The sequence below is a fragment of the Neolamprologus multifasciatus genome, chromosome 18 (genome assembly GCF_963576455.1).
Source record: "Neolamprologus multifasciatus chromosome 18, fNeoMul1.2, whole genome shotgun sequence".
Taxonomy (NCBI): domain Eukaryota; kingdom Metazoa; phylum Chordata; class Actinopteri; order Cichliformes; family Cichlidae; genus Neolamprologus; species Neolamprologus multifasciatus.
Window position 1 is genome coordinate 25708285 of NC_140456.1, and position 250886 is coordinate 25959170.

Genomic DNA, 250886 nt, shown 5'->3' on the forward strand with positions numbered 1-250886 from the left:
AACTACTTGCTTTGTGCATCTCGGTGACAACAAAATGTAGCAAAGTTTTCAAAGGGGTAAGGGTGTTTCTTTCGGTTCCCGATTCTTATTGTCTGTTTGCAAGATGTGTTCTTAGGCTCCACTCACACAGGCCTACAAACCTGCTAGCAACCCCCTGGCAACCGCAGGTCACTAGGGAAGAAGATGTATGCCCGATGAGTTGGTAAAAGGTTGCTATGACATGAAATTGCAAAGATGTATAAGGTGAAAATCACCTTACAGTTGCTCCGACTAATAGCAGACTGCTAAGGTTGCCTGTAGTTTGCGTGGAAGATGCCAACCTAATCTGCAAACGCTTGCCAACTACTCTCCAAGCAGTAATGAATTTGTTAAATGTGCAACACAAACAAGTTGTCAGCAGCTGCAAGACACAGCTTTAATACTGAAGGCAAATTTTCTCCAGTTCTGAGTTGTGTTGCAATTAGAAGTTTTACTACGAGCCAGTAAAAGTAGCTGGTGTGTTCCTTATAAACTACAGGCGACCGCTTCAGCCTGGTAGCAATCGCCCTGTTTGCAACCACTTGCTGACTGGTTGGAGGAACTGCTGTACAAACTTTACTGAATTTTCAGGTACCTTTACTTTACTCAAGTATTTCTTTTCGGGCAACTTTTTATTTCCCCCCCACCCCACCCCCACCCCCACCCCCTCACCCCCACACACACACACATTTTTACTCAAGTATTTGCACTTTCTACTCAAAACAGGATTGTTACTTTTGGTTTAATGCATCTGAGGAAAATTTCTATTTCTTTAATACCTAACAGTATTTATTTTTCTATTAAGGCGTGGGGGTAAAGTTAAAAAAGGTTTTATTCCCATGTACTGCTATTATTTTATTATTTTATAAAAAAATAGCACAAGGTTCAGTTAGTCTTGCAAAAAACACAAAACAGATGGTAGAAACGTCTTCCAGAGCTGGTTTTACTTTCTTACACTGAGTACACAGTACAGTTCAGAGCTTTTACTTTACTCGAGTAAAGACTTCCATCCAGTTCTTGAATTTTTACCAGAGTATTTTTAAAGTATCTGCACTTCTGCTTCTGTAAAGAATATATTTGGATTTTTTGCCACCTCTGCTGACCTCTCTTTAGGCTTTCGTGACTGGGGCCATAAAGGAACAGTTCCCCCTAAAATCAAATTCACAGTTTTTTCCTTCTGCCTGTAGTGCTATCCATCCACCTTCAGAGTTTTGATGTGAGTTGCCTAAGAATTGGAAGATATGAGCCGTAGAAGTGTCTGCCTTCTCCTGAATTTAATGCAACCAGATGGCACACGTGGTGCACGAAGTGCCACAGAGCTGATGTCGGTGTCTCTTTCCAGAATCAATAATGATTCTATAAACCCCGTTGTTGTTAGCATTTTCCTGTAGCAACAATTTTCTTTTTTCCTATCTACACCCATCGACCAAAATACACATATAGCCAACTAATGTTACAGTTCAGCTCAGAGAGATCACAATTAATGGTTGATTCCTGTCATTCTGTTTCTCTCATTCTGTGTCACATTACAGGTAGAGCACACTTTTTCTGCAGAGTGATACAGTTTGTGTATGAAGTTTGGTAGAAAAAAATAGTTCCTACATAAAATTTCTGACCAAGTTTTGGATTTTTTTGTTTTTATTTCTTTCTCTTTTTTTGTAGTTTTGAGCAGCACAAGACACGTGCCATTTAACCCCATTAACCCCAGCTAAATTTCCAAAACTGGGCAGCTCACATCAATACTAACTGCATGGATAAATGTCACTAAAGCCAGAATACATGAATTCAGCTGCCCATTTAACTGTGTTTTTCTTCTCTCGGTAATATGCCTGAAATTCTGTAATCCAAGTGAGGCTCATAAAACTAATTATTTTCCATACTGTTAAAGTAAAGACTAGATCAGAGAAGACACTGTTCTTCCCGGAGCACGAAGGCTTATCATATTAAAAGTTTCCTACTGTTGGAACCGCTCAAATACAAGAGCTCAGATGCTCACTCACTCAACTTGGAGAGGGATCGTATGTCAGTGCCAAATTACACTGTAGTTTGTCTGTGTAGCAGGTGGACTGTGCGTAAACAATAAGAACCAAATCAATCCAATTTGATTTTTGCTCTGTTGTGCAGCTTAGATGAGCTGTAATCAAATGGCACGGTGCAGCTCAGGAACAGGGAAATCAGGGAACCTTGGGAAATCACATACAGAGCTGTGGATAGACGTTTGTGGGGCAAAAAGCTCTCCTGTGTTTCTTCTTGAAGTCTCTGAAATGACACATTCAACATGAACAAATAGATGGTTTTGACCCAAGATGACTCAATCGGTGTCTTCCTCCAAGACGATAAAATGAAAATGACTAATTAGTGGGAGGCAGATGGCCACCTAAAATTAAGTCCTGTCTGATAATAATAATAAATGAACAACTATTGAGAGGAATTTAAATCCTTCCTATTTTCACCACACAATTTCTCTCATTCTATTAAAAAAAAAAAAAAAAAGAATCACAGTTTAAAAACCACAAAGACGCAGGAAACTGCGTGTACAAAATTAGCCCCAGGCTTATCGTAATTTGCCCTGATTTGGACTCAAGCAACTGAGCCTCGGGGCTAAACGCACAGGGAGACAGGGAGAGAGACTGAGCCGAGCACTCCTTCGCCCTCACCTTTTCCTATTTATAGACTTTTGTTCTTTCAATAGTTCTCAGAGGATCTGATGACTAGATGCCACTTTCTTCTTTGTTTCATATGCTGTTGTTCCCCTGGCGGTGCGTTCTTTTGGGGGACGACTAATGATACCTACAGTGTTTATTTCTTTCGACTGTGTTATCCACACTCCCTCTAAACAAGACATCCTCATTATCCCCAACTGCGCTCTCATAGGCAGAGCCCCTGAGCTGTAATTCATATCAGTGTTAACTCCTGCAGAAGGGAGTAGGTATTCATCATGAGTTGATCACGTTTACTTTTAGTGGCATGTTGCTTTTCAGTTGACACTAATAGAGCTGGTAGGACAAGATGCCAACAATCTACATCCACCTTAATGTTTGTCTTTCTTTTAAAAACCATTTTGCTTTTTCAATCTGCTGGAAGAAATGAAAACCAATTAACTATGTAAGTGATATCAGTAACATTCCTAATGGATGAGAGAAAAAATACTGACAACAGCCAGTGCTACTCCTCAGCCTCCTACTCGTCACACCTATAGTATGCAGTTAAAAAGCCAGGTGACCTCCTTTATGTCTCATTCACAAGATTTTTATAAAACTTGACCTTTAACCTTGAGGTGGAGGTCACTGAGATTTGAACCCATCTAAGAGTTTTAGTAGATGCACCTATGATGTAATTTTGAAGCTCCTATGTTGCCTTGTTCTCAAATGATCAAATTCACAAACATAGGCGTCCACACCACCCGCCCGCCTGCTCACCCGCCCACTCAGCAGGGTGACGAAAGAACTCATCACCCTTTTACAGCCGAGGGGTAAAAAAATGCTGAAAAAGGAAGTTGAAGACAATAAGAGAAGAGCAGTGTAAAATAGTTTTTGCAGGTATTTTCATTCATGAATGCATCTCTTGATTGTAGATTGCAGAGAGACTGTAGACTGTTTTCCAATGATACGCCTACCTCCTACAAAGTGCTGTTGACTTGTTGTAGAGGGTTTTTCTTCTTCTGCAATCATCCACTTTACTTCTTCTGTGGTCTTTCAGGCCTGCTGGTGTGGAGATCTCTGGTCCAGTCCTTATTTTTTAAGATTGTACCAGTTTGTAGAATTGGCCACACTTATTGAAAATACCAGTGAAAACAAATGCAAATGCAAGTTCAACATTTGGAATAATCTTCTGACCTTTCATTTGTTTGACTGGCTATGGGATGACAAGGGAACCGGTCCTACCTGGCCAATGGTTTGTCGGTCTATTGTCCAATTAATTTTGAGCCTGTGAAAATGAGGGAATGTGCATAAATATGGCTGTAATTCCTAAAAACTTCAGTTTTCAGTTTTCAGTTTTATTTGTCATATGCAAGTTAGCACAGGGTCAACATTGCAATGAAATGTGTTTGACGAGCAGCAGTCACTCAGCAGCATGGTACAGGAGGAGAAAATATAATAAAATAATAAAAAAATAGAAAAATAGTAAGGAGCAAAATATTAGAGAGACATGGTAAAAGAGAAAAGATGACTAAATATATATGTATCTATAAATATAAATATATGTACACTAGTGATTAAATAAGAAAATCTTGAAAAGAAATATGACGGGAGGGCAGATGGGATATTGCACAGGAATGAGCAGCAGAAAATTACAGTATTGCACTTTTAAATATAAATATCAATAACAATAAAGTGAAGTGAAGTGACCAGTGCAGATTTAAACAGAGAACTTGTGAAGCTGCAGGGTAGCTTCTGAGTGCTGTGTTGTGTGTGTTTAAGTGTTGTGGTTGAGGTGTCGTATGGCTTGGTAGTAAAAACTAAAAACTTAATGCAATAATTGTTCAACACCCCTTGAAGTAAAGCTGAAAGTCTGCATTTATCTCTTGGTTGATTTGAAGTTGTGTACTTCACCAGTTTACTTACAGATGATTCGAGATATACAACAGAATATATTACAGGACTTAAACTAAATAACTAACAACTGTTCATAAGCTAATACTAGTGTGTGTCTAATATAACCAATGACATGAAAGACACTGCACGGTGATTTAAGTCCATCCTTCTTGGATGTATTAATACATGACCTTTTAGGCTACGTCCACACGTACACAGGTATTTTTGAAAACGGAGATTTTCCGTTTTCGTTTTAAAAAATAATCCCGTCCACACGTAAAGGCAGAAATGAAGGAAAACGCTGCTAGGAACATGCCAAAGCAACAGGTGCCGATATATTCCTAACCGTATAGAAATGTTGGCCAATCAGAAGTCTAGAAGCCTCGGTGGGAAATAGTAAACAAAGATGGGGCAGAAGCAGAACCGAGTGGTATGTGTGGAGGGACAGTAACTGTGTGTGTATATGTAAGTATTTAAACACTGCAGAGAGTACAATTAACAGTAATAGTATTGTAGAAATTCATTTCACCGAAACAATAACGTGGCGCACAGTGTGACGTCAAAAAATGCGCACACCTTTGACGCTGCGTTTTCTCCGTTTTTCTTGTCCACACGTAAATGCAAAAACAGAGTTTTCAAAAATATCCACCCCGGCTGGAGTTTTTAAAAAACTCAGTTTTCAGTGACCAAAAACGCTGTTTACGTGTGGACGAAAGGTGCAAACGCATAGAAATATCTGCGTTTTCAAAAATACCCGGGTACGTGTGGACGTAGCCATAGTGTGCTAAAGATTTTGCTACTTCCCTAAATTAAATTTCCTCTTTCCCCTTTTTGTATTTTAGTCACACAGTTCATAATTAGCCCCCTCTCTGGTGACTTCTTTCAGTAAGCAATGATTAGTTGTGGCTCATGTCAGTGCGCTTTGGCTTTAAGGTTGAAAAAGCAAACACCTGAAAAAACAAGGAGGTTCACACACACACAGAAGGCCACCTGGAATGTCTCCTGTTCTCTAAACTTGTTCTGCCTTGTTGTGTACCCGGAGCTGACAGCATGGCAGGAAAGGTGAAAGGACTGAGCTCATGGGACTGTGGAACTGACAGATCGGGTTAAGAATGCCCCACTACATGAACTCTGAACATCCGGACAAACATCATGTCCAACCCGTGCACTAAGAATATGACTGTTTGGCTGCAGATCCAGCTCTAATCACAGATAGTCAGTCTGTATTTGACAGCGTCTCCAGATGGCAGCAGGCAAGGGGACACGGCCACATGACTGCATCTTTCCGTACAGTCCTCGCTGCGAGGATGATGGCAGTATGGTTTCTGTCAGCAGTAACAGATTGTTGGGAAAGAAGTCTGTCTACATAAAGTACAAATAACTATAATGAACTAATCCCATATTTGGGATACAGAGAAGGCTGAAAATGTAAAACAATGTTTTAGCAGTTTTCTGATGATTCCTGATTAGTGCTTCTGCAAGCATGACTCGGGTATGTGAGGGATATTTAATTTTACTTTCTCTCTCTCTCTCAAAATACACATTAATGCACTACATATACATAGTGCATCAATGATGCTTCAGTTTTCTGTGTAACTGCTGGGCTGGGAGGAAATTGCTCCTCTGCCTCTACTGATATATAATTTTACTTATTTTTCAGCCCTCAAACTGATGAATCTGATCTTTTCAGTCATTTGCAGACATTCTCTACTGCAGTCATAATTACTGTGAACTCAGCCAATAGGCCACAAGACCCCACATGTCAAAAGAAAAGCTTTTTGAAGAAATTACAGGGTAAGAGCATGCTCCAAGGCACATGAACCACTCTCCCCAGCAAGTAAAGTTCTTTAAAGGTTTCTTTGCTTTCCGGAAAGTCCTGAAGGATTCCAGTATTGCTATGAAAGCATGTTATTCTTTTGGTTTCAATCACGGATTTCTGAGGGACACTCAGTGTGAAGGCTGTTTTATTTTTTGATCACCCACAAGGCTAACCACAACCCACTGAGTTTACTGCATTCATGGGATATAATGGCCCAGTTTAAAGCATGTGCAGGAGTAGAAAAAAATCTTCCTTATATAACAGGAGGTTGGATTATAAAAGCTTACTGTACCAGTACTCCACTTAATCCATATAGATACCATTTACACTTGACAGGACTTTCTTCCAGTGCTTCCCTTTAGTATTTCTACCAGGATTGTTCAACCAAAAATTACATTGGAAGTTGTTACATTGGATGCAGCAATGGCTGTCCACTTGGTCTGCAAGAAAGACTAACCAGTCTTGGATTTTAGTTGGTAGGGAGCTAGTGTCAGATTATTTTTGTTACCATTGCTTTTACAACTAAAAATTTCCTGTGCTATACCTTTAAAAATTGGAGTATTAGTTATTCGTTACAAGATACAAACAACAATGTATATTGTTGTGTGAAGACATTTGTGTCTTCTTACTGGGTTACCAAAGAAAGGTTTTAGAGGTTTAGAGATGATACGAAATGTAGCTGCCTGCATTTTAACCAAACCTGGGAAATTTGAGCACATTACCCCAGAACTGACATCTCTTCACTGGTTGCCTTGTCAGGTTTGAGTAGCTTTTAAGGTCCTGCTGCTCACCTACAAGGCTTTAAATAGTTTAGCGCCTTCATATCTCTGACCTTTTGCACCTCTATGTTCCATCCCTTGCTCTCTGATATCAGGACACTTGGTCCTTCTAAAAGTTCCTAAAGCCAGAAAAACAAACTGTTGGGGACCGTGGTTTTTCTTTTCGTGCTCCATCTTTGTGTTAGGCAGGCATGCTCTGTGGAGGTTTTTAAAGCTACCTTAAAGACCCACTTGTTCACCATATCCTATGTGTCTTAATTCTATGCCCAATGTTTTTGTTGGTTCTTACTGCTATTCCCTTTTGTTTGATCAGTTTTCAAACTGTATTGTTTTCATTTATTTATCTTTTTTCTCTTCAAATAGCTGTTCAGCACTTCTTCTTCTTCTTCTTCTTCTTCTTCTTCTTCTTATTATTATTATTATTATTATTATATCAAGTAATGTGTGGACAAGGGGAGGACTTGTACACGAGATGTGTGTAAAACATGGTTCTGGCAGAACTTTACAACTGATTTTACTGATGCCAGAAGTCTGTGGATAGAAGAAGAATGGCCAATAAATAAACATTTTAGAGGTAAAGAAAAGTTAGAAGCACCCTTCAACCATGTTAAAAAGCAATTTAAGTATTTTTGGTTTGAAACAGCTGGAAAATTGGCAGGCTAAAGTGGTACAGTTAATTTAACTGACCATCATGTTTTTGCTGTCCAGGGTGCTGCACAGGTCATGTGACTGAAAACTATTAATAGACAGGGAAAAAAATAACTGGAAGACTAAAGACAGAGCTTCTGTTAAAATGGATAGGGACCCATCTGGTGAAACATGGTCTGGAAAGAGCACAAGCAATCAAGACCTTGTTCTCAGCTGTTTTGGCAGGATGGATGCATACATGGACAAAGATCAGTCCGCCCGACTGACGGTTGCGCATTAAGACTTGAAGTGACAAGAAGGAAACTGACACAGAAAGCAGATGCCAACACAAACGGCAAGACAAGCAGCGGGAGAAGATCAATTGTGTCATCTTGGCTTTCATCAAAGTTTGTCGGGGAAGAAAATGTGCCTCTGCTTTCTCACAGTCCCCAGAGATTTATTTGTAAATGTCACACTTGTCATATCGTCAGCAGCTGTGTCTCCTGTGGATGCCAAATCACACACACGAGCAGATGCAAATTACAAAATAACCCGCTGCTATGTATTTTAGCTTCATTTTGGAGGATTTTCTTGGTCATCTGCAGGCAATAGAATCCTAAAATTAAAATATCCATTGCAGTTTTTGTAGTAAATTGAGATACTAGCCTGGCAATCACCACAGATACTTCCACACGCACACACGCACACACACACACACACACACAGATGTTAAAAGAATCTGTATGGTACACATCGGCAGACAGACAGTACTCAGTCACTTCTCAACCACATCTTGGTTTGTCTCTCATTAAAAATGTTTGCCTGGATGATACCATTCTGTCTCTAACCAGCTGTGACCGTGTCATCTGTCCCAGGAATTAGTTTGTTCTTAGCCGTTTTAGGCATAGAGAAAAAAAAACTAATTATTTGCTAGAATACCAGAGAAATTATATCGTTGAAATCGTTTTGCATCTATTTTGTCAGTCAAATATGGATCAGATTTGCATCGAAATGACAACAAGACACTTAAGAGTACGAAAAAGTAGATGAAACTAACACTAAATTAACTTTTTTTTTTACATCAATTGTGTATCATTGATCCTTGCTCTAGTTCCAGAAGTTAGCAACATACGCTAGCTGCACATAGACATAGCAGCACAGATATAGGTAAGATACCCATATTCCATCCATCTTCTTCCACTTATCTGGGGCTGAAGCTCAGAGGAGCTTAGACCTCCCTCTCCCTGGCTACCTCCTACAGCTTGTCCAGGGGAACAACAGCACCTTCCCGGTCTGCCCCAGGGGCCTCCTCCCGATGGGACATCCCCGGAACACCTCACCCAGGAGGCACCCAGGAGGCATCCAGGAGGCATCCTTGGCAGATACCCGAACCATCTCATCTGGCTCCTTTTGATGTGGAGGAGCAGCAGCTCTACTCTGAGAATGGCTGAACTCCTCCCCTCATCTCTAGGGAGAGGCCAGTCACTCTTTGGAGAAAGCTCATTCCAGCTGCTCTTATCATCGATTTTGTTCTTTCAGTCACTACCCAAAACTCGTGACCATAGGTGAGGGTGGCGATGTAGATCGACTGGTAAATTGAGAGCTTCGCTTTTGTGCTCAGTTCTCTCTTTACCACAATGGACAGGTACATTGTTCGCATCACTGCAGCCACAGCACCAATCCATCTGTCGATCTCCTGGTCCCCCCTCCCCTCACTTGTGAACAAGACCCCGAGATACTTAAACTCTTCCTCTTGGGGCAAGAACTCGTCCTGAGCTGCAGTGGGCACTCCACCCTTTTCTGGCTGAGGACAATGGCCTCAGATTTGGAGGTGCTGATTCTCATTCTCACCACTATACAATACCGTGTGGAAAATAAACTGTTACACATTAAACAACCCACGTGTCATCCACAAATGACAGAGAGAAAGTCCAGGACATGCCAGTAAAATAATTCCCAGCATGGTCCTTCGCCCATGCGCATTTTTCTTAAAGGCGTCTATTTTAATTAGTGTAGTCTAAAATAATTGAGCAAATATTTGCAGAGCTACAAACGAGGTAAGACCATGAAATTACCACTTGTGCACTTTAGCAGTATGTTTGATCTTTTAACACTATAAAAACGGATATTTTAATATGAAATTCTTTGGGCACAATATCTCTTTTACAGTCTGCCTCAAGTTTTACCTGGAGCGACTGCAGATTTGCCACTTTTGGCTTCATTTTTCAGTTCTGCCCCTTGGTAGTTCCACAATAAAGTTTTTCATTATGTCAAAATGAGGGATTCTATATGACTTCAGAGGACCTTTATACAGTTTTTGCTAAAAAAAATCAGTGAAGCATCTGCCGAGTAAATATGCACTACTAGCAGTGGTAATACATCCAGCAGCTGGTTGGCTGGCCTTAGTACAAATACTGAAAACTTGGAGACAGACTGTGGAGCCTATGCATGGTAATACAAGGTAATAACAATCTTCTGCTTACTGGCAGGTAAGAATGTGGTTTAAAATGGGGATTATGCCTGGGACTATTGCTTGCACAGAAGTGTTCAGTGGCTGCTTGGCATCTTAAAAACTTTCGCCTCACTGTTCTGGCAGAAGGGTTTTTTTTATTAGCTTTGGACAAGGCCAGCCTGGCTGTTTCCTTGCTTTTCCCGTCATTATGCTAAGAAGCAAACTGGCTTCCAGCAGAAAGATTAATATTCGCTTAGTGATATCAGTCATAATCATCTGTCAAAGAGAAGGTTAATGAGCACATTTCCCAAACTGCTCAAATATTCCTTTAAAAGTGTTGACTGCATGTACTGTGAAAGAAATCGCGCACGTAAGAGTCTGCACGGAGATGGAGACATTTTTTTTAACAAAAGAGAGATGCAAATTTTCTGTCAAGCTTTCATAATGTTCAGCATTGCGCTCTCCGCACCCCGCAACTCCTAACGTATGGCGTGATTTTACATTCACGGCTTTGTGAATCTGTTCAAGCAGCGACGTCATGATATAGGTCACTTTGACATTATTCTCCACCACAGCTTCTTTCAGACATTTTCTATGACGAGTTACTGCGATGGCACAGTACAGCAAGTGATATGTAAAGCATGTCAGCTCGTATTCTTACCATAGCTGCTGTAATTTGAAAGTTACATTGATAATTAGAGAAGTTGCATTCCTGTTTATAATAATCTGACCATGCACACGCTTTAGTGAACTGATCAGAGAATTATTAAACTCTAGCTTATGCTCGTTTACACTCCAGCACCACTCCAGGAGTGAAGCTTGTTTACTCTTATAGTCTGACTGAGCCTGCCTGGATAAATTTGTTCAGATATTAAAGTTAGTGCTGTTTATAAAGGTGTGCAAATATGGACTGAAATGGACTGATTCTTATATAGTGCTTTTCTACTCTCTCGGAGCACTTAAAGCGCTCTATACAACATGCCACATTCACCCAATCACACCCATTCTCACAAGCACTTTATCTATACTTAGTGCTATTTAACTACATTCACACACATTCATACTCCGATGGACGCATCGGAGAGAAACTTGGGGTTAGTATCTTGCCCAAGGATACTTGACATGCAGACTGGAGGAGACAAGGATCGAACCACCAACCTTCCAATCAGTAGGTGACCTGCTCTACCTCCTGAGCTACAGCCACCCAATATAATTGGTATATCTTGGCAATGTCACATGTCATACTCTGTGTCATTACAACACACACTTTACTATAACGTTAAAATTGACAAATAATTTGTTCTTTAATAGACGTGAAAATGCGAATGAGGTGAAACTCAACATTCATGAAAGGTGTTATGCACTCGGGGTGCCCCTGCCACACAAACTGTGTACTTCGAGCTCTCTCTGATCTCCACCGGGAAGGAATTTTCCGGTGCTTTAGATGTGGAAATAGTTTGAGGGTTGCACTTTGTCGTGCGGTGCAGGAATAGTTTGGCAATACAAGACTGAGACCCTTCATTCCTGAAAACACTCGTGTTTTTTTAGTGAGCGAAATAATTCAAGATGCAGAAGACAGGGTCACAATCAGACTTGGTGCTTTGCGAAAAATGACATGTAAAGATCCCTTGGTCCAAACTAGCAAAGATTGTTGTTGTGATTTTTGTGATAAAGTGTATTCAGACGTTAAGGAGAAACTTTCAGATGCCGTCAGAATATCTGAAGCAGGGCTTGTTCAAAGGGGGCTTTTGATGCCGAGTGTGAAGCGGGTACGTAGCGCGGTGCCAGACGGCCAGACTCGGCACACGAAGGCGTTAAAGTTCAGCCTTCATTCCTGCTTTGACAGGCGACACTTTTAACAGGCCCGTAAGTTGTCTGCACTGGTACCGGCAGAACAAGTGTATAAATCATAAATCAAACGGTTCGCTGCGGCTGGGACGTTACTGCTTTTAACAGAGATGACTCAGACAGAATGAAAGAAGGAGAGCCAAAAAGATTTTTTACTGCTGCGATCCATCCATCATAGGGTGTTTGTAGTGAATAATCAGCTGCACACCGGTTCAGCAGGTGTAAATGGCCTTTGATCGTTACAGAAGGCGATCCGTTAGAGCGTCTTTGTCCATTCTGGCCATCTGTTTGGCATAAAACATCTGGGATGCTGCCATAATTTGCTCAAACACTGAGAAATTATGCATTTCGCAATTGCATTCTGACTTGATAAAATTACAGTGGTAGGACTAGTTTAGTTGGCAAAAACTTTACGCGTGTCAAACCCTATATTTAAAAAATGCTGCAAATGAGATTTGGAGGGAACATTTGGAAACGATCTAGCATTATTATGTCGGGGGCATAAAACTGTCTGCATTATATTAAAATAATTTTGCATTTAATTGCACGAAAACGGTGAACTCTCGCGTTTAACTTTGGTTTACTAGCCAAAACCTGCTAAAGTGCAATTTTGCAGCCCGTGCTGTGGATTTCATTGCCGAGCAGCTGATGGATATCAGTGTCAAACTGTTAAATTAACACAATGAGTAATGAGAGTTCTGCCCTTCAACTTCACAGTGCATTTGTCATTTATGCGTGGCTTTACCTGCCACCGTGTCAGCATGTCCACATGCTGTAACAACGTGGAGTGTCATTGAGGAAACATGGCCCGAGACCTTGTTTTTTGTCCACATCCATCCATCACAGCTCCTTCAGCGCTAATCAAGTCAGAAGTGCACCTCCTATACAGATTACTGGTTTCTCACAGAAAAAACGCCTGCCCTTCACCTCATTTGACCAAAAGGAAGCCCTCCGTAGTAAAAATGATCCTAACACACACACTTCCCTTCGCTGTCTACAAACTGATATGCGAGTTGGATTTCAATTTCCGGTTTCTGTTTGGCAAAAAAAATGGCAACACGAGGCAATTGATGAATGAAGGGTTTATATGGGCAGTGGCCTACTTCAATGTTAGTGTGTGACTGATAGCTGCATCCATCACTCGAAAGTCATTATTCAAAACACATCAACTAACTATTGAGAAAAGTGGGTCAAAAGAAGGAGAACTTGGTGAGTGGACTGATACGACATAAGGGAGGGCTGCATCGGGGCATTTGAAGTTTAGCTCTGGCTCTCCAACCCGTGACAAATCACCGCAGCACCAGAGTTAATGTCAACGCAGCAACTAAATTAACATTATACGGGCGAAATCTGGGAGCAGAGACAGCAAAGGTGGAATTTACCTCAGGGTCTGGGGAAGTTAACACATAATCCTCCATCAGAGGAATACCTGATGAGGACATGTTTATATGTATGAGCGTCGCTGACACTTTTTATATTCCCATGAAGTGGTGTAGCAGATGGTAATAAAATTCAGACGCCAACATGTTAATGTTTCGTGCTGGGTTATATGTGTTTGTATTCATGTATGTGAGGCAGCGACGGAGGAGGAGGACAAATCTAGTAATACTGTTTTCCTCGATAATACCAAAAACAGTAAATATAGTTATGACACGAGAAAATCTTTTTGTGGGCATTTACAATATATAGGCACACTATATGGGCATATACTACAAACTTAGAATAAAAACATCTAAAATGTGCAAGCTCCCACTTGAATTTATGAGCACCTTCACATGGAGAAATCGGGTGATGGTAAGAAATCAGAAAAGGCATTTACATGCGCAGCAATAACTTGGTCAATTCCCCAACCCCAGAACTATATTTTTAACCAAGATTTAAATATTTTGAGTGAATTAATGAAATATGAGTCTGCAACCTGAAGATATTTGGTCCGACCCTTTTCCACTGGCAATAGAGAACAGCAGTGTTTGTAGAGAGCAAACAGAGTTTTTCTTTCCTTTTTCCAAATGTGTCTAACTTTATAATTGTTTGAACACAAAGTCTCTGCTTTTCTTTTCAGCCTCGCTGCCACTGTTAACACTATTACAGAAGTCAATGTCAGACACATGCATTCTCATAGAAGCTTTGTTACGAATCTGGAGTTGATTTTTCTGCATTTACACAAAGAGGAAAGTTCACATTTTTGTGACTCGAAAGCTTTAAGGCTTCTGTGTTTTTCAGACTGAATGCACAGATGGATGGGCATAAAATGCAGAAGAGAATTTGTGCTAACAAGCAAAAGCTTGTAGATTACCCAATTAATTGAAAGTGAAAGTATATTAATTCAGAATGAAAATATTTAATTGCTTGCCTAGCCTGCCTTTCCTTGATCTGACAGCAATTACCAAACCAATCCTTCATGCCGTATCCCTCACTGAACAAAATAAAAAATGGTTTACATCCACACAGTAGTATTACGGAAAAATATCCACATGTGTTTATCATTTTATCTGCATCAGTGGATATGCTTAACACAGAAAGTGAAAAGAAAAATAACAATAAGTGTGCCCTGATGCATTTTTACATTACTGAGCGATTGAGCCACCCCTCATTTCTTTACATTTTACAGTTCAGTGACTTAAAAAAAAACAACATGTCCAAACATGTACAATATATAAGGCAAAAACAGAGTTTACAATTTTAATTAGTTTGAAAGTCAATATTTGATATGACTACCTTTATTTTTCAACACAACCTGAACTCTGTTAGGCAGATCTTCAGGAATAGTTCTCCATGGTTCTTGAAGGATGGTAAGGTATGCTGAAAAATGAAGCCATTTGTCAATAAACGCATGGTGGATCAAAATCTCACCTTACTTTGCTGCATTCATTTTTTCATAAATTTTGACAAGCCCCAAACCATGACAGAGCATCCACCATAATTCACAAATAGCTGTAGACGTTCACTGTTGTACCTCTTGCATGACCTCCTCTATGTATATATATTAAAGGCAATTTGAGCCAAATATTTCAAATTTGGATTCATCACTCCATCAGACCTGTGGTCACCAGTGTTGGGACTAACGCGTTATTAAGTAACGCGTTACAGTAACTACGTTATTATTGTGGTAACGAGCACGGTAACTAGTTATTATGCCAAAATCAGGAACGCGTTAGTCGTTACTGGGATTTAGATAGGGTCGTTACTCGTTACTTCGTGTGGTGGCTATCGCGGAGCTTCCACAGATTCTGTAACATTAGCAAGTGGTGGAGGCAGCAGGTGGATGAGGGAAAGGGGACGCAGAAGGAAAAGAGACCTGAGGCGGCCGCCGGTCCAAGTGTGAACTGAACTTCAGGTAAGAAGTTATGACCTGCAGTCTATCTGGGTCAGATATAAACCAAGTTTAGGTGGAGTTTATTTTCGTTATTCTGACTTTTTCCATACTGCGTACTAGCTAGCATGACGGAGTTTCTATACAGCTGGGTGGGTGCTATGAAGTTAATGATGTTGAACTTTATTTTGTTCATAAGTTATTAGAGTTGCCAACCGTCCCGTCTGGTATTCAGAGAAAATATTACGCGTTTCTTATTGAGGTGAAAATGAACAGTTTGTCCCGGACTTCAGCTACAATGAAAAAGACACAAAGCTGGAGTTATTCTGTGTCTTTGCTGCACAGCTGCCTCTTCTTCTCTCATTCTCCCCCCTCCCTCTCCCGTTTCTACTTCAATCATGAAAACTGATCAGTGATCAGCTGATCGGCTCTCTTGTTTGTTTATCGCCCACTTTGCGCCAGAAACAGGAAACCAGCCGATGTCGCGTTAAACAACAGCAGCACGTTTAAGCTTGATCAGCTGTTGTTAGAATTTATTTAATATTAATTTCTAGTATCAGCTGATGTTTGCTGGAGCCACAGCTGTAAAAAAGCTGCTGGTCATGATGTCGGTTTGGTTATCTGGTGATTGGGGAACATGAAGATGAAACCAGGAGATGTCCTTACTGAATCATCAGAGCTGAACAGGTGATGGAGAAACAGGTTTACCTTTTAGGTGACATAAATGAGTTGAAGGGAAGTTATGAACTGTTTCTGAGAGACAGATAACCCCAGGATCCTTTTTTAGGTAGCTGACAGCTGGTAACTGTGCAGGTGCGGATCTAGCAAAGTTTTGCCAGGGGGGCCAGGTAGGGCATTAAAAGGGAGAGGGGGGCACAAAGAAATACTTTTCTTTCTTATTCTCATTTAAAATGTCTAGCTTTTAAAAAATAATTATCTGAATCTTACAACAAAGGATTGATAGATTGATGCATATATACCATCAAAACAGTGTACATCACTGTCACAACAGCGTTTGTTTTCATTCAAAGGCTTTATGATTTTTCCTATAATGGTGGGCCAGTCTCTAGTCAAAATGCCCAGGCCAATTTTTTGTCCCAGTCCAGCCCTGTATGCAGCAGCTCATCTGCAGTCTGGTGTTACTTACATCTTCCTATTCAGAAGGCAGAATTTCTGAGTTCTGAATACAATCAAAGCACCATGGCTGCAGTTTTTGTGTTGGATGTAAAAGGAGAATTCTGAGTAAAACCAAAGTTACTGTCCCTAGTAACTAGTTACTTTGAAAGTAACGAGTAACTTGAAGTAACTGAGTTACTTTTGATAGAAGTAACTAGTAATGTAACTAAGTTACTATTTTAAAGTAACTTACCCAACACTGGTGGTCACTGATCTTCACTCAACTTCTTATGTAATCTGGCATACCTCAGCCTTTTCTCCCTTTTTCCACTTCCTTAAGAATGGCTTCTTGACAGCCACCCTTCCACTGAGACCATTTCTGATGAGGCTTCAGTGAACAGGCTTCAACTAATGGGTCAGATGTTTCTCTCAGGTCCTGCGTCAGGTCTTTGCTGGATTTTCCTATTTCTAAAGGACATGACTTTCACACATTGTGACTTTCACACAGTTTTAGGCCTGTCATGTTTTCTTTTGTCCAACACTTGTCCGGTTCCCTCAAATTTTTTAAGCACATACTGCACACCATGCGAAGATATGCCCAGTATGTAAAGATACAATTTAAAGTTGGATGTTTGCTGAGCTGTCTGTTATGTGCAGACACAACTCTGGTTCATCCCTTGAGTTAAATGCCTTTTTTATGCTTGAATGATTTATAGGTCAGTGTTAAATGGTTTAAAGGAAAACTTGAAAAGGACTGGACTGAAAATGGAAAAATAAATGTTGAAAGAACTTCAGGAAGCCTGCAGAAAACAACTATCCATTTTTTGTTTTGTTTTCAGCAGTCCTAGTTGCTACAAAGTCAAATCTGCAATCATAAAATAAACAAGATATGTTTTACCTAGAACATCAATAATTATCTTAAAGTCAATCTGCACTTGCATTAAAACTTCACAGTGATGCGCTGAGTGGTTTACACTTGGAACTAAGGTAACAGCTACTGATATGCACCTTTCCATGTGCTACTAACAAGTATCATTTGACAAAGTGCAGTGAAGTAAAGTTAAGTTCAAGGCAGGAGAAAGCCAGATATTACCACTGATGAGAAGGTAGGAAAAGCCATGCATACACGGGCAAAACATGCAACAATAAAACAGAAAGAACATTGTGGCCTTGATGTCTGTGTTGCAGAAAGAGGGCAATTTCAAAGGTTGCTGCAGTACTATCAAAAGTTTAACAGCACTGAAAAGAAAATCATTTCATAGGTCTCGAGCAGAGAGGGGAAGCGAGAGTGAGAGATTTCTTTATTCAGCTGAAGCATAATGATTTTACGGGGCAGTGAGGAAGGGAACAGAGTGAACGGAGTGGTCTCATAAGTGGGAAAAAAAAAGACCCTTCTAAAAATATACTGAATGCACTGTGATAATACACAGTTCAGTGTGTTTGGGCTTAATGTGATGTTGGGACACACAGTAAATCTGTTTACATGCTCACGCATGGGAAGCCCATAATTTAAATCAGTGAATGTTAGGGTGAAGACTCAGTTTAAGGTTAGGCTAAGATTAGATTAGGGGTCGGCTTTAGCAAATAATAAGGCGCTACAGTACTGTAGATCTCTGGGAAATGAGTGTAAGTCAGTGTGTTGGGTTTGTGCATACTGTCATAGCACAGAAGGCATTTCCTTTTCGGTCTGCTGCTTCAGAGGTCTCCAAGTGAACGCAGTGAATTTAGTGGCTCAGTTAAAGCTTCTGTAAAGCAGGTTTTGGGCAGACTTTGGTCAAGAAAAGAATTGCTGAAGGTGGCAGCTCAGGGGATAACAGTAACACAAACCCAAGAGGGAGGGAGGAAAGGAGTGACACCATAAATCTCCCTGTACAGATTATTCTCAAATGATCCCCAACCTTTTAGGCGCACACATCATGTGTGATGGACTTCACAAATACTATCTGCAGGAATAAAAAAACGGGCACACTTGAGAGGATTGATGATTTTGGTTTCCGCTGACCATTATTTATTTTCAAGGGACAATGCTTGCACAGTTTTTATTGTTTTACTGCAGTGTATTTCTAACAGATTATTATATTATCTCCCCGTGCACAGACATCACTTTTACCAATAAGCACAATTACATGTTAATGGTGTTAACAGAGACTTAATAGACTCACCTGAACACTTGCCGTGTGTCTTCTGCTGCATTTAGCTGCAACACCCTCCTGGGATTTTCTTTGTTTTGCCTGCCCTGATCATTTTCTGTCCGCTCGTCCCTGTCATTCTCACTCCAAGTGCTTGTTGATCGCGTGACTAATCAAGTGTGATGGCAGGCAGAGATCACGGTGTGGCAAAGGTCTGCAGTTTTGAGTGAATGTCAGCTGCCCCGTGTCATTTTCCATTTTTAACGCCGGCTCTGAAACTCTTGGGCAACAAACCAAGAAAAGACTTCTGACGCACACCAGCTCTGTAACAAAAATGTTTTAATACGACTGGACTGTCAGTGTGCGCGGCTTGATCAAGTTGCTATTTCGACTTTTGACTATTACCTCATTTATTTTAATGTTTTCATTCACATTCGTAGCAGTTTAGCTGGTTTTCTCCCATTCTCCCAAATCAGAATGTGTGCTGATTTTGCACTATCCCCACCAACGACAAAATAATGGCGCTCAAAAAACAATCGACAAATAAACAGTCAGTCTTTTTACTTCATGTTTCATTTCATTGCTTTGCACACAGAGCAGGCATCTTCTGTATTTCTACATATATGTACAGGTGCAAAAGAGGGAAGCTGCACAAAAAAAGCCTTTCCAACTGTAGTACCTAGTCTCTACAGAAGTGCAGCCTTTTCTAATGGAGTACAGGTGCTGCACCTTAAATATAATACATTAAAAGAAGAAATTCTGGACTTCACTAATTTCTAAATCCTGATTGCGTCCACATGTGGTTCATTTGGCCACACTTATTCACAGCTACTAAAATCTGTGGTTTTCATTATATTTAATAAATGAGTCTGAAGAGACACAGATGCAAACTGTAACTATTTGGCAGCAATCCTGTGTATTTGTTTCTTTATTTTGTAACTTTCATAGATGTTTTTCTTTTTCACCAAAGAGGGAGGACAGCAAAGCAAAGTACATTTATTTCATGATGAATAATTCCAATACTGATGGCATCTACTTTAAAAGAAACATTTTCTTTATAGTTGCTCTTAAAGTGTAGTGGAACAGCACAGAACATCATCGTGATGAATTCACTGTTTGTACCTTGATCGTGTCCAAAACTTAAAAAGAGAAAGAAAAGAAAAAAGAGAGAAAGGAGCAATATACAAACAATAATGTCCTTCAGTAACGGTGAAGGATACAAATACACCAGTGTGGTTAACTTTCAGTGCTTTCCCAATTATATATTGTGAGCTATTACTTAAAAGGACATTACTTACTTTTACTTTTGTAAATACATAAGATTTAGTGATATCACCACAGAAATGTTTAAAAAGAACAACAATTAAGGGACCCATGCAAAAGCTACGGGACGCATAAGCTGCTAATAATATAAAGTAGATGCAAATATGTCAGCACCTGCTGTGATATTAAAATGTATGAAGAATGATATTATTACTTTTCTTACTACAGCGTGCAACAATTATCAATTATCATAGTGCACACATCAATGGTGTGGGATGATGTACAGTCCAAAACTGGTATTGTGTTTGACGCAATGGACGAGAGGCTTACCGTTGTGTTTTTAAGCTAAAAGAAAAAATCATTCAGACCTCCAACTGTTTATCATGAATTTAACATTTAGTTACTGCATTAAATCAATACTGGACTTATTTCTGCAATGTAGAAGAGACTTGCAATGTTTTTGGCTCAACTCCAACCCCAAAAAACTTGCACTTTCAAGATGTGAGGGGGGGGAAAAAACAAGAGTAATTTCTTTTCCAAGTTATCTCAGCAATAAAAAGTCCAGACTGTGGAGAAAAACAGCCGTCTGATCTCGGCGCATTTTTGAAGGCATCACAGAATAGACTCTAATATGTACTGCTTTTTCTATGCAGAGGTCAGTGGAAATATTTCTCCATTGTGTGTCAGCAGGATTATGCTAAAACCAGATTTCATGCAACTTGAAAGATGGAGCATGTGATTATACAAAACTCATTTCCATTTGGGTGCAGATCACGTTTTTTGACACAGGGCACTGGCCTTATGCTACAATCATACTAAACAGTGGTTTAGTGAACAATGAACTACAGTGAAATTCGTGGAGATCAAATAGTTTTTGATAATGCAACAATTAATAACAAATCGCCAACAATTGCAAATCTGTTGCCATCTACATTCACTGAAATTCACATTAAACAGAAATTAGCTACTTACATTCAGAATCCAGCCTCATGGTTATGAAAAGGAAGTTCAGTTCTTCCACATGCAGTCATGCATGCACTCAACAGCCTTGCTTTTAAACAGGAATACAACCAGCTGGGAATCAGTTTGGCCCACTGAAAAGAGATAACTGTAAATAAGTTGACTCAGCATGTTGGAAATCTGTCTGTTGATAGAATAGGCAGAATGATTCTGTCTCAGAATGACTGCACTTAGTCCGAGTTGGACCTCGATTGTTTGGAGACAGGTTGCCTCCCACCAGGTGAGCTGTGCGTTCAGGCAACTATTTGCAATCGGTCAATGAAAGCAAAAAAATTCAGTTTTGTTCTGTTTCTAACTTTAGCATTACTGAGTCATTGGCAGAGGTGCCCACTCCCAAGAGCCTTTCTGGTATGTTATGTATATCAGAATCAGAAATCCTTTATTTATCCTGAAGAAAATTATGGGTTACAGCAGGCAGCATGCTGGTAACGCCATTATATTCAATCTTACAGAAGGTCTTAAACTCCCTTTGACTATCAGTTGTGCACTTTGTGGATTTTCCATTCTTAAAACAGGACTGAAGCGTGGACGTCTGCATTGAAAGTGCTACAAATCCCACACAATGGATTTACTAAAGTGTTGTTCCTGTTTTTGACTCTTTGGTTGTTTTTACGTGTGATCGCCTACCTATAGATGCAGTGTGGTTTGAAATGCACTTAATTAAGATGCAATGGTTGTTTGATTTTGACAAAGGCATAGCCAGATATTACATGTATAGTAAAAGATCACCTCATACATCAAACATCATGTTATGGTTTGTAAAGCAGGCTACGATAAAATGTATCAACCATGTGATTTGTGGGAAATGTTTAAAAAAATGCCTCGCCCATCATTTTTCGATGCTTCTTTTCGACATAATGATCCATCTCCATAAACGCGAAGACCGAAATTGTTGCTATGAATTCATCATTCCAATACGCTGTACTGCAGGTGTGTTTGCTTTTAATCAACAACAGCCACAGTATGAACTGGAAGCCTAATCAACTCTGAAACAAATATCATCTTAGACATTTACATTTCACACATCAATTTCTTCTTCATTAAATAAAACATTTGCACAAGCCATGCATTCCACCCTGATTGCCAGGAAATGCAAACAATGTAGACACTAGTAAATGAGCTATAACTCTTACAGGGAATCCATATTACTCAGAGGAATATTTACCCAACAGCTACTGGCAACATTTAGATTAAACAGACAAATAGAAATCTTGCATTCAATATTTTCATTTTAATAATGAATCACATGACTAATTATATATGAACAGTGACCCTCAGAGACAAGCCTGCAGAGAATTATCACATGGATTCTCAGTTTATCGCAGCTGTAATAATCCTTTTACTGTTTGTCTAATTTTACAGCCTGAAACCTCACTGTTTCGCTTCACCTACATCACTGTCATGGCATTATCTGCCACAGCAGGCAGCTGTTTCCAATGAACAGGTTATAAAAACAACTGAACACTACTCACTGGCACCATTTTTGCATGTTGCTGTTACAGAGTCAGATATATTTCCCTCGAGAGGAGAGAAGAAAAAGATTAAAAAAAAAAAAAAAGAGTGAGAATTGGACTTAAATTCATCAGTTGGACACAAATGTTGCTCCAAATGAATTCTAATCTCTACTAAACCCATTAAAAAGGTCGCTGTATCATTTTAAAAGGTGATATGATGATGACACTAAAAGCTGGCACTACATTTAAAATACAAGGATTCCACCGATACTGAAATTAATACTGAGACTGCTTATTGATACTTGTGAATAATCTCATCTCCATTTTATATCCAGCAGGTATAAGTGTGTTTACCAATGTGTTTCTAGGATCAAGCCTCCCTAGATATTATAAAACAAAACGAAGCAATATAAAATAGGTTTTCTCTAGTTATCAGGAGAGTCAACGCAAAGTTCAAATTGTGTGTTAACTAAGGCCCCAATCACACAGACCAGTTATGCTCTGCAAAAGTCACGAGTCACCCTTCATTCCTTTATATTTTGTAGGAACATACAGTGGGGCAAAAAAGTATTTAGTCAGCCACCGATTGTGCAAGTTCCCCCACTTAAAATGATGACAGAGGTCAGTAATTTGCACCAGAGGTACACTTCAACTGTGAGAGACAGAATGTGAAAAAAAAATCCATGAATTCACATGGTAGGATTTGTAAAGAATTTATTTGTAAATCAGGGTGGAAAATAAGTATTTGGTCACCTCAAACAAGGAAAATCCCTGGCTCTCACAGACCTGTAACGTCTTCTGTAAGAAGCTTTTCTGTCCCCCACTCGTTACCTGTATGAATGGCACCTGTTTGACCTCATCATCTGTATAAAAGACACCTGTCCACAGCCTCAACCAGTCAGACTCCAAACTCCGCCATGGCCAAGACCAAAGAGCTTTCGAAGGACACCAGGAAAAGAATTGTAGACCTGCACCAGACTGGGAAGAGTGAATCTACAATAGGCAAGCAGCTTGGTGTGAAAAAATCAACTGTGGGAGCAATCATCAGAAAATGGAAGACATACAAGACCACTGATAATCTCCCTCGATCTGGGGCTCCACGCAAGATCTCATCCCGTGGGGTCAAAATGATCATGAGAACGGTGAGCAAAGATCCCAGAACCACACGGGGGGACCTGGTGAATGACCTGCAGAGAGCTGGGACCAAAGTAACAAAGGTCACCATCAGTAACACACTACAACGGCAGGGAATCAAATCCCGCAGTGCCAGACGTGTTCCGCTGCTGAAGCCAGTGCATGTCCAGGCCCGTCTGAAGTTTGCCAGAGAGCACATGGATGATACAGCAGAGGATTGGGAGAATGTCATGTGGTCAGATGAAACCAAAGTAGAACTTTTTGGTATAAACTCAACTCGTCGTGTTTGGAGGAAGAAGAATACTGAGTTGCATCCCAAGAACACCATACCTACTGTGAAGCATGGGGGTGGAAACATCATGCTATGGGGCTGTTTTTCTGCCAAGGGGACAGGACGACTGATCCGTGTTAAGGACAGAATGAATGGGGCCAAGTATCGTGAGATTTTGAGCCAAAACCTCCTTCCATCAGTGAGAACTTTGAAGATGAAACGAGGCTGGGTCTTCCAACATGACAATGATCCAAAACACACCGCCCGGGCAACAAAGGAGTGGCTCCGTAAGAAGCATTTGAAAGTCCTGGAGTGGCCTAGCCAGTCTCCAGACCTCAACCCCATAGAAAATCTGTGGCGGGAGTTGAAAGTCCGTGTTGCTCGGCGACAGCCCCAAAACATCACTGCTCTTGAGAAGATCTGCATGGAGGAATGGGCCAAAATACCAGCTACTGTGTGTGCAAACCTGGTAAAGACCTATAGTAAACGTTTGACCTCTGTTATTGCCAACAAAGGTTATGTTACAAAGTATTGAGTTGTATTTTTGTTATTGACCAAATACTTATTTTCCACCCTGATTTACGAATAAATTCTTTACAAATCCTACCATGTGAATTCATGGATTTTTTTTCCACATTCTGTCTCTCACAGTTGAAGTGTACCTCTGGTGCAAATTACTGACCTCTGTCATCATTTTAAGTGGGGGAACTTGCACAATCGGTGGCTGACTAAATACTTTTTTGCCCCACTGTATAGGTGCAACAATTTGCTGAAATGTGCAAGCATACATGGAAACAGAGCATATAAGGAAAGAAATGGAGTCTGTACAATTCTAACAAGCCAATATTTAGTATGACCACATTTACTCTTCAGCACAGCCTGAGCTCTCTTGGGCAGCTTTCTTTTAATTTCAGGAATAGTCCACAAGGCTTCTTAAAAGGCATTCACAGCTCTTCTTTGGATGTCGCCTGCCTTTTGTTCTGTTCTCTGCAATGATGATCTCACACTGCTTCAATCACGTTGAGGTTCCGGTTATGTGAAGGCCAATCACATATGCCTAATGTGTGTTTTTCTATCCATGTGTGTTTTTCTATCCATCCATCTGCATTGGCAGTGTGTTTGGGATCATTGTCATGCAGGAAAAGCAGGAAAAGTAAGCCGTTACCAATGAGATGCTTTTCAGAAATTACATAATGCGTAAAATCTGATCATAGATTTCTGGGTTCATAGTTCCAACAATTTTTACATAATGTTTACAAGACTACCAAAATTACTGGATGAAATGCAGCAGCAAACCATGACAGACTCACCCCTAGTCACCACCTCCTTAAACGCTGACAACACTTTGAACAGATACTCTTGTTTTTTACGGACAGACAAAACATGCTTCACAAGTTTTCAGCTAAAAGCTCTTTGGGAATCACCTTGATGGTGCAAAATAGTATGTTACCCCTGTCAAACTGTGCTATCTTTGTTTCACATATTCAGAAATTGGAATAAATTATGTGTTTTTGTGACAGGCTGCTAGTAACAAAGTACTGAACGATACAATTTAAAGTTGGTTCTTTGTTAGGTTGTCTGTAATGTGTAGACACAACACTGGTTCATCTCTTGAGTTAGGTACCTCTTTATAGCTGAATTATCAGTAGGTCAGTGTTACATGGCTTAGCAAACATTAATTATTAATATATATATTCCTCTAAAAATGACTGAAAAAAAGCAAGCTGTCAATGTCCAAAGAAAAAACTGTGAAAGACCCTGAGACAGCCTGGAGAACTAAAATATAACTGGAGAGCACTTAAAAATACAAGAAAGACTGGCTCCTTTGAAGGAAATTATAAAGAAATAAGTAATACGAGAACCCTTGAGTAAGTCAGAGTTGTGTCAGCGGAGGTTCAAAATTCAGGTTGTCACATGATACACAAAGACTTCAGATAGTGCTGGTAGTGCTTACAGGCAAATTTCAATTAAGAGACAGACCATCAATCTTTGATAATTAATTATTAATGTATAGATGCACTGACTTATAATATTTACATACCATATACAATTGTCTATGTGTTTACATTAATATATATGCATTTCAACAGTAAATATGTGAGAATTTGTTTGAACAGTTACTGTTCCCTAGAGCTGTAGAATGGAATGTATCGAATCGAATGTATTTATCCAATTTTAATTTCAACTCCACTGCAAAAATACAAATAAAACTTTTATTCTCTAATGTTGCAACATCAAGTATAACAGCATTAAAATAACAGAATATACAAGCAACAGGCTATGACTATAGTTAGTCCCGCTAACAGCCTCTTAATCTTTTATAAATTTACAGCACCTAAATCTTCAAGCTTATTGGTAGATAATCTACCCATGCAATAGACATGCACAAATTAATTGTATCTGGTTGTACTTATTTGTATTTCTTAAATATCTTACCTTCCCCTCTGTGAATCGCTACCTTTCCGTGGTGGAGGGGTTTGTGTGTCCCAGGGATCCCAGGGGCTATGTTGTTTGGGGGCTTTTGCTCCCTCGTAGGGTCTCCCATGGCAAATTGGTCCTGGCGAAGGGACCAGACAAAGCACGATTCAAAAGCCCCCTATGAGATGAAGATGCAGAGAACAGTTCACCTGTCCTACCCTGGAGCCAGGCCCGGGAGGGTGCCTGAGGGCGAGTGCCTAGTAGCCAGGCCCTCACCTACCTACAGTCATGAGCTTTAGGTAGTGACTGAAAGAACAAGATCGAGGATAAGAGAGGCAGGAATGAGCTTTCTCCAAAGGTTGGCTGGCCTCTCCCTAGAGATGAGGGGAGGAGTTCAGCCATCCGGGAGGGGCTCAGAGTAGAGCCGTTGCTCCTCCACATCAAAAGGAGCCAGATGAGATGGTTCGGGTATCTGCCAAGGATGCCTCCTGGGTGAGGTGTTCCGGGGATGTCCCATCGGGAGGAGGCCCCTGGGGCAGACCTGGGAACGTGCTGTTGTTCCCCTGGACAAGCTGTAGGAGGTAGCCAGGGAGAGGGAGGTCTAAGCTCCTCTGAGCTTCAGCCCCAGATAAGTGGAAGAAGATGGATGGAATATGGGTATCTTACCTTTATCTGTGCTGCTATGTCTATGTATGTTGCTAATTTCTGGGATTAGAGCAAGGATCCATGATACACAATTGCTGTTGGTTAGTAGCCAACTGCTGCGGTTGCTTATACATTAGTTTATATGGAACTTCTCACTAAGAGGTTGTGAAACTGTCAAAAATATGAGTGTGACCCGAAGCGGAGGCTGTTCTTCAAAGTAAAAGATGCACCTTTCGAAACTTGTTAGTTTCAGCGTTTTTTGGTTCACCCTTTTTATAACAACAGTTTCTAGCAACCACTTAACAACTGATTAGGGAATTTGCCCCGCGCAAGTTGCAGTTAGTGGTTATTGCTGTGCTAGCTATTACCTTTTCAGCATACAATACATACATCAGCTTCACATCACTGTACCCAATGCACAATACAATCAATACACTGTGTTTTTGAAGTATTTAAACTGATACTGTGTCTTTAGTGAAAAAGTACAGACTGTATTTTAAAAAATAATCACTGGTGCTTTGGCTTGAGGTCAAGAGGCTCACATTATTAGCACTGGTGGCTACACTGGTTAGGTTTGCTACACTCTTTCAATTTTTCAAGACTAACATAAGTGTTTCCTGAAGTTGCTAATGTCGCCCCGTTTAAGCAGCCACATTATCAAACTGCATTTAGCTGCATTTTAAATTCAATGTAGTGAAACAATCCCACACTTTTAAACATTTTGCCCAGTAGCCATGACTGGAGCGCTGCGAATGTAAACACACAGTTACTCAAACATAATAACGCCGCTTTGTCATCATTAGCAACCTGTTAAAATGTTGAAATGAATTAATGTTGCATAAATACCGATAGCAGCACTGTTTGTCTAGTTATTTATCAGGAACTAACATGAAAGCTTCCGTTAGCCGTCCCTATAGACATTGGATTGACTAGTCTCACCACAAAGCAGTGACCTTTAAAACTTTGATGCGGTCGTGGATTTTTGAGATTCATCTTCAGTGACTTTGTGACCTCTGAGTGATCATTCAAAAAGAACAGCACATCATTACGATACATTTTCTAGTGATGGTCTGACTCTGACAAACACACAAAGCAAACCGGTGACACAGGGGGGCTGTACAATATATTTCCAAAGCACTTCAGCCATTACCACCATAATAATCATTCCGTGTTATTGCGCACTCAGAGGCATAAAGTCATCGTGAGATTTCAGTGCTGAACATATGGTGCTACCAACCAAGCAACTGAAGCTATAAAATCACAATACATTAATTATAGGGAAATTTTGACATCAATCACAGTAAAAGCGGGCTCTTCCCTTCCCACAGAGCACAAGTCACATAAAGAGCTGACTTCTGCAGTCATTATAATTGTACGGTAGCTGCATTTATGATTTGTTTATACATAACAAATGCAAATTGCAAGACTCAAACATAATTGTATGCTTTAGTATTCTTTATCCTAATAGTCACTTTTAAATAAAATGCACTTTGCATCATATTGATAAGACAACAAAAGGGTATATAAAAAAGCATGGTGCACTGTTTAGTGAAGGGCTCTAATGGTCAAGTTTATTTTATTCATAAAAATGTCATAAAAATGGTTTGACATTGATCTGAGGAGATTCAGAATTATTTTTCTGGTCTGTGCTAACACTGAGCCTTTGTCTGGTCTTTTACTGCACATGGTTTATAATCACTGCCATCAGGTTGTTATCTCTGCCTTTGCTGCCAGCAGTGAACCAGAACAGAGAGGGGATTTTCTTTTAGTTTAAATGAATTATTTGGAGCTATTTATTTCTTATCCCCGCAGGCTATTGTTTCATAATGAATTGTAAAGGACAGGCTAGATGTCTATTTGCCTGGCAAATAAACATTCATTCAAGGCACAAAAAAGAAAAAAAATCTTGTTCAAAGTAAAAAGAGCTTTTTAGCCTTCAGGCAAGCCATGAATAATTCTTTTACACTGAGAATTCATTCTGTATACCTTTCTATTCAATTTTCAAAAGACATAATTAATGTGTGAGTAACATTTGTTGCTGTTTAATTAGTTAAAAGGCTCGTGGACAAGGCCAGAATTATATTTCTTTGATGGGCCAAAGGGCACATTTTTCAGTCATCACCCATTTCGTTTGTACTACATTTTCTTCTCTTAATTGGAATTACTGTATGCAAGAAACCGGGCAAATCTGAACCTCACTGAATCAGTGAGACGTGATAATCTTTCCGAATCTTTGTTTTTGCTCTGACAACTGTCTGCAATCACAAAATTCGAAGAAGCAGGAATGTACGCAGTGTCCTTGCATCGAGTGCTTACTAGTGAAAGGATTTATTTGTCTGCTGCATTTATTAAGACATTTAAAACCTTTACACTCTCTGTGCATAATGTGAATATTTGTCAAGCTGTGATAATGTCAAATAAACTCAAAAGAAAATGGGACCCAGTGATGGCAAGTGATGACACGTGTCTATGCAGATGCAGGCAAATCTCCTCCTTCCACAGAAGTTACACATTTATCACAGAGCATTGGTGGTAGAAAAGTCGGAGCATTTATTGAAGTAAAGGTACCAATATAACAACTAAACGAGTTATTAAATTTTAATTATTATAAATTTATGTCGATACATATTTACGGTGTCCCCTAGAGACAAAGCACGTACAAACTCAAAAACACAACGGAAGTGCTCCAGGACGCTAGGGGCAGTGTTGAGCTTCCCTCTGAGCAAAGCACACTGACTGTTAGCTAACGTCAGATTTGACTCCACTATAAACTAAGCGTTCATAGTAATTAAAAACAAATCAAACAAACTACAGTTTGCACATTACCTTTCTTATAAAGCGTGGTTGTTCTATCCTTGCAGGTGTTTTCCACCGGTATCCAACTCCATGTGTTTGCAACAAACTTGCCGTTTATTTTGCAAATCGAGCTCAACACTGCCCCTAACGTCTTGGAGCACTTCCGTTGTGTTTTGGAGTTTGCATGTGCTTTGTCTCTAGGGGCCACCGTACATATTGTCCTAAAAGCTAAAAAAAAGAAAAAAAAAAAAAAAAGAAACCACTGTCATTTACTATTAATTGTTTTTCCACAAATTTAACTTCAAATTTCTACATTTATCTGCCAGCAGTTACTAAACTGAAGGAAATAAAGGCTTGATTGTTAAGCAAAGCATGTTTGTTTTATCGCAGCTGCTATACTTAAGTTGAAATGGTGGCAGTGGAAAAACCTAAGTAGCTGTAAAAGATTTATCCAGAGAGGGTCCCCGATATCACAACACCCAAAGACAGCCAAGAGGGGGGATAGAAAAGGTAAGTAAAGTTTGAAAGGTACATTCTCTACTTCATAGTCTTATGTAAGTGGATGTTTTAAAGCAGACACTTTACATAGTCAGAAGTACTATGACAGTACATATTACATTAGTGCACTATGAGGACAAGGTGCGTAAGTAGCAAAATTAAATACACTTGTTATACGGATGTATCACAAAGTAAAGTGACTGCACCCCTGCAACATCATCATCAAATTTGCAGACGACACCACTCTGATGGGGCTCATCACCAACGATGATGACACCGCCTACAGGGATGAGGTCCAGCGACTGTCAGAATGGTGTAACTACAATAACCTCACCCTAAACACCAAGAAAACCAAGGAAGTGGTCATGGACTTCCGCAAAACAAGAACTGATCCCCCTCCCCTATCCATAAAAGGTGACTATGTGGAAAGGGTGTCCTCCTTTAAGTTCCTCGGCACCCACATATCCGAGGACCTATGCTGGTCCACAAACACATCAGCCCTAGTGAGGAAAGCCCAGCAGCGCCTCCATTTCTTGAGGGTTCTGAGATGGAACAGGCTGCAGACTGAACTCTTAGTGTCCTTCTACCGTGCCACTATCGAGAGTGTGCTGGTGCACGCCATCCCTGTGTGGTACGCTGGTTGCACAACAGCTGACAAGAAGAGATTACAGAGGGTCATCAGAACTGCAGAGAAGGTGATCGGCTGTCCACTCCCCTCCCTGGACTTAATTGCCAGCTCAAGATGTCTCTCCAGAGCCAGGGCAATTATAAAGGACCACCTCCATCCTAACCACCACCTCTTCAACATCCTGCCCTCTGGAAAAAGGCTCAGATCCATCAGGTGCAAAACCAACAGACTAAAGAACAGCTTCTTCCCGTGGGCTGTCAGAACTCTTAATGCAAACTAAGAGTGTGTAAAGACTTCCCCAACACATCCACCCTGACACTGCTGTTGATCATCTATGTGCAATATCTCAGTCTTACCATGTTCTGTGCAATATTTTTGGCTCATGTGCAATTATTTTGGTCCCAGTCTGTTTCAATGTTTCCTACACATACACCATGTATATAGTTCCATTCACATATGTATACATATACACTGTTTTTTTTAATTTTTTATTCTATTTATTTAATTATTTATTTATTTTCCGCCTTTGTTGTATATTGGTTTCTCTTCTTCTTACTTTAGCACCTTAGTGGTTCAGCTACCCAATTTTGCTGTGCAAGAAACTGCACAATGACAATAAAAAGCTCTAAGTCTAAGTCTCCAAGTCTCTAAAGTATAAATGGCATTGTAAAAACAACGTTGTGTCTCCAAAGGACCGTCAGCTCTTAAAAAAATGATGGTGGGTTATGAGATGATTGTTGAGGTAGGAAATCACTCTTACTAACCTCTTTCAGATTAGCTAAACACAAAGCAGCAACATCAGAATGAGGAAGAAAAGTTATTTATGTAACTTTGATTGTGGCATGGCTGTTGGTGCCAGACGAACCAGTCTGGCTATTTCAGAAACGCAACCATCTCTGGGGCTTACAGAGAATGCTCAAAAAAAGTTCTGTGGGTGAAAATACCTTGTTGATGTCAGAGGTCAGACGACTACTTTCAGTTGATAGGATGTCAACAGTATCTCAAAAACAACTTGTAATAACCAAGGTATGCAGAAGAGCATCTGTGAATGTATAATAATTTAAACCGCAAAGCAGAGGGGTATGGCAACAGATGACCACTCTGGGTACTGCTCCTATCGCTGAGGAACAGGAAACTAATATTCACGCAAGATAACGTGCCACATCACGAAGCTCAAGTGATCTCCAACTGGTTTCTTGAACTTGACAGTTAGTTCAATGTACTTACCCGGCCTTCACAATTGTCAGGGTTGACTGAATGGAGTGTTTGCAGACTCCGAACTTGAAGCAAACATTCTTTATTTATAACATCAGTGAACTATATACAGATGTGATATATACAGATGTGAGGGGAATGGACAGGGGCTTCAGGGATCCACGGGGCAGGAAAGGTAAACACTCCACAGTCGCTCGTAGATCCACACTTCGTTCATTCCGTGCACTCAGTCACTCCGGTCTCCAACTCGCTCCATGCCAACACGCCACACATCTCAGCCAAACACTCGTGGTCAGGTATCCAAAGGAGGTTCAAGGGACGGGTCCAGGAAAACTATTTACACACAGATGAGAGATAATCACAAATAGGCTACACTAACATGCGTTGTACAATGGTCCAGCAATGAGAAGAACCATCCTAAGAAGCAGCCAGAGAAAGCAGGATGATGAGCCACAGGTGTGTGATTACAGACAGGTGCGTGGGCCGAAGGCGGGAAGCTGCGATGAGCCCCGCCCAGGCTGAGTGAACACAGGAGAGAGAGAGAGAGCAAGAGTAGCCTGGGTCGGCCGGGCAGACACGGGGACCATGACAACAATAACCAGATCTCCATCCAATAGCGTGCTTTTGGGCTGTGCAGCCAGCAAATCAGCAGCAACTGCATGATTCTATCAAGTCAACATGAACCAAATTCTCGAAAATATGTTTCCACCGCCTTGTTGAATCTATGCCATGAAGAATTAAGGCTGTTCTAAAGACAAAGGGTCCAGGATAAAAGGGGAAAAGTGACTCGTAAAACTCAAGCACAGTACCAGAACCAGAAATCTGTACCTGAAGTAGCAAAGAAAATCTACTTCTATTAAACTTTTTTTAAAAAATATATTCTTGATATTTAACATCACGTCTCTCAGATCCATTGCTCCCATTACCTTTTGGCCAGCGGACTAAATAATGAAACACATGAGAACTCGCAAGATATGAAATCTTAACAATAGCAGCTGTCAGTATTGCGATGTGAGATGCAGATACAGCACCTTCCACACAAAGCCTGTAGCTGTTAATAGAACTGGAGAAGAAAAAGAAAATCCCCTTTGAATTATATCCACCTTTATTTTCTCAAACTTTTACACTCCACCACTTTTGGTATTGATTGTGAGTATTCAAGGCTGTAAAAAAGTATTTCTGTGTTTTTCTTTTTAATCTGCAGGAAAAATTCAAATGCTGTCTGTACACGTGTGTTTACACAAAACACTTCGTTAATTTAGCTTAGCCAAGCATGGGGACTAATGCCTTGCGCCGGTGTTCATTTCATACTCCCATTTGTTTTGCACATTTGGAACGCAGGTGAGTTTCACTGTTTTAGCACTAGCTGTTTGGGTTTGTCCTAATGAGCTAGCAGTAAATGGGTTTCTACCAGGATCATAACCTTAATGAGTTCAAGCTTGGGATTTCCCGATTTAGATATGCACATAAAAAATTGTGTCACTTGGTGTGAAAACCTGCAAAGTCCTGTGATAAGTGGACTGTTTATGTTTCCTTCAGCATTGTTATAAAGTTAAAATAAAGCCTTTACTTACATGAAAATCAGTGCTGGGCTACTGAGGGTTTGAGTGTCACATTCCTCCAAATAAATATTTGTTCTAAAGGCCCAGCAGGAATTTCACTCTATTTTGAGACTCTGCAAGTGAGGCTGCACCCACATACTCCCCATGCTACCGACACTCAGACACGGGCACACGTGCTTTAGGTTCACACACACATACGCACGCATGCACGAACGCACTCTCCTCTCAGATGTCCCATTCAAGAGCTCCCGGAGATGCAGTTGGGAAGGATCGATGATGGTGTCTGCACCTTCTGACCTGCTCGCCGTGTCTGTGCCACATCTCCTCCAGCCTCCAACAGCCAGGAGGCAAAGAGATGCACCACAAACTGGCTGTGAAATGAGATAGTCACTCTGAAAAATGTCTGCGTCTTCATGCTCTGCTTACCCCGGAAGGTCCTTGAAATGTACTTATATTTGCAAGAGTGCCATCTTAAACAAAAGGCTGAAAGTGAGGTGGAAATTTGCCTTAAAGTGCTGCTGAACTTTGTCAGGTTTCATCCGGGTAGATTTTTATCACATCTGCTGAAGAGGATTTCTGTTAAGTTTAACAAGTTTGGTTCACTTTATTGCATACAGTTGGAAGAATAACACAATTAAGAACTACAGTGGCAAAAATACACTGAGGGCAAACATAAAATGTGCGCAGGTGATATTAAAAACCCAAAGGGCTTACTTCAAAACAAAGAAAATCCCTTTGATCCCCTTCTATCCATACCCTCGCCTAAATCCAACATTTTAATGTGAGGTTTGTTCATCTTAATCATTAAAGCTAAGAAAATTCAAATTCTTTTGATCAGTGAGCTAGTATAAACAGGCGGTCGTATGCTGTTATGATTTAACAAAAGAAAAAAGAAATCTTTTCTCCTAAAAATCTCAAGTGCTTCACTTAGTTGGCCTTTCAGTATTCAGCTCAAATATAGAAATCTAATGTGTATCCCTCCAATCCCTCTAATGTGTAACTCTATGTTTTCAAATGAGAGCTTTAACCCCGAAGATAGATGATCATGGGCTCTCATTTCCGCAAGTGCCACATCGGCATTTCCAAACCTGCAGAGAGACTGCCGCTGGACCAGGTCTCTGATCTGTATGCTGGTCACTATTAAATACATATTAGGAGCAATAATTGACAACTAGTAGTCAGAGAGCACTTTGGTGAGGCTGCTATTATGCCTATATGCCGTCATCTAATGGTGAAATCAGACTTTTAGAAGAATAAGAGAAATGTTTGTGTTTTCTCTTGGGAAATCAGTGACCTCAGGTCAGTCATTAACAACATGGAGGCAGAAGATTTTTTTTCCTTTTTGATGAGAAGTGACTAATAACCTGTGGGTAATGCTGATATGTCACTATCGATGTGCACTGGACTCTTAAGACTCTGTAACATTTGTATTTAAATTATGATGGATGCCAAATGCTGTCACATGTTGAACGTGTGTATTCGAATGCAGCCAGTGCGGAGCAAACACAGTCTGCTGCTTGGACTATCATGAGTCATTGATATAAACAGAGTACAGGCTTGTTGGCTGTGCCACAAAACAACAAAACACTTGTTTTAAATTCTTGTGTTTTTTTATTAAACTGTCAAAATCAGGCAATTTGATTTTGACTACTGAGCATCCTGATCTAGACAGAGTCAAGCATTCGTGTAACAGACTGTCTCAGCTGAACAGATTGTTTTTTGTTTTTGTTTCAGCGTGATGTTTGGCAGGCTAGGCTTGACCTGTTAGAGCTCAGTCCATTTATCACTGAGATCTAACAGGATTACAGCATCCTCGGAATTAAAGGAAGTGTGCTGCAGTGGTTTGAACTGCATCTATCTGATAGATTCCAATTTATTCATGTAACTGGGGAGTCTTCTTCACGAATGAAATTTCAGGTGTGTCTACACTGGAAACAATTTGCCGCATAGCACTTTGAAGCTGACGGCTGGTCGCTTGTGAACAGTGCAGGTTCTGGTTGCCTATGTTCATTTGCCACTGATATATTTACTGCCAGGTCAAATGTTAGTCAACTGTATTTTCCACTCTTGGTAGTCGGTTCAGTACTTTGCCTTGAAAATGAGAAAAGTTCATGTTGCCAGCAGTGTTGTCATTAAATATTTCTTTCTATGGCCTCAAGTCGCCAAATCTTCGAATCACTTCCAGTATGTTTGTAGCTTTAACAATAGAGTTCCACAGGGTCCGGTGGTGGGACAAGTTCTATTTACATTATGCATGCTGGTAGTATTATATTTATCTATATTGTTATTATTAGAAAAAACTGCACATATTTTATTGCTTTGTAGATGATAACCTGCTATATTTATCCATTAAGCCAGATGACAAATCAATTAGTTGAACTACAGGCATATCTTAAACACGCCTGTAGTTCAACTTAAAGGACATTCAGACCTTTATGTAAACATACATAAAGGTCTGAATGTACCATAATTTTCTTCTCTTAAATTCAGACAAAGCTGAGGTTACTTATTACTACTTACTCTGGATTGCATTACTTTGTTCCCCGGTAACACTGAGAAATCCTGGGGTATTTTTTCAACAGGATTTGCCCTTCAATGAACCCATTCAACTGCACAATATCGCTCAAAGTAAAAATATCCTCTCTCAGAGTGATTCTGAAAAACTAGTATATGCATTCATTACTACTGGGCTGAACTTGCAGTTCATTATTATCAGGTTGTTCTCTAAATTCTCCAAAAAGCTTCCAATTAATCCAAAACACTGCAGCGTGAGCACTGACAGAGATGAGAAAGTTACTCTATATTTCTCCCTTATTAACTTCTTATTGTTGGCTCCCTGTTAAATCTAGAGCTAAATTTAAAATCCTTTTCTCCACATGCAAAATCTTTAATAATCTGTCCCCATCTGATCTTAAAGAGCTCTTAGTATCATGTTGTCCTAACAGATCACTTCATTCTCAGACTGCAGACTGACTTGTCTTTCCAAAACTTAAGCAGAATGGGAGGCAGATCTTTAAGGTTTCAGACTGCACTCTCTGTGAAACCAGATCCCAGTTTGGATTTGGGAGACTTCTATACTTTTATACATCGACATAAAGCTTTCCCTTTGACAAAGCTTATATTTAAGGCTGGAATCAGGTGACCCTGAAGCATCCATTAGTTATGCTGCTGTAGGGTGATACACTGAGCACTTCTTCTCCACTCACCTCTTTTCACTCCCCACATGTTTATGTACCAGTGAAGTATGACATTAAATTTTTTGTCTTCTTTCGCTGTTAGCCTGTGTTTTGTCATGTCCTTGTGTTGTCCTTGTCCCTATCCCCTCTTTTTGTTCCTTTGTCCCTTTCTTCTTTTCTCTCTCCCCACACCCCCCAGCTGGTGCAGCCGATGACTGCACATCCCTGAGTCTAGTTCTGCCAGAGGTTTTTCCACCACTGCAAACATCTAATCAGGACTCATATGGCAGAAACTCAATGCATTTAGACATGTAGACATGGTCAAGAGAACCTGTGGAAGTTCAAACTGAGAATCTGAATATGGATGAAAGTGATATGTGTAACTTTGAAGGTTACATGGTTGGAATTATGTCACCTCTGATCTGTTGGGATTTATAGAAAAAGGTCAAAACATGAGAAAATAAAATCTAGTGAGCGACAGTTCTCTTGGTTGAAAAGCTAGACTGCTTTGAGCTGATAGGAAGTTAACAGTAAGTCAAATAACAACTTGGTACAACCAAAGTATGCAGAAGAGCATCTATGAATACAAAACATATTGAATTTTGATGCAGATGGGCTACCACAGCAGAAGACCACACCGGATGCCATGCTTGTCAGCTCAGAAAAGAAAACTGAGGTGACAGTTCACACAGGCTACCAAAACTGTCAACAGAAGACTGAAAGAGTCTGGCCTGGTCTGATGCAACATTCAGCTGTTAGGGTCAGAATTTGGTGGAAACAACACAAAAGCATGGCTCTAACCTTCTTTGTATCAGTGGTTCAAACTCGTGGTGGTGGTGTAATAGTACCCTGGGATATTTTTTGTGGCAAACTTTGGCCTCTTCAGACTTCGTCTGTTTGGCTCTGTGGTTCCTCCAGTGCTTTTAAAGTCATTCAGCCTTCCCTGATCAGGAGAAGTTTGTGTGGACTGGTGTAAGCTGAACCATCTGCAATTTATCAGCAAAACATAGTGGATTCCAAGTTATCTTAGTACATCTCTTTCCATTACAGAGCCTCCCATCCTCTGTTCACCCATCCATCCAAAAATATGATCGATAGCAACAAAAGACTGCGAATTGGCTGACTCAGTCCCCTGAGGACAGAATTGGACCCCACCTCAGGTAGAGTCTTACATAGTGCTGCAAGAGCATGTTAAACAAGTGAACAAATACTATGAAAGGACATAAGAGGAGGGCACCCCTTTTGTTAAACTTACATGTTTTACTAATATATTTTATTCCAGCGGTATGCATTTTCTACCATAAAGCTGTCCATATCTGCCACAGTCTTTGCAACTATAGCAAAATTATTTCAGGGATTATTCAAGTCCTTCTTATTTTTAATTATCTTCATGAGCAGGTGTTGTTAAATGTGACATTTCTTTGAGTTTGTTCTTTCTTTTCCTTGCCTACCCTCTCCCTGCACAAAACCTCATTTTAAAATTAATCCCAAATCCTAATCCTCAACTACCAACTCAGCCGGGTGAAGCGAGGACCAGCAAAAAAGACTCCACTTCCTCAAAAAGTCCAGAGCTCAAAATGACACTCGCAAGCAAAACAAAACTAGACCACAAACACACACATCCACACACTCGCTCTTTCCTGATCTTTTTTCCAAGCGGGGGATTGGACACACTTCATCCACTGGACAGCATAATCTCACACCCGCTGTCTGCAATGCACTAAGAACTGAAAAGTCGGTGTCATGTGTTTGTGGTGTAAGAACTGTCATGACAAACGCACAAGTTGCACGAGGTTAATGAGAAACTCCAACTCCAACACAAGTACCTGTGACAGAGAGGGTGTGAATTCCATATAACGAGTGATGTGTTCCAGACCAGAGGAGCTTGGAGTGGAAGCAAAACATTGTTTCTGTACACAGATGGTTGCAGACATTTAACTAACCTCTGGAAAGCATTTACAACACATTGAAGAGGCTTCAGACAGGTTTGAGTGTGAGAGGCTGGGGCTCAGATTAACAGATAAATAGACAGACAGAGACACTGAGCACAGAGACAGGGAAAAGGAGAAGAAGGGCACATAAAAAAGAGCAAAGACTTAAAATTCAAGTAAGAGGCTTAGTTTCAGTCAAAGAACTCCTTTTAGTGTCCTTTGGTTCTTTATGAAAGCTGACAGGGCAGATTATCCTGACAGCAAGGGGGTCAGAGTGAATGTCATGTTATGTCTGTCTTTGAGCACAAACCAAACAATTCCTCACATCAATAACAGACTTCACTGTAGCATAACTCACTGCCAATATAAAATGCTCCACCTTGTCCTGCTTTTTGTTAAATGGTAAAAAAAAACAAAAAAAAACAAAAAGGTAAATGGCCTGTATTTGTAAAGCGCTTTACACATCCAGTCACCCACACATTCACACACTGTTTTTTTTGTTCTCAGATCTAGTATAGTAGAGGCAAAACAGGTGCTTTTCTAGATAATACAAATACAAGCTGGGAGACTAAGAGACTGTATATCCTCGCACGGCTCTGCAAGGTTGTACAAACCCAATTCCAAAAAAGTTGGGATGCTGTGTAGAACGTAAAGAATACAGAATTTAATGATTCGTAAATCTCATAAACCCACATTTTATTCACAGTTTGAAGATATATTAAATATTTAAGGTGAGAAAATAATTCTAAGAAATATTTTGAAGTTGATGTCTCAAAAAAGTTGGGAGAGGGGCAAGAAAATGCCGAAAAGGTCATTAGTGCTAAAAAGAAAGAAAAAGAACCTGGAGAAATCTCTGTATGTAAGAGACAAGGCCAAAAATGAATATTGGACATCAGTTATCTCCGGACCCTCAGGTGGCACTGCACTAAAACAGGTGATGGAAATCCCTGCATGGGCTGAGGAATCAGTGTCTGTGACCATGGCTCACCGTGCCATCCACACATCCAGGTTAAAGCTTTATCGTGTAACAACCACATGTGAAAATGATGCAGACATCCAACTATCATCTCTGGGCCAAAGCGCGCTTAAAATGAACTGAGACAGTTTTGAAACGCAACAGCTAAAAATGATGTCAACAGTTCACTACAGTGCATTCTATATACAGGACATAGAAAACAATGTGCTCTGATAGAATATTTTCTGTTTCTGCAACACCCCTGTTTTAATCACATGTGCAAATCTCTGTACAGGGAAGGAGGCATATTTATTTAGGTCAGCAGCAGACAAACATGTGCAAATAACTCTGCTCTGTAACGAGCATCAACAGAATTTTGGATCACACGTTTTAACTTGTGAAAGCTGCAGTGAATGATGGTCAAGTAAGAGACGATCTTGTCACCCAGTAAGGTGGCTGCTCTTCTCTACCACCAATCACAGCAGTTACACCAACATTTGCAAAACCAAAAAGCGGTCTGTAGACACCACAGACTATCACAGACAGCAGCCTCGATGAATAACTGCGATTTAACAAACTGAAAGGTGCAGCAGTTAACTCCCTTTTATAGGGAATTCTGATGTCAATAATCAGGAAAGATTATTTTTTTAATGAATCCACAGTTCATTTTTCTTTTATTTCATTAATGGTAGTTTTCTACTTGTGGGGATAGGTTAATTGGATAATCCAAATTGTCACTAGGTGTGAATGTGCACAGCAAATCCAGCATGTCCAAATTAACACTGTCAGATTTGATTTCAACACTTTTAAAGTGTCTATATGGGTCCACACCAGAGAGTGTTAATTTAACTCTTTTTGGAGAGTTGGTATGTTAACTCTGATTTAGTGTTAAACACCAAATCTCTCTGGAGTTGATAATTTAACACTTGGTGTTAAGAGTTTATATATTAACTGTCAAAGAGTATTTTAGTTTAACTACGTAAGAGTTATCTTCTAATTAATTCTAAAAAGCAGGAATTTTACTGTTCTGAACTTCTAGAAATTTCTCTTGGAAATAAACATTTACTAAAAAGATGCAATGGTTTTTGAAAAACATTTATTCTGAACTGTGCACCACAATTTCAAAACATTTTCTAAAGATGTAACAGTGTACATGTTCTCACTTTCATTAGAATTTTGTTTATCAAAAGGTCTGACATAGGTGAGCTGGTAAATGCAAATAACAGCATTCTCATCACTTATTTCAATAAATACAAAATACAATAATGTCCTTCAGTCATCACTTTGTGGAACTTCAACGCACTTCTGCTCTCCCCCATATTCCATCTTCACAAGCATATCCTATGTGGAGATTGAATAAAAATTAGTTGACACTAATTAATGGCACAAATCAATTGCAGCACAGTAAAAAAAAAAAAAGGAATCCTTTTTGAGCCATTACTTGTGTAAAGTATTTTCCCAAAAGACAAGGACACAGACAACAGGTAATACTGAACTAAATGTAAAACCTCAACCTTTTTCATTTTTACCTAAACCGTGTGCACAAAACTCTGGAGGGATCTAAGTGCTAACGTAGAACCCAGTCAGGACATCTGCTACTGCTGTTTGCTCGTTTTTTTATGGGAGATCATTTTCAGGCTTCAAGTAGCACCATTATACCAACATGTCACATTCTAGACATTGTTTTAGGTGTATTTGACCAAAAAATTTAACTGAAAATTCACATGCAAGCTTTTTTTCAAGGCTGTGGTATTTGCCCGCAAACAATACCTTTCAGCTAGCTAAAACAGCGAGCGGTGCTATCAGCGAGCAACATGGCTAATGCCTTTCACACAGCTTTGTCTCAACTCCAAAGAGCCACAGAAGTAAAAGCTAATAATAATTGAAACAATCTTTGAAAAAATGACTTACCAAGCATGGCAAACAACTCAAATATGTAGAGCAAAATGTTCTGAAACGGCTTCACTTCAGCTTCGATTGGAGCCGTGCTGGGGGCGGAGTCTGTGAATTTACTCATAGTGTCATAGCCCCTGTAGGAGTTCAGAGTTAAGAGGTCAAGAGTTAATGTTTCCATTGTAACACCTCCAGATTTGAAATAGAAACACTCATTTTTAACACTCGATTTTAACTACTATCATTTTACACCTCAGAGTTACATTAAAAGAATGTGACTCTACTTAGAGTAAAATTAACTCTAAGACTACTAACACCAAAACATTTAACACTTTTGAATTTGCTGTGTGCGAATGAATGTGAGTGTGAATGGTTGTCTGTCCCTGTGTGTTAGCCCTGCGACAGACTGGCGACCTGTCCAGGGTGTACCCCGCCTCTCGCCCTATGACAGCTGGGATAGGCTCCAGCGCCCCCCGCGACCCTGAAAAGGATAAGCGGAAGCGAATGGATGGATGGGATGGTAGTTTTCACTCTGAAACCAAGGTGTTTAATAAAAAGTTGGAACAGAACGGACCTGGATCACCTTCCTATACAGTGACATCGTTAAGGGATCAAGTGGTGAGAGTAAAGTGAATTTCAAAATGCTGCACCGAATATCTTAGAAGGGCGATAGACTTGAAGGCAGGGACACGTAGACCAGAGTTGGGGAAATTATGCATTGTTTAGATAGTTGAATATTTAATATTAGTTTTACTATCATCATCATAATCTAAATCTATGAACCAAAAATACTGTATGTTACCTGGAGAGAGAAAAAATCTGCGCAGTCAGTAGGATTCCTGCCATGCTGTCCTCAGGGGAAAGTCTTGAATCCCTTCTGTTTCACATTGTACACCTCAGATTTTAAGCCAGAGTTACGTCATCTGTAAAAGCTTTCTGATTACTCAGCAATTATGGTGTATATGGCTCAGAGTGCAGGAGCTGATGAGTTTCTACTATTCTTCATGAAGTGGAATTAAGTAGCCAGTGATCAGCGAGGCCAAGACAAAGGAGCTGTTGTGAAATTTGTAAGGCACTTTTTCCAGTCAACATGCACGAGTCTGAGGTTGAAAAAGTGGCATCCTACAAGTATCTGGCAGTACATCTGAGTAATCATCTGAAGAGGACAACTTCCTGTCTGCAGGAGGGGCCAGAGTAATCTTCCCAAGGAGGTCCTTTAACATCAGCAGCAAAATCCCTGAAATTTTTCTATTAGTTCACAGAAGCAAGAGCAGTGTGGGAGATGCTGGGAAACTCAATAAAGTCCTGGTGGGCTGGAGGGAGGCTGGCTCTGTACTGGGCTCTGATGTGGATATTCTGCATGTGGAGTAAGGCTGAGAGGGGGGATCCTCAGAACTATTACGGACAACCACGCTCACCCCCTCCATGGCTTGTGTCTCAACAGAAAAAGTGTGTTCAGCAGGAGGTTCTTCCAGTTGAAATGCAAAACAGAGCACAGCTGGAAGTCGCTCCTCCCTGCTGCTCTACAGTGCATCCAATTCTTCAGTTGAAACTGTCTGTAAGATCATGAATGGGAAGGATGTAGTTCCTACACACATATATGATGCATGCTTTTATACACATATTGTTTATTCCGTTTTTTATGCATAGTAGTACACAACAATTAGCTTTTGGAGATTTAAACTTTGACTTTCTTTTGAGTCCAAAGAAGTCTACAGTCTGAAGAAGAATACGACTGACTTTAAAAGCTGCAACAGTCTCAAGGTGCTTTGTATTGTAAGGTAAAGACCCTACAAACCTCCAAAAATTAGACAAACTCCTTTTTACAAACTCCTTTTTACCAGGAATAAAGCTCTAGCAGAGCCGGGCTTGCAGAGTAGCAGCCATGTATGACAACCAGTAGGGGGTGAGGGGAGGGAGATGAGAGCAGAGATGGGACATAAGGGAATGTATGGCAAAGCGAGCCAGCCATATTTGTCCATCTAAAAAAATTTTAGCCTTATAAAGACAGCTGAAGGTCACAGTTTCTTTCAGAAATGTGCCAGCTGTACAGTTTGATAAAGTCTAGAGGTGCTGTGGAGAGCCAGCAACCAGGCTTATTTAGAAACACTGCAACATGTTTCAGAGTGTGTACACAGCTTTGCACACAGCGGCGTTGGATATATTAGCAATTGTTTGGATCAGACACGATGGGATGTATTTAAATCGCGCCACCCAGGCAAAATGCTCATAATGTTTTCCTTTCACGTGTTAATGCGCCGGTGGCCCGAAATCATTACATATTCAATATAGCGTTGCAAGTGATGCCTGTGCTAACACTCACAAAAATAGATTGGGAGCAATTACGATGCATGAGAAGCAGCAGGAGGCTGTCAGAAAATAAGAACCTGTAACATTTATCTAAAAAAATAATATTCAAATGAAACGGCCCCTTTGTTCTTCTATATGAAGAAGGTGACTTGAACAGTTGGCTGTAACACATGCGTGGATCAATAGAGCAGCCCAGCATGGGAAGCACAACTTGATTAGTGTTTTACAATTGCAGTTGTGAAACGTAATTATTTGAAACGATTCATAGTAAAAAAAAAAAAAAAAAAGATCAGCAGAATTTTATTAACTGTGACAAGGAGCTGGTTAAACTCTTCCATATAGCACATATTACTGAATGTATTAAATGCATTTGTTTTTGTTATGTTTAGATTATTCAGAGAGCCCTGCACACTATTTTTTTAAAGAGTTGGAGTAGATGTATTCGTGCCTCTTGCCTCCACTGAGGCAGCCACTTGATTCCATTCTTCTCACTTGGGTGTACAAATCAACTTGCAGAGACTTGTGACTTGAATGAGATCAATAATCCATCACAGAGAACACATACTATATGTGCTTTTGTTTTTGCTCAGGTTAAGTCAGTGCTGAGCAACAATACAGCACAGACTGCTTTATGGCACGACAAAAAAAACTAAAACCACATGATGTTCACTGTCAAGAAATAACCATTTTCATCATGCCTCAAGTGAAACTTTTAACTAAAAAAATGTTGCTTTCATGCAAAATTTAGGTGAAATTTCTCCCAGTACGACAATAACAGCAGCCACACAAGACTGTGATAACAGAGTAATAACACAGCTTTCTGTGGGATAGATTTCTGCTTCAGTATGAGATCAGCATTAGCTGGGTAATTGCTTTTATGCCTGTGGCTGTACTCTTTTGCTTCTGATACACCTCTCAATGCTGCAAAAAGCTCTTACAAACAGACTATAGACTACCTGCCTAGCACCAAATGGGGAAAAAAGGAACACAGCTAGTAAATATAATGGAGCTTGGTAAAGAAAGAACTTCCTTCAGGTCCAGAGAATCACACAAATGTGTTGTAGTGGCCAGAATTTTAACTCCAAATTAATGCAAATCTTTCCGAGTATTATACAAGTAAAAACTCTAGTTTCAAACAAGTTGATCAAAAAGGCAGTCATACATATCTCAACGTTTATAACTAGTTTCAGCTGATTTACAAATGGGCATAATTAGCAGTTAAACAGATGTATTACCTTTCAGTCTATTTTACAATGGCAAAAGTAAAATAACAAAGAAAACTACAAAGTATTTGATCGAGTAACAAGAAAAACCAAAAAATATGATGACCATATAGACCAAGTTTGAAAGTCAATTTTATTTATATAGCACCTGTTCATAGCAACAGTGTTGTTTTAACCCTTTCATTCTTAATTTGACCTTGAACTTCCATCCATCTTCTTCCGGGTCACGGGGGCAGCAGCCCAAGCACAGAAGCCCAGACCTTCCCTTCCCTCTTCCCAGCCACTTCCTCCAGCATGTCCGGAGGAACACCAAGGGGTTCCCAGGCCAGCCGAGAGATGTAATCTCTCCAGTGTGTCCTTGGCCTCCTCCCTGTGGGACATCCCCGGAACACCTCACCCAGGAGGCGCCCAGGAGGCATCCTTGTCAGATGCCCGAACCACCTCAGCTGGCTCTTTTCGATGTGGAGGAGCAGCAGCTCTACTCTGAGCCCATCCCGGATGGCTGAACTTCTCACCTTATCTCTAAGGGAGAGGCCAGCCACCCTTCGGAGGAAGCTCATTCCCGCCGCTTGTATCCGCGATCTCGTTCTTTCGGTCACTACCAACAGCTCGTGGCCATAGGTGAGGGTAGGGACGTAGATCGACCGGTAAATTGAGAGCCTCGCTTTTACACTCAGCTCTCTCATCACCACAACGGAGCAGTGCAGTGTCTGCATCACTGCGGCCACTGAACCAATCCGTCTGTCGATCTCCGGCTCCCTTCTCCCATCACTCGCGAACAAGACCCCGAGATACTTGAACTCCTCCACTTGGGGCAGGAACTCATCCCCGACCCGGAGTGGGCACTCCACCCTTTTCTGGCTGAGAACCATGGCCTCAGATTTGGAGGTGCTGATCCTCATTCCCGCTACTTCACACTCGGCTGCAAACCGTTCCAGTGCGAGCTGGAGGCCATCACCCGATGAAGCCAACGGAACCACATCATCTGCAAAAAGCAGAGATGAGATTCTAAGTGAAAGCCCTCCGCCACTTGGCTGCGCCTAGAAATCCTGTCCATAAAGATTATGATGGCGGTGGGTGATGAGAAAGAGTCGACTTATTGCCGGCAATGCGAACCAAGCTCTTGCAACAGTTGTATAGGGATCGAATGGCCCGTAGCAATGGGCCAGACACCCCATACTCCCATAGCACTGTCTGTCTTCGTACCAAGCTTGTGTGTCCCGGTTTACATCTCTCCATGTTTCCTGTTTTATTTTGAAAGTCTTGTGTTTCCATGCTCAGTGTGTTTAGTTTTTCTTCCCCTGGTGTTTCCATTTCCCTCACTACCCTTCTGTGTATTTAAGTCCTCTGTCTTCCTTTGTTCAGCGTCAGGTCGTCTGTCTACCTCGCTTCATGTTTCCTGGAATTCATGTCATGTTTTCAGGTTTCGTTTTTTCCAGTTTGATGCTCATGTTCACGTTTTTTTCACATCTAGCTTTAGCTTCACCAGTTTAGGTCTGAGTTTAGTTTTTGCCATTGTTTCTCATTCCTACGTTTTACATCTGGAAGACACTAAGAGCACCTAGATCAACAAACAGAAAATAAACATGATGGATGTAGCTTACCCGGGTCCTTTCTAATGTACAACAGCGGACAACTCTGTTGATTTGCCAAGAAGTCTGATTGTATAGAAACCTATGAGATGAAAGATCCTACTGCTGACTTAGGCTACGTTCACACTGCAGGTCTTAATGCTCAATTCTGATTTTTTGATCAAATCCGATTTTTTTGTCTGCTTGTTCACACTACAAATAAAATGCGACAGCAAACGCGCTCTAGTGTGAACCCTCAAAGCGGCCAGCATGCGCAAAAGAAGACGTCACAGACTCTGCTCAGACCCAGACCAAACAGTCTTGTTTGACTGATGGCCTTAATATAAAGACTTGTTTCAGACTTTACGTTTCCCAATTTTTGCTTTAAGTCATAAAGTTATTTTGTTAATTACATATGGCCTAATAATTATCCTTATTGCTGTTTTAGAGAGGAGCGGTGCTTCAAAGGATAGTTGCAGATTTCTGTCAGAAACTGCAGATTATACAGTACAAATAAAATGTTCACGTTATCTTCCCAACAGTTTCACTAACATCTACACAGGATGGCCAGGAAGCCTTCACGATGTCTTCTCCGGCGCCGATAATTGGCGTCTGTCTTGTGTCAGTGACGTAAAAGACGGATTTAATGCGACATGACCGTTGAAACAGCAGTCACTTTCTAAAACATCGGATATGTATCAGATTCAGTACCACATATGAAAGTGACCCAGGTCGGATTTGAAAATATTGGATTTGTGCCGTTCACACTGTCATACCATGATCGGATATGGGTCGCATAGGGTCAGAAAAATTGGATTTGATGCGCTTTCGCCTGCAGTGTCAATGTAGCCTTAATGACCTAAACTCATAAACCCATCAGTAAATTCTGGCCATTATAAGTAAGGAGGGGATAAATAAACCAACCTAACCAAGAAACCTCGGCAAAGTCAAATGAGCCTGAATGAGGGGTTAAAAGTGTTTCATGGTGCATGGAAATTAAATCAGACTGGAATGGAAGAACAAAGTTTCAAGAATATAAAAATCTAACATTTCTACGTTTACATTTGCTCTAACCTTCACATGTCAGCCAAAGCCGGTAAAAACAGTCCTTTAACATTTGTGCCTGCAATGAAATGTGTCGTAGTGAAGGACAGACCCTTACACCTAAATTGTAACAGTGGACAATTATTACTGTTATTAGGCACTTTTCTATCTTTTATAACGTCTGAGTCAAGTGCTCAAGAAGCAAAGAGTGAAAGGAGCAGAAATTCTGTTAACTGATTAACATCAATTGCTGCTTCCGTTCAGTGCACTGATGTCAAAAAAGGAATGATCTCACTTGAGGAGAAACAGATGAATGCTTATATTTTTTGCTTCATCATCCAATAACTTTATATTGTAAAGCAAACAATAAAAAATCAACTTAAAAATTAAGCCCAAGTTCAAGGTGACTGCTCTACTTTTTATGAGAAAATAGTTTGTGTTTTTTTTTTCCTTTCAATTTGGTGCCATTTCAATGCATCAAAATAATATAATCTGCGCTTTTTGTGTGCAGTAATAACAAAATGTGACCATTTATTGAAAGATTCTTTGCCAGTACAGGAACACAATGAAAATCTAGATACCTTGTAAATTACTTTATATTCACTCTGCGTACAATAAAATACAATTCTGCAACATCTAAAGAATTGGAATTCTTTAGATGTTATTAAATTTTCAGTCAACCTCTGAAAGATGATCACATTAAAAGTAGCTGAAAGTTACTAAAAGTTTCATCTCGAATATATATCGCACTGAGATACCTTTACTTATATTATCTATACACTGTACAGTTTAGATATTTTTAGTTTTTCTATCAAACTTGTGCATGCTTTCTAGCATGAAACAATTTCTTTCAGTGTCCCACTAACTCTTTCAATAACATACTTACTTAATTGGAATATGCATGTTTATCAATAGGCTGACCAATAATGTTCTCACAATTCTACAGAAAATATGTATTTTTCACCAAATAAAACTATAAACAAGCACAGCTGCAGTGCTGAGGTACAACTTTTTCTTTGAAGTTTCCCAGTTTGTGTAACACGGTGTTTGCAGACAAGTCGTAATCTTCCATGGAAACTTGGCAATCTGCTAGCAACCAAAGTGATCATGAGAACGTTTCTGATGCAGTGCTCTCTTTGGTACCATTTTCCACCAGCAACCTCCAGGAACAACTCACATACTGGTCAGGAAATACTCGTTCTCCCACTGTTAGTTTTATCATGTCCAATGTAGTGGGCAGCTATTGAGCTATATGTGTATGATGTCATATATGAAACCTCTCTTATTAGCTTTATGGTTCAATACATAGTGACAGTGTTTGACCAAGAATTAAGTGTAGTTTGACACATAATCAAACTAAAACCAGGAATGGATGGTTTTACACTGTTATGATACAGGCTAGCTTTGTTCTAAGCCAACAGGTGGTTTGCTTAGCTTAGCCTGAACACGCTATAGCTTCATATTTGATGAAGGATGGGAATTTGAGGGGAAGAGGCAACAATTTTTTCAATCTTCTCTTCGAACAACTGTCTAGAGAGCAAGAATTTGCCAAACTGTGTGTTTCACAGAAAAGTTTACCTCTTCATATTTATCCTGACAAAAAATGTGAGCATTCCTGTAAAAACACAGAATATGCTAAAGGCGAAATAAGCTAACTTTTTATTTTTTCAAAAAGTAGCAGGAATTCAGTGCAGCCTGATTCATAAGGATGTTTCCTCAGAAATAAACTGAATTACATATGCGGCTTTTTGGAGTTTGTGTGTGTGTGTGTGTGTGTTTAAACCAGAATAACATATACTGAAAAGGGTTTATGAAAAGTGCCAGCACTTTATTAGAATCCTCATAAGCAATGGATTAAATTGGAGCACTCAATAATTACCCAGCAAGGCTATGAAGTACATTTTTGCATATATGTGCAATGTTCAAAGGCAATCATCATCAAGTGCATTCATTAGTGCTGCTATCATGACGCCATTTAATGGATGGTGAAGCACTTTTACTTCCTGAGTGGTGTTACTGTTTAGTTACTTTTCTCTACACAGCTGCTCGTGTCCTGTTGTGTGACAGGCTTTCAGTATTCTAGGTCAGCCATCCAATGCTCCAGTGCGACTCAAGAATGATAGGGCATGTACAGGGAAGAAGCAAAAATAGCAGCTGGGCCACAGAAGCCAAGGCTTTGACAAAGCCTCGGACATGTATGTTTCCTGACCTGAATAACCAAGAGAGCTGCCAAGCGCTGAACCAAACCTGGGATAGGACCAATTTTCTTCCACATCTATCTGCACTTACCACTTCTTGTTTAGCCCGCCGCTTCAGCTTCCAGTAAGGGAAATGGCAACTGACAAAAATGCTTAAAAAATCAAACGGCTATAACAGGCAAGCTAATCAAAGCTGAATTCATTTATATTAATAAATCTCAGCGTTAATGTGCTGAAACAGTTGCTAATGTGCCGCAGACCCCGCGCCCTCCCACAAAAGCGTGGGGGCATTTGCTGTTTCGTTTCCAAACATCTTTCCTGTAATGCCTGTCCAATTACTCACACTAGAGAGGTTTCGGTCCAATCGCTGTCTTCGCTCCAGAGTTAAATAGCAAAGGCGAGACCTCATCATCATCCATTCCATTTTGTTTGCACTTTCACATTCAGCACCTGCCAAGTTACTTTGCCATTCCATTTTGGAGAGAATTTCAAAGAACAATGAGTGCACAGCACCAGGTGTATCCATGCTTTACACCATGCTCATCAACTACAATTCATTCTTTCGGAATAAAAGGTGCAGCAAAAGTAATTATTCAGTAAAACACTTTTCTAGTCAGGCGGGAGTCTACGGCGTGTTATCTGTTCAAAGACAGACAAGTGTGCACAACTCATTGCTGAACGCCGGAGCTCTTGAGTAAAATTAATCATTTTTTATGTTATTTCAACAGAGATGATTTTGCATGCACACAGACACACACATGCTTTATGCCAACGCCTTCATCTGCTGCATTGGAACTCTTTTTCCCTCACTTCCCAATGTGGGAGGAAATCACAATGTCATTCTTGACTTGTACTTACTTTGGCACATCAGATGTCAGCCGTCTATAGAAGCGTTTGTTTTCAGGCACTGCCTATTAACACCACCACTGCCATGTCAAGGCCTTTCACATCATCTTCCTGGACAATTGTGATGTTCTCCGCCCTCTTCTCATCCGCTGGAGGAGCCTGATTCAGCGGATGGTTGAGGCGCGAATGATCAAAATCATCCACATTTGTCCTAAAAGTCAGCAGGCGGCCGAGGAGGGGGGGGGGGGGGGGGGGGAATGAGTCAAACAAGACATGACAGACAGTTCAAATGGAGAGGCGAAAAGCGAAGACGCTGTAAGACAAAAAGAAAGACCGCTGATTTGGGCTGGTGGAAGGGAAGTGGGCATAGAGAGGGGAAAGAATAAGAGTGTGAAAGACAGAGGAAGAAACAGGGGCTGGAACTTTTCAATTACACCACACACAGACAACAAAGACCCAGATTTCAGCAGACTATAACAGTCTGTAGCCCTGAGGGGAAAAGCTCATTTAGTCTTTTTCAATTCTCATATTCCCTCTCCACACAAATTCCTTGTTGGAATATTTAATGTATTTCTTTTGTTGCACCATCAAACACCGTCTTCACTATCATTACAGATGTCCCGAATGCAACAGTCGACTACCTGGGGAGGCAAATCCCCCTGTTGGCAGATTACAAGAAAACTATCTGCTGCTTTAAATTTCAAAGCATTTCAGTTGATTGAGACGGTCCAGATGTCTGTCAGCGGCACTTACAGTGACTAAAACCATTTAGGCTTTAAAGATGTAACCCCTTGTTACTGAATTGAAAAACTGTCTTCCTTTGAGTTTGAAAAAGGGAGTAAAAAAAGAAAAAAGAGCATCCCCTGACATCCTAGGAGTGCTTGCCTAACAACATTAAAGAAAAAGGGAAATCAATTGAAGCAGACTATTGATTTAACCCCATCATTGTTAACAGACTCTCCTTGCAGCCCATTTAACAGATGTCAATCAGGCTTTTTTTAGTGAGGATGACAAACAGGGTGACAAGATGAGACAAAGGTATCTAGTGGCGAGCGTGATGTAGGCTCGCTCTGGAATTTATCTGCTTTTTATTGTTGTGGCCCTGAAGAGGAGACATGAGAGTCTAATTAGAGATAATTTCCTGCACCTGTCGACACCAATACTCAAACAGAAAGAACTGATATCCCGCTTTTTCCTCTTAATTTGATTTAATAATTGGTTTACAGCAGCGGCTCCTCTCAGTTCATTAAGCTTTGTGAAAATCTTGTGCGGGAGGTAGTTGTGATGATGCTGCAAGCGTGACTAGAAGGGCTAACAGATGTCTCCCTTTATGTGGGACCATCCTCCTGTCCTTGAGACACTGTCCCACATTTTCACTGATTCTGGACGACTAAATTCAATTCGAACCAATCAAATTCAATTTAATTTTATTCATACAGAGCCAAATGACAACAGCAGTCACCTCAAAGCCCTTCATATTGTAAGGTAACGACCCTACAAAACCCCAACAATCAGACGACCCCCTATGAGCAAGCGCTTGGAGACAGTCATGGCGTGGCGGCCATCTGCTCTAACCAGTTGGGTCGCTCTGTGGAAAAGAGCCAGAAATTAATAATAACTAATGACTCAAAGGGATGGTTAAACACATATAGAGTGAGAAGAAAGGAAGAAAACACGCATCATGGGAAGCCCTCAGCAGCCTGAGCCTATTACAGCATAACTAAGGAAGAGTTTAGAGTCAGCTGATTCAGCCCTGACTATAAGCTTAATCAAAAAGGGAAGTTTTAAGCCTAATCTTAAAAGTAGAGAGGGTGTCTGTCCCAAATCCAAACTGGGAGCTGGTTCCACAGAAGAGGGGCCTGAAAACCGAAAACTACCTCCCATTCTACTTTTAAATATCCCTGGAACCACCAGTAAACCAGCAGTATGAGAGAAAAGTGCTCTGTTCGGGTTATATGGTGCTGCAAGGTTAAGATGGGATGAAGGCTATTAGTCAAGACGTTGTGAGAAGGATTTTAATCCCAATTCTGAAGCTAACAGGAGCCAATGAAGGGAACCCAGTCTCTTTCTAGTCCCTGTCAGTACTTCTGGATCAACTGACATGCACTTTTCTAAAGTCTGGCTTTTACCCAATGTATATGAAGGGAAGGTTTTTTATTGTAGTCAGAAGAAGGTTACCCTGTCTAACAGCATACTCATGAGGGAAAGGTACAAGTCACAGAAAGTTGCAAGCTTTGCAGATTTTGGTGAATTTGATAGAAACTACTACAAAGAAAATGAAGCAGCAGTATGAGTCTGAGAAATTGAGTTTTTGTATTTTTCATTTTGCACAGGGGGAAAATATGGTGTGAGGTGAAACTGTATATGTGTTAGAACTGGATGAAAATCACTAAAACTGTTATATGTGGCTTTAAAAAAAAGTCATGCTATTCTATGAATGCATCCAAACTGAAAGCGAAAAGTGGAAACCAGAAAGAAGAGCGGAAGAAATAACAGAGAAATCAAAAAGAATGAGGCAGAATATAAAGACTATCACATGATAACACAGGAGACCATTAGAGTAAACTTAAGTTTCATTTTATCTTTATTGTATTTGCTTAGCAAAGAAAGTTGGAAATATCATCTATATCTGGTCTGTACATAGTAAATAGCAATTCAGAAACATGCACGCTTTATTGTATTTTTATTTTTAAGGTAGAAATGAAAATGTCAGACTACTTCTCAGCACTGTAGATGAGCACCACTTTGTGCTACACAGGCACAGTGTTTACCCCACCCTAAAGGTGACCGGATCCCCCGAAAAAGGGGGAGGATCAAAAGCTCCATGTCCCATAAAAGAAAAACCATCATTAAAAAAAATCTCGCGTTCATTCGCAAATGGTTTGAACATTCAAAATATAATTATTTTGCAAGCCACAGGTCGAACATTTCCTCTCCTTCTTCTGGAAATGAAACGTCCATTTTTGTTGGAGAAGCTGTATTTTTTTTCCCCAAATTATGATGCTTGGTGTGGAATAGCGAGTGTACCCCTGAACCGGAATCACACAACCCAGGAAACCTGCTCCCCGATAATAGCCTGTAATTATTCTCCCCGGCAAACCCAGCAACGTGCAAGTGTGTGTGCCATTTAGTCATGCAAGCTGCAGGCCCTGAAGCTGTGGCACAGGACTAGTAAAGGGAAGGGGGGGGGGGGGACAAAAGAAACACCGCGAGATAATTAGCCTATTATCAGACTCCGTTAAAGACCTTTAATGGGCAATATTCACCCAGGGAGAGACAAGCTGTGATGGGAAATAATAATGAATAAAGTGAAGATAATGGTGAGTGATGGATGCAGTCCTGATGCATCATCACTCCACTCATCTCCAAACTTAAGTACACTCAGTGATCATACTGTATATATTACCCTGCCAGCCTCATCATGATGCACTTGCTCGCCCTCTTGCTATCTCTCTTGGAAAAAAAAATAGGGAAGAAAAGGTCTCTTTGTTGAAGCAGGCACTCATTCATCCACCAGCTCACACAGCAAAGAGGGGATATAAGCGCCTACAGCGTCTGTCAAGATTTGTCTTTTTCTTTTAAATCTTCTTAAACAGACAATTTAGCGATCAAACAGAGCTACAGGGTGTCCCACTCACTCTGTTTAAATCTGCCCCCCCACCCCTCCGCGTTCAACCTCTGGAACTATCTGTGACCGCACGGACGTCCTCGCAATGAACTCCGCCGTCTCACCGCCTCCGCCGCTTCAACTTCTCACCGAGGAGAGGACGGATGCGCGGATGCTGGAGCAACGTCTTCCGAAATAAAAAAAAAAAAAAGAAAAGAGAGAAAAAAAGTTGGGCGGGAGCAGAAAAATACCCAAGTTGGAGTAGCTCTCTGTGAAGAGAGGACACATTACGAATTCATTCATTGTGTCGGATCGCTGATTCGGAGAGCTTTTATTCTTGGCTGTGGCGAGATCGCAGGAGTTCATCTTCGGGCGCATCCTTTTGGTTCTTATTGCAAATCAGGTGAGTGTGTCTTCGGCAGAAGGAGGAGGAGAAGGAAAAACGTTTAATTGCTATTATTTCTTGTTCATTAACTCTGAGGTGTCACTGCTTTGAAATAATTTTTCCGACAAACCTCCAGATCAGCGTGACGCGCTACTTTTCAGCCCTGATTATCTGTCCTCTCCTCTCAGTCTGGAGAGAATGAGGTGTCGCTGGGTGAAGCATGAGCTGTCAGAGAATCAGTCATAAGCGGCTGTCTCTGCTATGGGAGGGGGCAGCTCTCAGCCTCTGGCTCTGCTGGTGCTGTTGCTGGACCTCCAGGGCCGCCACCGCCACTGGAGCCGCAGCCGCCGGACGAGGCGACGGCTCCCCCGGCTCCCTGGGCTGGCTGCTGTCGGATAAGGGCCCCTTCCAGCAGTCCCTGGAGTACACAGAGGCTGCGGAGAGGTACCAGCAGGGCTTCAGCACCAGATACAAGATCTATAGGTGAGAAGTGTGTGTGTGTGTTTAACGCGTGTAATGTTTTGTGTGTGAGAGAGTTTCAGGTATGGATTATAAGTAGGCTACTTGCCTTTTTTTTATTTATTCCAGACGTGTTACTGGATAATTTTACTGATGAGCAATTTCAGCAAGAGAGCAACTTATCAGTGACAGCAGCTGCTGTAGTGTGTGTGGAATGCAATCCTGCACACTCTCAGGATTGCTCTCACAGGTACCGCACCTGCACCAAATTAGTTGCAAGCTGATGAGCAAATCAGAAGAACTGCTGTAAGCATGCAGAGGGCCCTTTCCTGCTGAAAGCTCATCTGTCATCCGAATAACAGCAGGCATTTATTCCTTTCTTTTGCTTTGTTTCTTTATTATCTTCTTCTTTTTAACCTGGTGCCTTTTGCTGTTGCTGGTGTTTCTAAATGACCCCTGCAGCAAGAGTTAATGCCATGGATTGTGCGTGAACAGTCGAGCTTCATCCCTTCAGGGACTTCCTGCAGTATCTGCTAGCTGCACGTTGCTGCCTTTCCAGAAACTTTTCCTAAAGCAATATATTTCTGCTCTGGTTGAACTTTTAGGTATTTATCGATCATTCCCTTTATGGCTCGGGGGTTTGAGTTGCAGACGTGCAGTAAAAAGGTCTGAATTATATTTTGTGTTTATAATTCGTGTGGGGGACCCGTGTGTGTTGATATTTTGTCACTGTCCCTGCAGTCCTGCGGGGTCGATTTGAGGAGAAATTTTCATTTCTGTGGCAAAAAGAAGAAGAAAATCGCCAAGGGTTTAGCAAAGTGAAAGAAAGACTTTGTGTGCATCTTTAGCTGTGCTATAAATCAATCGCTCCATTATCTTTTCCCAGAAATCTTTAAGACTCTGGTGTTTATCTCGTCGTGACACCTGTGTTTTTTCAATGGACCCGGTGTGACAATGTCCCAAGAGTCCTCTGACTTGAGCCTCCTTGTTTCCAGTAATTACTGGAAATCAGACAGCTTGGACTGGAAAGGCACTCATCACTGGTAATAACTGGCTGACATCTCACCTCTTAAGGGTCTTTCACCCTACAGCAGTCAGCCCTGTATCCTCTCAGATGCCTTGCTCACATTTTTTAAGCCAAAGGCTGGTTTTAGGATTAGGGATTAAGGATTTTAAGGATGACTCTAACTGAGATAAAAAAAAAAAAAAAAACCTGCTGTAACAAGATGATAACTGACAGGAGAGTCTTTTTAAAGCAGTTTTCATCCTCTCTGCCTAATGTGACTTATTTAATGGTTTAGAGATAAGGGAGGGCATTTAATAAACTGTGGGAACACTGAAGGCATTTTTTCAGAAAAATGTATAATAACTGTATTTTATGCACTCCCTACAATGCTGTAGACACTTCATATTTTCTATAGGTGTGCTTGTTAAAGTGCCGGGGGATTTAAATTGCAGTTCTGCTCTGACCTCTGTAATAGCTGCACACCATACTAAAGCTCACGTGGCTGTCAGTCATGTGGAAGCAAAGCATGCGATTACGCTGTCAGCTAGCTCCCCCCCCCCCCCCACAGCTGCTCCTGTATAGTTTCAACCCCCCCCCCCCCCCCCAATAAAGTGTTTTCATCACTTTCTGATTGCTTTCTATGCGTACAGTAAGCCTCCATGTTTATATAAGCCAGCCCATTCCTACAGCGCTTCTGTTTTTCCACCAGTGCATGCTGATGGAGTAGCTGTAGGCTAACCCTGGGCTAGATCTGCAATATCCATCTGTCCACCAGAGACAGACACTCATCCTGTCCCCTCGTTACGATGATTGGCCGTAATGACACACTCCACACAGTCCCGGTTCCCCCAATTATTTCTTTGCCGATCATTTTTCTCATGGCAGTGATTTGATGACCTCCCAGAAGGAGAGGGAGGTACACAGAGCAGCAGGCAAGCACTGTGGGAGAGGTGGATGTTATCTGACGCTGCAGAGGGAGGGGCTGTGTGGGGAATGGAGAGCGAGGGTTTGTGAGTATCTAGAGTTCAGCGAGGCTCGCGTCTAAAGGGCACGGGGTGACAAATCATGGCAGCTGATGTCGTGGGGCTTTATTTTCTTTCTTTCTTTCTTTCTTTTTGCACCTCTCCTGATGCTGTGGGGGTTGCCACTTTGGAACCCAACGAGTTTTGTTGTATCCAGGCGCAGGTTACTCAAAGCTGACATCGGTCAACCGTAACAGTGATTCTCAACCTGGTGCATTTATACACGGGGGAGGGGGAGGGTATCCACACGTTTGATTTTCGGAGGAACATGAGGATAAATCTGTGCTGCATTACTATTACTTTTGAGCCAGAGTGATCTACAAGCTTTTAAGATTTAACAAATAGGCAGGTTGAAAAGCAATCTATTCATATTTTTATTTTTTTGTCAGCCTGATCCATTATTTTTTACTTTATGGTTCTGAGAATGAGTGCTGGTAATCTGTTGAGATCAGTGATATATTTGCACTCCAAATATTTTTGCTGTACAGCCAGCAACTTATGTCCAAAGATTAAGACAAATGTGCACACTATGTCTTGTTTTTTAAATCCGCTAACAGGCTGCTGTCCACAGCCTAAGGCCTCGGGTTGCCATAAAAAAAAAAAAAAACAGAAAAATAAACCTTCTTGCTTGGATTAAAAGTGCATGAAAACTAGTTAGCAAGTTGACAGAGCTCTAATAGCTCTATTAAAGTGCAGATTGAATGGTTAAATCATAGCTGCTAAACCCAGTGCTAGTAGCAGAACAGATTGTTGCAGTATTGCAACAATCTATATAATGTATCCACTCTTATATAATAAATACTGTTACATGAGTATCAAATGAGAGCATTTAAGGCCAAAAAAGAAGAAAGAAACAGCTGTCTTATATAACATCCTTTTTTACAGTTGCCAGGTAAAAATCTGACAGTCGATAAACATTCAATCACTACTTGCCGTATAATCCCTTAAGTAAAGAAAATAGAAAAAAGGTTTTTCAGGGTAGTTTCTTGTACATCAGAGGCATATTGTTAAGCTCCGCTGAGGATTACAGCTTCATTGCTTGGCGTTACTGCTTCCTCTGTGTCCACCATGTATGTGAGCCATAAGTATATAGCAGCGTGTGCCTCAGTGAGGGTAACACACTTTCAAATATTGCTTTCCTCTCAACGCAGCTTGTTAAATAGCAGCCCGGGGCCTTACACACAATTAAAGACCTTAACAGAGTGAGCAAACCTCTGTGTGTGTGTGTGTGTGTGTGGTGTTTCTAGGGAATTTGGTCGATGGAAGGTGAACAGCCTGGCTGTGGAGAAGCTGGACAATTTTGGTGGCAGCAGGGGTTTGGCTTTGCCCCTCGACCCTGACTTTGTGCACGCCATCCGGCAGTTGGGGAGGAGACCGACCCTTCAGATGATTACAGAGAGTCTAATCAAGAAATACGGCACCCACTTTCTCCTCTCCGCCACTCTGGGAGGTACAGTAGGGTAGTCTGAGCTTCAAAGCGAGCCTGATCCACATAGCCTCTAATGTGATTTTTGTTCATTTTTTTTCTAGCATATGGGGCACTGATTTTTTTACTGTCTGCTGCTTTTGAAGCAACAAAGCATGTAATGATTTTTCTGGATCAGTGTTTTTTGGCATACAAAAAGGAATCAAATCGCCCCAGATTAGCGTACAACAAGTGATTCGTGGGAGGCGGGAGATCGACAGATATGATATTTTTGTTTAGCTGTCAAACCGGCACGGCTCCGTGAACAGAGGTTTGTCACTGCTGTGAAATGCTGTCATTTATAAGCAATTAGTTTTTCTCTTCTTTTCTTAAGCTAACTGCTATCACAGAGCATGCTGTAAATGAACGGCACTGATTTGAGGGAAGTATTTGGCTAAAAAACAGTAGCTGGCAGTTTTCTCTTACGCCCCAAAATACAGCAACTGGTCGAAAACCAACACTGGCCATGCACTCTGTCTGTTAGTGTCTACAAAATTATTAGAATTTTGTCATGAAACCCACCCACAAAGATGCAATAGTCGCAAAGTGTTGTTGATGTATAACAACGTCACACAAGTCACAATTCCCAGTGCTTTGAGAAGTTCTTGTCAGATAGACTGAAACCCAGTTTATACTGCGCAAATGGTCCTCCTAAAAGGCAATATAGAAGCTTCCTGATAAAATAAACACTATCAACACTTCATGTACCAGACGTCTGTTTTACCCAGAGTCACCTTTACCACCTACGAACATCAGCTACATCGCTCAAAAACTGAATGAGTTCAAGTTCAGGTGAACTGTTATTAGATTTTTTTTTTGGCAGCACTGTAGTCTGCAGGACGCATTGTCTCAGAGGTCAGAGCGGATAGATGCATCAACAAAATGTGGATCTTCAAAGCATAAGACTGTTTGCTTGTTATTTTTGCAATCATCGCATGTAAGAGTTTTGATAACCACCTGCCACAAGGGATGCTTGATCAGTGTGACTCGTTTCATATAACTGTTGCTGTAATACTCGGCTATAGCAGTGTTCAGAGTTAAGACGATGTCAGCAGACCAAACTGAACGAAAACGATTCTTAGCCTTCACCAAAGCAGGGCCAGATCAGAAAACGTAAACGTGTGATTTAACAGCGCAACAGTTTTGTGTCATTTTGGAAAAAGAAAAATGCTCATCACCTTTCTAGATGATTTTTAAGAGCATAAGATGAGATAAGATGCCACGTTTTCACAGGGCTTTTTTAGCCACATCTTTTAACATCTTTTTAACATCTTCATAGGTGAGGACAGCTGCCTGGTTGGAAACCAGACATGAGCAGAAACAGAATCAGATGGATGATTGAATATTTTATATGGGGGAGGTGAGGGCAGGTTAAACTGACGTGGCTCTTCTGAGGCACATATAATCCCATCTGTAGGGAAATAAGAAAGACTAACAGTCTGGCTCATTATAAGGAACATTTGTATTGATCCTTGTTTGACTGGAGGTGGGCGTATTCATATACACTGACAGCGTACTCTCCTTACAGAGGTTCAGCTGCGCTGACAGTTTAATTAAATTTAATTCGAAGAGCTTTATTTCCCTGCAAGTTTAAATACAAATTATCGCAGAAGCTTTCGAATTTACAAAGGTCACGCCGCACGGAGTGATGCTTTTCGAGCGCTAGTGGTGAGGAAACAGTTGGAGAACAGCGCCAATAAAGTAAGTACTGATAAAGTGACTCAGACCTGCTGTGACAGTTAAGGCATGTTGTTAAGGTTCGCTGAAGAGCACCTGCAGCTCCCTTCAAAAGGCACTCATTCCTCATCTGGCTCAAACCTGAGTCGCTTTTGAGGGAAAGTAAAAGAATTTATAATGTCCTCTTGACTCAGTAGTGAATGCAGCTATTTTCAAATCTGTTCTCTGGTGAACGTCGTTCAGATACTATAGGAGAGAAAGACCTGGGAAAATATAACAGGAGGAAGATGAGGTGAGTTGCAGAAAGAAATTAACTACTAGGGTAGGAAGTTCAACGGCATCACAAAAAGACTGCCATTTTCATTATCAGGGCTGACTTTCCAAAGTGCACGTGAATCTATAAATCGTATACTTAATCAAACGTGTCTATTTTGCTTCTCACTGCTGGTGATTTGACCGTTATATAGAATTCATCTTTAAGAACAGCCCGGCGCTGACCTGGGTTCTGATTTTGTTTTCCAAGTCATTCTTTTCTGTCGTAATTAAAATAATTGAAATAATTAAGGAAATCTGATTAACGATGGTGAGTGAGCTCTCTTTATTCACCAGGAGTTTAATAGATGCAGAGACCTTGCCTGTGCCTTTTCCTCTAATCATCCAAACCATCAGTTCCCCCACAGTACTTAATGACTACTGTGCTTTTCTATCTAGTCTGAAAAGATACTAATGAAAGGTGATTAGTGGCGTTCTGCTGGAGCTAATGAACCTCTCATCCCTCTGCCTAAATGTTACCAGGGGAGGAGTCTTTGACAATATTTGTGGACAAAAGGAAGCTCAGCCAGGAGTCTTCGCCCTCAGGGGGCAAGGGCAGCCGGGGCAGCAACAGGAACTCAAATACTACAGGGACCGTGACCCTGGAAACTCTCCACCAGCTGGCTGCTTCCTACTTCACAGACAGAGAGAGCACCCTGCGGAGGCTACACCACCTCCAAATCGCATCCACTGCCATACGGGTATGTTGAAGGAGGGAAATTGTAAATACAGCAGCAATCTGCTGGGAAATGAAACGCCAGACATTCACTGCCTGAAGGTAGCCGTGTTGTTCTCCTGCCTTGCGGTTTGTTAGCCTCAAGCATTTGCATGAGGGAAAGCCTGATATGAAGCTCGGAGTCGGGCTGGGTGGGTTTTTGGTTTCTGTTAAACTGAACGTGGCTTCGGGGAATGACTTTGGGGAGAAAGAAAATAACTTCTGTGTTCGTCGCCTGGCTTAAATTGACCCAGCGTGGGTCAGTATGGACCAGTGAAATACTGGGGTTTTTTAAGGCAGTGTTTTTTTTCTTTAGTTTCCTTTTAAGTTACAGTATCCATGTAACCCCGTGTTGTAGTATTCCCACTTTGACCTAGTCATTTGTAGCATATGCTTACATGCCTACATGATCTTAGATATGCTGAATGCAAACAAACACACTGAAAAAGTCTCTTTAAAATGGAAAGAAAAAACAGAATGCTATGATATGCAAATCTCTCAAACCCGCATTTTATTCATGATAGAACATAGAAAACATGTCAGATGTTTAAATTGAGAAAAATGTATCATTTTAAGAAAAATATTAGCTCGTTATGAATGCCAGATGTTTTTAGCTGGTGAGAGGTCTGGACTGCAGGTCGGCCAGTTCAGGACTCTTCTACTGTGAAGCCATGCTGTTGTAACAAATGCAGTATGTGGTTTAGCATTGTCTTGCTGAAATATGTAAGGCCTTCCCTGAAAAAGACATCATCTGGGTGGAAGCATATGTTGTTCTAAAACTAGCGTATACCTTTTAAACACTGATGGCATCTTTCCGGATGTGCAAGCCCCCTCCTCTTCAATGATGATGTGGCATCCATGTTTTCCAAAAAGAATTTCCTGTGTTGAGTCGTCTGACCACACAGGTCGTGGCAGACGGCCGCCGCTCCCTGAGCCAGGTTCTACTGGAGATTTCTTCCTGTTAAAAGGGAGTTCTTCCTTTCCGCTGTCGCCAAAGCACTTCTTCATGAGGGGTCATATGATTGTTGGCGTTTTCTCTGTTTCCTTTGTGTAATTGTAGGGTTTTTACCTTACAATATAAAGCACCTTGAGGCAACTGTTATTGTGTTTTGGCGCTATATAAATAAAATTGAATTGAATTGAATACATGATGGCTACATTTCTGGATTGTGTTCTCATTTTGTGTCTTTGCTGCATTTGTGGATGGCACAATGAACTGTGTTCACAGACAATGTTTCCTTGAATCGTTCCTGAGCCCATGCAGTGATTTCCATGGCAAAATCAGGCCTGTTGTTAGTGCAGTGCAGCCTACAGGCCTAAAGGTTACAGGTATCCAATACTGATTTCGGGCCTTGTTTCTTGCACACAGAGATTTCTCCAGATTCTCTAAATCATTTGATTTCATTAGGTACTATGTTGCTAAAATCGTAGAAAACAAGTTACAATTTGTTATACATGTACAATGACAATAAAGGGCTATTCTATTCTATTCTATTCTATTCTCAACAACAGAATAACTTCGTTTTTGATCAGTTTCCTTGCTGCTGTATTTTAATATATGATCACGATTAAAGGTAAAAATGAAATGGTTAAAATAAATATAATGGAGTTAAATTCACCACAGTTCTATGAAGCATTGTTATGAAAGTATGAAATAATATACAATTAAATATCAACTTGCAGATGTTTCCTAGGATTACTGACACAGTTGCAGAAGAAAGTTTTAATTCAGGACATTTGGCTAACTCAACTTGAAGACAACTTACACTAATAAATCCTTTAATACCAGCTCAGGGACTTTTCTCCCATAACTTATTTAATCAGGTAGGATTAAGAGCGAATGCTTATTTACAGAATTGGCCTGACACTTAGGAGATTCACCTGTTGTGACTGCAGGGTAGCACTAAGTCTTTCAAATTTGTTTTTCCTGTTTTTTCCCCTCACCAGTGGTTTATTATCATGAAAATCTCTCAGCATGCGAGGAAAACGGGAACAGCAGATTTTGAAAAATGAAGCGTCTGACTGTTTATAGCTGACCACCTATAACACCCTAATTAAGTGACTCTTCAAGCAGTATTGCACGAAGCAGGCTTTCTAAGTTACCCCGCACTCTGTGGCGAGCTTTAAAGAGGGGAGCGAAGCGAGGGGCGGTTGTGCGTCCTGTTGTATGAAACACCAATCATCCATTTTATCGTCTGAAGTGGCTATTAGGGTGTGCGCATTAATCAGCCCAAGGGGCAAATGTAGACGCTAAAGTGAGTAGCCACTGATGAAGACAAGTGCCCTCCCAAAATGAGAGCGCATTCCTCTGGTTATGCATCAGCTTGATGGATTAAAGATATCATTCCATTAATTTTTAGCCAGCCTGACATAAATTCATTTGCCATTTTGCAGCAGGTGTGGAGTTTGGGCAGACTGAAGATCAGCGTGAGAGAAAGAGAGGAGAGTAGAAGAAGATGAACACTAGATTTTAGGAGATAAATAGCCGTGCATTAAAATCGCATATGGTAACAGAGATTCGGTGAGAAATGGGAAGGAGTGTGTGTGTGTGTGTGTGTGTAGGTGTGTGTGTGTGTGTATTCCTAACTTTGTGGGGACCAAAAATTGGAAGTTTACTATACTTGTGGGGACCAAACTCCTGGTCCCCGCAAGTTTGAAGGCATTTTTGAGATTCAAAATGTGGTTTTAGTGACAGGGTTACAGTTGGTTTATAGGTTTAGGGTTATGGTTATGGTTAGGCATTCATGTTTCATGGTTAGGGTTAGGGTTGGGGTAAGGGGCTAGGGAAAGCATTATGTCAATTAGATGTCCCCACAAGATATAAATACCCGACATGCGTGTATGTGTTTTTGAATTTCTAGCTTTAACATTGGGATTGTTTACTGTTAGAGATGCGGAGAAGTGAGTCAGTTTAAAGTTTCTCAGTCAGAGGGAAGTTGATTTCCTTCTCTCACATCAGAACAAATTATTCTGTGTGAGGAGAGAAAGCTTTCTAATTGAAGACCTTTTCAGTGTTACTTCGCCATGACTCATTGAATACCAAGCTCCTTTAAGACATAAAATGCATCTTTGATGGGGCTTTTTATGTTCTTTTGACTTTTCTTTAGAAAAAGAAAATATTCAAGTAATCCATGCAGAACCAAGATTATCAGTTGTTTTCTACCTATTAACGCAGATGGAGGGGTGGAAACGGGGGCGACTGCTGACCGAGCGAGCGCTCATACCACTGTTTTCTCTTCGTGTGCTTCCAGGTGACTGAAACAAGAACCGGGCCGCTCGGATGCAGCAACTATGACAATCTGGACACAGTCAGCTCCGTGTTGGTTCACAGTCCTGAAAACAAGATTCAGCTGCAGGGTAAATTTTAACCTTAAGATTGATTTGGGAGCCAGTGGTTCGTCTGCAGAGCACGTTCTGTTGGCTCAATAAAATTTGAGCGGGCTTTGGCTACATGTAGGTAAACTGTCTGAAGACTGAAAGAGGGTATTTGCTGAAATGCAATCACAAAACTAATTAACCTTTTATTAGCTCAGACAGAATACAAAGTATTTACCCGGTTATCTTGCATTCCAGTTGGAAAGAACAGAGAAAAAATCAGCAGAATATCCAAGGGTTCCCCGACTAACTCTAACCATGATAATGACCACCAAGTCCTCCAACTAAATAATCGTATTGGACGTTTGTCCCTTCCATTTGAATGAATCATGTAATGACATGCAGGAATGTTTCCACTTAAAAGGACAAAGTCTAGATGAGCGGGCAGATCAAATGGGGGTAGCTTTTTTTAATTAGAAGACCTGAACTGAAGTATCATGTGGAAGTGCTTTAAATGTCACTTTTATTCAGTGTTTACTTCAGGTTTACTTGCTGTTTTGTTGGGTTTAAGCACCAAAACTACACTAAAAAACTGAAACACGCTCACTTTCACTGCTTGTGATGGACCGAGCAGTGAAGGAAAGTCAAGCACAGGTTAAAGTCCAAAAACAAGGTTTTTTTTAATTACCCAAAAACAAACTTGGTTAAATTATACAGAAAAATCTAAATCTTGGGCCCATAAAAGAGGTCAAAGTAACAGAACTCTACTTAAAAGCTGACAACAATACTACTAACAAATTCAAATTCAAATTTTTATTTGTCACATACACAGTCATACACAGTACGATATGCAGTGAAATGCTTAGACAACTGCTCGTGACCTAAAGAAAAAAGAAAAGGCTATGAATAAGATAGGAAATAAATATGAAAATAAAAAAGGGTAAATTTAACCAGGAAGGAATAAAATAAAATAAAATATAAAAATTAAGTTAACAATGAGATAACTATACAACACAAATTAGAATGAAGGGTAAATTTAACTGGGAAAGAATAAGATAAAATATATAAATTAAAGTTGAAAATAAAATAACTGTACAACAAAATACACAGTATAGAAATATATAAGAATGTATGAAGAAATATAAATAAATAAATATATATATATATATATATATATATATATATATATATATATATATATATATATATATATATATACACACACAATAACAGCAGCTGTACAAGTATTAACTGGAAATGAGGAATATAATGTCCAGTGTTGTGCAATCCACATTATATAGTGTCTTGTGCAGTGCAAATATGCTTAAAGTGGTTTAAGTGATGAAGTGAAAACAATGTCCAGAATGTCCAGTGTGTGTGTAAGAACTATATGTGTGGGTCAGTATTGTGTGGTGGTGTGACTGAGAGACCGTATCGCCTGCGGGAAGAAGATCCTCCTCAGTCTCTCTGTGTTGGTCTTCAGGGAGCGGAATCGCTTTCCTGACCTCAACAGAGAGAACAGTCCGTTGTTGGGATGTCTGAGGTCCTTCACGATCTTCCTGACTCAAACTCAAACAACTCAACTCAAATAACTCAAACAAACCCTAACTGAAACTAACATAACAAATTCCATTTCCCCCCCATGTTCCAGAGTTGTGGTATGACCCAATTTGCAGGTCTTATATAGGCTTGCTTCGCCTCTTTTCCCATCTCTTAGCTCATCAACCAAGGGAGTGGGAGCAGCTGCCACTGAGGTCACTCAGAAAACAAAGAGTAAATCATACACATAACAGTGTAAACTACAACGTGCGCACTTATTTGAGAATACAGTATTATGCGATTGTACAAGTAAATTAATTCTAAACCAAAACCAATTCTTTATTACCCTCTAAATTAAATCCTGTATTTAAAGACATTAAAATGAAAGTGTAGTGTTATGTGTAAGTCTCTATTGTAACACTAATGTTTGGTAGACATCACCACTGTGTGGCTGTAACTGCAGCCATCGCACTGCTAAACGCACGTTAGAAAGCTTCATTGATTCATGATCATTTGAATTTAAAGATGCAGATGCACATTTTGCAGACAGTTAAGAGCTGTCCACACAGAAAGCGATTTGCTTGTCGTGAATCACCTTATCACTGGTGACTGGTCACTAGTGGAAATTCTAGGCTTCACTCGCCTGGGTAGCCATCTAGGATTAGTCAGAGCCTTTGAGTTAGGGTGAAGTCAGAATTTGTGGTCATCGCGTGATTCATCTAGACTTCAAACAGTTTGCAGAATAGTCATTTGTGATTAACCCTCATGTTTTTTTTTTCAGAAAAATATAGTTAATTTGATCAGACTGATCTAAGACTCCATGTTTTTATCCAAAAAAAAAAAAAAGGATTTCGGCACATAAAATAAGTTGTATTCGTCTGCATACAATTTTGCATGTTTTATTCAACATTTGTACTTTTTTGGTGTGCTGGTCAAAAATGACCATTCGTTAGTAATGAGACAACGATTAGCTGCCAGTTGTGGAGGTTTTTACATATAGCCAAGCTTGTTATTGCCTCCCTAAGCTAAGCTAAATAGCTACAGTAGTTATTATTTCAATTATTATTTATTTTTTTATTCATAGCTACTAAATGTTCCTGACAGATCCTGTTCCAGGTGTACCCTGCCTCTTGCTCCGGGTATACATTTGATGCAAGGCTGCATCAACATAACCATTAAAAAAAACATTCACATATTTGTTCATTCCGACTTCCTTCTTGCAATCTACAATAATCCACTGTTTAATACTAAAGATATAAATCTTTGAAAATACAGAACTACTTTATTATTTTTTTGTTATTTTTTTAATTTTTCCTTTCCAGTAGTAAGTAAGCGTCTGAAAAGGCTGAGTCAAACAGGCTAAAGGACTGCTTTAAATGGTGGATTAATACATATTTGTTTATCTTGGAAGTACAGCACAGGATTATGTATGTAAGATTAATCATTTTTAGACAACAGTAAACTACAGCAACTAACAAGACGTGTTCAAATGTTTTCACTTTTGCTACACAGACTGCTTTTTCTATGAGGATGAATCAGCCTCTCTTTCACATGTTTAATAGTTTATTAATTTTTTCCCTCGTGTGTCTCGTCTGCGGTGCTCCGCAGGGCTGCAGGTCATCCTTCCAGGCTATTTGCGGAGCCACTTCATTCAGGCAGCTCTCAACTACGTTGGCTGCAAATCTGAGGGCCAGTTCGTTTGCAAGAACAGTGACTGCTGGTGTGACTGCAGCGTGGACTTCCCACAGTGTAACTGTCCTCGCTCTGACCTGGCCACTCTGGAAAACAACCTGCTGCGCATCAGAGACGCCTGGAGGCTGACCTACAAGGAGTTTGAGGAATCTGGTGAGTCAGAAATTCCTTCAAAATGGGACTTGAAAATGTCAGCTTGAAAAGTGCTTTCACGAAAAAAAAAGAAAACACACGGGTGGAACAGTGGCTTTTAAAATCCTCCTCAAAACTACGTGCTTTGGGACTACGGTCATTTTTTTTCCCTCAAGAACAAAACACTTTAAAGTTTAGTCTTAGAACTAAAACAAAAGTCTTGTTTTATTTTCAGAATCCTTTCTTAGCTGTCAAACTCTGACAGCTGCCAGACTTCAAATCAAGAGACCTGTCAGTCATTGTGTCAAATCAAATGACGGCTTTGATGCTCTCAAGTTGCTCAGGGCTGCTCTTAGTGCTTTTTCTTTTGAATCCCTCTGTTCTCATCAAAGTGCTGTGAACATAAAAACATGTACAGGAAATATCAAACATGATTTGTATTTTTTTAGTCTAGGAATAGTCTCACAAGCGACCCTCTAAATCCACTACATGTTGTTTTAACACAAAAAACAAGATATTATTTGACTGGTGACCTGCAGAGGTCCTTAAAACAGATACTAATACTTTTAGACAAAGCCAGGCTGATTGTTTCCTATTAAATTTACTTCATTGTACAATTTTCATAAATTATATCTTTAAAATAATGCCAGTAATTCCCTATGGGGAGACACTCATCTTGCGTCCATTTAACTAGACACAATGGGAAAACAGCCTATAAAACCTGAAATTACTGAACTGCTTGATTCGAACAATCATTTTTCTCAGCTCTGTGCACAAAAACCCCCATAAAAAAGTATCTACATAAACAAAGGAACAAGCTATTGCACAAAACCTGGCCTCTGTCCAAGCACGTAATAATGTGCTATTGCTTTCTTTTTCAAACTGTAATTACCGTAAACACAAAACCATCGCAGAGGAAGTTAGCAGCTTTGACTGACACTTACCCTGCAGTTACACAGATATGCATCGGCACAAAATCAGCAGCGGCTTTAAAAACAGAGCCCACTGTACCACAGCACAAAACACCGCAGTGCTGTAGGTTATTCAGATGTTTGAAGAAAGCTATTCTTTTGAGATTAGAAAGGGCGTATAAAGAGAATGGCAGAGAGGATGCACTGCTTCGTGTTTTTGTACTACTGAGAGGTGACACAGTTCATGATATAAGTTTCCTCCGGCATCAAAAAATGTCAAAGAAGTTTAATCAGGGGCACCGCTCGTTTCTCGTTAACGCGGCAAAATGTCTCCCTTTCATATTAATAATGTCAGAAACAGCAATTTCTCTAATAAGACTTGTTGCCTTAAAGGTATACAGTGACTTATTCTGACAACAGGTGTGGCATAGAATATGAAAATCATTTGTTCCCTCCTGAAAAAAAGAGGCATAAAAGATCAAAACACGCCGCACTTTGCAGCTGTTATTTCTCCTTTTTGGGTTGTTTGATTTTCGGGGACAAACAATGAGGAATGGTTGCGTTTGTGTGGGGTTTTTTTAAATATTGTCACCCTGCGGTTTATGGCCACAGGCAAAGTTTACTTATTCATGTTCTCCTTCCTACCAGAGGAGTTCCAAAGCTTCGTTGGGAACCTGCCAACCCATTTCGCTGTAAACACATCTGTCGTGGAGCACTTGTGGAGGATGGATGCCAACCTCCTACAGCGATACAGGCAGCTGGAGACCAGTAGCAACCAGCTTCTCACCAGAGCGCGCCGCACCGCTAACAAGCTCTTCAGCCTTAGCAAGAGGTGCCGAAAACAACCCAAAATGATCCAGCAGAGGCCCAGGTAAGAAGCAAGCAAGGAACATGAGGGAGGAGTATTTATGCTGCTGCCCGTTAAGCCAAGGTGCTCCCCAAAAGTTATAATTATGAAAATGATTTATGCACCAGGCGGTGAAAGAAAGCAGCAGAGCGAGACGGTACTTATTAGAAGGCACTTGAGGAAAAGTAGTTGTGGAGTGAGGTGAAAAGTGCTGACAGGAGGGAAGCGGCTTCTCTGTTCCAGCCTCAGAAAGACGAACAGAATCCCAGCTGGCCAAACGGCCACGTTTCACCGTCGGCAGGTTCAAGCTACATCACAATCAATCCAGCGTCTTTAAACCTCTCATGTCATCTCATTTCTTTTCTTTTTTTTATCAGAAGCCGTGGACAGTAATATAGTTTGCTTATATATAATTCCTATATTTTCTTTTTACTGTTACAGCTGCTGTATCAGCAGCACTGCCACTTGGACGGACTATTCGAGCAGCCCTATCAGAGACCACGTTGGTCATAACTCCAGTCAGATTTATGCCTCTCCCATGAACACTCTGTGTTGATAGCTATTTCTGGCAGGGAAATTAACTAAATGACACGATCCATCAGTGTACTACTCAAACACAGACACTGTCTCCTCAGTCCACAATCCAATTACACTCTTTATCAGACTCCTGCTCGTAAAAAAGAAATTCAATAGTAGTTTAGGATAACTGGGAAGATTATTTTTCTTGGTGTGTGTGTGTGCGTCCTTTCATTCAATTTAATTACACTGTTTTCAAAAAGTTAGTAGCAAGATGCTGTTAAGATTTAAATAAAGACACAAGCATTGAAACTCATTAAAAACCTACATTTATCTGAAAATGGTACGAAGGTTTTGGCAAATAAAAAAAATATTGTCATTGTTCAATTTGAAGCCAGGTAAACTGTGTCCCTACTGCTGAAACAACATTTAATTGTTTCATTTCTTAATGCTCCAGAAGATCTCGCTTCAGCACACAGACAACTTTTATAGCAACATTAGGAATGGAGTGCTAAAATCAGCAAGACAGTCCCTGGAAAAGACGGCTGCATATATTGCTCAGCAGTAATGGCAGTTTCACAGATGTGCAAGTCACCTGTGCCACGATCACCAGTGAACCTCTTCAACTTTTGAACTGTGGGCTCATTAAATGCCAGGTGGTAACTCTCCTTTGTAGCTCATAAGACAGAACTTTGGTAATTTCCAAAAAGAAGGTCATATTCACTTTATAGCATCACAAGATAGGAGGAAATCTACCCTTTTCTCTTTTTCACTCGTCTCTGTAGTTTTCCTAATAACTGCATTGATCCTTTGCTCATATCGAGGCTGCTAGCTTGTGGCTGACTCAGAATTCAAGATAGCTTTAGCTTTGTCCACTTTGCCTTTGTTTGCTTCTTTGAAATGTTCATGTTCAGCTGCGTGAAGGTGATTTAGGTCACCACCTCCTCATTGTGTCTTTACCTAATGACGCGTTAGCATGGCTATCTGCTTGCTGCTGTACATGTGTTGAGCGTGAAGGACTAGCCGGTTACCTGTTCAGGCTGAAATTGTCCGACTTCTGTCCTTGGTCCCTTGACCTTGTTAATATATGACTTTTATTGCACAATAGAGTCATTACTTACATACTCTCAACTGGTCCTGGCCTCCCTGAGCCTGTTTCTCCTGCAGATGTCTTCAAGTTGAAAGGGAGTTTTTCCTTCCCACTGTTGCCAGGTGCTTGCAAATAAGGAGTCATTTGATTACTGGGGTTTTCTCTCTATTATTGTAGAGTCTTTACCTTACATTGAGGTGCATTGAGGCGACTGCTGTTGTGATTTGGTGCTTTATAAATAAAATCGAATTGAATTTTGATGCAGTAATGAACTGTGTTCACTGAATCATCTTTAGAGCTTTTCCTCTTTTGATGCCGTGCCCCCCAAAGACCTGAAGATCACAGCCTTTTATTACTTGCAAAGATTTGTTCAGTTTCACAGAATCTTTTTTTAAGACATTATTGATTCTACATAATAAAATCTCCAAATTCATGCTGTGAGACACATAATGGGGCTCTTTGAAAAGCGTTCCTATCTGGCTATATTTCTAAAAGTAGTCTAAACTTGAGATAGAAATAAGAGTGGCGGCATGGGTCTGCACCACAGAATGAGAATTCAGCAAATTACAATATTCATTTTGATCCGATTTTCCGTTATGACTCCAGCTGAGCCCGAATTTGGCTCAAATTGTTTTTTGCCGCACATCAAAACAACACATTGTTTGTGCAAAGCTTGATTAATCTTCTTAGGCAAAACATTTTCTTTGTTGTATAATCACAAAAACATGAAAAAGATGCAAAGTGACAAAGACAAATGAGTTATTATATAATAACCAATACAGCAGTATCCCTGAAGCTGTACTGAAACACTTGTTGTCTCTCCTTCAGGCCTCTGCAGTTCTGGCTGAGCTACGCTCTCTCCATCTTGTACTGCAGCGAGAACAATCAGGTTGGTGTTTACAGCGATGACAGCCGCAGCTGCTCCTGCCCCTACAACCATCCACCTTGCCAGGGTCTGATCCCCTGCTCGGTGGGTGACGGTCCCCGCTGTGCCTCATGTTCCACAGAGAACCGAACTCGATGTTCCAGCTGTAACCCCGGCTTCACGCTGACCCAGGGAGTATGCCGGTCAGCCGTGCCTGACCCCACCGACCCCTATCTGGGTTTGGAGAGCGACAGAGATCTGCAGGATTTGGAGCTGCGCTACCTGCTCCAGCGGCGTGACCCGCGCATCACCCTGCATGCTGTGTTTGTGAGCAACGACGTGCGTGTAAACACTTGGTTTGATCCCTCGTGGAGGAAAAGAATGCTGCTCACGCTCAAGAGCAACCGGGTCAAGTCCAACCGTGTTCATATGCTCCTCGGACTCACGCTACAATTTTGCCTCACCAGAAACAGCACTTTTGAGCCAGCACTGTCGCTGTTTGTGAATCCCTTTGGGGGCAGCCATTCGGAGAGCTGGACCATGCCGATAGGTCAGCACGGATACCCCGACTGGGAGCGGACCAAGCTGGATATCCCCTTGGACTGCTATAATTGGACGTTGACTCTGGGAAACAGATGGAAGAGCTTTTTTGAGACGGTTCATTTCTACCTGAGGAGTAATATCAGGGACGCTGTGGGAGTGACAGGAGGAAACAGGAACATGACACTGTACTATGAGCCTCTGGAGGAAGTGGAGCCTTCCAACAACATCGGCTACATGAAGGTGAACAGCATGCAGCTGTTCGGTTACAGCGTGCACTTTGACCCCGAGGCGATCCAGGACTTGATTCTGCAGATAGACTACCCGTACACTCAGGGATCGCAGGACTCGGCCCTGCTGCAGCTGGTGGAGCTGCGCTACAGGGTCAACCGCCTCTCGCCTCCGGGGGCCCCTCACGTGGATCTGTTCGCCTGCCTGCTCCGCCACAGACTCAAACTGTCCAGTGCCGATGTGACCAGGATACTCACTGCCCTGCAAACTTTCAGTGCCAGACAACCAAACTATATGGAGTACGAGGCAAATAAACTGTGTAGTTAAGCGCCTCCATTTGATGTTTTGTACTATTTCCTTGCCACAAAACAGGCCTGTATCCATTGTCAGCTGGATTGGTTTACATCAAGTGTGTGGTTTGTTGTCCAAGACTGTGCTGTACATACACAATGTGCAATTAAAATAAGTGTTTTTACCAAAATTTTGGTGTAGTTTTATGGATTTAAAGCACCTGAAAATTGCTTAAGAAAGGAGAAAATCAACAATACAGTCTTAATTATTTAGCGCTGCTAGTTTGGCAGTCAAATACTGTGCTATCAAAACATTTACATTTGAGTCTCCTTTTGCACAAAATCAGAAATGTCCTCACAGTCTTCCCAGCTTGTTTTATAGTTTTCAGCTCAATCCCACTGGAGAGTGTGCGCTGTGTTGTTTTTGCCCATCTGGAGCCTCAGAACACAAGGTCTCCATTCAGGGAACAGCGTTAGCGCAGATTACTAAGTATATAGTGAAAGAAGGGGGAGGCGGGGAGTAGCCTTCCTCTGTTTCTCTGCTGTCCCCATACGCCATTCACAGTTACTGTGATAGATGAGCCAGGGTGCCGCAGAGACATGCCCAGCATCAAACAACAGTAAGCAAAGTGTCAGTGACAAGGATAGTACTCTCACCCTGCGCCAGAGCAAGTTGGACCCTCACAAGTGTGACTCTGGCCAAAAGGGAAATCAGCTTTAATCCCCCCGAGGGCTGTCGAGAGTGGAGCCGCAGGCTAGCAGCATGGAGCAGCTTTGATTAGACGAGCTTCTAAAGAGCTTGTAGCAAAGACGCAGCTTCATCAGGATTCACCAGACATGTTCCCAAGATTAAAGCCAGACACAATTTGCTCCGATGCTGTCATTCAGAATGAATGTGAACGAGGTACCTGATGCAGTTTTGATTGTGAGATGAGGTGCTGAGCATACTACAGCTATCACCGCCCTACTGCCATTCACATTATGATGTATCATGCTGCAATTTTGTGGGGAATAAGCTTGGTTTTTTTTTGTTTGTTTTTTTCACTTAAAAATGTGCTCAAGGCGCTGGTTTCATTATTAGTTATTTTTGTTGTTGTTGTTGTTGTTGTTTTTGCATCCTCCATAGGATCTCTTTGAGCTTAAACATTGATTTTGCAATGTTATTGGTCAATAAAGACGCAGCTTTATTGTCTCCAGGCTGCCATTCTGTTACTGAGCGATTAGGCATCACAGGCTCTGGTATTGGCTACTTTGTGTTCATATTCAGCCTTTGAAAACGACCCTTTTACAACTCAGCCTTTTTCTTTGGGCTCTTGTTTTAGAGTTTAAAAGCTGTTTATGGTCTGGAGTTTGTTGTAGCAGTAATTTAATATGCCAAAGCTGCATTGTGTGTTTTACCTGCCTGCAGGTGTGTGTGTGTGTGTGTGTGTGTGTGTGTGTGTGTGTGTGTGTGTGTGTGTGTGTGTGTGTGTGTGTGGGAGACACTATTCTGGACCATATCCCAGCAAGAGTTAACTCCCTGGGTTAAATAGTGAGCATCTGGCGTGACTTTTAAAACCTTCTGAACGAGAACATAATCTGCATCTGGGTGTTTATATGTGACGTACTGTTACTGGAGGCAGTCCAGGGCACCTTTGGGGTGAGTATGAAGCAGAAAGAGGAGAGGAAGAGGGTTTTTTTTTTTCTTGGCTCAGATTTGCTAAGGCAGGTTTTGATTTTAGACTCAATTTGTCCTTGAGATGAGATTGAAAAAGTTTCTACTTCATTTTACTTCAGTTTGATTCAAAGCTCTTCACCATCCTCGACCGATTTTCTTTCAGAGGTAAAGAAATAAAAATAGTTCCTGCATTAGTGTTTTCCAATGGCAAGCATTTCGATTAAAAAGTAAAGGTTACATTAACCAGCAAACCTAAGCTCAGGCCCCAAGCTTTTGAACAAACCTTTTAAGAATTTCAGAATAAAAAATATCAGGATTATTTACAAAGAAAGGGCCACAAACAAGGATTGAGAATAAGCTTTATAGTGCACCCATTAAAGGAATAATGCAGCTATTACATTAGGGATATTTTTGGAAATATACTTTCTTGCCAAGAGTTAGAAGATTGATATGCGTCTAACTGCTGGCATAATAGATATGAAACAACACAAACAACACAAACTCTAAGCTAGTATATTGTTTTTGTCCTTTCATATTTGTAGGCATTAAATTCCAGCTGTTAATGTTGTGATTAGTTTGTTTTTAACTAGTGTTAACCAGTTTGGTTTTGGTCTGATGCAGATTTTTAATGCTGGTAGACGGAGCTTCCCCTGCTTCCACTGTTTTCAGGTTGTAGCCTCATTTATAGATCCAGTATGGATGTGTTGTCAGTGCTGATGTGGAATGGATGTATTGCACATGCGGGCTGGATGTGTAAAAGTGCAAACAGTGTAGTTTGATGACGTTCACTAAGCGTGTTACCTGTCTGTTTTTTGATGTCCTACTATTGAGGTTTCTCACATGACTACAAGCATACATTGCTCAAAAGCTGTGTGCCATGTTGGAAGTGGTTAAAATTACCGGCCATGAGGGAAAAAATTTTATTTACCAACTTCCTGTCAAGTGGTTCTTTAACGTTGCCGGCTGAAATCAGTCACAAAGAGGGCACTGCACCAAAAACTTCCTTGTGATTGCTTTGGTCACTAGCAGGTCCTCGCAGTCGCCTGTGGTCTGCAATCACTGGTGAATACTAGCTTAGCTGCAGTAAAGATGTAGGTCTGTATGACTGGGGTCTACGTTACTTGCAACCTACGTTGTCACCTCGATTGTCCACTTCCAAAATGACAAACAAGTTAAAGTCACGTGGTTAACGGTCATGTGACTCCAAACCGTCAATATTCTAATTTTGGCCATGAAATAAAACAGTTAAGTATTTTTTTTTTAGCTCCAACAAAATGAATCATCTATAAATACGCTTTCTCAACATTTGCTTTTAAAAAAAAATGATACTTTGTTCTTTTCCCTGCATGCGATTTTAAAATCCTCTTAGTTATGTCAATAATTTAAAGTTAATAAAATATAACAGGAGGGCAACTTGCAAAAATTGATTTCACTTTTACAGCTGAATAAACCTGAAAGTTTAATGATAAAATTACTATGTTAAAATACCAAAGACTGGATTAAAAGAGTCCGAGGCCTGATCACTTTATGTTCCTGCTGGTGTGTAATAGCCTGCGTCTGGTGTCCACCAGGAGCACGATGGTTCAACAGTTGACGTAAACAGGATGCTCTGCTGCACACACTTGACCCAGATCCACTAATACAGCCTTTGAGTTAGTTTTGCAGATGTCGTTCATGGCACTGATGTTTTGATTTGCCTTTGATCAGAGTTGCTCAGCGCACCCTGAGGTAATTCCTATTTTATTATTTTTTTTATCTTCTATTCGAAGCTTTAGAATAGCTCTAACGTGCTTGACCCTTAAACACATTTTGCAGACGCCATTGACTTCAGTTCCACTTGCGGAGATTTAAGCATCAATAAAAAGTCGAACCACCTATCACAATACAAATTACAAGACCTGCTCTTTATCTAGACATTTCTACCTTCATTCATAATTTGCATATGTGCTCATCTGCTAATGGATTTGGGTCAGATCCTGTGCAGTTCAAAGCAAAGCAAAGCCGAGATAAAGAAAATGTACACGCTTACACTGAGAGGTTTTATCTGTGGGAAGGGCATGAATGCAAGCGGCTCTGCACTCATACAGGGGGCAGAGACTGAGTGATATGCAAGAGCTTTGTGTTGGCAGGCTAGTGGGCCTCAGAGGAAACATGAGTTAGACTAATGTGTGCGTCTGTTTAACAAGCATGCTGGTGATGGGAGGCAGGGGCTCAGAGACGGGAAGAGTTTATGGAGAGGACGACCCCATGGGAGGTATCAGGAGTAATAGCTAACGATATGTCAAGAACAGCCCAGACAGCTTGCTCTATAGGCCAATAGGGATCAGTCCTTGTAAACTGAATGTAGATTGTCGATTTTTTTTTTTTTTTTCCACCTTTTAGGAAAACAACACACAGAGGAGGAAGAAAACAGGTTATTGATCACTATATTTCAATCTAGGGTCACACTTTACCATTTGTTTGTGTTTTCTTAATCGCAAAGCCTTTTCTGGGCTTTAATCTGGCTCTTTAGTGAATGCGATTGTTCGCTTTGTGTCTTTAACGGTATGTCCACAGGTGCTATTAGTGCTCAGTAAGAAACCCTTTTGCGGGTGGCCAGTGGGGTCATTCATATAACTTTACTCCCTTTCACTTGAAATTCTGTCTGCTGAGAGCTATTAAAACCCCATTCAATTAGCATAAGGACATGTTAATTTAGAAAATTAAGAGTGGGGCTATGTTCTGCCAGCAGTAATGAGGAGCCTAATGCAGACTGGAATAATGATAAGACATCAAATAACGTGACGCCAATCCTAGCAATGTAATATGGCTCTTGAAAAACCAAATGAGATCAGACACGCTAATGTTTGAACGCGGTGCCAGAGCTTATAAAGATATGAAATACAGCTTCTCGAAACTGTACCCCAAACATCAGCTTTGTTATTAGAGTTTGACTGCTGGCTGTTTAACGCCACGCTGACGTTCTCAGCCTGAAGCGACGCCGCCACCAGTGCATCATTAAAATGTGCCTATTTTCACGTCAAAAGTGGTGAATATTAAGTGTTTTTCCTTAGCGTCTTACTAGTGACAGGGTGGAACATCCTCTCAATCAGCATGAACTGTGGACCGTCGTTTGACACTAAAAATAACAGAAAGCAGCCGAGGCTGATGGACTGATGAAATGCTGTCAGTCTGGCAGGGTCACAAATACTCTGCTAAAGTGTTGGGAGAACTCGGAGATACGTGAAGCACTCAAATGAGGAGGTGAATAAAAACGATGTCTTTGCAACAAAATAACTCCTTTCAGAATTGAGCAACCTTGAAACATAAAATATTTAAAAGACGCAATAATAATGTCGGCCAGGAAACAAGTTGTCTGCAGAGCCACAAAAAGTTGTTTTGTTTTTGCTACTTGGAACATTGTCCGTCGTGTGATAGAACAAAACGAAGTTACTGATTAGAAGCTTCAGAATATTTCAGACCTGGCTATTGGTTTCCCCGCTATCAGCCACAATCAGCTTCATCATCTTATTTCATTTTGAGAGCCGTGTGCTGCACAATGAAATGTTGAGGATCGCTTCCTTACCGAGATTAACAACAACAGAGGCTTTCGGATTTACATAGTCTGTTTATAATGAGTAGTGCTGGTGAGCCTCCTCTCTCCACACACACACACACACACATACACACACACACACCACAAAGCAACCAGAAGGTTGCAATTCTTCACCCGAATCTCTCATTATTGCCGCAGCACTAATGACGCAGTGAGGATCAAGGTGCTGTATGGAGATGAAAGAGGAGATGCAAAGGATTTACAATGCTTCCAAGATCACTGATAAAGCACAGCGTAAACAAAACTTTGCCTGGGGTTCGCACCACCAGGGAGTTGGGATTTAGTCTCCTGATTCAGCGTCATCCTCTTTAAACTCGCGGCATTAGCGAGGCAGAGAGCAGAAATCCTGATGAGGCCCAACAGAGCTCCAAGCTGCAACATTTTAAGACAACCGCTCACTTTCGATTCCTTTTTTTTTCCAAGGCTCCTTCACGAGCACTGTATGTTCTCTGTACTCATTATCCTGCTGCTTGTAGAAACCCTAACGTTTCCTCTAAGTGGTTCCAGAGAAGAACATACTGTATAATCGTCCATTAATCAGCGGCTCGGGACGACGTGTCAGCTCGGAACTCGAGCCTCCTTGAAGCACAATCATATTTAATGATAATTCTCAAGGCCACTTTCACTTGCTTCCAACGCCCCTATCGGCATCTAACTATGTAAGTGCGGAAGCATCCCCCCCTTTGTTTTTCTGTGTGAATGACATAAAGTCGAGTGAGGCAGATGCGCAATGTGCTGTAAGCTGCTGGATAATGTTTCATCATCTCAGAAGTCTCTATCTTCACCGAGATCTCGAGCAGTTTTCAAATGTTTACCCCCCACAACTTCCCAAAAGCATTATGTAAGCTACTTTAATTATAAATAGACACACTTTCTCTTTCTTGAGGGAATAATACAATTACATCAAAGTCCACTTAACGTAGCCCCAACGTTTGTGAAAGCGTGGCTGGTACTCTTTCTGTCACGTGAAGCTGCTCCTGCCGCGGCGCATATTTGTCCCAAACGGCGACTTGAATCGACTGCCTCGTATATTCAATGCCATTAATAGTTCAAATCATAAACAAACAATTAGTTGTGTTCATTTATTCAGCAGTGTCGGGTGACACCTCCGAGGCTGGCAGCACATGCAGGCAGCACTCCTACATCACATTAATCAAACGGAGGCTGACTCATGCAAAAACAGGCGTCTGGAGACCGTTTTTTTGCGATTAACAGCGAATAAGTTCTCGTAGAAAAGCGCTCAGAATCAGCACTTCCAGCCCTGTTGGGACTGCTGGAAAGCAGAAGCTGCCATAACTGGATGAACAGCAATCTCGCAGCCAGGGAATCCTGCGGCCAATTATTGAGAGGAAACTGCCATTTTCACGGTCAGCTCCCAAAAAAAAACCTCCACTGGATGTAGTAATTATGTCCCTAAATCACAAGCCATTAATCTCTCCAAATGCAATTCACCAGCAGAATAAATAAGCAGATCAAGATGTGAACTGTTGATTCCTGAGAGTAGATTTATGTGGCTGCCACTGTAGTAATGATTGTTGTGGTAAATCCAGGCCAGTCTTGGAGCAGAGGTGAACGGGGAGAAGTCACATCACTGATGACTAAGCCAATGACTAAGCTCACCTCGAGTGAAAATAAACCACCTACCTAAATGCCCTTTGAAAGTTGTGGTGTCTTCCCTCACTAAGCTGTCTCTTCAATTAAGGACTTTGGTAGGTTGTCTGTGCAGAAGCAGCAGCAGCAGTCAGCTTAAGTGGGTCACAGTAAATCCAGTCAGGTGGTCCGAGCACTTCGTGTCTTTTTGCTTGTATACCAAGTAAGGCCACTGAGCTTTAGTTCCAGCAGCACACACTGACTCACGAAAGGGTTGCTTGCACACACACAGATACACAGACTCTGATGGAAGCAGGCTTTTATTCTCTTTTTACATCGCAGCTTCATAGTGAAAAATACAAAAACAAGGCTAAGGTTGAGCAGGTATCTGCTGCTGTGTGAAGCTGGAATCTCACCTGCTACAAGCTGAATGGAAAAGTCTGTGTCTATTAGATAAGAGGCAGTTACATTGAAAATGTTTTTCAACTCGACTTAGAGCAAGATTTTATCTAGGCATCCATCCGTTCATCCATGTTCTTCCACTTACCCAATTCAGGGCCATGGGGCCCATCAAAGCTGTTACTGTGCAATAGGCTGGATACACCCCGGACAGGTCACAGTCTATCGAACAGCTAACACAGAGAGCCACACAACTACTCATGCTCACATTCACACCTACGGCCAGTTTAGAATCACCAGTTAACCTGTGCACAGAAAGACCTAAGCCAGGTGGCGGATTCAAACCCAGGACCTTCTTACTGTGAGGGGACGGTATGTAGTCTCTTTTTTTTTTTCTTTGCACAGTCGAGGAGCGTATCAGGTCACATTTCACTGCATGTTATACCTGTATAACCATGCATGTGACAAATAAAGAATCTTGAATTGAATCTATTATAAATCTATCTGTATTATACAGAGGTAGCCTTTATCTCTTCATTATCAATATATAGAGTCAAAGACAGGACTGAGTGAGACTGAAGGACAATGGGTTTCTGGTGAGTCCATTTGCTGCACCAACATTTTTTGGTTGGGAAAATTAAAGACAAATGGAAATGTAAAATAAAAAAATCCCTTTGAATTGTGTGTGAACACACTGTTAGTACAAACTGTTCTCATGCAGAGGATTAAATACTGCTGTTTTTTCAAAGGTGCTGGGTGTTCGGCATTCTCATTCTGATGCAGCAACCACTGCACCACTGGACATCAAGAGCAAACACTGAAAATCAAAAATCAACAAAAGTGTAAAGAGGAGGGTGGAGGATTAAACCACAAAACTGTCAACCACCCTGACAGCTTTGTCGGTTTTTTTGTTTTGCACTGAGGCTTTGTGTTAAGTCAATCTTAAAGTTTCTTGCTTGCTTTATTTGGTTAGTTTTAGGAAAAGACGGTTTGAGTTCAAATATGCCCCTTCAGTATATTAACCTGCATGCTGAAGACTTTGGTTAAGGGCATCCAATTTAAAGGGGAGGCTAAGGGCTGTGCACCAGGAGTCTGTATGTGACGCCAGATCAGTGAAGGTCACAGCACAAATCTCTGGGAGGCAGCAGCTTTGCTGTAACCTCAGTATGTAATGCCTTGGGAAAGAGGGCAGCCTTTCTTAACATTTCTTAATTAGCTGTAAACTCAAAGTACACCCGGGGCTGATGGGAATGTTATTATATACAAAGCAACAGAGTTCACCTTTATTCACAAGAGGTCACCGCAGCAGGTAGTTCCACGTTTGATTTGATTTACGTTTAATTTGATTTACACCAGGTTGCCTTTCATCAAAGGATCTGTGGATTTAACCAGGTATCGTTTTGGTTCTTAAGCCAATGTCTAAACCACTAAATACAACAGAATAGATTTCTAAAAATGTGTAGGAAAAATGTTTATTAATAACTGAGCTAGAGCCTCAAACTAGGCTATCACAATTCAGTCTAATATCTCATCTCATGGCAAATTAAAGGTGCAAATGTTCATCTCAAAAGAGGAATGCATCGTTGGGAAGATCCATAGATGCTTCACTGGTGACTTTTTATTTTATTTTTTTTACTCGCCCATAGCACTACAGGAAAAGTTGGGGGATCACCAAAGTTGGAACGATTGTGCCTTGGGAAACGATGAATATTCATAGTCCTCCATGGCAGTCCAGCCAATAGTCGAAGAGATATTTCACTTAGAAATGCAAATATCCTCACAGTAGGGCTGAGGCGATCACCGAAATAACTTCGATTCCTCCTGCAGGGGAGTCTGGGGAATCCATAGCTGTTGAGATATTTCAGTCCTGACTAAAGTGGCGCACCGACAGAGTCACATTTGCAGCCCCGGAGCCACGCTGCTAGCATGGCTACTAAAAATACAACTGAGTTGATCTGAGTTGACTCGAACTGTGGCCAAAAGAAATCACGAGAATGAAAGCGCCTTCCCTTTCGATATTTTCAGCTTTCAAAACATGCAGGAAGCTTTAGCTCGCCACGTTGCTCTCTGTCACCCTGATGAGGAACTCCTATAACACGCCCGCTCCCTTGTTGCGCCGTGCTGTAAGCCCGCCATTCTGAGCTATCGCTTTTAATTTCCACACACATTCATCAGGAACAATAATGAGGCTAATTTGAGGGTAAATAATTGTCACCTGCCTGTGTTCCTCACAGCGGCAGTCTCTAATGACTCCTCGCTCTGCTTCCAAACACTGCAGGACCTGGAAAGTGTGAGTATATTCTTTGAAAGTGAAGCGTGTCTTTCCTCCCTGCAGGTAAATGCCTCTGTGCTATGAGCATGCACATTTTTCAGATGATGATGATGAAAGAGCGGTTCAAGTCCGCCTGAAGATGAAAGACATGTCTGTGCTCCTCTCTGGATTCATTACTCTCAATTCAGGTGTCTTTTACACACTCCTCTGCTTTACCTTCCTTCCACCTTTCCAGCCCTTCCACTCAGCTGTCAGATCCCCCTCTCCGTGGCTCAATGAAGTCATCTTCACCCAGAGACGGGATCACAATGATGCTCAGAGGACTTTGATGAGCAAATTGAGACAAATCGGCTGAATTTCTGCAGCTCCTGGATTGCACGCCCAGCCCTAAATGGCCTCCTTGTGGCAAATCCCATCCTCATCTTTTAAAGATTTAACAGATAAATGCAAAATCCATGTCCACACACACACATGCTAATAAAGTGAAGGTCGCGTGTTTTCTAACTCTTTCTTTTGACGTGATTTCACATCGACTGGATGCATAAAACGGGGTTTGTCATTTTCGCTTCTCTTACCGCTGACTAAATTGGGCAAGGTAGATGGTTAGAGCTATTTTTTGGAGTGTTTTTGTGTTTGTTTTCTTGTTGTATTTCATTCTTATTTGTGTTTTTTTCTTCCACACTGAAATCCATCATTATATTCTCTTTCTAAATCTTCACAAGATCTAGGTTGGGTCGTCTCTGTAGATCTCTCGCAGAGAGGAATTTTTGATGAAAGCTATACTGTATAAATAAATCTGACTTCCAGCAAAGATCAAAACGTTCTGAATGCCTGGTTTTTTCGGCTCATATATAGTTTGTAAACTCGTTGTCTATCCAGTATTTAATTTGGCACCTCAGAGTTGACTCGTGTGAAGAAAGAGTGGGTTTTTTGTTGTTGTTGGTTTTTGCTTTGTTTGTTTTCCTACGGAGGTTACTGAAGGATTGCGAAGCGGCAACAGACAGCGTGACTTTGAAAATAATGGAGAGAGAAGGTGCAGAGCGCTTATTTCATTGGCTGTCTGTAGCGGCTGTTGTTGCCACTGTGACAATATGACAGCGAAAACAAATTACAGGGAACAAGGCTCGGGAGTGAGAGTCTACCTGATAGTCAAACCTGACATTGTTGCACCGTTACTCAACCTGACTGACTATCTGACACAGTTGATAACCTCGTGGCTTTTCTGTCTGTCACTGGGTATCCTCCTCATGTGGCCTACTCGACTCCTGGCAGGAGAAGAGGAGAGATGCGCAGGGTTATTTCACAGATCATAAAGCGTCAAAGACATGCAGCGTGACGAGCGACAGCTCTGACCAGAGACATTGTCCTAAATCGCTCAGAAGATGAGAGCGATCTAGGAATAATATCTTAAATTCCGGCCTATGCCGCTTCATGTATCGAATGAGATAAATGAAAGTCAAGGGAATAATGCATTTGGTGGGGTGATGGACTGTGTGAATGGTGAGAATGAATCCCACCGAACCTGATAAAATGACTCACACGATGGCCGTACTGGGCAGAGAAGTTATAATACATAAGCTGTCACCTCTCCTGGGTCAATCTAAAAGCTTTCTTTCTTTTCTTTCCTGTTCTTTGACTTCTTGTTATGTAGCTATAGCCACATTACAGCCACACTCTCCGTCAGTGCGCTGATAATCAGACTGAGAAGTGACCCTAAATCTGTATGGCAACTTATACAGAACTACATTCACATTCACTATCTAGTCACCAACTGTCCCAGCTTGCCTTCTGCTGCTGGACACGTACACGTACACACACTGGGTTTATCGCGATCTTGAGGTTATAACAGATTGCAGCAGATGCTGACATACATTAGATTAAATCATAATATTAAAACTGATGAGACGAAAGAATTGGTAGAGCTCTGGGGAATTTACCAGCTACTTCAGTCTTTAATCAGTCTTAATTTTTTCTTTACTTTGGTTTTTGTTACCATTTTTTGTATAAATTTTATGAAGACATCACCTTTTGAAATCAAACGTTTTTAGGAAAACTCGATGGCTTCATATTCTTTCAGTTTTGTGTCAGTACCGTTGTTGAATCACAAGTCTCCACCATCCCCGACCGTCTGCGAAAATCTGCAGTGTTTCCTGTCTACACCGCTCTCTGTGTGCCAGTCAGTTTTTTCTTTTGAAATAATGAGAAGTTAGTTTTAATATCTTTGCTGCTCTACTGTTGCTGGAGATTTGATCCGTTTTTCTTTTGAGTTTCTTATTCCTCGGGGGTCTTTTTTAATTGCTTCAGTGATTTCCTATCAGCTCCTCCCTCTGTCTCTGTCAGTTAGAGGCTCTGTTTACTGGCTAATGTGAAGTTTTCTTGTTTCTGTCTTCTTGTCTTTTGATTATTTTCTGTTCTTTCACATCGTGTGTTAGTTTTGTTTCCTGTCTGTGTTCTCAGGACTCCCTGACTGTTTTCACCTGTTGATTTTTTCACCTTTGTTCCTCTTCCTCAGTTTCTTGTGTGTAATAAGTCTTCTGTGTACAATATAAACTCCTGGGTTCACTGTTGTCAGTGTCAAATCACCTATTATGTTTCCTTACATGCTGCCTTTGCTGCCCCAGGTAATCACCTATTTTCCTTGCTCCTCGTGGAGTTCTGGGTTTTTTGGATTACCTTTTTGTTCTTGTTGTTGTCTGTTTTTTTTATTCAAGCAGCCATAAAAGCTCCCCTTCTTTTTGCACCAGTCCTCAGCTCTACACTTCACGCCACAAAAAAAGCAAAATATCAGTTTCCTCCATGTAATGTAATTATATTTGCATCTTCTGTTGTTCATTTGAAAAAGCAAATGTTCAACCTTTTACCTGGTAGCCACCAAGTCATATCCCAGCAGATTGCCCAATCGCATTTCCTGCCTACGTCAGGTGATACCCTGCAACATATTTCATTTGTACGTTTCCGATACCTGCTACTCAAACGGATTTGCACAGCTCACAGTTGCTGTGCTCTGTAAGCCACTTTGCAACCCACCTTCAGCTTAACTCCACACTTTATCATGAATCTGACTTAATCGGTCTCACTGACGCCTCTTGCGTTGTGTCTTGGAGTCTTTCCACAGCTCTGCTCACTCACAGCTTTGCACATAATAAAGCAGGGAGGTCCCTGAACAGAGCCCTGCTCCCAAATATGAATAACTGCAGCTACAAATAACAATCTTTTTTCAGCTATAGTGGCACTGACTGAAATGTATTTAGCTCATATTGCAGTTGGTGATAACTGAATGTGCTTGCCATGAAGACAATTTTTGTTTGGTTTTTTATTCTGTTTATCATTACCATGTGCTGTATTCATTTTTTAATTCAAAATAGCAAAGAAATATGTGCAGACAATCATCTTTACTGCCATGGGATTAGGTCAGTGTACTGATGGGCCAAAACCGACAACCTCAAAATAGACATTGTAGTAATTTGTTGTACTGTTTGAATAGGCTCAGTAAATGCAGCAGCTCACTCACTGTTAGCAGGTCTTAGGGATTTAGGTGTCCTCTGGGCCACTGCTAATTTTCCTCAGACTCCTGAGCTATTTATAAAACTAAAATGTTTAGTGAATAACTTTAGACTAAAATGAAATGACACACTGTGTGTGTATTTGCTGTTTGCCATTTGGGAGCTTCTAAACTCAGGTTATGCTCTTTTGTGAATGCAACCTAAGTGTTTTCAGAGTACGGTCTCACAAAGCTAATAATATGGCTGCAGACTGCTACTATTGTTCCTCTTTTATTCAGTATGGTTGGAAGCCATAAAATGCCTTCTTTGTGTAGATTTACTAAAAGTCACCTGATGGAGTGAGTGCTGTTTTTTCAGGCCATTTCCTAAGCACTCAAAATCCTTCACAAAAAGGCACCGGGGCTGGAACTAGTTCACTCTACAGGGGAATAAAATGTGTGATCACTTGTGCATACTATTTTAATTAAATGACTGGCTACTAAAATTAACCTGCATATAACCCCCGCAAACCACATCAAGAAACAGCTCTTATGTATGTATCACAGTCATGAGAGGTGTTTCCAGAATGACCCCGGCCTCTTAAGACATGTTATCCTCTATTAGCACGACATTAGACTCACACAAGGCATTCACTAGTGACTCCTAATTAAACACAATCAGCGCAGCCTAAGTCTTCAGTCCTGTCTTGATAAGCCATAAGAGCTCTCCGGGGTAAAGTGAGCGCTAACACGCAGTGTGGGGGGATTACGATTAGCTTTAAGCTCTGCTTACTTCCCGCTGCCCTTGTTCGTCCTCAGCAGTCTGTCTTTAGCAGGCTCAAACTCCCAGTGAGCTAAACGAACATGCACTTATATCACCAATGTGGTTGTTAAAAACTCTCCAGCGTCTTCATCTCACTCCAGCCTCAGAAATTGACAGCTTAAGCTGCGCGACGGTGAACTGGCTCACATTCGGCATTGGCCTCTGTGAGTACCGTCACCATATGTTAATTTGACAACTGAAGGCTTGTTGAATTACTTAGGGGGGTTGAACTACATCTAAGTTTTATTACTGCTATGGCAGATGGTTAATGATCCACAGCAATGATAAAATATTTTATAATGATCAAACTCTAACAACTCCTGGCAGCGGTGCTATGAGATGGGTGGAAGGAGACAAATAATTTAACAGCCTTCTGTCTGTAGAAAGCTCTGAAACATTTTAAGTGCACTGCGATGACAAAGCAACTGAGCCTGCAGTGGCCCAAACGCCACATGTTTCACAGTGGACTGAAATCTCTGTCAGTGCCCTAGAGTGACATTCTGAGGCAGAAGGAGTGTTTCGATGATTTCAGGTGCAAGTTTAGCTGACTGGGTCGAGCGGGCGACTCATGGGTTGTAATGCCGTAGCAGAGTTTTGCCTTCGAATCAGCCCCGAGCTATTTGCTGGATGTCTGACAGCTTTCCTGTCCACAGGCTCTGGCTCAGGTCTACAACAGGTCAGCTACCAATCCAAAGGTTGGTGGATAGATCTCTGGATCCTCCAATCCATACTGACCACTGAGTTGTCCCCAGTGCATCCATCATACTGAGAGTGTGAGTTTGCATATAGATAAAATGCAGCATGAATGTGTTTTTGACTGGCTGAAAGAAACTTGTATTAGAAAATGCTTTAAATATCCAAGTTATAGTATAGCACCAATGCATTTGCCATAATAAAGACCCCAAAGATAGTATTTTATGTGTGTTGAAAACAGGCACAAATGAAGCCGGTTCCTAACATTTTGCATGCACCTGCATCGCTCTCTGTAGGTACCTGTATTTTTGTGGGCAAAGAAAGATAAAAGCCATTTTAGTCACCATGGCTTTTAGTTAGCGACCTAATCCATCCATCATGAAACCTTCTACTGTCTTTTTTTTTTTAAATGTCAGCATTTAATAGCATAAATTCATCCATTATAGCAGCAATATAAATATGATAAGTTTAGTATTATACTGAGTTCCCCCTGACAGAAAAAAAGTCTTCTTTGTTAGAGCTAATGGTCTTATAAGAGCACAGTCCTCTAAATAGCTCCCTCTCACTGAAAAGACTATCAAAATCTCTTTGGAGGGAAGAAAAATAACGTCAATGGCTTTCATCTCCATTTATGAAATTACCCTTTTAGCTTAAGTGCTCTGATGAATTTGCTCAAAACTGAACATATTGCAGAGGAATTTTTCCTCTCTCTCGCTCCCCTCATAACAAGTAATTCTCGCTTAACATGTGCTTGGATTTCTTTTGGATTCTCTTTGAATAAAGGTTTACAAACAGGGGAGGGGAGACGTGAGTCTCCTGGGGCCATATTGTACAGGGTCACAGCTTGTACTTTATAGAAAAGAGAATAAGTGAGGCTAAATGTACTTTTTACTAGAGATGGACCGATCCGATATTACGTATCGGTATCGGTCCGATACTGACCCAAATTACTGGATCGGATATCGGCGAGAAATAAAAAATGTAATCCGATCCATTAAATATCAAAAAAGCACCTCACAAAACTTGCTACATGGCGTAACTCAGCTCATAACCGCAGCAGTATGCATCAGGTGATAGAGCGGCTGTGTGTATTTGTAGCCTCGCTACCAAACCAGCATTTCATCTCCGAATAAGTTTTCCCAGAGAGAAGTTAAGCAAGTGTGTAAGTTCATCTCTGAATGTCTGTAAAGCATTCCCACCTTAAGCTTAACAACAGATATATGGAGCGACTGCCTCTCTCTCTCCTGCTGCTACTTCAATCTTGAAACTGCTTAATGATCAGCTGATCAGCTTTTCTGTCGTGAGGTCTCTCTTGTTTGTTTTTGGCCCACTTCTCACCAGAAAGAGGAAACCAACGTGCTGCTGAACAACAGCAGCACGTTTAAGCTTGATAAGCTGTTGTTAGAATTTATTTATTATTACTTTCTACACCAGGATCCTTTTCTACTTAGCTGACGGCTGGTAACTGTGCAGGGGCGGATCTAGCAAAGTTTAGCCAGGGGGGCCAATAGGGCATGAACAGGGAAAAGGGAGCACAAAGACATACTTTTCTTTCTTATTCTCATTTAAAATGTCTAGCTTTTAATAAATAATTATCTGACTCTTACACCCAAAGTTTTAATCTGATGTAAAATATATAGAAGTCCATTACTGTATATAGTAACTATTAAGTCTAATATACCCTAGTAAGCTATACTACTTTTTCCTTTGGGAAGATACCATCTGTGCAGTCTGCAGTTCTGTTGAAGAAAGATGTTGAATCTATTTAATTATTCTTGAAAAATTTTCCCCCTGCATCAAATTAAATTTGATTACATCGATTAAGCATCATGAGGTGGAGGGTGGGGGGTGGTTCCCTATTTTTTTTTGCTGGGAGTTTGCAACCCTATTAGTTAGGTTGCTTAATATTTCTGCTAAGTACTCTTTAAAATACCAGAATAGGGAGGATGGAGTAGGTTTAGGTTTATTAGATTGATCAGTATTGCTGAACTATGAAATATTTTGGGCGCAGTGTATTTTTTTACATACAGGTATAACAGAATAGCTTTAGTGTTGTTATTTATTTAAACTTGAGTATAAACTTATACAAAATGCAGCAAGATATTAAAAAAACGTTTTATTGATTAAAAAACACACTATATCGGATTCATATCGGTATCGGCAGATATCCAAATTTATGATATCGGTATCGGACATAAAAAAGTGGTATCGTGCCATCTCTACTTTTTACCCACCAATCAGCCAAATTAACACCACCTGGCCATTTTTCTGTTATCCAGCCACCAAATAGTGCAAACCAGGTACAATCATGGGAACACGGCCTCTGGCATTGGGATGTTGCCACCTGATTCTTCAGATCCTGATAGTTTAGGAGTTTGGACTTTGTGGATCGGGTCTTTCAATTCTTGATCGCACTGGGATGCAAGCTTTGAGGGCTGGGCATAAATGCCTCAGGCTCTTTGATATGTTCCCCGACCTGAGAAGCACTTATAACGGGCACATTGTTCTGCTGGAGGGGATTGCTGTCATTAGAGAGCGCCATTGGTCTGCAACAGAGTTTTTGTGGCTGGAATGTGACTATGTGTAGTTCACTCAGATGTCTAGGAGCCCATTTGATTTTAATGAGATGGTCGGTGTTGTTCCTCTCACCTCTCAGTGGGTTTTAATGTTTAATGTCATTACATTTACTTCAGTGCCACAAGTTTCTGGACAATGACAGAATTTTCATATTTTTGCTAGTCAATGTGTGATGGAAGTGCAGACTTTCAGCTCTAATTCAAGATGTTTATCAAAAGTATTGCATTAAGTTTTATATACAGTCTCCCATTTAAGAAGTTCAAAACTAATTGGACAATTGACAAACAAGTTAAAGTGAACTTGTACAAGAATGATGGAAAGAGATAAGTATGGAGAAGGAGAGAAACCGCTCATGATCTGAAGTATACCACATTATCTGTCAAACATGGCAGAATTATACGATGTGGGCACATAAGGCTGCCAGTGGGAGTGGGTCACAAGTGTTTATTGTTGATGTGACTGCTGATAGAAGCAGCAGGATGAAGTGTACAGGGCTGTACTCTCTGCTCAGATTGGACAAAGCTTCACAGCAAAAATGGACAATGAGCCAGGACACTGCAAAACAAACCCAAGAGTTTGTCAAAGCAAGGAAATGGGATATTCTTCAGTGGCCAAGTCAGTCACCTGATCTCAGGCCAACAGAGCATGTTTTCAGGTATTAAACATAAACTGGAGGAAGGAAGACCCACAGACAAGCGAGAACTGAAGGCTGCCTTACAGAGCAATTGGTGATGTCCATGACTTCTAAACTTCAGGCAGTCACTGTCTGCATATTTGAATTTATATCAATTCTGTAAACTATGCATAAAACTGTCTATAAGTCACGCACAGTTAGTGCAATACTTTTGTTAAAGCCCTTGAATTAAAGCCGAAACTCTGCACTTCAATCACGTCTTGATTGTTTGATTTTAAATTAACTGCGGTGGCGTACAGAGACAAAGCTACAAAAGAACTTCGTCATTATCCAAATATTTATGGACCCGATTAGTAATGCTGGCACTATTCAAAGTGCGCTCAGTCGATCAAGCTATTTGCTTCAGGCTGAAATATCTCAGTAACATGTGGATGAAATTTTACAGAGACATTTATTGTCCGCGGCGCAATAAACCCCAATGACTCCGGAGATGGCATCATTGTCAGTTACATGACTTTTGTGTCGCACCGTCATCTGGTCGCAACATTAAATGGTTTTCCAATACTTTCGTTTACGACCTGTTTACAAAATGCCATTTCCACTTGTCTCAGCTCTATTTTGGGGTTAGCGAATCAGCATGCTGTAATACTAAGATGGGGAAAATGGAAAACATCACATCCTCTAAACATCAGCACGTTTCAGTGTCATTGCTGGCACCCTACCATAATGACATTAGCATTTGTCTCAAAGCATCACCGTGCCAGAGCTTCACGGTGATGCTCGCACGACTGTCGAATCTTAATCTTCTATCCAAACTGTGTGAATGGACAGACCAGACTCAATATACAATGGTTAACAGAAAACCAACATTGATCTTTTTTACAGCCGAAATTCACGATCGCCATTGTCAGTCTTGGGAGTGCCAAGATAATGTGATTCCAATAGATTTATAACAATCAGACAGAGAATCGGCTCAGGAGATTGAGCCATTTCACAGAGCAGGGGATAAATATCATTACAGCCTTAACTCCAGCCTTTATTTCCACTTCTCATTGCAAGAGAGAATACTGATTTAAGCTATCATCTTCAGACAGGTACTCTTATAGCAATCATCCATTCCCATTAGGCTTTAGTCACACCCACTGATTCAAGCAGACAAAATAGGTCTAGAAGAAAGCTACCCTATAGCACAGATGAGTTAAACATCACCAAAACGTATTCATAAAAATTTGCTCGCGGTGATGTACTAGAGCATCCATCTTTTGTTCATTCAGAGAGAAGAGATACAGCAGAGATACAGTTGAAACGTCTGCATTTCTTTAAACTAAAAACTGGCATACGTGATAAAATATGCTTACACATGCACGACTGTTCCCGGTGGATAACACATGAAAGCATTACAAACATTTTTCTTTGTTGTCTGCTGTGGAAATATGCAAGATAATGTGCTCCTTTGAGAAGGGGGTGGGGGGGGGGGGTGAAAGACAACAACAATGCAGAGTATCCAGGGGTTTCTGCAGGATAAGGAAATTGATTAGGAAAAAAAAAAACAGTATTTTCACACCAGGTTCTGTTTGTTTCTGCTATCTACAGAAGATGGTGCACGTATCCAAATAATGCACATGAACAGTGTTTAGGACACATTCATTAGCTTGTTTCAGGCGTACATGCTCACACGCTCCTATGACCTATGAAACAGTGCATTCCTTCGGGTTTATGTCCATTCCTGGTGTCCATGTCTTCATTTCTTCTATTTGGACTTCTGATTTTCACATACCATTTGTGCAGCGCTTCTTTTTTATTCCACCTTAACAGTTTTGAAGAGTGTAAGAAGCTAACAGATTGTTGTTAATGGGAAAAGATGGGGAGGAGCGGCGCATAAATGAGAAGTGCTGCAGGATAATTAGGATGTGACGCTGATTGCGAGTGACGCAGCACAGGCGTGACTCTGCCTCCATCTGCTGGACAAATGTTGAACATCACAATAACTCAAGGTTAACGTGACGCACGTTCCTACTGGCTGTTCAAAAACTGCGGAGCCGTTTTTTCCGAAGCTTAAAATCCTCCATAGACTCATAAAAAAGTAGATGTGCTTCACATCTCTGTTGTGGCAAATAATGAATCACAGAGTGCTGTGCAAAAGTCTTGAGTCATATATATATATATATATATATATATATATATATATATATATATATATATATATATATATATATACACATATATATATGTGTGTGTGTGTGTGTGTGTGTGTGTGTGTGTGTGACTCAAGACTTTTGCACAGCACTCTGTGATTCATTATATATATATATATATATATATATATATATAGAGAGAGAGAGAGAGAGAGAGAGAGAGAGAGAGAGAGAGAGAGAGATTGTTTCCAGTGAGTCAGACTTTCTTGATATTTTAAAAGTTGTCTTGAGCAATAGTTTCCAAGTCTTTCTGGGGGAGTCATTAAATGGTTTTCTCTTTTGGCCTTGGCTGCCTTTTCAAGCATTTTCAGCTCAAGGCAAGTTTATTTATATAGCACAATTCAACAACAAGGTGATTCAAAGTGCTTTACAGAGACATTAAAATCAAAAACAAATAAAAAGCATGATTTAAAATTGATTAAAAAAACAGTAGATAAAATCAGTAGTTAAAATTTAAGTTTTGAAATTTAAGCTTAAAAGTGTGGATTTGGTGTTTTATTCAAATGTTTCAGCTGATCTGAGGCTTTCTGGGAGTTTGTTCCAGATATATAAAAACTGAATGCAGCTTCTCCATGTCTGGCTCTGACTCTGGGAACTGATAAAAAAAAAAAAAACGGATCCAGATGACCTGAGGGATCTGGAAGGTTCATATTGGGTCAGAAAGTCACTGATGTATTTTGGTCCTAAACCATTCAGAGCTTTATAGACCAGCATCAGAACTTTAAAGTCTGTCCTCTGACGGACAGGCAGCCAGTGTAAAGACCTCAGAGCTGGACTGATGTGGTCCACTTTTTTGGTCTTAGTGAGGACTCGAGCAGCAGAGCTCTGAATGAGCTGTAGATGTGTGACTGATTTTTTAGGTAGACCTGTAAAGATGCTGTTACAGTAATCAAGCCTACTAAAGATGAATGCATGGACTAGTTTTTCCAGATCCTGTTGAGACATCAAAAGGTTTGTCTTTTGTTTATTTGCTGATTTGTCTGTTTGTTAAGCCACTTGACTTTGACCTGTGAATAAGTCAAGCATAAAAAAGACACGTAATTCAAGGGATGAACCAGTTTTGTGTCTACACATAACAGACAGCTTAGCAAAGAGCCAGGTTTCAGTTGTATCTTTAGGCAATTTGTTACCAGCAGCTTGTCATAAAACACATTTTTACCCATTTCTTTAGATTAATGTCTGAAAAATGTCAAAGACGCGACAGAATATTTATATTTTTTGTTTCAATAAAGTGGTTCCAGAAAAGCTATTAACTAAAAACTTGAGATATTGCAACAACGGCATGCAGTGTGGATGTCAAATTTTTTGAGAAAACTGAGGATTTAGAGAAGAAGTGGCGGGAATGCAGCAGATGAACAGTATCTGAAAATCATGTCCTTAAGAAATAGGAAAAAGAAATTCACCAAAGATATAAAACGGGACTTGAAAGATACATCTGGTGCTTCAGTTGATCAACTACTGTTCACTGAGGCCTCACCAGAAATGGTCTCAGTAGCTGTCAAGCCATTCTTAAGCAAAACAGGCAGAAAAGGCTGAGGTGTGCTGAATTAAACAAGAACTGGACTGAAAATAGGTGCCAACAGGTCTGATGGAGTGATGCATCCCATTGAGAAAATGTTGATTAAATTGTTGTCAGCATGTACAGTTGTCCAATTTAATTGTACTGATGTACTATGTATGGCTGTGCAATGACAATAAAGAGTTATCTTATCTTACAGAGGAGTTTCTACAGCGATGGAGGCTCTGTCACAGTTTGAGGCTGTATTTCAGCCCGTGGTGTTGGGGATCTTGTTAAAATTGATGGATATATGAAGAAAAATATAAGCCACCATCTGGAAAGCATTAAGGTACCAATAGCCCTATTTTTCAGCATGATCCCAAACATACTGCCAATTCAGTAAAAATATACCTGGATAGAAAAAACACACAATGGAACATTATCAGTCATGAATCGGCCTCCCCAGAGCTTGGACATCAGCTTTATTGAAGCAGCAGCAAATGGCAGCCAACATAGCAGAGCTCTGAATGTCCTCCAAGGATCCTGGAGAACTATTCCTGAAGACTACTTAAAGAAATTAAAAGAAAACTGCTTGAGAGAGTTCAGGTGGTCATACCAAATACTGACTTTAACACTCATTAGAATTGTATAAACTCTTTTTTTGCCTTATGTGCTGCATGTTTGCTTATGTTTCACTAAACTGAGGCACATGTTTCCCTTTTTTCTTATGCAGTATAAAGAAATCAAAGCTTTTGCGGAGTCCAATAAATCAGAGGAAAATATAGAACATTTTGTGTGTGCCAAATCTCTCATATCCCACAGACTGAGTGAAGCAAAATGTATAATCCACAATGTGTCCATCCTAACCCTTCTGTCATTGTGACAAGGGTGCTACCAGGGGACCATGTGTTTGATGATAAATAGGACTGAGTGTGGAAATGTAGTCTCACTAAACACTGGAATGATAGCACCAAAAAAAGTCAATGGAGGAATGCCAGGCGAGTGAAACTGGAAATCACGTGGTGTTGTGTTCATCGGCCCGGCTAGTCTGTGACACGTCAGACCCGAAAATACCGGGACATCCTTCAATGTGTCACCTGCTGAGTTGTGTTTATACCAGCATGCCATTTAGGGAAATCATGATTGTTTAATCTTACCCTGTAGAGAAAAGGACAGCCTTTTTAGCCACATTGTCCCTTTGACGATAACGATGATGTGTCAGGTGCTTCTTTGACTTTGGTTTCTTTCCAGTACTTGATCTGTCCCCAGAGCTCGGTCACAAGCTTTTTATTTTTGTAAATAAAAACCAATCCATTGAGATTTCGAAACGCAGCCAAGAGCGTGCTTTCCTCAGAGGGAAAACCAAAGTTTGGAGGTCACTGCTGATAAAGGCCGGATGTGTTTTCCACAGCTGGGTAATTTTTAGATTAAAATAATATTGTCACACATGTGACCAGGGTTGGCTCATCAAATGATGCATAGTATTCCCACCAAGGGAGGACAAAATTCCCCACACACGTCTTGCCCTCCTTGGATGCTGGGGAAGCTACCGAGATTGGAACAATATGGCAATATGGGAAATTTGTGGATCACTGCTGTCAATAAATGATAAAACATCACTAAAAAACAGCCTGTAAAAGCTTTAATACAGATAACAGCAAATTTATAGCAACAATAAAAGCCACTGTGCACAGAAGCATGAATTTATATTCTTCACTCCCACTGTTAGTGTTTGGAAAATTCAGACCTACATTAACCTTTTAATAATGTGTCTTTCTCTTTTTGGTATATACAACAGAAACATTTCCTCTTTCCACTCACCTCACAGCTTTGTAAATCAAGACTGTCAGCTGGGTTACAGAAGGACACACAATCCGTCTGAACTGCGGTTATTACTTTTTCTCTCTTTATCACAATAACTCAATAACTGGAAAATTTCAGAAATAATACATTAAAAAAGGATCAAAATGGAAAAAATGAAATAAGGATATAAAATTAGAGGAAGGTGATGAGACGTGATGGCGTTCAGTCATCTAGGCCTCTGCCACACATGCACTCTTTTCCATTAATCATTAGCCGCATGTGTCACAGATGTAAGAGAGGCTTGCACAGTCATAATCTTGTGACGGCAGCCGCGTGCGCGTAAACATCACTACATCCAAACTAGAGATGTTACTGTCTTGACATTTATGTGTTTTTTTGTGGGAAATAATCTGCCTCCAGTTTAGACCGGCTCACAGTCAGTTGTGGCTGAAGCCAGTGCTTGAGCCTTATCACGTAAGGGATCTCCAAAAGGGAGTGAGTCCCCATAGACTCCCATGTTACAGGATTAGAAAGCATATTTACAGGCTGGTACAGAAAGAGTTTTGATTTCTATGGATAGTTTCCCCCGTCATAACAGCTCTGAGTGACCTGGGGTGACTTGTTTTTATAACTCATCCACATGGATACTAGAATTACGCCTGTGGGCGTGCTGATTGACAAATGTCTGTAAGCTGGAGTTGATCAGAGTCTCCTAGGCAACCACAGACTGCAAGTCATTGACCTGGACCTCTTCACTGTGTTTGTATTGTTGGAGGCTTTTGGAACATTTTTAATGTTTGAGCTTCAGCTTTGATGGGTGCAAATTCCAGGAATTTATTATTGGGCAGTTGACAACCATTTAATAACACTCATGAGTGTAATATTTTTTGTTTGTTTGTTTTATTTATGTATTTGTTTACTCATTGTTTTGAAAAAAAATAATTTAAATGATTAGTAATAAACATCAAGTGAAAAAAAAGTTTCAAATTTGGTTGGTCTACTGACCTCAAAGGAGGTTAGAGGTCAAATGTGACATCAGTTCAATTCATTTTAATTTAATTTATATAGCGCCAAATCACAACAGCAGCTGCTTTAAGGTACTTTATATCGTAATGTAGACATTACATTAATACAAAGAAAACAGAGAGGACCCCAACAATGAGACGACCCCCTCTGAGCAAGTGCTTTGATGACAGTGGGAAGGAAAAACTCCCTTTTAACAGGAAGAATACTCTGGCAGGACAAGGTTGAGGTAGGGGCAGCCATGCTGCTGTGACCGGTTGGAGGCGAGGGAAGCAAGACAGGACTAAAGACACGCTGTGGAAGAGAGCCAGAGATTAGCAATAACTAATGATTCAATGCAAATTAGTGTATAATTAGCCTTCCGCAATTTTAAACTAATAAATTATTAAGCTGACCTTGAGTACTTCAGTTGGGTGTAAGCAAATTTTGAATGAATTGTTAACATGACCTCACCCTACACCCAAGTTATCGTGTTTAAAGACAGAATGACATGCAGGCACACAAACGCTACCAAAAAACACAATGTTCTTGGCCGAGGTAAAATCTGGGAAGTGAGAACCAGCAGGAGAGAAATTTTGATTGGGAACATTCTTAACGGAGTGAAGTGACCCAGAAATATCTGCAAGGCAGCCACAGTAAGTGCTAGTTGAGTGCTCTAAATGCCAAGGAAAGGTACTTGAGTACTTCCTTTATTACCTCCTTAGTAGAGCATACACTGGCTCACCATTTTTGATAGGAAAGTAGATAATGTCAGCCCACAAGCCAATCATCATAACAAAAGACCAACATACTGGAACGGATGAGTGATACACAACGTGAATTGCGTCTGGCATTGCATTTAACTTGTTAACATGCTTAGATTTTATGCTGTTTTATGTTTATTCTGATAATTTATTTTCAAAACAAAGAAAATGTGTGACTAATATATTCCTTTAAAGTTTGGAAATGATCCATTGGAAACTAAACCTTTTTCAATTGGTGTGGCCCTGACCTTTGACCTATGACCTCAAAGCATTTCAAGGAGTTTGGAAAGCAACTGGAATATCTCTTAAGTTTAAAGTTAACTTAAAAGAAATCCAGTCACTTTCTGTCCAAGCTCTTAAGACTACCATGACCCCGACGGCTGAGAGCCTACACAGAGCTCAAAGCATCACAAATTAAAATTGTGTTTTTTATTATCTTTGTCCATAAGATATGAGCAAATCTTTGGATTCCATAAGATGTAAAATGTAAGATTTTTAGATTAATTCACGCAATGCCTGATTTTGCAAAATGTCATGGTGTTATAAGATAGATAAGATAAGATAAACCTTTATTAGTCCCACACGTGGGAAACTTTTTGGTCACGGCAGAAAGTACAGTTACGAGCAGTAAAAATTAAGAAAAAAACAATAGAATAGAATAAGATCAAATAGAATAACATACTATACAAAACAGAATAAAATACTGTACACAATAGAAAAACATGCTTTGTTATAGTACGAAAATAGCCCTTGGTACTATTGCATATCAGGAAGACAGGGCGAAAGTTACCATTGTATATTGAATGTGTGTGTGTGTGTGTGTGTGTGTGTGTGTGTGTGTGTGTGTGTGTGTGTGTGTGTGTGTCTGCACATGTGTGGTCATCTGCAGAGACCATGTTGTGGAGTCTGACAGCAGTTGGAAGGAAAGGCCTGCAAAATCTCTCTGTCCCACACCGTGGGTGCCGCAGCCTGCCACTGAAGGAGCTGCTCAGTGCTGTCAGAGTCTCCTGCATGAGGTGCGTGATGTTGTCCAACAGGGATGACAGCTTAGCCATCTTTCTCCTGTCACTCACCACCTCCACTGGGTCCAGAGGGGATCCTAGAACAGAGCTGGCCCTCCGGATCAGCCTGTTCAGTCTCTTTCTGTCCCCAGCAGAGATGCTGTCACCCCAGCAGACCACACCGTAAAAGATGGCTGAGGCCACCACAGAGTCATAGAAGGTCTTCAGGAGTGGGCCCGAGGTGAAATGCCTTGCTAGGTACACATGTCCCCAAAGGCCTAGTTGATTGTTGTGAAGTTTGAAGACGAGCCGTAAAAATTGTGGGTGATAGAAAAAGTTTGAATGATTTTCTCATTGGTGATACGTGACTTTGACCCAATTTTCACCTAATTAAAATGGCCCGAGCTGTAATTGGTATCTACCATCACACAAAATTTGAACACAACATCTTGAAAACTGTGGGCGCTAGACTTCTAACAAACAGACAGACAGAAAAACTAAACCGATTAAATGCTCCCTCGTTTCAGGGACGAGAACAATCATTCCATTTAAGCTACATCGTTTCTTTAACACTAATAATGAAGAGATGTTTTTATGTTTGCATAAAGGGAGAAATACATCTACATAAAACAACATGGCTATCACACAGGGGGCAATACATCTATAAGAAGATGAATTGTGTCTTTGGGTCTTATAGTTTTATCACAGTAGATCCGTGTCAGAATTCACCATCAGACTTTTAAGCAGCCTATTAGTCCGCTCTGATTCCCCCACATCCTTGTGATTTCACTTTGACTCTTTAATTGCATCCACAGACTACAAAAAGAGCAGATAAAGGAATAGTGAGACACATGTGATCAATCAAGACAATAGTAAGGGCAGGGAAAGAACAAAAGAGGGACGAGATTACTTTAAAAATAAAACACTTAAACTGAAAGAGGGACAAAGAATAAGTCCTGCAGAAAAACATGAAAGCACACACGCACACACACACGGGAAACAGAAGGGAAATGAAGCAGGACCACAAGGACGAGGCAAAAGATTACAAAAGAAATCAGGGATCCCTGCAAAGACTTTGACACGTCATTAGTTTCACCCTTGATTTGTGTGACTGACTTCTTTTCAGACTGGGTTTAAAAATGTCCTATCGATATATTAACATCTAAAGGATTCATCATACTCGTGACAGTTTTTAATCCAAAGCAGAATTATTGACATTCCTGTTTTATAAACTCAGTTTTCAAACACATCACGCTCAGGCTCCGTGGCTGAGAGACTCTCTGGTGGAAATCACCAAAATAGGATCCGAAAATCCCAGAAGACCCTGGGGATTTTTTAATAAGGCTAAAGATGATTATTAAAGTTAACTGAGGCGTAGCTCAGCAAAAACGTATTGCACAGCAGTGCATGTCAGATACATGACTACTAATGCATATATGCGACATATGCTGTCACATAAATGATTTGCATTAGCAGTCATATCTGTGACGCTGTGTGACAGCTCGTGCTTTTTTTTTTGTTATTTGCGATTTTTCCATTTTTCCGTTGTGCCGCTTTGATTGCCGGCTGGTGTTTTTGCCTGAACAGAAGGTTTACCATTTCACCTTCACTAATGACTCACTGCTGCCTGAGACAGTCAGCAGTGCTGAGCCTCTTAAAGGAAACAGAGCACTGGTTGCTGTGTGGGTAGATGTTTCACACTGGCACTCAATGGCCTTGAGCGAATTTTAAAGCATTTAAACTGATTGTTGTACAGTATGTGCTGTGTCTTTCTACACTTCCAATCAGACACGGAGCACTGTGAAACTGTCACCGTGCTCATTTAGTAGGCTATCTCCTCTCCTGTTAATGTGAAACACTTTGTCTTGTTTCGAAGATTTGAGGGCGCTTTTATGCAAACACGGTCATTAAGGACCACATTATGTTAAAACCTTCCAACATAAGTGGGAGGATTTTGGAGACAATCCAAAAAGGCAGGGGGGAATCTGGTGCATTTATCCTTTTAATTGCTTGCAAATGACAGTGTAAACTGAGAAACTGTGATGATTAAAGGAGCATTAAATAATCCCTGCCCTTACTATTCCCTGCAATTGTCCCATCCTACACAAAACTAAGGAGCAGCCCAACCTGCTCCAGCAACCAGTGAAGAGAATCTCATATCTGCTTTGTCGTTGTCTTTATTATGGATGGATCATAGACCCAAAACTCCTGATGACGCTGAGTTACTTAATGCTGATGTGTCCAAGCTGCACGTCTGCCCAGATTGCGTTTCTTTAACTAACGTCTGCAGAGCTGGGCTGCTTATGAAAAACTGTACAGATATCAACATTCGCAAGTGGATTACATGATTTTCTTGGAATATCAGATTTCTTGACACCTCATGCAAACCAGCTGTTGTGGCCTGTAAATAAGTGTGCTTTCCATTTTACTGTGAATAGGTGCCAAACCTCACTCTGATTTAGGGCTGTGCGATATGACAAAAATCCCGATATAAAACATTTATCGTCCTGACAACGATATAAATCACAAAAATGTAATATTTTCTGTAAATTCTGTGAATCTCGGGTAATTCTACTTGCGTGAAGTTTTTCCAGCTGGGTGTCCTTTACCTGGATTCCAGTGTTTTAACCGATGCATGAAACTATACAGTTTTAGACATAAGTTGTAACGGCCACCATTTTCTTTCAAAGTTTGAGTCTAAGATTAATTTTTTAGCACCTGACGGCTCTTTTGTTTTTCTTCTCATCCGTAAACTCTCTGCATACTCTTTCACGTGATTCAGTTTATTTTGAAAAGTCTCAACAAGATCTTGAGCTTTATTGTGAAAGGTTTACGTAGAAAACAAACAAGCGGAGCCAAGCGATGGTTTGTTGCTATCGACAACACGTAAAAACAGATGCTTGGCCGTCAGTAGTGTGGTTATATAAAATATAAGAGAAAGAGAGAACATATAGAAATTAATATAGCCACTACAGTGACCATCAAAACGATGAAAAAATATTGCTGTAAACAGTTTATTTTACGACACGATAGTGTAAAATGAAACGATAGACGTTTTTATATCGTCATCCGATGTTCGTTATATCGAACAGTCCTACTCTGAATTCATTGACTTGTGTCTATATGTCCTGCTCTCATATGTGACACAGTGGTGCAGTGGTTAACAGCCTTGCCTCACAGCAAGCAGGTCCTCAGTTTGAATGTTCCCTTTGGTTTCCTCCCAGTCATAATAGACCTTTCCAAGTTGTTCCCTGCTTTTCACTCTCCCATCATCACTCTCTGCAATCCAGAGTTGAATGATGACCTTTACCGTCCATCTGAGCTCTCAGCTTTTGGCTTATTCTTCAGCCACTGAAACATAAAGCAACTAATTTAGTTTTGAAAACATATAGAAAGTGTACATCTACGTAGTCGGTCTTTAAAAGATATTCAATTCAATTTTATTTATATAGCGCCAAATGACAACAAAAGTCGCCTCAAGGCGCTTCATAGATACAGAGAGAAACCCAACAATCATATGACCCCCTATGAACAAGCACTTTGGCAACAGTGGGAAGGAAAATATATGATCTTTCTTATTAATGTCTTAACTGATTTAAATAGGACTCATCAGAATTCTTCATTAATCAAGTAAATCCCAAATACTACATCTTTCCACAATAATAAAACTTCACTAGATCATATCAGGTACAAGCTTTGAACAATTATTAGACTGAATAAAAATGTCTTATTTTTGACCAAATAAAGAATATGTTGTTGAAAAAACAGATTCACAACCTCCCAAATCCAAAGGCTTGTGCTAATGATAAATGTCACTCGTCCATACCTGTAACCATAAAAAGCACTTGATCATGCCACTGTTTGACCATTTATGGACATTATGGTGGATTTTTGACCACCAGCAGATTGTTTAATGAGCTGTGACAGTCGACTGCTTGACAATCTGTTTTGTATTGAAGAATCTACGCATCCATTCTGCTGTTCTCAGGTTTTGTGTGGCATGTTTAACCTATTCTCTTTTTCATATACATTAACATTGTATAAACATCTGGCTCTGGAAACGGGAACAAGGAGAGGCTTCCTCTGCTCCAAATAAGCTGAGCAGAGTGAGCAGAGCCTCACAGAAAGAATTCAGTTTTCCTGTGAATTGTTGGAGAGAGCGACCAGCTGCGTTACATTCCAGGGCAGACGCTTTGTATTCCTCCAATACAATTCCTCCAATAATATGTTGCAACACTTTGATAAGTTCTTATTTTTTACAACTTGATTTAAGACTGAACACCACATGGATACAATCATGTATTACACAACAGGGGCTGAATCACTTCACTACAGGAGAAACTCTGGGATTAAGCTCTACATTCCTAGTTTTGCTGTGCCTTCTCTCTCTTTTTAACTCGTGCACAACATTTTCACCTCTTTAACTTAGACAAAAGGCTTTTCCTGTCTGACTTTGTGTTACATATCAGTGAGATTAACCTTAAACTCATTGGGTCATTTTAGGTCTTGTGTTTGCTACCAGCAAAATTCACATCTTAGTTTTGTGTTGCAGCTAAAGAAACAATCGTCCTGCATAACAATTCTCTTGAAATCTCTCCAAGACTTCCTGCAGTCATCTAACAAGTCGTCATAGATATCTGACTGTTGCATAATCTGTCTACAACATCTGATCCCTTGAGGAATGAGCAATGCTCGCAGGGATCACTTGTGCAGAGGAAGTCGCATGAAAACAGAGGGCAAAAATGAATCAGGATTATGGACAGAAGCCATGGGATTCAATCCTTCATATTCAATCCATCAGCAGGCATTTCGTCCCTTTTTGCACACTGCTGTGTGCTGTACGTCCAAAGAAAATGTAGATTTAGCAACAGTTTTCTTTCTATTTAACTTTAAAAATGAGGCATGTGTATCTACAGATAGGTGACAAAATAAAGAGCCTGCATTAAGAGTTTCATTAAGATGTTATCCCACTATGTGCCACCAGAGCAGCTTCCATTTGCCTTGTTTTTTCAGTCTAAAAGTCCCTTTTACCCTATCAAGCATATCTTCTAAAAGATGTTCTGTCATTTGGTGTTTTGATGACCGAACAAGAATTAAACCTCAAGTTTGAAAATCTCACAAATGCTGGGCTGAAATCTTGCTTCAGGGAAGCAGATCCACATTGGCTTCATACTAGAGGTGGGCAGATCTATCCAAATATGGATACTATCAATACCAACACTGGTGTTGGTTTCAGATGGATACTAGCGCAATATAATCGATACTTTGTACAGCCTCCAAAGTTGTTTAGAGACAGGCACATTCTAGCCCCCCCAAAAAGTTTAAAAATACATGAAAAGCTTCACAATATGTTTTGTTGTTTGCTAGTTGTGGAAAGTAAAAATCATGGTGATTCAGTGGTAATTAGTCTCATGAGTCATGAGCTGCTTTTATAGGATAAAAGTATCAGTATTGGCAATAAGGGCCCAACCACTACTTCATACTTATCAAACCCTTCAGTGAGCGCTCCTCCCGCCCTATTGATTGGACATTGTTATTTTGATAGAGACCCCTCCCATTAGCAAAGAAATGTTTCATCAGAGGGTAAACGTGACCACTCAGAGCAACTGTGTATTGATTTGCACTGAACATTGCTTTGCTTGAACGTGCTAGAAAGAGCGTATTTATCGAATTGGCCACATAGAGCTGATTAGCTCTCAAGTGACCAAGCAACTTTAGCAACAGGAATCATGGTGATGATACAAGAATACATTTTTTTTCCCCAAATATGATAAAATCCTGTAAATAATCTTTTTTTTTATTATTATATTGATGCATTGAGTATCTGCCTCAGGGATTCTGCAGCAGGAAATTGAACTATACTAGGACCAGCGGATTCACAGATTCATAGTAGGAAACATTTTTATATTGAGAAATATCCCAGCGGCATCTTTAAATATGAGGCTCTACTCAGTCACCTGAAGGTTAATCTTTAACTCTCCCCGCAATGGGTTTAGTAGCTTGGATTTTAACTCTAATGGAGAGAAATGAAGAACTCCCCGTCACAACAATACGGGCCTTCCCAGTGCTTGAGAAGGAGCTTCATATCCCACCTTTGATTTTGTCTAGTAATGACAATATCTAGACATATCTCAGTACCTTAGAGATGGACTGCCATGGATGGATTTCTGAATGTCTCAAAAACACATAAACACTTTAATGTTTCTGATAGGAGAAAGCATGGCACTAAAGTAATCCCCTTCTTTTTTCAAGTACCATCCTAAGTTTCACTTTGGTTTGTAGGTCAATACCAGGAAAATCTGATGTGCTCTAACAGCCCTGTTTGTTCATGTGTTTAGTGCCAAGTAGCAAATGTCAGTGTGCCAAATTACATAAGATGGTAAATATTATTCTTGACAAGCATTAGCAGGTTGGTGTGAGCATTTTAGCGACCTGATGTTAGATCGTACTAATGATCCACATTCACTGTTTATTTCCAAAAAGCGCTCAGCTCTTATTTCCCCACTCAAGTGCTCCCAAGCAGACTGAGCTCTCAGCGATGTGCTTGCCTAGATACGTTTAACAGGCCTTTACCAGAATAGGCTTTACCCGACCCCAAAAACAGCACATAAGCACTTAAAAGCGGTCAAACATTTACTTGCTGTTGCAATGGAAGGAGACGGGAAAACCCGAAATGCTACTGGTTAAAACTGTATTAACGACGAGTGTTATTTTTATAACTCTGCGTACAAAATGGGGGGTTTTCTCATTTTTTTCTTTTGCTTTTTTGTTCATTCATTTTTAATGTCTTTAATGTCTTATGATGACAAGATAACGCTGACACGTTGTCAGACCCATTGACTTGCATGGTCTGAATTTAGCAAATTAAATGATAAATGTGGATTAGACAGCAATGAACAAATCGGGCTGACGTGACATGGATGTCTTGTTTGCAGGAACCTTGTGAACCTGCTGTTCCCGCTCACGAAGTTGTCCTAAAATACAGCCATATTTCAGAATTAGAGATGGCACATTAGCGCTTGATATTGTTGCTTATCACTTCCTATAAAAATGATTTTCTCTTGCCTGCATCCAATTTTTTGGCAATGTACCCAGTTAGCCATGTGTCTTCCCGACCTCCCGTGGGGGTTTTGTTAGCTTTGGAGCAGGAGGTTATGTTTCAGTGCCAGCAAGTGCAAAATCATTAACCTCCTGCAGAGACTTCTTTGGAAAACTCCTTTTCTGCCTGTGACTATTCCAGGAAAAAGATGAAGCTCTGCATGACTTAAAAAAAAGGTCATGTGCATGATCAGGGGGTTCATAATTAAGCTAACCTAGTTAATTGAAGCAAGAGTGTATCAACAAAGTATGATGTTTTCTTAAATACGCTCATGCTGCTTGATACCAGATGGGTGAAAAATAGCTTGTGCATGTATTAATAAAAAAAATAGTGTGTCAGGATTGGAAATATGTTCAGTTTTATGAGCTGGTCGCAAAAAAAGAAGTTAATGAGAGACGCGTTTCTGGCACTGGATATTGTGACTCTTCTTTCACATGTGCTGTCACTGATGTTCCACTGAATCTGAGGCTAGTTAACACTGATTCGCTGCTTTATCTCCAGATGTTCAATGGCCAGTTGACATTTTGATAATACATAGATAGGACATGCACCACTTGTGGCCAGTGGCAGTCTTAGTTGGAATGCATTATTATATTATTATATTATTGGGTGACCGTGGCTCAGGGGGTTGGGAAGCGTATCTGTCGCCGGTTCGATTCCCGGGCTCTCTGTCCTGGTCGTTGTGTCCTTGGGCAAGACACTTTACCCTACTGGTGTTGGCCAGAGGGGCCGATGGCGCGATATGGCAGCCTCGCTTGTCAGTCTGCCCCAGGGCAGCTGTGGCTACAACTGTAGCTTGCCTCCACCAGTGTGTGAATGCGAGAGTGAATGAATAGTGGTAATGTAAAGCGCTTTGGGTGCCTTGAAAAGTGCTATATAAATCCAATCCATTATTATTATTAGGTAAGCCTCCACCTGCATTGTCAGATAGACAGCTCAGTGAATATGCAGATCATGACTTCTCTGTCCACTGCCAGATGGTATCTCTCAAAAAAAAGTAAATACATTTTTTTAAAAACACGATTTGCCCACAGTTTCTGCTGTTCTGTATTCCATCTTGTTCTGCCTGCAAGCTCAAAATGTTTAAATATAAACATGCGGACCCAAGAAGAGGGAAGAAGTTGGTGTGGTTGTTGGAAGTCTTCCAAATAGAGGCCGGGGTCACATCAACTGGGAAATGACCAGAGTATCTGGGAATTCCACGGTGCTGGTTACTTCCGTACTTCCCGCAGTCGAAAACAAAACTTCCAGAAAACAGTGCGACAGGATGCAGAGTCAGTCTCCTCCATACATCATGATAAGTCTGATTACAACACAATTTTTATTGTGAATTTATCCCAGATTAATCAGCTTAGAGTAAATTGAGGGTGAATCAACATAAATTTGGCATATTTATACTAGACTAAACAGATGAGCATGGGAACCTTCTTAACAGTGGAGTTATATTTGCATTCTCTCACAGCTAAAAGCTTTGGAGTGATTTATTTTTATTAATCTCAAAGGGAAATTAGCATTTTTTCACCAAAATATACAAGTCTATGACAGAACTTCAAATGAGGAGCATACATTTAACTCTCATTTTCACCAAGTATGCAAACTACACTGACAGTCACTAATATACAGTATATTAGTAATTTAGGCTGGTGTCAAGTCAGCAATGCAAGTCCATCTTTGGATATTAAGAAGAAATTAACTGCATATAGAACCTATTTACGCTAAAATGCTGTTTAACAAGGATGTTGTTCTCAGTCATCCAGGTCATCATAGTCTGAGGAGCTTAGAAAGAAAAGCTCTTTCTTTCGAGAAGCTTCTTCAGTTGTTTAACGATGTTGAACATATCGTGAGGGGCTATAAAGTGCAGATAGACAAGCAGAAAGTACAACAAAGCTTCACAACAACATGACAGATGTGATTAATCTTAGAAAATAAATGCTTTGGAAAAACAAAGCAAGCCTGATATGGTGAGAGAGGAAATGAAAAATATAGCGAGACAGAGATTAAATATAAAACCAAACCATCAGTTTGACACAGAATGCATTTCTTATTATCATTCTAGACTTTTTTCTTTAATAAATCCTCTTCTTCTGACACTTCTTTATGTGTCTGATATTTGTACAACCATTTATTTTTTATCTCCAAAGTCTTTTCGCTCGTAGAGTTGACGGCTCCTGTTACTTATGTACACGAGTTTTCTGTTAAGCATTTTCTCTTGTTTGTGTCTCCAGAAGTGGACTTGTCAAATGAGATGGATTTTGTCTTCTTCTACTTCCGCAATAAACGTGTAAATTTCACACTGCTTACTGCTGCAAACAACCCATTTCGAAAAAGCGTCACGTTTGTTCCAAAAGTCAGTCGTCTCCAATTTGCGTTGGACCCTTAAGTTTCTCAACTGCTTAGCGAGAAGTGTGCGACTGTTCGCAGATGAGTCGATGCATAACATGCGAGCTACAGGTGACAGTGCGGCCTCTTTACAATCGATCCCACGCCAGCGACTACCAGCGACCTCCAGCAACCTGCTAACTTTTCCCTAGTGAAGATGGTTGCCAGGGGGGTTCACTAAAGCCGGTTGACTGGGGCTTTAATTACAGAAGGTCAGTGTATATGCATGATCTTGTAAATTTCATATATATATCAAATAGTATTTAGCATTTATTCTCTCTACACTCTGATAAGAATGTACCATAGCAAGGCGTCCGCTCATCTGTCTGCAATACACACAAATTGTGCTCAAGATCAGCTCAAAATGAGCTCCTCTGTCACTGTTGTTCTGGTTGAACGGCTTTGCATTCTGGGACCTGCAGCTTAAAGCATCAGCTGCACAGATAACCAGTAGGTGTTACCAGAATCATCAAGAGTATATGGAGCTGAGATAGTAGACTAGTTCGCAAACAGTTACACTTTAAATTAAAATGCACTTATTTGACATTAAGGTGGTGCCCACCTGAGGACCATCCAGTGTTTACCTTTCTGTGACTTTCGTGTTTGGTTTCCTTCAGCTCTTAAGAAAACATCTCTGTAGATGCTAAATGCTCTGCTGTGAACACTCTACACAATGTGTTGCTGTGTTTCGGGTAGGTAACTCATATGAATGGTTTTAAAGGTTTTATAGTGAAACAATGAGTACTATTTATGTCATATGCTGATTTATCCATTTATCTTACTGGAAAATTTGCTGAACTGGGGTCTAAATATAATACATGCAAAATAAAGTGCATTTTGTCTAAAGTTTCAATCATTAATAAGTGTGTCATGTTATTGTAGTCTCCCAATAAACTGACACGCTCGGATAGTCTCCTCATCTTGCCTTGACCTTATTATATTTTTCAAGCACAAAGGCTTTAATATTGCACCAAATCATATGCTTTTCTTTCTAAACAATAGACCTAACTGGGGCAGAGTTGCTGTGAAAGATGAATGGCGAGGAACAAGACAGGTTTCATAAAATCAAATATTCTTTAAATGACCCAGTTTTTGCACGCAATGCATGCAAGTTTATGGCCCATTAATTTTATCACGTTGTTGACTGTAATATCTTTGTGCCACTTTCTATCACCCTGTGTGTGTGTGTGTGTGTGTGTGTGTGTGTGTGTGTGTGTGTGTGTGTGTGTGTGTGTAGGTGTGTGTGTCACCGTTGTTTGACCCACACAACATCAACAGCAATAATCACAACACGACGCGCATACAGATGCAAGAAGTTCAGATCAGATCAGGCCCTCTGTGTGTCTGAGTCACTGGACTTTAATAGGTGCAGGGACACATCCAGGCCTTATATAACTTCTGAGTTTTCAATGATATAACATCAATTGTATCATCTCGCGCCTTGAGGCGACATTTGTTGTGATTTGGCGCTATATAAATAAAATTGAATTGAATTGAATTGAATCTCTTGTGTCGCTGATGGAGAATCATGCCATATCGTGAATTGTCTGTTTACAAAAAGGAGAGACACAAAAGGATGTAAAAGGTTACATAAGGATATACATGTAAGGCAGGTAACATTAAAGAGTAATCACTACTTTGAACTAAGGTAACACAAAGCACATTGTAGATCCAGTACTGCTGAATGTATTTGATGCATTTTGAAAAGTCTTATATCAACACTGCATCACATCACATACAAAAGGCTCCACCAGGTCAGCTAAAGAACATGATGAAACCACTGACCCAAGAGTGAGACTGCGAGGCACTGAGCTCCACCTCAGCATTGTCTATTTAAGACAAGTTCACAGTGACTGAAAAGGCTTCATTCAGTTCAGTTCAATTTTATTTATATAGCGCAACATCAGTCGCTTCAAGACTCTTTATATTCTTAGCTAAAGATCGTTGTCGAAGCACTTGGTGAAAGTGGGAAGGAAAAACTCCCTTTCAACAGGAAGATTAACTTTCAGTTCATTATTATCTCTCTGCCTTTAAGTCTCTACTTTACTTTATTTATTCTCATTAGATTCCTCCTGGGCTAAAAGAGAAAGGGAGAAGTATGTGGAAAAAAGTTATTACTTGTAACCAAGCATACTCTCTAGTAGTAACTGCAACACTTGATACATTTTTGCACTCGTTCTTAAAGATGACTAAATGCTGCTTTCCTACAGCACCAAAAAGGAGATGAATCAGTCGCTCTGCCTTATCTTTGTACATTTTCCTTGCAGGAACGTAGCTTGTATTTCACTGGAACAAGCAGAAGAGAAGCTCATTAGTGTAGGCCCGTTACAGGGAAAGTATTGTTTGTGGCTGCCGCCAGACGAAGGTGGCTTAGACACTATCAGTGAACTTTCTGCCTTCATGTCCGGCTGGCTGCTTTCCTTTTCCTGTCCATTTAGTTAAACTCAATGAGAAATGAGCTATTAGTGGAGTTTATTGTTTGCTGGCTCCCTTACCAGTCCAAAAATAGATTTCTCGGATTGAATAACCAACCTTTTTCTCGACCCTGGGGCTATATATGGAGACAATTACCTCTGTTTAGTCAGGTCCTGGTAAGAAAAGACAGGCAAGGCTGGAAGTGCAGACGGCGTGTTTTTTCTACGACACAGGCTGAAGCTAAATGATTTCTCCATCGAGAAAAGTGAATGAAGTGCATAAGGACATGCATATGGGACTTTTGGTCCCAAGGAACAATTGCTGTTATTTTATATAACTGTGAGGAGAAATCTTTTGCTTTTTTCTTTTGTATTTTTAGTACTGAAACCATTTACACGTTTTTTTATTATACACTTTAGTTTATTTTTCCTGTTTTATAATTGATTCTTTATCTATTTTTCCATTAATAATCAAAAGCCTAACCCTCACCTGGCAGACACTATAGGTACTTGTCTTGGTCTTCTTTTACTTGCCTCCAATTATTGGGGTCATTTCACTCAGTTATACTCTACACTGATATTTGACAAAACATTTCCCTCCCAATTCTATCCTGGACAGACAACATATCACATGTATGTTTAAAAAGCTTAGAAATCTAAAGTCAAAGCATAAACTATGAGAGTAATTAATTGGGGGGGGGGGGGGGTCCTTATTTATCTCATATAGTGTACTTTTTACTTATTTTACTTGCAGTCCGCTTATATTTGATATCTAGATACTGAATATTTTGTATATGTAAACATATACTTATTTGCCACTTCATTAGGTACAACTGTTCAACTGCTTGTTACCAGTTACCAATCACCAGTCACTAGACACAAACTGAGCATCAGAAGGGGCAAGAAAGGCGAGTTGGGTGACTCTGAATGTGGCATGGTTGTTTGTGCTAAATGGGCTGTTCTTGAGTATCTCAGAAACTGTTGATCTCCTGTGATGTTTACACAAAACCGTCTCTAGTTTATCTTAACAAATCTGCAGTAACAGCAGCCAGGTGTACCTAATAAACTGGTTCACAAGCTGCAGTAATAAAAGCTAAAAATTAGTAGTCATGAAAAAGAATTTAAATTATGCGTAAGTAATTTTTGATGATAATATTGCTGTATACTTTTTGTCTCTAATAAACAGACAAAGCTAATATTGTTCTGTAAAAACCTGTAAAATTAGATTATAAATAAACACGGCTGTTTTTTCACTGATAATAAGCCGATATATTGTTTTGTACCTTACTCAAGTAACGGACACGAATTCAGTCCAGATGTTGGAAAGCACCAAAGGGCAGCCTTTTACGTATGGAGGGCCTGTTGACCCAAAAATCAACACTGTCAAAATGTTCTCACTTTAGGGGATCTTCTGTCCTTGTGAGAATGTCTGGTTCTCCTTTACAACCATTGAAATGCATTAACACACTGCCCTTCACCCCACGCAGACGCATTCTCACACCCTGGATGACCATGGAGTGTTGGGCGGTAATTCAGTCACAAACGTTGCTCATTTCTGAGGAAGTAAAGCCAGGAGGAAAAATCTGAGTGGAGGAGTCTCCTCATCTACCCACATCTCATTTCATTGGCTAAGAGGCATGATGTCACAGAGTGGAAAAACCTATAAGAAGTCACACTCCCACACAGACAGCAGACAAGCTGAGAGCTCATTCACTTAGAACAAGGAAGACGGCTCTGTGAACCACATACGACTCATCATGTGCAGAGGACGCGACTCGCTGCCTATCACCTGCCTCGAAAGGTGAGATATGTGAGGATGTTATATCAGATTTTTCTTTTTTAAACAAGAGATTATGATGTTGTCACCTGTAGAAAATACAGGATGGATTAATCTAACTGTAACTTTTCCTCCTTTTTTAACAGGGCAAAAGAGCTGAAAGCTCTGTTTGGGAGTTTGCTACAGAAGTCAGACAGCATCACTGGGCACTCAAAGAAAAGCGACAAACTGAGGTAAGACATTCATTCAGCATCTATTTTTCAGCACTTCAGTTGAGTTCATGTGAAACCTGGATACTGTGGGAACATTTCCTAACTACTTTGTCTCTGCTTCTGCAGGTTTAATGTTGAGGAGCCTCTTAAATGGAAGGAATCATTTGACAATCTGTTGACCAGCCCAAGTAAGTCCACCAGATCACTCACACAAGTAAATGTAAATAAGTTTTGAGCTTTCTATGAGATGTTAACTCTTTCTCTTCTCTTTCTCCTTCCTCCAGATGGACTGTGCCTTTTCAGAGCATTCCTGGTGACAGAGTTCAGTGAGGAAAACGTTGCCTTTTACTTGGCATGTGAAGACTACAAAGCAACTAAGCCTTCAAAACTAGCTAGCAAGGCAAAGAAAATCTATGATGAGTTCATCGGCTCCGACGCACCCCGTGAGGTAATTATCTGATAAGCAGAACTAGACACACTCTATCAAACGGCTGGATTCTCTTATCTTGTTGTTAACTATTGATAATCAATTGACTGTTTTGCTTTGTCCCGTCTACAGGTAAATCTCGACCATGAAACCAAAGCGATCACCAAAGAGAACATGGAGCACCCCAACCAGTCCTGTTTCAATGTGGCCCAATCCAAAATCTACACCCTGATGGAGAAAGACTGCTACCCTCGCTTCCTCAAATCCTCAACATACCTGGAGCTCACCAGGAAAACCAAGACGGGCTAAAAGACTGGAAGATAAAAAATGATAAAATACTGCCCTACAATGCGATGACTCCTCAAAAGGACATAAGCTGACTGACGCGCAGTGGAAACTGTCAAGTTTTGGACGGAATAAATACCTCAGTCCGAGGAGTTTTCGTGCCCGGTTGTGGAATAACTTTAGAGACCGGAGATGTCCAGAGATTCCACATCGGAGTGAGAGGCGGAAGTTGCGAGGCTGACCTGCAGGCAATGTCTGCCTCTTAAGGGCAAACATGTACTGTGCATAAAAGACTGGATGAAAGACAGCATGAAGGCGATACTAAAAAGATTCTGATATGAGTTGCACAACAAAAGTACCACTAGGAGAGATACTGCTGTGTAGCATTAATGCTTATTTATTCGTTATTTATTGAAAATAAATGTTTACGAAGCTAAAGTTTGCTGATTATTGAAAACTGTATGTTTTGTATTTATTTGCCTATTTTATTTTTTACATTGTATTTTTTTTTTTTTTTTTGAAGTATCTGGAGTACTGTATGGAAAAGTAAATGCATTGAATAAAAAAATCATGAGAGAAAGGAACTTGTTCCAGAGGAAATTCATTTGTAGAGATGGTGGAGTTTGTTAGTCACAGTAGGAAAAAGAGAGTAGAAGGCTGGTTCGTGTTTACTGTAAATCTTAATGACTTACAGCGGCCTTGTTCCACTTCACAGATAGGTGGCAAGATGACCCCTCATTTTCTCTGAGGTAACAGTTAATAGATGATATGTAAAAAGCGTGTGTTTGTGTAAAACCAGACTAAAGGTGGATAGATGCATAAATACATTCATTAATCACCAGAGGAAATGTCAGATACAGTCACAAACACAAGAGTCAGATTAAAGGTCCAAGTGACACATAAAAGGCAGACAGTATTCGCAGTATGCACAGACATGTAAATGGGAATATTTTTGTCCTAAATCCACTGACGTCCACAGTACGATTCAAATCCATTACATTTTTTTTCCATACAAAGTTCGAGGCTACATCCAGGTTTTTCAAAAGAGGTTTTCATTTTATATTTAAAAAAAACACACACAATCAAAGTTTCCTATGACCACTTTTTCAAAATTGGCCTGAACTTGAATTAGACTCAAGAACCTGGAAATTAAAAATAAGAAGAATAGCAGCTTAACAGCTGTTTTTAATGTATTTTTATGAGGTTTATTCCCACCAGGTAACCTCTGTTTCATTTTCTGTTGCCACGGTCACGTACACAGGAGACTCTAAGAACTGAAAGCCTGTTCTGGGAAAACTGGGAAAACTCCAAAACCGTAAAGTAGCTGCAGGCAGCAGCCGGTTCGGTTTAGTTCTTCCCACCTTGCCAGGGAGAGAAATTGCCTCACACAAAATGTCACCTTGTGTTTTATTTTACATTTTGCTTCCTTTGTGAATTTTTAAAAATTGATTAAATTATTTTAATGAACTTTGGAGGTTCTACAAGGTGGATTTTGCTGTTTAAACAGAGGCTAGCTATTTTTCCCATCCTATGCTAGGGTACCCAGCTGTACGCTGCAGTTTATAGTTAGAATACCCATATGAAAAGTAGCATTAAACTTCTTGTCTATGTGAATCTAAAAAATATACACTCCTATTTTGAGATGTGACCATCATCCTATCTGATGGATATAGCTATATCCAGTGGCTAGTTAGCTTAGCATAAAGGCTAGAAACACAAAAAACTGCAAGCCAGGCTCATTCAAAATATACTAAATGAACACGTACACATACACTTACTGTTTAAAGATTAAACAATCATGTAGTGCTATGTTTGCCATTCAAGAGAGTGGCATCAACAGAAATATCAGATTTCAGCACCTATTTTGGTAGCATCTCCAGAAGTCATGTCAAGCTAACCTATTTACATAAACGAGACAAAAGCTTTGATTTAAATTTTAAAGATCAGGAAATTTATTGTATAAAGTCAACAATCCAATAAGCTTTAGTGTTATCCCAAAATTTTAGACTGTTGTTTAAAGATTAATAGATTTACAAGTGTGTCAACAGGCAGATTAGGCTTTCATAAAAGGTTTGAAGCTAAATGTTGTAAAATGCTAAGCCCATAACAGACGGCAAATGTGTTTGTGTCCAAAACACGAGTTCATTTTCCCGGGAAACATCTGAGTGTGAAGGATGGTCACCATGGATACAGCAGCTACCTACCATGCACCTCCACTGGCAGGTTTGTTTACTAGCCCTACCTCAGGGCCCTGTGAGTCACAAAAGCCTCCCCTCCCTTCGGTAAATCAGGCTCATCCTTTCATACTGCCACCATCCATCAGCACCACCTCCTCGTTGCTCTCCCCTTCCTACACTGTCCTGCTGAAACAAATGACTCCTGTTCAAACACTTGGCAGCTAAAACACAGAGGGTGAAGTCATTAGCACCACTCTGACACTGACGGAAAAAGACAGTGGCTATCTCTCCACTCCATCCCTCTTTTTCTGTGTCACTTCCACACAGAAGTGATAAGTAAAAAGGGCCTCTTCTGAGCCTCGACGTACAGTAATTGAGATTAAGTGGAGAAAAACTCATTTGTTTTTCGGTCACCGTAAACTCAAACACTGCCATCTTAATTTCAGGGAACAGATGGACATAATTTTTAACTGTTGCTCATGCTGTAATACATCATCTTACCCACATACAGTATTCAGCAGTATTGAATTTGAATTCAACCCTGTGGACGATATTTTACTGGGTGGACATTCATGATTTATGTCTAATTTAGTCAAAAAAGTATATGGAGATCCAATAAAGTAGATACATATGTGCCGATGGGACTTCTGTGGAAAATGAAGTAAATGAGGTTTACTTTGTTTTTAACGTATTAGGATCAATATTTGGTGCACAAAATAAGAGATACAAAAAAACTAGAACTTTAAGTAACAAATTTCTGGCTATAACCGATATGGTGTGGAATACGTGTGCATTGTGACCCCAACAATACATTTTTTTGCCATGTGTTTGACTGCATGCAGATGGGTGGACAAAGAAAGTTAAGATGAATCATGATGTATTAAATGAAAGCCAGAAATACCTTCATGCCTCAATTTTTTTTTCTTTAGTGACGATAAATGAGTAATCGTCAGTGATACTGAAAGCTGTAGGGCCTGTTTCAGTAACTCTAGATTGTGCTGGGTAGCATTAATCTGATAGTAATCTTTTACGCAGAGTGCTATAGAGTGTGTGTGTGTGTGTGTGTGTGTGTGTGTGTGTGTGTGTGTGTGTGTGTGTGTGTGTGTGTGTGTGTGTGTGTGTGTGTGTGTGGTATTTCTTTGCCTGTTCCTGTGTTTGTTTCTTTCTGCTTGTCTGTGGTCAGATTTTGACAGATTACGATTGCGTCACAAGTTTGCAAGAAGCATTTAGGAAACTTTACAGCTGCGGTTGTCAAGATTTTAAAAAAATTAGAGCTGATGATGAAGATGGGTGTAGTCTCAGAAATCATTATGTGGTGTCATCTGTACTTAATTTCTAGTTTAGAAATCTGAAACGAACTAAAGCTGTTCAATAAACGTAAAATAAATCAGTAGATACTAGAAGTAGAAGAGCAAAGAAGCTTAAAATATTACTGATAGAGATCAAATCAAATCAAATATCAATAGTATTGACATTAATGCTGGTACTGATATCAGATTAGTGCGATAGGATTGATACTTTGTTTCTAGTTGCTACTTTTAGTGTGTTTAAAAAAAGTTGAAAAAGAAAATAAAGATCCTCTTTATTATTTGATTAGCAATTTGATAAAACAGTTTCTTTGCCTGGTTCGAAAGACATCTACCATTCATCAAAGAAATGATATTAATTGTAAAAAGTCCATCCTCAGCTAAGCTATTACACTCAAAGATGCGCCACTCAGATTTAAGAGAAGCTCGGAAAATCATTTTCAGTGCAATAATGTAAAAAGCATGTCCAAATCTGATTTATCATTCTCCACAGGCCGTAATCGATCCATCCATCATTCATTTTATCCCGCTTCTCAATTTCAGGGCCGTAATGGGTGGGGCCGGGCGGAGGGGGCTCAGGCCCAGCTGTCATCGGGGAGAGGCAGGATACAACCCGGACAGGTCACCAATGTGGCGAGGGAAGCGACCTTGACCGAAAACATGGAGTGCAGGGCTAAATCTTTCTTTGATGACAGGGATCTTTCTGATTCCCACAAATGTGAAAGAAAACACTGCTGAAATTTATAGTGAGACATCTAGTTTTGAAATAAATCCCCCAACCAGTTTACAATAAAACACATCATCTGAATAACACAGAAGGTGTAAAGATGGTAAATGGTTCTTAAATAGTGCTTTATACAACATGCATCATTCATCTGTTCACACCAATTCACACAAGACAATATTCACACAGACTCATACTTGCCATCAGAATTGTTGTCTTAAGGCCAAGAAAGATGCCAAGCGGATTTATTTTACCAAGTGGATCATCATGGCTTTGCCATATTGGTCCATTTGATTGACCTTTATTATAATTACGTATTTATTTTATTTTCGGTTGCTACAAACGGGACAGACATGACAGACATAGGACAGGGAGAGAGAATGAAAGAAAGAAAGGGAGAGAAAGAAAACCAGAGGGGAGAAGAGACGGTGAGAAAGGGGGGAAAAAAGAAAGAAAAACAAACAAAACACCTGGATCACCTGTATGGAGAAAAAAAAACAGAAGAGAAAGCAAACAAAAAAAAGAGCAACATAATAAAAACAGTATGTCTGTGAAGGTTCTCAGTCATCCAGGTCATCATAGTCAAAGGAGCTTGCAAAGAAAAGCGTCTGGACTTCTTTAAGTTACTTGAAGACGTTTCACCTCTCATCCGAGAAGCTTCTTCAGTTCTAAGGTCAAATGGTGGAGAGTCCCAGATTTAAACCTAGTGAGAGTATCCCCCCACAGAGGGACAAAAGGACCCCCTGATGATCCTCTAATCGCCTGAGCCAAGGTGTGGAACTGGGTGTGGGTCCCAATCAGCCAGAGTTTCGGGTGAGTTCATTGTGAAACCTGGCCCCACCTTATCATGCGAATTCCTGAGGTCAGATGGCCCAGGTTGTGAGTGGGCGTTAAGGCGTCTGGGGAGGGATCTCAAAACTGGATTATAGATGGCAGACAGTTGGTGTCGTTCAAAGATGGTCGCTCACAGTGGACATAGATGGCTTCTTTCACTCCTCTTTCAAACCATCTGTCCTCTCTGTCCAAAATGTGAACATTGGCATCCTCGAAAGAGTGTCCTTTGTCCTTAAGATGCAGATGGACAGCTGAGTCTTGTCCTCTCTTCTATGTTGTGCCATGTTCTTGTGAAGTGGCTGTTTGATCTCTTCGATGTAGAGGTCTGGGCATTCCTCGCTGCACTGTACAGCATACACCACATTGTTAAGTCTGTGTTTAGGAGTTTTGTCTTTCGGGTGAACCAGTTTTTGTCTGAGTGTGTTGCTGGGTCTGAAGTGCACCGGGATGTCGTGCTTGGAGAAAACTCTCCTGAGTATATCTGATACACCGGCTACATAGGGGATGACAATGTTGTTACGTCTGTCCTTCTTATCCTCCCTCGCTGGTGTCTGGTCTTCTTTTCTTCTTTTCTGTGCCTCTTTGCTGACTTTAAGAACGCCCATTTAGATAATAAAAACAGCACCATCACAATAAACTAGCTAGCAGTAGATAACAGTAGATACTAAATATTAAACGATATTGTGCAGCACGCAAGATAGACAGCGCACAATGTGCTTTGAGGCAGCAGCCAAGAAAGGTGTAGTCCGCGTCTGTGAACACCTGTGTGGATCAGCATGCTTGTATTCCAAAGGTTTCTCCATGTAACGATCTGCTAGGGAGTGTGGGGAGCCATAGCCCCGTCCCCCAGGGTATGAAGCAGGTATGGAGGAGATCCAGGCCCCAGATATCCAGAGGTCCCAGAGTACGGACCCGAGGAGGACCACTAAAAGGGGGGGGTTGGGGGGGGGGGGGACCGTGCCACCCTCCTGGGAAGAGCTGAGTAGAGCCCCAAACGAGAGGTCACCCAGCAGCTACGGAGCAGAGGCCAGAGGGGGTTGCAGTGGCGTGCCCGCGGGCTCTGCTGGCAGCCAGCTGTGCCAGAGACACACAGACTCATACTCTGATGAAGGCATAGGCGAGCAACTCAGTATCTTATCACAGGAATGCTCAAGCATGCAGACTGGAGACTGGAGGCAAACTCGGGGATTAAACCACCAATATTCCAAGTAGCAGATGCCCTGCTCTACCTCCTGAACTGCAGCTGTGGGACATCAGTGAAAACAACACAGCTCATCAGTGCACAGATAGAGATGCTATCAATATTCAGACAAATATTTGGGTCACTTACTTTAAAGACATAAAAACCTGATCTTAGACTAATCATCAAATGGAAAAAACTCTTCTTAAATTTCTTAAGCTTTTGGTATTCTTCTCCTTCACTTTTCTTTGTCTGCTTGATTTTAGGTGGGAAAAAGTTGTTTTGGCCGTCAGCGGATTCACAAGTAAAGACTAACATGAATATTTACCGTAAGTGAGTAACAAAACTCTGCAATAACGAATACCATATGCACGGGCTGGGCCCTTTGACCACTGTTAAGAAAGAACTTGAGGGATTTGAGGAATTTGGACTGAGTTCAAACTTGCTGGCCTCAAATTATGTCAGCGGGATCTGCAACGCATTTTAATTCCCGACATGAAGCGTCTTTACTCGGTAGAAACTCACTGGTTTTGTGACCAGAAGTAGCCTGGCTATAATGATACAATGCATATATGATCAAACAGACACAACAGGCTCAGTTTATATGTCTGCAATCTGCTCACTAAGCATGTAGGATTATTAATTATCACAGACTGTTGACACATATAGATCCCACACCTGGATGAGCTGGCACGGGAGAGGCTTCACCAGGTATTTTCTGTACGAGTGTCTCCAAAGCACGGATCGTTTTAAGTGGAAAGCTTTTAATGTCAAGAAGGTGAAACATAATTCAGAACAAAAGAGGTGGAGCTCTGCTAGAGCATGGAACCGGATTATTAGAGCGCTGAGTGCTGTACTGGAAGTGAGTCAGCACGCTGATTCGAAAACATACTTGCTGTGTGAGTGGTGATTAATGGCTCTGCCATCAGAGGTTGAGCCCGCTGGAGTGGTGTAAAAACAAAGAGCTGCAGGCATGGTTATCAGGTTACCAAGGTGACCAACCCAGCACAATATTCTTCTCTTTTTTTTTCATTTATTTGGTTTGTAAAGTAGGAGAAAATAGGCTACTGCAAATAAACTGCTGATGGACTCTTAGACTGAGACGTGAGACTCATTCAACATGTGTTCTGCATTATTTCATGTGACATATATAAAGCAGGAACTTAAAGCACAGAGGTAATTAGCAATAATAATGCTGACTTATCTAAGTGAGATAAACCCCCATGTGGTTCTTTTACCATTACATTTCCAAGAAAACTGACTCCTCAGTGTTTCATGGCATTGTTGGTATGGTCCAAAGTTGCAAATTAGTCACACTGGAGACCTAAACTTGCTACACGTATGAGTGTCAGAGTATCCGGTATGCTGTTGGTAGCATTCCCCTTTTTACTGAAATGCTAATAAAATCAAAATGAAAGCAGTTTTAGGCAAAAACAGCAGAAAATACAAATCATAAACAAGGTGTGCTGTAAGCCTGGGTTATACTTCCTCTGTGGTTTTTACCATAAACTGAACGGACGCTCGGTCTTTGTGATTTATCAGAGAATATGGAGTTTTCACCAAACATCCTGATAGCACCTTATGATTCACTCCTTGCAGTGGAGATGAGACAAATTACTATCACAACACTTTTTGTGACTTGAATGTTTTGTTCTACTCTTCTTCTTCTTATCGTTATTTGTTTCCCGCGATCTTATTAAAAAGATAATAAAAAGATTTACTTTGTTCGTTATTCCTTCATTTGTTCTGTGAGCTAGGCGCATTATTTTGATTTCAATTTCATCACTGACATGAAAATGATAAACCACAAAACCTTTGTCACGTACACTTATTTTTGCAAGTAATAATAGTAATAATAATATTTTTGTAACTGACGCAGTTCTCACTTTTGCAATGCGAAACATCCGCACACATGCATGGCGTCACCGTTGTGACATCGTGTTGTTGTTGTGATACTAAACCAGATGTCTGACTGGAGAAACTGCACGTTCACATGGAGGCAACATTGGTCGTTAAACACGTCCTACATTATCATGTATTTGACTCTAAATGGCAGACACGATAAACTATTTTGAAATATTAAACTTCTCAGACTTTGATCAAATCTAAACTGGCCCTCGCTGACCATGAGAAAGAATCCAGTTTTAAAGCATTTCTTCACTGGCTTCCCTTTCTGACCCAGTAGCTATGACCGTGTGTCACATATCATTGGTTGGCTGTTGTGCTTGTGCTTATTCACCACAAGGATGGAAGTCTTAAGAATGTGTATCACACTGAGCGTTGATTTTCAAGTTTACCATGAAAAATTCAAAGAGGCGCGTAAAAATGAATAAGCAGTTTGAATGAAATCTACCTGAAGTGATGAAAAACTTAACTGATTGTTGCAGCTTTCTATAAACACAGCATGCAGCTATTATAGCAATTCTCCAAGGCTGTTTCCCCGTGGAGCATGACAAAGACACAGGAAGCGCTGTGACGTATAGCCTCGCGACTGTGAACCTCATCCACAGAAACGCTGGCAAATGCGCGTGTCAATAACTATCTAGAGTGGCTTCCACGGTGACAAGGTAATTGGGTTTGTGGGAACGTCGGCTTTGAGCTCAGCTGCTTTGACAAACGCCGCAGGCTGCGTGCTTATTGATCTATGAAGAGCAGCAAATGTGCCTAAGCAGATGATCTCGTGTCAGTCTGCACGTCGAGCAGCAGTTTGTAGATAACACAACAGCTGATTCCTTTTTACCCATGTGACACGGTATACTAGTAAAACTGCCCAGTGCAAGGTTAACAAAAATGTCACCAGCAATCAGGACAATGACAGAGATTCAGAGAAAGCCTGCTTTCTTCCTCTGTTTGCTTGTGCGCTCACAGCATGACTCAGTAGAACTAAACTGCAGTTAAATTCTTGCTTTCCAGGGAATTAATACTGATCACTAGTTTAGCTACCTGAAACTCATTATCAGTCTTTACTAATCCACCATTTGGCCTCTAATGATTAAAATAATAAAAACACCACCAAAGGCTCAGAGATTTGAAGAAAAAAAAGCACCAATGTTCACATTTGAGAAGCTGGTATCAGTTATTATTTATAAGTTATTATCTTCAAATGAATACACAGAATATGTGAGCAGGGGATAAGATTTTATCAATGGGGATCTTACAAATTTCCATATCATTTAGTACTCTGAGTAGAGTATACCTAGTATGTCTGGCCTTTGGCTGCATGCAGGTCTGTGCAGGGAGTAATCTTGAAACCACTAACTCTTGTCTGATTTTATCTACAATCGTATTTGGACTGTAAAAAAAAAGATCAGTGCTCTGTGGAGTCTTGCCCCAGATATCTGTTATCTGGACACCCGCAGGCCACCCCAGAAACCCTGATACATTAGAAGTTACCCCAAGAGGCTAACTTATCAGACCACAGCTGATGAATTCCCTGATTGTTAGCTTTTTTTCCTTTGGGATCCCTCAGAAGAATTCCCACTAAATACAGCCTCACAGAGGTTGGTTTCCAGCTCTTTCCGTGTATTTTTTTTTTTTATTAAAATGTAAATCGGTAAACAGACATTGACGTCACATGAGAAAGAAAATGTGTGTGTGTGTGTGTGTGTCTACTGTTCCTACTGCACCCACATACGACATAAAAGAAACATAAGAAGAAAAAGACACCAAGTGTCTAATGCACCTGCATCTTTTCTCTTGCTCATGTTACATCTCATCTGAACAAAGCTGCTTTGGTTGTTTACCTGCAGCACCAGAGTGAACCTTTGTGACATGAAAACACGTGAGGGCCATGTCACCGGCCACGGTAAGGGCTTAGAAAAGATGGCAGGTGCACAAAACTAGTTATTATCTCTGGAGGAGACGCAGGCACAGAGCAAGATCTTAAATACCTGAAATGAGGCAATTTAAAGACAACAACCTCAAATGCCAGTACAAATAGTCCCCAGAAAACAGCAGTCAGGCGCTGGCATTGTGGAAAAAATGTTTGTGTGTGTGTAGTGAGAGTTAGTGTGTGCCATACACTGACACAGAGAGCACAACAGTTACACAGTGTCTTCTGTCACAGGTCAGCGAAAGACAAGCTGCATACAGTGATAAAGAAGGATATGGAGAACGTGTGTGCCTGATATTTATTGGGAGCGTTTGACTTTGCCGTGTGCTGACTCCTCCTGAACGTGTAAAGAGCTCTGTTGCCCCCTGCTGGGGAAATGGTGTGACTGAATTCAAAACACAACTAGTTGAGGGCAAAGCACATCTGCACAGTTCGCTTCAGAAAATCTCAAATCTGTGAAGGCCTGTCACACTGTATAAGGTGTATGTGAGGACATGAAAGATTTTTAGGTGATGGTTTTTGTTTGTGATTGTTCACCCACACCTTTTTCTGCTGTGTATCACTCTGTCATCATTCACTCTGTTTCGCACAGTAAATGTTTACAGTTTCTAAATTAAAAAATGTTCCCTTTTTTGCTTTGTTTTTGGTTTCCAGCAACTCAACAGGGAAATAAAAAGGCCTTCTAGCTGTTAATCGTCCCAAAGTTCTTTAAAGACAAAAAGCTGTGGATTCAGGCGAGTTATCTCCTCCTGCTGTGAAAGGACGAGCAGCTCCACTCACCTTTTCCAACTGTCAGTATTGATTCATTCATTCTAAAATTATCAATTTCAGCTCATCTAAAAAAAAAAAAAAAACACTCATCACATCTTTTTTCATTTCATCAGGTTTGACTCCCCTTTGCTTCAGAACTGCCTTAATTCCTCCTCACATAAATCCAACAAGTTCCTGGAAACATTCCTCAGACTTTGGTTTGTATTGATATGACAGCATCGCACAGCTGATCCACAGATTAGTCAGCTCCACACCTGTGACATGAATCTCCTGTGACTGTGGAGGCTGCCTTGAACTCCAGGTCGCCATCAGAAGATGGGTACAGTGTGGTCATAAAAGGATGGACATGGTCAACAACATTATTCAGGGAGGCTTTTGTGTTTAAATGATGCTCATTTTGTAATAAGAAAATATGAAAAGATCATTACACCCACACAAACTGCCTGAATCACTGGTATGAGGCAGGATGGAGCCACACTTTCATGTTGTTTACATCAAATTCTGTCCCTACCATCCAAATGTGGCAACAAAAATTAAGATTCATCAGACCGGGCAATAATTTTAGTATCTTCTGTTGTCTGACTTTGGTGAGCCTGTGTGAATTTTAGCCTCGGTTCCTGTTCTTAGCTGACAGGAGTGGCACCCAGTGTGCTCTGCTGCTGCTCGCTGCTCTTCTGCATACCATACCTCAGTCATATGAGAGGTAATTTGAGTTAATGTTTTCTGTTTGTTTAAATTGATATCTGCTGGGACATCATAAGTTGTTGTTTTGTTTTGTTTTTTGTTTGTTTTTTTTTACAAAAAAAGAAACAGGTCAGTCTAATTTATTCAGCAAATATTGTTTTTTTTCACCCAAGAATGTTTGTCTCTATGTGGCAAAATTTGAATTCCTGAATTCTGAAACTGCATAGCGAGAATTTTTATGTATTTTTACTTACTTACTTTGTCTAATCTATGTCCACATGGAAAATCATATATGTACATTTAACCCAAAAAATATCCAGCTGGTCTCCTTAATAATCATGCTCTTTATAATGTAAGAGTTAACTGATAAATAAATATCAACAGCGTGTCACCAGACGGGCATGTGTCGGGTTATTGATTGATTGATTGATTGATTGATTGATTGATTGATTGATTGATTGATTGATTGATTGATTGATTGATTGACTGATTTTTCTGTAGGTGTTTGCGCTTCTCTGAAAATGCTGTCGACATGAATTGTCACTCTGAGGAGGCCACACAGCCCTGGAGAATCTCGAATCCACTAAACTGTCTTCAGGGTTTTGTTTGTTCCCTGTGATGCCGCTAGATGTCACACAACCAAACACCAGCAGCAGCTGCTGATAGAACCGACACACCACTGAGTATTTCTCCATCTATTAGGTGTCATGCATCCAGTTTAATAGCTAGTACACGTGCGGACAGTGAGTCATTAATTAATTCTGAGGGAACTTGAAGAAGAAAACGATCCAGTGCTGAGATCCGTGCGTCACCGGGTCCCCGGCGGTGGCGACGCGTACTGCTCTTCAGTCGTGCTTCGCTTCAACCCGGCTTTTTAAAAAAAAACGGGCCAGTGAGACCGCTCACCGATCGCCGATTAACACATTAATTGAGCCCATCAACCAATCGTTCGGTCGCGACCGTGGCGCCTCGCCCACGGCATGACCTCCGGAGTGACGCGTCTCTCCGATGAGAGGGCGGAGGGAAGAGCGCCGGAGGAGATGCGCATATCTGCAGGTCTCTAGCGCTGTCGTAAAACAAGTGTCGGGAGCAAGTGAGCTAAAATTAAAGCGATGCCAGGAGTAACCAAGTACAATTTAGTGGATGACGCGCAAGATTTGAGGATCCCCATGCACAACGAGGAGGTGTTTAAGCATGGGGTGTGCTTCGAGGCAAAGGTAAGAAGCCTCTGCAACAGATTGTACTTTCTGGGCAGCATTTCAGGCTTGAAGACCAGCGAGTCCTAATATGCTAAACACTGTTATGTGGGCTTCTTGGGTTTCAGATGTCGTCTTATATTTCTTTTTTCTTTTTTTCTTGCATAATTGTGTGTGTTAGTTTATTGTTGCGTCTTCTGATCATGCAATAATTTTATATTTTATATTAAATTTCCCTTTATGACTTTGTCATTTTTTAAAATTCATTTTCATAATCTTGTTTCAAGGATAATACAAAGTTTTGGTTTAGTGCAGATGAATGAGACTGACTGCACTGTGGGAATTATGAACAGTTCTTTAAGTTTTACTGTTTTGGCTCTGGTCTGCACTAATAACATGATTTAGTCTGTAAAAAAAAAATCATATAGTTTGTTCGGATGTGTTGTCCTCTTTGACCAACACTTATATAGCCAAATTCATAATTTTATGACAGATAAAAACTGCAAATTGCCAAATCTGAGAAGGTAGAATTGTCTATATTTGATATTTGCTTGAAAAAATAATGTGCAGTGTAATTACAATTTTATACATAGTTGTCTGCTTATCCAAAACTGCTGACAATGGTTCAATCTAAAGAGGAGACAGTGTGTCATCCCAGCACTTCCCAAGTATTCACTTCCTCAACAATCCCATCTTTAAACCTTTCTCTTATGTTTTGCAGTACATAGGCAGTTTGGAGGTGGGCCGCCCCGGGAGCCGAATGGAGATAGTTGCAGCAATGAGGAGAATCAGAGTAAGATTTCCCTGAAGCACGCACACTTTGCCTCTTTGACAAAACCCACTTTGAAACACTGGCGACATTCGCTGCACGTGCACAAAGACGCACTCCTCACAAGTTCCTTTCTCCTTTTCTTCCCCTCTTTACACATAAATGACCTGTCTGTGTAAAACTACACAGTGGGCAGATTCAGTGGGCCGTCAGGAGCAGTTTAAATCAGGGCAGGATTCGTAGGGCAGCTTGGATTTTCTGGCTGAGGAGAGACACGGCGCACAGGGATATGTTTGGTGCCATCAGGGGAAAAAAACAACATCCTTCAAGCCTCCTTTCGTTACGATCATGCAAGGCCGCTGGGAACAACACGCGGCCTTGTCATTAAACATCACTGCAGTGTTACAGAGACACTCGGGGAGGAAAGGATTTAGCTGCTTGTCAGCTGTTGCGTCTAATCTAACAACCAAGTTTATGGTGTCACTCGGAGATCGGCCGCCTCCCCAGTGACACCCAAAGAAAGACTTAATCCTGATCCAGCATCCCGTACAGTGGGCGATGCTGGTCATTTGATCACACTGGCAAAGATGTAGGGATGCTGTGTGTGTTTGGATTCCTCTTGTATTTTCAGGCATCCCAGTAGTGTGTGTGTGTGTGTGTGTGTTTGAACATTTTTAGAAAGTAGATTCTAAACTTGCTTTTATGCATTTTGGAGAAAATGACAGACACATTCAACAGAGCAGCTCAAATGGAGAAAAGAAAAGAGAGAAACCCACACAATGCACAAAGCAATCCAACCGCTGAAGGCTTTTCTCCTGCATTTTAGCTTTTATTTATCTGTGCTTAAGCAGACAATGTTAATTTACTACAAAGCTCCTATCTAAAAGACTGTGAAATGCTTTGCTCTAAGTCTTTGAAACAAACTGATAATAAGAAGGCAAACGAGGCAAAAAGAGACAAATGATGAAACTACAATAAAACTGAAAAAAAAAGATTGTAAATGTGTGTGGGATTAAGATGGATAACATAAAAGCAGGTTTGTAAAATGCTCGGGCTGTTTTTGAGCTCTGTTATCACACAGTAATTAATAGTCTCTGCTTCTGGGGGAGACAGACTGTGAATATTCAAAAGCTAACTTGTCCTTAAAGCACTCGCAGTGGCTCAGGGGGCAAGACGAGAGGTGAGCTTCCACAACCTGTAGCGTTATTTTGTCCGGGGGCGGTTTCAGTGTGAATTAGTTTCGGGCTCATGTGCGTGAAAACGTGGCGCGAACGCTTCATCTCCCTCTGACAGCAGCATGTGCGGAGATGGATGGTCCTGGTTTATGCAGAGCTGCATTAGCCTGGATTGCACACACACACACCACAGAGATCAATGTCCTTCACCTGAGCACCTGCATCCAGCCTGCATGTGGGGAAAAAACTCACACAACAACAACCAGATGCATTGACAGGACAAGACCAGATGACAAGGACACAGGTCGCAGGCTTGCATGGTCAAACCTCTCTGGACTAAAATCAGCTCCGCCTCCAGTTTCTGATGAAACTAAGAGAAAGCTCTGCGTTCTCATATTTACACAAACCAAAGGAAACTTGACAGAGAATTTCCAAGCCTGCTGCACACGCTGGGCAACAGTGTGTGTGCTGGAGAGTGATTTCATCAAACCTCATCTGATCAATTAATAATCTGATGTCTGACTTTGTGTTTTCAAAGCCAAACATGTTATTTCATACAAATCTTTCTGTTTTTTGGTTTTTACCCTACATCCTATGACGGTAAGATTTGGAGTCTGAGCCTGCAGTGGCGGCAGAGGACACACTGTTAATCAAGCAGAGGGATGAAAGCGTCCCAAACATGTCCGTCTCCCTCTGGGAAGTCAGCCTTTGAAAACTTAAAAAGCTCCCAGAAAGAGAAACTGACAGTTTCTCGATGTTTACGCCATCCCAGTTTTCCTGCGGGGAAGAAGACAGTGAAAAAAGATAGCTCCTCTCCGTGTGATCCTTCCGCTTCATAGAGCTCCATCTCTGCAGGACCATAAATATATTTAATGCGAGTCAGACCGGGTAGTACTGTAATCAGTTTGCTTTGATTCAACTTTTGGATTTGTTGTTTATTCTATCTATTCCTCCTTCACAGTATGAATTCAAGTTGAAGAACATAAAGAAAAAGAAGGTCAACATTGTCGTATCTACTGACTTCGTCAAAGTGATTTTGCGCAAAAAGAGGAAGGTCGGTCTTGCACAACCACATATGATTTTTCCATTTACTAGTTTTCACACCTTGAATGACATCTTTGTTTTAAGTCACAGTTGTCAGCTGTGTGATTTTTGTCTTGCAACAGAGAAAAGGGTGGTCGTGGGACGACAACACCATCTTGGTGACACAGGATCCTATCTACAGGTGGGCCCTGTCGACTGTAACAAAGTGTACATGTCGCTCTGCTGGAATATGTTTACATGCATCCAAAACACAACCTCCCTGTCAGGCTGTGCAACGAAAAGCTTCGTTTTAGTACCCATCTCTTTAAGATGCACATCTCGAAAAGTCCAGACGTCTCATCCTCATTCCTCATTTGATGTGACAAAAGCTAAGAAATGCAGGTCTCATATTTTAAGAGCTGCCATCATAAAACTTTGGTGAAAATGAAGTCTGTGTGTGGCTTTTAACTTTTCTCTCAGTGATCATTTTACTTGTCAGATCCAAAATCAGCATAAGCGATTGAACTTTATGTGATTTTTGATAGGGTTAAAAAATAAATCAGGACATTAGCAGGGCAGAGCATACATATTTCAGGTTTATGTGGAAACTTTAAAGTTAAACTACAGTATGCGGTGTAGCGCTTCATACATTTGCTTGCATGTGAAAAATCCTCCGTTCAAGACCAGGAGGAAACACAAACCCAGCCTCAAGCTGGTGTTCTCCCAGTGCTGCTCCCAAGCTAGGATAAATTCTTCAGATGTTGTGAGTGCGTGAGAATCAGTTTTTCCCTATTTGGCGGAGACTTTCTAAGTGCAGCTCTGTATTACATAGGGATCTAAATAAGTCACAGAAGAAAGCCCTGGATTACAAAACAAGGTCTTTGAGGCTGTTTAGTGGCAGCGTTTTCTACTGAGGAAAAAAAGCTACATAGCAGGGAGAAAAATGAGCACTTTACATTAAAAACCAGCTCAATCAAACAAGCAATTTAAAAAAAATTGACATGTTTTCTTGCCTCAACAGGATCTTTTACGTCTCACATGATGCTCAAGACTTAAAGATATTCAGTTATATAGCCAGAGACGGACAGAGCAACATTTTCCGCTGCAACGTGTTTAAGTCTAAGAGAAAGGTAAGCCTCACTGCTCACAGATCCCAAAACTACTGCATAAATGACACAAACGTTATACAGCGAGGATGATTACAGAGACATTGAGTTACAATTGCCCCAGATAATCACTGGCTGGATTACCTTTCATTACAATGTAGCCCTCTGCTCTCCTCTCTGGAGATAATGGTAATGTTAGCAACATTAACCAGGCAGCTTAATATTTCTACTCCTGTTAACAGACGTTACTTTCAAAAATGACAATTAGCCACCGAGTCTCCATTTCCTTCATTTTCCTCACAAATGCACAAAAAGGGTTCGTTTGCATTATTTAATGGCTGCTTTCAGAATATCTTCACCAGTTTACCTTGTTAGCAAATAGCTAGCACAATAGCTCTCTATGCTAACAATTTGGTCATTTTAGGAGGCTTGTAAACTCTCTGGCTCACAGTCTGATGAGGGCAATGATACCATTTACTAGAGGTGGGAATCACCATACATCCCACGATACGATATTATCACAATACTTAACGCACGATACGATATTATTGCAATTTTTTAAAATATTTTGCGATATTCAGATTCTGTACATAAAGGTAAACTTTATCAATATTCATTTTATCTAATATCAAAGTCTCGCACTCAGTCTTTCTCTCATTTCAATCAGTTTTATTGTTGACAAACTGAACGGTTTGTATTACAGTCTAGTCCAACTTAACTGAATGCAACCATCTGGTACAATTATAACTATTCTGAACTATGAAATTTATGAAAACTATGCAGCCCCTTCAGCAACTGAAGAATTTGAAAGTAAATTAAAACAAAATATAATTTTACATTAAATAAAAAAGTTTTAAACTTAATTAAAATAAAACATGTCTTAAATTAAAATAAGTAAACTGTCATGTTTATTTCTGCCAAAAAAAAAGTTAAACACATTTGGACAGTGAAGGAATGTCAGGATTCTTGCTCAGAAAAAGAAGCTGATCAACATGCTCTGAAGTCATGTTCCAGTCCACAAAAACTTTTTTTGTAACAAAATATAAATTTCTGCTGTCCCTGTATCGATACATTATTAGCAAACAGAATATCACGATACTACACAGTATCGATTTTTTTCCCCCACCCCTACCATTTACCTGAAGATAGAGCTTCAAAGAAATAAGGGAAGCAGCAAGCCAAACTCTATTCAGTGGAAACAGAATTAACCCTGCCAGGAACTCTGAAGCTCGCTAATTGGCGTGCTGTTTGTTTACTGTTTGTTTACACATTTCTAAATGAAATGTTGACTTGACAGCTGCCGTTCGTTTGGACTTTTTTTTTTAGCCGTTCGGCTTGCTCATCTTGTAGGCGCTGTGACGTCACGCGCTGAGTTTTGTGCTGATTAAACAAGATACAAACAGAATGTGTTAATCAGAGCACTGCTCAGAGGCTTGTAGGGATTTTTTCCCTTTTTGTTAGAGGCAACATGTCGACTCTCTTCATCCCAGTCTTCAATCTCTGTGAAAGGCTAAGTTGACATGAAAAACACTGGATGGTTCTGTCCGTCTTCCCATCTAAAACCACCTCTGAGCGAATGACTGAAAGTATATTTTCCAGTGTTTTACTGTTTTAGCGATTCAGAAATAGACAAACATCTTTTGCAGATTTTTTTTCTTTTTTAACATCAACAAAAGATTATTTGCATTTCCGGTTCAGCTTCTGAAGCATCTGTTAGTAGCGTTCATGTCTGTAATCTCAGGGATGTATAGCCATAGCGCGGACCTCTAGAATCAGACCCCATATGGCTGTGCTAGTAAATAACTTATGAAAAATGAGAGGCGTGTTCTTCTCCACATATCTGCATATCAAGCAGCGTCAATTTTTCCTCCACGACAAAGACTGAGCATCACTGAGGTTGACTCCCATCCCTTCACCATGGATACCAGACAGACAGTGGCTTAGAGAAGCTGAATACTAATCGTTCTGGTGGGAAGCGAAAAGAAAAAGGGGGCATTTTTGCTCCGCGCTTAAAGACATTTTCACTACAGCTGAACCAAATACACATCACAATGTTAGAGACGTGGTCTGTGGTGCTTCTCTACCTCCTTGGGGCTGTTGAGCCTTATCTGGTTGTTGCAGGCCAAGCATGTGTGCTGAGTAGGAGGAGATGGACCAGCTGATAAGAGGAGATTTGATTTATTTTCATCACAGCATGTTGCAGCGTAGCAAAGCTTCGATGTCAGCTCGGTACACCAACACAGCCTTTTGTCCTCAGCCCTCGGAGGCCTGTCAGTTTAACCTGACAATTTTAAAGAAGAATTCAATTCTGTATTGATTGAGAAATATGACGAATTTCCTTACAGTGTTTTTGCTTTTGCTGTTTTATATTGCTATTTCACTTGATTGAACTACTTTCAAGCTCGAGTTGCCTTGAAATTTAAAATGAATGCCTCGAGGCAGGATGGTCCTCTAGAGGCAGATATCAATAAATGCATTTCTGTGCCACTGTTCAGTATGGAAAGCGTCACCCGTAATGAGACTCGGGAAGGATATGGTGGATAAAGTTTAACTCCTGTGGTTTAAGGTTGCTGCCTCTGGACTGCATATTAAGGCTTTATGAAAAAAGAAATGCGAGGTTGAGCTGCAGATAGATAGATCTCCAGGCTTTCCAAAGGCTGCTTTTTCACTTGTTTTCACTCAGAGAAGTGTTGTTTTTTTGGTTTGTTGAGCCATCCAAAAATTAAAAAGACACATAACTCAAAGGATGAACCACTTTGTTATTAGCAGCCAGTTGCAAAACCCAAAACTTTAGCTTCAGCACCCATTTCTTTAGCTGAATCTACTTAAAATACCAAATACAGCACAGTTTGACAGGCATGAAATTGTATTTTTGAAAAAAAGCTTTCAAAGACCTATTAGCTGAAAAATTGTTGTCTTGATATCTTGGCATGAGGAAAAAATCTTTAGTAGAACAACATCTGAAAGTCATGTCTTTAAGAAATAGAGAAAAAACCCAGGACAGGCCTGACAGAGGACCTGAGAGATGCATCTGCACAGAGGAGGTCAGGAAAGAGGTGTAGACAGTGAGTGTCTACAGCAGTCTGTAAAACACGGTGGAGGCTCTGTCACAGTTTGTGACTGTGCTGTTGGAGAGCTTGTCAAAACTGATGGATTTATGAATGCAGAACAGCGCCATCGGGTGTCATTTTCAACATGACACTGATCCCAAACGTACTGCCAATGCAGCAAAAGAATGAATGGAAAAACATAGTGGATCATTATCAGTTATGGATTGGCCTCAACAGAGCTCGGACTAACGAAGCAGTGTGAGAGCATGTTGACAGACAACAGAACAAAAGGCAGAAACATTCAAAGAAGAGCTTTGAATGTCTGAAGAATACTTAAAGCAATTACAAGAAAGCTAAGAGAGTCCAGAGTTGTACAAACTCTGTTTTTGCCTTTTATATCGTATTGCCATATATGGTTGCATTTTTGAAACACTGATGATGTAGAAGTCTGAAAAACTCATGAATCAAATATTGACACATGACACTTGTTGCAGTTCTCCTCTTGTTGAGCTAAACCACTTTGCAACCATTTGGGGTTTTTAATTAAAACTTACACTAAAACAGACAAATATGGACAGATGACAAATGCAGATCTGGCTCTGACAACCTAAAAAAAAATCAAGAAAAAGAAGCATTAAGCTGTTTGTTCTTAAGACCAAAAACAACATGTAAACTAACTATTTATTTATTTTATTTAACTTGATGCTTTCCTCCGTGTTCGATGTTTCACTATACAACAACAGATTTTGATCTGAATGTGCATCAGTGAAAACAGATATATACAAGGAATCCTGAATATGACCATGTATTAGTTAATAATTAATTGAGAATAATATTCCTAATCATGGGCAGCACAGTGGCGCGGTGATGAGCACTGTTGGGTTCTTTCCGTGTACTCTCTTCCGGCTTCCTCCCACTCTTCCAGGACATGCTTACCCTAACAAGGATAAGCGGAAGAGAATGGATGGATGGATGGAATTTCTTTCGTTTTTGATGCCAGCATGTACATTTGTACTTGCTTGATTTTTATTTTTCTATTCAAAGAGGCTTATTGTAGTCCAATCATTTCACTTCCCACATTCGTGGCGTTTCACATCATTCAGAGCTAAGTGTGTCATATTTCAATTGTTTCAATATGCAACCCTTTCCAGCTAACTGTGGAGATAAAACAAAGAGATTACAGTAAAATAGTCGACATTTTTCACTGTTTTTGAGGATCAACCGAGGGTTAATACTGTGTAATTTTTTCTGTAACTCTCTGGGTGTCTCTCCTCCTGTGTATAATAAGGGTTTGTAATTAGTGGAAAAATCAAGTTTTAGGACATGCTTGTAAATGTCAGGGTTAATCTCTAATGGCTTTTTCTTCAGATCAGTTCCTAACCCTAGCACAGTTACCAAACATTTAAGACGAGTTGTAGTCCTTACTGTAATGCCATTCCTGCGACCCAACTAAAAAGATCTTAGTAGTTAATATTTGTGTCTAATTCAAATTAAATTGAACCTCCTATACTAAAAACGGCTTAATCTTCACTCTGCCATCAAATTTACTTGCTCCTGAAATACACCAATCATCGCTGTGACAGCAGCATGCATACAAAAGAGACACACAAGGAGAAGCAGCTCAAGTCCTCCCAGCATTTGCTGTCCTAATTTGTTTTCTTTCTCCTCCCTCCGTTTCCGTCTGCCTTCACCTCCTGCTTTGCCCCAACATTCCCTTTCCTCCTCCTGCTTGCATTTTTCATCTTCTCTCTCGTTACCTGTGCACAATGTTCATACACTCGCTCTCTCTGTATTCGCTTTTCTTCCTGTGCAACTCCTCTGGGGCCTCATTTTCTCCCCAACTGTGTACTTTCATTTGTGCATCCACCCTCGTTGGCCTCCTGCTGCTGTTCTCTCAAAACGTCAACACACACACACACACACACACACCATCTTCTTGGTGTCTCCATCCCACCCCCTCTCACAGTCTCAGGCCATGAGGATTGTGCGGACAGTGGGTCAGGCGTTTGATGTGTGTCACCAGCTGACCCTGCAACAGAAAGACGACGAGCAGGAGGATGAGGAGGGGAAGGCGGAGGAGCTGCAGGCGGTGCCAGGTGACTCACACCGACAAACGCAAACACACAAATCTGCATCCGCAAAACCACTCCCTTCTCTCTCACGTCTTCCCGTTCTGCTTCTGTCACACAACACAACGCACACAACGCCCCCCCGCCCAGGCCTGCGACTCCTGTTTCTCTCGCTTTCTCTGTTATACAAGCTAAAACTCGGAGTGAGGCAGAATCAAACAGTGGCAGTTGAGCACACCTCTGTGTGAAAAGATGTCATTATCCTCCTCCATTTTTTTTTCAACTTGCCACGTTGAATGTTGAAGCTGCAAATTGGTTTTGGTTAGTTGTGCGAGCTCACTGATCAAAGCCCTTTTTTGTGTGGGCTGCTGCCAGCCGACGCTGTTGCTGTCACTGCCTCTAGATATGTTGCGAACTTTAAAGCACAATTTTTTCTTTTTCTATAAAGCATGACAATCCATCCTGTGCATCTGGTCTCTGCAGCAAAGAAGAGGTTTGCATTGTCAGAGGAGACAGACCTTGAAGCCACTACAGAGGAGAGCATTGAGTGCGTCTCCTCATCAGACCCGGAGAAGAGTAAAAAGGACGAGGCTCTTGGTAATGATGGAAAGGTACTGTTGCCCTTCATCATTTCAGCATCGCTGTTATGAAACATGGAAACACAGAAATCCTGCAGGGAGATGATATAGGCACACTTACATTTTATTTATGGATGGTTATGGCACATGGGTGGGTTTCCCATGATGCACTGAGCGTTTCTCCTTCAGTCATCTCCTGTATTTATACACCAAGTTGCATTTAATCCATTTAATTGTTAGTAATTCATTTTAAACTCATCCCCAACCGGTCATGGTAGATGGCCCCCCTCCCTGAGTCTGGTTGTGCTGGGGGTTTCTTCCTGTTAAAAGGAAGGTTTTGTCATGGACTGACCGTGTAAAGCAGGCAAGATAGGACCCAAACATAGACTCACAAAGGCAAAACTGAACTCAAAAACACAACAGAAAATGCAAAACTAACTAAACTTAGAATATGCATGAAACTAAACAGGCAGGTAGGCAGAGCACGTGGCAGGGAATGAGGGAGAACACGACACTGAACAGAGGGAAGGCTTAAATACACAGGGAATAGGAACAGAAAACACATGGGAAACACAGCTGAGACGAATTAGACACAATGAGACCAGGGAAACAAAAACTAAACACACTGAACATGGAACGCACGTCTTTTACAATAAAACAGGAAACATGAGCTTGACAGAGGTGTGGAGGAAAGGCAGACGAGAGGTAGCGAGGGAACACGAGAGCGATATGACGAGCTGGAGAAACACGGATAAACATGATAGGCGGGGGAACATAGAATGAAACACAAGGAGGGAAACCAGACACAAGGACTCACACAAACACAGACACACAGTGGACAAAGACACAAGGGGGAATCTAATAATCAAGGAGCTAAACAGGGAATATGAGAAAATATAAAACAGACTAAGACTACTATTGAACCTAAAACATAATACAAAATATCACTAAAACAAAAGAAATTCAAAGTGCTGGGTAGGGATGGGTATTGATAAGATTTTCACGATTCCGATTCCATTTTCGATTCTGTTTAACGATTCGATTCTTTATCGATTCTCTTATCGATTCTTTTTAAAAAAGGAGAACACTAAGGTCAAATAGCTTAGAACTTTGTTTTATATCTTCTCTTTGAACGAGATAGAAATTTAGGAGTAACATGGAGTAACCAACAGTGACATCTTAAGAGATCCACAGCCTACGGCTTTTCAATGGGGTGTCACAGGGTCCCCAGGAAAAAAATTGTAAATGTAAAATAATAAAATAAATATTCTTCTGTAGCAATAAAACAAGAATATCCAGTAATGTTCCTGCCTACAATTAAACACATTCACTTACCTAAAATCGGGGCATCTGCTGTGGCAAATGGGTGCAAGCCTTTGACCACAAACTTAGTCACTGCTCGGTGACATTCGTCTATCCTGGCCTGAAAGGAGACGCTAACGGTAGACTGCAGCGACAACTGCCAGCATCTGAGCCAGACTCTGTCTGTCTCTCTCATCATGGTCATCTAAATGCACAGTAATGGCAGGTTTTGTAATAAGGCAGATCGCGCTAACATAATATGCACTGTTAGTTGATTATTTACCTGCCGCATTAACGGGAGAGGACGTGCAAACGTTACCGCCGCTGCTGGGTTGAGATTCACGAGTCCGGAGCGGAATTAAAAACACGACATTCATTTAAGGTCATCGCGTGTTTTGTGAGCAAATGCTTTTGCATATTCGTAGTGTTTCCTCCCTTAAATGAAATATCTACTTTGCAAGTATTGCAAGTTGCCCTGTTGTCATCCGTTCTCGTAAAGTATAACCAAACTTTTGAGCGTTTGAGCCGCTTAGGCGCCGTGTTTCCTGCCAGGTAAATGACGCTCCGCAACGTGGTGACGTCATTCGGGGCGACTGGAATCGATAAGGGAATCGTTTGCAAAAATGGCAAACGATTCCAAGGAATTGAAACAGTGGGAACCGGTTCTCAACAAGAACCGGTTTTCGATACCCATCCCTAGTGCTGGGTCAAAGGGACCCAGAACCATGACAGGTTTTCCTTCACGCTCATAGACAGCTGAGGTGTTCTCTTTTCTCTTATTATGGCCTCTGCCTTGCAGTGTAAAGCATCTTTAGGTGAGAGTTTAGGAGGTGTATAAATAAAATTGAAATGAACACAGCAACTATAATAAAGAACTATAAATGAATAATTTTTACTATTAATAAACAATTATTTTGTCTTGTAAGCATTTCATTAGGATTACTGTTAGAAAAATAACCAAGTTACCTATAGTAATCTACACTATACTACTATTATAATAATGCTCATGTGGCTTTGGGTGGAGCTTTCTCAAATTTCTGAATATATAGTTATAGGAAGTCATGTTTAGATATGACACATTTAAAATAGTATGTAGTATCATATTGTATTTGTAGGCAGTGTTTTTTACAGATATATACTCTTGAAGTCAGGTAACCACAAAATAGGATCTTTAAATCAGAATGTGCAGAACAAAAAAGGGACTTTTTCTCCTATTTTGTACCTTAGTTTAGTTAAAATAAGTCAAGCACGTTCCCATCCTTCAAGTTTCATTGTTAAAAATACCAACATATCTTTAATTTTTCACTTGCCATCAGAGATGGGTAACGCGTTACTGTAATCCGATTACTTTTTTCAAGTAACGAGTAAAGTAAGGGATTACTATTGCAAAAACGGTAATTAGATTACCGTTACTTTCCCGTAGGAACGCTGCGTTACTGCGTTACTAAAACCGTGATTTTTTGCTAGAATGTCTCATAACAGTGACGTAAGCGAGTGCGACGTTGGTGACAACAGCTGTGTGCAGATCAACAATGGATAATATATCGAGTGCGGGAGAGAGTATGAGCGTGCAGTGTTTAAAGCGTGGAAGTACTGACCTTACTTTGAGTTTGCTTCCATAAAAAGTGACAAAAACATTAGTGTCCGTTGTGTGTGGGAAGAAAACTTCTTTTTACAGTGAAAAAAAACCCTAAACTTCCAAGCAAGCACTGAGTGTGCAACGACGTAATGGGAAACTCACAGAGAAACTCACGGATTCTTCCACTGACCGCTGCGCCACACCTGCACCAGGGTAAACTTCCGCCTACCCTACTCCTGCTTTACAGGTGAAAATAGAGCAAAAGGACCACTAGTCTTTGACTTTATTTATTTTCTGCTGTGTTTTACTTTCTATTTGAAAGAGTGAGTGTAAACACAAAAAAATATATATTTTATGTGCTGGAATGTGCAGAAAATAGGTTTAAATGTTAAACTAATTTCTTCCAGTCAGAGAATGTTGCATATAATTAAATTTTTGCTTGATGCATAAAGTTAAGAGATTAAAACTGATAAAACAAGTTTTAAAAAGGGACTTTTCCATTTGATTACATTTTGTATGATGGATTATGCAGAAAAAGTAGAATTGGGCTGAAAGATCTATCGCTTTATCACCTATTCAGGTTGTAAAGTGTTTTTAAAAAGTAACTAAGTAACTAAGTAATTAATTACTTTTGAAAGTAAGTAATCAGTAAAGTAATGGGATTACTTTTTGGGAGGAAGTAATCAGTAATTAGTTACTGATTACCTTTTTCAAGTAACTTGACCAACACTGCTTGCATTGCAGGTATACCTCTGGTTTTTGGTTCCATAGTCTATAGCTTTAAATGCCAATGAGCTGCTTCAGGCCATGACATATTCTAGAAAACCGCTCTCCTGTTTTTTTCTGTAAAACCTTTTTTCATTGATACCAACGGGGCATTTTCATTTCTTGAAAAATCAAGCCAACTGCAGTTCCTCTTGGTGCCACTGGAGGCTACCTCCAAAGGGAGTGAGCCCCCAGATCCTGCCATGTTGAAATAACAGCTTTACAGCATAAAAAAACATGTTTACAGACTGGTGCAGCGTGTTTTGTCCCTGGATAGTTTCCCCCTGAATAGAAAGTGTGAGTGTGGTAAAAAAAAAAAAAAATTATTATGACTCATTCACTTTGATTATTGATTTAGGAGCATGGTTTTATTCATTGACAGGTGTCCTGACACAGTAACATTTTTTAGGCTTCATCCACTATTTAGAGTTATTAAAATGAACTCTTCACTGAGTCTCATGTTGAAGTGTTTTTGGAGGATTTTTAATGGACTAATCCGATATTAATATTATGCCTTGCTGTGTGATGGCGACCATCCGATACGTTTGTGCTTCAGTTTTGGAGAATAAAAGTCTAATATTTCATTAGTCTATTACATAGCACTAATTAACAGATATGTGGGGAAACACACTCCATGTGTCCCAGAAGACTAAACCACAAACTAAGCCTCCAAACTAGATAGTTATACAAGCACGGTATCTATTTACAGTTAAAGCATGAAAGTAAATACAAGGAAATTATATGAAAGGAAGCGAATTTGACATCAGTATCTCCAAGACAAAAGTAAAAGCACTAATTAGCAGATATTTGTGTCTCTGCATCGCAGCCATACAGTTTATGAATGTGGCTTACTACCCAAGTAAAGGAAAAAGTACATTTTTAGCTGGTAAATTTGCACTGCGCCCTCTCATATAAGGTAAAATGAAAGAAAAAACAACTGGACAATGGCCAAAACGCCAACAAAATAAAGCTTCAAAATGCATCCAGTACCAAAGTGTGACGTCACTGTGGCTACATCCATGTTTTAGAAGAACTGGTCTGAGATATTTAGGAGTGAGCAGAAGCAACTTATGCATGTTAACTATGGGTAGGAGTGGCTGTAACTCTGGTTTCCTCCAGAAATGTTGATTAGTTAATCGGCTATAAATCATCCTTAAGTTTGAATATGAATGCAAATTAACTGATGACCAGAGTCGACGCCACCTCAAGCCCGGTGTCCATCCACCCATTTGTTAATCCTGAATTAGGTTACCAAAATATATAGATGGGATTTTTAAAAAGTAAAAAATATTGTATTATTCGGTGCTTCCTGGAGTCCCACAGCTCACAGATGGGTAGTTTGCTAATTTTAAAGTTTGTCCTCATAAAAGCTCAAAAGATGGAAAACGGCTCGGAGCTCAGAGGGATATGCGGTCTTGTAAGCAATCATGTCTTTAAGGGTTGCTTGTGAAGAAGGGCTCTTTAATATTGATAGGATCATATGGTTTATTGATGAAATCACAGCCAGGACTTCTAAGTGCTGCTCTGCTCGTCGGTGTGTCGGACAAGCCGCTCTCTGCTATCTGCCTGTCTGCTCATTTTCCCACCGAGTCTCTGAGGAACTGTCAGCTTTATTAATCACAAGAGAAAACCGGTGTTGCTCTGACGAGGTGTTAATTGGTTCGAATCGAACAGTTATTAAGTCTAATTGCACAATGACCCGAGAACAAGGGAATTTAAGCGTCATAGTTTTTGCGTTATTCATTTTCCTGCAGCATTTCATCAGGTCTCACGTGCAACCTGTCTCAGTCCTGTGTTTGTAATCTGAAGGTCAAGTGTCCTTCACAGTAACGTGTTAATGACAATGGAGTCCAATATATTGATTTCCCATCTTTTTCTTGACAGATAAGACTTTCATGTCAACAATTCCTGCTGTAGCACTCCAGCATAATTGTGTGAGTCATTCACCCCAGCAGCAGCGGCCCATACAGTCAATACACATCTATTTATAGAAACCCTAATTAAAGCACTGCTTTCACAATTGGATTTAAGAATATTAGACAATTTCTTTATTCTTATTGGACTAAGGTCATTTCTTTACAGTATAATTATCATGCTTATGTTAAAAAAAATGCCAGTCTAAATATCAGACTTTGATTTATCACAGTGCCTCACACACTTCAAGATAATTCCATCTTCAGCTCTAAAATGTTGGTAAATTTCATGCCTGTCGTCAGGACCTCAAAGAAAAAAATCAAACACCAAGTAGTAGAGAGTTTACAGAAGAACAGCCAACACTACAGAATTTTCCATCAGCAGCAACTTCAACAGAATAGCGTTTATTGATTTTTATTTGCTGTGAAATACAGTTCCCACTTTGATATTTTCTTCATTTATGCAACTTGACGGGGTAGATATTGCATTGATCGTTTTCCCGTTCCCTCCAGGCTTGCTGCACTTCACTCTACCTGCCTGCACTTCAGCAGCATTGAGCAGTAAAAGTGGATTCACATTATACACACATTTTAAGATATCATCACAAAATTCCTTGTAGACACCCTAAGAATCAAGCAGTGAGGATATCTAAGAAACCATCTGTGGATTTCTCCATCGGGATGAAAGCACACAGGCTCCTTGCTGTCAGTGCAGCATCTTTTTGCATTTTCCTCCCTGAGGAGTTCAGACTGGCAAAGAGAAGCTTTCAAACCACTGCTGTAGACATGCTTTTACACATACAAACGTTCATATATTTTTTCTTTCTGCTATTAGTCACGTAGGATTGTGGGTTTTGCTGCCTTATACTTTGTTCTCTGTCTGTGGCCAAGCTCTGTTTCTTCCTGATGTCAGAGACTAATGCCGACTTCAGCCTACAGCATATCAGCTTAACACAGGTTGGTTATTCGTGTCCGGAAAGAAACCAGAGTGTCAACTTACCAGTGTGCCTCATATAATGTGGCATAATGGATAAAAGCTAAAGCCAATTCATGGGCAGATATCGTCTGATATCAGGTGTTTAAGTCATTAGCCGTTTCCGGGTCCAAACTCCGCTTCAGGTCCCAAAGTCAAACACACACTGTGGCATCACTGAGAGTTACAAACTATATAAATTCTTTCATCTTTAATAAAATAATCAGTGTTGCTGCTTTACCAGGTGTAACAATTACGTTTAAAATCCAGGCATCCATGAAAACAGAATTTATGAAGTTTAATGGAGTTAGATGTTAGCAGGGCGTTAGCTTGCTAGTTTCCACCTAAACATAATATACTATTGTCTGACTAGGGATAGGTATTGTTTAGGTTTTATCCGATACCAGTACCAAACCGGTACTTTTGAAACGGTGCCGGTGCTTAAACGATGCTCAAACCGGTGCTTAAAGAATGGAGAACACAAACTTTGTCCAAAAACCTCTCATGTTTAGCTATTTTTTTGTAAAAAGATAATAATGTTAGCCTTTTCTGCAGCTAGAGGGGATTTATGGTATCACTCTTGGCTGGAAGCAGTGCTTAAACAATGGAAAAAACAAACTTTGTCCAAAAACCTCTCATGTTTAGCTGTTTTCCACTTTTTCTTTGGTCATTTTAGCCTTTTTGGCCAGGGTGAAGGGAGTATCTGCCATCAAACAAGAAGACAGCCGCATGTAGCTATGATGATGTTTGCTAGTTCACCTTACATGCATTCATGTAATAACGTGGTTAGCCTACTCAACGTAAATTACACACGAACAACATTAAGCTACTCACGCAGAGAAGAACGGCTGCTGCTGCCATCATCATCCGTCATCATTTCTGCTACACTGGCAGGGCTAGGGGCAGGACTCTCCTCTTTGGGTTCTTGTTGCTAACTCCGGGTCCGATAACAGGCAACCCACGCGCAGTAGATGTGCACGGTGTCTCGCAGCAAGCTATCAAATACAGCGCATTTCATGGCTTTTAACAAAATGGTATACGTCGCCAGGTGTTTCATCAGATTCGAGGTGTTACCTCCTTTGCACAGTATCACAGTATCACCTTAAACCACTTGTTGCAGGCTGCTGAGTTTGCATCTTTTGCTGTGAAGTACAGCCAGACTTTGACCGCTTCGCTTTGGGCATTTTTAATCTGTAGCTCTGCTCTAAAAGAACGTACGTACCTGGGCCCGCCTACTACGCTCGCAAAGGTAAAATGATTGGCTAGAATCCAAAGTGTATGACATCTCAGGAAAAAAAAAAAGAACCGAAATAAAGAACCGAAATGTGCGCTGCTTTTCGGTCTGGTTACTACCGTTTATGTCAGAACCGGTGCCATTACCGGTACCCATCCCTATGTCTGACTGAGTGATTTCTGAAAAAATTCAAACGTACAGCTCTGCTATCACTTCCAACATAAATGAAGACAGGAAACTAAACAGCAGTGACGTTTGGAGGGTTACTGAAGTTGGGCTAGCTGGTATATAATGATGTGCTACGTGGTGGCATCGTTCAAAGATGTTTGTTTACAGTGGACATAGATAGCTTCTTTCACTCCTCTTTCAAAGGTTTTAAAAACACAGCCGCTTTAATAAATGAAGAGCAGTTCCAGACAATTACACTGTTGTCTAACTATCTCTCTTCTATTAATGCATTAGTGTAATACAACCAAGGTATGTGGGATCCACTTGGACAGGCAACCAGGTAGCAAACTGGACATTGTCTAAAACATCATTGATAAGAAAAGATAACCTTTATTAGTCCCACACGTGGGAAATTTGTTTTGTTACAGCAGAAAGTGGACAGTGCAAAGTTATATAGCAAAAATTAATGAACACTGGAATAGAATAAGAATAAGATACTGTACACAACTGTAATTGAAGACAGTATATAGCATAAACAAAGCAAGCATAATGAAAGAGCTGTCCCCGACACACACGGGGGTGTTGAGGTGGCAGATTTTTAAATCACCAAATATTGTTTCGTTGTCGGTTTTAAAACTCCTACATCAGTCAGATTCTGACAGATTCAGTCATTTAAAAGCAATCTCACATAATTGTGATGTATAACACTGCTGGATCATTTGTCCATGATTTTGTTAAAACCTACTGCTCTATTCCACGATCTCAGATAAGCATAACAGCGTTTACTTATTTCAGGAGTCCTCTTCATGCCCTTCAGGCTTTGTATATTCCAGCTCTGTCCCTTTGAGTGTTTTTCACGAGTCACTAATAAAAAATCACTTCCATAAAGGATAGAGCTGTGCACCTTCAATCATAGCTCCTCCTGTGAGACTCATCTCTCCTCACTCCTCCATCCTCTGGGTGTATTTTAGGATTTGAGACATCCTCCATGAGGATGCTGAGATGGATTTCCAGTTCACAGGTAGGAGGACAGAGGGAACTGAGAGGCACATAACAGAGGAATCAAAAGAGCTACTTTGGTTGCCGTTGTCCGATTGTATTCTTTTCTTGGGAAACGTTGATTTGATCCCGAGTGTGTGTGTACTCCTATATGTCTCTCGGTCAGGAAAAGCCAAAATAAGTCTATAATTGCCTACTCCTACAAAAATACTGTGTAGTCTGATCCCAGCATAGTGGTTGTCAAAGTTTGTAGATAGCAGTCTTTATGTGTGTAGTGAATGACTAGTGAAAGTGCTTCAACTCAGCTTGTAGAAGTAGTGGAGCCTAAATCACCATCATTTTATTATTCATTATAGGTATCTGATGACCCGTCTCTTCTGCTGAGCTCGCCCATCCTTGGAGCCTCTGTGCTGGCTCATGCTGCAGCAGGGGGATCCTGCTCTGCAGAGCACCAGGTCCACTTCCTTCAGAAACAACTGCAGCAGCAGGAACAACAAGCACTAGCAGCTTCAGCGCAGGTAATTTTCCCCTTCTGGAACCTCACAGAAGATATTTTCACCTTTTAAGTTTGTGTGAGTCTCTTCATGGGAAAATGTGTTCATGGAAAATTTTACAGTAGTGCAAACTTCCACAACGGCAGTTTTGAGTATAGCAGCTGTTTATGTGTGTTTGCCTGTCTGTGGACAGATCTTGTCAGCGCGATGGTGTTGAAACCACGCGAGGTAGAGCCATTAAAATGTCACGGAAGTGCCGTCGAGATCGAAATGAAGCTTGCATTTAAAAAGGGGTGTGTTCCGACCCATGAGTGCTGAGTAAATGAAGCTAAAAATATCCACAAGTATTTTTAAAGCAGGTGATCTCATGCCACTGTGACGCTATCGCACAATTTTTTTCTTCTCCTCCTTTTTGTGATGAAACTCTCACTAACTGTATTGATGCACACAGTTTTTTTTTCTTTTTTGTGCACTGAATCATCAGCTGTGATGCATTTAATGAAAAATCACAAGCCTTGAAGAATTCACCGTGTGCCTGTGTGCATACCAGCATCAGTTGTTTTAACCCTTTAAGGCCGAAACCCTGAAATAATTGGCAAAAAAAATAAAATGTAATTTGTTGAAAGTGGAGTGGTTATTGAACCTTCTGGACATTTTTTTTAAAGAAAAAGATTTGCATTTATGAGTTTTCATTCTGGGTTATGTAGAGGTATATGTCTAAAATATGATCTGCTTGATGTTACGGGGTTAAAATATGCTCAACAATTTAATGAAATGTGCTTTACTTAATGTAACTGAGCAAAGGCTGTTTGACACAAAACTTCCTGATCACATAAAAAAAGGCTAATTATCAAAACCTCCCAGGAAACAGGACATGAGTATCTGTATTTATGATTATGAAATTCACAGAGCGCTTTCAGACACTAAACCTTTACATAAACTTTGAACAGTTTCAGGTAACACTGAATATGCCCGGGCAGTGGCATTTAAAAGTTGTATGTCTGTGTGTGTGTTTAGGTAAATGTTTTGCAGGAACAGCTGTCGGTGGAGGCGTGTGCTCGGACTGAAGCCCAGGCCAGAGTGCAGAGGCTGCTGCAGCAGAACACAGACCTGCTGCAGCACATTTCCCTGTTGGTCAAACAGATCCAGGAGCTGGAGCTCAAAGCTGCGGGCCAGTTAACATCCAGTGAGTGGCTAATACACTTTTGTAATTGACTTTCCACTCAGATCGTTTTCTCCTTTAAAGTGTAGTGTAGATTTTTATTTGGCTGCCTTTAATCTTCCTGTTTACCTCCATTCTGATCTGTAAAAAAAATCATCAATTTCTCCCTGTTTTTCTTTACTTTTAATTGGTTTCTTTCTTTCCCATTGCGCTCATGTTCTTGTACTCCGTTTTCTCTCCTACTTCTGGCACACAGTTAATTATACTATGACAGCCCTCTTAGAGGGTACCGCTCCCCGTTCTCCCGTTCCAGCACAGACGTCATCCCACTCTTTGTAATCTCAGCTTTGACCCGTCCCCTCTTCTTACATGGTCTGCATCTCTGTTTATATGTGATAAGGAAATATCTTCTGTGCTTTGCTTAATCCATTATAAATATGTCATATATGATCTCTTCTCATTTCTGTTTTCCACAGTGGGTTCCCAGGACAGTCTTCTGGAGATCACATTTCGTGCAAAGCCTCCCGGCGTTCCTCATGAACCCCCCACCCCTTCCTCATCTACAGGCCTGTTAGCAGCTGAGTCCCAGCTTCAGATTAGCAATAGTGCCTGGGTCTCTGTCCTGCCCGGGTCCTGCTCTCCAGGCACCATGGGCGCTGACACCATCCCCTCGGGGCTTAGCAGCAGCGGAGTTAGGCTTGAGTGCTTCCGCTTTACTTCCCGAGCGGCAGACAGCCAGGAACAGGGACAGGACACAGGGGAGACTCCCAGCGACGGGGCCCCCGATGAAAGCTCGCTGCTGCGGGAGCAGGTCCTGGGAGCCCTGGAGTTGCTTCGTTTCAGGGAATCTGGGATTGGATCAGAGTACGAGTCAAACACAGATGAGAGCGATGACCGGGACAGCTGGGGTCAGGGGGAGGGAGCGGGCGCCGACGGAGGAGCCCGACTTTTAAATGTGCTGAATGCAGAGAGTCTGCCAGACTGCTTGGGAGATGAAATGGCTGTTTAGTGGTGATGTGAAAGCTGCACCAGGCAACTTTGAATCTATGTAAAAGCCCAATGGGAAATAAGTAAAATTCAGAATCTGAAATTATCTGTATAACGTGACAGAAAACTGCATAATCTGCAGGTATAAATTACTTGTCGCGCTCACTCACCGCTGTCCTGGCAAAAGTTTGACATTTTTTGCCCTTTTGATTTGCACAGCTTAAGAAAATGTCCGTCTGGTTTACTGGTAGCTCTGTGGATTGTTATTTCTTGCTATTATGTAGTTAATATGTCACACTTCTGCAACACAGAAAAATGTAATGCATTACTTTAGAATCCGTGACACCCAACTAGGGCAGTAATATGATAATAATAATAATAATAATGATGATAATAGCAGAAACATCTTAGAATCATTGAGCATGCTGTTTGCAAATCATCCATATTTTTGTTAATCCTTGGTAATTGCTATATAATAAATTTAGACATCATAATGTCTAAAGCCATGCTAGCTGCTCTATGAGGGTGAGCTAAATGCTATGCTAATATGCACACAAATGCTGTGTCAAAAATTGCTGTACTTCCATAATTACACGTGATCATTTGAGTACATGTTCAGAGTGCACTATAAGTACCCAGCTGATGGACTCAAAAAGTTGAGTGTGGAAAACTACAGTTTTCAGTTAAAGTCGTTTAGAATGGAAGGGACTAAGCAAAACACTGCCTGAAAAGTGGAGGTAACTTAGTAGTTTCTCATGCATAAACTGCACCAAACCATTGTGAGGGAAGACTAGTCTGATTTTTCCATGCTTGCTTGACACAGCATGTGAAACTAGTATAAAGTTCACTTTTTTTATTGTTTCCTAGACTTTCAACTATCCGTTTTTGTTTATTTTCCATTAATTTTTAACTAAAAGATGTCAAAATGGGTCTCTTGTTTCAAGTACTGTGGTTTAGTGAAAATGGAAATAGATTAATAGCCATTGGTAGCACGCTAGTAAAATTCTGATTCTTCTAGGTTTTAAAGAAACTGTTGATCCGTCACGGTCCACACAGCTTTATCGCCACAGGCCAAATACAGAAAAGGTGCTCGCGTTACTGGAGGGGGGCAGGTTTCACTGGCTTCCTGGACAGTTTGCGCCTCGAGGCTTGTGTAGCCCTGCTGAGCGAGTGTTTTCCCCTCATGGTCGAGAGGTTTGCTGTTTAAGAATTTCATGGAAAATAGTGTTTTTCATTTGCAGTTTGTGCACCAGAAACTTTGTTAAACAAGATTTTTCTGACAGTGAAGTTGAAAAAGGCCCATTGTTCAGTATTGATTGCGTGGCATTTTTTTGTGTGCAAGCGGTGTGGGAAAAGCCTGCATCTTTATCCGGCGTTTCCCACACTGTGTCACAAATTTGGTAGAAACATTAGTGCTGATGCTAGCACTTATATTTGGCACTGTGTGATGTTTAAGTGCTAAACTGTCATCTTCCAATAGAATAATATGTGATTAGAGACTTGACGGATTGGTGTTCACAAAATGTGGCAGCTAGCATGACAGTTGCACTAAAATGCTAATCTGTGCACAACTTGCCATGTTCAAGCAGTTAAAATTCATATGTTATGACAGTATGTACATAGCGTATTTCATGTGAGCATATGTTTAAATTCAACCTGAGGCACAGGGGCAATTCTTTAGTGTGTTATCATGTTCACAAATTTAACAAGTAGCTTTTAGCTATTTTATTAGCTAATAACTAGCTAAGTTAAACAGTTGAAGCAGGAATAATGTGACTTGTTTATTTCAAGCAGTTGTTCATAAATTTGCCAATTTCTACAAGTTAATATTAATTTTTCAGATTACATTTTTATCAAATCAACACTACATACATAGTAACATTACGTACTGTAATCCTCAAAACTAAAATGTACCTTCTGCTTCTCGGCTTCAGTGCAGTGGGACATTTAGCACAGTTCACTTCATTCAAACCCTATTAGTCAGTACAAGTGCTGTGGTGTTGCAGGCTGTCTGAAAATCTCTGCTGTGTGTGTGTGTTTGATGATTGTTGTAATGTTTGGTTCCTTGCCTATGAGAGCCACTCACACGGCTTTTTACACTGTGGTTTGATGACATGTCCAGCATGGACACAGTCATTTTTGCTGTTTTTTCATTACCGTCAAGAAAGAAGTCTTCGTTCTAATTATGTAGTTAAAGATGATTTTCTCATTTGATTATTCTGTGTGTCAGAGGTGCACATGTCACCGGGCAGGTGCTGCTACAGTCTTGTCTATGCTGTTAAAAACTGTAGCCGCTCCATACTGTAGGGATAATTCATTAATGCCGTATTGCGGCAGTGATAACCTGCTGTGTCACTCTTGCGACACCCTTTAAAGAAATTGTTTTGAAAATGACCTCAAAGTACAAATTCCAAAATATATGTGATCTAAAAGACTTCTGGACGCCTTCATATTCTTGCAGCCAGCTGCCGCACCGGCTCCATCACGCTGACTGTGAGCCAGCTCTTTAAATCACTGGATTGGGGACGTGTTTTTGAGTTCTTTCCAAAATCAATTAATCTCGTCTTGGCCCTGCTCCCTCCCCCATCCTCTCCTCTCCTCACCTTCCTTTCCTCTCTTCCCTGAAGCTTATCACCCTGCTCCGTCAGTCTCTTAACATTTCTCTTCAAGGTTATGTCTGTTCACAAGAAGTGTGCTGAAAATGAAAGTGCACTTACATCGATGTTTCTCCTCGTGGAATTAAATGCCCTTTCTCAAATGCCATCGGTTGTCATGTGTGTCCTCTTCGTTTGGTGAAACTTACAAATTGCTGAAATATATCCAGGGCTGCTTCAAACCTAAATATGTTCCTAACATAATGATAAGCCGCATCCGTTTCTGGGCTGACCTTTTAGAAATGTTTTCCTCGTTAGTATTTCCAACTGCTTGAGAAAATGAGATGTGGTCCTTCGTGAGGCCGATGGCCCCCTATTATCGTTAGAGACACACCAGCTGTGGTCGTTAAACAGGGTCAGCTCCCATTAAGCACACTGCAGACAGAAGCAGCTTGATGTAAGCAGATAAGGTAGAAAATATGAATAACATAAGCCATTACCCTCCCACATCCTGCCACGTTACCCTGCAGCTCCGGTAGTGCAGCTGCTGCTGACACAGATAGTGGGTGGCCTCCAGGATTTGGTCTCTACTTTCATTTGGTTGATTATACTGTAAAGAAAAAATGGTCTGCAGTGTTATTCTGTTCACACACACCCCTTCTGAATCCTTTCAGTCCCTTTCTCTGAACTCTGCAGGTGAAATGGATTGAAAAGCAGTTTTACTTTGTGTGCAGTGTTGTATTTATCCCTTAGTTTTGGTCTTTTGAGACAGACTGGAATGAAAATATCAGCCCAGATTGAAGTATCTCAATGACACTGCCAACAAAGCTTTTATCGCATTCAGTGAAATATCTGAGAGCTTCAAAAACTGAACGGCATAATTTGTTATAGGAATTCACATTTCCTCGATATTGTCAACTACTGATTGGCAATCCATCCAGGCTCTCGCCCCATAACGGCTGAGATAAGCTTTCCACCCCTGTGACCCTGAATTTAGTAAGCAACAGAAAGTTTTGCAAGTTAGACTCACTTTTATTTTGTAGTTTGTGAGTTAAATGTTGCTGGATGGACTGCCACGAATTTCACTACATTTATGCTCCCCACAGGAAAAATACTGAGCAATAAAAATTCCTCCAGAGCATTCGTCCCTTGAGGTCACAGTCTACTTGTTTTTGGACTTGTAGTCAGACGTTTGGGCCAGCTTTGTTGTACTTTAATCAGCCAACCAGAAGCAAGAGGTAGATCTGAGGGAGAAACAAATGTTTTTACATGCCAATCACAGGGTAGCCTCACCCTAATGCTGCTTTAGCATCTATTTACTGTGACTGTTTAGTATTAAATAGTGACGTCATTTTCTCACATTTATAAGAGAAAGGACTTTTTTGCACTTCTTTCAGCGTTCACCCTGTTGGATGTTATTAGGAATGTGAATTTAAGGCTTTTTTGCACTGGCTTCTCTTTTCAGCTCCAAAAGCATCTTTTGTGTACAGTCTTTGTTCCAGTGGCTAAAATGTATACATTACCTGCTTAATGTTTACAATTTGTTCAAGTACTCAAACCACATGCAGTGAATCTTTGCATTGCCATGTTTCTCTGTTGTGATGTGAAATAAGTGTATCAAAGGAAAACAGTTGAGCTGTTAAAATTAGTTTTAAGCAAGTTAGCATGTAGCTCAAGCCCCTGCGATACCTTAGCTCATCACTAAGAACCAGAATCAGAAAAGATAAAGTACGAATATTCCTCACCTGTTTTTTTTTCCTGTGCATCATTGCATTAGTCATTATTCGTTCCAATTAAATGCACCATCTGGGTGATATTTGTGCCCTCCTACAGATGTGAGTAGCTCCATGAGCCATCGCTGTGCGTCATGTATCCATGGATACCTGAGGCAGTCGGCAGTGTTTCCATCTTTTATTCCCTCTCTCACTTGCTTCCTGAAGAATAGCTCATTCCCTGTGACCCCATCATGGTCAAGTTCCACACTGAAAGGCTGTCAAACAGAACAATCTGCTTTGACTCATGAAAGGAACACGTGAGATATACTTGATGGAGCTAGCAACTAGCTACTAAGATCATAACCCTGTGAGGGTCTTTTAGGGCCCGAGCACTAAAAGTGTGAAGGCCAAATTGTATCTGCTCTCCTTATTATCATTACTTGGTCAAATGAATCGCCTTTTTGAGGGTCTAAAGACACTTGAAAACACATGAAATTTTGCCCACACGTCAGGCCTGGTGAAAATTCACGTATGGAGAAGACGAAATGGCTCCACAGCGTCACCTATGAAAGTATGAACCAGCACACAGACTGAGTTATTTGAATGAAATTTCTTACAGAGGTCCAACAACCCACAATGTACGAAAGGTCCATGAGACCTATGATCCAAACATGACAGGAAGTCCACCATTTTTACTTTACTGTGCCATTTTGGAGATTTGCTGATGTTATACCTTTTCAAAATCCTCATTGAGATTTTATCAAATCAACTTCACATTTCAATCTAAACCAAAGACGCTGGTGAATATAAATTGCAAAGCTTTTGAGGTTTTGCTGAAGCGTGTGTCTGCAGGATCATTTTGATCATTTGCCATGAAATTTTAATTTGTTGTCTTTCACACATACACTATCCAGTCTGGATCAAACTTCTCTAGTGCATCATAGTTTTTGAGGCTTCTACGTCATCAGTGTGATTTTTCTTTCCCACCAAAAAACTGAAATAAACTGCATAAGGAATATATTCCCCAAAAAAGCCTGATTTAGGAAATCAGAATCAGAGAGACTTTATTAATCCCATAGGGAAATTGAGTTGTCATAGCAACTAATATACAACAAACATCAAACACTCATATAAAATGAAGTCTAGAAACAGAGATATTGATAGATAAATATATATATATATATATATATATATATATATATATATATATATATATATATATATTTATTTATTTAGTCTCGGTCGTTGTGTCCTTGGGCAAGACACTTCACCTGCCGCCTACTGGTGATGGCCAGAGGGGCCGATGGCGCAATATGGCAGCCTCGCTTCTGTCAGTCTGCCCAGGGCAGCTGTGGCTACAACCGTAGCTTGCCTTCACCAGTGTATGAATGTGAGAGTGAATGAATAGTGGTATTGTAAAGTGCTTTGAGGGGTCCCGAAAAGCGCTATATAAATGCAATCCATTATTATTATTATTATTATTATTATATACATACAAGGACAAGTATGTGTGAAAATGGAAATATGATACAACTTAAAACATATATGTGCATGTAAATATTTGATTCTTTTTTCCTTTTTTTATTGTCAGGAGGTTCACTAAACACTATTTTCAAAAAACATTTTCTAGCAATTATTTCATGATTCAGGCAATTGTTATAGTGCCACCTAGTGGTAACAGTAAAAGTTGTCTGGGACCAACAACCACAACATGTTAAAAGTGACTTATAAGTCTGGAATGCACTGAGTCGCTGCTACTTCAGTACATTTGTTTAAAAATTAAAAAAAAAAAAAAAGCTGGCACACTTTAACTCATGACTGCATGATGCCATACATTATATGGTTTTGGCCCTTTCATCTCTTTGTATGTGATTGATACACTATTAGGATTGCCTTTCATGTGTTACAATTTAATGTTGCTTTAATGCTTTAATGTTTGAAGGCTCGGAGTGGCACAAAATAATAACTCCCCTCAAATGTGTTAAATTGAAAGTAACAAACCTGTTTTGAAAATGTAAGAAATTGAAAGTACAGATTGCTGTTTAAAAATGTATCGAGTAAAAAAAAAAAACTCAGGTAAAGTACAGAACACAAGAATGAGGCGATGTAATGAAATCTATACCATAGGAGCGTCTATTAAAAATCTCCCTCCACGTGGTGAGAAAGAAATGGTCAGTGAGAGATGAGGAAACAATGACGTCCAGCCAAAAACTAAAATTGGAGCTCGGATAGAGAGCGTTCACATCTCAAGCTTGTCAAAGGTAGAATAAAAGACCAAAATATATCTTAATTTAAGATATGTCAGCCTACCAGGCTAAATTACCCAAATTCTGAATATGTTTTAAGCAGTGCTGAATAGAGCAACGATTCTGATTGTTCTGTTTTTGTGCTCTAGTTTTAATTATATTCTGTGCATAACAGTCACACAGTGATTTATGGAGTTAATTTGTTTGCTTGAGTTTTTCAACATAAGTGATGTTTTTGTGCTGATGACTGCACAGGCCAAATAAAGCTGCAAGAAATCCGAGTTAAAAATCAATATCAAAGTACTTTAGCTCAGCATAAAACCCCTAAATGATAGCATATGCTAAACATGAATGTAAACCCAGAGCTGGTTGGCTTTCCAAACATGTTTAAATAGGAGCTCTATGCCAACTGTTGCAACTGAAGATAAAACATGTAAAAAGCAATGCTAAACTTGCAATAGCTGAGCATAACGAATGCAACAGCAACAAAAGTATATCTGGATGCTTCTGGGCTTTCATATGAAACTGTTAGCAAAGAAGGCTGTTGCCTTTTTTTCCAATTTCTAATCCACACACACACACACACACACACAGAGACAGAGCATGGTCCATTTAAATGTAAGAGCAGTTTGTTTGTATCCCATGAGTTTTTCTTTCCTACTCAAACATCACGTCTCCTTCAGTTCTAGTTTATCTTCACATGAAAACGAACTCCAGCCTGTTTCTGTCAGCAGCTCTTGGTGAAAGCTGCCACTGCAGCTCTCAGCTGCCTCTATACACCATAATTGAAGCCATTTGTGGATCAGGTGGAATTCTGGGATTTTGGCCTCACCTCAAAATCCCAAAGCATGTTATTTTCTCTCTTTCTTTTCTCGGGCCAGTAGGACTCTTACATCAGCCTTCGTTTCCTCTCGCTCTCTCTTTCCTTCTGCGTCTCTTCCTCTCTCTCCTTTCCCCTCCCTTTGCTATTCCAGAAAGAAGTCCTTCAGAGGCAGAGGTCACAAACTTGTGGTCCTGAATGCATCGGCGCACAACAGATGTGGAATATTTCCCGAGAAAAACGGTTTGTTTTGAAGTTCAAAAGTAAGTCAAAAGTATATTTTTTTCTTTTTTTCCTTTTTTTACATATGTGGCTATTAACTCAAATGTCCACGTAGACATTGAGGGAATTTAGTATCAGCTTGGCTAAGTTTAGTGAGAGACAACATGAAGGAAGACATTCACTAATTAATCTTATGTTCAAGTAAAAGTAGCAACTGGCTGATACTCAGTAAGGAATCAGTTACTGTAAAGTTACTCACTGATTATAAAAACGCCTCTACTGGAATGAGGGCTCTCAGGGATTCACTTCATTGGTGTTACGCAGTGTGTTAAATTCAGTTCACATTTATGTCTGAAAGAAGCCCTGCTGCATTTTTGCCACTGTAAAAATGTTGGTTAACGCTTCACATCAGTGACAGTAAGTGCAGTTTCTGAGCAGACACTGACACGCGTCTTCACGTGGTCCATACAGGGTAAATAAAATACAGGTACTACGTACTGTCGTGGGAAAGAGCAGGACTCTGGGTTACAGAGAGGTCCGTGTGGGCATTTGTTGCTGTGGCTTTTAATAGTCTCCTATTATAGAGCAATTTGTAACGGTAGAGTTGCAAATTATGCCACCGTGCATCTCTGTGCACATGCTGTTGTGGTAAATGAAACCTTTGAATTCATCCCAAACATCCAAAATGTAATTACAAGTCCCAGACTTTGCTGAGGAGAATTTGCAGAGAGGATATTTGAAAAAGTAACACAATAGTTTACACTGGTTTATCTGATTTCACAAGCTTCCTTTCAGGCGTCCGTGAGATGAAACTGAAGATCATGGAGGTTAAATTGATCGCCTTCGTTCTCCTGCAGGCTGTCACTGTGAGATCTCAAGTCAACCCAGGTAGACGTTTATCTTTACCCCGCTGACACTACGCTGACAAATTGACGCTCTTTATCTTTATTAAAGTTAAGTTGGAAACAGTGGCCATGACTGCATGAGCCAATCAGAGTGCTTTTCTAAAAAATTTTCATTGTGTGATCAAAGCAGTGTAAGAGTCAGATGTATGGATATGTTATATTCAAGCTTAAAATAACTATTTCATATTCCTGAGGGACAAGCATGTTGACAAGATGCAGAGGAGGGAAGCAGGTTGAGGTGGGTGGGCTCAGAAGGCAAGCATTTCTGTGTGTGTGTGTGTGTGTGTGTGTGTGTGTGTGTGTGTGTGTGTGTGTGTGTGTGTGTGTGTGTGTGTGTGTGTGTGTACGGTTTAGCTGTTGGTCAAGAAAGCAAACATCTTCAAAACAGGCAGACCTTTCACAGGCAAGGGGGAGAATTTGTGGGAAAAAAAAAATTTGTAGGCGTAGTTGTAGGTAATGCACCCACACACACACACACACACCTACACACCTACTAACACACTCCCTTACACATATGAACTCATTTCACTTTCCTCTCTAGAATATTTTCACAGTCAAAGGCTCGCTTGTTTGCCCGCCCTCTAAAAATCCAAGTGAGGGATTTCGCCGGAGCTCTAACTAAAACTCAAATATAAGTCGAGATGGTGGGAAGTAAACAATGACACTCTGCTGCCTCAACTGACTCTACAGTTATGGCGGCTTACTTGTATCGACGCAGGACTGTAATCTCTTTTCACTGCTTGTCAACCCGTCGCCACATGCACAACATAAGAACAAAGGGAGTCCGGCTTTTCAAACTCAAGCGTTTCTCATGCTAGAAATTATTTTAAAAGATGAAAAATGAAGAGTGGGCAGCTCTAATACCACTCCCTTCTCATTTTGCTTAGACTGGCACCTACACAGTGACGCTTCTGTTTGGCTTTAGAGGCCTTTGCAGGGCTGCAGGAAGAGGGTTAGAGGGGGAAGGGATGAGCTGTGACCACCAACTACTCAAAGTCCAGGAAATGCTTAAAAATTGATTTTATGTAAAAGTAGCCCTATATTACCCTCATATGTGGAAAAACTTTAACCATATCGCACATATGAAAGACCGCATCAGACATTTATGTGTATTTGTGCTTCGTGTGCTTGTAGAAATGTGCCGCTATCCTCTTGGTATGACCGGTGGGCAGATTCAGGATGAGGACATCTCTGCTTCCAGCCACTGGTCTGAGTCCACCGCTGCAAGATTTGGAAGGCATGTTTGTGCTCTTATACTTCACTTTCCTTCCTCTTATTAGACGTAGAGATCATAGGTTGTCAGGGATAATCCCTAAACTCAGTTTCTTTTTATTTGAAGAAGTTTCCTAAACTTAACTGCTGCTTTCTTTTAGTAAAAAAGCACCATAGACTTTGTGTCTCAACCAAAATAGCAAGTTTTGTTTTAAATTGGTTTATCTTTTACTCAAAACATTTAAAGTTATTCAGCAGATGGATTTGTATTTGTTGAATTGCTGATATATTTCATGATAGAAGTTCATCTTTTAACGTTCCAAAGCTCCTGAGCAGTGACACAAACAGGCTTGTGTTGAGGGTAAGGGGTAAATAGTGTTATAGCACATATTTAGAATACTTTCTTTCTCATAAGATGATCTCACTCAGCCTAAGAAAATATACTTTCATCTTTCAGCAAGCATGTTTACGTAGCACACTGCAATTAACCACTATTATTAGTAGTAGTAGTACTGACCTGTCGTGAGGTGTGCTACAGGCTACAGTCAATTCGCAGCAGATTCTTTAAGTGGTTTAAATCAAGTCTCCATTGAGATTTGACTCTTCATCACATCTATTTGAAATGAGATCAAGGGGATTTGAAGTCCACACTCTTTGCCATGTTCTTCAAATCCCTGCTGAGTATTTTTTTCCAATGTTGTTTGGAAATGAGCGAATGCCGCTGCAGTGAATGAGCGTGCATCTCACGTGTGAAAGCAACATCCAGATCAAGGCAGGGGCCCAAGGTTTCATGGCAAAACTTTGCTGGCTTCACCGGCTGGCTCCGTTCCCATAGTGTACTCTGCTTCCATCTCTTCCCTTGGTAAACAACACACACGCATGCACGTGGCTATCCGCGTGATGCAAAATAAAACATCATTCATTAGATGAGTTATCTTTCCAGGTTGCTTCATGGCCCGGTTCTGGCACTCACTGTCTGTTGTAGGGTCTACATGGGTACTCTGGCTGATCTGTGGCTTATGGTCTGCGACATACTTGCCAGCACTGCAGTAGTTTATTGCTGTTACTGACACCAGCCTTTGATCCCGAAGTATAACCCTGGGCATCCAAGGCTCTGTTGCAGGTTTACCGGCTGCCATACCAAAGCATACGGAAACACTGCATATGAGTATTTGTTCTGGCAAAGCTACAATCCAATATTACCTAGATCCCTTTTCCTGCTTCCAAAATATCAGTTTCAACTGAGTCTTCATTTGCTGCCTAATACATCACAATCCCTACAAAGTAATTATGGCTGATTAGTCTATCTATCATGTACTAGTGAACTAATTAGAGCCTTTTAACAATGTGTTCAGTGGTAACATGAAATAACAGGAAGTGTGCAAACATGATTTCTTTCAGACAGGAAAAATCAGGTACATAGGATATAATTTCATTATTCCTCACTGCTTTTTCCTCTGTTCGTATCTTGTAACATTTTTCCTCGCTTTATGTCTTTTCTTCTCTACCCTGTGTTTGTGTACCTGAACTCTGTGACCTCGCTTTCCTGTACCGACTCTTCCATTTATTTTCCTGCTCACCGTCAGACTTGACTTTGACAACGGAGACGGTGACGGGGCTTGGTGTCCTGACATCATGTCAGAGCCGGACGGCCTCAAAGAGTATCTCCAGGTGGACCTGCGCTCGCTGCACTTCATCACGCTCGTGGGCACCCAAGGTCGGCACGCCGACGGCATGGGTAATGAGTTTGCCCAGCGATACAGGATCAAGTACAGCCGTGACGGCAGCAGCTGGGTGGGCTGGCATGACAGAAAGGGAAGGCAGGTGAGCGTGTAAAGATGTAAAGATGTGTTCTTCTGATTCAAATAAGGTGTACACGTGATACTAATCTGCTATTTATCATCTTTATTTGTTTAACATTGTCCATGACAGTGAAAAATTGAGCTACTGTGTATATTTGAAAATCATTTAAATCTTATCTTTTATCAAATGTTAACAGATCAAATACTATATATGAGTATTTGTTTTTAATATTTCAAATGTTCACTTCTAATTGAATGATAGCAACATGTTACAAAAGCATTGTAAAAGGTGCTTGTTTACTATTATAAATGGGAAACACGAACAACTTGAGTATTTGTGGGAAATGAGACATCTTTCCTCACCTCTGCCAGATCATCGAAGGCAACAGTAATGCATATGACGTGGTCCTGAAGGATCTGGAGCCTCCCATCATTGCCCGTTTTGTCCGCTTTATGCCCGTGACCGACCACTCCATGATCGTGTGTATGAGAGTGGAGCTCTACGGCTGTGAATGGCTCGGTTAGTCATGACACTCAGAGTGGAACATGAAACTTCAACCAAACGATTGTTTTTTACATTACACTTTATATAGTAATATGATGTGAGCAAACACTGAATCAGCTGTGTGTTCTCTTTGACCTGCCTGCTTTAGATGGTCTGATGTCCTACAGCATTCCAGATGGACACCAAATGATCTACAGAGGCCTGGATGTCTTCTTCAATGACTCTGTGTACGATGGAGCATCAGCTGAAAGGTCTGAGTTTAACAAACTTTCTCTGAACTAAAACAACATTTGTACATTTTAAAATGTGCTTATGTGCAAACCTTAAAAACCCCTATTTCTATCTTCAGCTCAACCATAAATCCTTCCTCAAGGCTGACGAAAGGGCTCGGCCAGCTGACCGATGGCACCTGGGGTCTGGACGACTTTCTCCACAGCCACAGCTACAACTTTTGGCCTGGCTATGACTATGTAGGGTGGAACAACAGGAGCTTCCCCAGAGGTTACGTGGAGATGATCTTTGAGTTCGACCATGTGCGAAACTTCTCGTCCATGAAGGTAAGAAGTCAGCGCAGGGGGTATTTTAAGCGAGCGGCATGAAATTGTAGAGCTAACACTTTGCTGAATTGAGCTATTCTGCTGGGCAAGCACCCACCTTCTACAGCTGCTGTAAAATTTATTGGGGCATTAAAAAAAGAACAGGACAGCCTTGCTGGAGGAAGAAAAAAAATTACATTTTCTGTATAATTAGCCTGATCTTCGTGGATAAGTGCCGTGGCAAGAGATCAGAGATGTAAGATGAATGATATTTCTGCAACTGCACAGCTAGACAGATTAGTCATGGCTACACCTTCGCCTGCACCATCATCTCAGTCGGGCTCTGACTATTTTGAGCACTTTTAAGTAAAAAAAAAAGAGAGAGAAATGCCAGGTCGGTAAGGGCTGCAGAATAATAACAGACTATTTAAGTACTTTAATCATGCTTTTCTTATACTTCCACATCTCACCTTCGCAGGTTCACTGCAACAACATGTTCAGCCGAGGGGTGAGGATGTTCAGGCAGGTTACTTGTTACTTTCGGTCAGGATCAGAGTGGGAGGCAGACCCGGTGACCTTCAGGCCTGCTGCTGATCGTGTGAGCCAAAGCGCTCGTTTTATCACGGTGCCCCTCGGGGACCGCACAGCCAGCACCATTAAATGCCGCTTCCACTTCAGTGACCTTTGGATGCTGTTCAGTGAGGTGGCCTTCCAGTCAGGTAAAAAGAAAAAAGAAAAAGAAAAGCAAAGATCAGGTGTAGCCTTTGCTTTAGAGACTTTACTTCAATAATCTAAAGAGAGCATGTGCCGTGTCTCACCACCGTTATTTCTTTCAATTACAGGCTCAGCAGTGTACAATACGTCAATGGCTCCTCGCAAGCATGGACACCCGACAAAAATATTACCAGGTGACCAGCCAAACCTCTTCTGATATTTTCTTATTTAAGTCACTGTTTTCATTTTTAATTATAGGGTAAAATATGAGATAGAAGAAGACATAAATGTGTTGTTACTGTTTGATTTTGATTTCATGTAAAAATCTGTTTTTATATTTCCTTGATCGTGCAATGCACCTTATTTTACATGTGGTTGGACTTCTAATGCTTTAAAAGGTTGCTTGACCTAAATTTCTCCTGGCTCAACACTGCCCCCTGCTGATAATAGCAAGAATTACCGATTGTTGTTAGAATAAAGGGCCGGATTCTTATAAAATATAATGAAACAAAAGCATTATGTTTGAAAAAATGTAATTATTTTAGAATTTGAACTGTAATGAATTACATTAAATCCATGTCAACATCCAACTCTAATGTGGTTTGTTAGGGGATGATCCTACACATAAAGTGGATGACAGCAATACAAGGATCCTGATTGGGTGCTTGGTAGCCATTATAGCCATCCTATTGGCCATCATTGTCATTATCCTGTGGCGACAGGTCTGGCAAAAGATGCTGGAGAAGGTGAGATAAAAAATTATTTTAAAATCATTTAATCAATTTTAGTTATTTGAAGTTACAGTAATGATTCAACATCCACAAAATGCACAAAAACATCATTCATAATTAGTTTGCAAACTGAAATTTGTTCCCAAATTTTAAAATATATAGAACAAAGGTAAACAAGAAGTAGACTCAAGAAGGCGATAAGGTGATCTATACTCAAATCAGCATTTTTACTGCTACGTTGTTTTGGGTTTCTTTGGGGTTTTTTGGCTTCAGATATTGTATGAAAAAAAGACATCATTATCAAAAGCACCAGAGCTTTCTTTTCCCTCCATGTCAGTTTCTTCTTATATCATCACATGACAACACTGATGTCCTGAAAAACCTCGCAAGACTTTCACGTTGTAAAAACACAGCAGATACCAACTGCTTCTCTCTTGCATCTTCAGGCATCTCGTCGCATCCTGGATGATGAGCTCACGGCTCGTCTCGCCATCCAGACACGGGCCTTCTCCTTCCACCACTCGTCTCTCTCCAGTGAGAGTGGCTCGACCTCCAACTCCACCTATGAAAGAATCTTCCCCCTCTGTGCCGACTACCAGGAGCCCTCGCGTCTCATCCGGAAACTGCCCGAGTTTTCTCAGTCCACTGAACGCCTCGGTAAGCTGTCTAAAGGAAATAAGTGAACATCTTTGGAGGTCAGCTACAGCGGCACGTCCCATCCTCCGTCTTTTCTTTTCCAAATAAGAATCGAGTACCCCCTGCAGAGCCTTTGCAGCCGGAGGCTCCGATGGTGCCCCCCACTACGCTGAGGCAGATATCATCAGTCTGCAGGAGTCTTCGGACAGCAGCATCTACTCCATCACAGCTGTCAACATGAATTTCTTTGCTGGCACAGATTCATCCATGAGGGAGTTCCCCAGACAGAAGCTCACCTTCAAGGAAAAACTGGGAGAGGGCCAGTTTGGAGAAGTATGCCCAGTAGCTCTAATGTTTGCTGGCGATGCTTTAAGGGCTTTAAACTCATTTTCTCTTCACCGCCATTATGCTGTTGTAACTTTATACCTATCATTTATAAAATTCAATGACAGCCTTGTTGCCTGGTAAAAGCAGCAGACTATGAAATCACTACATGCTGACAGATAGGAAACACTTAGTTGTATTAAACAGAGCTAAACAGATGGTTTCGAGGGATGCCAAGTGGATGATGGACTGACAAAGTGCTCCTCTAAACAGGTCCACTTGTGCGAGGCAGAGGGCATGCAGGAGTTTTTGGGTGAGGATTTGTCCATAGAGGGAAACAATGAGTCCCCTCTGCTTGTTGCTGTTAAAACACTGCGGGAAGATGCCAACAAGAATGCAAGGTAAAAGAAACTTTTACAGAGATGTACTGGTACGGCTTTTCATTCAGTCAATGCCAGTCAAGTTGTAGATTATGTGTCCCTGTCATTCTGCAGGAATGACTTCCTGAAGGAGATCCGAATCATGTCTCGTCTGAGGGACCCCAACATCGTCCGTCTGCTGGCAGTGTGTGTGGACACAGATCCTCTGTGCATGATCACTGAGTACATGGAAAATGGTGACCTAAACCAGTTCCTCTGCAATCTCAGACTAAAGGCCGCTGATGAAGATGAGATCAAACAAGAGGAGACGGAGGGGAAGAGCATGGTCAGGTAGGTGTAATTCACATGTAATTGAAATGATCATCAGGGAAATGACACAAAGAGCCACTTAGCTCACACTATGTATTTTCTCTCTCTTAGTTACACCACACTGATCGGCATGGCAGTGCAGATTGCATCTGGTATGAAGTATTTATCCTCTCTTAACTTTGTCCACCGTGATCTGGCAACCCGCAACTGCCTGGTGGGTAAGAAATACACCATAAAGATCGCTGATTTCGGCATGAGTCGGAACCTTTATAGAGGAGACTACTACCGGATCCAGGGCCGAGCTGTACTGCCCATTCGCTGGATGTCATGGGAGAGCATACTACTAGTGAGTGATCTATGGATTTGGGACATTATCGCCTCCATTTGCCCGTTATTTATGGACTAAGGGAAATCTGACATTCCACTACAGTTTTATTGGGTTTTTTATTGTTCCAAGATTATTGCTAATACAAATATCGCATATATTTAAAAGGTTAGTATAAGTTCTATACAGAGGTGACAGCAGATCAATTTTAAATATTTTATAGATTTTAATTTAGAATTTTTAAGCTTTAAATTTATACCAATCTGTCTATGATCTTTTTTTTCCCTCAGGGTAAGTTCACTATGGCTAGTGACGTGTGGGCCTTCGGGGTGACTCTGTGGGAAATTCTCACTCTGTGTAAGGAGCAGCCGTACTCCCAGCTCTCTGACGAGCAGGTCATTGAAAACACAGGAGAGTTCTTCAGGGAACAGGGCAAACAGGTGAGCTTCACACCACTGTACCTGACAGTCCTCCTGAGTGCCACTGTGGAGGATTTTAGGATGTAATAGTTCTCAGATATGTATGTAGATGTGTCTTATAACACTTATAATACTCATAATACTATATTGAGAGTATTGTGCTTCATCCTACCAGGTGTACCTGCCAAAGCCTCCCTGTTGTCCTGACAGAATTTACAAGGATCTCATGCTAAGCTGCTGGAGGAGAAACGCCAAGCAGCGGCCGAGCTTTCAGGAGATACACTCTGAGCTGTTAGAGAGCCTGGCATAGCAGAGGAGATGTATCGTTCCACTGTGCTGTGCAGGGTCTCGGTTGCTTCCTTTGGTTTAGATTCATTTATTTGGAGTCAGACCCATAAAATATTCACTTTTTTGTCAATGCCTGCTTCTCAAAAAATATGCTCTAAATGGAGAGATATGTGAAGGTACAGACTACACTTAAATATAGCCTCCTATTGTAGATATAATGCAGATAGTTCTATTCGCACAGTGCATTCAGACCTCTGTGTATTTATTATTTTTCTTATGATTTGTTATGCTGTCTATTTATGCGATAATATCCCCCTCCCCTTTTTTTCCCATCATATATCTAATCCTATTGCACATTTATTATGTGAGCACTGTTTTGTGTTTTTGTCTTTTATATTTGAATTTTGTCATGAGGGAAAACGTTTTCCTGATGAAATTGTGCTTTCGTATGCAGAAGCTGATGTAGATTTTTTATAAACATGTTTATGTCCTTTTTCAGAAATGAATTTATTGTACATAGTGGGGAAAATAGCAAAGAACAACGTTTTAACGCCTGTTGGACCAAGGATACCTGTAAATAAAGAAAAAAATGCTATTATTATCCTTCGTTTGTATGTTTGGTTTTTAATATACGATAAGTTTCATACTTTTTAGCCTGCTGGGGTTGCTAACACAGCTGTACTTTCAACCGTTGCGCTCTTTAATCGTTTTGGACCACCTCGCTCTCTGTAGTGAAATCTGATTGGCCAACTGTTTGTTGACATCCAATCACACCACGCAGCTGCCTAAGCAATAGGCTGGCTGTTTTCAACGGCATCGGACGAGGGGCTGAGCGTCCCCGGTGAATACAGCTGGTTTTAAAATTTGCCCCCGGTGTCTGCTTCCTCTACAGTCGCTGCTCATTCCGCTCAGGCATGGAAAAAGTCGTCATCGTAACGGGTGCCAACAGGTAAGTCCGCTAAAACTGTTTTATAATGGTTCATACGGACACCCGGTGCTGTTAGCTAGAAGATGCTGTTCTGGACTTCTACTCTTCATTTTAAACAATGAGTTTCAAAAAACATGTTGGACTTGTTCAAGTGTAACCTGTTTTCGGAACCGTAATGAAGGTTATTGCAATAGTTAGTTACACTACGAAGTACCACCTATGAACTGTATCAGTGCGTGTTAGTAACAGACATACTGTAGGTTCATACAGCGAGAGATTAAAGACCTCTAAATCTTTCATAAGCTGTCTTTCTTACTCTGTAATAATGTTTCACTAGCACATATATTCAAATGTAATGTATGTGCGTCACAAGTTAAAACAAAAAAAGAATGTCGTACTCATGAATATGCATTGATTCATGGGTAATTGCATCTTTCGGCAAATTGATGCGTTCTTATGAACTTAGAATGTCATATTGAATACAGTGGCTGACCACTATGAAGCGGTCTCGTAGGAATTTGCATGCCATGAAGGGAAATTTCAATTTGTGTCTGTACCTTCAAACTCAAGATATAAGGGATGATACATATGTTTTATCATCTGCAAAGGGGTCTTCCTAACCAAAGAAGCAGAGACATGAAGGAAACAAACAAGGCGGCCAGCATCTGACAAAAACATCATCCTCACCTGAAGCCGCATCTCCTGAACTGAAGTCAGAGCTCTTAAACAGGGAAACATGTGTAAACATGCTCATTTATTCCCGATATTGTCACAGTTTCTTATTATCAGCCGATCGGACATGCGACTATCCTGTCCCCAGGATACATTCTCACTTGATATGATAGATTATTTACCAAGTGTCCAAGTCCAACACTAACGCCAGCTAACAGCAGCTAACAGAGTCTAACAGCAGCAAACATCAGCAAAAACTCATCTCTTATGGACAGAAAGGTCAGTATATCCTGAAAACAGAACTCAGTTGACAGCAGTCTACTGGCATCTAGCAGTGAGATTTTACACACTGTAACTTTAAAGTACAAATAACATTATATTAAAATGCTTAAAAGGCAAACATTTTGAAAATGTAAAAAAAGATACATTTGCAAGGTAGAAATCGGCTTATCTATATAATTTTGCGCATGAACTGCACCTGTCAAAAGTTGGATACAGGCGTTTTTCTTTGTAGTAACCACATCTCTCAATTTTGTCCACCATGAAACTACAGTATTTCAAAGCTTTCATAACCTGGTCGTCACCTTCAGATGTTTCCAGCAGTCTTGTAAAGGTCTTCCCCATACACTCAGCACTTGCTAGCCTCCTTTGTTTCACTCTGCATCTCACCTCACCCTTAACCATCTCAGTTGGGTTTAGGTTGGATGATAGTCGAGGACAGCTTATCTGATGCATTACTTCCTTCAAGCATCCCTCACAAAGTCTGGAGGTGTGTTTTTGGTCCTTTGCTCTGTTGGGAAAACAGAACCTTAAACTGCAATAGGATGGTGTGTTGCAATAGGAACTCATGTGCCCGTGCTTGTTAGTTTCTTTTGTCTCATAGCCAAACCAGTTCTCTTCATATTGGTCTTCCTCAGTAGTGGTTTCTTTACAGTATTCTGACTTCTTCGATCCATGTGGATGCTCTTCCAAACAGTTGTTGTCTAGTTGTATATGTTACTTATATGGGCTCTAAAAGTGAATCCCGGGGGTATAATTCTTTCGATGACATCCAGATTCTCCATACTGGTTGACTGCACGTGAGGAAACTGTCAAAATCATCCCACATTTGCTTTCTTACAACTGTAATTGTATAGTATTGATGTCTAAAGTATTTTCTTATGCAATTGCTAGACTGTATTTATAAAGGGAAACCTTTAGGATAACATCATTCAGCATTAGAGTCTAAAGCTCAAGAATAGATTACTAGTGGAAATTGAGTCTGCTTCCCAAACTATTTGTAACAGATCTCTGTGAGACTAGCTGTTTCTCCAGGTTTACAGCTTTATGTTAAGATATAATAACTGCTTCCTATAACCCTTTACTTAACATACAGCTATAAAAGAGACGAAACAGAACACTTGTATATGTTCCTTTTTCCCCTCTCACGTTCCACACACTAGTTAACTTATCCACTAAATATCACTTCGGAAACAAAGACCATAATTAACAGTACATAAAAATGGAAGCTTCACGTCACTTGAAAATCCTTTTTCATTATCTCTTCTCCAGTAACGTGACTCCAGACTAGCTCCATGTTTACAGTTTGCTTTACTTCATCTGTGAGGTAATCTCTCAGTTGTTCGGGGAAAGTTTGTTAATACGAGTGCACGGCTGTGTTTGTCTGCCATCTGTCTGCAGCGGCATCGGCTTGGCTTTGTGTGAAAGGCTTCTCACAGAGGACACACAGCTCCGGCTGTGTCTGGCCTGCAGGAACATGCAGCGGGCAGACGCCGCCCGCAGCGCCCTCCTCACCTCTCACGCCGGTGCCCATGTGGACTTACTACAGCTCGACGTGGGCTCCGTGGAGTCGGTGCTCGACGCTGCTAAGGTGGTCAAGGCCAGGTGAGAGATGTTTGATGCTGCGTGCTGACGTCATCACGCTGGTGATTGTTCTCTTTGTGATATGAACTACAAATAAGGAACTGATAGCTTAATTTTTAATACACATTTGTGTGTTTCCAGATACAACAGAATTGACTTTCTCTATCTAAATGCTGGAATTATGCCCAATCCACAAGTGGACATCAGAGCTTTTTTTAAGGGTTTATTTTCCAGGTACATTTCTAAAGCCTGTTTATGATTTCTTTGTTTTGTTTTGTTTGATATTGGATATATTCAAGCTGCATGTCTTTGCTGCTCTATAAGAGTGTACCTTCCCCACTGCAGAAATGTCATCAACATGTTTGCAACAGCAGAGGGTCTCTTGACTCAACAAGACCGCCTCAACTCAGATGGCCTACAGGAAGTTTTTGCCACTAACCTGTTTGGTCATTTTGTCCTGGTACACCACAAACACACACACATACAGAGCTGTCTTTTAACCTACAGTAGCATAAATAAACTTCAGGATACTGACTTTAATATGCGGATGTGTTTAACACAGAAAGTCAGCTGCAAACTTAGTTGCTGTTTGTGTTGCTCTTAGTTGCATTGCTTAGTGCAGCAATGTAAACAATATGTTTATTTAACCCAGTTTTTGTCTCCCCCAACCAAAAGGCACCCATTAAAGCTTTGAATACCTGTCTTCAGCAGGTTGTTTTGACCAAATTTGCAATGCATTGAGATGATGCTATGGGATTGGTTAATTTGATATTTGGGCAAACATGCAGTTGAACGGGTGTCTCTAATAAAGTGGCCAATAAGTGTGATGTAGTTTTTAATGTTTTGAACTTGTTCTTTCCTGCAAGTTTTGTTCCTGATGTTTGAATTATTATAAATTATTATTATTTAATTAGCATGTGTCATTAAGATTGTAGGATCACCATGTAGTAGTGAAGCATCCATCATAGATTGCTAAAAATAAAATAATCATTTTAAAGATAAAATATCTTTTGCTTTTTTTCTCTTACAAAATTTTATCAAATGAATATTTGATTTGGCTAACACAGTGAATTATTAATGCCTGCCTCAGGCTGATCCATATATTCTTATGCTGGCCTGCTTAAATCAGTGATTCATGCACCCCTCCTACATCACTCCTTACTGTGCACTTCCACCTTGGACCTGATATAATTCTCTCCTGGTTTTCCAGATCCGGGAGCTGGAGCCTCTGCTGTGTCAGACAGGTCATACGTCCAGGGTAGTGTGGACCTCTTCAAGTAATGCCCGCCGGTCTGCCTTCAGCATTGATGACATTCAGCACAGAAAAGGGACGGAGCCCTACAGCTCCTCCAAATACGCTTCAGACATGCTCAGCGTGGCTCTTAACAGGCGCATGAACGGCCAGGTTTGTCTGTCACGTACTCTGATGTCAGTGCGGTAACTATCACTGCAAGCTTTGTGAAACTCTTACGAGGTCACTGTGATTTATAAATTCTTTCTGTCTTGTGACAGGGTCTGTTCTCCTCAGTAGTCTGCCCAGGACTGGTGATGACTAATTTGACCTATGGTATCCTCCCCTCCTCCTTCTGGACTCTAATCATGCCCATCATGTGGTTGGTAAGTGGTAACTTACTTAATTTTTATCTTTTAAAATGGCTGCAGTTACGTATGAAAAGTCTCACGTTCATGTATTTTCTAATTGTGCAAAACAGATTAGGATCTTCACCAACACTTTCACCCTTACACCGTACAATGGAGCAGAGGCACTGGTATTTCCATTTGAAAATTATTACAATCATTTGAATATTTGCACTGTAAAGGCTCTGTGAACCCAGATTTATGGCCTGGTGTTTCTGCTCCCAGCACTGGCTGTTTCTGCAAAAGCCAGAATCTCTGGATCCCAGAGCAAAGTATCACAGTTTAACATCAGGGCTTGGGACAAACTACACCGAGCCGCGACAGGTGAGTAACGAGAGCCCTGTATTCCACAGAAAAAGTGCTCAGGCCTGTGTTACAGAGCGTTTTTTAGAGTAGCAGATGGTATTTGTGTGATGTGTTGCTTTTACACTTAACTTAATTCAGGTTTTCTCTGCTTTGTGTTCACGTCTCAGATGGACATTGATGGTGAAACGGCTGACGTCCTCTTTTCAAAACTTCTTGAACTTGAGAAAGGGGTCAGAAGGAAACTGTGTGAGAGAAATGCTGACAATGAAGCTCATCAGCGGTACCTCAGTGAGATAGAGTAAAAGTGATTCTTTTGTACCGGAAGGTTTTGCTCTCTTGAAATGGATCCTGTGAAATCTGAACCAGTGTCACTGCCCTTATTCATCCCATCCTTCCCAGGTGGACCACTGAACAGAGGATGAAATGATCACGCTTGTTCTACCTCAGCCAAGGTCAAAGCTTTGGTTTATATAAGTGATTATGTTAACTCTGACTACTTCTCAGGGGACCCCATGGGGAGACTTTCCCTGAGTCAAAATGTTAAAGAAAGCGCTGTCTCAACATCTAATGGGTTCTTTCTTTGATCAAGCTGCACCTCTCCACCAGGTTAGACAAAGCTTAGCTTGGATGTTTTTATGTAATTAAACAAATCCGTTATGAAGGAAATGCAACTGTTCCTTTCTTTTTTTTAAAGTCCACCGATATTCCCTCAGTCCTCTGTCAACACTCCTCTAAAGACTTTCCAATCATACCGTGAACTTGAAGCACATCACACTGAGAGGTCTAATTTAAATAACTGTGTGGGCAGGAAGCTACTTTGAGCTCTCTACAAACCTCCTCACGTTACTCACATTGTTTCATATTTCAACATGTTAATAATAGAAACACGCTTTGCATTTCTTGAAACTTTGTTAAAATAATGACAAGACTTTATGTTTCATGAGCTGAGCCTGTCACGGTTTCTAAACTCAGATTCACAAGAATCACTGTTTTTAAACAAACAGTGCAAGTTCATTGAGGGTCAACAAGTTCACGTGAGATCAGTAACACGAAAGCGCTTTCCTGTTGTAAAGTGGACCCTGCTGTGTTTTCACCTGATAGCTGCATCATGTTTCCTGCCCCACAAAGTTAATTAGGTCTTTGTTAATGCCCTGAGGCCACTGACTAACCACCAGCTCTGTGTGATCTGGAGATCGTTTCCATACAAATAATAAATTATGGAAGGATTGTCGAGTAAATAAATGGAAAAACTTATAGTTTGCAATAGAACGAAGAAGTGTGCAAGTAAATAAATCAGCTGCTTTAGACCAGTATCAGCATTTTTTTTGCTTATTTATTTCATTACCATATATCCACAGCATCACACCCCACTGTTAGATTTTGTTATCTTTCAGTCGCCTCAGATATCGACTCTTGCATTTACTAAACTAAAAAGAAAAAGTCAATCCAACATTTTCTGAGGGAATATACAAAATACAACCAAGTATATTTTTTCTTTGTTAGGCGACTAGTAGGAAAGGATGTTTAGTCCTGTCCATTATCCAATGATTTTTCTCTTTTTTTCCCATTTTTAAAATGTATATGTGTAAATTTTATAAAGTACTGGAGTCCAAAATCTAAAAAAGTGTTCAAATAACTAAATCTTCTGTGCCCGTTTTGGTAATGAATAGACTTAATGACCTGAAGAATACAACAGTACTTCTGTTTTGACAATTGTGCATATAGGTCAAAAGTTACATATTAAATATATTACACATTCATAAAGTGGTGTGACATATTAAATGCCACACCACTACTATGTGCTACTATGTAATGGGGTCATTCCAAATATTAACTTTCAGCTCATTTTGCCTCTTATTTACATGTGTGTTTGCACGTTTCAATGAATTGCTGTACCTATTTTCCCCAACTGGTTAAAGCTGATGGCTGCCTGGTTCTTCCTGTTAAAATGGAGTTTTTCCTTCCCACTGTCGCCAAGTGCTTGCTCATAGGTGGTGGTCTGATTATTGGGGTTTTCTTTGTATTGTTGTTGGGTCTTAAAATATAAAGAACCTTGAGTCAACCATTCCTGTGATTAAATAAATTCATTTAATTTTCCAAGTAAAATATAAAGAAATGATGGTTGTCAATTCAAATAAAATTTCATTTGCTAATAATAGCACGCCTTGAAAAAAATGTTATTACTGCATCACACAGGTGCACTTCTGTACACTGTCATATTTGTCAGACACGATGCAGAGTGGTGAATTGGTTCAAGTATCGATATATTTTGGCGACTTTATTTTTTATCCTTCATCGTATATCCCTCTGAAGTTTTGCCTTAAGTAAAGCTGCGCTGACCATGTGCGATGCATGTCTCCTTTTGGCTTCGAGCTCTTCTTGTAAATTACAGGAAAGTAGTGGAAGTAGTGTGGTAAGCAAATTAAAAGTACATTTTTTCACATCATCATGCCTTGAACTCCGGACACATTTCAGAGACAAAGCCCAGCTTTACAGTTATGCAGAAATGTCCCTCTAAAACTATATTTTATCAAACCTATTAAATGTTTAATGGAGAATCTGCAGACTGTAAGTGTAAATCCAGTGGCACACTGTACCAGTTTTCTCTGTTATTACAAAAATGAAATGGCAGAAAGCCGACTCTATTCATCTGGACAGCTTCACTTTGAGACTGCAGAAGCATAAAATACAAAAAATGAAAACCTAAATCCAAGTGAACACAGTCAACTTCCTGTCCATTTGAGACACTCCAGGACAAACCTCAGCACAGTTTAAAAAACAAAAACAAAAACAAAAAAAAACCGGGCCAACATTTAGTGCCTGGAGATATTTCCTCGATATTTTTGTTCAACCCGTGTGACAGCTTTCTCAGTGAACCTAAAGAACTGATTCTGCTAAATATGTTACTCAGCATGTCCCTGTTGGCCCTAACCACACCACCCTTTATTATTATTATTTATAAACTGGCAAATCCGACTTAATCTGATGATGTGCCTGTCAGTAGCATCAGGATGAGGTGCAGCTGCACATACAGATGTATCCAGGTATAAGTGGGCACAGTTTAGGCCTTGTGTTTAGTCTGCATGAAGTCTGCAGTTATAAAGTTACTTTCATCAGTACCTGTAACTTCTATGCATGTGACACCTTCTCAGAAATGCGGATTACTCGCGGAGGACATGAGCGTAGCGTTACGTAATGTAAATAACAACATTGCAGCCGACGCGTGCACACATTGGTGTGCGCTGCACGATGTCCCGGATGATGCTCGCACCGGAAGAGAAGGGGCAGCTCTCCCAGCCATCTTGTGGCAGCATCCAGCGAACTGGTCGCATCAAGCCTCGTAGAATCGGAGGTGAATCCCGTTGAAGGGGCGCCATCATGCCCGGACAACTGCAAGAAGGCTTCGGCTGTGTCGTGACCAACCGGTTCGACCAGTTATTGGACGATGAGTCCGACCCTTTCGAGATCCTGAAGGCTGCCGAAAACAAGAAGAAGGAGGGGGCCGCCGCTGCTTCCACCAAGACCGCGGCTCAAGCCGCTAAGCAGCCGAAGAAGGAGTCACAGAAGGACAGAAAGAACCCTCTGCTGGACAAAAAGGAGGAGACCCAGGCGCCAGTTCCCCTGAAGAAAGAAGGTAATGAAAAAGAAAGGAAGGGAAACAATGCACCTGCTTCTCTCGCTAATGAGCGATGCATGTTTATTTTTGCTTTTCGTAGCAACTGTCATGTGCAGCTCCCGTTAGCCACGTTAGCTCGACTCGGCTGAGCGAGACACAGCGTGAGGTCAATATGGACCCTGTGCTGCTGTTATTAGAGGACAGACTAAAAATAATCCTCGCAGACGGAACGTAGCTGGGCTTGAACACGTACCGAACCAGAGCGGGTTAAAGCCAGCAGCGAGGTGCAGACTGGCGAGCCTGTGTTGCAGAAATGGTTTCTGCTAGCGTTTGACAGGAAGGTGCAGTGTTGGGTTTCTGTGTGGAGGATACAGCTCTATTAGCAGCTTCTGACTTTGCAAAGCAAATGTGGGGAGAAAGGAAAAGACATCACCTGTGCTGGGAAGACTAGACAGAGCGCTGCTCTTGTTATTATCCCTAACTAATCTTATTAGAGTGTATTGGTCTTAATTGAATTCATCCAAAGCAAGTAAATAGAGCCATCTTCAGTGCAGCTACATTAAGTTCTCAGGCCACACATCAGGTGATGCATTTGTTGTTTTCTCGTTTTGTTTAGCATTTTCCTACACACACACACAAGGTCTAAAATCTAAACAACACAGCTGAGCATAAATTCAGCTTGTGCTCCTTTGATTTGCAGGTATCAGGCGGGTGGGAAGAAGAGCAGACCAGCAGGGCCAGTCTGGTTCCCAGCACCAGGGCGCGCAGGGTGAAGGGCGACCTGGAGACAAGAGGCCGGACCGAAGACCACCCCGCGAGCGCCGCTTTGAGAAACCTGCTGAGGACAAACCCGAGGGGGCTGGAGAGTTTACTGTGGAAAAGTGAGCAGCAATGATGAGAGGAATGGAGGGCTTATTAAAAAACATGCCGGCTGGTGCAGATGTAGGCGCATTGACAAGACGTGTGCAGGGTTTGAGAGCTTGCAACTGTTGTTGATGGAGTGCATGTTTCTCTTAACATCACGTTCATCCGCATGTTTTAAATTGTATCTGTTTCTGTGCACCAGGCCTTCTGGAGACAGGCCCCCGAGAGGGCGTGGTGGCGGCCGGGGCGGGCGTGGTGGAAGAGGGCGGGGCATGGGCCGAGGCGACGGCTTTGACTCCCGTGGCAAACGAGACTTCGACAGACACAGCAGCAATGACAAATCGTAAGTATGCGCTGAGCTGAGGTCATGAGTAGAAATCGCCTATTATATTATTTTCCTATTTTGTCATGTAAATACTGTTACAACAGTAGATGTTTATACTAAATATGCGTACAGTTTCTAATAATGAGATCAGCATACATGCCGGTAATCTCTGAGCTCAAAGATAAATAAACAAGCGCTTATTTTTTCCAGTCTTTGCTATGTATGATGTCAGAAACATAGGATGTGTCAGGCACACTGCTGTTCACTCCTTCTGTTTATGAGGGGCAGCCAATCAGAAGAAAGCTAGTTTAAAGGGGGGGAGGCGCTAAAATATAGTTTTGATTGGATAATCAACTGAAGGGCTTTACCAAGGCCCTGTATAAGATTACAAAAAGAGATTATTTTGATCTGTAAATCATGCAAAGCTGCTCTACTAGAATCCTAGACCCAGCAGCTCCTGACTATATGGGTTCTGTGAGAGTCCGGGGGGAACAGCATCTCAAGAAAGGGGTTCTTTATGTTGTCTCAGGCTGTAATCAGCACTTCCCTTAATGAGAAGAGCCCCTCACTGTGGTCCGAGAGAATTTAAGAGAACTCATGCACCGTTGGCCGTCTTCCCTTTCTGTTTTTGCTGCAGCAATCCGAAGAGCGAGGAGAAGCGCGGCGGAAGCGGCTCGCACAACTGGGGCAACGTGAAGGACGAAGTGAGGTGAGTTTCCCCAAACAGACACATGGCCTGTTTGTCGGAGCGCCGCTGTCAGCAGGATAATGAGGCGCATGTGATATTTTTACAGACTGTGTGCACTCTCTCTCTTTTGAAGTGCTTCTGGTTTTGTCATATCACAGGATGCTGCAGTTTAAGGATGTCTTGGGATGTTTCCCTATTCGCTTTAAGCTTGGAGTGTCGCTGTTTCCTTTATGAAGAGGCTCAGACAGTTAATGTTTCAGCTAGAGGAAGCTTACCATTACTCATACAGAGGTTGTGCATCTTTGTTCCCAGTGAGGCTGAACAAACCGCTCCCCCTGAGACGACCCCAGAGGGCGAGGAAAACGCACCTGCTGGCTCCGAGAACAAGTGAGAATCCTGTGTCCTTGTGTTGGATGGATGTTGGATGTTTGGATGGAAAAGGATCCCCGTGTGCTAAGTTAATGAGTTGTCACATTGCGTTTCCGTTAGCGTTTGCACTGCTGTTGTGACGCAACAAGGGCGATTTTGTTAAACGCTGCCTCTGACCTTTTGGCCTCAGGATTAGAGGGCATGTAGAGGTAAGAGGATTGGCGAGTTCCCACAGTGTTGTGTGTTCCTGGCATTGCAGAGAGAACGAGGTCGAAGAGGTGAAAAATGAAGGCCCCAAAGAGATGACCCTGGACGAGTGGAAGGCCATGCAGGACAAGGAGCGCACCAAGGTGGAGTTCAACATCCGCAAGCCCAACGAGGGAGCCGACAGCCAGTGGAAGAAAGGATACGTGCTGCACAAGTCCAAGAGCGAAGACGTGAGTGTGGTGTGCTGAAAGCTTTTCTCGCCCGCAGCTTAGACCTTTAAGTTTTAGTCCTTTGGCTCCCTGAAAAAGATCTTTGCCATCTACACTTGGGATGTTCCTGGGGACAAATTTACAAGTCAAAAACTATTGTGCATATATTTAAAAGCCATTGGAAACTGTTAATCAGTTTATATAATAACTGGAACATATTGCTTTTGTGCATGTGCATGTTGAAACAGTCATTAAGTTATTACAAAGTAAAGAGACTTTTTTTGTCTGCAAACCCCATTATATAGACTGTTTTCCCTTGGTTTTTACTGGTGCTTGATAGGATGTAATACCCTAGTACTGTCAGCTTGGGCGGTGATGCAGGTAGAAGCTCCTTGCCAACCGTCTTTAAACAACGCAGGTTCCTAACCACCGTGCATCACCAGCAGTAAAGCCGATGAGATGTGGTGAGATTGTACAAACGAGAAACGTGAAAAGCCAAGGACGGCTGCTATAAGAAGGTCTTGTGTGGAGCTTCAGCTAGTTAGTTTGGATGTGTCGCAAAGTTGCTTTTTTGAAATGTGTAGCATTGCACACACATTATTAGATTAGCTTGGCAAGTGCAGCCTTCATTACATGCAGGTTGATGTCCACATGCATGTGCAAAGTGAGGTTACGTGGTGCTCTGACGCTACCTGCATAAAACAGGTTATTTTCTCCATCAGAGTCATGCACAATCATCCTGGCTGTCATTTGTCTTACTTTCCACCATGCTTGGTTACATTTTCTGCCGCACATCTGTTGAGGCTACAGTTGTACTCTTTCAACTTTGTTCAGCATGTAGCAGGGCCTACTCATACGGCTGGGCACACTCTGGACTTGGTCTTCACCTATGGTGTTTCCCTTGACCACATGAATTTAAATGAAGTTGTTTTTAGTGACCATAAGTCAGTTTCTTTTACTGTATCTGTTAATTCAGAGTCCCATCCTCAAGGTTCTACTAGGCGCAGGCGCTTTATTGATGACTCTGTCATTTTAAAGTTTTCTTCTCTTTTTAATTTTAAAAGTTCCTCTAACGAGGTTGAGCTTTTAACTAATTATTTTAATGAACACTGTCTTGCCATTCTAAATCAGGTTGCTCCTCTCAAAACCAGTTATTGCTCTGTTAATTCCCGGACACCATGGTTAGATAATCAGACTCGTGGTCTTCGACGCTCCTATCGAAAAGCAGAGCGTCTGTGGAAGTCCACCGGTCCTACTGTCCATCGTGATCACTTTAAAGAACTACTTTACCTATATAATGAATCAGTCAAAGAGGCCAGATCCTCTTACTTCAATAATCTTATAAATCGTCACAAAAATAATTCAAGAATTCTATTTGATACCATCAACAGTATTGTTTCTCCTCCAACCCAGCATGCTCTGTTGCTTTCTGATGAAGATTGTAATACTTTCCTTAATTACTTTGTAAATAAGGTGATGGACTTGAAATCCAAAATTTCCTCAAATTCCTCCCCTTATGAAGATACCCCTTGCTGTCTTGGATCATTTACCTCCTTTTCTCCAATCACACTAAATGACTTAATTATAGTTTTAGGTAAAATGAAATCCTCATCATGCTCTGTAGATATATTACCTCCCTCTGTCCTGTCTGGGTCTATCACCAGCATTGGTCCTACATTACTATCCATCATCAACAGTTCACTGAGGCAAGGCTGTGTTCCATCTTATTTTAAACATGCTGAGGTAACTCCTCTGTTAAAAAAACAGAATCTTGATCCTACCTCTGCTAGTAATTACCGACCTATTTCAAAATTGCCATTTGTAAGTAAAGTACTTGAAAAAATTGTTGAAAATCAGTTCAGGTCTCTATTATGTAAATTACACATTCTTGACCCTTTTCAGTCTGGCTTTCAAAAGCAGCACTCTACAGAGACCGCTCTCTTAAGAGTCTATAATGATCTATTAATGGCATCTGACGCAGGGAACTGTTCTGTGATCATTTTGCTTGATCTCAGCGCTGCCTTCGACACCATCGACCACAAAATCCTACTTAACAGGCTCAAGGTTTTGGCTGGTATATCTGGCTCTGCCCTAGACTGGTTTTCTTCATATTTATCAGACAGGACCTTTTCTGTTAGGACTGATAGGTTCTCCTCTAACACTGCTGCCCTGACCTGTGGTGTCCCACAGGGCTCAGTTTTAGGTCCATTACTATTTTCTTTTTATATGCTTCCTTTAGCTGGTATCATTCAATCTTTTAGCGACCTGTCTTATCATTTTTATGCTGATGACATTCAGCTCCATGTGTCCTTTAAGCCTCATCAGCTGGATAGGCTGTCCACCCTAGTCCAGTGCTTAACCCAGGTTTCTGATTGGCTTTCAAGCAACTACCTTGTTCTAAATACTAACAAGACCGAGACCATGATCATAGCTCCTCCTGAGCTACATTCTAAAATCAGTCAGGTTCTTGCCTCTTTCTGTCCATCTGTCAAGTCAAATATTCGAAATCTCGGTGTAATATTTGACTCTTCTCTGGGCCTTAACTCTCATGTAAAATCTTTGTCTCGTTCCTGTTTCTATCATTTAAGAAACATATCTAAACTGCGACACATGGTTTCCTCAGCTGAATTGGAAAAACTCATTCATGCTTTTGTGTCATCACGCTTAGACTACTGTAATTCCCTGTTTACTAGCTTGGATAAATCATCTCTTTCTCGCCTCCAAGCTATACAAAACGCAGCAGCCAGACTACTGACTCGCTCTACCAAGCGTGTTCACATTACTCCCATCTCATATTCTTTACATTGGCTCCCAATAGAGTTTAGAATTCACTTTAAAATTCTTGTTTTAACATACAGAGCACTAAATGGCCAGGCTCCAGATTACTTATCCAAGCTTCTTATAAAATACACTGCTGCTCGTCATCTCTGCTCACAGACTCAGAGTTTCTTAGTTGTTCCCCGTACACGACTGAAGACAAAAGGGGACAGAGCCTTTCAGTCTGTTGCACCAAGGCTGTGGAACAGTTTGCCACTACAATTACGTTTGCTTGACTCTGTGGATTCTTTCAAAAAACAGTTAAAAACTCTTCTGTTCAAACAAGCCTTTTGTTGATCTACATATTTTATATTTTTACATTATTTACATTTGATCTTTTACATTGTATATAATGTTTATTGATTTTACTGTTTATTTTAATATTTGTGTACAGCGCTTTGTGATTGTCTGTGAAAAACGCTTAATAAATAAAGTTTACTTACTTACTTACTTTACTTGTACATCAATACATTCTGAACAGTCATTCAGTAATTAACTGTTCTGCATCAGATCTAGTCAGGCTCAGGTAGCTTAGACTTGCACGCTGATGATTTTAAGTTTATTGTGATGTGTCACAAAGTTCAATTATTATTATTATCAATGATTGATTGATTGATTGAATAATCAATCAATCAATCAAGGCTTTATTCGGCACATGCAGGTTGCCCTGCAGTGAAATGGGGACACCCCCCCCCCCCCCCCCCCCCGACCTTACACACACAACACAGACATCACATGGGGATACAGGTCGGAGATCGGTAGTGTTACAGAAAATAAACACTGAAATATACACTACAATGGGAAAGTACAAGAGGAAAAAAAGAGACCTCTACTCATGCTGGGCTCCTGGGAGGACAGCATGAGAACAGGAAACAAAAAAACTCCTCTGCACATAAATGTCCACAGCACTGCATTATGGAACACGTGACAAGCCACAGGATTGGGTAGGGGGTGAGGAGTAATCCGAAGCAAACACAGCAGAGTGTGTGTGTGTGTGTGTGTGACAGAAATCTGGCTGTAGACACTGTGGCCTGACAGGTCACAGCTGATATAGATATTTAGGTTCGTCTTCCTTAACCATGTTTAAAGTGGACAGCATGTATCCTTGTATTCCGTTAGTAACTGCATTTAAATAGGCAATAGTGACAGGCTTGCTGTGATGTGCGTGGTTAGTGTCAGGTAAACATGCTCAGGCTGTTTGGTTGGTGGTCACTCTGCTGTCTAAAAATAACTCTGTGGTTTGTTCAATTTCCAGAGACCTGTTGGGGCTTTGATCGACACCGCAGAGACAGAAGCAGAATCGCACAATCTCTACCACAAGGTACCTGCGTTACTCACACTTGTTTTTTCATTCACTTCAATGTTCAGTGTTAGCTGCGACTCAGTGGCGATACCTTTTTAAAATACTGAGAAGACATTGAAGCTGAAGGCATGGTAAGAAGCAGAGCTCACTGATGGAACGCTGCATTTCTGATCCAAGCACAGTTGACATTTAGCGTGATGGCCATCTACGGTTCTTTATCAGCAGGCCGCCGCTGACGAGTCCAGTGACCACCATTTCCGCAAACCAGCCAACGACATCACATCTCAGCTGGAGATCAACTTCGGAGACCTTGGCCGCCCCGGTCGCGGGCGTGGGGGCGCACGTGGTGGGAGGGGAGGCCGCGGCGGGGGAGGCAGCAGGACGGCACGCGGGGGAGGACGTTCCGAAAAGGTAACGGCAAAAAAAAACAGCTGCCATCACTGCCGACAACAAAGGTTTAATGTCCTGCACAAAAGAGTTGGCTCTCTGACTGAACCGGCTGTAAAATCACTGAGTTGGAAAAACCTGCTGTGGATCACTAAGACCCTGTAATAACAGAGCACTGAACACATGCTCCACCACGCAGAACTCAGTTACTGACCTCATGTCAGTCAGGCAGGGGAATTGTCCTAAATACTGGTGTCTAAATTTGAATAAAGCACCTGCTTTTTCCTTTCTTTTCTTTTTTTTCATTGTCAATAAATTTGACATTCATATTAATAATGGGTTTCAGGCGAATGTTAGTCAGTCTAAGACGTTTTTTTAGCAAAGCTACACCCGGTCTGTATCACAGAGTGTGTGTATGTGTACATCTAAGTATACGCTATAGTTGTTAGAACTTCATTTAATGTCCATGTATTTGCTAGCTTGGTAAAGACAATAAGTCAGTGTTATCCTCTTTGACACATCTATACTGTTTCTTGTTTGTTTTTGACTATTTGAGCAGAAATGTGGATTATGCTTGAATTACTTAACAAAACTGGTTAAAAGCTGAAAAAAATGTTATGCTATGGATGAAATGTCTTAGAGGAGTTCCAAATATTTTCCTCTATGCAGACAAAATCCTAAATATACATGTTTATAATATGTACAAATCCAGGTACAGTCCCAGCAGAAGTGTCAAAAGCCTTTTGTAAAGTGAAAAACTTAGTTTTGAGCCCGAAAATCAAAAGTAAGCTTTAAGACAATAACAAGCTCCCTGTAACTGAAGGGAGCTACAGAGGTGACTGATGGATTCAGCACTACAGCTGACCGCATATAAAGACAATTATACACTCCATTGATAGCAGCACTGCCTCCTTCACTTTACACCTACGTCAGCTGCTCATCCATAGAAACACATGTTGTGAAGGTCCCAGCACACGTTATTGAGTCTGCAGGACATTGCTGACTTTTTGTACACCATGTGCCTCAGCTATCACCAACCCACAGCCCAGAATTCACAGATTAAACGATGTAGCTACTCCACCCAACTTGTCTCTGGGTTGGGTCGTTCCATTTTTTAAAACCTAAAATTTTGCATTATGCGAGTTGAGATCTTTTTGCTGTTGTTTAGTTTGATTGAGAAATAATGCGCTCTGTTGTTTTTCCAGCTAACACTTACAAACTTGATAGATTCACACACCAGATCAGCATCCTTGGACTTTTGATTGTTAACCGTACAATCAAAAGTATGGTGTCTGTAGGCCCGAGCCCTACAGACACACAGTGATACAGTTCAGTGACTTCAATTAATAGAGGTGAAGCCTCCCAAGTATAATAGTAGCCACAGACAGCTGTGTAGGCATCTGCCTGTCACTCAAAGTGGCCCTAAAACTGCATTATTTATGAATATGATGGGGGTTATTGGTTACAGAGATGAAACTCTTTTTGTAGCAGGCTGTAAATGCTTTTCTCCAGTGAAGTTCTGCATTTTAACATGCGAGTATAAGGATTGACTCCCTTTTGTAGCCAGCCTCAAGTGGCCATTGGAGGAACTGCATGTAAACCAGCTTCATTTCAAGCCGTTCTAACGTTGTCCTGGTTCTTGTCTGCTTGTTCCCACCAGGCTAGTGGAGTGTCAGTCCCCAATGTGGATGATCCTGAGGCCTTCCCAGCCCTGGCCTAAAAAGGCTCCCTCTTTCACCACCAGCCCACCCATCAGCCCTTCCGGGCCCCTCCTCTACGAGGCTTGCATGCTTACCACATCTTCAAGTATATAAGAAAAACAGAGAAAAAAATAAATGACACAAAAAGACTGTCATCCCATACCACTCACATCACCCAAGGACTTAAATTTTACCTGTTTTAAAGGAGACTAAAAGACAAAAAAAAGGGCAGAAAAGGACCTCTTGTTACACTGAAGTTTTGTATTTAGGAACATGAAAGCAGGGATGTTTTCATACTTTTTTTTCTTTTTTCCCCCCCAGAGATTACGCATACTTCATTGATATTTTTTGTGCTGCTTGAATTTCTGCATTTCTGCAATTAGATTGAAGTGTGTGTATTCCTCTTCTCCCCGTGGCGACTTCAGCTCAGTATTATGGGGTCATCTTTAGAAAAGGCTTTGTACTGGAGTGTATTTTTTGGCCCTCCCAGTAATACACGCTGATGTGGTAGCACTACACTACATTAGAACCTTGTACTTGTACTAGATGTCTGAAGTACGGCTTAACATGCATTTAAAGTGTAATTACTTGGATCCTGACTATCCATCCCTTTGTGAGGCACAAGTTGAGGATGGGTAACCAGGTTAAATGTGACTTCTACTAAAGCTTGGTATTTTTCTGCTTGTCGTGCAGTGAAAGTGGATGCCTCTTCTCATTGTTTTTTGTTTTGATAGTTTGCCTCTTTTTTTGGTGGACCAGTGGTTAGTAGTGTTTCACATCCCCTGATCCAGAAGTGCTACCCACTTTTATTTTGTTGTTTTTTTCCAAGGGTGTACCGGGGCCCAATGTATCTTTAGGCTGGTCCTCTTAGGTCATACAGGCTATACAACTTGTAATTTCAGGACCACTAAGCAAATATTGTTTTTTGTTTTGTTAAGAATATGCGTGCGGGCGTGTGTTTGTGTGAGTGTGTGTTGTTTGCAGCAAAGCGTGAGAGCGTGCGTGTGATTTTTGACAGCTAGTTGCTTAGGATTGAAGCATTTTCTCTGCTGAACTTGGCGTTCTCAAACAGGAGAGTGCAAGTTGTCGCCTGAAGTAGTTCTTAATGTCTTTTATGAAGTGATTGTTGAAATGTAGGTGAGAATGATAGCGTAGCTAGACCATGAACATATCTCGCTCTTTTAGAGTATCTGTACTGTCTTTCAGATCTCAAAGCACTTGGTTTTATTAGCACCAATTCCTCCGAAGATTGTTTTTCTTTCCTTTTACTTTAAACCATATTTGATGTTTTATTTTGTTTTTGGATTTTTTTTGTAATCTTATTTTTATTTTAATCTGTGAACAAGCATCGATGCATAATTTGTCTGAAAGAAATGTCAGCGGTCATTGTGGAACAAGCTACAGAATGTAAAATGTGAGTTAAAGGTGCTCTCAGCTGCCTGTCTCAGCATTTTCCAGCAAGCATTTTAGGGTTTTTTTTCTTTTAATAAAAGCAGGTGTGTGGGTTGGGGTGGGTGCAGGCTGGGGTGGGGTGGGGGTGTCACACCGAAGACCTGATGGAGTGACTTTTTAAAGCTTTACTTGTCGCGCTCTGCAAAGACTTGCTGGCGACGCGCTGATACAACAGGCTGGAGCAGTTTTCCTCGTAGGACCGTTTGAGCCACATGACATTAAAACTTTCTCTGCAAACATCCCTGTTCTAATAAAAATGCTTTAGAGGTGTTACGTCTGCTCTGTCAGTTGCTCCTTTAAATGCATTCACAGATGTGCTGTTTTCGGTAGTTTATTCAGTGCCAGTTCCTCATTTAGGCTAGAGTGAAAGAAACAGGGTGTTGTTTTTATGGGAATTTCAACTGTTGTAAATGACTTGTTAGCCTGTAATCTGTCAGACATATGTGTCATGGATAATATGGAGTCATTTTGAGCTGGAAATAACGATCCTGTCTCAAGGTAGAAGCTGAAATCCGTTTTTGGCAAAGTGACTGTTGTATATATCCTTCATTTATCCGGGTAAAACATTTCATTACTGTTAAAAATGCCTTTTAAAAAAGAGATCAGGCCAAAGAGGGCAGCAACATTGTAACAAATGGATATTATAGATGTTATAGAGATACTTTTAAGGGACCAAAAAGGATAAGAACGCAACGCAGTCATAAAGATACTTGCAAAACAGGTAATTATCTTATATATAACACCTTCATAAATCCTATTCACTACAGTCTGTTTACCATTTAAAGTAAATATATTAGATCTCAAACATACATAAATTCTGGACATTACTTCATGGCACAAAACCTTCCATGTTGCAAACATGAGGTTGTGGTTTATTCAGGGCCTGTCTAGGCTGGAGTGAAAGAAAGTCGTTTAAAAAGTCAAACTTGTAGGATTACAAGGATTAGGGGAAAGCAGCAAAACAAGTAGCCTGATGCTACACACCTGAGGCGAAAAAGAAGGGTTTACTGTCATTTTTCTTGTCCGTGTGGCTGGCACTTTAACAAATACTGGTTATTTCAGTGGTTATGAAGGTGGTTAGCTTTTTTGGTTGTAGCTAGGTGTGTTACTACAGCATAAAATTAAGACGCTATTTTGTGGAAGTCATGCTTGCACATAGTAATTAAACCAGCTTTTATTTAGGTCAATTCAGATAGACAACTGAATTAAAACATTTTTCAAAGAGTCTTAAACATTGGGATGTTTCCCTCCATTGCATTTCCTTCTTCGCCGACGGGATTACCGAGCACAGTCTTTCACGCATGCGCGGGAAGACCAATTAGCGTTGTCGCTACCCGATCCGTACCGGAAACCCGATCGGTACCCCGCATGCGCAAATCTTACGTCACTTCCTCTCTTTGCCAGCATTGCGACATTCAATATATTTGAATGATACGGTTAGCGCCCAGTTAGCTCCTAGCATTTCTCAACAGCTCTGCCTCATTTTCGACTACCGGGACATTTAAACTATGGATAATCCGTATACAAACAAATTCATGCTTTTCTCCTCAACAGAGAGCGTCCCCCGATTGAACAACAGCGCCTTAAAATAAGAAGAATGGCGCCTAATTACAGAATTAATAATACAGACTGTAATATGTCACGTGAAGATTCAGCAGCCAGATTAAGTGTTTACTGACAATTAACAGTGATAGCGGACATCATCATCACTATTCCAGTCAATCCTCTCCACACAGATAAGCATAAACACACTCGACTATCACTAAATCAAATTTAACACACGTTTGTAATGACGCTAATTCAGTTTACAATAGGGTTCATCCGCTCGGTCAGCAGGTGGCAGTATCCTCGTACACTGGGGAGTAAACTGCCATTAAACGAACAGAAGAAGAAGAAAACATCTGCACATGCGCGGTACGGATCGGGTAGACCCGATTTGTACGGTCCGACTTTGCACATGCGCAGTAAGGACCGGGGAGTCCCGATCCGTAACTATCTTTTTATTTTTCGTTTTTGTCTACATTGTACTGAAATGCTTTATTATTGCAAACATTTTAAGATATACTTATTATTCTTAACATCTTAACAGATACTCTGACCCGTAACTATCGTAAAACGCTACGACCGGAAGTAGACACCTTTCGCGCATGCGGGGTACCGATCGGGTTTCCGGTACGGATCGGGTAGTGACAGGCGTTCCTTCTTTTTTTAAACAAACTTTGTCGACCCCTCTGATGGCGGCGCACGTCAAACGTCGGGGTGAGCCCGGCCAAAAGAGCTTGTCGTCTGAGGGAACATCCTCCACAACCGAAAGACAAACATCCGGGGATACCTCAGCGGTGCTGCTGAAGCTGTTAGCGGCGGTCTTTTACGGAGTCAGCTCGTTTCTCATCGTCGTCGTCAACAAAAGCGTCCTCACAAACTACAGGTAAAGGTGCAAAGTCTAAGTTAGCTGCTGATTGGTGGGGCACGTTTGACCAATTTTACACCGTTATCAATAAGAAGAAGAAGAAGAAGGGGTGTCAGATAGACGAAGCTGGACGTCTGAAAACTGTCAGAGAAATGGGTCCAGGTGAAGCTTTAGGTACCACAGGACACGCACCTTTGACGTAACCTCTGCCCCACTGCACACAACACACCCAGGGGTGCAGCTGGATGTACTCTGCACACAAGATAATGCTGGAAATGTTCTATAATGTTATTATCATCATTGTTATTTGTTATAAACAAAGCTTTTTAAATGTATGGTAAAAATAACTGATAGGTATAAATGTGACTGTGTTCCAGGAGAAGGTGCAGAATTTTAGCTTTTAAATGTCAAAAATAAAAGTAGCATCCTATACCAGAACACTGGCCACTTCATTGGGTACGCCTGTTCAATAATATCTCATCAGAGAAAAGTGATGATTGAAGTCACTTTCAACTGGTATGCTTTTTGCTGCTGAACTGCTGTGATTTTCCCAACTCAACAACCGACTCTAGAGTTTAGAGAGTATAATCAAAAATACAAATAAAGGAGAAAATACGCAGTGAGCAGTAGTTATCTGGGAAAGATACCTTCTTGATCTCAGAGGTCAAACAGTAACTCAACTATTTTTTACAACCAAGCTACGAATGCGTAACACACCAAACCTCTTATGAATCTCAATATGTGTGAGGGTCATAGTTGGGCATAAACAAGATGAAAGCATGCATCCAAAACCAGAAAGTCCTCCAAAAAAGTGGACAACTTCCAGGAAATGAAGCTTCTCATCCTCACATCGTCTGTAATGGAATGTCAGGTAAAGCATCATTCATATGACTGAGTCGTGTGTTGTCTTGTTTTACAGATTCCCGTCATCAACATGTGTTGGAATTGGCCAAGTAAGGATCTCTTTAAAGCTGTTTTCTGTTTATGTGGTAGCACCGTCTGATGTGCCGTGCCCCCCTTTCCTTTGCAGATGCTGGCTACGGTTGTAGTTCTGAGGATTGGGAAAATGTTGGGAGTTATCTCATTTCCAGATTTGGATTCGAGTATTCCACGCAAGGTGAGGTGGGGATTTATAAAGCTGAAAATCAAAAGATGAAGAACTGGTCATCACTTTTCACACATACCCTGTCTTTCCAGATGTTCCCGCTGCCGCTGTTGTATGTCGGGAATCAAATATCAGGACTGTTTGGGACTCAGCGCCTCAAGTGAGAACTTTATAGAACATGACACGAGACACAGCGTCCCAAATGTGACTTGCCAAACTTAACAGCGTGTATTTTTCTGCCTCAGTTTACCCATGTTTACTGTGCTGAGGAGGTTCAGTATTTTTCTTACCATGGTGTTTGAGGGATTCTTGCTAAAGTAAGAAAATAATTTCTTTTCTCTCAGATTTTTCTGCATAAATAACTGATTTTAACACTGCCACCCGTCTACTTTCCTCACAGAAAGACCTTTTCTACCTCCATTAAAATGACGGTTTTCACCATGATCTTTGGTGCTTTCATCGCAGCCAGGTGAGACGGTCACATACACAGACACCGCCATCCGCTTCGGGCTTTATGAAGAGGCACATGTGTGATTCTTTGCCACGTCCTGTGGCGTTTTTTGCTTTGTAGCGCCGACTTAGCTTTTGATCTGGAAGGATACATATTCATAATGCTGAATAATGTTCTGACAGCAGCCAGTGGGGCATATGTGAAGCAGAAGCTGGACTCCAAGGTGAGCAGAGCAGCAGGTCACACAGTATATATACTGGCTGTTTGTCATGAAGACTTTAAAGGGTCATCTTCTCCCATCCACACAGGAGCTGGGCAAATACGGTCTTCTTTATTACAATGCTTTGATAATGATTTTCCCCACTCTGGCGTACGCTTACTACTCAGGGGACTTGCAAATGGTAAGTTTTCAAACACTGATTGGTTTGTAAAACTTAAGAGTCAGAGAGCTCAGATAATCAGTGCTGTGTGCGTGTGTGTGTGCGTGGGTGTTCGGGTACAGGGGCTGGAGTATAATGGTTGGTCTGATCACATGTTTGCTGTGCAGTTTGTGCTCTCCTGTGTCATGGGGTAAAGTAGACGCCTAATCGTCATTGTTTATTCCATGATTGCCCACTTTTGTCTTTTTGTCTAACTCTGCTTCGCTTCATTGCACAGATTTATTTTGATGTACTCCATCATGCTGTGCACACAGTACAACTCCGCGCTCACCACCTCCATCATTGGCTGTATTAAGGTGAGTCATCTCAGGCTGGCTCACGCTCACAGTTTGATGTGTAGTGCGTACATGTGCAGTGACTTTCCCTGCGACATCCACAGAATATCCTCGTGACATACATTGGAATGGTGTTTGGAGGGGACTACATATTCACCTGGACTAACTTTATAGGTCTGAACATCAGGTAAGACAGATTCAACAGCTGAACTGTTGAGCTGATTTAGGACCAGTGTCGTTCAAAGACAATCAAGATATTTTTGTTCTGGGGCTTACTTGTGTGTCCAGACATAAGTTCAGTTCAGTTCAGTTCATTTTTATTTCAAACATTTCAAACATGAGCCTTCACAGTCATTACAATATATTATTCCATTATTTGTTTGAAAAGGAGTAGGTAGAAGTATTTACTTATTTGTCCCTACCCCCTCAAGTTTTACCTCTCATTCATTTAAATTATTATTTTTTTATAGTCTTAAATTAAACAAACAACATATGAAACAAAAGTAAAACAAAACAAAACATACATAAATCAAAAACAAGAAATTAGCAAGCCCCACCACAGTATAGTTTCTTTCATATGAAAAATACAGAAGGTGTATATTTGCAGATACACAAATTATGGAAAAACAAACAACCAAAACAAAACAAACACAAAAAAAAAAAAAACCAAAAAAGAACCACAACACCATTACCAGCAACATTACCGTCCTGGGTTAACCCCGTTTTCTTCATTGTTATACTTATTTAAAATCAGGTTTTTATATTTTACTTTAAACTGTTTTATGTTTTTAATGTCTTTTATTTCTTCTGTTAGACTGTTCCATAATTTAACTCCTGCAATTGAGATAGACATCGTTCTTAAAGTTGTTCTAGCACTTTGTATTTTTAAATTCCATTTCCCTCTTAAGTTATACCCACCTTCTCTTTCTATGAACAATTTACAGATTTCTTTTGGAAGCAATTTATTTCTTACTTTATACATTATTTGCGCTGTTTTAAGCTTCACCAAGTCTTGGAATTTAATAGCTTGCATTTTGACAAAGAGTGCATTTGTATGGTCCCTGTACCCCACATTATTTATTAATCTAATGGCCCTTTTCTGTATTACAGTTATTGTTTGTGTGTTACTTTTGTATGTGTTTCCCCAGACCTCTACACAGTAGCTCATATATGGCAGTAGTAAAGCACAGTATAAAATGTGCAGTGCTTTCTGATCCAGCATATGCTTTGCTTTCCTCAGGACGGCAATGCCCCGTGCCAGTTTCCCCCGAACATAAGTAATATGTGGCTTCCTAAGTGGAAAACGTATGAGAGGAGATCGGCAGTAAACTTCACTGAACACCAGATAGGACATTGATTCATTCAGATACAGCAAAGAGAGGAGCTGAAGAGGGTTGCAAAGTGGCTTGCAGAAGCATAGCAGACATGGGTGGAGGAAGGAGCTCAGACTTTATTCTCAAAGGCTTAGAGGGCTAGAGATTGGATGGCAAACCCCTAAAAAATGTGTCCCGGTGTAGTCCCCAGCTAGCTGGCAATTAGTTTCTGAAGACTGCTGGCTGTTGCCAATGAAATCAGTTGCAAAGAGGGTGCTGCACCAAAAACCTTGCGATTGCTTTGATAGTCAGTAGATCGCCACGATTGCGAGTAGTTTGGAGTAGTTTGCCAACTTGTCTGCAGACACTTTCCAACTAACTGCCAAGTGTTAGTGAAACTTGAGAAAATGATGACACAAATCGAAAACAGATACAGATTTGCCCAAAAAGTACAAGTTGTAGCTTACCACCACAATCAAAAAGCACAAGTTTGACTTTGAAGGTGAATGCTTTTGGGTGTCATGATGTGGGGTGGGTGCACCGTGAAACCAGTTATATTTATAAAAATAAAATCAACTGAATAAACGATTTGTCAGTCATAAGTTGTAACACATTCAGCCGACCACAGATAATCCTTTTAGAAACTGTCCTAATTTCATATCCTAATTTTTAACAAGTTATGACCAATATTTATAAAACAGACTTGATTTTTTCCCCACTTTAGTATGACCCAGCGACTGAGCCATGAACTCATCAGGAAAGTGTTTATTAGAGTGATCAAGGAAGAAAGCTGTTAGGTGGCCTTCAGATAGAATACAGGTTTAAGCCACTTCCACCTTTACTTCATTTTTCCAAACTGGAAGCTCTGCCCATGTTTTAGAATGTCTGTGATAGGAAAAAGTCCAATACTCGATTTAAAAAAAAGTACAGGAGCACATTTTCTCATCTTTGTTTCTCACAGCATTGCTGGGAGCTTGGTGTACTCCTATATCACCTTCACACAGGAGCAATCAAGTAAGAACAGTTAAAATGAGTCAAAACCACACAAGGTTTCACCTTATCGATGTTTGGAATTTAACAATATAGTTTTTACACTGTTTTTCACTGTACGAGTCTCTGAAGTTAACTGCTTTATATTTTAACAGAAAAGGCATAAACCAAAGACTGAAACCCCGCCTGGGACGGAAGAACTTCAGCAAAATTTTCATGTGTCGTCTTCTATGTGGAAATGTTTTTATGAGTGGAGGCAAACACAGAGAAGACTCGTGGATGTAGTGAAAGAGGAAACACAGAGAAGGTTGTTCAGCCATGAGAGGACAATCTGCTGTGGTGATCCCTGAAAGGAGCAACCAAAAGACTATATGAACTTAATTTTTATAATTGTTCATTTTCATTAATTTCCAAATTAAAAAATATCTATTTTTTATTAATTCTGTTTCGATACATAACTCGGAATTAACTGTACATCATAAATAATTTTCTAATGAAGCTGTTGTTATTCTGTTATTGACTCTATTTTGCACAGTAATTCAATGAAATGCCAGTATTATTCAAGTCATAGCCAGCCTTGGAATACACTTTATTTTTATTCACGCCATCATTTACATAGAAATAAAAGACAATATTGTCCAAACAAAAAAATCCATTAACATTATTTGAGACAAACTCCTCTTATCTTCTGAATGCACGTTCAATGATGGAATATAAAATAAAACATTTAATCGTTACGCTGAACAGCTACTGTACCAAAACATCATTAGGTTCTTTCAGGTGACACTTTCACATCAGCCAGGTCACTTTTACTCCTGGAAATCTGCTGTGTGGAAGCCAATTACTGAGGAATGACAGAAACTAAGCTCTGGTTTTAAAAAGAATCTCTGCATATTCAAAGCTGCACACAAGAAGGAGCTTTTTTTGCAACGAACTCTCTGAATCAGCGTCACACAGGAAAGGGAAGCACTGCCAAACAGAGGGAAAGAGGAATGGCTACTTTGTTTTTTTTATTATTATAACCGTCTTGGAGAAACAAAAGTAGGATCAGTTTTCCAACAAAAAGCACAGCCTACAAGGAAGACCAGAAAATACAGACAGTTATAAAACCGCTCGAGGTAAGAAATCTATACAAACTTTACATGAAAAATCACATTCTGACTAGTAAAAACAAAGTGTTGAGCAATGCACCGACTATGAAAATTCAAAAATACAGAGATCTTCTACATGGTGACTTATAATACAGGACATCACTGATGTCAGCTGCTTTACACAAACAAACCTGCAGGAGGAGTCACCCTCTGGTTTATTTATCTGAAACAAACAGCCAGAGAAAGAAGTGAAGGAGTGAACATGGACTTCTGCTGGGTTCTGACGCCACATCTCATTGATAGAGACGGGAAACGTACAATCAAAGTGCAACTAAAGTGAGAACTAGCTACAGCACCAGCCTATTCCTCTTGTTTTTACTAAGCATCTTTATTCTAGCGTAAGCATGTAATCACTTAGACATGTCCTGTTTCATCAAATCCTTATAACAGCAAGCAAATGGCTTCAATGGCAATCACCCATCATTAGACTAGGATTTATTTACTTTTGTTAAAAAATATAAATATCTTGTGTAAAAAAATATTGAAGGTGATTTATTATCTTTAAGAACAAATAGAAAAAGGGAATTCTTGGCAAAATTTTGTCAGGCTCCAAAAAGGGAGGCTGGGGATGTTTTGATGGACGTTATCTAGCTATGATACTTTGGGATGCGCTTGGGGGGGGTTGATGGGATGGAAGGACGTCAGGGTGGGGGGGGGGGGGGGGTAACTGCCGCCCCTCCTGGAGGACCTCGGTTGGCTGTTCTTCAAGATGTGTTTTTCAGTGACCTTTGACCTCAAAGCCAGTCTGTCTCTCTCTGTCAGGAGATGCTATGCTCATGGGTCAGTAGGGTTCATTTTCCTCATCCTCTGCCCCCCTAAATCTACCATCACTGGAGAAGTACAAACATTTTTAACCCCCAAGTCAGTGTCTGTTAGTCAACGCTGCTCAGCTGTGAAGCCATCAATTCTCCTGCGTTCTGGATGGTTCCACTTCGCTTTGGCACACGGGCTCTGCCTCCGTCCTGCACCTCTTGGCCGGCCTGTCGGGTGCTGTGTCCCTGTGGTCTAGCAGAGGCTCCAGGGAGCCATTTCTGTCGAGGGTGGGTGCAGTGGGCTGGCTGCAGCCATTGGAGTTGTTGTCTGAAGCTGGAGGCGGAGCTTCCGGAGGATGGGACGGACCGTTGGACTGAACGCCCTCAGATTTGACTTGGTTTGCTGGCGGCAACTGAGCACCATCCACTGTGTGGCTTGCAACACCTAACGAAGAAAGATGAAACACGGGGTTAGACATATTTAACAAGTTTAAGGGGGAAAAAAAGCCATTCAGGTGTTGTCAGATGTTTTCAATCAGGTTCCTGAGATTCCACCATTTACAGGGAGTGCAACCTTCATGCAGAGGTTTACAGACGTGATCACGTCACATTACTTGTCAGCCATTTTGGACATGTAATAATCCTGAAACAGTGAAAAACCTACTAAACATTATGTAGATGCGATAAACCATGGCATCTATGAGTAAACAAACAAGTGTATATACGCAGAGGAACGTCTTGATGAATTCTCAATCATCCAGGTAGGTAAATCTGGATGTAGCGTTTTCAGTGGGAGACTGCCACTGGAAAAGCTCCAGTTTGCTGCCTTTCACAGGCGTTTCTGACACTTTTTTGAAGTGGATCTAAAGTGGGCAGACTCACACTTAGCAAATAAACTCTGAGAATCTGAGAAGGTAATCAAGCTGTTTATCTGAGAAAAAGTACTTAAAGAGTTTTAGGCCGGTGAAGTCTAATATTAGCTGAACGTTATGTTGCTGTTTAGCCATCTCTTGTCAGCTATCCGGAGACGGGAGGGTTATGTGGCTGATCTGCTGACGATAACTAATTCATGTAGGATTACTTCTTTTAGAACCCTAACTTCAGTTTAGGAGGAAGCGGATGAGATGGAGACGGTGAGGCGAGAGTGGAAGTGGAGGAGACAGATGAAGGAGATAAGAAAGAAACTAGCAAAAGATGAAATTACAAATCTAAAAATTTTAAATGGTCATATATTGTTTGAAATGACTGGTGATTTTAAACTTCAAGTAGCTTATAATTGTTTTACTGTCATACTATTTATCTGATGTCTGTATCCGTTAACTGTTTTTTTTTTTTTTTGTGGTCTCTATCTGAAACAACAGGAAAGTGATTTACCGTAAAAAAAAACATTTTTTCTGTCCTTGATGATTGCTGCACCCAACCATACAGCAGAATACAGGTGTGAGGGGGACAAAAGTGGTCTATGTAAACTACATATGAACAGTGTTGGGCAAGTTACTTTGAAAAAGTAATTAATTATAGTTACTTCTTCAAAAAAGTAACTGAGTTACAATATTCTAAAAGTAATTAATTACTTGCAAAGTAACTATTGCGTTACTTTAAAAAAAAAAGAAAAAAGTTTAACAGTCTGGGGTCCAGGGTATAATTGGCCATTTTTAACTACTTTTGATTTTCCCTCCACATTTTACCTATAATAACTATTTACTTTGCCTTGTTTGGTATCATCCTTTTCAGCACAAAAAACATAAAATCAGAGTAGAAAACGTTTACTGTAACAACCACAAACATGTTTAATGAATCATATTTCATAACTTTAAATGCAAATATAAATTGTCAATTTTAAAATCATATGCACAAGTTTTGCAAAAAAAGTGATTTGCATCCATTTACCTTTTATCTTGCTTTTTTAAAATAACCATTTCAGACTATTTACAGAACAATCAGCTGTTCTGCGTTCAATAAGACACCACACAAATTATTTGTGCCACTCCAAAAAAATAATTTCTGTCCACTATAAAGGAGAACATCACAGCCTGATACCTGCAGGTCTGACAGCAGCAGGTGTATCACTCCTGTTTCTACCTGGAGACAGCAGTCGCCTCATTGTTCTGACACACAACACAAAACTATCCAGAACACTACACACTAACTACAAGACAACACATTAACTACAGACCCCAAATATGCTAAACGTCACAAATCTCTCACATCTCAAAACTCTCTCTCTCTCTTTTTCCGCTATCTCTCTCTCTCTTTTTTTTCTCTCGCCGTCACTCCTAAAACTTCCCGGGTTTTTTTTTTTTTTTTTGCTCATAAGCAGAGAGTGCTCGCTGCGCTGTCCTTAGACAGTAAACGTGACGAAACTATTGAGGAAAAAACGCCGCGTATATATTGTTTATCATGACTCTGGTTTTACGTGGCCTATCAACACAATTTAAAAACTGGTATAAATCACCTTGTTGCTTTGTCTTTAAGTGGTCATGTGATTGGCTTACCACGACTCCTTTATTCTTCCTCAGTCAAACAGCAGCACTGCACCCTTAGCTCCAGGTGTTGTGCTAGACAGTGATCGTGATTACCGTCCGCAGGAGCGCGCAGCTGCTTAAAGCCGTAGCGTCCAGATTACTTATGTAGTCAGCTACTTCCGTGCAACTGATAGAAGATGCGGTAAGCTGAACACAGCTTCAACCGTCTGTTTGTTGAAAAATAGTCACGGCCTGCATTTTCTTGTTAGTAACTGTAACGGCATTGTAACGATAGGAATAGTAATTAGTTAGATTACTCGTTACTGAAAAAAGTAACGCCGTTAGTCTCCGTTATTCCCATCACTGCATATGAATGACTGTATTGAATATTTAAGTGATGGTTAGAGTAACTTTGAGTCAGTTTTCAAGCACAGGATCAAAGTTTGTCTTAAATTCTTGTCATTTACCCAAAACTCTCAGTAAATTAAAGGCTGGTTATATTTTAGGATAAACGTGGTGCACTTATGTGTATTTATCAGCTCACCATTCTGACTGCTGCTGTCTTCTCTCTCCGAGTGGCTGGCGCTGCTGTTGGAGGTGGTGGGAGGAGGTGATGCTGCCCTGCTGGATGTCGCACTCTCCGTCTCATCCAGTAATCTGTCCATATAGTCACTGATGACAGAAAGCAATGCACACAGTCTGTTACACAACCTAAACTGTTCATATGGTTTAGCAGTCTGTGTGGTCAGGTGTCCCTCCCCAGTCTGACAGTGACTGTGGGTGGTTTCTACGACATTAAATCTATAGCTTCACTTATGCGATGGCTTCTATAAACCGGGTTTGATTCTTTCGCAATCCTTAAAGACAGAGCCACAAAAATTAAATAAATTCTCTTTTTTTCTACAATCAAGGAAATAACGAGACAAATCTCTGCTGGAGCAGCTGCTTGAAGATGAAGATGACGGTCAGCAGGCTCCAAGAAGAGCTCAAACAAAAGGATGAGCTTCTTCAAAGAGAAAAAGACAGTTCCCACAAAATCCCATATAGATTTGCACAAACTGGCTCAAAAATAAGATCAAATGAAGAGCACCTGCCAGTCCACTGAACTAACCGTAAAGAAGAGACAGCTCAGAGAGATGTTCAAGCTAGAAAATGAGAACAACTGATGACCACTAAGGAACAGAAGGAAGCAGCAGACAAGGCACAACAGAAGATCAACAACCAGTTTCAGGTACGCTGCCTCAGCAGACTATTTTATAATAATGTGGCCATCACTGGTGCCAAAGGGGCTTTAACCAAGCATTTGCAAAGCTCTTAATACTTAAAAAAGAAGATTTTTACATAAGCAACCTCACAGTCGGTGGAGGTTGCACATTCTTCCATTACTAATTTTCTATGAGCAATGTTCTTCAAAATTGCATACACTTTTTTAAAAGTTAACTTACGTGACACCGGGGTGAAGGTTGTATTTCCTTTTCCCAAGTCTGGTTTGCTGTGCAAAGAAATCATAACGCTCAGACTTCTTCCACATGTAATAAAAGGCCACACATTCTCCTACAGACCTAGTTCTCACCTGAAAGATTTAATTCAGCAGACATGAAATGACCATTATTACCATCACCTGAAGACACAGTTTCAGGACAGATTCAAGTAAGAGACAAATCAAATAAGAGCTTAGCAACTGGACAAAAGTCAAATGATTTGCAGACATTTTAAAATCTTAACAAATCAATTTTACTAGTCTCAAAAAGCAAAAAACGTTCAAATGAAGCAGATTCCAACCCTAAGTATCCAGAAAACCACCTGACAGTAAACATCTCATGTTAGCGCCATGTTAGAATCAGAAATCTCTAACTAATGTGTTTTTCTCTCACCTTGTTGGCCTGTATTAAATGAAAGTCTTTTCCATAAGCTTTCAGTCCTTGTTCAAAATTTCTACATTCTTCTTCAGTCCAGACAGAGAGCTCCTCTGTTACAGAGAGTCATAAGTGTTAATGTTTCATTTGAATTCAACTGTTTTTTAGGAGAAAATTCAAAATGCAGAGGGCTACACAGACAAGAACAAAATGTGAAGAACATCTGTGAGTAATAGGTTGCTTACCTCTGGCTGCTTTTACATTAAATCTAAGTCTTCTTAAAGCTTCCTCTGTGTCAAAGTCACATTTCACCAGTTCATACAACGCCTACCGGCAGGATACAGACGAACAGGTTTAGATTAGACGACAGTTATACATAACAGCACGTGATCTGCTTTGTGTGATTTGATTCAAGCTACAGAAGAGCTGCTGTCACCTGTTCATTATCTTTGATATGGGATCCCTCTGGGATTGCATCCACTCCTTTCTCCTCTCCCGTCCGCCTGGAAGCCTCTGTCAAGAACTCCACAACTTTGCCTTCAGGAAGACACTCAGGGTTCCACAACAGCTGGTCGTCGTTTTCGTAAACTGAAAGTACAGGTTCAAATGAAACAAAGGGCAAGACATCAACATTTTATCTTGCAAAGCCTCCTCGGTTTATCTGGATCCAGGAAGCTTGAGAAAGGTTATGGTGTAAATACACAAAAACCCAACTAACCTTTCTCATTGTCTTTGTATTTACACAGACCCACAGGAGTTTCTGCCTGATACATGGAACCCACCATAATCTCCTATTGGGAAAAACATAATTCACACTGAGTGTAGCCCCGCGATTATTTCAGAAGTGTACTAAGAGCACAAAAAAAGATCTGGATGTCTTTTATGGCAAATATTTGTATTTATTTTATTAAATGTTTACACATACAGTGGGGCAAAAAAGTATTTAGTCAGCCACCGATTGTGCAAGTTCCCCCACTTAAAATGATGACAGAGGTCAGTAATTTGCACCAGAGGTACACTTCAACTGTGAGAGACAGAATGTGAAAAGAAAATCCATGAATTCACATGGTAGGATTTGTAAAGAATTTATTCGTAAATCAGGGTGGAAAATAAGTATTTGGTCACCTCAAACAAGGAAAATCCCTGGCTCTTCTTCTTTGGCTCTCGGAGGAGGCGGACGCACTTTTTCTCCTCTCCCTTATCTTCCCTGCTTATGTCCTTGTCTAGTCTCGTGGGGTTTTTTTGTATTTTCCCTGGAACATTCTCTCACAGTCTGTTCTCTAAAACCTAAAAGAGGAATTATGGATTGGATCAACTGGTCCCTAAATGCAATTGACACCCCTTTCTCAACGAGAAGTTTGGGCTTGGGTGAGCCTGAGTGCTGAAGATATCTACCTATTCGGAACCATGGTAACAGGGTTCTGGCGGGTCGGAGCTGGCTTGGCCCTGACTTATCGAAGAATTAAGAAAGCGGAACCGGCTGTTCAAACCCCCACAAGGCTGCCCGCTGGGATTGGAACGATGGGAGAGGCGTGAGTTTCTCAAAATGGGCTCATTGAGTCACCACGGATAAGATCTTGGAGAGGCTACGGCTGCTGTGAATACTCAGAATAAGATCTCTGACTGCAGACTGGATACATCTCGGAAGGGCTAGCCCGGAATAACATCTCTGGGCGCAAAATTGGATGACATCTCGGGGAGGCACACTGCCGTGAGTTCTCAGAAATCGGCTCCTTGAGCACAAGAAATGACAACATCACAGAAAGCAAGTATGGCGAAGCTCGCGGCTCTCCAACGGGAGATTGAGAGACCAGTGTTGGACTGTAGAACTGCTCTGAAATTCATATGAGCTGTTTGCACTAAAGTAAAAAATTAACATCACTTCATCCGGATACCCTCTCGGCGCCAGCTACAAGGCCGGAGCTGAACAAAACACCCTGATAACGACTGTGTTTAGTCTGTTCCTTCCCATTCCATGCAAGGCCACCTGGGTTGGCTGGAAGACTGTTTACTTAGCCTGGCAGGGCGAAGGACATTGTCTCAGCTGAACTATCGACACGCACACACATACATATACTGATACTGATAAGCACTCACTGACGCATCACCCTCCCTACCCCGGATCCAACGCCACCTCCAACGCTTACCTCCCCTCTGATGTGGACATCGGGTCAGTTGGAGGCGCAGTCGAAAGATTGCAGCGGTCCCAGATCAGATGTACACACTGGAACTCTTTCCCATGTTGCTTGTCTGTGTTTATTGTGCTATGGTGTGTTGATATCTGTGCATTCCTGTATTATCCTTTTGCGTTACACATTTCGATGTTTTTTTTCCTCGCTACCTAGCCTGACCTGTCTCCCCAATGTGATGTTTGTGTATTGTATGTACGGTCGGCAAGGTCTGTCATCTCGGTTGTGGGCAAAAGACCTGCAACTGACAAATAAAGGCTATCTCATCATCATCATCATCTCATCTCTCACAGACCTGTAACGTCTTCTGTAAGAAGCTTTTCTGTCCCCCACTCGTTACCTGTATGAATGGCACCTGTTTGACCTCATCATCTGTATAAAAGACACCTGTCCACAGCCTCAACCAGTCAGACTCCAAACTCCGCCATGGCCAAGACCAAAGAGCTTTCGAAGGACACCAGGAAAAGAATTGTAGACCTGCACCAGACTGGGAAGAGTGAATCTACAATAGGCAAGCAGCTTGGTGTGAAAAAATCAACTGTGGGAGCAATCATCAGAAAATGGAAGACATACAAGACTACTGATAATCTCCCTCGATCTGGGGCTCCACGCAAGATCTCATCCCGTGGGGTCAAAATGATCATGAGAACGGTGAGCAAAGATCCCAGAACCACACGGGGGGACCTGGTGAATGACCTGCAGAGAGCTGGGACCAAAGTAACAAAGGTCACCATCAGTAACACACTACAACGGCAGGGAATCAAATCCCGCAGTGCCAGACGTGTTCCGCTGCTGAAGCCAGTGCATGTCCAGGCCCGTCTGAAGTTTGCCAGAGAGCACATGGATGATACAGCAGAGGATTGGGAGAATGTCATGTGGTCAGATGAAACCAAAGTAGAACTTTTTGGTATAAACTCAACTCGTCGTGTTTGGAGGAAGAAGAATACTGAGTTGCATCCCAAGAACACCATACCTACTGTGAAGCATGGGGGTGGAAACATCATGCTATGGGGCTGTTTTTCTGCCAAGGGGACAGGACGACTGATCCGTGTTAAGGACAGAATGAATGGGGCCAAGTATCGTGAGATTTTGAGCCAAAACCTCCTTCCATCAGTGAGAACTTTGAAGATGAAACGAGGCTGGGTCTTCCAACATGACAATGATCCAAAACACACCGCCCGGGCAACAAAGGAGTGGCTCCGTAAGAAGCATTTGAAAGTCCTGGAGTGGCCTAGCCAGTCTCCAGACCTCAACCCCATAGAAAATCTGTGGCGGGAATTGAAAGTCCGTGTTGCTCGGCGACAGCCCCAAAACATCACTGCTCTTGAGAAGATCTGCATGGAGGAATGGGCCAAAATACCAGCTACTGTGTGTGCAAACCTGGTAAAGACCTATAGTAAACGTTTGACCTCTGTTATTGCCAACAAAGGTTATGTTACAAAGTATTGAGTTGTATTTTTGTTATTGACCAAATACTTATTTTCCACCCTGATTTACGAATAAATTCTTTACAAATCCTACCATGTGAATTCATGGATTTTTTTTTCACATTCTGTCTCTCACAGTTGAAGTGTACCTCTGGTGCAAATTACTGACCTCTGTCATCATTTTAAGTGGGGGAACTTGCACAATCGGTGGCTGACTAAATACTTTTTTGCCCCACTGTACATATAAAATTTATCAATTCACATAGCCTACATCGCTGTTTTTTTTACAGTTAAAATAGATACATAAATAATATAAAGTATTCAGTATTAAGTTAACAACAAACTCATAATTCTGCAGTGGTGACATTATAAGTCAGCAGCTCATCACAGAGACGGCCAAATGAATTCAGCTTCATCTGATGGTGCACATGTCTTTTTTGCTTTACCTTTTTCCAGTCTTCAGATGGAACATAATCTTCATCTTCATCTGACTCCTCCTCGGCATCATTATTGCCTGAGACATAATGTGATATTTACTTATCCAGCTGTTTACAAATATAAAACAACACAAGTAAAAAAGAAGGAAGATAAGAAAAATGTATTAGCAGTACAACACATACTTTCAAAGTACTTGAGTTTCTGAGGGCGAATAAGTTCTGCTGTGCCGAGTGACCTGACTGAGCGCGTGCGACCCTCTGAGGCTGCCTGGGTCTCACCTGCCTGTTCCAATGAGTTCTTCACATCCTCACTCTGAAAAAAACAAACAAACAAAGCAAATCACAAAAAGTTAGAAAAGTTTAAACAATTTCAAAAATCATCTGCCACTCTTGACAAAAATCCAGCATGCATGTGTAGCTCTGTGTGGGTGCTTCTTTCTCTAACAGAACTCAAAGCCCCCGCATGTTTGTGTGATTTTATAACCACAACTTTACCTGACAATATCACATAAGTGAAAGATAATGGCTGATTTGCCTGAATGTCTCATTATATTGTTTTTATCCCTTCTTTTACACAGACCACACCCTTAGTCCTCACTTACTCAATAGTATAGAGAAAGAGAGTGGCAACAACGCCCCCATCACAAAGCAATACTGACCACCAGAGTTGGGCGATTTGCTTCACAGTAAATTCTATTGGCCCAATGAAGCATCATCGAAGACTGATGGCTATGCTGCCTGGTGGCAAAGGAGCCTTCCATTATAGTAGTGCTAGCCACCCTCTGTGAGGTAAAAACATTTACCAGCAGCCCCCAGCCCCCAGCCTCCAGCACCGATGGTATAAATCTGTACGTAATTTTCAGAAAAGTTTACTTCTGATCTTGACCTTGAGGTCACCAGGATTCTAATTCAACTGAGATTTTTCGTAGATGCACTTATGGTATGAATTTAAAAATCTTATGTTGACTCATTCTCATGTTATTCCCAAACTTAGGCGTCCACGCCGGCAGCTAAGATACTGCGCAGGACTCTTGTGCCCCCAGACCTCTGGTAGAGGACCCAAGCTTAAAGGATAGACCTTTAACATTCTGTTCAGAGGGAAGATTCACAAGATGTACATACAGTTGTAGGCAGAGGGGAATGACACACAAGCCCTCCGACACATACCTCATTTCTTTTCAGCTCGCCCGTACTTCTGCTGCTTTCATCATTGTCAAGTTCCTCATCCTCTTCCTCATCATCCTCCTCTTCTTCTGGTTCTTCCTCTTCCTCCTCATCCTCATCTGCTGGTGATCTGCCGCCCCCATAACCATACAGACTCAGCAGTTCATCAATAGGCATCTCTCCCTCCTATTAAAAGCAGATTGGTTTACTGATGCTTGGGTGTTACATTTAAATACATTTAAAGTTTGATTATTATTTGAAAAAACTGAACAAAATAGACTTTAAAGGCTCAAACCGTTCCAATGTCATGTTCAGCCACAAGAGGGCAAACCAATACAATGAAAATCATTGCTGCATGAACTTGTCTTAAAATGTCTACATACTTACACAGTGAGACATAAAGAGAAATTGAAGTTCAATTATACAGAATAAACATTTCAGCCCTGAGTGAGCTATGCTGTGAAAAACATGGAATAACAACAGTTACTTCAACTAGAAATGAAAAATAATCAAATTATCAGGGACCTGCACTGCATTTCCCACTACCCAGTTATTCATTATGTATTCTGTGTAGTCAGTCAGTGCAGGTAAGGTTCCACAGACTGTGGCATCTACTGACCAAAATACAAAGTAGTGCAAAATGGAGCTTAGAGTGCAACTCTCCCTACAACCATTACCACACAGTTGTTGTTTAATTATTCCACCATGAATTACTTAAATGGAAAGTGAAATTTTGTGGTCTGCTCCTATTTCCCATTGAGTCACACTGGTGGATGTTTGATTTGGCATATGGCAGATGCCTTTCTGGAAGCAACCTTACCATTTATCCAGGCTTGGGACCAGAATTAGGTAGAAACCAACCCAATGCAAGATGTTATTTTATGATTTAAAAAAATCTAATATAGCAGCTGATTTTTTTTCTTTCAGAAATACGAAACAGGTAGATTTCCATAACACAAGTTATATGTATTTATTAGTCCTTAGAAGACAACACAGCTTAAAAACAAGCTTGTTTTACTGTTAGAGTGTGGGTTACTCTTTATTGCTCTGCCTGACTCTGCTCAGATGATTTTATGTTTATGACGTTCCAAACAGGTGCTGCCAACCAAGAAGTTGCATCTGATGGATAAACTATACAACATCAACAGTCAGAACACGGTTGAGGCATATTTGTTCTGTCGGCCATTAAAAATGCCAATATGTCTGAAAACGGCTAATACATAAAGATATAATTAGTCCGGCTTAAGAACCAGAAGCACATTTACGTTACGATTCCCTGAGCCTGGATTTGTGACTCCTCCCAGAAACAACCTAGGGATCTTTCATGTGTAAGGCAGCTGTGTTAACCACTACACCGTGGAGCCATTGAATAAGTTAGCAGAATTATGTCGTTATGTCGGTCGTTGTGTCCTTGGGCAAGACACTTCACCTACCGCCTACTGGTGTTGGCCAGAAGGGCCGATGGCGCGATATGGCAGCCTCGCTTCTGTCAGTCTGCCCCAGGGCAGCTGTGGCTACAACTGTAGCTGCCTCCACCAGTGTGTGAATGTGAGCGTGAATGGGTGGATGACTGGACATGTAAAGCGCTTTGGGGTCCCTAGGCGGGACTAGTAAAAGCGCTATACAAATACAGGCCATTTACCATTTACCATTTATTAAACAAAGTTAAACAAAAGTAAAAAGTAACTGGAAAACATTATGTTTTAACACTAGTGTACCCTCAGCTGGCCAGCTGTTATCCATTCACTCAGTATGGTGGTATTTACAACTAAACCATTCAACTTGTCTCTCTCTGTGTACTGCCTGCTGTAGAGCTACACTATTGTTCCGGCTGTAACAGAGTATGTTGTACTGGGTCAATCCATTACCACCCCCCCCCCCCCCCCCCCAAAAAAAAAAAAAAATAGTGTTTTCAAACACTATTTGAAACTCAGGATTATTCCCTTACAGACTGTGAAAATAAATGTTGAACTACACTAGTGTTTTATTTACCCCATGGGCCTGACCAAACCAAATATGATCTCCTGACACAAACCCTTGTAAGATCTTCAATCTCATTGGCATTGGTCTCATCTGATGCCTCCAACATTTCCTCCTCCTCCAGGGTGCGCTCGTCATCAAAGTCATGGACAAGCATTTCAGCTGATGGGTCAAAATCATGGTCATCGGAACCTGCTGAACCTCCTATGAAAGGAAGCATGAAAGAGGCAATGGAAATTTAGAAGGAAAATATGACAGAATTTAATCTTCATTTAAGGAAATTGCAACAAATTGTAAAGCTCTAAAGAGTCACTCAGTATTTTTTTTTGCATATCTTCACATATACTGTATGAGTGTGGGCGGCTGAAATGTTACTTTATGGTTTAATTTGTTAAATATTATATTCTAAATTATATAAATGTTGAACTACTTACAAACTGAATACCCACATAGGATTACTTGAAGTACTGTGCACTAAACTAAGGACTTTTTACTTCACTACTGTAGAGGACTGTAGTACGGACAGCACTAAATCAATCAGTGCCTAATTTTAGCCACTGCTCTGCTCTTTGCTACATCTGTAGTGTAAATGCAAAGCTGGCCACAGTAACACATCTCATCTGAGAAAACACCCGGTCAAAGGCAAAATATATCTAAAAGCTGAAGACTATATTGTGCTTAATTCACCAAAGGAGCTTCAGCTAACATTAGCAGATCTGTCTTTAACATATAAGAAGCTGAACACATGGAGGACGATGATGAAGCCTTTTTCACAGTGCTGGCTGACAGTTTAACTTGGTTGTTGTTTTTTTACTTTTTACACTGGCTGCACTGCAATTTCTTATCAGACAGATAGATCCTTTATTAATCCTCTACACAAAATTACACTGCCATAGAAGTTTCAACACAATCATAACACCACATATCCCAACCGGCAAAATATTAACTCCTAAATAAATCAGTTGATAATATATAAATAAAACCGCCAGCTAACATGTTCAAATATGCAAACATATCAATAAAATCATTATTACTATGATGCATTAAACATTCTTATAGTAATTGTTATAAAAGGGCTCAGACTTGCACATTGATACAATCAGCCTTTTACTGAAGGTGCTACTGTTGATAATCTCCAGGGTGTGTGCGTGCAGAACTGAAACGACCACATTACATGAGATACCACATCAGAAATCTTATTTAGTCTAACATTGTTATTTAATATCATAATATACAAACACTGTGACAGTGATGTCAAGATCACAGAAATTTTCAGATGATGAAGGCAGCTGGTGTGGTGAGTACCATGCTTAAAAAAATACTAATAATAGCAAAATGTACCGATTAAGAAATACGGACTTATTTTTTAATCGGTACAAGTATTTTGTAATATTAATTTCTCATTTCAAAATAAGTACAGGAAAAAACAGTGTTGTCTTAAACATAGAGGGTATCTAAGCCTAAAAACTTGATACATTTATTTTCCGTTTCAAACTAATCATATTTTTTTTAAAACAAACAAACCACAGAACACGATTAATATCGATCAATATCAAAATCAAAATTAATCCGTGTCTGATAGACAAAAGATTTCAAATCAGTGTCTTTCGACCAAACAACTACAGAAAGCCTCTAACTACATGTAAATTACCTGGGCTCGAATTCCCGAGGGAGGGCTGAAAAACAGAAAAAGAGCAAGAAATTAAAAAATAATTGATTTATTTTTTAAATACTATTAAAAAAAACTGCATCAGATGCAATACGTCATTAGCTGGACAACAACAACATAAAAAAAAGCTCACTGCTGATTAACTTGACATATTCTAGTTCCTTTGACAGAGGACAGGGTCGGGAGCTGGGGAAAAGCGCGCCCGACCCTGTCCTAAAGCTGACTGCAGTTCAACACAAACTGAAACAAAGAGTACTGTCACCGGTTCCTGTGGGAACATTTATTTAGCACCTCGCTGATTGAAATGTCACAGGTACAGCGTCGTGTATATCACCGGCAATCACCCAAACGTAGCGCCAACAGCCAAGTGCTTACTAGGTTAATTTTCTCAGCTCGCTAACTTACAAGAGAAGTTCCAAGCTAGTTAATTCTCCTTTAGATATTTATGCTAACGCGTCCAAGTTAGGCTTGGTATCAACAGGCAACAAATAACGATTAAAAATAACTCATAAAATATCTCCAAGCATAAAAATCCGCCACACGGCTGAATAAAAAATATTATCATACACAGTTAAGTATTTTCGAAGAAAACCGCGGAGTAACATCGCTAACGCTGCAGCTACCTCCAAACGGGGCTAGCGTCGCTAATGTTAGCTAAACCCGAAGTTTAATAAACATGCCTGAGTCAAGAAATGCTCATTATTTAGCAGCGAAAACATCCCACAGTTAATTTCGTACACTTAAACTACAACACACAAACAGTGTGAATATTCGACTGAAGTAACTATCCCGTAGTATAAATTTATTTTTTCCGAATATTTATTTCACTTTCTTACCTCCGCCATGTTCGCAATCCTACAGGGTCAAGTCGGGGGTCAGCGGTAGTTCCCGGATGTGGAGCCCCGCCCACCTACGTCTCCATAGAAAAACTGAGTGACCGCAAGCAGTGATGTAGTAATGTACTCCTATTACAGCAAGCTTAACGCAAAAATAATTTGTTTTGTAACGGAAATTTTTCATTGTGTTTTATTTAATTCGGAACATTTAAATGTATAAAGCCTTTTACTGTATTATATTCAGCTTTTATATTTAAAATTACTTTCAGCTTCTCACTTATTCATAAAGGCTTCCATACGCATCAAATACCACTATACCATGGAGCCAGCTTTTAAATGTAAATTAAAAATATTATTTTCAAATGTTTTCTGTAATGTCTCCACTGTCAAATGTTTCTTCTTCTGATAGTGGTTTTATGTTCTTATCAGGGAGAATACAGACACAGAGGCTAAAGGTGATGGTGATGTATGTGACAAAGAAGGTGTGCAGCCAGTGTCCTGATTGAAGGTGTGGAGGTTCTAACTGGTTTGGACCTAGGCTGTCCACCAGAGCTCAGATACAGTTCTAAAGTTTTGCAGGCGATATTATCAAATTGTGGAAAAGCTTTTGGAATAAACTGAAAAAAATTTATATGACCACCTTTATTCTTCAACACAGCATGAACTCTCTTAGGGAATGTAACTTATTGAAGTAGTCTTCAGGAATAGTTCTCCAGGCTTCTTGAAGGACATTCAAAGCTGTTCTTTGGATGTTGGTTGCCTTTTGTTCTGTTCTCTGTCAAGTTGATCCCACACTGCTTCAGTAATGTTGAGGTCTGGGACCATGGGAGGCCAATCCATGACTGACTGACTGATAACTTTTGTACTGTGTTTTTTTTCTATTTAGGTATGCTTTTACTGAATTGGCAGTGAGTTTGGAATCAACGTGAATCAAATGCTGTCCATATGCTGTTGCATGTTGGCTCAAAATCAGATGGCACTTTTTTTTGTTCATAATTACATCAATTTTGACACCAATGGTTGAATTTCAGCCCCAATTCAAGACAGTGCCCCCACTCTGCTTTACAGATGGCTGTGACACTCACTGTTGCACCTGTCCCCTGACTTTCTCTGTATATACTGACATTGATTTGAACTGTAAAATTCTAATTTGAATTCATCCCTCTATCAGACCTGTAGTCACTGATTTTCAGTCCAGTTATTGTGTGATCTGGCATACCTCAGCCTTTTTTCCTTGATTTCTTTCCTTAAGAATGGCTTCTTGGTAGCCACCCTTCCACTGAGACCATTTCTGATGAGGCTTCAGTGAACAGTAGGCGGATCAACTGTAGTGCCAGATATATCTCTAGGATCCTGTGTGAAGTCTTTGCTGGATTTTTTCCTATTTCTTAAGGACATGACTTTCAGATACAGTTCATTTGCTGGAGACACTTTTTCAGGCCGGATTCTTCTTTTGTCCTCCACTTGTCCGGTTACCACAAAAACTTAAGGACACACAACACACTATGCAGAGATATGCAAAGTTTGCATTTAATAGTTCTTTAGTAAACACCTTGCTGGTGGAAAAATAAAACTTTATGTCTGCCAAACTATGTTATCTTTTTTATTTTCTGTTGATTCAGTTAAGGAAATAGGGACAGTTTTTTGCAAGATGCTGCTAACAAACTGCATATAGACACAGTACATATGTACCACTGGAATTCAGTCTTGTTATATTAATTTGCTAAATCAGATCATTATTACAAGGTGTATGTGAAATCTGTTTAACTTTTTCTTTTGTGGGTTCTTCTCTGAAGACACAAGAGAAATTACTATGCAAACAAGAAACCCACTTATATTTATAGAAAGAAATCCCCTGTATTTTAAAAAGAAATACCTGTGTCTGCTACAGTAATATTAAAATAACATTTGTGAATGTGTCACAGTTTACAGGAGTGCTGTATGTGTAAACTCCCCATAAAACCCTGAGAAACATAGCAGATGTTATGAATAACCTTAAATGTCATAAAGAACAAACGAATTTTACACTTTTTCAACTGAACCAGACTATAAAACATCGATTTATAGCACCACCCCTCCACTGTTGACATATAAACACGGGCAAGCAATGACAACTCTAACCCAGAACATAGGTTCGATTTAACAAGTGTACCGGTAATAGCAACTGTCTTTCCGTGGAATCATTGATTTATGCCAGTGATAGTGGCCGTGCGTGCTTCTTCGTTGCTATGCAGAGAGCAATCACCTCTTTATCTCGTAGGGCGCATATCTCAAGAGACCCATTATGAAATACTTTGCTGAATCCACGGCAATAAAAACCCTGCAGTTCGTACATAAAAGAGCAATTCTTTCCCTTTAACATTTACTAAAATGCAGTCAATCACCGATCTTTGCAGTGACTTAGATTCCCACACATATCCCAAATTGGCAGATTTACATCCGCTGTTAAAAGCACACGATGATCACCAATGATAATGCATAGATAATGCACTTACTCAGGAAACACCTGAGGAAGGCTTATGCGATATAAGACCCGATCGGGACGTGTCCTGAGAAACATCAACATGAGATCCCTACCATTGGTCATCGTGCTGCTGTGCATGTTGTGTGCGGCGCAGGTTCAGACACAGGAGAGCGCCAACACACTGAAGCTGTGCGGTCGAGCTTTTCTAAGGGCAGTGGTGTTCAACTGCGGAGGATCCAGGTGGAGAAGATTTATGGGAGAAGAGGATACTTTCCCAGAAGGTCAGTATGGACTCACCTCTATACTCCTTTTTAAATTCATCTAACCTAAATTAGAGACTTCTAGTAAACAAATATTTTTACCTCTTTGGCAGTCAACAGAGAGGCAAACCTCCTAAAGTGGATAGATGTGTCAGTAATGGAACGTCAATTGCGGGACCAAAACGCGGCCTTGATGAGAACGTGCTGCCAACAGGGTTGTCAAAAAAGCGACCTGTCCATGCTCTGCTAGAGCAGAGGAACATCTCAAGGAAGTTCTCAGTCTGTCACAGTTACTCCTAATTTGGCATAATCTCTGTTGTACAGAACACTGTAAGGATGACGTCATTTCTGAGTGCAAAAATGTAAAAAAAATAAATAAATAAAATGTAAAAAAAAGCACACTGTGAGGTTTGGTTAAGATTTGTTTTAAATTTCTTTACAACTACTCAAAAACAGAGCACAGAAAGAGAGAATTCACTCAAAGTAAACAGCGTAAACAGATGCCACGCCAAACAGAGAACTGTTCTTGAAGAAGTGCGAGGCGAAAGTGTCATTAGACGTGTCCCAGAGACAGCGGCTGCTGATCTGCATGCTTTGCCCGGTGAGCTGGCCGATGTGGACCAAGATGACAATTTTGTATCTGGGGATCATTAGTTCCTTCACGCGGGCTCTTATTACCTGGAAGAAGAGTCAGTCTGAATAATGGAGAAATTTAAACATGTTTAGAAAGAGTTGCATCTATTCTTCATTTACCTCGCACAATGTTTTGGTCATTTTTTGAGACCACTCTACTTCATATTTCTCCTCTTGGAGGTAACTGGTAAGGACGTCTTTAAGTATGTCTGTGGCAGCGTTGGCAGGGAAGCGTTTGTAAGGTCCTGTGGTGCGAAAAAAGACAGAAAACATTTATTACTAACAAAAATCCCATTTTATACTTGTCTAGTAGTTTTGATGGTGGGGTAAAAACATGATGGATCCATGTGAACAAAAGAAAAATTCATATTTTTGTCCATCTCAATTTATATCCTACACAAAACAGTAGGCCACTCTTTACCACTGTGAGGCTGAATTTTTACTTTTCTGCTTAAAATGATCAAACAAAATATATTCAGTTTATTTGTCAGTTCTGTGATGCCTAGAACCTAAAACTCAACCCCAGTTTTGTAGGCAATTAAAAAGGCTAACTCACCCATCTGGTAGGTGTTCTCCATTGTTGGAGCAAGGCGAGCATTGTCATCATGGTGGCCCAGTTCATCAATGTATGACACAGTGCTTATAGAGCTGAAAGACATAATCATGCTGAAGAGAATACCAGGACAGATACCATGTAGACACACTGGGACTGACCAGCAGTTTACTGACCAGCAGTTTCCCCAACCAAACATGCTGCACTGGGAATGCTGTTTTGAAAATCATTCTTAACCTACCAGGAAGCTAAAAAGCTAAAAGATGGACACTGGCCCATATTACCTTAATAGTCTACTCACTCCTTAGTCCTGCCAGGCACCTTGACTACCCTCTTCTCTTTCCTTTGCTGTTTTTCTTTATCGGACATCCCCACTTCTCCTTATTTTTGGTTTCTGAATGACCTGAATGTTGCACGTAGACCCTAACAAAGTACAAAAAAATACGCTCATAAATGTGTCATTTGCGTTCAGTGTCACTAGACCGAGTTTTAAAAGTAGAGTTTTTAATTACAAAATCGATTACAGATTATAAAATTAGAATACTGAGCCAAATTACCAGTTTACCAGCCTTGAACTAAGCCGAACCAGTCGTCTGATATGGCTTGGTGTTGTTATGGAAACGGTACGGCCTGTGGGAGGGGTTTCCGGTGAAAGGCTTGTTGAAGTCTCGCGAGGTGAACGACCGAGACAAGCTTGGAAACGAGAGGCTGAGTTCATTACATTTTACAGTAGATATAATTTTAAGGCTCACCTTACCTTACGTTAAAGGCAAAGTTGTGTACCCTTTTCATCTCCCATCTTCTTCCCTTTTTAACGTTGTGTTGTGGTAAACTATTTCCTGTAAAGCACTTTGGGCTCATGTCAGTAAAAAGTACCATTTCTGAATATTTCTTGCTTGATACCCCGCATTTTATTAAAGGAGGCCAATAATTATAATAACAGTTACAGAGGTGGCAACAATATACCTTTTTCACAAACGTTATACTGACATGAAAAAGATAAACACAGGAGCTACAAATAATATAATAATATCATATAACACAATAAAAAATATAATATTCATGCTCTGGCCAGTTTATGCACAGATCCTTAATTTATGTGATTAGCAACACCTGTGTTTTACGGCAAATAGCTACTGTGGAAAAAGTCTATCCTTGAATGCATCCTTAAAAGAAACATATGTGGGGGGAAAAACACTCTTCTAAGATAGGATAAGAGTGTATTAAATACATTTTTAAAAAGAATATGGAATAGATGAAAGAAATATTAAAAGATAATTACATCAAATTAAGATAACTATTAAATTAAAAGATAATGATTTGTAAATAACTGGATATGAGTAAATTAAGCTTTTTATCTATATCTATGTATATTCTTATAATACAGTTTATTTTTAACTAACTAGGCAGCTCATTCTCTTTTTCATCCTTCATCCTTCTTCATAAACTGTCATCATGTACAGGAATAAGACCATGACGGGGTAAAAAATTCCCATAATCCCACTAAGGACTGTTTTTGTAGTTGCTTGGGAGTGTTTATTTATATAACATGATGACTGATGATGATGATTTTTGGCCTATTTGACCTCACTATTAAGTTATGACAGACAATAATTTACAGTGTCGCTGAAGCGCCAGGATGTACATTTAATGTTACGGGTTATGTGCCTGTAGGTGTTATATTTTTACATCTCTGAACAAATGAGAAGGAGATAAATGACTCTTATTTCCTCTTCTTTATTACCAAGTAAAACAGGTATTACATTATAATGACTTTTTTTTCATATATTTACTCTCAAAATCTTTGGATGGGAAATTTACATGAAATGTTTGCATATTCTGATCCTAATGCAGTGAAAGAATACATACAGCCAAAAAAGTTGTAGAAAAAATAAACTTACAGAAAACCTCTGGTTTTGGAATATTAGTGTACACTCAAAAATAAGGCAAAGAAAAATATAAGCATATTCAACAGAAGAAAAACAAAAGTCGTTCTTACTCAACCAAAAAAAAAGCCATGTTTCTTTTTCTAAGGAACTGAATTTCGCCCGAGTCCAAAGTGTGAGTCAACACATGGAAACGCTCTGTAAAAAAGTGAAACACACACATGTGACATGAAGCAACAATTTGTTTCATGAAGAAAATTGGAGGTGTGCTTTTGTGTGCAAGTCAAACACAGGAGGATGTCAAACACCTATATCGGATGCATAGGATGGGTACGTCATTGAACGCATGCCAGATTTGATTGACAATGAGTTTCTGAAGGTGCATCACCAGCAAAATAGAGAATGGAGGCGCAAGTGAAGGCAAAGGAGTCTCTTCTCAAAGCACACTGATACAACAACACACACATCATGACCTCACTGAAATGGATAAAGTGGTATTGCATTGATAAGACCGGCGATGGACAGGTGCAGATTTCATGCGCCACTGTTTGGAGTTATTCATCAACACCTTTTCTTTTTTTTTTTTCCTCTTTGTTTTTTTGTTACAAGAAACCCACGTTAGATGAAGAGAGTGTTGTGTGTCGTTACGCAGAACCAAATGCATTATGAGCGCTGACATCAATAAACCAAGAGACGATCACAGACACGTCCATATGCTCAGAGAAATATTTGAAACATAGCTTTTTATGTACACTTTTTACACTTAAGTCTTTTAAATATTGCTATTAGAAAATGATAAAACATTTATTCGACATGGTGGGAAAAGGGGGAAAATAAAGCAGGGAAATAAATAGTGCTGTCTTTTTGATAGACACTTCTTTTCATTGCTCTGTGATGTCCTCCATCAAAGATTATTGTCAGAGTTTATAAGCAGCATCAAAGGCAACTCCTACAATCCATAGCCCTGGTCCCTTTAGATTTCTCTGGAAACTTAAAGGTCCTTTTCCTCAGTGTATGGCACTCTTGCATCTCTAGACTTCCTAATATAATTTCTGGATAAATTACCCAAGCTGTCCCAGTGAAAGTAGCAGCTTCACACATATGCGTCAGCTCAGTATAATGCAATTCTACCCACAAAACACCACCACAAACTCCACCTGTGTCCTGTAATGTGAGACCTTTGATGTATCTCAGCATTGCACTTGCCCTTTAGTGGTAATTCGATGTGTTTGTTGTGCACCAGGTCACACTGCTCTAACTCTCTGCCAAGACGACTCGTTAATGGTAAAAATGCTTCCAGTAGTAGTGTTTAAAGGCTGTGTGTGTGAAAGTATGGCGTTATGTATGCGCTTCAGCCCTGAGCACAGTCTTTCCAGCACATCAAGTGTGGTTTGTAAAGAAACTCTTTTGCACTCAACAAACTGAGGCCTGATTTTTGACTTTGAAATGACTGCATAAACTAGGAGGTGGGGAAAAAAATCGACACTGCATATTATTGCAGTATTTTATCAATACGTGAACACCAAATATCGATATTTTACAAAATGAATGAAAATACTCTGAATACTACGAACAAAAGCACTCAGCTCAACCACCATTATCCTGAGATAACGTTAGTTAGTAAACTCACATCGACTCAAATGTGAATTTGTCTGTGAAGACATCAACAGATATGTGACTTTCAGCCAACTGTCTGGTGATTTCCACCTCTAACATTTACAATTTAGTAAAAAAACTTTTCATTTCCAATGACAGTGGTGTCCTCAGTGGACTAACTATGCCACTCGTTTTCTGCAAGGCACCACCTCAGTTTATAGGAACTGGACCCGTCGTGCATGTGGGTCTTTTTGATCATTCTCGGAGCCATCTGCCAAATCTCCTGCTATGTTGCACATCATGTCCTAGAAGTCTCTGCTCTATATTACTTGAGTGAACCTACAGCGAACTTAGCCCGCAACCCTGTCATCCAAATATGGCCACAAATATGGCTCCAATAATCCAAAACACTCACGACGACTATAAATCAAAATGTAACTTTGCTAACCAAGTCAAAATGGTTCATTCAGTCTAAGGAAGCAAAATAGCATTAAGTTTGGATCTTGGTTATCGTGGGCTTATGATGATTAAATGGATCAAGCATACAAATCATAGAGCAAACAGTTTTATTTGCTCGAATTATTCCGCCCTTTATTGTGACGACTTTCCTTACAAAATCGAATTTATGTGCTAGAAGGAAATGATCACGACCCACGATCAAATTGTTCCCTAAAGTTCCCAGGACTGAGGCGCAAACATAATTCCGTGTCAAGAGCACCTTAGGATTCATAGTGCTGATGTTCTTCCAGTGCTGCAGGTCATTTTAAACGGTTACCTTTAATCATAAGACAGATAAAAGGGATATGACGGTGTCAAAGCTGTCCACACAGAGGAATATATTCTGCTTGGACAACAATCACGACAGTCGCACATGTTGAAAATAAACAAAAAACATCTGATTTAAAGGTGGCAGTGCAAATCAGACAGTACCATGTGACTATAACTAATTGGAATACATCTGCAAAGCAAACCTATGGTAAAACATTTTCCATCTTTTCCACCTCGTTTAAGATTGTTTTGTCATACAAATTATTCACATCATCTTTAAGAGTGCATTCGAAGTGATAACCCGTGAAACAAGAGGAAAATAGAACAAATAAAGCTGGATCACTGTATGAAATCCACAATTATTTTTAAGTTAACAAGAACATAGACTCGGGGTTTCCCTAAACGTTACTCTATATAAGCTCATAAGTGTTCCAAGTGCACAAAACTAATGACTTGTATTTACTTGCATAAACTCAGCAGCAGTCAGTTGACCGAGAATGTCACATTTCACCTCTGTGTGTTGTTATCTGTTACTCTAATAAACTCCAGCCATTAAATCTAATGGCTCCTAAAGATAAATTTTCAAATGCACTAAACATGGGATGATCCATAGTCTTCACAGTCAAAAGCCATTGATTTTCTTGGTTCTGTTCGCAAACAGGTCCGCTAATTATCTGCCAAATATTTCCCTGTGAAACAAAATAAGACATGTCAGATAGTTGTGCATTTATATTAACAAACCACAGACTGAAGACAGTCAGCCACTGTTTCTGATGCTTAAACTGACCTGCAGCAAATCTCTTCTTGACCAATGATAGCCGGTAGCCAGTCCCGACCAGCTGGATGTCACAGCCTGACAGAGTGCTTCCTTCGCTTGTGAACTGGACTGCCAGCTGGGAGGGTTTACAGGGACCCTCGATCATCTGGAACCGGCCCAGGAGAGCCCCTACTCCTGCCAGACATGATGTAATATTTGCGTAACGGGACCAAAAGATTTTACTTTTAAAATCCAAAGGAGAAGAAGATGAAGTAGAAATTAAAAATGTTAAATATTATGAACATGGCAAAAATGAATACTTGCCTCCATTCTCAGACCTGTGAGACAGGCTTGGGATTTTCCATTGTATTGTCTGCTGCTCCGGATTCCTATATGAGGAAAGAAATTCCATGTTACATGTTACTCTCTCACATGTAGAATAGAATAGAATAGAATTCAACTTTATTGTCATTGCACATGCACAGGTACAGGGCAACGAAATGCAGTGTACTCTAAAGTATGTACTCTAAAGAGTAGATATAATAATACTATGAATGCAGTGCATATCAATAATACAGACTTATATAAATACAGAGTATGAAAATAATATAGCCTAGTTTCTACAAATAGATGGTAAAAGGTAGATGGTTGATGCACTAACATACACGTCAGTTTGCTCAGTTTACAATACTAGCTCGGCCTTAGCCTCTCAATACGACCACATACTAAGAGTCCTTGTCATCAGGGATCCTCACCAGGTGGCAGGTGGGATCATGGCCTGTAGTTTGGCAATGCCTCCATCAACAGGAACCAGGAAGTTGATGTCGTGAAGCGGCACCGGGGCAGCCAGAGCCTCCGTGTTGTATTTGTAGTCTATTCTAAGGTCTATGTTGGTGCCATCGCCACGCCAGCTCACTGCCAGGTTCAAAGGAGTGGACTGGATCCCGTCTGCTGAGACCTAAATGGCAAAGACAAAGAAGACAGTGAGATAACTGTATAGATAGAAAAAATCTAAAAACACATCCGTGAATATTAACGGATATTATATACCTGATACTTGATCATATCCACATTGTAGTATGTCGCCTGAGGCTTCTGTTCAGCCACTTTCTTTAGATGGCTAATCAAGTTTGGCATATTTACCCAGAACTCCTTTCTGTCTACACTGTCTGTAGTGGAATCACTAAGGGATGAGAGGAACATCTTTGATTCAGCCAGCATGAAGTAACACTATGAATCTCTTTTGTTTGGACTGTAAAAATGGGCAACTGTCCGCTCCAGCATATGTGTTTGTCTGTAATCTTCATCTTACCAGCACAGCAGCTGTGGATTAGGGAGGACCTGCTCCAGTCGGTTGTAGTTGCTGATGCTAAAAGTGAGGATAGGTTGAGCTGGGTGGCTTGCAAAATGCCTGGTTATGCCAGCGGGGAAGGACAGCACCATCTCCCCTGTGATCTTCACAACACATCTGAGGCAGAGAGAGGACTCAAACTAAACAAAATATAAAGCTCACAGATCCCTCTCAGTATAAAAACCCTGAATACAAAGAACTGTGTACCTAATTAGGCTTAAAACAACCTAGCCCAGTCTGCCTTAGAAACATTCCCCTGTCTGCCATTATTAGCAGTGCATTGTTTCAGTTTTAGCATAAATCCATGCTGACATGATGTCAGTGCATTTTTAATGTAAGCCTACTTGCTGGGGTCAGCGCCTTTAAAGTAGGCATTGATGGTTTCTGTGAAGGCAGCTGCCACTGGCAGAGTGTCTTGGGGTCCCATGGTGAGTGGACTGGGACCTCTGGAGCACCCTAAAACACACATAAACACAAGTGACACTGCTATAACATCTCCTTATAAAACCGTAGTTGGGTTATATCCAATGTTCCCTCGAATTTTTCATGTGTCTGAGCGAACACACAAACTCCCTGAGCGGTCCCTTGGACCACTGTGAGCGACATCAGACGTGTGCACTGTGGTCACACCGGCATCTAATCCATCCAAGTTACATGGTTTATTAAAATAATCAAATTACAGCATTTACATTTATGTTAGACTACTTTTAATTAACTGCTATAGCTCACTTACAATGAAAATTTTAAAAAAATCTAGTCATTGACCTGTGTAGTATGTTAACACTATTGGAAGTAAAAATAATTTGAACTCCAATTTTGAAAACACAACTTACTTTTTTCTTTTTCTTTTTTTTCATAAAGCTCTGACTTGTATTATGAGTTTGTGGTCTGGGAGAGAGTCCTGTCTGCAAAATATAGTATATAATGACCAATGTTGGGCAGTTAATTATATAGTTACTTCTTCAAAAAAGTAACTGAGTTTGGCAAACAACAAAGTTTTTTGCAGCTATTTTTTTTAAATGCAGCCAAGGAATTTTTAAACAAACATTTCAAACTATTTACAGAACAATCAGCTGTTCTGCCTCAAATTTGATGCCACACAAATTATTTGTGCCACTCCGCCATCACTCCTAAAACTTCTCCCGTTTCTTAACAACTAGATGCCACGTTGCCATATAATTTTTTGATTGGTCGACATGGTACTTTTTTGGACGAATAGGAAAGGGGAGGGGGTGGAGTTTGTTTTTGCTCACAGGCTTTCAAGCCTTTTTTCTTATAAAACACCGTTTTTACCGTTTCTTCCTGCAGTAAATATAAACAACAATAGTATTCAGCAAGGAAACCAAACATTGCAGATATTTTTATCATAACTCTGGTTTTACGTGGCCTATCAACACAATTTAAAAACTGGTATAAAGTCCACACTTTTTCCGTCTATTGTTCTGTCTGTCCTGTTCACATCTCCAATGGTTGTACACGTTGTCATTAACGTGGCTTCACTCCTCATCAGCCACGCCGCTTTGCTAGCTAAAACACCGGTGTCGGCACATAAGGACGCTGTCATAGCCTGTCAACGACGTTGATTAGATGTGTATATACGAATGTGAATCGCATCATTGGTTGGACTATGAGATAAGGTGGCATCGTTCTAATCCCATACGAAGCAGCCAGTCACTTATTGACTAACACTGCAAAACAGAATTGTTAAACTATTGATTTTAATTTCAATTCAGGTTAGATTTTTTTGTACGCAACGCAGATTTTCTGTGCGCAGAGACCGTGCCAGCAGTGTGCAATTGCGCACGTGCGCAGCTTAGAGGGAACACTGGTTATATCTTACTTGCCTGAAGGTGGGTTTCACACACAGAGGACAGAATAGTTCAAAAACAATTAAAGCAAAACCAAAGCCTCGATCATGGATCTGGATTCTAAGTACGTGAGCAGGAGATGGGGATGGGTGGCAGCACTCTTGCGGACACAGCCAGTAAAGAAACGGGGCAGGTGCGTACAGTGCATGCACTGGTGTCACTACAGCAGCACTGTAGCTCAACTCACCTTCAAAAGCTAAATAAAACCTGCCGTGGTCAAACCATACCAGAGGCTGCGAGGCCTCTGAGTGAGCAGAGACATCAGGAAGAGAGAATCATGGAGAGGGACAAGACTGTGAGGCAAGGACACGATGAGTGACAGACAACATGTGGACTGAGATGCGCAGCTAAGCCGCAGAGACGAGCATGACAGCCATCTTGCTGGTAGCATACCTGTGGTGGACAAGTTGAGGTCCCTTCCTAAAGTTGGGGTGGATGCTGCACTCTGTGAGGTAATGGAGGAGATTGATGAAGAGCTCTCTGCCCGGGCCAGGGGGGCAAAAGGCGGGGGGCTGCTTGAAACTGGCGGACTGAATGGCCGGGTCTGGAGATGTAACACAAGTTATTTTGTTCAGAATGAAAAAACACAGTCTAAGGAACAAAAGATAAATGAGGGGGAGAGAGAGAGGATAAAAGAAAAGAAAGGGCTTTTCCCACATACCAGGTCTGTGATTGGTTTCCCCGGGGGCAGCTTTGGTCGGGAGGACGGACGAGGAGGGGGAGGCGGAGGGACTGGGCTGCCTCGAGACTGAGGTGTGGTAGGACGAGCTGGAGATGAGGGGCCTGTGGCACATACCAGTGTCTGTGGTTAGCACAGCCTTCAGTTCACAGTGACGGAGATTTTTATTGCCGCACTTCCCTTCTATCAGCTGTGTTTGGAGAGAAACTGGAGTGCGAGACTCTGGTTGGTTCTGGCATGAAATAAAATTGCTGTTGAGATTTTTGTAGGTGTTCTTCTGATTCACAGGAAAAAAAAAATCTGTAGGAAGACGTTACCGCTTGATCTCTGTGCTGATAGAAAGCATCCTGTAATTTTCATACTGGTCTGATGTGGGATGCTTGTTCTCTGTATTCACCAGTTGAATGATGGTATATGTTAAACACGACCATTTAAGCATTTTCAGCAGTCCCCCTTTAAAATATCAACATTATATTTCCTTATATTTCTGGAAAGATAAGACCTGTTATGCACTACAAACAAAACGCTGTCATTTCAGAATCACAACACTAGATGTCACTAAAGTTTGACCTGCTCATCTCTGTGATTTTAATTTTTGTGGCTGTGCTGGTGGCCTCGTCATTTTCACCTTTTTCAAAGCAAACAAAATTAAAGGACACTGCAGAATTTAAATAATAAAACATTAATCGTGCTTGATGTAAATAAATCTCGAAGAGGCCACTGTGCGTGTTTGCAGCAACACAAGAGTACTCACTGCTGCCTGAGTAGGGTCCCGGGGAAGACATGATAGACCTGTAGGTAGTTGGAGGAAGAGGAGGTGGCGTGCCCCTGAAGCTTGGCGTCAGCTCTCTGGGGGAACCCACAAAGTCTGGTACATCTTCTCTCAGGTTTACACCTTCTGGAGTCCTCTTACCCCCTAAACCCCCAAAGACCAGCGGAGACGTGACTCCAGCACGAGGGGATCTACGCTCCGCTGGCAGAGGAGGCACAGGGCTGATGGGGGCAGGGGAGGAAGAGTACTCTGCAAACTGCAGCACCTCCTCATCAATAGCATCCTCTTCAGGGCACCCAGGAGGGGAATTAGAGGGGGAGAATTCTGGGGGCAGAGGAGGGGCTGGTTCATCTGGAGGAGGAGGTCCGAGTAGGATGGAGGGAGGCGAGTCTGGCGGAGTGAAACGAGGAGGAGACCCAGGGGAAAACGGCGGAGGTGAAGGTGGGGGTTCGTTTGGAGGTGGTCCAGGCGAGAGGCAGGGGGTGGAGGGGGTGGATGAAGGTGTGTCTGGCGGAGGAGAGTCCGGTGGCGGAGGTGGAGCCGGTTCATCGGGTGGTGGGGGCCTGTCATCGGTGAAAGTAACCCATCTGGGAGACATGGTGTCCTCACTCGTGGGTCCAAAGACGTCGTCTAGGTCGGGGGCAGGGGAGCCTCGGTAAGAGGCTGGGGAGAGGACATTCAGGTAGATTGGTGCCGAACTGCGAGCCGCCCTCCCATTGGGTAGATCGGCTGCAAAGAGTATATTGGAGAAGTGAGATCACAGCTGACTGATCTAACTATATTCTTGACTGATGTTTGAAAATAAATTTACCAGCAGATTCTGAAGGATAGCCGTAGTGACTTCTCGATGGAATGTTTTTTGGAGGGAGTGGAGGCGGAGCTGCGACAGGTGCAACGATTCAAGGTCAGCACAACTTCATTAGAAACACGAATTACAACAGAGATAAAGTTCACTCGTGTTTGCTCACCCCCTGTTGGAAAACTTCTGCTCAGCTGTGATTCTGATCGGGGTCTAGAATCTCCCCACGCGTCCGAAGGTACCACTGTCATTGGATAAAGGGGGGAACAGTGTCACCTTTGTAAAGGGAGTTTATTCATTTGGGTAAAGTTATGTCCGATCAATGGAGGACTGACCGTCATATCTGGCATATTTTCTCTCTAAAGGCAGCTCAAAGAAGGCAGGAGTGTTCTGTGACAGCCTGTCACTGCAAAAAAACACATGCAACAAGTAAAAAAATAGCACACATAGCTGCTCAAGGGACATCCGAAGCAGAGCAATAGCATACCATCTTAATGAAAGAAGCGTTTAATTTGCCAACATTGCTAAAAGGATGACAGACCTTTGCGTCTCTGGGGCAGGACTCGGTATCGGGGTTGAGCGTCTGGGTCTAGCGATCTCCTCACCTATAAGAAAAATAACAAAAGCTCAGCTCCTGCTCTGCTGAGACTACGGTTATGTTGTTCTGGTTAGGAGTGGAGAAGTCCCATCCACCGACTGTTCAAACCTTTTGTTCACAAGTGGCAGCCAATCAGAAGAAAGTTGGTTTAAAGGAAGAGATGCTTAAAAGGCTTGTTTCAGACATAGAATTTAAAAAAATGACTACACAGAGGCTTAGAATAAGTTAAATCATGATTATTTTGAACCCTGAGTCATGCAAAGCTCCTCAAATAGCTGGGTACAGAGCATAATATATCCTCTTTAATATGCGTGCAGTAGCAATGTGGTTATGAGCACAAGTACAGGAATACGGGAGGAATTTTGAAAAGCGATTTTTAGAGATGTGTACTTACAGGACAAGTTCCTTTTTATCTGCCCCTGCAAAAAAAAAGAAAAGTAAAAAAAAAAGAAATCCAAAAAAAAGAAAAAGTAAGGCTACAGATCATATTATACACCGTATACAAATACACATGATCTTCAGTCCTTTAAGATGTTCTTCTTTCTTATTATATCAAAACACAGTACGATTATAGGAAATCTAATTTGTGTATTACTCCTCTGGCTTAAGTGCTCTTCATCAGTCTTGATAGTTTTGGTGTGACTTGAACAGAATTGGAGACATCAGCTTGAGAAGTCTGTGCTTTGTCTAGTGCTGCCAAATCATAACTACCAGCTCCATTCGAAAAATAAAAAGCATCTGAAAAGCAGAAATGCCTCCTTTCAGAAATGATCATCAGAAAAATATACATAGTTTCTTGTGAGTCTTTTCGTGAACGAAGCACACATGCTAACTGTGTCAGTCAGCAGAAGGAAGTGTGCATCTACCCGTGATGGGAGGCTCATGCTGACATGACAGCATGACAAGGTGTAAACATTAATGGCGTACCCCTTCTGCTGAGCTGTGGTACATTTTTTTGAGCTTTGAGAGGCAAAAGTCAAGTGTCACGTATTCAAGAGAAGGCGGAAATTTCTCCCGTCTGTATCTCTGGTGGACAAGGCAACTCGCTAACTAAACAACGGATGAACAGCACTACAGCCTGAGGTAAAAATGTTTCTCTTTATTTTCTGCATTGTACAGATTAAGGCAGCGGAGATCAGAAAGCTGCATTTGGGGCTATCAGTGGTAAAACAGCCAGCAGAGGGGAAACTTACCGGACTGCGTCTCTGAGACCAGCAAAAAGGAAGAGAGAACAGACCTGGGTCAGAGAGTGAGTGACAAATCAGTCAAATGGACACTAACTACACACACCGCATCTCTTTACTTTAACTGCAAAGCCTCAATAATGCAGCATGAGCCGTAACTCCCTGGAGATTATGCGGACAATACGAGCATCGCCTACAATCAGCACACACACAGCCTCACACCAAAGACAGCAGGGTCTCTAGCTCAACGGGTTTGGAACTGTATGTGTGTTAGGTTTGCTTTGCATTATATAACGCACACGCTTTGCCACAAAGGTTTAAGTAAAGCTGTCGCTGAGCAGGAAAAAACTGAAGGAACAGAAAGAAAGTTGTGATTTTTTGTGAGGCAGTGAGGTTGGGAAAGAACGTGCATGCAGGGAAAAAAAACGAAAGCCAGCGAAGACAGTCTACGAGATCATTACGACAGGAGGGAACACGTCATCAAGCGTTTTCACCACATCTCATGCCATCTGTCAGGGTGCTGATACAGATGTGAAAATGTGTGACAGGCTTACCGGACTTCTCCTCTACAAGAGGGCAGCAAATAAGTGAGAAGAAAAGACAAGCGCAGGCAGAGAGTCAAACAGATTTGAGAGAAATTAGCAGCTGCTAAAGTAGATGAACTGCATTGAGCGTGACTATTGTGCTCTTCACAACTGTGCAGCAGAACAGGACTGCAGATCAGCAGCACTCACCAGAGACGGGGACAGCGCCAGGCCTCCCACTGATGCTTTTAGCTCGTCCATGGATGGAAGCACACACTTGGCACTGTCTGACACCAGCGGCTTGATCTTAATTTTGAACTTTTTTTTGCTGTCCTCGTCATCCTCTGAGTCGCTGGACGAGAAAAAGTGCTTTTCTTTGGAGGCTGGTGAACACTTGTAAAGGGCAAAGAGGAGGAAGTACAACATGCTGTACAAAAATGCAGACAGTTCAACCTTCTGTAGCATTTAAAGCAAGGACAATGGTGCAGGACAGGAGTGAGACATCCATTCTGTGTCCCAGTTACCAGTATTACAACTGCTGTAACTGACACTCCTTCTCCGCCTCCACTAAATCTTCCTGCTCAGGGAAGGTCTCCACAGTGTCAACTATCTATGAATCCAGTTCAAACATATACTCCCACTGCTGACACCTGTGGGAGCAGAACTGAGCGTCAGTGGTTAATGAGAACTGTGGTTTAGCGACAACTGCAAAGCCGGTTCGACGTAATGTGGCTGTGTCCGGCTGCCTTGCAGCGGGGGTGCACATACGCAGGGATTTGGCCTATTTAATGCTGAGAAGCACTCAACCAATGAGTCACAAAGCCAAACAGATCAATAGTTTTTGCTGGCGAAGACTCCTAAGTGTGCTACTTCTCCTTCCGACTAAAAGGATATCATCACCCTCGTCACCAGGCCGGAGGCTGAAGCCCTCCTCATCTACATCAGGAGAGGCCTGCAAAAGAGAGACAGCGAGAGGGAAATGGTGACGGTCATTTCTAGCCAATCACACACACTGTAACAAAGCCACCCTCAAACTCTTCAGCAGCGCATAGAAATGTAGATTAGATTTCACAGATGTCTTGCTGGAGACGTTCCACTTGCTAGATGAAGCTCCTGCTGACTCACAGATTATGCACCGCCATAACTCACACACGTTTGTACCCTTTACTCGGTAATTTTAAACCTAGCGTCACATGACACTGATTGCACAGCACAGCACTGCAAGTATTTCCAATGCCAGAGCTGCAGAGTGCATGCAAAAAGAGAGACAAAGAGAGAAAATGTGCAGGTGTAGGCTGTGGATACTTACATATCTGTCCCAATCAATCTCCCCATAGAAACCATTGGGAGCCCCGTTGGCCTTTTTCTATCAAAACGGAGATCATAAAGAAGGCAAAACGATAAAAGCTTATGACGTTAAACTAAAATTCTTTTAATATCAAAAATTATATTTTTTTAATATACTTTTAGATTTTTTTAATGTACCATAATCAGAATAAATTATTGCTGCAGGCCCAGTTCAGTTAAATGTAATTTTATTCATAGCACCAGTTAACAGTCTTCCCAAAGTGTTTATATGTCCAGGTAAAGAAAGAACCCAAATGAAATTTTTATCCCCTAAAAGCAGCACTTGGAAACAGCGGTGCAGAAAAACTGCCTTTTAACAGGAAGAGACCTCCAACTAATCCGTTTAAATCTTGTTAAAGTCACTGTGCTGTAGTTTCCTGTTGTGCTGTTATAATCTCCTAGGTATAGTTTCGTCTGTTAAACAGTCACAAACACTTAGAGGGCCAAAAAAAAAAACAGGTAAATTAAAGGAAACACTTTCATTGTGTATGTACGTACGCTTCCTTTCTTTCCACTTCCACTTCCTTCTTTGTCAGGTGAGCTCCTGTTTGACAAAACAAGCAGATGGAAGAATTAGGTACCAGTATACCAGTAGATTTTTCTTCATTTGTATGTGGTTTTAAAAAAGTGGGTCCAGGTCTTGTTTTAAATTATTTAATGTAAAATACCCATGTTGTGGTACCCAGATTATTTTTGGTATCTTTTGCAGGTAGCGCATAGACCTATAGCACAAAATTTCCTATAATTTTATAAATCCAACAAGAACTTTAGTGTCGTAGAAGTAGTTTGGGTTGTTTTACATCTCTATGCATTCACATTCTCAAACCAATGAGTTCTCAAAGTGTTTTAGGGATTTTCTCCTGTTACCAGTGAGTGTCTGAGGAAACTCACGTTGTTTCTTTGTCCTTGTCTTTCTTTCGTAAGCCCAGGGCTTTCCTGGTTCGGTTTTTCAGTCCTAGCATAGAAACACACACAGGAAAGGAGCGCGTGAACATTATCATTAAGAACTCATTTTAAGTTGTTATAGCCAAATATAAAATTAACTATCTAGACATTAAAATGCACTTGAAAGCAAATAACAAAGAAGAGTAATGGGCTGGGTGTATAAGAGCCTGGGGACGAGTATGGGCTAGTGGATACAGAGAAGTTACAGTAACCCCAATACAGAGATAAAAATTAACGTATTGATTTGGAACAAACCCCAGGCAATCTGGAGAGAGCCCCCACATAAAACGAAGCAGTGTCCCCTTAATGACTATGTAGGCTGTTAAGAAAAAATGAACAACCGTTGATCAATGTGTTCACTTCATTAGCACGATTCAACAGCGCAGCCAGGGATCTAGTACAGCGTTCCATCAGCCAAACTGAATGCCAAAAGTCCTGCAGCACTGTCGGCTGGCAACATGCAGCGATGCAATCAGAACGATAAACACAAAGAAAAACGTTTTTTCTGTTTCACCTTATGGTGATTTTTCAAAGGTTTTTGAAATGATTAGGACACAGAACATCCATCCATCCATCTTCATCCGCTTTATCCGGGGCCGGGTCGCGGGGGCAGCAGCCTAAGCAAAGAGGCCCAGACCTCCCTCTCCCCAGCCACCTCCTCCAGCTCATCCGGGGGAACACCAAGGCGTTCCCAGGCCAGCCGAGAGATATAATCTCTCCAGCGTGTCCTGGGTCTGCCCCGGGGCCTCCTCCCGGTGGGACATGCCTGGAACACCTCACCCAGGAGGCGCCCAGGGGGCATCCTTGTCAGATGCCCAAACCACCTCAGCTGGCTCCTTTCGACGTGGAGCAGCAGCGGCTCTACTCTGAGCCCCTCCCGGATGGCCGAACTTCTCACCCTATCTCTAAGGGAGATGCCAGCCACCCTTCGGAGGAAGCTCATTTCCGCCGCTTGTATCCGCGATCTCGTCCTTTCGGTCACTACCCACAGCTCGTGGCCATAGGTGAGGGTAGGGACGTAGATCGACCGGTAAATTGAGAGCTTCGCTTTTACACTCAGCTCCCTCTTCACCACGACGGACCGGTGCAGCGTCTGCATTACTGCAGCTGCAGCCCCAATCCGTCTGTCGATCTCCGGCTCCCTTCTCCCATCACTCGCGAACAAGACCCCGAGATACTTGAACTCCTCCACTTGGGGCAGGACCTCATCCCCGACCCAGAGTGGGCACTCCACCCTTTTCCGGCTGAGAACCATGGCCTCAGATTTGGAGGTGCTGATCCTCATTCCCGCTGCTTCACACTCGGCTGCGAACCGCTCCAGTGCGAGCTGGAGGCCCTCACCCTATGAAGCCAACAGAACCACATCATCCGCAAAGATCAGAGATGAGATCCTGAGGCCACCAAAGCGAAAGCCCTCCGCCACTTGGCTGCGCCTAGAAATCCTGTCCATAAAAATTATGAACAGAACCGGTGACAAAGGGCAGCCCTGGCGGAGCCCATCACCCACCGGGAACGAGTCCGACTTATTGCCGGCAATGCGAACCAAGCTCTTGCAACGGTTGTATAGGGATCGAATGGCCCGTAACAAAGGGCCAGACACCCCATACTCCCGCAACACCTCCCACAGGACACCCCGAGGGACACGGTCGAATGCCTTCTCCAAGTCCACAAAACACATGTAGACTGGTTGGGCAAACTCCCATGCACCCTCAAGTATCCTCGAGAGGATGAAGAGCTGGTCCAGTGTTCCGCGACCAGGACGAAAACCGCATTGTTCCTCCTGCATCAGAGGTTCGACTAGCGGACGAACTCTCCTTTCCAGCACCCTGGCATAGACTTTCCCGGGGAGGCTGAGGAGTGTGATCCCCCTGTAGTTGGAACACACCCTCCGGTCCCCCTTCTTAAAGATGGGGACCACCACCCCGGTCTGCCAATCCACGGGTACTGCCCCTGATCTCCACGCAACATTGCAGAGGCGTGTCAACCAGGACAGCCCTACAACGTCCAGAGCCTTCAGGAACTCGGGGCGGACCTCATCAACACCAGGGGCTCTGCCACCAAGGAGTTGTTTAACTGCCTCAGTGACCTCGCCCCCGGAAATTGGCGGGTCATTCCCCTCATCCCCAGACTCTGCTTCCTCCTCGGAAGACGCGTCAGTGGGATTAAGGAGGTCCTCGAAGTATTCCTTCCACCGCCTGACAATTTTCTCAGTTGACGTCAGCAGCGCTCCGCCAGCACTATACACAGTGCAGGTAGAGCACCGCTTTCCCCTCCTGAGACGCCTGACGATTTGCCAGAACCTCTTCGAGGCAGTCCGAAAGTCTTTTTCCATGGCCTCTCCGAACTCCTCCCACACCCGAGTTTTTGCTTCAGCCACTGCCCGAGCCGCATTCCGCTTGGCCTGTCGATACCTGTCGGCTGCCTCCGGAGTCCCACAGGCTAACCAAGCCCGATAGGACTCCTTCTTCAGCCTGGTGGCTCCCTTCACCTCTGGTGTCCACCATTTGGTTCGGGGATTACCACCACGGCAGGCACCAACCACCTTGCGGCCGCAGCTCAATGCAGCAGCTTCGGCAATGGAGGCGCTGAACATGGTCCATTCGGACTCAATGTCCCCCGCCTCCCTCGGAATGCTGTTGAAGCTCTGCCGGAGGTGTGCGTTGAAGATCTCGCGGACTGGGGCCTCTGCTAGTCGTTCCCAGCACACCCTCACTACGCGTTTAGGTGCACCAGGTCTGTCCAGCGTCCTCCCCCGCCACCTGATCCAACTCACCACCAGGTGGTGATCAGTTGACAGCTCAGCCCCTCTCTTTACCCGAGTGTCCAGAACATATGGTCGCAGGTCTGGTGATACGATTACAAAATCGATCATCGACCTACGGCCTAGAGCGTCCTGGTGCCTCGTGCACTTATGGACACTCTTATGTTCGAACAAGGTGTTCGTTATGGCCAAACTGTGATTAGCACAGAAGTCCAATAACAAAGCACCGCTCGGGTTCAGATCAGGGAGGCCGTTCCTCCCAATCACGCCCCTCCAGGTCTCGCTGTCGTTACCCACGTGAGCATTGAAGTCTCCCAGCAGGACAACAGAGTCTCCAGGTGGAGCACCTTCCAGCACCCCCCCCAGGGACTCTAAGAAGGCTGGGTACTCCGAACTGCCACTCGGCGCATAAGCGCAGATGACAGTCAGGACCCGTTCCCCGACCCTAAGGCGCAGGGAACAAACCCTCTCGTCCACCGGGAAAAACCCCAACGTACCGGCAGCAAGCCGAGGGGATATTAGAATACCCACCCCAGCCCGCCGCCTCTCACCAGGGGCAACTCCAGACTGAGACAGAGTCCAGCCCCTCTCCAGGAGACTGGTTCCAGAGCCCAAGCCGTGCGTAGAGGTGAGCCCGACTATATCTAGCCGGTACCTCTCAACCTCACGCACTAACTCAGGCTCCTTCCCCACCAGAGAGGTGACATTCCATGTCCCTATTGCCAGTCTTGGCAGCCGGGGGTCAGTCCGCCAGGGCCTCCGCTCCTGGCTGCCACCCGGCACACAATGCACCCGACCCCTATGGCGCCTCCTGCGGGTGGTGGGCCTGCGGGAGGATGGGCCCATGTCTCCTCTTCGGGCTGTGCCCGGCCGGGCCGACACAGAACATGCTGTATGCAAATGTAATTTGGAGCACTTATTATCAGCTGACAATAAAAATAACTGGAGATTGTTTAATGATGCTCCATGCTGCAGGAGTGTATTGATTTAAAAATTACATCAAGTCTATAGCCATGCTAGCATGCTAACAGGTCCGTGAGACTACCTAGGCCCGACTAATAATAACTTTAGCTTAACGTGCATTTACAGTGTTAGCATTCTGATGTTTGGAGTTCATCACATCTATTAACATGTTAGCACATTAAAGCATAAAATGTTAGCATGCTAACATTCTCTAATTAGCAATACAAAGCGGAGAGAATTAGCTAACGTGCTGAACAAAAATTCTCTGGGTGTTATCTATGAAGGCTGTTTGCTGGTATAATTAAAGATAAAGATTCTTAAAGATTCTTTTATTTAATGAGTGAATTAATGGGTCAAAAGTGCTCCAGTCCAACATCACTGGTCTAGAGCGCTTAGTCACAGTAATGAATCACTTATTCTAGCTCAATAATTCAACGTATTTATATTCCAGAAAGTGCAGTTAACCAAGACGAGTGACTTTAGGTACTTTAATGTATTTTGACTTGCGTACTATTACACTATAACATATAACTTTTCACTTAAATAAAAAGTCTGAATAAGTGTAAAGTTAAATGTACTCCACTTAAAAATCTTTGAAAGACACCTTACACAAATTCTGACAAAGAGCACAGTTTTCTTAAAAAAAACCAAAGTCTGTATGTTTGAGTGTGAGTTTGAGTGCGTGTGCACGCATTTTCTTTTCCCCCCAAATAAGCAACCGACAGGTTTGCATAACTGTGTTTTAGAAGAAGCGAGCGCAGTTGATAGTCAAATCCAGAGCGACAGGGACACGTGTGATGAACAGTTGGGAGGATGAACATTTTGTGCCACTCAGAAGCAGCTGATACCATTTGTGTGTTGCTCTGCTCATCATCCCTTTGTGTAATCTGCATGCTGTGCTTAAACTGGATCACATTTTCTAAACAGACTTACCGCTTTTAATTTTTTTTTTTGTGCCTTACTTTTTAAATTCATGTCACAGATATTGTGTCGTTAAGATAAACACAAAACAGAAGAAACTCATTTCAAAATTAAATTAATTCCGAGTCACTGATGTGGTGATTACCTTCACTCATACTTAAATCCTAACAAATATAAATGTTAATCAGTAGCATTCACGTTCTTCTGACAGGGCCTGTGATGTGACGTATTAGTGGCTCGACTGGCAAATATCATTCCTGCATCCTGTCTCTTTGTTAGTCAATCACAGGTCTGTACCACGATTCTTCTCTCCAGTCCTAACCTGCATGTGACATTGTTGGTAAAGATCAGTCCCAACACTGATGAGTAACAAACCTGTTGAACGACTACGTATGACACACTGAGCGAGTACAAGAGGTCTGGTCAGACTGACTGCAAAGCGATGCAGATCACACTGTGCGTCACAGCAGGACTGTGTTGTTTTTGTAACCCATTTACAGAGTTTGCCTGAGGAGAGCCTCATTAAACAGAGGCATCATACTAATTAATGATACTAGCTGTAAATATAGTTGAGTTAGGGTCTCCTTCATGCCAACTCATAGACACACAATCTTTAGACACAATTCTGCAAAACATTTCCAAGGACCAAAGCGATGGATTCACACATCTCCCTATTTACTCACAAATAACATGTTCTTCACATTACTGCTGATAATTTAACTATGTAACTTCCCTATAGTGCCATTATTCCACTTTCAAAATCGAAGATTAAAATTCAAGTTATTTTGGGTTTTTTTTACTCTGCACGTGAAATACAAATGGATTTGCATTTATTGGTAATGTGCTACAAGACTTTCAGCCTTTTTACAGCTATATCATTTTCTTAATATGACCAAATTTAACCTCAGGTATCCTTGCAGCGTCTGTTCTGCAGCTTGTAGTCTCTTCTCTACTATATACTGTTGTTCTACATTTTACACAGTTAATTAGCAGATGATGCAGCTGGAAGCTCAAGAAGAAAGCTACACACTGACATCTACACACAGCTATTTACAACAAAGGAAACTGCATCTAGGAAAGAAGATAAGACTAAAGCTGTAGGAGAAATGTTCACAGTGGAAACTGACTAATGTTCTTAGACAAAGTATTGTCAAGAACGATGCCTTGGATTCACTGTCAAGTTCTTTCAGACTATGACACAGTTTGTACAAACGCAAACCTCGATAAACAGAAGAATGGCGCCCATAATTTGTGTAAATCCCTAAAACAAACAGCTAGTCAGCTATCTTGGTTGTCAGTTGCGTGTAGCTCAACTAGCATGCCGCTGTTGCCAGTGACACAGAGGAGGTTTCAAATAAAGAAGGAAAAAGAACAGTTCTGCTCTGATGAGCGGTTTGAACAGGTTTTCTCTGCTTTCTCTTCACATCTTATCCTCTGACTTTTGTTCAGCATTTTAGATATTTACAGTTTCTTACAGTATCTTAACTTTATGTTAGCAGACAATAAATTCTGCCCTTTCCACGACGTCCATCCTTTCCACCCACTCCCTTGGTTTTCTTCTTTTTAAGCGCTTCCAGCCCTATCTCAAGTAGGTTTCAAGTTTCTGCAAGTTGATTTTTATACACTCCTGACATTTACTCCTGCCTGGAAGAAAAGATCAATTTGATACCTTATGGTATGCCATGGAAAATGATCAGCGGGAATTACAGTGTCTGAAACTTGTAAAACTAGCAATGTGGCCTTTAAAGCATAAACTTCTAGTACAAATAGGCCACCTGGCCAAGATTACTGCCCACACTACTGCAATTAATGATTCTGATTTATAGAGAGGACCTGCACATTTTATCTTAAGCCCAAGAAGCATATTACTACACCTATATTTTAGCCCAGACCTCACTAAATGTCACTAACTACATGCTAACACTGTGTGCACATGTAGCTAACAAAGGCTATGGTGAGCTTGTGACATCTGTGTAAGTTTCCTCCAGCTTGTGAACCGAGTACAATATCATGTTAGGTTGACTGCAGGCCCTCTGCTAATAATAGCCACCTTCCATTACCACGTAGGCACAAATGGATGATAAAGACCCAGCATCTCTCATGCAGAGCAGGATGGTTTATAATGTACTTCACCTAACTGTAGGACAGCATCCTTTACTTCAGTTTATATGAGACATGCACTAAATGCTCCGAGACTGAAGGATCACCTGATAGCAACAGCTAGTAGTAATGAATGAGTACAGCTACTTGGAGTGGTCACATGTCTCCTTACATACACATTTATATGACATAACTGCAAGATTAGCATGCACACACACACACACACACACACACACACACACACACAGGCACACGCAAAAACAAACACAAACCCAAAAGGACATTACTCTGTACACACTTTACCACTGTGAATGGCAGCTCCCCCTTTCTACACCACAAACATCTTCTCAGGCATTACAGCTACCTTTCTATAAATCTTACACACACACACACGCATACGCACAAGTACTCACAATAGCCACATTGTCACACTGGTCATGCATACAGCTCAGTCGTACCAGAGGTCCGCACGGCATGACAGATCACATCACTGCATTCACTTTTTTTAATGGCCCAGCAGGACACAAGAGGGCAGGAGGAGGACGCTGAGAAACAGGACGTGGAAAATAAAAGAAGGAGTGCACACATCATTTACCTTGCATCATGATCGCAGATTTTCATCCTACGCTGCCCTCTGGATTGCAGGCGGGCAGAAATGGAGGAATCCGACCGGTCAAAAGATGCCTGGGCAGGGCATAGCTAATTCTGCACAGCTCCCCAGCGAAGCACGATGTTGATTTCCTCCACCCCCGAGGGCCCGACTCCCAGACACCCGCACGGGGAGGCGGGGTGGGAGCTGCAAGGCAGCAGGAGCGGTGAAGGACACGGGGAGAAGAGACACCCGAGGAATGCGCTGCAAATCGGGAGAGGAATAGGGGTCCTCTCTGTGTGCGTTAGGCCACAGACGGCCGAGCGGCACTGACACACGCCATCGCTGAGAGGGGGGATGCTGAGGAAAGGCACAGGGAAAAAAAACAGAGCGCTACAGAGAGATAGAGGGGCAGAGAGAGGCAGAGAAAGACCAGGGGAGAGAGGGGCGGAGGGAGGGAGTGGGAGGCTTGCTGATGTCACATCTGCACTAAACCAATCCCTGAAACCACGGTCACATGGCTGCTGTCCCCTGATGCCTAAGCACCTCTTGGCTTGCCTTGAGCAGGCACACTACATACTATGCAAGGTCTTATAAAATAAAATACACTATTTTCTTTCATTTTGAATTAATTCAAATATTGCTGTTGCTTTGAAAATAAATCTGTTGTATTTGTGTTTTGTTTTATGATTTATGATGATTAAATTCATTAAAATTTTCTGAACTGCATAAAGGTCGCCCATCCGTTTTCTTTGCAGACATGCTGGGGCGAGAGGCGGGATGCACCTCGCCATCAACACAGGGAGACAGGCAACCTTTCATGCTTACAGTCACACCTAAGGCCAGTTCAGAATCACCAGTTATTACCAGTTAACCTAACATACATGTCTTTGGACTGTGGGAGGAAGCTGGAATACCCACAGAGGCACAGGTAGAACTGCAAACAGAAGGATCCCCCACAGGCCGGTGGGTTCAAACACAGGACTCGCTTGCTGTGAGTTTAAAGCTCTATGTTGTCCTTTTTCATGCAAATATTCTACAGCTAAAAGTGGACCAGTGCCTATACTGGGTCACTTCACTGTGTTGGTGGCTGATCATGAAACCTAACCTTGAAACTTTCCTCATATAGAGTGTTCTGCTAATACAAAAATATATTTAATTCATTCTTCAGGTGGGGCTGTTGCTGTTTTTAGACATCAATATTTGAGCATGTGCATAAATAATGTGGTACAACCCTGCATTTATCCCTTTACGGCTTTTCATGACTGTATTTGTGTGTTTCTTCTTTGAAAACAGAAACAAAGAAGCTTTTACATTCAGCCTTTTCTCCCGTACTGTGTAGGAAAACAAGAAGCAATCCATAAAACCTGCATTTGTTTATTGCTTTATTTTTATTTTGTCTGTCTAGATGCTAATAACTTCCATTCATTAGGAAGTTAGGAAGTATCAGACAACAGTTGTGCAGCTACTACAAATATTAATTTACCACTAAACACGTTTAGTGGCTTGTAGACCATTGAATGGAATGGGAAGAACACAGTAATGGAAAGAGTCATCCAAAGGGTAGCCCTTCAGGAAAAAGAAGCTGAACAAGAATTCCCAGTGGAATCTGACTGGAAAATATCAGTAATACAAGTCTAAATCAGAACCAGTGAGCCACTTAAGCTTTAGCAGGTGGATTGGAATAATGCCTTTGATGCTGTGGAGGGCTGCAATCAGATCTAACAGCGAGAGGATGACAAGAGGAGATCATTTGTTCAATTTCAGTCACATAGGTTTTGATTTGTGGGGGGGAAATGCTGAAGACACACTTTTTGGGAGGTTTTTTTGGTTCAAAGGTTTTTTTGCTAGTTCTCTGGAAAGAAAAGAAGAGCAATATACTGACTTCACAAAGCTGCAAGACTATTTCTATTGCTAAAAATGTGTCCCACTTGAGGACAGCAGAAAATCTACCACCGCAGAGTACACCCTGTCAGCTATAATCATAAGACGTGCTCACTGGAAGGAGGGACCCCAAATGTTAGCCTGGAAGAAAGCAAGAGCGGGAAGGACAAAGGACAAACTATGACTGTGTGCGCGTGTTAGACCAATTGCTTTAGTCAAAGCAGTGGTTTTATTATTCATCTGCTTTAATGGCAGCGTGCTGGACATTTGGAGCAGAGTGACTCACCCTCACCGATACAGCAAGGACAGATGGGTCTGTGGGTGTATGTGTGTGTGTGGTTGTTTGGGGAGAGACCCCACTGTGGAGGTCACATAATTTTAAAACAGTAGAAAATTCAAACGTGTTCTTTCCCTCAGCTGTTTTGTTCTATGCTAAGTGTATGCTCAGAGTGTAATCAGATGCAGACACAACTAAATGTTAGGGTCAGTGTCCTTTATGGCAGCCAAATGAAAAACAAGAAACGTTCGAAACCTTGGAACCTAAAATATTCAGAAACAGAAGCTGAACACGACGCTTGTAAATCGGAATAAGTTTCCCCGGCTTCTGCCACCGAAGTTTATTTGTAGCTGTTTATTTGTATCCTAGAGTAACCGTTAATGAGCTTAAACGAGCTGGCACAACACACCTCAAGCTGCACCCGTGTGCTTCCCTCTGTCAGCCTCTTATGTAAGATGCCATCCAGGGTTCAGAGGTCATGGCAAGTGGGATTAGCAAAGGAGAGCCAGACGGAGAAGAGCACAAGGAGAATGAGGTGTGAGTTGTTCTGTTAGCCTGGCATTACTGCTATTGTTGGACTCTGGGTGTCAGAGAGACAGGAGTGAAAGAAAGCTGTGAACAGATCACTAAAATTAGTGAGACAAAAACAAGAAACAGCTATTTAGGCAAACATGTGTCTACAGACGCAGATGTGTGAGGCTGTAGTGATGCTGTCCCACACAGTGTACAAATAGGTTAGACTGAATATTGATGACGGCCTGCACAGAGATCTAACTGCAGGAAACTGCAACAGGACTAAATCTTTTCGCTCTTAGTGACTCAATACTGCCACCTGCTGAATAAAGTTACTCAAGCCTTACAGAAGCTACACTCAGAGGCCACTTTATTAGGTACACCTGTGCAAACTATTGCTGTTTAGTGTTTGATTTAACTATATTCAGTTTTATTTATATATAGCGCAAATACACAACAACAGTGGCCCCCAAGTTGCTTTATGTTGTAAGGTCAAGACTCTACAATATTAGAGAGAAAACCCCAAGAAAGGTAGGCTGAGGCAGGGGCAGCCATCTGCTGTGAGTAACTGGGGGCTGAGGAGAGAAAGGAGAGAAAAGAGAAGACATTACTTTGGTAATTAAGTGGTAATAACGTACTATTTCCACATTATTACCTTCTTGTTTCAACCTTATGTCCCCACTATTACCACATCTTGTCCAGCTAAGCTATGACTTTTTAATTAATTAATTTATTTATTTATTTTTTTTTAGCTCTGCTGAACTTTACACTGCACCTTCACTTTAATGTATTATCATGATATGCCACAAAACAGTCTTTCCATTGCTCCATTCAACCTTTAAGTGTGAGTTTCAGAACTGGTTGAGACAGAGACATTTTAAAAGCTGTGAGAAATATATTTAAGCCATAGAAATGTCATCAGAATTGCTTTCACACTGGTTCTCTAACTTTCTGAAGCTAACAGTCCTAACATTCACGAACACCTCACACGCTGATTGGCCAGCTGTGCAGAAAGTAATTAAACTATGAATTTCTCTCTTTTGTGTTGGCTACTGTCTGATATTACGCAACTATTAATGCCACTTTTCATGTGTCAAAAGCATCCTGGAAAGACTGCGTGCTGTAATTGCTATTTTTTAAATGATATCACATCTTTGTCATTCCCTTCCAAGAGCTATTATTTTATTCCGCCTATCAAAAGAGGCATAGAGGCCATGTTTCTGCTGCAGGGCAAAAGTGTATTTTAGGAGAGTAAAGGAGAAACAATCATTTACTCCACCTTTTTATCATCTGATAGATACATGGGTTTAAAAGTGAGACATAAAAAAATAATATTGATGTTTAATCATTCATTCAGTCATCACATTTACACAGACTGTACAAAACAGTTCATATAAGATCCATGTTACAAATAATGACTGAACAGGCTCACGGTGAGGCGGTGCTTAAATTAATGCTCGGCCTATATTCTATCATCAAAAGTACCGCAGCTTCCTTAGAAAGACTAGAACGACATAACATCAACAAACAGAACAGCAACAATACTCTCACATATGACGCTCAAAAATATATTTGTAGAACATTTGTTTGCAGACTGCAAATGAATTGCACATTTTTATGCACATATCAGCATCAACAACAGAAATACATCTTCATTTAATCTCTTTCTTTGCTTTTTTTTTTTTTTTTACAGTCAACTTACAAAAATCTGACAAAACATATTTACTCTCCCGTAGTCAGAAAAAACTTTGTACGCAGTTTGGGAGTAAGTTTGATTTCGCTTTAAACATTATTTGCATTACTTTCAAAAACAACAAATCATTGAAATTAGTTATATGGGACCTCAGAAACAGCGGCTCAGAGTGATCGTAATAATCAGCCTGGTTAATGAGTCATATTTATAAAGATCCCCACAGTTCCAACAGTAAGGAAAATGAGAACGTATAAGTGAACAGTAAATTATATGTTATTATGTAATTATATGTTGTTTACATGTTCATTTATAATCAGTCACAGCATCTAAATATTTGACATCATAGACTGCTTAAAAAATGCTTTTAATATGCACCCACCTCGGCCCATTAACTCTAAAAAACTGATTGTGGAAGTGTTAGAAAAAAAACATTAATAGATGGCAAATGAGGCCTGGCCACGGTGGCTTTTGTCTGATATTTATTAAATAATTTCTTAAGCAGATTGGTTATTTTTTATTTATTTATATATAAACCAGAAAACTCCCCCCATTTTCCACACTAGTCTTCTTTTTATTTTTACAAAAAAAGAAGAAAAAAGTGAAAAAACAAACATCAAAGCAAACATATTGCTATAAAAGAACCACCTGTTGTCTGGAGAAACTAGACATCATGTGAAACGAGTGGCTGCAAAATCAAAGACCTCCAAACAAAAAAAAAACTGCTACATAAATCGCTCTGTGCTTCTTCCCCTCCAGCACCTTTTTTTATGAAGCCGATAACAAAGAAACTTTGAGTGTTCATGGAAGCTTTGCAGTGTGTCCTGGTCGTCTCTTAAAGTCACAGACTCGTGGATGTCAGCTGAGCCTGTGGGAAAAGCAAAAGAAGTACTGCAACTGTACGCTTTCTCTTGTGACCCGGATAACACAAAATGTGATCAACACGCAAAATCAAGCTGTAATTTTTTACACTGTCCTTGTGCGAAAATGCAGACGTTTTAGCAGGGAATGTCACAGTATAGATGTCTTTAGGCAATGGCGTGATGGGATTTTCCTCATTTCTTCCACTAGATGGCACACCATCACCATCACACAGCATAACATGTAATAAACCCAGGCAGGGCTGGTTGTGACCGTGAGGCAAATGAATCTGTTCTCCATTTCTTTTCCCCCACTAATGAAAATATGGCTGAAGTCATGTGGTAATGAAACCTGCAGCTAACATCGTTGAGTCTGCATATTCTGATGCGAGAGATGTGATTTTGAATGTTAGGATGGACTAAGCGTGCCACGGAAAGGTGTGCCAGACAGCTGGCGGTCCTGTGGATCAGGAGGTGGCAGTGTTTTACACTGGTGAATTAGCCAATTGTCTCTGGGCAGAAAAGGCTGGGAGTACAGAGGGACATGGTGAAGGGGAAAAAGGAGCAAAGTGGATGATGTAATCATTTAAAGGAACATTCTCCAAAAAATAATAAAATTAATACAATCAACACATGGTTCAAGTAAAGCTGAAATTATAACATTTAGTTAAGTTTAACTGGATCGTTTTCATGATTGATTACTCAGAAAATACAGATCGAGAGAGGCTTTATAACTTAATGTGGCTCTTTATTATGCTTTTCCTTATGATCAGCCATCTATATACAGCTAATGGTGGATTTTCACATTGATTTCAATTCATGTGGTCAATGTGTGCATGTAATCCGTATAGGCCAAAATCAGAGTTTTAGCAATTTAGATTTACATTTCCACAGTTTTATTGATTTATTTACTGTGAGCACAGCAGCCACACCCAGCTGCTGTCTGGATCTTCTGTTTACGAGAAGCAGCCAATCAGAAGAAAGATTCTTTAAGGCCTCTTTAAGATGACCCGAGGGACTGCAGGCCCATTATAAGATAAAATAAAAGATTATTTTAAACTGTAAATTATGCAAAGTTACTCTAGAAGGTTCCAAGAGTCAAATTACTGAGTGGAAAATAACCAGTATATGCCACCTTAAAAAATGTACTTAAATATCAGAATAGTTACTAGTTAGAACTAGTTGACAATCAAATGAACTGAGTACACTGTACAAAGACATAGGTGGCATGTACATGCTAATGCTTGCTAATAAGCTGAACTGGATAAACAATGTAGTGGGAGTCTTGACCTATTCAGAAACAACAATTTCCTTATAAACACATATTTTGGCATACAAGTAATTAATAAAGACCTATGAAGAACTCTGAAATGGGTCAGCTTGGGTCAGCCCATAGACCACATGGGTGAACTACACAAACAGAGACACGTGCAATTAGTGTAAAATAATTCACAGTAAAACTGCAAAACTGAAACACAATTGTATGGTCTTAGCTGGTCTAATAGTAGACACACTCATGCAATCAAACACACACGTCAGGTATTCATATCTTGTGGGGACATCTAACTGACATACCCTTACCCTAACCCTAACCATGAAAAATGAATGCCTAACCATAACCCAACTGTAACCCTGTCCCTAAAACCACATTTTGAATCTCAAAAATGCCTTCAAACTTGTGGGGACCAGGATTTTGGTTCGTTTCCACGCTGGGTATATTGTACCACCCACAAAAACACAATACTAAGTATTTGCTAGGTTTGGTGTCAACTCTTATTAGGCTAGTTTAGGCTGCTCCCTTATATGCAAGGTGTCACCACAGCCCATAATGTGTTTGATCAAACCGGGAGATCCTTTGCTTGTTAGGTCATGTGCAGGGTGATGTAGGTCCAAGGTGTGACAGTAGTTCTGGCCTTTTAAAAGAGTTCAGCTACAGAGCCTCATGTGGCCTGTCAAAGAACATGTTTTTGCAAACTCAATCAAATATATGTACAAATGCTATAAGGCCCTAGGATCTGCCTTGTTTGCATATGACCTCAGCTCCAACGCCTTAGGCTAAACAGAAACACCATCCATTATGAGGGGCGGTTAACCAGCTCTCTCCCAAATTACAGTGACTGTGGGTTCCCATTTTACTGATTTAGCGGTTGTGTGGTTCCCCATCTCATGTTACTGACTGTTATAGTAAGACATACTCACGCAGGCTGTCCTCCCCTTGTAAAAAGTGAGCAAGGCATTTGTTGGCCATTTAACAGGCACCAAGCAGGCACCAAGCTAAACACATTTAAAGATCAGCGACAGGGTCTTATTATCTTATTTTCTTTCCTGCAAAAGCACATTTCATTTTTAACTAATACCGAATATACTGATCCGATCTGAGCGATGAAGTTCCACAGCTGCTTCGTATATACAGTCCCAGGCTTCTCAGCTGAGATCTGACCACATCCTCTGACGAATGAAGGTGGAACATTTTACCACCCTGACCAAGAGGCAATTGCACAACAGGCACAGAACATTTCCTGGGCATGTACTAGATAATTGTAGGGACTGTTGTCGCTGCATGTCTCGCTGTGGCCTGATGGTGATTGGCAGCTGTGGAGAGGTATCCAGATGACACCTTAGTTATGGAGTTGACCCTGCTTTTAACCTGCTGGCACACCTCCTGTCTTCACCCGGCTCTGCCCGCTTCCTCTCTCAGACTCTGAACTAATTCAGACAACATTTGCCCATGCACCTTGTGCTCCACTCCTCCACTCCTGCCTCTACAGAGACATCTGCCCTTTTTTAATACTGACCTTTGACCACTTGGCCTAAAGATAAGTTAACCTCTGCCACCGATGGCCTGTTTAGTTAGTGCACATGTGCACAGTTTCTGAACCTGTGCACGTGTGCACTAAGTGTGTGTTTCTCTCTGTTGAACAATTGAGTTTCACACCAAAACTATTAAATGTAAAGAGCCAGAGCTCTGAATGAAAAAGAGAATTTTGTGAAAGGAACAAGTCTTGTATGAAGTGTGAATGGCTCTAATACCATTTCTCTCTCTCTCTCTCCCGACTTCTTGCCAGCACCAGTCAAGGGATTTTCCTTCCCACCCTCTCCTCCTGGAACACTATTTCCGGATTGTGTTGTGAATTTACTTAGTTCGCAGAGCACCAGGGAATGACAAGCCATGGAAAACTGAGTGTGGCAATGTGGTTGGGCAGCGAGGAGGGAAAGACAGAGAAAGGGAACGTAGTGTGTGTGCGTGTGCATGTGTGTGTATGTGTGGGAGCTGGGCAGAGAGAGGGCAAGACTTAGCTGAATCGTCAGAGACAAGCCCAAGCAACAGCCCTCACCAAAATAGCACAAGCAAGAATCTCTGTGGGTAACATAAATTTGAGCATGATGAGTGTAATCAAACTGAGAAGGGTTTGACATGCGGCATAAACTATCTTCACGACCATGTGATCTTGAGGATTTCTTTGTCACAACTGTGTGCTCGCCTCCGTGCTGCCTGCTTGCCAGTCTGTTTGTTTTTCTGGCTGTCTGTGCTTCACCCAGAACATCTGAGCACACAACTATGTTTCTGCAGTCAAAGCCCCGGCTCGGGCTATTAGTGACCTGTTTACCTTTTGACATTTCCATTGCTGATAAAAGCTAACGCTCTGTGACAGGCGTAATTGTCAAAGTAGCTATACCAACTTAAGAGGCCTCTGACCTTCAAGCAACATGCAATATCCTCGTTAGATGATCAAACAGGATTAAATCCATTCACTAAGCTCATCTTTGTTTTCACTCCAGGGGGTTTTACAGGAAGAGTGGGACCACATGAGCGAATTTCACCGTAATATTTATCACTAAACAAATTAAGCTAACAAATCCATTAACGGATCTTTTTCCAAGTTCTCGTATTTAAAGGAACAAATCCACCATGAAAAATCAGCATACGGGCAGCGGCAGAGTAGTAAAATATTCTCACGGGACACTTTCCAAAGATCAAATTATCTTGTTGTGCAGCATAAACAGCGCGAGTGCTGCTGATTTGAGCTCAGCATGTTAACACGGTCACTAAAACAGACGCAACATGCATAGGTGTAGCGCATGAGATTTTTTGGCTCAACTGTCATCTTAAGCTGTTTTCACACATGTGCAAACTTTTCCAGACATTACCCTGCAGAGGTCTGTGTGTGGATGCAAATTGGACACTGAATGGTTTTTAATCTTAAAGCTCCCCAAAAAATAAGATGTGTGTGATGTCCAGTTATGCACATGTGTAAATACACTGAAGGCCATTTTTACAGAAACATGTCCAGCTCCTTCATCCGAAACAAACAAAGAGAAGAGGACAGTGTCCCAAAGTCATTTTATTTGGAGGGGGTTAGCATTTAAATATTTGCTAAATAGCACTAAACTCAAAATGCAGGCTGTTGGGAATTATTTCCCAGGTATTGGATCGTAAAAAATATACTGAATGAATTAATAATTAATTAATACTGATGAAAAAAGTCAGCAGGCTTTATGATGGCATACAAATTTACCAAATTCCTCCATAAATCGTGACATAGTTGATGCAGGATAGCAATCTAACTGCAAAATGACATGAGGACTCAGCAACCTTGCTTTTATATGGAAATATAACCACAACACAACCAGCTGGCAACCAGTTGAGTTGACTCCCAAACAAGTTGCACACAATAGCACAGACGGATTGAAACATGTTGGCTATTTTTCGGGAATCATATGTTAGACAGAAATTGTTTGGATAAAAAAAACTATGTAATCATGGGGCAGTCATCAAACAACAACTAGTTTCTCCTAAGTACAGGAATTGTATCATCCTATTTCTTCTCTCATATGACCGAGTCATTAGAAAATTTCCCAGAATGCAATGTAACCGTTTGTATTGTTGCACTTATATTTCTTTTTTTCTTAACAGTTAATATGACTACACTTAATCTGCAAAGCTACCACTCCCTGTGTAATTTGTCTTTTTTCTATAAAACTCATCAAAACCAGATGAGTTAAACGGTCTTTGCCATCATTTTTCTGGGTTACCGCGACAATTTCACCTTGTGCAGTCAGCACTTTTAGAGTACAGTCATCTCTCGCACAGAATCTCCTGTGCCGACATGGAGAGTGTGGTGAAAAGGCCACAGACGCACGCGTGAAGTGGAAAGATGACAGTAGTAATTTACGTTAAATGTTATGACAACAAATGTAATCAGTATTTTGGAACACACAGTGTGGGTACAAGCTGTATTACTGATGTAAATTTGTGTTGTGTGTGGGTGGAAGGAAGTTTATGTGCCATAAATCATGTGGAGCGTATTCAAATTGTTGCAGGGAGACTCGGCGGTTTCATAGACCGGGGTAATGTGACTCCTGATGATTTCTGTTCTTTCATGACTGAGAATATTTTGTTCTGTTCTAAACCGAGTGAAATGTTTTGACTACACCAAAAGGAGATAAAAGGGGGCTGGGGTCACGTAATGGAATCTGATAAGGCTGGATTTATCTACGTGGTTAAACAGATTTAACATAACCAATTGAAATAGTTTTAAAGACCTACTTTAGTTTGCTGTACACTTGATCTTTTTAGAAGCAGTCTAATTCTATTAGCAGGGAAAATTAGGACTGATAATACCACTCTTTACCTTCTGGGACATACATCCCAACCTTTGGCCTTAAAGCACCAAATGAAATCCCAAAGCATGACTCAGAAAATGAATTTACTTGCTGTCCTTTTGGCTCAAGGCTGTGCCATTTACACAGGTGCTATTGTTTGCGCAGGAGTTGTGTAGTTGTAGATTCTTCTGTCCTATCCTCTTATTGTTATGGCTCCCCGTCGAGTTCTTAACACATGCTGAAATAACTTCCTTAAAGCCTGTGTAAGCACATACCACTTAAGGTATTTGTATGAGAGTTTGTGCACGTGTGTGTGTGTGTGTGTGTATACTGGCTAAAAGGGAAGGGGGCAATTTGCGTGCCGGACAGGGGTGGTTTGTTTTGTCAGCAAAATGTCAATCTGTCTTTGCAAGGTTATCCCATATGATCTTCCTAAATGCACAGTGTTTGGCTGTCCATCTGGTTGGCTGTTGAGCGCTCAAACTCCCCCATTAACACCCACCAGTGCTAGCCCATGTCTGGAGGTCCTGGCTTTTACCTCCCACCGAGAGGATATGAAAAGACCGACAAAGCTTTCCATTCTGTTCTTTTACTGTCAGATTTTTGGATCAGTGTAATCCTCAAATGGCTGCAACACGTGTACAGTGGTTTGGTTGCTCCCTAACAACTAACTTGACAACTAAACAATGCAACGGTTCTGAAAAGGGACACTCAGAAGAAGAATCTTGCACGTCCAGAAAAGATCTGGACTCTCCTGCGTTTGCACACACTCACGCAGCCAGGCAATGGCCCAACATCCCCTAAAAAAGCACATAAAACCAGATCCATCCCCTGTCCAGACTGCCTTGGGCTCCCCTAAGTTATTCAGCGTGTGCAAATGAAAGATGTGTCTTGGAACGGTGCGAGCCTCTAGGCAGAGCAGAACTTAGCTTCGCACACAGATACACACAGCAGCCCTCTGGACAAGTTTGGCACCCACACCAGCAACTGTGGGCCAAAACTCATGTTGCGTGCTAACTCGCTCCCTCCCCCATCCCCTCATGCTATCCCGCTCTGCAATTATATGCTACGCTCCCACCCAAACATGCAAGAATAGGCCTTCTCAGTCAACAGACAAACCGAGTCATTCTGTCCTCAAACCATGACATCATGACCATTTGACTTCAGCGTGAAATTCAAGCTTAATTTAACTTTGTCAGGGAAAGGGGGGAAAAAAAGAAGTGGTGTGTGTTACACTGGCAGACGTGCTGCAGTGGTGTGAACAGTAACTTTATGCAATTCTGGGAAGGCAATGCTAATTTATTCTCTACAATGAGGAATATGTGACTCATGGTAACCTCAGAAATCACGAATTTACTGTCTCAGGCATGCATCAGAATACAGCAGAAAAATACTCAACAAAACTCCAGCACGGGCATATTCTGAATCACTGCCTTAGTAGCAACAAAACAATAATTTGGAGTGACTGTGTCGACGAATGCAGTAATTCGTTAAACGTTTAGTGGTGGAGGTCATACTGTTTAAAATAGTTTTTTTTTTATTAATAATGCAATGGCAGGAATAACAGTTGTTAATAAAAATCCTTCCATCTCAGTAATCACATTAAACAAACGTGTGTCAACTTTGGTTCAAATTAATGTCAGTGGCTTCCAGCTGAAGTTTGTTGGGGTCTACATGCCCGAGAAGCACCTATCAAACTGCTGACAGCTATTGTGTGAGACACACCTCATTTTGCAAATCTGCCTCGCAACAGTGTCCTCTCCTCTGTCCTTGCCGCTCTGGGAGGGGTTCTTAATAGTGTGTGTGAGCACTTGCATGTGCATGTATATATGACAGAACCAACCGCAGGCACCTCAGCCCAGTCTTTACAACAAAGAGGTCTGGTGGTTTTCACAGCAGCCCCACTTGCTCTCCCACACGCTCATAAATAACTATACAGATTCTCTGCCCTGGCCAGGGGGAGAAAAGGAGAGAAAAGAGCCATTTAGGCAGCTCCTCTCCTCTCATGCCTTCTAACTGACCCTTTCTAAGGGTCAATCAGTCCCATCACAGCTCCTTATTTTGACCCCTTCCCAACCCTCTCTCCTTGCTGACACTAACCTGAATCGTCCCAGGAGCGGTGCTATCAAGAGAATCCACTTAGGAGGCTTCGGTCATTGTGAAGGGGTATTTAAGACTTTGGACGGCATAACACCGCACAAGCGCTCAGTCCCTTGAGCATGTGAGATGGCAGCAAGGGTCAGAGGTGAAGGTCGCAATATGGGAGGAGGGGAATAAATCCTGTAGCATGGATGACAATAGCTGCAATCCCCGCTGACAATGATGCCATTGTAGACTACGGGTTGCTTAGTGTGTCCTGGAGCTGTGCCTAATAGAGTTATAGTGCTGATGTGATGGCTGTGTAGCCAAGTAGAGTAGTGTCCCTTTATACAAGGGGGGAAACTGCCCAGGAGCTTGAAAGAGGTCTCAGCTTCTCAATTTTGCCTTGCATGAAAGGCTCGGATTGTGTGTGTTTGCATGTGTGTGTTTGTGTGTGTGTGTGTGTGTGTGTGTGTGAGAGAGAGAGAGAGAGAGAGAGAGGTTTCCAGCTATATACCATTTGGTCACTGACACACATGACTCCTATTTAAAGAGTTAGAATTGACACAAATCATCACAGAAATTCTGCTGCTTAAGCTGAGGGCTGACTACAACATGACTTTTCTGTGCACAAACCAATTTGTCACACACTGTATCAAGAATAATATCATCTTTGTTTGCAGAGCTGTGAGTTTTAGAATTTACTTTCCAAGTAAAATGCCTTTATTACTAACTGAACATCATTGATTTTCGGAGTATTCGTCAGGCAAAACAAGCAATTTAATGCTTCTTCAAGAACATCAAGGAATATGAATATTAATGACACCTGTTGCCACTTCGGTTTGGGAGAAGAGCAACTGTAGTCAACATCCTGTTGCTCGAGTTTGTACACAGATAATCTAGGAGAGTCATGCCTATGACTCCCATTGTACAGAAATTGGCTGCAATTCAGCCGGGGCAGTAGAGATCACTCGTGAATTAGTCCTCAGTGAATGGAGCTAAACTGCTAAAATAGTTATTTACACCTGGCTCTGGACAAGAAACAAAAAACCCATCAGATTATCTGGCACCGCTCATGCTTTCACTCCGTGTGGGAACCGTCATTTGCCAAAACAGTGAGGAGAGCTAGGCCTCCATGGGACTGTCCTGCATATGTTGCAATTCTGTGTTTATGTTGTGTATCTATATCACACTCTGTTTATTGAACTGGACTTACTGAGAGACCACTGTATATACACTGCATACCAGATATGACTATAAAGACTACAAAGTTGATTTGTACGTGACAAAGTAGTACACTATCCAGCCTGGCCTTGCACGCTTCATGGCTAGTACTGCAAAAAGGGAAAAGGCTAGCTGTAACTTGTGTTTATACAGTGCTTTGAAAAACTATTCTCCCCCTTTGTGAGTTCCTATTTTTTTCATATTAGTCACACTTCCATGTTTCAGATCATGAAAGTAATACTAATGTCTAATATTAGACAAAGATAAATAACTAAATATAAAATGCAGTTTCTAAATGATGATTTCATTATTTAAAGGAAAAGAGATAACCAAATCTACCTGCCCCCGTGTGAAAAAAGTAATTATCGCCTAACCCTAATAACTGGTTGTGGCAGCAAGAACTGCCACCAAGCAGTCAATCAACTAGCAGTGTGTCTTTCACATTCACATATGAATGAATTTTGGCCCACTCTTCTCTGCAGAATTTTTTTTAAATTCAGTCATATTGGAGGCCTTTCCAGCATAAACAAACTTTTTAAGGTCATGCCAAACCATCTCAATCTGATTTAAGTCCTGGCTTTGACTAGACCACTCCAAAACGCTGATGGATGCTGTTTTTGTCCTGTCTCTTTCCTATTGTTGAATCATGAACTCTGACCTTAACCGAAGCCAGCGAGGCCTGCATGGAAAATAATAACAAATGTTGATGGGAGTAAATGCTTTTTCACTATAATGTTCAACATATAATAGTCAGCATGATGAGCTTGGTCATTTATAAATTAGCCAAACTTCTTCACTTAACATTATTTTGCTACATTAGATAACATCTAGCTGGTTTGCCTGGTAATCAGCCAAAAGAAAGACACAGTATGTTTTCCATAAACATCTATGGGTCTTTTTGCAACCAAGGCATCACATCCTGGCCATTAAGAAGAATGCAGGTTTAAGCACCTCCATGTTAGCTTTGCTTTTCAGACCCAGAAGCTACATTTAATACTGCACATGGTTTAATCTAGGTAACGTTAGTCCTATTTCCGGGAAAAAGTGCTAACTAACATAGCAGCTTGCTGGCTAACCATGTCTTGATTCCTTGCCAACGCTGCCTCAAGCAAACTGCTATTTGAACCAACATCTTTTTCTGTTGCTTTGTCTTTATATGGACTTTGTGTTTCACTGGGCGCTAAATGTATGTCATTATTAGTGATTATTGGACTCTATTGCTAAGCTAACTTAAGCTAATGTTGCTTACTGTCGATTATTCCATTACAGATTAACTTGGAAGTCCAAATTTCCTAGTTTTCAATTGTAATGTTAATCTAGAGTGTCTCCTCAACTCGGATTTCCTACTCAAAAAGTGGGAGCAACCCCACCAACCAAGAGTTAACAATCCAAAATGGTGGCAGTGAATATAAACAGTAGTAAAACTGTAAAACTTAAAGTTAAACTGACCAAGCTCTATCCATAAATGTGGTGTAGCTGTGTTTTTGATAGTGATACATGAATGGCTCTAACTCAAAACCAAAACAAGGCCTGTTTTTTCTTGCTTTTCCTACTTTACTACTAGAATGCACTAAATCAAGAGTGATAGTTCTGAAATCTGACTTCCAACATATCTGAAAAACAATATTACTGGATGTGGAATAGAGGCACTGAGGAGTAAGTTACATACGTAAGAATTGTGTTGTTCACATTGGAAACTGTTCACAGAATATTATAGGTAACACAGAAAGTCTAACTTTAAACATTGTTTTACAATTATTTTTCAGCTTGACAGTAATGACAAAAAAAGTACATTAAAGGTTGTTTTTCTGTATTTCTGATATTTGAAACACTTGGGGAAAAAAAGATCATCATCTTATTCAGCAACAAAATTTTGTTACTTGCAGCCCAATTACCTACATGGATCCATACCTATACTTATATGATAGAAGGACAGGAAATGACAGCATCTCATGGATTCATTTGGCATTAGGGTTTCATCTCCAGCCTTGATTTGGCTCACCACAGAGCCGGGGAAAGCCTCAGCTCAGAGAAACAGAAGCTGCTGATACCACTGAATAGTCATCTTCTGCATAAGTAAGACACCAAACTAGCAGATATTATGAGGTGACATGCCACAAGGACCTCAGTTGTCACCTCGGTTAATAAGATTAGGCTCTGACGGTATGGAGTGACAGATGATGAGAGGTAGGCATGACCTGTAGGAGATAATTCAGAGGACGGAGAAAGAGAGGGGCAGCACTGGAGCATTTGGAAAAATGATATGTCCGTTTTCCTGATGTCTATAGTAACAGTAGCCTCCAATTTAACATTCCATCCATCAAACACTGGTTTTATTTTTTTCCTCTTTTTTCCTCTTTTTGGCTTCTCTTTGACCTCCCTAAAAGAACAAGCTATGTTTCCCAGGGCCCAGCTATTTGAAGCTCATAGTTTTGGTCATCCAAGGTTTTTCTGTTCCAACTCAAGCCGTTCAGACACTGTCCCCACTTACATTTCCTCAATGGCAGGGTCCTGGGGTCCAGACCATAGCCGCCCTACACTCTGCCCACAGTTGAGTTGCCTCTGGCAGGACTGCTGCGTGCTTTGTGTGCTGGTTCTGGCTGCGGATCAGGGAAATCCCACAGTCTCTCCATGGTGAATGTCGTACGCCCTGCCAAGGCCATTATGCATCCCTTCAATGGCCGTGAATAGTAGCACACTACAGTACAGAAGGTTTAAGAGAAGTGCAGTTTGCTCAGGGCTACAGTGCAAGACCATGACACAGATACTGACACTGGTGAACTGAACTAAGAAATGATTTCTCCATACTGTGTCAGCCCACACTGCACTATAGAGGAATATAAAAAAACATCTGATTAATAACGTTCCTTAACAAAGTCTAAACAATCATTATTCTAAAAAAAACACGAGATTATTCCACTAAGTCCAGTATTGCTTGTTTGACTTATTGTGGCTGAGTGAATACCAGCAGGAGGACTATCATGTAAACACTTAACACTCTTAAATATGAGGATTAACACTCATTTCATAATTTCCCTAGAGTTAACATATAGCGCACCATAATCACACTGATCTAACAATCTCTATGAGACCAAACCAATCATAATTCCCAATCTCCTGGGTTCCAGTTAACAGCTGTAATAAAATATATGTTGTTTTCACCTTGTGAGTCTGTGATCACTTTTACATATAAACTGTGAAAAATGTAAGATAATCACATGGGACATTTCCTGCACTCACTTTTTTGCACGTGTAGAGGACACAAGAGATCACTAGAAATTCTCTGGTTTAGGGAGCACACATCACACTTCACTGGGTTGCTTTGAATTAGTCAATAACCTGCGCACGTGGGCACAACTGGACATCACAGAGTTTGTACCGGGCCACGTTTGAATTTATTGGTGGCCCAACTCATTAGTGCTAAGTACTCATGTAATAAATGTAGGGATGACTGCATATGGATTTGGAGGCATTGCAGCTGGTGTGATCGATTCATAAAATTGTCTCTAGTTTATTTACATTTCTTTTCCTGTCAGAAATTAAAAACTATAATTTAGCTGACACCTACT

The 250886-nt window shown here is 41.0% G+C and overlaps 11 protein-coding genes across 19 annotated transcripts; 8 read left to right on the forward strand and 3 right to left on the reverse strand.

Annotated features, from left to right (window-relative positions):
* Nucleotides 1-54106: 54106 nt before the first annotated feature.
* On the forward strand, nucleotides 54107-74339 carry LOC146498103 (BMP/retinoic acid-inducible neural-specific protein 3-like). Of its 2 annotated transcripts, none has more exons than XM_085141386.1 (8): nucleotides 54107-54697; nucleotides 54816-55162; nucleotides 58414-58616; nucleotides 61104-61321; nucleotides 64587-64692; nucleotides 67798-68034; nucleotides 69573-69795; nucleotides 72206-74339. In XM_085141386.1, the coding sequence occupies exons 2-8, from the start codon at nucleotides 54900-54902 to the stop codon at nucleotides 73338-73340; spliced, it is 2385 nt and encodes a 794-aa protein (XP_084997512.1). In that variant the 5' UTR covers nucleotides 54107-54697; nucleotides 54816-54899; the 3' UTR covers nucleotides 73341-74339. The 2 variants fall into 2 exon arrangements, with proteins under 2 accessions (XP_084997512.1, XP_084997511.1); XM_085141385.1 differs by having other exon boundaries at nucleotides 54868-55162.
* A 38508-nt stretch (nucleotides 74340-112847) lies between these two features.
* rgs5b (regulator of G protein signaling 5b) lies at nucleotides 112848-119719 on the forward strand. Of its 2 annotated transcripts, none has more exons than XM_085139232.1 (5): nucleotides 112848-112980; nucleotides 113103-113189; nucleotides 113295-113356; nucleotides 113453-113616; nucleotides 113728-119719. In XM_085139232.1, exons 1-5 carry the CDS (start codon nucleotides 112937-112939, stop codon nucleotides 113902-113904), a joined length of 534 nt encoding a protein of 177 aa, XP_084995358.1. In that variant the 5' UTR covers nucleotides 112848-112936; the 3' UTR covers nucleotides 113905-119719. The 2 variants fall into 2 exon arrangements, with proteins under 2 accessions (XP_084995358.1, XP_084995359.1); XM_085139233.1 differs by having other exon boundaries at nucleotides 112871-112989.
* A 6218-nt stretch (nucleotides 119720-125937) lies between these two features.
* On the forward strand, nucleotides 125938-150095 carry LOC146498105 (carboxyl-terminal PDZ ligand of neuronal nitric oxide synthase protein-like). Of its 2 annotated transcripts, XM_085141411.1 has the most exons (10): nucleotides 125945-126606; nucleotides 127307-127378; nucleotides 129491-129583; nucleotides 129696-129754; nucleotides 130574-130682; nucleotides 135675-135804; nucleotides 136261-136388; nucleotides 145645-145806; nucleotides 146800-146968; nucleotides 147421-150095. In XM_085141411.1, exons 1-10 carry the CDS (start codon nucleotides 126502-126504, stop codon nucleotides 147951-147953), a joined length of 1560 nt encoding a protein of 519 aa, XP_084997537.1. In that variant the 5' UTR covers nucleotides 125945-126501; the 3' UTR covers nucleotides 147954-150095. The 2 variants fall into 2 exon arrangements, with proteins under 2 accessions (XP_084997538.1, XP_084997537.1); XM_085141412.1 differs by lacking the exons at nucleotides 135675-135804; nucleotides 136261-136388 and having other exon boundaries at nucleotides 125938-126606.
* A 3631-nt stretch (nucleotides 150096-153726) lies between these two features.
* On the forward strand, nucleotides 153727-165267 carry LOC146498106 (discoidin domain-containing receptor 2-like). Its single transcript, XM_085139222.1, has 17 exons — nucleotides 153727-155569; nucleotides 156313-156416; nucleotides 157568-157670; nucleotides 159232-159469; nucleotides 159820-159967; nucleotides 160101-160203; nucleotides 160302-160509; nucleotides 160967-161207; nucleotides 161331-161396; nucleotides 161812-161948; nucleotides 162380-162590; nucleotides 162679-162902; nucleotides 163167-163294; nucleotides 163388-163603; nucleotides 163694-163928; nucleotides 164198-164347; nucleotides 164502-165267. The coding sequence occupies exons 1-17, from the start codon at nucleotides 155505-155507 to the stop codon at nucleotides 164634-164636; spliced, it is 2712 nt and encodes a 903-aa protein (XP_084995348.1). The 5' UTR covers nucleotides 153727-155504; the 3' UTR covers nucleotides 164637-165267.
* Nucleotides 165268-165400: 133 nt separating this feature from the next.
* On the forward strand, nucleotides 165401-171601 carry LOC146498107 (3-keto-steroid reductase/17-beta-hydroxysteroid dehydrogenase 7-like). 2 transcript variants are annotated; one of them, XM_085139230.1, is made up of 10 exons: nucleotides 165448-165563; nucleotides 166151-166493; nucleotides 167895-168098; nucleotides 168219-168311; nucleotides 168423-168537; nucleotides 169288-169482; nucleotides 169590-169694; nucleotides 169790-169846; nucleotides 169941-170039; nucleotides 170189-171601. In XM_085139230.1, exons 3-10 carry the CDS (start codon nucleotides 167971-167973, stop codon nucleotides 170321-170323), a joined length of 927 nt encoding a protein of 308 aa, XP_084995356.1. In that variant the 5' UTR covers nucleotides 165448-165563; nucleotides 166151-166493; nucleotides 167895-167970; the 3' UTR covers nucleotides 170324-171601. The 2 variants fall into 2 exon arrangements, with proteins under 2 accessions (XP_084995355.1, XP_084995356.1); XM_085139229.1 differs by lacking the exon at nucleotides 166151-166493 and having other exon boundaries at nucleotides 165401-165563.
* Nucleotides 171602-173273: 1672 nt separating this feature from the next.
* Nucleotides 173274-183989, forward strand: serbp1b (SERPINE1 mRNA binding protein 1b). 2 transcript variants are annotated; one of them, XM_085139226.1, is made up of 9 exons: nucleotides 173274-173655; nucleotides 174338-174518; nucleotides 174704-174844; nucleotides 175464-175535; nucleotides 175827-175901; nucleotides 176143-176320; nucleotides 180372-180437; nucleotides 180645-180830; nucleotides 182467-183989. In XM_085139226.1, exons 1-9 carry the CDS (start codon nucleotides 173400-173402, stop codon nucleotides 182524-182526), a joined length of 1215 nt encoding a protein of 404 aa, XP_084995352.1. In that variant the 5' UTR covers nucleotides 173274-173399; the 3' UTR covers nucleotides 182527-183989. The 2 variants fall into 2 exon arrangements, with proteins under 2 accessions (XP_084995352.1, XP_084995351.1); XM_085139225.1 differs by having other exon boundaries at nucleotides 173275-173655; nucleotides 180642-180830.
* Nucleotides 183990-184343: 354 nt separating this feature from the next.
* LOC146498109 (solute carrier family 35 member D2-like protein) lies at nucleotides 184344-194218 on the forward strand. Of its 3 annotated transcripts, XM_085139228.1 has the most exons (13): nucleotides 184344-186386; nucleotides 187288-187321; nucleotides 187399-187485; nucleotides 187566-187633; nucleotides 187719-187790; nucleotides 187874-187942; nucleotides 188045-188147; nucleotides 188233-188325; nucleotides 188427-188494; nucleotides 188582-188660; nucleotides 188744-188826; nucleotides 190914-190966; nucleotides 191098-194218. In XM_085139228.1, the coding sequence occupies exons 1-13, from the start codon at nucleotides 186106-186108 to the stop codon at nucleotides 191106-191108; spliced, it is 1101 nt and encodes a 366-aa protein (XP_084995354.1). In that variant the 5' UTR covers nucleotides 184344-186105; the 3' UTR covers nucleotides 191109-194218. The 3 variants fall into 3 exon arrangements, 2 of the variants coding, with proteins under 2 accessions (XP_084995354.1, XP_084995353.1); XM_085139227.1 differs by lacking the exon at nucleotides 191098-194218 and having other exon boundaries at nucleotides 190914-191068; XR_014870472.1 differs by lacking the exons at nucleotides 188427-188494; nucleotides 191098-194218.
* mier1b (mesoderm induction early response 1b, transcriptional regulator) lies at nucleotides 191928-206960 on the reverse strand. Of its 2 annotated transcripts, none has more exons than XM_085139224.1 (13): nucleotides 206869-206960; nucleotides 206015-206039; nucleotides 204419-204567; nucleotides 202387-202569; nucleotides 201403-201532; nucleotides 201229-201296; nucleotides 197885-197957; nucleotides 197603-197754; nucleotides 197412-197493; nucleotides 197185-197279; nucleotides 196756-196802; nucleotides 195855-195982; nucleotides 191928-193290 (listed from the first exon to the last, which is right to left on the reverse strand). In XM_085139224.1, exons 1-13 carry the CDS (start codon nucleotides 206875-206877, stop codon nucleotides 192995-192997), a joined length of 1437 nt encoding a protein of 478 aa, XP_084995350.1. In that variant the 5' UTR covers nucleotides 206878-206960; the 3' UTR covers nucleotides 191928-192994. The 2 variants fall into 2 exon arrangements, with proteins under 2 accessions (XP_084995350.1, XP_084995349.1); XM_085139223.1 differs by having other exon boundaries at nucleotides 196756-196883.
* A 1613-nt stretch (nucleotides 206961-208573) lies between these two features.
* On the forward strand, nucleotides 208574-209896 carry LOC146498111 (relaxin-3-like). Its single transcript, XM_085139236.1, has 2 exons — nucleotides 208574-209613; nucleotides 209706-209896. The coding sequence occupies exons 1-2, from the start codon at nucleotides 209388-209390 to the stop codon at nucleotides 209840-209842; spliced, it is 363 nt and encodes a 120-aa protein (XP_084995362.1). The 5' UTR covers nucleotides 208574-209387; the 3' UTR covers nucleotides 209843-209896.
* Nucleotides 209897-210001: 105 nt separating this feature from the next.
* On the reverse strand, nucleotides 210002-211463 carry dynlt5 (dynein light chain Tctex-type family member 5). Its single transcript, XM_085139234.1, has 5 exons — nucleotides 211336-211463; nucleotides 211080-211201; nucleotides 210782-210873; nucleotides 210346-210470; nucleotides 210002-210270 (listed from the first exon to the last, which is right to left on the reverse strand). The coding sequence occupies exons 2-5, from the start codon at nucleotides 211145-211147 to the stop codon at nucleotides 210067-210069; spliced, it is 489 nt and encodes a 162-aa protein (XP_084995360.1). The 5' UTR covers nucleotides 211148-211201; nucleotides 211336-211463; the 3' UTR covers nucleotides 210002-210066.
* Nucleotides 211464-214524: 3061 nt separating this feature from the next.
* LOC146498113 (SH3-containing GRB2-like protein 3-interacting protein 1) lies at nucleotides 214525-233646 on the reverse strand. Its single transcript, XM_085139235.1, has 23 exons — nucleotides 233193-233646; nucleotides 225799-225862; nucleotides 225406-225451; nucleotides 224870-224926; nucleotides 224455-224512; nucleotides 223771-223946; nucleotides 223591-223602; nucleotides 223046-223057; nucleotides 222247-222271; nucleotides 221796-221859; nucleotides 221590-221660; nucleotides 221424-221498; nucleotides 221267-221335; nucleotides 220438-221184; nucleotides 219666-219787; nucleotides 219398-219548; nucleotides 217481-217592; nucleotides 217098-217253; nucleotides 216836-216968; nucleotides 216541-216743; nucleotides 216110-216174; nucleotides 215816-215980; nucleotides 214525-215717 (listed from the first exon to the last, which is right to left on the reverse strand). Exons 1-23 carry the CDS (start codon nucleotides 233200-233202, stop codon nucleotides 215695-215697), a joined length of 2616 nt encoding a protein of 871 aa, XP_084995361.1. The 5' UTR covers nucleotides 233203-233646; the 3' UTR covers nucleotides 214525-215694.
* Nucleotides 233647-250886: the final 17240 nt, after the last annotated feature.

What these genes read in the sequence shown, in the direction of transcription:
- serbp1b (XM_085139225.1), top strand. Translation starts at nt 173,400, where the DNA reads ATGCCCGGACAACTGCAAGAAGGCTTCGGCTGTGTCGTGACCAACCGG. An exon ending in CCTGCTGGCTCCGAGAACAA is followed by an intron (nt 175,902 to 176,142) that starts GTGAGAATCCTG and finishes CTGGCATTGCAG; the next exon opens with AGAGAACGAGGTCGAAGAGG. An exon ending in ACAAGTCCAAGAGCGAAGAC is followed by an intron (nt 176,321 to 180,371) that starts GTGAGTGTGGTG and finishes TTCAATTTCCAG; the next exon opens with AGACCTGTTGGGGCTTTGAT.
- LOC146498105 (XM_085141411.1), top strand. Translation starts at nt 126,502, where the DNA reads ATGCCAGGAGTAACCAAGTACAATTTAGTGGATGACGCGCAAGATTTG. An exon ending in ACACAGGATCCTATCTACAG is followed by an intron (nt 129,755 to 130,573) that starts GTGGGCCCTGTC and finishes TTGCCTCAACAG; the next exon opens with GATCTTTTACGTCTCACATG. An exon ending in CACTAGCAGCTTCAGCGCAG is followed by an intron (nt 145,807 to 146,799) that starts GTAATTTTCCCC and finishes GTGTGTGTTTAG; the next exon opens with GTAAATGTTTTGCAGGAACA.
- rgs5b (XM_085139232.1), top strand. Translation starts at nt 112,937, where the DNA reads ATGTGCAGAGGACGCGACTCGCTGCCTATCACCTGCCTCGAAAG. An exon ending in AAGAAAAGCGACAAACTGAG is followed by an intron (nt 113,190 to 113,294) that starts GTAAGACATTCA and finishes CTGCTTCTGCAG; the next exon opens with GTTTAATGTTGAGGAGCCTC. An exon ending in CAATCTGTTGACCAGCCCAA is followed by an intron (nt 113,357 to 113,452) that starts GTAAGTCCACCA and finishes TCCTTCCTCCAG; the next exon opens with ATGGACTGTGCCTTTTCAGA.
- LOC146498113 (XM_085139235.1), bottom strand. An exon ending in CTATCCTTCAGAATCTGCTG is followed by an intron (nt 221,185 to 221,266) that starts GTAAATTTATTT and finishes TACTCTTTGCAG; the next exon opens with CCGATCTACCCAATGGGAGG. An exon ending in AATCCACAGCTGCTGTGCTG is followed by an intron (nt 216,969 to 217,097) that starts GTAAGATGAAGA and finishes CTCATCCCTTAG; the next exon opens with TGATTCCACTACAGACAGTG.
- LOC146498103 (XM_085141386.1), top strand. Translation starts at nt 54,900, where the DNA reads ATGAGCTGTCAGAGAATCAGTCATAAGCGGCTGTCTCTGCTATGGGAG. An exon ending in TCGCATCCACTGCCATACGG is followed by an intron (nt 61,322 to 64,586) that starts GTATGTTGAAGG and finishes GTGTGCTTCCAG; the next exon opens with GTGACTGAAACAAGAACCGG. An exon ending in AAACAAGATTCAGCTGCAGG is followed by an intron (nt 64,693 to 67,797) that starts GTAAATTTTAAC and finishes GGTGCTCCGCAG; the next exon opens with GGCTGCAGGTCATCCTTCCA.
- LOC146498107 (XM_085139229.1), top strand. Translation starts at nt 165,529, where the DNA reads ATGGAAAAAGTCGTCATCGTAACGGGTGCCAACAG. An exon ending in GCTAAGGTGGTCAAGGCCAG is followed by an intron (nt 168,099 to 168,218) that starts GTGAGAGATGTT and finishes GTGTGTTTCCAG; the next exon opens with ATACAACAGAATTGACTTTC. An exon ending in ACTACACCGAGCCGCGACAG is followed by an intron (nt 170,040 to 170,188) that starts GTGAGTAACGAG and finishes TTCACGTCTCAG; the next exon opens with ATGGACATTGATGGTGAAAC.
- mier1b (XM_085139223.1), bottom strand. An exon ending in CCTCGGGAATTCGAGCCCAG is followed by an intron (nt 204,568 to 206,014) that starts GTAATTTACATG and finishes TTCCTTTCATAG; the next exon opens with GAGGTTCAGCAGGTTCCGAT. An exon ending in TAATGTAAAAGCAGCCAGAG is followed by an intron (nt 197,280 to 197,411) that starts GTAAGCAACCTA and finishes TCTCTGTAACAG; the next exon opens with AGGAGCTCTCTGTCTGGACT.
- dynlt5 (XM_085139234.1), bottom strand. Translation starts at nt 211,147, where the DNA reads ATGTCCGATAAAGAAAAACAGCAAAGGAAAGAGAAGAGGGTAGTCAAG. An exon ending in GTGCCTGGCAGGACTAAGGA is followed by an intron (nt 210,874 to 211,079) that starts GTGAGTAGACTA and finishes TATGTCTTTCAG; the next exon opens with CTCTATAAGCACTGTGTCAT. An exon ending in TGACCAAAACATTGTGCGAG is followed by an intron (nt 210,271 to 210,345) that starts GTAAATGAAGAA and finishes CTCTTCTTCCAG; the next exon opens with GTAATAAGAGCCCGCGTGAA.
- LOC146498106 (XM_085139222.1), top strand. Translation starts at nt 155,505, where the DNA reads ATGCATCGGCGCACAACAGATGTGGAATATTTCCCGAGAAAAACGGTT. An exon ending in GAAACTTCTCGTCCATGAAG is followed by an intron (nt 160,510 to 160,966) that starts GTAAGAAGTCAG and finishes TCACCTTCGCAG; the next exon opens with GTTCACTGCAACAACATGTT. An exon ending in GGCAAAAGATGCTGGAGAAG is followed by an intron (nt 161,949 to 162,379) that starts GTGAGATAAAAA and finishes TTGCATCTTCAG; the next exon opens with GCATCTCGTCGCATCCTGGA.
- LOC146498111 (XM_085139236.1), top strand. Translation starts at nt 209,388, where the DNA reads ATGCGATATAAGACCCGATCGGGACGTGTCCTGAGAAACATCAACATG. An exon ending in AGAGGATACTTTCCCAGAAG is followed by an intron (nt 209,614 to 209,705) that starts GTCAGTATGGAC and finishes CCTCTTTGGCAG; the next exon opens with TCAACAGAGAGGCAAACCTC.
- LOC146498109 (XM_085139227.1), top strand. Translation starts at nt 186,106, where the DNA reads ATGCGGGGTACCGATCGGGTTTCCGGTACGGATCGGGTAGTGACAGGC. An exon ending in TTTGGGACTCAGCGCCTCAA is followed by an intron (nt 187,634 to 187,718) that starts GTGAGAACTTTA and finishes TTTCTGCCTCAG; the next exon opens with TTTACCCATGTTTACTGTGC. An exon ending in TTTATAGGTCTGAACATCAG is followed by an intron (nt 188,827 to 190,913) that starts GTAAGACAGATT and finishes TGTTTCTCACAG; the next exon opens with CATTGCTGGGAGCTTGGTGT.